General features: G+C 47.6%; 2 protein-coding genes and 1 pseudogene across 2 annotated transcripts; 1 reads left to right on the top strand and 2 right to left on the bottom strand.

The window, feature by feature from the left end:
- Positions 1-13,919: 13,919 nt before the first annotated feature.
- On the bottom strand, positions 13,920-14,520 carry LOC103284402 (eukaryotic translation initiation factor 1-like; annotated as a pseudogene).
- Positions 14,521-55,705: 41,185 nt separating this feature from the next.
- On the top strand, positions 55,706-193,079 carry PLCG2 (phospholipase C gamma 2). The gene is made up of 33 exons (XM_008139703.3): positions 55,706-55,806; positions 61,190-61,425; positions 107,404-107,547; positions 110,246-110,339; positions 111,051-111,098; positions 119,689-119,773; positions 121,315-121,398; positions 125,948-125,991; positions 127,640-127,712; positions 132,308-132,409; positions 133,352-133,470; positions 134,917-135,002; positions 136,047-136,167; positions 136,536-136,704; positions 139,793-139,897; positions 141,106-141,195; positions 141,803-141,978; positions 143,980-144,180; positions 145,107-145,226; positions 149,728-149,908; positions 151,469-151,540; positions 155,425-155,534; positions 156,623-156,719; positions 158,085-158,151; positions 159,986-160,143; positions 163,975-164,077; positions 165,325-165,534; positions 167,114-167,259; positions 168,250-168,364; positions 169,205-169,372; positions 181,581-181,669; positions 191,555-191,739; positions 192,743-193,079. Exons 2-33 carry the CDS (start codon positions 61,233-61,235, stop codon positions 192,783-192,785), a joined length of 3,798 nt encoding a protein of 1,265 aa, XP_008137925.2. The 5' UTR covers positions 55,706-55,806; positions 61,190-61,232; the 3' UTR covers positions 192,786-193,079.
- Positions 193,080-223,481: 30,402 nt separating this feature from the next.
- SDR42E1 (short chain dehydrogenase/reductase family 42E, member 1) lies at positions 223,482-246,882 on the bottom strand. The gene is made up of 3 exons (XM_008139704.3): positions 246,799-246,882; positions 231,688-231,781; positions 223,482-226,538 (listed from the first exon to the last, which is right to left on the bottom strand). Exons 2-3 carry the CDS (start codon positions 231,753-231,755, stop codon positions 225,428-225,430), a joined length of 1,179 nt encoding a protein of 392 aa, XP_008137926.1. The 5' UTR covers positions 231,756-231,781; positions 246,799-246,882; the 3' UTR covers positions 223,482-225,427.
- Positions 246,883-278,642: the final 31,760 nt, after the last annotated feature.

Raw genomic sequence — 278,642 nt, 5'->3', positions numbered from 1 at the left:
CCCCCAGGAGTAACAACTAAAAATGTCCCCAGATGTTGCCCACTGTCAGATGGACGCACCTTCTCTCCGCCTGGGGACTCGAACATGCCGGTTCTGGTTCTCGAGGTCTCTGTGGGCCCGAGACTCCGCATCTCCTAGGAGCTCCAGACTGGTTCCTGGAGGGCTCGCCAAGTTTCATCCGTCTAGCTCCCTCCCCCAGATGTTCCCAAGAGGCAAACTCGATGTCAAAAAGAGAATGGGGAGGGAGGCAGGAGAGGCTGGGTCTCTTGGTCAAGGTCAACAAGGGGACCAGGACAAGCTGACAGCCAGGCCTATGGGAAGGTCTCCCCAACGCTGGGTGAATGGCTGGGGCGGGGCTGGGACCAGGGCAGGGACCAGTTGCACAGACAAAGGTTCAGGAGAAGCCTCGGAGTCAGAACTGCAGAACGTGGTGCTTGGGACGACAGGAGGCAGGGTGACATGCAGGGTCGCAGCTTCCTCGCTGAGGCGGGCTGCCGTCACCTAGAATGAGCCTCTCCACCCGGCAGCAGCCGCAGTGGCAGGCAGGGCTGGTGTGGGAATGCTGCCTCCCTGGTTCCTCGTGAGGGCAGAGAGCTCTGGCTCCTGGAGTCCCTCCCTGGGACTAACCTCCAGCTGCCCCCAGGGCCCACTTGCTTGTTAGACTTCCTGCCCCCCACCCCCCGCCCCTCCACACACACACACACACACACACACACACACTCCCCTGTGTTTCCTGGGACCACTTTCCACCCAAGCTGCCTGCCTCGGGGGAAGACAGTGGCTGATGCTGCCAGGCTTTCCTGACAGGCTGGGATAACCCTCCCAAGGCGGGTATTCCTGCCCGGCCTCAGCCACCGAGACGGCACCCCGCTGAGCTGAAAGGACTCTGCACCTGGGCCCCGAGAATCAGCTTGCACACACTTTCAGAGGTGGGGGTGGCGGCTGACTCCCGGTGGGAGTAGAAATTGGCTCAACTGCTTTGGAAAGCGTATCCCCTAAAGCGAAGCCTCCGCCCACCCTGTGACCCTGCAAATCCACTCCCGAGCGTGTGCCCGAGGGAACGGAGCTCACACGGCCACCAAAAGACACAGAGGAATGTTTACTCACAGCAGCCAAAGAGTGGAAACAGCCCAGAAGTCCACTGAGAAGAGAATGAATAAACAGACCGCGGGCTAGTCACACAGCGGAGCAACGCAAGTGTCTCCGTCAACAGGAGCATGAAGACACGCACGGCGACACACCCACCGGAAGGGATCCTGCAGAGAGCAGGAACCGGCCGGTGTGCAGTGACGTGGGCTCACTGGGTAGACATTACGTTGTGTGAAAGGAGCCAGACAAAATGAGGGTTTGCTGTCGGATTCCGTTTATGTAAAGTTCACGAGCAGGCACAAGCCATCTGTGATCACAGAGGCCACAGTAGTGGTTACCTGCGTGGGGGCGTGTGAATGACGGGAAGGTGGGAGGGAACCTCTGGGTGGTGAAGTGCTCTGTACACATCCTAGAGCCCCACACGGAACACGGGTGCCATGTACGGCTTATGTTGACACATAACAACCCACATGTCCATCAACAAACGGCCTGACCGTTAAAAGTGGTATAAACAGACAATGGACTGTTATCCATCCATAAAAAGGAATGAAGTATGGATACGCTCCTATGTGGATGAACCTTGAAAACCCTATAGTAAGTGATGTCATTTATACAAAATGTCCAGAATAGGCAAAACAAGAGCTGGGGGGGGTAGGGGGAGGGGCGGGGGAAGCAGATTGGTGTTTACCAGGGGCCAGGGAGTAACTGCTTAATGAGAATGGGGTTTTATGGGGATTAGTGGCCCGGTGCATGAAATTCATGCACATTAAAAGGGGATTAATTGGAGGAAATAATTTAATATTGCTATTTGCCCTTTCTCTATAATAGAAGTGTCAGAGATGAAAGAAAATTAGTAAAATGTATATGAAAAACTTCCTCCTGTCAGAGACTGGGGCTCACCAGGGGGCCCAGAGTGAAGTCCTCGCCCACCCACATGCACCTCAAAATCACATGAGACCCAGGCCCAGCCGCCCGCTCCCCCCCCCCAAAATTGGGCTAGATCCAGACCCAGCCAGTCCCACCCTTGTCAAGCCCCACCAGGAAGGGGGCATAGCCTCAGGTCCCCTGGCCCGGTGCCAGGATGGGAGGAGGGTGGCCTGAGGTCCCCCGGCCCAGACTGGGGCAGGGGGTGTGCCTTGAGGTCCCCCGTCAAGCCCCACCAGGCGGGGGGCATGGCCTCAGGTCCCCTGGCCTGGCACTGGGGTGGGGGGTGCGGCCTGACATCCCCCAGCCTGACACCAGGGCAGGGGGCGCAGCCTGAGATCCCCTGTCAAGCCCCACGGGGTGGGGAGAGGGCATAGCCTCAGGTCCCTGCTGATTGCTCATTAAGGCTCTTTATGGGAACTTGGCCTCAGCTGTGGGTGCAGCCATCTTTGTGATGGCGTGATGGTCAATTAGCATATTCCCTCTTTATTAGGAGGATGAAAATATTTTGGAACTAGATAGAGGTGGTGATTGCACAACACCGTGAGTGTTCTAAAAGCCACTTTAAATTGGTTTCTTCTAAGGTGCAATGTTGCCTTTTTTTTTTTTTTTTTTTTAAGTGGCATCAAAAAACAATGTTTTAAATGAGAAGTTGGTTGCTGCTCCTGTCTGTCTGTCTGGGCTTGGGAGGGTGTGGTGCCATGTCGCCGGGACTTCGATCACAGCCATCCTTGTCCAGCCTCACGAAGACCTGCTGAACGTTTTTTTGAAGTGTCCCCTCCTCTGAACACTATATTGCCACCTGCTGGAACATCGACACAAACACACACGGTTGTATAATAAATAGACAAACTCCCTTAAATGCGGTCCCCTCGCTCAACCTGCATGGCTGTCTGTGGTGGGAGGTGGGACTTTGCTTTATTTTCGGTGGGATGGGCCTTGAAAGACTTAATGCTGACCTTCCCTCTTGGTCTCATTCTTTAAAAAAAAAAAAAACTTCCTCAAATCATTTTTTTTAATATATATTTTTTTATTGATTTCAGAGAGGGAGGGAGGAGAGAGAGAGAAACATCAATGGTGAGAGAGAATCATTGATCAGCTGCCTCCTGCACACCCCACCCGCAACCCGGGCATGTGCCCATGACCAAATCAAACCCAGGACCCTTCAGTCCCCAGGCTGATGCTCTGTCCACTGAGCCAAACCAGCTAGGGCCTGTTCTCATACTGACGTATGGCTAGCCTGGGCTGGCCTGGCTCAGATTTGTCAGGGAGATGAACTCCACCTGGTCCCTGCTCTACTCACCAGTATATTTCAACCTGCCCTTCGGAACCACTTCCAACAACGAAACCTTCGCCGAAGCACTGCTGGTCATCTCACAGCAGCAGGGGGTGAGGATGGCCTGGAAGGTCCCCCACCATGTTCCTGGCCACAGACCTCTTGGCTGTTGGTTTTTCCTCTGAATGTAATGGTAGGGGCAGCCAGGTATTCCCAAAACACCAGGCTTGTCTCCTCTCTGATTTGCCAGGGAGAAGGCTGTCAGATCCAGTGGGAAGGAGGCTCAGAAAATGGGGTGCTGGAGTCTCAGCAGCTTCCAGGGCACAGGATACTCCTACAGCAGCTCCGTTCTGGGCCCCCTCCCACTGGCTGCAGTAATGCATTTTAAATTCTCAGCCCCTGAGTTCCAGTAGTATCCATCGTGGGCATGGGCTCCGGGGGCTGTAAAGCTACTTTTGCCACACCCCGTATTCATTTACTAGAGAAAGACTTGTAGCGGAATGTGAATGAATGAATGAATGAATGAATGAATGAAAAACAGACGTGGAGAAAGGAAAGCAGCATTGCTGATGAAATGAGGGCTGTGAGTTGGGCATCTGACCTACATCTAACATCAGGGCTTGGGCAGCGAGACTGGATTCTTGACTTTGAACTGAAGACAATCAAGTGTTTTCCTGAGGCCGCCAGGCTACAGGCACTCAGAGCTTTGTCCCTTGTTGGATTTGGGTCCCGCAGTGGGCCCAGGGTCCATGGTCCTGCTGCCTGCCATCTTACCAGGAAAGCGCCTTCTTTTACTTCCCATGGCCTTGCACTCATTAAATCATCCGTTCATTCATTCATAGAGCAAAAATGTGTTGGCTGAACCTTGGAAACACTGTGCTAAGTGAAAGAAGTAGTCACATCAGTCCACATATTATTCCATTCAGATGAAAGGGAACTCTTTGGAGACAGAAAATTGATCAATGTTGCTTAGGGCTGAGGCGGGGAGGGAGAACATGCAGGTGATAGCTAAAGGGCATTGGTTTCCTTTGGGAGTGATGGAAATGTTCTAAGTGACTGGTGCTGTCTGCACCGCTCTGTCAGCTTACTAAAAACCACGCAATTGTGCACTCGGGTGGATGGTAGGGTATGTGAACTACATCCTAATAGGCTGCTTTTAAAACATGTGCTGAGCCCTGGCCACTGTGGCTCGGTGGTCAGAGTGCCGTCCTCGCACTGAAGGATGGCGGGTTTGATTCCCAGTCAAGGGCACTGCCTGGTTTGTGGTTTCAAGCCTAGGTCGCATGCAGGAGGCAACCAATGGATGTGAGACAGACACATGGATGTTTCCTTCTCTTCTCTCTCCCTTTCTCTCTCTCCCCCTCTCTCTTCATCTCCCTCCCAACCCTACACTCTCTCTAAAACAATCGATGGAAGAAAATATCCTCAGGTGAGGATTAACAACAACAAAACTGTATTGAGTACCTACAAGAGACTCGGGAGTGAATGAAAGAAATGCCACCCTCCGTCACAGACCATCCGAGGGAGGAGGCTGTCTTGAACATAATCCCACACCATCTTTCCTGAGGGCGGAGGAGAGAGCTAAGGGTGTGTAGGCTGGAGTGCAGCCTCCAAGAGGGTAGGGGAGCCCTGAGCTCCGGGCCCAGACCTGGAGCAGGAGCCCTTCAGGAACAGCCTGAGGCGGGGAGGGAGGAGGGAACAGCCTCCAGGCAGGGGGAAAAGCAGGTGCGGGGGCCCGGAGGCAGAGCCTGGCACTTGGGTGCAAGACTACCAGGAGGAGGAGGAAGTGTGGGGCTACAACATCCGCAGAGAGAGGCAAGGCCCTTAACCTTTGCACTCGGATGTCGAGTGTGACTCGACACGGTTAGCATTAGAATAAAGAAATCGAGAAAAAAGCAAGCAAGTGCAAAGGGTTAAGTCTGTTGGAGGGGCGGAGGGCGGAGGGCAGGGTGGTGGTAGTGGTGGTGGTGGTGGTGGTGGTGGGAGCTGTGATCATTTGGGAGATGTTTAAATAATCCCCTGTCTTTATTGTGGAATGAAACAGAGGGTAGGAGAGAGTGGTCATCGGGTGACCTCCCACGTTCCTATTAAAATGTGCATTCTCCTTGGGAGGGGGCTTCCTGTGAACAAAACAGGAAGAAAGCTTTAGCAAGCAGCCAGCTGAGAGCAATTTGAGGACTAGGGGCTGGAGGAAGCAGGAATCGGGAGGTGGCAAGCAGGTGAGGCCTGGCTGGCCTGGGCCACACCTGTCTGCTCCTGGTGGCCGGGTCAGATCGAAGGGCAGGGCGGCAGCTCCAAGGCCCCTTCTGTCCCAGCCGCTGCCGCAGATCCCAGCTGGGACTGCGCCAGGCCGGCGGGTGGGGGCGGGAGGCAGCGGGTCCTTGACGTCAACGTTGCCATGGAGACCTGGCTTCCCGCAGCACGCGTTGCAGCTGCTGGAGACCCCCGGGCTGGGAAGGCTCTGCAGGGTGGAGGGAAGCACAAAGCACTGACCTGGGCCCTGCGGGTGTGCGGCTCTGCTCCAGGGCTCCCCGCCGCCCGCCAGCCGGCCCCCGCCCGGTCCCCAGCTCCTTTCTTGCAGCCTGGGAGATCCTTGTCATGCACAGGCCTGGTGCCCTCCCCTGGCCCTCCCCACAGCAGCACCGGGGCGGGCAGGCTCCCTCTAATGGACTCCTCCCACCCCTCACCCCTTGCTCCATTGTTTTGTGTCAATGCCCTTACATTCTAGGAACAGTTACTGAGACCTCCTGGTGCCAGGCAGTGTCTCCAAGGCTTGGCCAAGCTCAGTTAATCCTCAGCGACCCAGGGAGGGGAAGGGGCGACCCAGCACCCTAGCTGGCCTCCCCGGGGGGCAGGACTCGGTGGAGCCCTCGTAGGAAATGCCACTTTCCTCGTTTCTAAACCTTGTTCTCTGAAATCTTTCTCTCCATTATTAAGAAAGACACCTGCAGTAGCGAAATGTCCAGGTTAGTCTACAGCTTCAGCCCCACACCCAATTTCAGGTTCGTTTCAGCCCCCTCCCTTTTCCCAGTCCCTTCCCCACACACACACACACCCCGCCCCGGAAGGTGGAGAGTGACAGGGGGCTGTCCCAAGCTCACTGGCGTTGTCTTTGTCCTGGTTTGGCCTTTGTTGCTTCCCTGGCTGCCATGGGTGTGTTCACATGTTAACCCAGGTGTGTGATCTGGGGGGACCGTGTGGGGTGGGGGGCAGAGGTGAAGTTTTCCGTGGCATGGTCCCCCGGTGGCTCACCTCCCAGCTCCCACTGCAACCTGCTGCCATCTCCTCACCCTGGAGCCCAGGCCTTCTGAGCGGGGTACTGGGACGCTGGCGGCGGCCCTGCCCCCTTCCCGGGGCCCGTGTGGCTCCCAGAAAGTCCCAGCGCCCCGACCAGCCGCGGCCACCTCTCCCCAGTTCTCTTTCCTCGTTCTGGCAGGTGCAGCGTGAAGATGGGCACCCAATGCCTTAACCTGGGGGTGGGTGCAGGGCAGGGGTGACCTTGGGGCCTCAGGAGGGGAGTTTCCCCTCCTCTCTCCACCCGTATGCCACCCCAGCCTTTGGTTGGCGCTGGGACGATTTATCTGGAGCACTGGGCCTTCCCAGGCACTTTTCAGTCAGTAAGCCCCGGGGTCTGGCCCCACTTTTCTGGCTTCCTCTAGAACAGGGTGGGGAGCATCTGGCCCTCGGGCCGTAGAAGGCCCACAAAATCACTGGGTCTGGCCCTGCCAAGGCCTTAGGGGTGAGTTAATGAAATGTCTGACCAAACACAGCAGGCTGATTTTAAGTTGGTCATTTTGTATGGCCCTCGCATGATGTTATAAATACCCAAAGGGCCCTTGGCAGAAAGAAGGTTCCCCGCCCCTGGCCTAGAATGTGGGGGACTCACCTAGAGGCTGATTTCAAGACTGCTGGAGAAGTACCACTGAATAGCCTCTTACTTTGACCATGTATTCGTCCATCCATCTGCCCCTCATCACCCATCCATCCACCCCATCCATCTGTCACCCGGCATCATCCGTTTCTCCATCATCTACCCAACCATCTGTAACCCTACTGTGTGCTGGTCGCCCTGGTAGGTGTGGGGATCTAGAAGTGAACAAACAAGACCAACCCCCTGAATCCAGAAGAGACGGAGACCGAGGAGGAAGGGGGGCGGGGGAAGGCCTCGCGGAGAAGGCTGAGGTAGGAGCGTGCACGGATGTGAGGGAAACCGAAGGAGACGCTGCAGTGGAACAGAGTGAGCAAAGCTGGGAGGGCGGAGGGCTGGTCACCTCTGGTCCTGCCAGCTGCTGGGAGGACTTGGGTTTTACTGTCACTCTCTGCTCTTTTCATGGCGGCTCAGCGGGCACACCGAGTATTCACTGCCACCTGCCCTTTGCTGAGGGTCCTCCTGGGCACCCTGTCATCTCACCTCCAAAATGCAGGGGGCAGGGGAGGGCCAAAGTAGGTTTACTTGTTCATATGGAACATAATACAATAATTACTAAATAATGATACAAGCATAAACTCTGTGCTCCTTGTACTCACAACTGTAAACCTACTTTTGCCCCCATCCTGTACCCTCATTATTCCCATTGGATAGATGAGAAAACGGTGGCCCTACCACTTAGGTAAAGGGATGAGGTGGGACTAGGCTGGATATGAGTGTGTGTTGGGGGCGGGGGGTCCCAGGCCTCTAATGTTCTCAGGGAAGAGACAGTGAGGCTTCTGCTGTCCCCCAGTCACCTTTCTCCAGACTCACAGCCGGGCCCTCCAGAATCACAGCCGGCGGCCTTAGCATTTGAGACCCCCGGCCTCAGCGGCCTTAGCAGACCCTGGGTTGGGAGGATGGAGGGAAGATGAAGTGACAGAACCAGGTGTTTTTCTTTTTTAAAATATATTTGTATTGATTTCAGAGAGGAAGGGAGAGGGAGAGAGAGAGAGAGAGAAACATCGATGATGAAAGAGAATCATTGATGGGCTGCCTCCTGCACGCTCCCGCAACCTGGGCATGTGCCCTGACCCGGAATCAATGATCACGGGCCACGCCGGCTGGGCAAACCAGGTGTCTTCTATCAGGCAGGCCCCAGGGACTTGTGGGGAGGAAGGGCGTGGTTCTCAGCAGGAAACGAAGCTGGATGGGCTCAGGTGGGGAAGCTGCTGCCCGGGGGCCAACAGTCTGCGGCCCAGAGTCTGTTCCTGAGCTGACCAGGCTTGTCCAGCAGGACCAGGCCCCAGGCCCAGCCCACACTGATCTGGGGCCATGTTCCTCGGTAAGTCCCCTGGCCTGTCTCGGCTACTAACAGAGGAGACATTTAGAAAATGTCTGTTTATTCGTTCGACAAATATTTACATGGGTCTACTCTGTGCTAGGCCTGTGTTCTGGGGCGGGTGGCTGGCTGGCTAGGTGGGTGGGTCAGTGGGTAGGTGGGTGGATAAGTGAACGGGTAGGTGGATGAGTGGATGAATGGTGGGTGGGTGGGTGGGTAGGTGTGTACAGGGATGATTGTATGGTTCAATGACTCAGAAATGGATGCATTAACTGTCTATTGCTGTGTAAACCCCAAATTTAGTGGCTTAAAGCAGCAAACACTGGTTATGTGGAACAGGCGTTGGGAGTGAGTTCGCTGGGTAGTTCCGGCTCAAGGTCTCGCTCTGTTGCAATCAGAGGTCCGTTGGGGCTGGGGCCCTGTTGGTGGGGGGCCTCGGTGGACACTTCGGGGATTTTTCCTGTTGGTTGGAAGCACACTGAGAGGTTCCACGGGCATCTAGTGTGTCGCAGGCACGAACACCCTGCAGCGCACAGGCCTGCCCCCAGTCCAGCTCGCACTCAGCGGGAGGGGAGTTAGGCGCACCCTCTTGGAGGAAGAGCATCAGAGAACCTGGGAGCAGAATGAAAACCATCCCAGTAGAGAAGGGGATGCACACGCACTCCTCTCCCCGGATGCCCGAGTCAGGATAATCGCAGAGCAGGGCCCGGTCATGACGGCATGTTAAATGCGCCGCGGACACTTTTACAGGATGCCAGTGCCCAGGGCTCCACCCCAGGCAGCCTTATCTGATGGTCTGGGAGACCTTTGGACATTTGTGTTTTGTTTTGTGGAAGAGCTTAAATTTTCATCGTAAATTGTAGCATTTGTTTTTACTACCTTTTTAAAAAAATTGTGGTAAAATATACATAACATAAAATTTACCATTAACCATTTTTTAATTTTAATTTTAATTATTTATTTTCTTTATTGATTAAGGTATTACATATGTGTCCTTATCCCCCCACTTCCCCCCACCCCCCACCCTGCTCATGCCCTCACCCCCCTGGTGTCTGTGTCCATTGGTTAGGCTTATATGCATGCATACAAGTCCTTTGGTTGATCTCTCCCCTTCCCCCCGCCCTCCCCTGCCTTCCCTCTGAGATTTGAGCATCTGATCGATGCTTCTCTGTCTCTGGATCTGTTTTTTGTTCATCAGTTTATGTTGTTCATTTATTCCACAAATGAGTGAGATCATGTGATATTTATCTTTCTCTGACTGACTTAGCATAATGCTCTCCAGTTCCATCCATGCTGTTGCAAATGGGAGGAGTTCCTTCCTTTTTACCGCAGCGTAGTATTCCATTGTGTAGATGTACCACAGTTTTTTAATCCACTCATCTGCTGATGGGCACTTAGGCTGTTTCCAAATCTTAGCTATGGTGAATTGTGCCGCTATGAACATAGGGGTGCATATATCCTTTCTGATTGGTGTTTCCGGTTTCTTGGGATATAGTCCTAGAAGTGGGGTCACTGTGTCAAATGGGAGTTCCATTTATAGTTTTTTGAGGAAACTCCATACTGTTCTCCACAGTGGCTGCACCAGTCTGCATTCCCACCAGCAGTGCACGAGGGTTCCTTTTTCTCCGCATCCTCGCCAGCACTTGTCGTTTGTTGATTTGTTGATGATACCATTAACCATTTTTGAGTGTACAACTCAGTGGCATTAAGCACATTCACACTGTGATGCAGCCTTCACCTCTAAATCTCTGACATCATTGAAAACGGAAACTCGAGACCCACGAAATACTAACTTCTCCCCATCCCTCTCTCCCCCAGCCCCTGATATTCTCTATTCAGCTTTCTGGGTACCTCATAGAAGTGGAATCATAAGGTTCATCCATGTTGTAGCATGTGCCCAAAGTTCATTCCTCCATGGCTAGTAATGCTGTCTGCATATACCACATTTTGTTTATCCACTTGTTCGTCGATGGGCATTTGGGTGTTTCACATTAGTATTTTCAAAGCTCCGATGTGCAGTCAGGGATGAAAACAGCAGCCTTAGACCAGTGGCTCTCAGTCCTGGCTGCACATTAGAATCACGTGGGAGCTGTTTAAAACAAAAAATAAAAAACACGCTCAGCCGGCCTGGCTCAGTGATTGAGTGTCGACCTATGAACCAGGAGGTAAGGGTTTGATTCCCAGTCAGGACACATGCCTGGGTTGCTGGCTCGATCCCCAGTAGGAGGCGGCAGGAGGTAGCCGATTAATAATTCTCTCTCATCATTGATATTTCTGTCTCTCCCTCTCCCTTCCTCTCTGCTATCAATAAAAATACATAAACAAAAACAATGCCTGGTGCCTACTGCAGACCCACTGAATTAGAATTCCTGGGGAGGAGGAGTGGGGGGGGCGGGATCTGGAGGCCTGAGCGTGCTGACTTATTTCAAAAACTCTGCTGCCCCCTGGTGGCAAAACTGACAACAGCACAGCTAGCAACTCCTGGGATCTCTCCAGAATTGGCTTGTCTGCCCGAGGACCGCAGAACAACTGTTCCTGGGGATCTGTGGACCCTGCAATGCTCCACCTGTCTCCCCTTCCCCACTGTACCTCCCGGATGACCTTGTATGGCTTACGTGTCTAGAAGAACATGAGTTTATTAGTGAGGAGAAAGCACAGACCGGTGGTAGACCGCTTTGCTTCGTACCAGCTGTGTGACCTTGAACAAGCCACTTATCCCACGCCTGTTCCCTGGCTTTCACATAAGGATAACCACTGCTCCCTCCGACAAGTCCCTGAGTCTGCAAATGAGTATGTGTGTCGTCTAAGTCAGGGTCTTTTCCCCCTCAGGCGCCGTTGACATTTGGGGCCGGGTCGTACTTCGTGCTAGAGTCGGCCTGTGCATTGTAGGGTGTTTTGTCCCTGTGACCTACGAGATGCCCATAGAACCCCTCAGTTGTGACAATCAAAAATGTCTCAAAAAAAAAAAAAAAAGTCTCCAGACAGATGTCCCCTGGTGTAAGGTTGCCAGATAAAATACAGATTTCAGTTAAAATGTGCATTCCAGGTTAGCAACACTTCACTCTTTAGTTAATTAGTCCCAGAGACTGCATTTTTATTTGCTCGATTGGAAATGCTCCCTGGGGACAACATTACCCCCGCCGAGAGCTGGTGCGTGTGATGCCCGTTGAGGAGGCTACGATGCCAGGTGGGGGACATTGCAGCAGAGTGGGCACCGCCCCAGGGTGCTGGCTGGGGCACTGGAGGGGGGCAGCTGTCGGGAGGAAGCGGGGTTCACAGTTGGGCCTTCTCAGTGATGTGCTGGGGGCCGGGCTGGGGGAGGGGGCCACCTTGTTTTCCTAGCACCTGGGGCTGTTGGAGAACAGAGCAGTTTGTGGGTGACCACAAGCTGGAGCAGTTCACCCCCATCTTTTCCCCAGAGAGAACCCAGGCCCTGAGTGACGGGGATTTGGCCCAACTTGCTCATTTGCAAGAGGAAGAAACAGGCCCAGAGAGGGGTAGTGACTGGCCCTGAGTCACACAGCTGGTTTGTCTTGAGTCTTCGGGCAGGACGTTTGCCCCTGAGGTAGCGCCTGGGAGTGTCCCCAATTTCTGGAAAGTTCTCTGGGAGACCCTCGCCTTTTCTAGACAGAGGCACTTAAGGCAGGCTTCATGCTGAGGCTGGGCCTCCTGGGTCCCAGCTGCTCCATCCAGCTCCAGGGGAGAGCTGGGACCCCTGCTTCTGGGGCTGCCCCTGTGACCACCTTCTCTTGTTTCTCTTTGATGAGGGGAGGCAAGTGGGGAAGCTCTTAGACTTGGAGCGAGGCTGTCTGGGGCTGAAGACTGGCCCTGCCCCTCACTAACTGACCTCAGGCACGCCGCGCCTCCGCTCCTTCACCTGTAAAAGGAAGTGATGAGCATTATACCTGCCTTGCCGGGTTGTTACAATGATTCAGTGACATAACAAGTGTGAGTGCTTAGGGACAGCATGTGGCAGGTAGTGAGGTTACTGTTTGGCTTACTTTCCTCTGGTGCCATCAAGCCTTCTCCCTCTGGGAGCCAGGGAGCCAGTGCCGTGGGGCTGTCAATCACAGCCACCAACCCCGCCCTCCCCTACGTGGCATGCGTGTCAGGCAAGGCCAGGCACTGGGGTTGGTGAGACCAACCTGGTGAAGGTCTAGTTGAGTCCCTGGGCCCAGCCTCGCCTGCAGCCAGTTTTCTGCCTGGGATTCTCAGTATGGGAGACAATTTTGCCTACGCAGGTTTGAGCAGAGCTCCGAGCATATACTCACTTTGCCCCATGGAGCACGAGGGATGCCCCTAAGGCAGGCCCATTCTCCCCTGGCCCTCCGCTTTGGTTTTTGGCTTGTTTTTTTTTGTTTTGTTTTGTTTTGTTTGTTTTTTTCTCCTGGAAACAAGTTTTATTTAAATAAGGGTTTAGCCCTGGCTGGTGTGGCTCAGTGGATGGAGCATCGGCCTGCGGACTGAAGGGTCCCAGGTTTGATTCCAGTCAAGGGCACATGCCTAAGTTGTGGGCTCAATCCCCGGTGGGGGCGTGCCGGAGGCAGCCAATCAATGACTCTTTCTCATCATTAATGTTTCTATCTCTCCCTCTCCCTTCCTCTCTGAAATCAATAAAAATATATCTTTAAAAAAATAAAAATAAATAAATAAATAAGGGTTTAAACACATAACATAACATTGAAATTGGAAGGGGGTGGGGAACCACCCCAAAGACCATTTTGTTACTTCACATGGCATTGGGCAACTGTTGCTAGTAAGTTGCAAGCTCTATAGCTAGTCACTGATTGACACATCACTTTGAAATTTGTTCCCTTGTCAACAGTTTAACTCCAATAAAAGGTTGGTCTCAAATTATGGTGTTTGGACAACAATTAGCTAGGGTATGTTTGGTCAAAAAGACCTTGGTGGCAAGCCAGAAGTCCTTACACCTCCCTGGAGGGAACGCGGCTCCATCCACCGGGTCCGGTTGTAGATCTTGGACTGCGGACGGCGCCCTCTAGTGGTACCCACGCCGCTGCCGCCTTCCCCCTCTCCTCGCAGCTTCGGGGGAGGCTGGTCAGGCGGTGACTTTCTCTGGGGGCCGGGAACCCCTGGCCAGACGTGGGCTTGGCTGGAACATCACGTGGTGGCTCTGTTTCAGGCGGGACACTGCCAGGCGCCTGCTGCTTGACCTCTGTTTCAGTGAGGGACTTCAAGGCTAGACGGCATGGCCCTCCAGTTCATTGCGTGAAGGAGTTACACGAGTCCCAGTGAAAAGCAGACCCCAAATGGTTACATTATACCAGCTGTGAGGTTTCTAGGCGTGGGACACGGGACAGAAGGGAGACTCTACTCATTGCAAAGAAATCCTCACTTACGCGTCAGTGAGCCCAACGCACTTAAAACCCATGCCCCTTCGGCAGGTCGTCCTCAGTCCGGTCTCCACGAGGAACTGGCGTACGTTCTCGTGCTGGTCTCCCAGCAGCTGAATTACTCCTCCATGTTCTGGATGCTCAGTGACAGTCCCATGGCAGGCAAATTCCTTCTCAGAGGCCGTCACTGTCGTACGAGCTCTTGGACCCTCTCGTAAGGGTCTTCCTGCCGTTTCTCCGTTGAATTCTTTTTCTTTTCTTTTTTTTTGCAAATAAAGTCACTTTATTATGAGTTCACAACACCAAGAGAAGTTTTGGTTGTCACATCTAATAAAGAGATGACCACAACATCTGTAGAACAAGCAAATCCCTAAAGATACACATTTGAACATTTTTTTGAAATTTCCATGTTTATGGTCCAATATAAGACTCATTTCACCCTGGCCATTGCCTCAGTGTTTGCAGCTTTGGCTCAGACACGAAGGGTCAGGGGTTTGATCCCACTCAAGGGTGCTTATCGTTGAATTCTTATATGGATACAGTCCTCAGTGCCAGCGGGAAGCCGGTCATCCCCCTTTCTGGCATCAGCAAAAGGGTCGAAAGAGGGAAGGTTCTGGATAGCGGACATACCAGACGATCCCTTTTCTCCCTTTTCCTCGGTGGGAGAAGTCGGACGGGGGGTGGGGGTGGAGCGTCGGCAAGCGAGGGGGGCTCGAGGGGGAGGTGGCTGGCTCAGTCCCTGGGGGCTCAGCTTTGGTTTTGATGCAGCCCCACACTGGGTCCACGGCCCACTCGCTCACAGGGCAGGCCCTCTGTGTTCGAGCCGTGCTTGGGTCTCACAACAAGAGGAAACAAACGTGTATAAAGTACCTACTGTGTGCCAGGTACGGTGCTGGGGCTTGGCTGGTCTTTTAGTTGCAGGTTATAGGTGAGGAAACTCCAATTCGCAGAGGTCAAGTGACCTGCCCACGGCCACACAGCCAGAAGTGGAACCACTTCCGTTTGAACTCAGGCAGCCTGACTCCAAAGCCGGGCCTCTTCTCAACGGTACCGAGTGGCTTATTGCCGGGCAGGATCTTTTTTCAATTAAAAAAGTTCTTTAAGCCAAAACCGGTTTGGCTCAGTGGATAGAGCGTCTGGCCTGTGGACTGAAAGGTCCCCAGGTTCGATTCCGGTCAAGGGCATGTACCTGTGGTTGCGGGCACATCCCCAGTGGAGGGGCGTGCAGGAGGCAGCTGATCGATGTTTTCTCTCTCACCATCGATGTTTCTAGCTCTTTATCTCTCTCCCTCTCACTCTCTGTCAAAAAATCAATAAAAGGTATTAAAAAAAAAAAAAAGTTCTTTTAGCCAAAACCGGTTTGGCTCAGTGGATAGAGCGTCAGCCTGCAGGACTGAAAGGTCCCAGGTTTGATTCCGGTCAAGGGCATGGTACCTTGGTTGCGGGCACATCCTCACTGGTGGGGGCGTGCAGGAGGCAGCTGATCAGGGATGTTTCTCTCTCATCGATGTTTCTAGCTCTTTATCTCTCTCCCTTCCTCTCTGTCAAAAAATCAATGAAATATATTTTTAAAAAAAAAACACGTTTTTTTAATTGAAAAAGAAAAACACCCATAAACTTTACCACGAAGGGGTGGGGCTAGATTTTTAAAGGCAGAATAGCCTTTAGAGAATTCATTAAATTGTGCCACTGGAAGATAGAGACGCGAGGGCTCACTGGTTCCTAAGCACAGATTACTGGTGTTCAAGGCAGGGCCGAGTGTCAAGGTGGGACAGCGAGGGGCCCAGGGCGCAGCACTTAAGGTGGCGCTCACTCTCAGGTTGACCCCACACCTGCATGGCCGAGAGGGAGTGCCACCTTAAGTCCTGCACCCCAGGAGCCTTGGCCCAGCCCAGGTTCAAGGTCAAGGAGAAGTGAGATAGCTTGGCAGAGTCCCAGCCTGGGCAGGAAGAGATGATTCCGTCAGCAGTGGCACTTAGCTCAGGGACGTACAACGGGGCATAATTACTTCTCTTGGTGGTTGGGGCGGGGGTGGGAGGAGGGCAGGGAGGAGACTGAGGTCAGACAGACGCCCGGCACACACAAACGCTGCTACAGACAAGGTTCTGAGGGAGGGGACAGGTGCCCCGGTGGGTGGGGGCGTTCCCAGGATGGGCTGCCTTTCCGGGGAAGTGATGTTAACAAGCTGGCCAGCCCCTCCTCAGAGGCCTGCCCCCCCCCCCCCCCCCCCCCCCCCCCCCCCCCCGCAAGCTTCTAAATTGTCACAATCCACCGGCTTCCCTTGTTCCTTAAGCTCTGAGGGTGGGGAGTTGGGGGGGGGGTGGCTGCTCTGTGTCATTATTGGCCCATGATCCTCAGTGTCTCCATGCCATCTTTTTGGTTCTCAGTACCTGGTCAACAGTTTTTTACATCGCGTTCTCTCTGAGAACCGGCCTGCGTCCTGTCTCCTGGCGGGGCTCATGACACAGATGACCAGTGGTCAGCCGGGCAAAGAGCAGCAGGCAGCGCAGCCCGGGCAGAGGCTGGAGGGAGCCAGGCGCATTCCAGGAGCCGGGCCAGTGGAGCTGGAGGGACGGAGTGGGTGGCAGGTGGAATAAGGCGAGGCCGGGCAGGTCAGCGCTGTCGGCCACGGCCACGGCGGAGTCGGAAAGGGCTCCCGAGGGCCACGGGAGCCGCGGGATGTAGAGGGACTGAGGGAAGCGATCTGGTTTTATGTTCCTAAAGGTTGCCTTGGCTCCCGGGAGCCTAGCTTGTTGGAGGGGGCAGGAGCAGGTGTTGGGAAGATGTGGGGGGCAATGAGAAGGTGATTAGTGTTGGGGAGCGGATGACCTCACAGAGCAGTTCACGCAGGGGGGGCCCCTCAGGCAGTGAGGCCCAGCCTGCATGTGGGAACCCCGGACCAGCATTCCTGCAGTTCCCCTCGTGAGTCTTACCTGCTTTGAGCAGAACCTTGGGGTCCTTTCGGGATTTTATTTTTCGTTGAGAACAGCGACAAGAAAGAGAACTGTTTGCCCCCAGGCTTCCCCTGGGGTGCCTGTGCCATTCTTCTCCAAATAATGTGTATTCGTAACAAACATATTTGTAATGATTTCAGAGGTGAAGGGAGAGGGAAAGAGAGAGATAGAAACATCAACAATAAGATAGAATCATTGATCGGCTGCCTCCTACTAGGGATCAAGTCCGTAACCCAGGCATGTGCCCCAACTGGAAATTGAACCGTGACCTCCTGGTTCATAGGTAGACTGCTCAACCACTGAGCCACACCAGCCAGGCATCCAAATAATATTTTTAAGTACATTTTAAAAAATCAGAAAAGTCTTGAGTAAGCCAGTTATATTGAATACCGTTATCAAAATATAAAAATCCAAATCTGTGATACAATACCTGTGCTTGTTATTAGCACATTTGATCCTCAGAGCTGACAGGAAGTCTGATAACATTAGACTTTCCGAGTAGTGATGAGAGTCAGTGATGTGTTGAGATACCTGCTACGACCACAATGTGACGTGGACACATCTGAGACTCCTGTGGTGGGGAAGCCATAGGTCCCGCTGACACGCCTGCATTTAGCTGCCTACAGATACAATGGAAGGAAATGATAAATTTCAGTTAAAAGTGCAAATAAAGGTGTAATGTTGCTCAGCCAATTGAGTTCTGAATAACAAGAGAGGTTCAGCATGAAAACTCGCCATTCACTGTAGCACACGCCTTTCAGTATGTGTACTGTGTTATATTTAAAATTTTTATAACTACAATCCTATATAATAAAGAGGTGATATGCAAATTAACCCTCACACCCTCACAAGATGGCTGCCTATGACCAGGCCAACAGGGAGGGTTAGTGAGGGATGACCAAACGACTGAGCAGCAGGCTGCGTGGGGCGACCAGGCTGGCGGGGGCGGTGTTTAGGGGTGATCAGGCCAGCACGTGAAGGCAGTGAGGGGCAATCAGGCCAGCAGCGGGGATAGTTAGGGATGACCAGGCAGGCATGCAGGTAAGCGATTAGGAGCCAGCAGGATTGTGAGAGGGGTCCTGGATTGAAGAGGGTGCAGGCTGGGCTGAGGGGACTCCCCCCCATGCATGAATTTCATGCACCGGGCCTCTAGTTTTAAATAAAAAATAAAACAACACAGTTGCAAAGATAATGTACAACTGTTATGCAGAGCATAGTGCCTGTTTTACAGGGACATGTGTCAGAGTTAACCATCTGTGTTAAATCCTAATATATAAAAACCCTGGGTCGTAACAACCAGTAAAGACCGAGACTCGACCAACCGGAAGTCAGCAGTGCCCCAGCACTGACTGCTGAGGGGACTGCAAATAAGAGCCAGAGAGAGGCCTGAAGAGAGAAGCAGGGACTGATCTGTTGCCTCTGTGGCAGCTTTTGATCAGCACTTGCTTCTTTCTTTTTCTCCCAGTCTGGCCAGCAGCCAGGCCTCCATTCCTCTCCAGGCCTCCACCAGTGCTGCTGATCAGCCCTGCCTTTCTGATCAGGCCCCGTTGATAGGCCCAGAGACGCTGACTGGCATAGGAACCAACCAATCAGAACCAAATGTGAGTGCTGTGAAGAACCAATGGCTGCCTAGGAGGCGGAGCTTTTGATGTTGATTGGCATAGGAACCGATCAATCAGAACCAAATGTGGGTGCTGTGAAGAACCAATGGCTGCCTAGGAGGTGGAGCTTCTGACGCTGACTGGCATAGAAACCGACCAATCAGAACCAAATGTGGTTGCTGTGGGGAGCCAATGGCTGCCTAGAAGGCGGAGCTTTTGACGCTGACTGGCATAGAATCCGACCAATCAGAACCAAATCGGGGTGCTGTGGGGAGCCAATTGCTGCCTAGGAGGCGGAGCTTTTGACACTGACTGGCATAGAAACCGACCAATCAGAACCAAATTGGCCAGCAGAGGAGGGCAGTTGGGGGCGAGATCAGGCCTGCAGGGGAGGGCAGTTGGGGGCAAGATCAGGCCAGCAGGAGAGGGCAGTTGGGGGCAACCAGGCTGGCAGGGGAGGGTAGTTAGGGGTGATCAGGCTGGCAGGCAGAGGCAGTTAGGGGTTATCAGGTAGGCAGGCAGGTGAGCAGTTAGGAGCCAGCAGTCCCAGATTGCGAAAGGGATGTCCAACTACTGCTTTATATGGGATTGTGCCTAAACCGGCAGTCGGACATCCCCCAAGGGGTCCCCAATTGGAGAGGGTGCAGGCTGGGCTGAGGGAACCCCCTCTCCATGCATGAATTTCATGCACTGGGCCTCTAGTAGTAGTAGTATTAGTAGTAATATTAATAATAGTAATAATAATAATAATAATAATAATAATTAGCTCTGGCCGGTGTGGCTCAATGGAGTGGGTGCTGTCCCATGCACCTAACGGTTGCCAGTTTGATTCCTGGTCAGAGCACATGCCTGGGTTGTGGGCTCGGGATGGGGTGTGCAGGAGGCAGTGGATGTTTCTCTCTCTCTCCCTCTCCCTCTCCCTTCCTCTCTCTCTCAAAATCAATAAAGAAAACATCTTTAAAAAAATTAAAAGAATTTTAATACATGGTCATACTTGTAAAAAATAAGGGTTCCCTTTTGGGAACCCCACAGCTGCGTGCTTGTCTCCTGGACTAGCGCCCAGAGCCGGCCGCTGAGGAGGGCGTGCGGATGGGGCCTCCCTTCCCGGGTTGGTCAGAGCACTTAGGAAATGTGAGGCTCGTGTTGACCTGGAGCTGTACAGGGAGACTCAGTTCATATCTGTGGGGATAGAAAATCTATTCTGTTGAGTATTTAAGAGGCTGTACATGTTTTCTTTTGTGTTTGGAGTCTTTGTACCTTTTTCATGTTCAGTACATCAATAAGCAAAGTTGAAGGGGGAAAAGGCATAATCCCCCCCCCCCCCGCCCCCCACCCCAGCTGTATTAATCAGCTCAGGCTGCCATAGCAAACCCCACAGGCTGTGTGTCTAGAACAACAGGCATTTCTTTCTCAGTTCTGGAAGCCCAAGGCCAAGGTGCCTGGTGAGGACCCACTCCCTGGTGAGCAGACAGCTGTCTTCTTGCTGTGGCCTCACATGGCCGCTAACCACCATAGGGGTCCACCCTCATGACCTCATCTAACCCTCATCACTGCCCAAAGGTCCCATCTTCAAATACCATCACGGGGCGGGGCGGGGTGGGGGAGCGGGTAGGGCTTCAACATATGTATTTAGAGTGGGACACAGACATTCAGTCCATTATACCTTCCAAGTTCATGGACCCCTTCAACCACAACCCCCAGGCTGAGAGCCCCTGCTCTAGTGCAGAGGGCCATGTTTGTTTATAAGAAAAATACTTTGATGAATTGCTTAGGGTGGAAGGTAAGACCCCACCCCACAGGCATGCTCAGGGTGCAGAGATGCACATTCATCCCTGCCAAGGTGAGGGGCTGTTGATAGGGAGACCCTTGGCTTCACTGAACACCTGAATGCACTTGGCTCTGGAGTCGCACTGCCTGGGCTCAGATCGCACGCCTCCACTTACTGGCCTCAGTTTACTCATCCACTCAATGGGGATAATAGTCCCTCCTGTGCAGAGCTGATGGGAAGATTAGTGGGCTAATCTCTATGGAGTGAGGAACATGGCCTGCATCCTGTGGACCTTCACTATCTAACCCCAGGGCCACCCTCCCTCCTTTGCTGGCGGTTTCCCACTTTCTGGGAGGGAGCCAGTGCTCACCCACTCTAGGTCCTTGTGTGATGGGTGCTGACTGTCCCTGACCCCCACAGCTCTAGGGGTGGTCCCTCACTCCCACCTAAGCCAGTGTCTAGATTCCATCGCCACTCACACCAGGGCTTGGGAATAGGCACCACCGATATAGGGTGTTGCAACAAAATGTGTACACACACTTGGAATCATCAGAAAGGCAGTGTTGATTAAAATACATTTCGTTTTCAAAATTGAGCTATCGGTGTTGGCGTGTGCATGCATTTGGGGGACACCCTGTACATTGAGCTGACGTGAAGTTGGGCTCGGGGCTTTCATGGAACTGGGAGCTCTTAACTCCTTTTGGATGGGAAGCTGGGAGAAAGGAAACTTGAAGCTTTTGTGAGAGAAAGCCTGCCTGAAGGCAAGCCCCCTCCCCCCCAAACAAAACAAAACAAAACAAAAAACAGAGGGGTGAGAAGGAGAAGAGAAGCCCTGACGACATTGAGAACCTGGATGCAGCCGTGACTGCAGCCCCGGACTTTGAGTTACACAAGCTGACCATTTCCAGTTTGAGTTGACTGTCCTCTCACTTGCAACCAAAAGAGTCCAATTTCACGGCAGCAGACTCCACCCACAGCAGTAAGGAGGGTGATGAGGGGTGACGACCAGGAGGCAAGTCTGGAACAGGAGCTGGGAAAGAACTGGTCGCTCTGAATAACGGCAGGAGACGGCATTTGAATTTTGAGAGGAGGAAAGAGGAGCCGAGACTGGGCACTGTGTGAAGGAAGGGAAGATGGAAGGGCTGCTGCTTCCACAACTAAAGTGTCTGATCTGAACCCCAACACTTATTGTGCATTTCAGGAAGAAAGCTGTGCAACGGAACCTTCCCCCCATTGTTCCATGACTGTTCGGTAAAGGATACAGGAATCATTCAATGCTTGTTGTGAATCAACATGTCAAACTCAAAGGCTAACATGGGCCGAATACACAAGGTTTAAGTTTATGTGGGCCGCATAAAAAGAAAAGCTTTAATTTTTCATAGAAACGTAGGTTTATTTCGACAGAGACATGCTGAATACAAAGGGCTGAAATAAATGAGTAATCGTTAACATAGAATAACAGAACATTTTAATAAAAATTAATATTTTTTTCTTGAACACTAACTTACCAGACACTGAATAACTGCACAAATTAATAAGCGTAACACAAATAAACCTATTTTTCTTGTTCTCCGAAAGCGAAATAGTTCCTGTTGCTTACATCAAACGAGTCAGTACAAGACTAATGACATGGCAATCGGCTGCTAAAATATTCGCTGCTAGTATTAGTGGAGAGAAATGGTGCGTCTGTGCATAAGGCGCATAAGGGAAATGAATGCAACACGATTATAGTAATCAGTCATGAGCGAACGTTGTAATTCATTAATAATTATGTGTAACAGGATATTGTAAAAATTAAGTTATGCAATTTTTATTAAAACATTTCTTACATACCGTTATATAGGCTGGGCCACAAAAATATTCATTGTGGGCCGTGTGTTTGACATGCTTGCTGTAAACGCACCCCAGCGGAGGGGCTGGGTTTTGTATCTGGGCCGCTGCAGGGCTGAACTGGAAGAGGTGTGTCCAGCTACAGGTGGTGGTGTGGGTTCCTTTTCGTCCTCCCTGACCCAACGCCAACGTGCCCAGCTGCGGTCTGGCATTCCTAGTCCTCTTCCCACTGATTGGACAGGATGGGCATGCGACTTGGTGCTGACCTAGAAGAAAGGGATAGCCACACAGATCTTCCTCTAAGTTCCAGTGACCCTCCGCGTTGCCACCAGATCTTTGCCTTTGACCTTCTGTCTCTCCCAGCTTAAATTTTGCTGAATTCCACCCAAAAACAAAACACGAAAAGCCAATAATGTATTCAAAATATTTAACAACCAGGATGACATGGGCACTGACCAATGAATGGCTAACTGGCCACAGACAACTGGCCATATGGTAAATACCAGATGGCTATCAACCCCATGTACACGCCCTGTTGTATGGACTGCTTCATGGGATACAGAGAAAATGATGCACACGTATTGCTTGCAAGGTAGGCAGCCGGGTAGGTCCTGTAGGAAAAAGCAGGTACATCTAGAATGCAAGGGTTTCACGGTGTCCCTGAGGCTCCGACCTTGGCGTCAGGATAGAATCAGGTGGGGGGTGAGGGGGAGGCGCTTTGTGTGGACTCTGATTCAGGGAATCCCGGTTAGCACGGGGGTGTGGGCCTTAACAGGGAGCCATAGGTTGAGAAGCTCTGCTTTCAGCCATCAGTTTGGAAGCTGACTTCAGCAGCCAGACCTTACTCTTGAGCTTCCTGCATGTGATACGATTTGACTGTCTGTCGGAATAAGAGAGCCTATTAAAAGGTGCTTCCTTCCTTTTTCTTCTTTACCGCTTAGAAGGGGGCAGGTGTCTCGAGGAGGAACAGGAGTGTGCTTCTGAGGCAACACGATGTCCCAGAATAAAGGACCTCATGACCCCTCGAAACTGAAACCGTAACAGTAAAGTGAATGACAGGATCCTAAAGAAACTTCTGCTAACTGCTCAAGTCGGTCAGAGAAAGTTGCAATTAATGGCTCCTTGGGGAAGTGTGGTCACAGACAAAGCCAGCCTTCTGGCTAAAGGGAGGTGGAAAGTGCTTTCAGGCCCCTTAGAGATGCGGCATCTGCTCCTAGGAGACGCCCTTGTACCACGTGAGGGCTGCGGCCTGGAAAGCCCCAGGCCCCTTCTGGCCTGGCCTCCTCCTCCCCAGCACCGGAACCATAACTCCCAGAAGACACCGAGGCCGGAAGCAGAAGCTCACTGGCGGATGTGGACATGCTGCATTCTGGGAGGTGTAGTCCACAGAAGCCTGGAGAGCATGTGAGTGGTGCATGCTGAGGAAGGCACTTTTCAAGTAGTCTTGAGACCCAGGCGATGGTGAGCTGGGTGCCTAAAGCCAAGGCAGGGGATTCACAGTTTTTGGGTTCTAGTGAATGTGTAGGGTTTGCTTTTGTCTCTCTGGACGCCCAGCACCCAAAGAGAGGGAAATAAAAGCTATACACATTCTGTGGTGGCAAGAAGATCTGAATTGGTATCCCTCACTCAAGGTCGACTTAAACTGGCCACTTTATCTCCCTGAGCCTCCGTTTCCTTATCTGTAAAATGGGCATATTAGTAATTCACACTTCACAGTCTTGATAACATCTGTCAAGCAACTAGCGAGTGCTTGATGCACCTAACTGCGCAACCAATCTCTTTTTGAATCATGGCGCCTTACAGAGCAAACAGATGTGCTTTGTGACAAAGAACAAGAATTCTGCTCCAGGAGAGCAGGTTGTCTTTGGAAGATAGGATTTCTCTCCAATTCCAGCCAAAACTCACAGGGGAAAATGTAAGGAAGTCTTGCATTACAGGCTCAGCAACAATGTATGACCTTGCCAACTAGGACACAGGGAATCGAAGTTAAAGTAAGACAAGCTTTTGGGGCCACAGTCCTCATACAGTAAGAATGGATATCCTGTAGAAAGGGCAATTTTTGGAGTTGCGGTGCCTCCACTTATCGGCATTTATCCTTCAGACACACTAGAATCTTCAAGATGACAGAAGATGAATATTTATTGTAGCACTGTTTGTAAAATAAATGATTGGAAATCATCTAGACATCTATGGATAGAAGACAAGTAAAATAACTTGTGGTATATCCATACGCTGGGATACTGTGTTGCCATGAAAAATAATGAGGTGTAACATTACCTATGTAACATTACCTAAATAATGAGGTGTGATGTTACCTATGCAACATTCCTGTAAAACATGTTTAACCTAAATCTACTGTGAAGAACATTTCAGAGAAATCCAAATTGAGGGTTATTTTGCAAAACTGGTATAGACACTCAAAAAATGTCAAGGTCATAAAAGAGAAAATAGGCTTGGAACTGTTCTTAATTAAAGGAGACTAAAGAGACATGGTCAGGAAATGCAAGGGGGTGAGCCTTAATTGGAGCGTGGGTTTTTATGAAGGACTTTTTAAGTAGATAGCAGGGGAAATTTGACAATGGGCTATATATATTAGATAATAGTATTGTACCACTATTGAGTTTCCTGAATGTGATCACTGTATTGTGGCCATGTAGGAGGATACCCTGCTTCCTAGGACTTACCTGCTGAAGTATTTAGGATCGAAATATTAACTCTTATTCGATTGTTTAGAAAAAAAAGAGAGAGAAGCAGATAAAGCAAATGTGGCATATAGTAATAATTGGTGAATCAAAGTTTTAAAATGTGGTTGTTCATTTTCCTATTCTCGCAATTCTTTACTAATACTGATAATTTTCAAAGTAAAAAGAATGGGCTCCATATCTCTATATATAAAAGCCTAAGTGACCGACCGTCTGACCGGTAGCTATGATGCTCAATGACCACCAGGGGGCAGATGCTCAATGCAGGAGCTGGTGAGCTGCGGTGACTTGGCAGCTGGGTTCTCCGGTGATGCACCCGGAACCAGAGAGGAGGGAGCCCACTTTCAGGGTATGTCACCCGAGAACCGCCCTCTCGCAATCCGGGACCCCTTGGGGGATGTCGGAGAGCTGGTTTCGGCCCGATCCCCACAGGCCAGGCCAAGGGACCCTCTAGTGTACCTCTAAAGGAAAAGCTTCAAAAACAGTGGTAATTTAAAAAACAAACAAACAAACAAACAAACAAAAAAAACAGTGCAGAGCCAAATGTTTAGAATGCTGCATTTTTGTGGAAATGCACAAAAGACTGACCCAGGAAGAAAACACAAGAAATAGGTGACGAAGGCTGCCTCTGGGGAGGGGAACTGGGTGGCCAAGTGTGTGTGTGTGTGTGTGTGTGTGTGTGTGTGTGTGTGTTGGGAAGGAGGCTCACTTCTCACACTCTTTCAGACCTTTTGAGTTTTGTATCATGTGCGTGTATAACCTACTCAGTAGATAAGAAAATAATAACTTTAAAGAAGACCATTTTTGGGAAAGCACTTGTGGTCAGAAAACCCCAGACTGGGCTCCCCGATTCCCCAGCTGTAGGCCGGACAACAAACCCAAAACAGAAGGAAGGAAAACCAGTTACTTTCACATCCTTTCCCACATCGGATCCTCATCACAGCCCAGCGAGCCAGGCAGGTTTGATGGGGCCCATTTCACAGATCAGGAACACAGGCCCGGGGAGTCTTGGCAGCCGGTCTAAAGTCACAGTGAGACACGGTCAGAGCTGGGATTAAAACTGAGTCCTTCTAGTGACCAGCCTGGCCTCTTCCACCCCGCAGGTGACTTCCCCTAGTGCCGAGGGCTGGAGGTGGCAGGAGAGGGCCCAGGGTGGAGGGCCAGGGTGGGGCTGACCTCCAGGTTCTGGTGCTCACGGACCTTCAGCCCTGCCGCCTCCCTGCTGCTGCTTTTACGGGGCTCTCCAGGCAGGAAACAGAAGTCGGTGCTGGGCGCCCGGAGCACGGGTTTGATTTACATGTTCATGCACAACTGGTTTGGGGTTTACTGGGGGGGCCAGGAGCTAACTCAGCCAAAGAACCTCTTCCCTCAGCTCATCTGGGCTGCTTTTTAGCATCTCTCTAATCTTACATCTTAACGTGCTCTTTTTAATTTAAAAAAAAAAATTAAACTCTTAGATGGATGTTGTTTCCAATTCAAACAGGAAAGTATTTAGAGGGCAATTTGATATTTCTGTCAAAAGTTAAATTACACAGATATGTTTTGGTATGTGATTCAGCATTTACAATGACACATACTTTTTTCCCCCTGTGAATACACTCACCCAAGTTTTCAAAGATGCATGCGCAAAGACGCGTGGCTTATAAGAGAAAGACACAGACCCGTGGAGCAATGGCATGGTTCACGCTCTGGGCTCCATCCACACAAGGCAATGCAAAGTGCTATGGCTGATACGTATATGTTTGTTGGATTTGCTGACCTAGAAGGATGTCCACAGTATGTTAAGTAAAAAAACAAAAACAAAACAAAAAAAAACAAGAAGACCAGAGCGCGGCAGTTGGAAGCTGGTGGGGCAGAGCCACGATGTTCGGTATCGAGGGCCTTCGATGGACCGCGAGGAGATGACACGGCAGATGCGCGAGGACGTGCTCTCCTCCGTACGGAACCTCCTCATCCATGTGGCCCTACCTCAAGTCACTCCTTTCATCTTAAAGAAACTGGACAGCATAGACAGGTTGGACCTCACATGTGAATGCAGGGTATGAAGAATCCAGGTACAGTGTCTGCTCCGCAAAGGAATAGGCCCAGAAGGATGGAAGAGACTCTTTGATTGAATGGACATAAAACTTCCACTTGTTAAGAACGAGTTTGGTCGTGGTAACTGACCTTCATAGCTGAAACAGAAAACTGCTTGGGAAACATGAGAGACGTTTCTTTTTTCTTTCTTTCTTTCTTTTTTTTTTTTTTTATAGCAAAGATGGAGATTTGTTGAAGAACAAGTACAGACTCCACATAGGGAGGGAGAAGAGTCCCCGAGAGATGTTTATTGTGCCTTTGATGCTCAGCCTCCGTGAACACTGGTGTAATTGTAAATAATCTCAAACTCCGTTTTCCACAAGTGTGCATGACATAAGGGAATGCACCTGCAGTGGCCCTGTCGTGTCGGTCATTTCTGTTGACCTTTGGACTTCTGTCCGGAGTATATTCGTTGAAGTGCGCCTATGATTAGTTGTGTTTTTCGGGAGCCAGCACACAACCACAACAACATTTAAGCACAGGGCCTTTAGTCTATATTTTTAATAAATGTGCCGATTAAGAAAAAGGATCCGATTAAAAATGAGCTATCAGGCCGAAACCGGTTTGGCTCAGTGGATGGAGCGTCGGCCTGCGGACTCAGGGGTCCCAGGTTCAATTCCGGTCAAGGGCATGTACCTTGGTTGCGGGCGCGTCCCCAGTGGGGGGTGTGCAGGAGGCAGCTGATCGATGTTTCTAACTCTCTATCCCTCTCTCTTCCTCTCTGTAAAAAATCAATAAAATATATTTAAAAAAAAAAGAGCTATCAGCATATATTTACATAGAGACATATGTTTGAGCAAACTTAGAAAACTATTCCTGAAGTTAGATAGAATATCATTTGACTAGAATGTCAAAATAGTACTTTATTTTCATTTCTCTGAAGATTACTGAGGCTGACCATTTTTCTCTTAAGTTGGCCGATGTGTGAATTGCTGAAGTACTTGCTGAACCTTGGTCTTTTGTCACACATAAGTGGTGTAAAATCCTGGCACCGTGTCTCACAATAAGAGTTTCTATTTAGATTTCCGATGCTTCCTTTCCGAGGGTATTTAGGAAAAGAGGTTTCTGAGCGTAAAGCAGAGAACACCTCAGACTTAATGTAATGAATTATCCTGTGAGATGAAGGGCTCTGAAAAGTAAGGAAGTTTCCTGCTAAAAGCATCACTCCCATTCCTTCCCTTCTTTTAAATCTAGGATGTTCTTACTATACTAATAAAAGGGTAATATGCTAATTAGACCGGGAAACCAGACATCTTCCTAATTCCTTCTGGACAAAGCCATGGTGGTGGGGGCCGAGGCAGAGGTGGTTAGGGGCGATCAGGCCAGCAGGGGAGGGCAGTTGGGGGCCATGAGGCCAGCAGGGGAGCAGTTAGGCAGCGATCAAGCTGGTAGGCAGGCAAGTGGTTAGGAGCCAGCGGTCCCAGATTGCGAGAGGGATGTCCGCCTGCCGGTCTCCAATCCAGGTCTCCTGAGGGGTCCTGGATTGGAGAGGGTGCAGGCCTAGCTGAGGGATTCGCCCCCGCCCCCCGCCCACCCCATGCACGAATTTTGTGCACAGGGCCTCTAGTCCTATATCATAAAACCCTAATATGCAAATCGACCAAATGACGGAACGACTGGTCGCTATGATGCACACTGACCACCAGGAGGCAGACGCTCAATGCAGGAGCTGCCCCCTGGTGGTCAGTGTGCTCCACAGGGGGAGCACCACTCAGCCAGAAGCCGGGCTCACGGACGTCCCTCGAGGGGTCCCAGACTGCAAGAGGGAGCATGCCAGGCTGAGGGACATCCCCGCACCCCCCCCCCCCCCCCAGTGCACCAATGTCATGCACCGGGCCTCTAGTAAAGTATATTGTTTGGTTCTCGGCGAACAGTTTGAAAGTGGAGATGGATGTGTGAAAGAGGGGGCAGTGATGGGAACTGGGGATTGACCGCCAATTCAAGGACACAGGATTCCAGGGGGCACCCCCTCGCAGGGCCCCACCCCAGGCATTTACCTCACTGCACTGGGGTCCCAGCCCTGTTGCCTTGCTTCTTACTGACAGAACAGAAGATCTGTAAACAGCTCCTGCACCGTATGCTGGAGTGCGATGGATATTTCTGCAGAACTAGACTCAGGACGGTGGCGGCAGCAGACACAGCAATTCTGCATCCAGGGCAAGGCAGCGGAGTTGGGGCTCAGCCCCTGAGCCAGTGTCTGGACTCCTGTGCTGTGTGGTGTGGCGTGTTGGCGGTGCCTCCTCGGGACGTGTTTGGTACTGGGCTGTGCTAGCGGAGAGGGTTCAGAGCGGACCCCGGGAGAGATGGGGATCCTCCATGTTTGTCTTGAAGATTTTTCTGATTCTCTCTCCATTTGTGGCAACAGCATGGCCGGTTATCTCTGGACATAGCCTGGGCCTGGCTCCCTCCTGCTGCTAAGCCCTTCCCAGTGGAGCCTGCCAGCCCCGGGTCCAGCCTCCCAGAGAAGGGAGGCAGCCAGTGGGCCCCGGGGTCCTCAGAGAGGCCCCTAAAATAACAATAGCTGTTGCTTTAAACAAATATATTTTTATTGATTCCAGAGAGGAAGGGAGAGGGGGAGAGAGATAGAAACATCAGTGATGAGTGAGAGGATCATGGATCAGCTGCCTCCTGCACGACCCCACACTGGGGATCAAGCCTGCAACCCGGCCATGTGCTCTGACCTCCTGGGAATCGAACCGTGACCTCCTGGTACAGAGGTCGATGCTCAACCACTGAGCCACACCAGCCGGGCAACTGCTATTTTTGAAACTCCTATTGCACACCAGGCATTGCACTTAGCACTGTGCATCCAACACCTCACTGAATTCTCACCGCAACCTTTAGAGGTAGGGACTCTTGTTTTTTTTTTTTTTTTTTTGTTTGTTTGTTTATTTATTTATTTATTTATTTATTTATTTATTTATTTATTTTTAAATGAATCTTTATTGTTCAGATTACAATTGTTTCTCCTTTTTCCCCACATATCTCCCCACCATCCAGTTCCCACCCCCCCTCTGCCCTTACCTCCCCCCCCCCCGCTGTCCTTATCCATAGGTGTATGATTTTTGTCCAGTCTCTTCCCATACTCCCCACACAGACACCCCTTTCCCCCTGAGAATTATCAATCCACTCCCATTCTATGCCTCTGATTCTAATAAGTTTACCAGTTTATTCTGTTCCTCAGATTTTTAATTCACTTGACTTTTAGATTCACTTGTTGTTAGATATGTATTTGTTGTTCATAATTTTTATCTTTCTTCTTCTTTTTCCTCTTTTTAAGGAATACCTTTCAGCATTTCATATAATGCTGGTTTGGTGGTGATGAACTCCTTTAGCTTTTTCTTATCTGTGAAGGTCTTTATCTGCCCTTCAATTCTGAATGATAACTTTGCTGGGTAGAGTAGTCTTGGTTGTAGGTTCCTGTTATTCATCACTTTGAATATTTCTTGCCACTCCCGTCTGGCCTGCATGGTTTCTGTTGAGAAATTAGCTGATAATCGTATGGGAGCTCCCTTGTAGGTAACTAACTGTTTTTCTCTTGCTGCTTGTAAGATTCTCTCTTTGTCTTTTGCTCTTGGCATTTTAATTATGATGTGTCTTGGTGTGGTCCTCTTTGGATTCCTTTTGTTTGGGGTTCTGTGCGCTTCCTGGACTTGTAAGTCTATTTCTTTCATCAGGTGGGGGAAGTTTTCGTTCATTATTTCTTCAAATAGGTTTTCAGCATCTTGCTCTCTCTCTTCTTCTGGTACCCCCATAATTCTGATGTTGGTTCGCTTGAAGTTGTCCCAGAGGCTTCTTACACTATCTTCAACTTTCTGAATTCTCTTCTCTTCATGCTTCTCTGGAGGAGTCTCCTTGGCCTCTTTGTATTTCAAATCTTTGAGTTGATTCTTGCAATCCTCTAGACTGCTTTTGGGTCTCTGTATAATATTTTTTATCTCAGTCAGTGTATGTTTAATTTCTAGTTGGTCCTCATGGAATTTATCGGCCTTTTCCATGAAATTCTTGAAAAACCTTATAACCGTGGTTTTGAACTCTATGTCCAATCGCTTGTTTTCCTCCATTTCTTTGGTTTGTGATCTGTTTCCTTGCCTTCTCATATTCTCTGCTTCCCTGAGTTGGTAGGGTAGTTTTGTGTACTAGGTGTCCTATTGGTTCAACGGGTCAGCCTCCCAGTTACTTGAGGTGGACACTCTTGGTGTACCCTTGTGTACTGTGTCCCCCCCAGCAGGAGCTACAGCAAGGGCTAGTTTTCTCCTCCTTTGCTTGGGCGGTTTTGGAGCAGTCTGACTGGAGCTGCAGTTGGTTAAGCTGCCACAGAACAGGCCTTTTATATGTAAAAGCCGCTGTGTGGAGCCTGGGCGGGTTTGTAGAATGTGTGGGGCGGGGCCTCAGGGCTGGGCGGGGTCTCAGGGCGTCACTAGGCTGGGGCGTGGCCAACAGCGATGGCTGCCGTCAGCCGTCTCTGCCTTTCCCGTTTACAAGTCCCTGCGCCCCACGGACCAGCGCAGTAAACAATGATTGCTGGGCGCACCACCGCAAAAAAGTCACTCTCACTTTCCGACCCGATGGCCGAGAGTCCAGCTTCTCCCCGTAGGTGTCTGGGTCCCCCGAGTGTCCCCAGAAACTGGATTTCAGTGATCGGGAGCTTGTCTCCCTGCGGGTTGAAGAAAAGCCGCGCACCCAGCCGCCCGCCGCCGGCCCGATTCACGTGCCTCCGTACCTCAGCTTTTCAGCGATTGTGCTCCTTTCTGTTCTTAGTTGTCAGTCTTCCACTCAGCCAGCTTTCCCGTGGTTCTGGGTGGTAGACGTTTTTGTCTTTTAGTTGTGTTTTTGAAATTGTTGTGTGAGGCAGCAGATTAGTTGTTTAACTATGCCGCCATCTTGGTTCCTCCCTATTTTCTTAATCTAGAGGTAGGGACTCTTGTTATCTCCATGTTGCAGATGAGGAAACGGGGCCCGGAGGAGGGACGCAGCCTGTCCCTGACTACCGAGCTAACATGCAGCAGGGCCAGGATTTGAACCCAAGACTCCAGAGGGCCTTCTTACCATGAGACTCCACTCCTGGTACCTCATGGCCTCTGGGCCTGCTGAGTGCCGGCCCCTGGACCTTGGGGTTCCCCAGGACGGAGGCCTCAGAATTGTAGAGTGTTTTCAGGACGGCCCTGTGAGGTTCAAGTAGGTTCCGTCTTCCCCGGTGGGAGGTTCCAAGAAGCACAGGGCCAGTCGTCCCCCTTTCCCCCAAGGGGGAGGGGGGCAGTGTGGGTTGGGACACGTCCTCTTTTAAGGTTCTCTCTCGCTGCTTCTGACCACTTCCTCTTTTCCCTGGGGCGGAGGCAGCTGTGGCCGCACTCATGGCAGCCGTCCAGGCCGAGGCTGGGGCGGCCTCGGACGCTCCTGAGAGGGCTCCCCAGCTGGGCCCAAGGCACTTCTCCACCTCAGCTCCCATCCCCTCCTCCCAAGGGCCTCCCCAGAGCCAGAGCGGGGTGGGGTGGGGTGCGGCTAGCAGGCCCCTCCAACTCTCTCTCAGCCAAACAGCAAACACCGACCCTGGGGCTCCACATGGGCTGAATCTGCTTCCAGCAACTTCCACGGAGGATGGGGCCCAAGTCCAGGACCTCTGCCCAAACAGCCAGACCCCTCAGGACGCCCAGGGAGGCAAGAACCCCAGCCCTGGGCGGGAGCCCAAGCCCAGCCCTGGGCACCTCAGCAATGAATGCCTGTGGGGCCTGGGAAGAGGATGCGCATTGAAAGATGCAGGTTCCAGGCCTGGCTCTGCCACTTGTCAGCTGGGGGCCTTTGGCAGGTGGCTTTTCTTCCCGGGGCCTCAGTTTTCTCATCTGTGCAATGGACATAAGTAATAACATCTCTAAGGGTTTTGGTAAAAAAAAAAAAAATGAGGTGCTACATGTACTGTCCTAAGCACAGAGCTGGGACAGAGCACCTGCTTAATAATAGCGTTAGCTGTGCCGAAACCGGTTTGGCTCAGTGGATAGAGCGTCGGCCTGCGGACTGAAGGGTCGCAGGTTCGATTCCGGTCAAGGGCATGTACCTTGGTTGCAGGCACATCCCCAGTAGGGGGTGTGCAGGAGGCAGCTGATCGATGTTTCTCTCTCATCGATGTTTCTAACTCTCTATCCCTCTCCCTTCCTCTCTGTAATAAAATCAATAAAATATATTTTTTAAAAAATAGCGTTAGCTATTAACAGGCAGAGCCTGCAGTGACCTGAGCCCCTCAGGATCGCCCCTCCCCCCTCCCACAACCCCTCTGAGGAAAGCCAGTCACAGTCACCAGGTCTGCTCCCAGCCGCTGTCCTGTCTCCGCCCGCACCTGTCCCAGCAGCCCCGGCTTCCTGCCTGCCGCAGGGATGGCCCTCGAGCTCGGGCTGACAAGTAACACCACTTTCCTTCGTGTGTAGCCTCTCAGCCCTGGCTGGCCCGTTGGGTACAATGTCAGTGTCAGTCACTGCTGGGGTGTGCCCAGCCCAGTGCTGTGCCCAAGCCCCGGCCTTGGCTTTTGTTGTGAGATACACATAACGTAAAAGGAACCATCTCGACCGTGTCGACGTGTACACCTAAGTGTACATTCACATTGTTGTGCAACCACCACCACCATCTCCAGACTTTTCTCATCTTCCCAAACTGAAACTCTGGCCCCATTAAACACTAGCTTCCCCTCTCCCCTACCCCCAGCTCCTGCCACCCACCACCCTGTCTGTCTCTAGGAATCTGGCGACCCGACCTGCCTCATATAAGCGGAATCATACAGGACTGGTCTTTATAGGATGGGCTCATTTAGCATAAGGCCCTCAAGGTTTATCCATGCCGTAGCAGATGTCAGAATTTCCTTCCTTTGTATGGTTGGGTAGCAGTCCGTTGTATGTATGGACCACATTGTGCTTATCCATCCCTCCGTCAGGGGACATGTCGGTGCTCCCACAGCTTAGCTTTTGTGAATAACGCTGCTGTGTGCGCGGGGGTGCAGAAACCTGTTCGCACCCCTGCTCTCGGTGTTTTGGGTGTGTACCCAGAAGTGGGGTTGCTGGATCACTTGTTTGATGTTGAGGAATTGCCCCATGTCCTGAGGTTTGCAGGGAGACCCAAGCACGGGGGAAGCCCCTCTGGCCATAGACAGGGAGGTATGGATCAGGAGCTAGACACTGTGGGTTCAGATCCCGGCAGAGCCCAGCGGTGTGACCGTGGGCAAGTCGCTGACCTTCTCTGTGCTTCAGTTTCCTTAGCGGTGCCTGGGCGTGAGAGCAGCACCGCCTGCCTCGGGGCTGTGGCGATAAGTAGAGAATTGACGTAGCCGGCGCCTGGCACCAGGAAGCGCTGGTAACTGGTTGCACCTGTGTTCTTGCTGCGCTCTGACCCCGAAATCACCACCCCTCCATGGAGCATCCCTTTGGAGCCCCCCCAGTCCCTCCCCAGGACTCAGGTCTCTTTCCCCCCCTCTTTCGGTTCTCTGGGAATCTCTCTCCATCTGGAGGGAGTTCCTCTTGCCCCGTCCATGGCTTAAGCTTTTGACCACAAAATCCAGGAAGTGATGCCTTCTACCAACTCTAGGAGGGCTGGAGCCGGGGCCGGAGGAGAAACGGAGGACGCTGACTAGCAGGCTGGCCGGCTCTGGCAGGAGGAGCCCAATTCTTTCCTTTGACCTTGAGCACCCTGTCCTTGATGACTGGGCCAGTCCGGCCGAGTGATGGAGGGATGAGGGGGGTGGGTGACTGAGGACAGGCCACAGCCTTGATGGCAGGGAGGGGAGAGGCGCTCTGGGCCAGGGTGAAAGGGGCTGGCGCTGGTGCTGGCGCTCACCTTGAGGAGAGTTAGCTGGAGGGCTCGGGTAGGAGGGGTGGCTGCCGAGAGGAGATGACCCCGGTCCCTGAAGCAGAAGCCAGCGCTCCAGGCTGGGCCACCTCTGGAGGCAGCTGGGCAGGTGTGAGGGTGCTGCCCGGCCCGCTTGCCTGGCCTGGGTCCCCATCCCAGACCTGCTTCTGCTGGCCTGCGGCGATCCCAGGGGACGGTGGAGGCTGAGCCGGCAGGTGAGGACAATGGTCCTTGGGGACCATGCCTGGGGGCGGACCTGGGGGGTCCCGGTCCTTGGGACCCACTTCTATGGTTGCCATCTCCCCACCTGTGACAGGAGGGGACAGGGAAGCCTCTGGAACTGCCCCCCCTTCCTTTTCTATTCCTTTCCCATTGGGGTTTCCTCTGCTTTCACCTCAGACCAGGTGGTAGGTGAATGGAAATTCACAAAGTAATGCACATCCCTTCACAGCTCGTCACCGAGGACCTGGTAAGGGTCGGCACTCGGACTTAGCCTGGCCCTCGGCGGAGCTCACTGACCGGGTCCCTCCTTCTCCCCAGCACTGTCCAGGCCGGGCCGTCTGACCTATTTGGGGGGATGCCCCGGGGGCACTAACACCTGCTCTGGGTGTGGCCTGGGGTATGTCCTGGAGGTCAAGTAGGATCACATGTTGTCAAAAATGCCTGGCCCCTGTACTTATGAAAACAATTCTTTCCATTGTTACTTTTTATTTTTAAAATAATTATAATGGAAAAAGGGAGGACACCATTTAAAATACACTCACTGAACACCTGCTGCGCCCCAGGCACTGCAGGGTGGGAATTCCGCCCCGGGAGTCTAGCTGACTTCCTCAGCCCCGATCAGAAGGGTGACCCTCACAAAGGTCACCACCCCAGGGACAGCACAAAGTGGGGGAACTGTAGAAGAAGAAGAAATCAGCTGTGTGTCCTTAGGAAAATTGCCTGGCCTCTCTGAGCCCCTGTTCCCTGGTCTGTAAAGTGAGGTTAGAAATCCCCCTCCCTCTTCTGTTGGGTGAGGGGGTCAGATAGGATAAAACGTGTGGTCAGTCTTAGCCAACCGGACAACTTGCCACGGCCCCTCTGCCTTTCAGGCAGAGCCTGACGGGATAGCAGTGATGTGTGTTGCTTGGTGTCGTTATAGCCAGCATTTGTGGAATGCTTACTACATGCCAGTCACTCGCTTAAGTGACTTGTAAAGTTATCTCCTTGAATCCTCACAACAAATTTAGGAGGCAGCTACTATTGTTAGCATTCCCATTTTATAGATGAGGAAACTGAGGCACAGAGAGGTTAAGTATTTTGCCCAAGGTCACCCAGCGAAGGAGCCAAGCCTAGACTTCAGCCCAGGTGCTCCTGAAGCCAGAGCCTGTGCTGGTGACCACGCCATATACGGTCCCCGAGCAGGGGAGGACGGAGAGCCAGCGGGGGAAAGGAAGCCGAGTCCCAGGTTCCCATGGAACGTTCATTAATGTTGGTGTTGAAGAGTCGGACTTCATGAGGAGGGTGCCACTGGCCCTCTTTATAGACGAGGACCCGGGAGCACAGAGATGAGGGGAGTGGCCCAGGCGAGGGAGGGAGCTGCACGTCGGACCAGCTGCGTCCACTGCAGCGTCGTTCTTTCAGCAGCCGGCACCTTGTCTTGCTTCCTTGGCAGTTCATTCCAAGTCTGATCCGTCTCGGGAACCCTGGGACCTGGGACAGACACACAGGCGTCTACACACGTTTTCTGAAATCCTGTGAGACATCCCAGTCGTTCCCACTTGCTGCTACTTTGGGCGCGGGAGAGGAAGTGTGGTAGGAAGTGTAGTGACCTCGCATCTTTCCGTGCATGGCTGGCTGCGGAGCCTGAACCGTGCTCAAATGGAGAGTTCAGAAAAGAGTCACGTCGGCGTAGTTGCATCTCCTTTATCTGGGTGACTGAAAAAAGAAAGTTCTAAGAGGGACCCGAATTGAAAAATTCTATTATCCATCCATTTTCCTTCCCTCCCTCCCTCTCTTCCATTCTTCCTTTCATCCACCAATCATCCTACCCACCTATCATCCATCCATCCATCCATCCATCCATCCATCCATCCATCCATCCATCCACCCATCCATCCATTCCTCCCTTTAGAAATCTCTGTTAGGGATCTGTTGCTTCCTGACCCCCAGACTTATGGTTTGAACAACAACACCATTTATCATCTCATGGTTCCCGTGGGTCAGGAACTCAGGAGCAGCCTCAGCCCTCTCCACTCGAGCCTCTCCAGGGGCCGCTCGGGCCCTCACACATGGTGGCTGACTTCCCCCAGAGCCACCCAAGGAACCAGAGCAGAAGCTGCAAAGCCTTTCCTAACCTGGCCGTACACAGCACACACTGCCCTCCTCCGGGATTCCGTCCGTCACAGAGTCAGCCCCTGTTTGGTTGGAGGAGGCAACACAAGGGCCTAAATACCCAGAGACGAGGATCACTGGGGGCCGCCTGGGAGGTGGGCTACCTCCACCCATCCCTCCAGCCAGCCAGTGCTTGCCATAGGTGCATCCGGTCACTCAACATACATTTGTTGGGGCTCGTTTTGTGCCTGGCCCTGAAAACAAATCTCACACACACATACACTCACACACAGATAGACCTCAAACAGAAAAGAGGAAGTCTCAGAGAAAGGCATTGTTTGACATTTTCCTCTAGTTCTTTTTTTTTTAAATTTTAGTGTCTTTATTGAGATAGAATTTACACACTATTCACCCATTTAAATGATTCAGTGGCTTTTAGGTGTATTCACAGAATTGTGAAACCAGCACCACAATTTAAAACGTTTTGTCACTCCAGACAGAAACCCCGTACCCAACAAGCAGTCACTCCCCATTTCCCTAACTACCTTTAATCCCAAATTTATTTCCGGTCTATACAGATTTGCTTATTCTGAACATTTTATGTAAGTAGAATGAGACACTATGTGGCTTTCTGTGACCGGCTTCATATTTTCAAGGCTCATCCATGTTGTAGCGTGTGTCATGCCTCGTTCCTTTTCATTGCTGACTATATCCCATTGGATGGAGGGAGCACATTTTGCTTATCTGCCCATCAGTTGATGTGCATCTGGGTTGTTTCCACCTTTTGGCTGTTATGAATAATGCCCCTATTAATATTCTTGTGCAAGTTTTTGTGTGGACACATGTTTTTAACTCTCTTGGGTGTACACCTGGTGGTGGAATGGCTGAGTCAGATAACAACTCTGTGTTTAACTTTTTGAGGAACCGCCTGATGATGTTCCAAAGCAGCTGCCCCATCTTCCATTCCCACCAGCAGCGCACGAGGGCCCGATTTCCCGTTCATCCTGTGAACACTCGTCCTTGTCTGTCCTGTCTTCGCCATCCCAGTGGGTGTGAAGGGGGATCTCATGTGCTTTCAGTTTGCATTTCCCAGACGGCTGATGACGGGCAGTCAGCTCAGGAGCCTCTTCCCATGTGCTTATTGCCCATTGGGATACCTTCTTTGGAAAAATGGCTGTTTGGATTTTTGCTCACTTTTAAATTGGGTTATTCATCTTATTATTGAGTTATGGGACTTCTTTATATATTCTAGATACAAGTCTCCTATCAGATATGGGATTTTCAAATATCTCCTCCCATTCTGTGGGCTCCAATTCTTTTTCCTTGTATCATTTTTTTTTCCTGATTATTTGAGTATATACAGCCTCATGCTGAGATATTTGGGGGGGAAAAAAGCAGAAATCTTTTGAAAAATAGCCACCCAGAGACCACCATGATTAGTATTTAATCCTGTTTCCTACTTCTTTGTCCTTTTAATTATTTATTTTAAAAATTTTATTGATGTTTAGTGAGAGAGGAAGGAAGAGGGAGAGAGAAAGAGAAACATCAATGTTAGTGCAGAACATCGATTGGCTGTCTCCTGCACGCCCCCTGCTGGGAATCGAACCAGCAACCTTTTGGTGCAAGGGACCATGCCCAACCAATAGCCAGTGCTCTTTTTCCTTTTTAATTAATTCATTTATGAATTTATTTTATTGACAGGTAATATTTATAAAGGTACAGCATTCTAAAGGTTTACAATAAATCTGCCCCGAGCCCCAGCTGCCCAAACTCCTCCTGAAGGACAGCCACTGTTACCATTCTCTTAGTGATTTTTCAGAGATAGTTGACATGTATAGACATGTATCCGTTTCCCCTTACCTTGTAGGATATTACCCATTCTACTCAGCGGCTGTCAACAGCTCCTTTCCAGCCTTTTAGCTCGAGGTAGTTTCTTTATCCAGCTGGGACTCACCCTGACGAGGCAGGGTACCTTCATCAGTTGTAGGAGGTGGAGCAGGAACCCATTCTAGTGTTAGCAAAAACTAATTTATCGAAGGATGTTAACTGGCCTGCAGACCCCAGGACAGCAGAGACCCGGGTCTAGAGTCTATGTGGCTCAAAGCAAAACCAGGCCTGGAGTGGCTCCAGTGGAGCTGTGCCCCGGGTTCTGCTGGGCTCAGAGGCTCCAGCCTTTGTCCTGCTGCTGCTGCTGCACACCCAGTGTCTTTGCCACTTCCTTCGCTAGTCATGTGCCCTCTGCCACCTGCTTCTCCAGCTTCTGAACACAAGCCGGGTGCTGGAGCACCTGACTGACAGGAAATGTCCTAGCTGCAAGGGAGCCTGGGAAAGCAAGGTTCTGAATTCCACCTTGGCAAGGTGGGCCTCGCAGGGGGAATGCTCCAGACATAGGAGGACAAATTTCACTGGGCAGTGGCAAAGAATGGCAGAAGCCCACGACATCACACTTTAAGTGTATTTCATTAATTCTTCTGATTAGAAAAGCGGTACTTGTGTGAGAGGTGACATGTTGTCATGGTTAAGTGGGCACAGTGTTGGGGCTGACAGCCTGGGTTCAAGTCCCACCTGTATCCCTTACCAGCCTTGTGACCTTAGGCTTGGTTTGAACTTCTTTATGCCCAGCTTTCTCATGAATTAAATGGGGATAATAATAGAGCCTCCTGCACGGGGTTGGGCTGAAGATTGAATGAGTTCCCAGATGTTAAGGTTTACAAGCGTACCTGGCCCATTGTATTTGCTGTGTTTTGTTAGCTCTCATTATTTTCCCAACATTTTATTATGAACATTTTGGAACACACATTAAAGATAAACAAACTGTACAGGACCCCTCCTTATAACTACCACCTGGACCATATGAATCCACCAGGACCATTTTCCTGTGTTTGTTTGATCGCATCTCTATCCATCTGTGTCTCTTTCCAATCATTAGCACATCTTAATTTTAATGTATTTCAGATAAAATGGCAAATGTATACGTATGTTTCCATTATTTCTTTAAAGCAACTCTCAACTGTTAGTTTAAATAGCATGTGTAGAATTTGTCCTGTTCTCCCCCTTAACATCATGATTTGAATCCTATGGGATGAAACAGAATTCATCAGGCAGAGGGAAGAGTGAGAAAGCAGAGACTTCCTGACGGTGGGCAGAGCCTATGCATAGGAGTGCCATGCTGGAATATGGGCCCCTCCAAGGCATTTTTATCATACAGTGTCCCTTCGAATGAACATTTAAAAATTCTTGTTCAGATCTTATTTAGAGGAGAAGCAGAAGAAGAGTTCTCAGGAAAGCCTCTCTTCTGCTGCCCTGGACAATTCTGCTCTGCCCCAAACTTGCAAGACCCACTCAGCAAAGCAAACCCCCTTGTATTGGTTAGCCATTGCTATAAAAGTAATCATTCCCAAACTTATTGGCTTAACACCACAGTACACATTGATTATCTCTAATGGTTTCTCTGGGTCAGGAATTCGGGAATGGTGGGGCAGTCTGGCTCTGGGTCTCTTAAGCAGTTGCAAGTGGGTGCTGACTTAGGGTAGGGTCATCTCAAAGGCTTCTTCTTTTTCTTTAAATATATTTCTATTAATTTCTGAGAGGAAGGGAGAGGGATAGACAGATAGAAACATCAATGATGAGAGAGAATCATTGATTGGCTGCCTGCTGCCTGCCTTACACTGAGGATTGAGCCTGCAACCCTGGCAGGCTCAATCCCCAGGAACCTTCAGTTTGCAGGCCGACGCTCTATCCACTGAGTCAGACTAGCTAGGGGTCAAAGGCTTCCTCACTACCATTGGTGGTGCTTGGGTTGTGGCACTCCTATGCACAGGCTGTTCCCACCGTCAGAACGTACCTTGTCAGTGACATGTTGGCCCCTTACAAAATCGACCCGAGGGGGCTGGAGCAGTTGAGGCTCTCTAGGCATCTCTCTGTGCAGTCTCTCTATGCAGTCTTTCCAACATGGTGAGTTCAGGGTAGCTGGTCTTCTTAAGTCAACTTGGGGCTCCCGAGGTATGTGTCCTGAGCCAGGTGGAAGCTGTCACGCATTGTCCCCTTTGCCTCATTCTATTGAGTCAGTTATGAAAAGTTACTAGGACCAGACAGATTCCAGGGAGGGGAACTGGACCCCACTTCTCAAAGGAGGAATGTCATGTCACACTGTGAGAGAGCAGATGGGATGGGCAGGTGTCTTGGAAAATGCAGTCACCCACAGCTGGCTTTTGAATAGTCTCGCCCTCCTCAGAAGGCAGTGTAGCCACCACCCACTCTTACCCAAGCACATCCTGGGAAAGTCTCACCCTCACCATTAGCAGTAAACTTTTTAGCTGTCAGCTGGGCCAGCTGGCCATTCCTATTCGCTCAGAGGCCCATGGTAGCCCAGCTTTCTCCATCTTGTTTGTTACCTTGTATACCAGATTGAGTAGTGTCAACATATATTCATGTCCACTCAGAACCTCAGAATGTCACCATACTTGGACATAGGGGCCTTGGCGATGTAGTTTACATGAGATCATACTGGGTTAGGGTGGGCCCTAAATCCAATGACTGGCGTTCTTACAAAAAGAAGAGAGGACACAGACAGACCTGGAGGGAAGATGGTGTGAAGACACAGAGACACATGGGGAGATGCCAGGTGACCCACAGGCACAGACTGGAGTCATGCAGCTACACACCAAGGGCCTCCAAGGGCTGCTGGCAGCTTCCAGAGTGAGCAAGAGGCATGGGACAGAGCCTCCAGGAGGAACCAACCCTGCAGACACCTTGATCTTGGACTTCTGGCCTCCTGAACTATTAGTAAGTTTCCGTTGTTTTAAGCTTCCCAGCTAGTGGTACTTGGTAGGTGCAGCCACAGGAAACCAATGTCCCTTGTCAGTGACATGTTGGCCCTTTACAAATTGGTGGTCCAGCTGGCTGGTTGGCAGCTGAATTCAAACTTGATGCAAAGATTCAACCTGTGAAAGAACGGCCCCTGAGGACACTGCTGTGTGGCTGGGAAGGTGACTTGCCAGGAGGCTGGGCAGGGCCAGCTCTCTCGGCAGGGAGGACTCGGGCAGCAGATGAGTTATCAGACACTGATGTGTGTTTGCTTGCTCCGGTCTTCTTAGAATTTTTATTGTGTTTTTTTTTTTTTTTTTAATTTGAAAATCCAAATGGGCTTTCCCAGGTGTGTCCTAAGTGTCCCTGTCTGGAGCTGCTGTGATTTTGTCAACATGGGCACTGTGTACAGTGACAACAGCTGTGACCTTTGGAACCAAGGGGAAAGCTGCTTTTATGCAGTCAGGCCTTCTCTCCACGCCAGGCCATAAATGATGATTCACGCAAACATGGAGGGTGCCGGGCAGGAGGTGGACACAGCCCTCCTAGGGGAAGGCTCCGCCCCTCTGTTGGGGGAGACGTCGGGAGGGTGTAGCTGCCCCACCCCAGGGATTGCAGGGACTCTGGTTCTGCGCCCACCGGGTGACCCTCAGAAGCAATCAGGTTTCTCTCTGGGGTTTTTGCAGCTGCCGAGTAGTTCCTGCTCCAGCCCTCACTTAGCCTCCTCTTCCTGCTCAGGTCCTGCTCAGATGTCACCGCCTCCAGGAGGCCTTCTTTCATTTGTTGTTGTTAAGCCTCACCCCAGTGTATTTTTCCCACTGACTTTATTTATTTATTTTTTATTATTTTTTAAAAATATATTTTATTGATTTTTTTTACAGAGAGGAAGAGAGAGGAATAGAGAGCTAGAACATCGATGAGAGAGAAACATCGATCAGCTGCCTCCTGCACACCCCCCACTGGGGATGTGCCCGCAACCAAGGTACATGCCCTTGACCGGAATCGAACCTGGGACCCTTGAGTCCGCAGGCCAACGCCCTATCCACTGAGCCAAACCGGTTTCGGCTATTTATTTATTTTTAAAGTAATGTCTTCTTTAAAAAAACCAAAACACATTTTTATTAATTTTAGAGAGGAAGAGAGTGGGAGAGAGAGAGATAGAAACATCAATGATGAGAAAAAATCATGGATGGGCTGCCTCCTGCATGCCCCCTACTGGGGATTGAGCCTGCAACCTGGGCATGTGCCCTGACCGGGAATCAAACTGTGACCTCCTGGTTCATAGGTCGATGCTCAACCACTGACCATACCAGCCAAGCACCATTGACTTTTTCTTTAGAGAGTGGAGGGGAAGGAGAGAAAGGGAGAGGAAGAGAGAGGGAGAGGGCGAAACATTGATGTGAGAGAGACACATCAATTAGTTGCCTCCCGAATCTGCCCCAACTGGGGCTGGGGATCAAACCAGTAACCCAGGTATGTGCCCTTCACCAGGAATGGAACCTCTGACTCTTTGGTGGGCAGGCCAATGCTCTAACCACTGAGCACACCAGCCAGGACTCCAAGAGGCCTTCTTTTTTTTTTTTTTTAAATTTCTTTATTGATTAAGGTGTCACATATTTGTCTTCATCCCCCCATTCCCATCCCACACCCCTCCCCACGGATGCCCCAACCCCCTGTTGAGCTTAACCATTGGATAGGCTCATATGCATGCACACAGGTCCTTTGGTTGATCTCTTAAGAGGCCTTCTTGATGCCATATCTAAATACTTCCCTCCCCTCCCCCATTAGAGTCATCTGCTTTTTCAGAGCACTCACCCCCACCTAAAATGACCTTGCGCATGTATTTCCTTATTTGTGGTCTGTCTTCCCATTAGAACATAAGAGCCACAGAGATTCTTGGCCCATTTTTGTAGCCGCAGTTTCTATAACAGTACCTGGCACATGGCACGTGTTTGGTTAATGTCTGTTGAGGGACAAAATGTCTCAGCCAAGAATGCACAACCATTGGGAAAGAACAGTTTGACCATTCTTCCTGCTTCCATCGTGGCTCCCTCACCCTGTGCGCCCACTGCCCACGAAATAATTTTTCCAAAACAGAAATCTGTCCAGATCCTGCTTCTGCTCTAAGACCTTCGGTAGCTCCCCATTGCCCCCAGGTAAAGTTCCGATGCCTCTACAAGACTCAACGGGCCCTGCGTGAGCCGAGCCCTGCCTTCCTTCTGGGCACATACACCCTTTGCTCTTGCAGAAGCCAGTCCCTCCCAGAGCGTGTGTCATGCATGCTGTTCCCGCTGCATGAAATCCTGCCCTCCCTCCCTCCTCCCCCATCCCATGACAACTCTCATCCTTTCACTGGTCTCAGTGTAAGGGTCACCGCCCTCTTTTCCCACACCTGCATTAATTATTCCTTTTCTCTCAACCCCCTTTGCCTTATCACCTATATAATAATCACCTATTTTTTTTAAGTAAAACATGATTTACTCTCAGTAAAATTCGTCCTTTTGGTATACAGTGCTATGAGTTTTGGCAAATGCACGGAGTTGTATGATTTCCACCACAATCACAGATATTAACAATTCCACCCCACCAATTCCTTTATGCTCGTGTGCAGTCACCCCCTTCCCACCTGCAGCCCCTGGCAACCAGTGGGCTCTTTTCTGTCCCCATGGCTTTGCCGTTTCCAGCATGTCATAGGAGAGTCACACTTGCGCAGCCTTCGGAGTCAGGCATCTTTCACTTAGCACGATGTGCTTGAGGTTCACGCTTGCTGTGTGCCTGTCAGGGGATCATCCCCTTTTACTGCTGAGTGCTCTTTCTGTGTATGTTGATCCCTCACCTGGTGAAAGACAGTTTGGGTTGCTTCCAGTTTCCAGTGATGATGAGTCAAGCTGCTGTCAACATTTGTGCCCAGATTTTTGCATGGACACGTGTTTTCCTGGATAAATACCTAGATGTTGCTGGGTCATGCAGTGTCTGTTTATTTATTTACGTAATTGATTTTAGAGGGAGGAGAGAGAGAGAGAGAGAGAGAGATAGAGAGAGAGAGAGAGAGATAAACATTGATGTGAGAGAAATGTTGATGGTTGCCTCCCTATATGCCCCGACTAGGGACTGAACCCGCAACCCGGGTATGTGCCCTGACTAGGACTCAAACCCATGAACTTTTGGTATACGGGACAATGCTCCAACCAACTGAGCCATCCCAGCTAGGGCTGCATGTTTAACTTGCTAAGAAACTGCCCAGTTGTTTCCTGAAGAGACTGCACACATTCCCATCAGTTGCTCCCCATCTTCCCCAGCACTGGGCATTGTCAGTTTTTGATTTAGCCATTTTAACAGGTGTGTAATCCATTTTTTTTTTTTTACCTGTTACCCTCTCCCATCAGCTGTGATCTCCTGATAGAAAATGAATCTTTCCTTATCCTCAGAGCCTAGAGTATCAACTTACACGTAGTAGGTACTTGGTAAGCACTTGTGGGCTGAGTGACTGTGTGATCTATTGAATTGGTGTTGAGGGAGCATTTGTCTCAGGTTCCATGGGGGGAGAGTTAATCAATGCCCACTCCCCCAAAGGAATTCATTATGAAGTGGTCTTTCTGGGAGCAACCAGGCAAAACCTCCTTACCTTTATGGCTAATACCTTCCTGCATCTGCCCAAAGTGCCCAGAATGCTTGTCACTTCTGAGAAGGCTCACCATGTGTGTTTCAGCGGAAGGCACTTGTGCCCATACTAGAAGTTGCAAAAGAATCCCGGGGTAAAGGTGGGAGTGGTTAACACGCAGGTCCCCAAGCCCCACCCCGAGGTTCTGATTCAGCTGGCGACTACGCAGCATCTCTGTGTGCCCCTCAGCCCTCCCCGAGAGCCCCCAGGAGAGGCGGAGTCCTCGGTGGGAGTGGAAATAACTCTGGGTCTAGAAGAAAGCTCCAGGCTTCCGATTCCAGCTGTGCCGCCAACTGCAGGGTCACCTCTGAGAGTCACTTAATGCCCCTGAGCTTCAGTTTCCTCACCTGTAAAACAGACATGAAAACAACCGAGCTTCCCAACTTGATTAAATGTGTTTGCTACAGGAAGGGTCCTGGCGCAAGGTAGGTATTCAATACATGTTAGCGATTCTGGTAAATGATAAGATTTTAAATGCTTCCTCCCCCCTTAGCTAACTGCCTTACATCTTAATGTCGTTATTGATGCATAACAAAATACAGAAAAGTGCACTTAATGTAAGTGGGCAGTGCCGTGATTTTTTTTTTTAGAGAGAGGGAGAGAGGAAGAGAAAGAGAAACATTGATGGGCTGCCTCCTGCACGACCCCTATCAAGGATTAAGCCCCCACCCTAGGCATGTGCCCTGACTGGGAATCGAATAGCAATTTTTCAGTGTCCGGGATGATGCCACAAGACAGGTCAGTGATGGAGTCACAGCAGCCAGGGCAGGTTCGGTGAACATTCACACTCATGTAGCTGAGGCCCCATCAGGATATAGAATATGCTCACATCCCCAGGGCTCCCCTCGACTCACTTCTCATCATCACCTTCTAGTGACCCATCTCCCGACCTCTTCCAGCCTTGATTTTAAAACAGTTTTGGTGTTCTAGTATCACTAAGACATGCTCAGTAAAGAATCCTATCTAATAAAAGAGTAATATGCAAATTGACCATCACTCCAAGACACAAGATGGCTGCCCCCATGTGCTCAAGGATGGCTGCCCCCATGTGGACACAAGATGGCCGCCACAAGATGGCTGGCAGGGGAGGGCAGTTGTGGGCAGTTGGGGAAGGCCAGGCCAGCAAGGGAGGGCAGTTGGGAGGGACCAGGCCTGCAGGGAAGGGCAGTTGTGGGTGATCAGGCCAGCAGAGGAGGGCAGTTGGGGGGGGCAGGCCAGCAGGGGAGGGCAGTTGGGGGGGCAGGCCTGCAGGGGAGGGCAGTAGAGGTGACCAGGCCAGCAGGGGAGGGCAGTTAGGGGCGACCAGGCCTGTAGGGGAGGGCAGTTGGAGGCAATCAGGCCTCCAGGGGAGGGCAGTTGGGGGGGCCAGGCCTGCAGGGGAGGGCAGTTAGAGGTGACCAGGCCTGCAGGGGCAGGCAGTTAGGGGAGAACAGACTGGCAGGGGAGGGCAGTTAGGGGTGACCAGGCTGGCAGGGGAGGGCAGTTAGGGGCAATCGGGCTGGCCAGGGAGCAGTTAGCCATCGATCAGGTTGGCAGTGGAGTGGTTAGGGAGTGATCAGGCTGGCAGGAAGAAGCGGTTAGGGGCAATCAGGCAGAGGCAGGCAAGCGGTTGCGAGCCAGCAGTCCTGGATTGTGAGAGGGATGTCCGACGCCGGTGGGATCGGGCCTAAATGGGCGGTCGGACATTCCTCAAGGGGTCCCAGATTGGAGAGGGTGCAGGCTGGGCTGAGGGGACCCCCCCACCCCATGCACGAATTTCGTGCACCGGGCCTCTAGTCTATAATAATAAAAGCGTAATATGCTAATTAGACCAGACGTCATTCCGGACGAAGCTGGAGTCGTTGTAAATAAAGAAAGAACTGGACAAAGTCTATGAAACATCTGTTTGCAAACATTGGACAACTGGCAATGCAGAATTTTAATCACTGAGAGAAGGGAAACAAAGGGAGAGAGCCCTAATGTGTATGTCCCTGCTTTTCTGCCTGGAGAAACTTTCTGGATCATACATAGTACGTGGAAGGGGATTCTAAACAGAGCATGGTGGTATCACTGAGTTGGGGAAACAGACTGGGGATCAGGGAGGCTGCAGTGGCTGGACTTTGTGGGCCAGTGTACCAGAGAGAAGGGCATTGCCCAGATAAAGAGCCCCAAACATCTGCATGGGGTCTCATTGAGTCTCTAGCTGAATACTGTGCACTGCATACTTAGAATGAGACTTCAAGTGGTTGGTCAAAGAACAATTCCTGAGAACAGAACAAACTACTAGGAAGCTGTAGGCTAAACAAGTCCCAGCACTAACAAAGAATTGAGAGATGGTAGAGTTCTGATCCCACACAGTAATGAGACCTTTTTGAACATCTGGTACAGTTAATAGAGACCCCAGAAGGGCCATGCCTTGATATTAAGGCTAAATAGCCCTAGATTACAGGCCACCATAAGTCCTTACCAACAGAGCTTACATTCAAGTCTTAAAAGCTGATCTGCAGGCAATTTAACTGTCTTCCAAGTAAAGCTGCTCTTTAAAAGAAGAACAAAAAATATAGACACTTAGCAATTACTGGGAAGAAGCAGGAAAGTGGGAATCAAAATCAGGAAATATAAATAGACTAAAAAAACCCAATAATGATCGAAAGCAGACAAGAATTTTATACAGCCTTATAAATATGTTGAGGAACTTAAAGGAAAGCATGAACATAATAAGGAGATAAATAGAAGACATAGAAAAGAGCAAAGTGTGCCCTACCTGGTTTGGCTCAGTGGATAGAGCGTCAGCCCATGGACTGAAGGGTCTCAGGTTTGATTCCAGTCAAAGGCATATGCCTGGGTTGCTGGCTTGATCCCCAGTGGGGGGCATTCAGGAGGCAGCCAATCAATGATTCTCTCTCCTCATTGATGCTTCTCTCTTTCCCTTGCCCTTTCTCTCTGAAATAAATAAAAAAATATATATAAAATAAAAAGAAAAGAGCAAAGTGGAACTTCTAGAAAGAGAAGATCCTATATAATAAAAGGCTAATATGCAAATCGACCGAATGGGGGAACAACCGGTCGCTATGATGCGCACTGACCACCAGGGGGCAGACGCTCAATGCAGGAGCTGCCCCCTGATGGTCAGTGTGCTCCCACGGGGGGGGGGGGGGCGGCGCGGGGGGCGGGGAGCACCATTCAGCCAGAAGCCCTGAGCTGGGCTCATGGCTGGTGAGCACAGCTGCAGTGGCGGGAGCCCCTCCTGCAGCGGCAGTGCAAAGGATGTCCGGGGAGCAGGCCTAAGCCATCAGTCGGACATCCCCTGAGGGCTCCCAGACTGCAAGAGGGTGCAGGCTGGGCTGAGGGACCACCTCTCCCCCAAGTACACGAATTTCGTGCACCGGGCCTCTAGTATTTAGAAAACATTGAAAGCAGAAAAACAAATCAGAGCCAACCCATTAGCATGGAACAACCTTTTAAAAAGACTAAATTTTATGGAGCTATAGCATATAGCGCTGTACACGTTGTAAGTGTAAGGCTCAATACATTTTTTTTTTTTTAAAAGGAGGGTGGAAGGGAGGGAGGGAGTGAAGGGGGTGGGGGTGGGGGGGGGAGAGAGAGAGAAACATCTTTCTATTTTTTTTAATATATATATTTATTTATTGATTTCAGAGAGGAAGGGAGAAGGAGAGATAGAAACATCAATGATGAGAGAGAATCATCAATTGGCCGCCTCCTGCACACCCCCCACTGGGGATCGAGCCCGCAACCCAGGCATGTGCCCTTGGCCGGAATCGAACCCAGGACCCTTCAGTTCGAAAGCTGACGCTCTATCCACTGAGCCAAGCCGGCCAGGCAGGCTCAATACATTTTCATTAAGAGAACATGCCACATGACCACCAGATCAGAACTGAGAATGTCTCAGCCCCCCCCAAGACCCTCCCTTCTGCTTCCTCCCAGTCAAAGGGAACCACTGTTCCGGCTTCTCAGGGCATTGATCAGCTTTGTCCAAACAGCCCTCTCTCTCGGGACCTTGGAGAGCACTTGCACATCCTTCAAGACGTCTTCTCTGAGAAGACTTCCCAGGCCTTGCTTTATCCTTCTAACCCCGCTGTTGCCATTCTGTGGTTGTAATGCCTCTTACTGCTGTCGCCCCCCTTGAGCTGTAAATAGGCTGCCCTATTTACCCAACACAGGGTAGAGTGGGTTGACGTGTGACACCCATAAAGATCTAAGTCCCAAGGCCCTGTTCCTGTGAACGTGACCTTGGTTGGAAGTAGGGTCTTTGCAGATGTAATTAAGGACCCCAAGGTGAGACCGCCCTGGATTTAGGGCAGCTCTAAATCCACAGCAGATGAAGGAGAGGGTGGTTTGAGACACAGACGCGGGGCAGAAGGCCATGGAAGATGGGGCAGACATTAAAGCGATGCAGCTCCAAGCCAAGGGACACCAGGGCTGGCCAGCAGCCACCGGCGGCTGAGAGAGAGGCCCTGCCTGGGGCCTGCAGAGGAAAAGCAACCCTGCTGACATTTTGAGTTCAGACCTTGGCCTTCAGAACTGTGCGAGGATAAACTTCTGTTGGCTTAAGCCATCCAGTCTGCGGTGCTTTGTCAGCCATCCCCTGGACACTAACACGCAGTGGGTGGTGTGGAATAGGGCTCCGTGTTTGTTGCATGAATAAAAGAACTGAGTAGGGGGGCTTGCTGGCCTGTGGTGGGAACAGAAGTGGTACCGGGACGACTTCTTTGTCTGAGCTGCCGCCTCACGTAGCTCTGTGACAACCACAGACCCCCATGGGCTGCCATGTCACATCACTTACCCTCCCTCCTGTGTTGCCACACCCCCACGGGGACCCTCCCATGACTTGGAGGAAGCTGACTCTGTCCCCAGCGCCCAGCCAGATACGGATCCCATTTCTCTGAGAGGAACTGAGGCAGGATGGGCTTGTGACCTGATGCTGGCCAGTGACACCAGAGGGGGCGTGTGCCCGGGGCTGCAGGAAAGGTTTCCTCCCTCAGGCCTTTCCCCTGGCAGGCCTGGTTGCCGGGAGCGGCGGACATGGAAAGAATCGTGGTCCTGTTGACGTACTCAAAATTCTGATTGCTTCGTGCCTGCCCCTCAACCCTCCTGGGCTTCCAGCAACATGAGGTTCCAGGTGGCCTTTCTCGGGAAGCTGAACACATCCTAACTGATAGTCCAGCCGCCGCAGGCAGGAGCTTTGCCTTCAAGCCATGCAGAGTGCGAAACGGAGGCTCTGAGAAACCAAATCACTTCACTGTGGACACAAGAAGGGTAAGCGATGGAACCAGAACTCACACGCAGGCCCGCGTCCCCGTCCTGCATCCTCAGCCGCTCTTGCACACTGCTACCCTTGGTTTCACACGGGCTCTCTTGATTTTACATGGGACTTGGGGCCTGGGAAAGGGTTCTCAGCCCAGCAGGTACAGCGGATTGTGCCTCCATCACAACGCGGAGACGGCCACGTCAGCTCTGGGGTGCCGTTTAACTAGGAACAGTGCCCACGGCCTGGGCATGCATGAGCTGGCTCGCTCCTCCACAGCTACCCTACTTGCCGGTGAGGAAACCGAGCCTCACAGAGGGTGAACGTTCTGTGCAGAGCCACGCAGGGAGGGGCACAACTGGGGTTCAAACCAGGTCAGTCTGACGCTAGCGCCCCTTTGTGTGTCTCCCCTGCCCCCGCCCCTGCCCCCACCAACTACTCATATGCTCATCGGGTGGGACTTTGATCCTTACTGCTACGTCCCGGGAGCCCAGCGGTACTTGGCCTCTTGCAGGCACGCAAGTGTTTGCTGAATGAATGAGTGAGCCCCAGCAGGAATCCAAGGCTTGAGAAGTCCAAAGGAAAACCACGGGGCCGAGGCTCTTCCAAGCAGGCCCCAGTTCAAATAGCAGATTCCTACAACTCAATAGCAAAAACACAGACAAACAAAACCCCCACGGATAACCTGATGTAAAGATGGGCAATGGACTTAAATAGACAGGTCTCCAGAGAAGACATTCTAATGGCCAACAGGTATCCGAAAAGGTGGTAGATATTACTGATTATCATGGAAATGCCAATCAAAACCACAATGAGATATCATCACCTCATTCCTGCCGGAATGGCTGTTATAAAAAAAAAAAAAAAAAAGGTAAGTCCTGGTAAGGATGTGGAGAAAGAGACCCTATGCCCTCTCGGTGGGAATGTAAATTGGTGCAGCTCCTGTGGGAAACAGCAAGGAGGTTCCTCAAAAAATTAAAAAGTGGAACTACCATATGGTCCAGCCATCCCCCTTGTGGGTCTGCATCCCAAACAATTGAAGGCAGGATCGCAGAGTTACCCGCACTCCCCAGTTCATGCAGCATGACTCCCAATAGCCAAGAGGTGAAAACCACCTCAATGTACATCGATGGATGAGTGAATAAAGAAAATGCTGTCTCTACGCACAGTGGAGTATTACTCAGCCTTTAAAAAGAAGGAAATCCTGCCATTTGACAATATGAATGAACCAGGAGGACTTGATGCTAAGTGAAACAAGCCAGTCACGGGAGGACAAAGAGTGCGTGATCCCTCACATAGGAAGTATCGAAAATAGACTGGTAGTAGCAGAGAACAGTGATGGCTGCCAGGGGCTGGGAGGAGGGGCGTTGGGGAGGTGTTGAGTGGGTGTAAAGTTTCTGTTATGCAGGAGTACATTCTAGCAACCTGCTGTCCCATGGCGTGCCTATAGTGGTACTATACACCTAACATTTTGTTAAGAAGGTAAGTACCATGTTAAGTACCATCCACACACAGAGTACAGCACACAAAGCAACAACAGGAAATGTTTGGAGATGATGGATCTGCTTATCACCTTGATTGTGGTGCAGGTAACATAGGTATATGCGTATGTCCGAGCTCATCAAATGGTGTGCATAAAACATGTGCAGGCTTCGTATACCGATTGTACCTCAGTAGAAATTTTACAAGATTGAGGGGTCTACCCCCCACGCAGAAGCAGCGAGGCTGGGCCTAACCCTGACAAGTTCTGGGAGCCAGTTCTGGGTGGTACTTCCTGTCACAGCGGCCTGCCAACCAGCAGCTGGGACCCAGCTTGTCCCCAGGGGACATGCACTTCTCTGAACAATGTCGGGAAAGGAAACCAAACTCAAAGGCTCTCGGGGGTTTTCTGGTCATTTTTGGCTGTGGGGGCGGAGGGGAGGTTGGTAAGGCTTCCTGGGGCAGGGTGGTGGGCCTCAGCCTGGCTGCAGGGAGGGAGGCTGGGTGAGGAGGGCCCACTGTAACATAATGGTTATAATAATGAGACCCTGTCACTTATCAATGGCTGCCTTATGCTAAGCTCTTTGTCACCCATTATCTTGAATTCTTTAGGTAGGTTTTTTTTTGTTTTTGACAGCTTTATTGAGATATAATTCACATACCATACAATTCAGCCATCTAAAGGGTACAGTCCAATGGCTTTTCGTATATCCCCAGAGATGCTTAACTATCATTACAATCAGTCTGAGAACACTTTCCTCACTCCAAAGAGAAAGCCTTGGTCATCTCCTTCCAACGCCCCCTCCCCTCAGTCCTAGGCACCTGCTATTTTACTTTCTGTCTCTATAGCGATTTTTAAAATCCTCGACCGAGGATATGTTTATTGATTTTAGAGAGAGACGAGGGGAGAGAGAGAAAAACACGGATGTGAGAGAGAAACTTTGATTGGTTGCCTCCTGTATGTGCCCAGACCAAGGATTGAACCTGCAAACTTTCAGTGGACAGGATGACACTCCAACCAACCGCACCACCTGGCAAGGGCTCTGTCTCTATAGTTTTCCCTGTTGTGGAGTCCCACAGGTGGATTGGATGAGGAAGTTGGGAGGTTCAGAGAGGGTAACTGACCAGCTCAAGGTCACACAGCTAAGGAAGTAAAAGACCTTGGACTTGAATTCAGGTGTTCCTGTTCTCCAAGTCCACATCATCCCATTGCACCCAGAGCTTTTACTTCCCAGTGACAATATTAAAAATAGCCCTTATGGTTGAATTGAGATTCCTGTTTTGCCTCCACTGTCTCATTTAATCCTTATAATCACCCTGGGAGGTAGGTATAGTTTTTATCTATACCCATTTTGCAGAGAGGCAAACTGAGGTGCCGAGGGACTGATGGTCCAGTGCATCATGGCTGCTAGCAAATGGAAGAAAGTTATGGGAAAAAACTTGTATATATATGAGGACTTGTGAGGGACACAGGATCTAAAGTTGAAACAATGATGATTAAAAGATTATTTTCTCTTAGGTTATCCTCCCTTCCCCTTCTTTCTTTTTATATGAAAAGGAAAAGAAAGTCCCCTCCACCCTCTGAGGTCACTTCCTGACCCACTTGTGAATGTCTGTGGATTGGTTACAAATTCCTTTCTCCCTGCCTGAATGCCTCCTATTAATGCTGGGGATGGGCAGCGGGCCTGCATGTGCATGGGCTCTGGCAGCAGACAGACCTGGGTGCAAATCCTGCTTCCACCACCCACCTACTTACTGTCATACCATAGCCAACCCACGACAGGCTTGCTGCAGTATATGCCTGAATATACAGGGTGACTTCTCCCCCTACCCATCATGCTCTGGAAAGGAAGTGTCATTTTGTCTTCAAGTCCTTCCAGAACCGGGGCTGCCGCCTTCATTATTTTATTTTGAACAGCCAAGTTGAAGTTTGAGAAAAAAGGAGACGAGGAGCCCCAAACACTTGTTCCTTGCACTGGATTCCATTCGTTGTTCACCTGAGGGTAAAAAATGAGGCAAAGAAAAAAGCAATTAAAAATATGAAAAAAGCTGCTGTCTGCTATGACCATTATCTTATATACAACAGACATTTTAACTCGAAAAGTACTGTAGGCTTGCAACCATAGACGAAAAGAGCGTTTTTCAATGGAAGCATGTTGTACATGTTCTTTTCTTGCTTGCTCCCAGGGGACCAGAGAAAACTCTGGCCAGAATGAGCATCTGTTTGGACAGAGGTGAGGAGCCAAGGCTTCCTATAGCCTCTCCAAAAGTTCTGTTTGCACTCAGCCTCCTTTTCTCAGCAGATCAACCATGTTCTCTGTAGAACAAATTATGCACATATATGGTTGTACTAATACATCATGTACATTCTATAACATTACAAAATAGAATTGTTAAAAGGATGGGTGGAAACATAAGTTGAAGTCCTAAAAAAAAAACCCCCACAAAAACCCCAAACAAAAAACAAGGTAAAGAAATACAATCCAGATTTGGCCATTATTCCTGGCAAATTGGCCCTGTGGTTCCAAGTGGCTGATGTTATAACAAGCCTTTCAAAGATCTTTTTAAAAAACAGAGCAGTAAGTGATCTGTGGTGATGGGTCCTGGTACACCCTGAGACAGGAGCAGTGAAAGAAATGAATCCATGGATTTGTGAAAGCCAGCAAATGAGTCCTGTGGCTTCAGATATAACATTCTCAGTCACAACAACATTCTTAGATTCAAAAGATGTAACTCAAGCAACTTAGGAGTAAAACACGAGTCTGTCTCACAGCTCTATAGGTGACCCTAAAGCTGGCTCTAGCCACCACGAAGGCATTTGTAGCCGAGATACATATGAAAGCTTGAATAACATTGCTTCACGAAACCAGAGAATGAAAAAGGCAATATATTTCTCCAAAAGATATGTTACATCATACTCATACAGTGTGTGACTCGAAATAGGCTAGCTACATGAATCAACTACCATAACTAGGCATGTACCTAAGTCATCTATATGCTTAGAAGTTTATAAAGTGAGCCATAAAAAAAAAAAATCTCATTGGGAAAATGGAAGCTCAATCACCTGGTAACCTACATTCCTTACAACAAACTTTTGGGGTCAGCACTATTTTTGATCCTGTCTGACAGATGGGGAAAGTGAGTCTGAGGGTATTGAAGTGGCTTGTCCCAGGTAGCTAAGAGGCGGTCAGACGCCAGCGCAGCCTATTTCAAATTAGGGCCATGAACAGCCAATTCTCGGTCATTATGAGGAGTATATCAAAGGTATGTAAAACACGTGTATGCAGTAGGCGCTCCATAAATGCTACTCCATGTGGAAATTTTCGCTCTACCTTGCAAGAGACTTCGCTTCCACTCCTGCTGGCTCGGTTTCTTTCTCGGCTGGAGTGTCCTGCCAGGTCCGCCTCGGGAGTGCTCAGAGCCACAGACTGGGCAGGGCCCGCCTCGGGGTGCGGGGGGCGGGCCGGGCGCGGGGGGGGCGGGCGGGGGGGGGGCGGGTTGGCCCCGGAGGAGTCACGTGGCGCGCGGCTGCGGCCAAAGCAGAAGTAGCAGCGTCCGCGTCGGAGGGCGTGAGCGGCAGGGAGTGCCCGGAGCGCGGCGGGCGGCTGCGCGCGGGACCCCGGAGCCGGGACCCGCGGCGGGGCGCGGCCAGGTGGGTGGCCAGCCCTGGTGGGAGCGCGCGGGGGCGCCCGGTGGTCTGCGCCCGCGGGGTCCGCTCCTGCAGGGCTGCGTCCAGGGGGAACCTGCGCAGGGGCGCAGCCGGCGCGGGCAGGGGTGGGAGCGGTGTCTCGGTCCCCACCCGCGGTGCCGGAGCTCCGGGCGGTGACGGCAGGGGTCCGGGCCCGGTCACCGGACACTTCCTCTCGCGGGGCTGGTGCCACTTCGCCCTGGGACAGTCCCGGCTTTGAATGGGAACCCGGAGGAAGCGGCGCGGCTTGCGGTCCCGGGCGGCCGAGCGAGCGCTGGCGCTGACATTCAGGGCTCCGGTGGCCGCAGGGTCCTGCGTGGGGTCGGGCCGTGTTTTGGCCGCCCCGGTGCCTAGGGCTCGGCGACTCCGCGCGGCCAGGCGGGCCCGGCACTTCCCCGTATTGCACAGGTGGTGGAGGGAGGGAGGGCGGGAGGGAGAGAAGGGGGGTGGCGGCGGCGCGATACCGCGAAGGCGCAGCCCTTCCCCGAGGAGAGAGAGGCCAGGATCGCGTTGGGGGGCGGGGGTGGGGCATTCGCGGTTCCCTCTTCCACCCCACCGTCGGGTGCATCATTTTGTGTGTCGCCTGTGCGTTTTCCTGGCTCTGTTTTGGAATCCCAAAGAGGTCATTACCCCCCCGAGCGGAAGAATTTGAGGGAAAGATGGGTCCCGTTGGGACTGGAGGTTGGCGCCTGGATTTCGGTGGAGGCTGGGGAGGGGCTCTGAGCACCCGGTTCTTGAATGAGGCTGAGATGAGAGAGTACGGTGGGGTGAGGGGGCTGACGTGGCTCAAGGGGAACAGGTGGCCTTTTTAGTCAACTTCATTTGAATTTCAGTTCCAGCTGTGTGGTCCGGGGCAGGTTGAGTTTCTTCCCCTGGACCCCGGGCTCCACGCCAGGGCTGTGTTGAGAACTGGGGCTTTACTATTGAAAAGCGTCCCTGGCTAGTTCCTCAGCCTCTGGGTAAGGTGTCTGCGTGGGGCTCAGGCCATCAACCTTAGCTACAGTTCTTCAGGGCGGGCTCACTCATTTCGGGGTCTGGGCCGGTCCCAGGCACTTACCCGCTTACGAAGGTGCGCGCGCCACCTGCGGATCGGCTCAGGGAGAGAACCGCTGCAGGCTTCACTGATGCTGAAATTGCCCGGTGGTGCTGCTGTCTTGCCCCCCCCCCCCCACCCCCTCCCACCCTCCCCACCGCCACACCCTGAGCATCTGAGGCTTCTCTGGAAGAGGCAGAGCGGGCACCCCCATGCAGAGCCCTTTTGCTGGGTGGAGTCAGTGGAAAGTGGCCCGTGAGACCACCTGAAAGCAGTTCTTAGTTTAGAAAGCAGGAACACACAAAGAAGAAAAACTCATCCACTCTGTCACCGCTTAAATTAATAAAATGTTGTCATCCTTTCTCCCCTCTTTCCTGCCCCCATAGTAACCGCTCTCCCTGGACTTGTAAGTAAACAGCCTTTTAGAAATGTAGTTATCTTATACTGACTGGTTTGCCACTCTTTTTTCATCTCTCTCATGACCTTCCCAGCAGATCAAATCGCTTATAAATCACTCTCATTCTCTCCAAAAGCTATGGTGTGTTCTTTAAGGTGTGTGTTTTCATTATTTATTGACAGGACTCTTACCTAAACTCCCGCCCCCCCCCCCCAAATTGATTGGCAGTTAGATTGTTTCCCGCGCTGTTTTTCTTTCTCTTTTTTCTGTTACAAGTGATGCCTCCGTGAACATCTTTGTTCGTGTTTCTTTCTGCACATACGTGATTATTGGATCAAAGCATATGCATGTTTTACTAGATGCTCACATGTTGTCCTAAAATAACTAGATGCTCACATGTTGAGCTAATCCGAACCCATACGTGCAGTGGCTGATACTGCCTGTGTCTGCAGTGACAACGTAAGTCCTGGTGCTGCAGGGTGGGTGTGAGGGCAGCAATACATCCCTCAAGCGGTACAAGGGGTGGTAACCTCTCAGGGGTGTGACGGCTGATTTTTAACAGAGAATTGTTTCCTGGGATTTTGTACAATATCCTGTACTGGCCTAACATGTGCAGAAGAGAAGAACACTCCCCTGCTTCCTGGTGCTGGCTCCTTGAATCCCAGAAGTTTATTTTGAAGAGAAGAACATGAAAAGTAGAAATGGTGAAACCTCTTGTTGAATCTCAGCCACGTTTGTATTTATACCCTAAGTCATTTTACAGAGTTACCGAGGGAAGGTGAGAAACAGGAACAAAAAAGGGATTTCAAGGCTATTTCTTTCCTTTTTTTTTTTTTTTTTTGAAAGCAGAAGCAAAATGGAAATTGCCTGTGATGGCCAGGTGCGCCTCCCCCGGGGTCAAGGCCTCGGAGACCTCCTTGCTTTAGATGCTGACCATCCAGCTCTAGAAACCTGGGTCGGGAGCTGGCTGCATTTTGGTGTTTGATTCCAAGGATCTTGTGGCTGTGAGGATGTCCTTCCAGTTCTTGGCCGGAGGCAGCACGAAAGGCTTGTTTATGGTGGAGCCAATCCGCTGGGCTTTTGAGCTGGAAGTAACCAGAATCCCAGGATGGTTAAATCCGAGGGCCTCCCAGAGCCAGAGTCAGACAGAATGGAGAGCCCCAGTGCCTCCGGCTGGCAGGTTTCATCACAAGTGGAGGTGTGACAGGGTGTGTGTTTCCCCTGTATGCCCTCCTGCACGTTGGACTTGAGACCCGGGAGTGGGAAACTCCAGAGTCAGCATGGTAAAGAGCTGCGGAGCTGGGACCAGGTGCAAACCCTGGTCCTGCCACTTTCCAGCTCTGTGACCTTGGACAAGCTTCTGTCTGGCCAAATTCTGCCGTGGGATTCTGATCGCAGAAGGCAGGTGCTGAAGGAGCAGAGGTGTGAGATCCAGACCAGGGTTCTAATCCTGGTGCATGACCTTGTCTGCATGACCTTGATCACATCATTTCACCCCTTTGGGCTTGTTTTCACTTCTTGTATTTCTCATTGAGATGAATGAGAGGAACCAGGTGTAGCAGGTGCTGGCACCTGGGAGGGCCAATTAGCAGTTACTGGGTGAGAGTGGCCATGGGCACCTTGCTTCTCCCCTGGACCTGGATTAGAGGGTGAAGAGGCGGGAGGTTCACTTCAGGCAGAGTTCTTGGCACACCCTCTTAGTCCTGCTGCAGGGCCTTCGCTTAAGCCTGTTCCTCTGCCTAGAACACTGTTCCCTCCTGCTTCATTTAAAAAAAAAAAATTAGATTCAAAAGCTTTCTCTGAGCCCTCTAAGCTCCTGGCCTAACCCCAGACTAAACTCAGGGCCCCTCCCCAGTAGCCTCTCTCCACTTCCCCCTCATTTGCTTACTAGTTCCCAGCTTAGTGCTTGGCAGTAGAGTTGACACTCAATTAAGGTATTTACTAACTGGCTGATTAACATTATCTGAGGCCCTGCTAAATGCTGGGGGCTGCGTATATATTGTAGCTTTCATTCTCCCAGCACCCCTTCAGGGTAGCACTATTATCCCCATTTTACAGATGGGGAAACTGAGGCCCTGAGTTTGAGCATCTTGGCAGGAGACTCTGGGCAAGTCAGAGCCAGAGTAGAGGCCAAGAAAGCCCTGGCTGACAACCTGCCTCTCCACGGAGTAACAACTGTGGGCTCCTAAAGGGATTTGGAGGGAGGGAAGGAGGTAAGGAAGAAACACAGAACAACTGATGGCAATAGATTCAGCAATAGCTAAATGCCAGGAGCACTGACTTTGCATCCTTGTTTTAAGGGCCAAGACCAAACATGTCAAACTCCCGGCTGGTGGGCCACATGTCTGACATGCTTGGCCAAGACAACTTTCTGGCTTAATCCTCACAAGAACCTTTCATGTATTTTCCTCTTTACAAATGTGGAATGAGGCCCAGGGGCTTCCGTGACTTGGTGTAGGGCCAGCCTTAGTTCAAGTCCCCTCTGAGTGGCAGGCAGTGTGTCTTTGGACGTTTGGGGGGCAGAATTGGGGGTTGAGGGTGTAGAGCAAGGGCTCAGGGAGGGACTGCAGGGTTGAGCAGAGGAGTGACATGATTTCACTCCTCTTCTGAAAGCATTCTTCTGGCTACTGGTCTGTGAGTTGTCTGTAGGAGGCAGGCAGAAGCAGGGAGACCAGTTAGTAGGTGCTTAGAATAATCCTATATAATAAAAGCCTAATATGCAAATTGATTAAACAATGGAACCACTGGTGGAATGACCGGTCGCTATGACATGCACTGACCACTAGGGGGCAGATGCTCAATGCAGGAGCTTCCCCCAGCCTGCAGGCTCCAGGCCAGCCAAAGTGGGTGTGAGTGGGCCCCCCCCCCCCCCAATTGCCCCACGGGTTGCTGCAGCAGCAGGGGCTGGGGCCAATGAGTGGGCGGTGCCAGGCCAGCCAAGGTGGGTGCCAGCAGGGGCCCCCTGATCACCCCACCGGTTACCCCACAGATCAACCCTGATCACCAGCTAGGCCTAGGGACCCTACCCATGCACGAATTTCATGCACCGGGCCTCTAGTCCAAGTATAAGATCTTGGAAGAACCGGTGAGGGGTGAGATGGGTTTCTGGATTTGCTGTTGGATTGAGTGTGGTTGTGAGAGAGGCCAGACAAGGAAGGCCTTGAGATTTGGGGCCCTAGCGCCTCTTTGGCCACACAATTCATTGCCACTAGAATCTTCTCCTAAACATCGGCTGTTTGTGGGAATAGGTGGTGATCAAGTTCACCTGCTGTATGCTGAGCTTTGCTGGTGACATCGCATTCCAAGCTTTCTAAGAAAGGAAGCCTCTGAGGCTTGCAGAGGTCACACAGCCTGCCCAGGGCCATGCAGTCAGCAGGAACCTACACCAGCACTTGAACTTGAGGCTGCCGGGCCCCGAGGTTTTCTGCCCTGTTGGCCCCATTTCCATGCAGAGGTCTCCACGGACACATTCTGAAGCTTTGTTTTCCTTCTTCTGCTTCCAACTTCGTTTAGGAAATAAAGGGATGGTTAGAAATTTCTAGGCAGGATAGAAAAGGATGCCGGTGTTGGGGATGAGGGCTGGGAGCCAACCTGGGCTGCTTTGACTATTCAAATATTCTACAGCATGCAAGTGTGTGGGGAGGGAGGGGCTCTCGGCCAGGCTGGGGCGATTTGGTTATTCAAAGCCTGGGTGACGGTTGGGCCCTTGAGGTCAGGGGTGTCCTCCCATACCTCCACTTCCATTTAAACCTCGGTGTGGGTCTGAGCGGCCAGCAATTCGCTGCCACTAGGATCTTCTCCTAAAACTCGTCCTCGTGGGCGTGAGACGGGATTTGGCTCTGGAAGTCCAAGCCCTGTTACCTAAATCCTCCTCAGTTAACTAAAGCCAGTTCACATTCCTCTATCCTGCCCTCCAGCCTCCCTGTTCCTCGCTCCTCCTCCTCCCTGGAGTGGCCAACAATGACCACCATGGTCCACGTGGACGCCCTTCCGGAATATGAGAAGAGTCAGATCAAGAGAGCCCTGGAGCTGGGCACCGTGATGACCGTGTTCAGCTTCCGCAAGTCCACCCCGGAGCGCAGGACCGTCCAGGTGATCATGGAGACGCGGCAGGTGGCGTGGAGTAAGACGGCCGACAAGATCGAGGGCTTCCGTGAGTACCTGCCGGGCAGGGCAGTGCGGCCTGCCTCCCTGTGGCCTGGCCTGTGCGGCTTCTCACCTTCCTGCCTTCACTTGTCACTGCCGTTGTTGTTTTGATACCTTCTTCTGTTCTAAAAATGGAAGTGTGGCCACTTCGTCTGGGTCTCTGATGGGGTTTAGAGCAGGTGGGAGAAGTTCAGCCAGTGTCTTCTAAGGCCAACTTGGAAATGACACCCAGATAGCTCACCTGGGCCAGCAGGGGCTGTGCTCAGTCTGACAGCATCTGGGTCCTTTGGTTCCTGTCGATGGTCAAGCTCTCTGCCCTCTTAGGGTCTAACAGGCCAAGAGTTTGTGGAAACTCAGAGCTTGGTAGCCTGATACACGTCTGTTTCATTTCACTGCAAACCACAGAGTGAGAGGCCTTGACTGTAGCTCATGTGGACAGAGCATGCTCTGCAGCTTTCAGATGAGGTTCTGGTTCTGGTGGAGGTGTCTTCCCTTCCCCACCCCCCTTAGATGAGGCAATAGGCTCAGTTCCTAAAGTTTCTAAGACTGTTTTTTAACAGAGTGAGGAGACTTAATTAAGCAAGTTTCAGTTGCAGAGACTTGTTTTAATTTGCATTTAAAGTAGTATTGACTACTTTAAAAAAATGTTAATCCTCACCTGAGGATATTTTTTCCCCATGGATTTCTAGAGACAGTGGAAAGGAGGAGCGGGGCAAGAGAGAGAGAGCGATTAGGAACAGTGTTGCCATGAACGTTGATGTACACGTTTCTGTGTGGCTGCATGCTTTCGTTTCTCTTGGGTATATGCCTAGGAGTGTTGTCTGTGTCTAATCATTTTAGGAACTGCCAGACAGTTTTCCAACTGGCTGCACCGTTTTACATTCCCACCCGCCGTGCATGAGGGTTATCCGTGCATTCTATTTTCTATACCTGTATGGGGCTATCCGAAGGACAACTTCCTATAAGAGTGACTCCCGAGTTAAAGAGCATTAATTAACTTGGGAGTTTGACAACACCCCACAGCAGCCCGTGCGGTGTGTGGGAGGACCGGCTCCCCACGCCTTCCTCCACACCGTGATGCGGTTCTGAACTGGGCCATTCACAGGTAGAGTCAGGTAGCTTGGTGTCATTCTTCATTTGGTTTCTCTTGTCATGTGTGGGATTAAACAGCTTCCCCAAGGTTGCTCCTCGCTTCGGAGCCAAGGGGGCCTCGGAGGGCCCAGAGCCCGAAGCCCCGCTTTGAAACTATGTGGAAGCAGCCAGCTTTCTTCCCATCTTTGTTTGCTTTGGCCACTCTCGACCTCTCAGGTGGCTCAGAAACCTGTTGCAGCTGCAGTGGGGGGAGGGGGGAAGGGAGGAGGAGGAGGCTGCAGGGCACTGACCGTAAATACAGGTGTGCCACGCTGAGTGGATGGGTCCTGCTGACCATGAGAAACACCTGGGGGCTTTCGAAAGCATAGGCTGCTGGAACCTTCTCCTGAAGCCCGTTCTGAGGGGCACCAGACAGGATTTGGCTCCTGAAATCCATGCCAGGTAGTTCTCCCTCTCAGTTAACTGAAAGCAATTCCCCCTTCTCCCTGGGGTGGCTAAGGATGGTGTCACTGCCGAGGTTGGTTGGGACTGAGCATTGCAGTTAATAGACTCCCAGTTGATCATGGTAATTAGCTAGGTTTGACATATACTGTTCTACAACCTTCCTTCCCATCCATTTTCCCTCCCTCCCTCCTTCCCTCCCTCCCATTTTTGAATGCCTGCTCTGCCAGGCCTGTTCTAGGCACCGGAGACACAGCAGTAATCAGATGAGACTCACCTCCTCCTGGAGCCTACGTTGTGCCACTGAGTGGAGCAGCGTTCGGTGAGCTTTGCTGTGTGACCGTGGGCAAGTTACATCTGTTTTCTGAGATTGAATTCCCTTATCTATAGATTGGGCATAACATAGGTGCCCACTCCACACAGTGATAGTTGGGAATGAATGAAGGGGGGAATATGCCAGAAGGGTTCAACGCAGTCGCACGGGATGGGCATTTAGCCCTCGGGCGCCGCTGCTGTTACATTTGCCGTGTAGTGGTAACCGAGCGGCAGCCAGCTCTGCGGGTGGCGGTCTGGCTCAGGTGTTCGGACATTGTCTGGTGGGATCCATTAACCGGTTTCGAGAAGACGATGATGTGGCCCCATTGGTGTTTTTGATCATGCTCTGGCAGCCCTGTGGGAGGCGGCTGTGTTGGTGTGTTTGTAAAGCGACTGGAAAAGCCAATTCTGGGGTAAAGAGCTTAGGAATGAGCGAGCGGGCCTTTGGGCCCTGGGCGGGGGACTCTTAGGGCCAAGTTTTCAGCCTCCTGTTGTCAGTGAGATGCCCTGAGGGGATAACTCCCCCTCCCCCACTGCAGTGTTCTTCAAGGGTCCTAATCAGCAGGGACTGCAGGTAACCGTGAGGTCTGTGAGGGGCAGGCTGGCATGAGGGAGCAGGCGTGTGGTTGTGGGGCCTGTGGTATGTGACTTCTGGCAGGTGTCGCGCCCTTCCTGGGGGCCTGGATGAGGCCAGACTCACACAGATCCCACTGTCCAGAGCAGTGAGGGGTTCTCTCCACCAGGGCGATGCCCCCGGGCACATGGCAAATGTCTGTAGACATTTTTAGTTGTGATAGTGGAGGGGGAGGGTGCTCATGGCATCTAGGGAGTGAACCAAAGCCAGGGATGCTGCTGAACACCTCACAATGCGCGGACAGCCCCACTACAAACAGATTTCAGCACCAAGTGTCAGTGGTGCCGAGGTGGAGAAACTGGTCCGGGCCGTGTGTTGACTTGTTTAGAGCCATAAAGCATCCCTGGGTATATAGGGCTTCTCTCTGGACCCTTTCATGGCGGAGCTGTTTGATGCGTTCGGCCCGTATTTGCTATCCTATTGGGACCTAGACTCTGCTGAGGGGGGATGAGGTCCCGGCCCTGGAGGGGAAGCAGACTCAGCCACCAGCCAAGGTGGGGTTGCGTGTCACCCCCACAGTGAGGGTCTGCACTGGGTGCCTGTGAGGAGGACAGGCTCTGTCCATTGGGCGGGGCAGGTGATGGGAAGTGGGGGAGGCCTCGCAGCGGAGCAGATGCCTGTGTGGGGAGTCCAGGGAGAGGCTTGCTGGGAGGCCAGCAGATGGGCCATCCCGAGTGGGCTCAGTGGCTGCCATCGCATCTGAGCGAGGAGATGTGTGGGTCTGAGGTTTTGGCTGGGTAATTCCTCCATTCTTTGTGGCCTGGGCTGTGGCGATTTGGTGGAACTGAATTTGGTATTTCCCCTGGGCTGGAAGGTTCCAGAATCTTCGCTCCCACTGCTGCCTTGGTGGTAATGCTGGAGGACTGGGCTTAGCCAGATGGTTGACTGCCCGGCGTCCGGTGGAGCTGCACTTGGGACATGGCTCCGGGTGGTCCCCAGGGTGTGTTTCCAGGGGTCCGGGCAGGGGCTGCAGTCCTGAGCCTCAGAGGTCCAGCCACCTGCACCAGCTCAGGTCACCGCGGCGGCTCAGGTTCATGAACGGGGAATTTCTGTTCTATCCCTGGTCAGGGCGTGTATGCGAGGCAATGGATCGATGTTTCTCTCCCTCCCTCTCCCTTCCTCTCTCCCTAAAATCCATAAAAACATATCCTCGGGTGAGGATTAAAAAAAAAAGAAGAAGAATGTGGAATTTCCTCGTGGAGAGAAAGTGGCACACATGCCCGTCCAGGGAGGGAAGACACTGATGGTGAGCACCTGGGAGCCAGCAACCACGAGCACACCTGGACTCTGGGTTCAAATCCCCGCTCTGCCCTCTACGAGGTGTGTGACAAGCGAGATAATGATAGTTCCTGACTTACTGGGTGAAAGGAAATGGGTTTATTTCATGTACTTTTGTATATGCGGGAAACAGGGCACAATGGGAACAGAACACAGGAAGAGGTTCCCTCCCTGAGAGTCGGCTCCCCGAGAGTCTCTGGTTTTCCTTTCCTCCCGGGGACCAGCTGAGCCGACTTTGTACAGAGCCGCCTGCTCGGGGCCCTTTCTGAGTTGAACTTCGGGGTCCTCCTGCATCTCGTCCGTTCGTGAGGCCTGGAATGTGTCCCAGGAGCCACCTCGGTGCCACCTGTTGGTGGAGTCTGGTTGGTGTGGTGCTAAGCCACGTCTGAGGGCTTGGATGGCATCCGTCTCGACTGAAGAGGCTTTTCTCCTGCAGTTTTCACGGACACTTCTCTGTCTGCTCCTTTTGAGCAAGATGTGGCTGCCCCGAATGAGGAATGCTCAAAGACAGAGCAGTTCTGTGTCCTTGGTATTAGGCTCTCGGCTTGCCTGTCCGATGGTGATGATGATGATAGTAGTAGTAGTAGTAGCAGCAGCAGCGGCCACCTGTAATGGATCCTCACAGTGGCCCTGGGAGACAGCGACCATCCCGCTTTACTTTTGAGGAAGCCGAGTCTCAGGGAGACTGGGTGACATGACACGCCCAGGGCCACACATGCAGGAAGGGGCAGAGCTACAGTTTCTCTCGTCCTGTCTGCCTTCGGAGCCTGAAATCGTCTTCCTGCTCCTACATCATCTCGGAGACCTTTCAGTTCTGTGTGACGGGGAAGCATCCTGATGGGGGCCCGAGAGCCGCAGTGCTCACACTTTGTCACCCGGGAGGGGAGCGCAGCCGTCCCTGCGGCGTGCAGAGGACACGCTCTGCCAGGCGCTGGCGACGCCACGAGGAAGGAGATTCCAGAGGTGCCCTGGTCAGCGGGAGGCAGAGGTGCCAGGAGACCACGGACATGGCAGCATGGACAAGCGGGAGCAGAGCCGGGGAGGAGAACTGGGGTCGTGGGGCCTCTCAGCCAATTCTGAAACCCATGCTTGGGATTCTGATGCATGAAAAAAAATGAGTATTTTTGAAATTGGTTATTTTATCAAAATGTCTTCAAAATAGTATAAAGCAGATTTTTTAAAAATATATTTTATTGAATTTTTAAAGAGAGGAAGGGAGAGGGATAGAGAGTTAGAAACATCGATGAGAGAGAAACATCGATCAGCTGCCTCCTGCACACTCCCTACCTCTCAGTCCGAAGGCTGACGCTCTATCCACTGAGCCAAACCGGTTTCGGCTAAAGCAGATTTTTTTTTTCTCACTGGCATCTCCTGTCTAAAAAGAAATCTAAGCCCTAGCTGGTTTGGCTCAGTGGATAGAGTGTCGGCCTGTGGACTGAAGGGTCCCAGGTTCGATTCTGATCAAGGACACATGCCTGGATTGTGAGCTCGATCCCCAGTAGGGAGCGTGCAGGAGGCAGCCAATCAATGATTCTCTCTCATCATTGATGTTTCTATTTCTCTCTCTTCCTCTCTGAAATCAATAAAAAAAAATTAAAAAAAAATCTACACACACACACACACACACACACACACACACAAAGAAAAGAATAAGAAATCTACTCTGTGAAAGTACAAAGTGGTCCCAGGATCCTCTAGTCACACATCCATCAGAAGTAAGATCAGCCAGAGTCCCAGTGGCTGTAAACTCACTTACCTGTCAGTTCTGGCTGTGCAGCTATAGTCTTCAACAGCACGGACTCCGAGCCCGAGTGCTGGGCTCCTGTGCTAGACCTCCCACTGAGTTGGGGTGTGACCTTGGACCACTCATGTCACCTCCTTGTGCCTCCATTTCCACATCTATAGAATGAGGATAATGAGAGAACCTGCCTCCCTAGGCTCTGGTGAGGATTAAATGAAGTGATACATGTAACTGCTTTCAGCAGGGCCGGGCACACTGGAGGCAGGTGCTCAGGTATTTGCTGCTCTTGTCCTCCTTGCCATCATCGATGTTGTCACCGTTACCAAACATAAAGGGGAATGGCATTATAGAAAGGGTGAGATGAATAGTAGAACTTCCATTTATATAGTGATTTTCCTTGCTGCACCCAATGGATTGTCCAGCTCCCCTTCTGGGATATACACTCTCCACGTTGGAGCCTGCTGGTGTGAAAACAACTTTTTATTCCTGACATTGAGACAGACCTGCTTGCATGCTGGATGGTTGAGGAATCGGTATCTGTGATCATTCCAGGCTTGTCTTCTGTCCCGGTCCACGGGTACTTGATCTTAGAATTTGTTCCTTTGCTGATTTAGCAAAGACTCAAAGAGGTATGTGTCAGGTATTATGCTTGTCATTGGGGATGAAGGGAACAGAACAGTGAGCTCTCTAGAGGAGCTTACAGCCTCATAGGAAAGATAAGAAAAGTTAATCATTCAGTCATTTTGGATTGTGATGGATGCCAGGAAGGAAAGGAACGGCTCCGTGACAAGGAGGACAAGTCAGGAACACTATTGTAATTGGGCAGGCATCAGAAAAGCCTCTCTGAAGGTGACATGTGAGTTGAGATTTGAAGGGTGGGGAGGAGGAGGCCATGGGAAGCTCTGGGGAGAGAGCGTTCCAGGAAGAGGGCACAGGTATCAAGCTTCTGCATTAGCCAGGGAAGGCTAACTGCAGTGACACATGACGCAGTGATGCGATACAACTTGATCACTCAAGTCATGATCCACTGGGATGGGGGGGAGGGGGACTCTGTTGGCTGGTGGCATCACTGACCCCTAAGGCATCTGAGGCCACCGCGGGATCCCCTGTCCAGCGAGCAAGTGGGGGTAGAGGAAGAGTAGAAGATGGCTTAGCAGGGTTTTATGAGCCAGTCCTGAAGGTAGAGGTTTCCACCTCCCATTGAGCAGAACTTGGCCTGTGACTAGCTGCAAAGGATGCTGGGAAAGAGAAGAAATGGGTTTGGGGGGCATCTCCCAGGTGCTTCCACAGCCCTAATTTTGGAGGGTGCAGAGGTGGCTATAGGAGCCCCACTGATGCTAAACTTAAGAATAGATAATTGTAGGGATTTGGGAGGTCTTGTATGAATCTAGGAAAATGAATAGCCTTACCACTGGGCCTCAGGGGAAGGGAAGGTGGTGGCACTGAGGTCTCTTCCATCCTGTCTGAGACAAGAGCAACTGGAGGCGACATCTGTTCATAGACCGGCCTTGTCCCTGCCCTCTTAGGTTTCCTCGCAGCCATGGCTTGACCCTTGCCAGCAAAGCCTCTCTCCACCTCAACTCTCTGTGTGGCCCCATTAGCAAAAGCTTTGGCTTCCCGGCCTCCCAAGGATGGACTCCTGAGAGAGGCCTCTGATTGGCCAGATCCTTTGAGCCAGTGCACGGGGATTGGCTGTTTCGAGGCCAGAGACCTCTCTGGTCAGCTTTGGTGAGGGGGAGCAGGTTAGAGGGCATCTCCTGTTGCTGAATGTAGTCTGGCTTCTTCAGGGCTTTTGGGCCCCTGAAATGGGTTGAATTACCCCCCCTGCCCCCCATTCATATATTGAAGCCCTAACCCCCAGCACCTCAGAATGGCCTTATTTGGAAATTGGGTTATTCCAGATGTAATTAGTTAAGTGTAGGGTTGACCCCCCTATTCCAGTATGACTGGTGCCCTTATAAGAACACACACACGCGCGCACACACACACACACACACACACATACGCACAAACATACACACGGAGTGAAGGCCATGTGATGGTAGATGCAAAGATTGGAGTGAAGCATCTGCGAGCTAAGGAACACCAAAGATTGCCAGCCATCACCAGCCGCTGGAGGGAGGCCCAGAACACATCCTCCCAGCCCTCAGAAGGAACCGACCCTGCCAACGCCTAGAGTTCGGACTTCCAGCCTCCAGAACATGAGACAATGGATTTCTCTTGTTAAGCCACCCATTTGTGGTGCATTGTTACAGCAGCCCTAGCAGATGGGGGCGGTGGCGTGAGCTGGGCCATTGATGTATCCATTTGGCCACAGATGTTGTGATAAGTTGGAGTTTGTTGTAAAGGAATTGAAGTGTATTCCAAGTGTCATCTTGTTTCCTGGCTGCACTGGATTTGGCTTGGGTCAGAGGGCAACAGAGGCAGGGTAGTGTACTGGTTCAGTGTGGGAAACAGAGCCAGCCCGCTTGGATTTGACTCTGTGGCTTATTAGCTGTGTGATCTTGGACAAGAGACTTACTTCTACGTGCCTCCGTCTCCTTACCTATAAAATGGGAAGAACGACAGTACCCACCTTGTAGGGTTGTTAGGAGGATCAGATGAGTTCCTGTAGGCAAATCATTCAGAAAGGTACCTGGGAAATACTAGGTAAGGTTTGTTCTTGCTATTATGCCTCTTGCTTCTCTCCCATATCCCCTTGAAACCTCTACTCCAAGCAACCAGGCCTCCCCCTCGGAGGACCAGGTCCAGGTCCAGTGAGCTATGGCTGACCCAGTTCTACACACCTATGGCTGCAGGGCATGGACATGGGTCTCTTTATGTCTGGATTTGGGGAACTAGGTGTCCCAGCCCAGAACTCCATCTGGCCGTCGTGAGGAGAGGAGAGGCAGTGGAAGTGTGGGCCCATCCAGCTCTGAGAAGCCAGAGGGCAGGGCACAGGAAGCCGCTGTCCCTTGCAACAGTGCCAGGCTCTGGAATGCAGGTGTGTCCCACTTTGTGTAATTAGAGGTTCCTGGATAGTTGGTGTAAGTCAGATCTCTCCTGGATGTCTGTCTAGAGGAGGGGGCTGTCAGGAGGTATTCTTGGTGCATCCTTTTGGAGAGGAGATCGCTCCCACCGCCTGCCCCGCCACTCCATCTACCTTAGCGTGCATTTCGGCATATCAGACCAGCAAAGTGATGGGTCTTGTTTTGCCCTGGGAGAGACTTAAGTGCTGTGCAGTGTGAAGTGGAAGCCAGAAATCCTGGTGGCGACTTTGCTGTCCCCTGGCAGTGCCTGACCCAGAGCCAGGTCCTCAGGGTCCTCGCCCCAGACTAGGAGCTCTGGGAGGCAGGGACCCATCTGTTCTCTCACCGAGGAGGGTCCCCAGCAGCTAGGCTATGCCCGCCCCACAGTGGATGCTTCACACATGGTAGCAGACGGATCAGGGAAAGGACTGGATGCCCTCTTAGCCTCTGCCCCTCTTTCTCTCCAGACACAGAAGTGTCTGGGGTTAAGACAGGACGTCTCTGTGACAACTTCCTCTTTACCCACACTACAGTTCTGGTCTTGGCCCTGTGCTTACTGGCTATGGGACCCTGGACAACCCACTCAGCCTCTTAGCCTCTTTGTGCCTTTGTTTACTCTTCTGTGAGATGGGGTAATGACGGAGCCACCCTGTGGGATATGGTGAGCATTCAGTTTGTAAGTGTATGTAACGTGTACTTGGCAGGGTGCCTGGCCCTCATGCACTCGCGGGCACTGGAGGTGTGGCGGAGCCCACACGTGTGGACGCTTCCTCCTCCTGCTGTACTGGGCCTGGGTGTAAGGGTCCGATTGGAGTTAAGGCCCCTTGGGTTGGAGCAAGAGGTGTAGGCAGGAAGCTCAGCTCCTTGCCTTTTCCCTTCTGCGAGTCGAGTCCGGGGAGGCCTGGACTTGGAGGAGGAGTGTCAACAGGGCAGGGGTGAAGTTGTGTGAACAGAATCAGTGATGACGTCAGTTTGGGGCACAAGAGGCCCTTTGCGCCCTCCTGGCACAGTTGGGAAGAAGCTGTGAGATGCTGCTTTCATCTTGTATGAGTTGTCCTGGTAGTCACGGTGGGCCTGGGTTTGGGGGGCTGTGCCTGTGAAGAAGGATTCTGTTCGGACAAAGAAAACCATGGGAACTTGCTAATTTGTAAAATGGAGACTAGTAAAGGACAGTGATCACAGCCCGGCCACTCCAGGCCACTCCTGGCCTGCTGCCAGCCCCTGCTGATGGGAGCAGCACCGCCCCCCCGCCCCCCCCCCCCAAACACTGGCCCGGGGACTGGCTGGAGGAGGACCTGTGTCCCTGGGAAGGCAAGGAGGACCCAAGCCGGGGTGGCCAAGTATGAACCTTGTGCTGATTTCCTGTTTAAGGCAGTCCTGAGCTGGCCTGATCTGACCTTGTTTTATTTCCCCTAATTAGAACAACTTTCAGTTTTTTTCTCATTGCAGAAGTAACATGTATTCATTAGTAGGAACATTTTTAGCTGCAGTTGGGTAGGGTAACAACCCCTTCACCCCCACCCAGTTGGTGTACACCTTCCCAGATATTTTTTTTTTTTGCAAGACATAGATCCATTTTTATAAAATGAGTCCTTTCATAATACTTTTAAATAATATGCCCCTTTCATTTTGTGTTACATTGGGACCATGTTTTATTGTTATTACTGTGAGCTGTTTTAGACACTGAGATGAATGTAGAGACTAAGACGACAAACAAACACCTATGGACTCAAGAGCAAGCTCTCTAAGCTCTGACTCTGACGCTTACAATGTGTGTGACCATGGCCGGGTTACTTAGCTCTCACTGGACCCATCTGTCAAGTGGGATCATAGTGGTGCCTCCCCACTGGATTCTCACGAGGATTAGGTAAGCTCGTTATATGGCACACTTTGGGATAGTGCCTCAGCGTCCCGCAGCACTCAGTAAGAGTCAGCTGCAGTTGCTATTGTTGTTACTATTATTATTTCTCTATACTATAGTAGTCAAAATAGAGATGTCCACTTCCAAATCTCCAGAACCTATGACACCATTTATGCTATACCAGTGGTCTGCAAACTCATTAGTCAACAGAGCCAAATATCAACAGTACAACGATTGAAATTTCTTTTGAGAGCCACATTTTTTAAACTTCTTCTAACGCCACTTCTTCAAAATAGACTCACCCAGACCGTGGTATTTTGTGGAAGAGCCACACTCAAGGGGCCAAAGAGCCGCATGTGCCGCAGTTTGCCGACCACGGTGCTATACTAGAGTAAAAGTCTCGTTGCAGATGCCATTCAGTTAATGACCTTGAGGTCGAGAGTTATTCTGGGTTACCTGAGTTGGCCTGATGTCATTTCAAGGGTCCTTCCTGAAAGAGGGAGGGTGGAGGGTCAGAGGACGAGAAGGAGCTGTGATGACAGAAGCAGAGGTCAGAGGGATGGAATCAGGGGCTTTGAGGGAGGAGGGGTCCATGAGCCAAGGGATGCTGGTGCCTCCAGCAGCTGGAAAAGGCAAGGAAATGGATTCTCCCCAGAGCCCTGCTGACAACTTGATTTTAGCCCAGTGAGACCCATTTTGGATGTCTGAGCTCCAGAACTGTAAGAGGATAAATTTGTGTTGTCTTAAGCCACTTAAGTTTGTAGTAATTTATTTAGCAGCCACAGCAAATGAATACACCCTTCTAACCAATTTAGACAAATCCTAGTATTTGCTTTGGGTCTTTGTGTTGTTGTTGTTAATCCTCACCTAAGGACATTTTCCCATTGATTTTTAGAGAGAGTGGAAGGGAGGGGGAGAGACACAGAGAGAGAAACATTGATGTGAGAGAGACATATCGATTGGTTGCCTCCGGCATGTGCCCTGACTGGCCCGGGGATTGAGCCTATAACCGAGGTATGTGCCCTTGACTGGAATTGAACCCGAGACCCTTCAGTCTGCGGGCTGATGATCTATCCACTGAGCCAAACCGGCTAGAGCTGTTTGTTTTTAAGAAAGAAAATATTATAAATATTGCTAAGTCCTCATATATACCCCTCATTACCTAGAGAAATCAGTGTCATGTGATAATTACTGTTCCCATGCATATGTTTTACATTTATTTTAAACATTTTATTCTATAACTAGTATATACTTGTGAGGTATCCACATCATTATAGGTAGTGTTATATTTGACTGCTGTTAATGGCCTCAGTACACCTTGAGAATTCATCTGTCCTTTTCATTATGGATACTTAGGTTGTTTCCAATTGTGAAAAATTTTCCAAGTGTATGCTTCTGTTTTGTTTGAAATGGCTACAGTTTTCCACTTTAGTCTTATTTGTTAACCAATCTCCTATTTTTGGAGATTACATAGTTTATTGTTTTGTTGTGTCACACATTGATCCCAGGAACTTTTTTTTTTTTTTTAATCTTCACCGGAGGATATGTTTATTAATTTTTAGAGAGAGGGAAAGGGAAAGGGAGAAAGAGAGAAAGACATCAATGTGAGAGAGAAACATTGATTGGCTGCCCCCATACGCACCCCAACAGGGGCTGAGGATCAAACCTGCGACCCAGGCATGTCCCCTGACCAGGAATCGAACCCTTGATCTTTCAGTGTATGGGACGACACTCCAACCAGCTGAGCCATGCCAGCCAGGGCTGGGAATGAACATGTTCATAGCTAACTCTTAGGCACGTCCCTGTAATTTCCATAGGATAAATTTCTAAAAGAACTTCTGGGAGGAAGGACAGGCTGTTCAGGGCAGAGTGTTCAGTTGTCCTCAGGAAAGCTGCACCAACTCATGTCACCCCTTCCCCCCCCCGCTCCCCGCCCGGGCAGCACCTGGGCGTCTGTCGACTTTTCCAGCTGTTACAGATACAGAATTCTCCTGCAAACGAAGGGTCTTATGAGTGTGGTTTGTGCTTCCTCCTCCACCTGGTTTGATATTTATTCTGGTCCAGGCTCGAAAGTATCAGCTCGATTCCCCTAAAGCAGTGATGGGCAACCTTTTGAGCTTGGTGTGTCAAACTTTGCCAAAAAACTGAGCATAACTCGGGTAGTGTGTCACTTTGAGGAAAAAACTAACTCCAAGACTCTAGTCGCAAATGTTTCATCCTCAGGAGCAGCAAATGTTTCATCCTCGGCATGCGGCCGCGTGTCATCAGAAATGGCTACGCGTGTCAGTGCTGACACGCGTGTCATAGGTTCGCCATCACTGCCCTAAAGACTTGTGGCTCTCAACGTGACAATAGCATGACCACCTGGGATGGCAGGAAGATGTAGGCGCTTGTCCTGTGGACCGAGGCTGCTGGCATGTCCTCATTCAATACACACATGAAGTTGGCATTTTCCTGATCTGGGTGAGGAACTTGATGTGGAGGGAGGCCTAGGAACTTTCCAAGGTGACGGCTGGGATTTTGTTCCAGTGATTCTGACTGCTCAGCCCAGGTGTTAGTGGAACAGCCATCTTCTGGGATATAGGTGAGGAGTCGTTTTCCTTTCTCAAGAATAAGGCTTTTTCCCGGTTGGTGTGGCTCAGTGGTTGAGCATCAACCTATGAACCAGGAGGTCACAGTTCCATTCCTGGTCAGGGCACATTCCTGGGTTGTGGGCCCGATCCCCGGTGAGGACAGTGCAGGCAGCCAATTGATGTTTCCCTTCTCATTGATGTTTCTACGTTTCTCTCCCTTCCTCTGTAAAATCATAAAAAAAAAAAAAAAAAAATCTTAAAAAAAAAAGAAAAAAAAAAGAATAAGGCCCTAACTGGTTTGGCTCAGTGGATAGAGTGTCGGCCTGCGGACTGAGGGGTCCCAGGTTCGATTCCAGTCGGGGGCATGTGCCTTGGTTGCGGGCACATCCCTAATAGGGGGTGTGCAGGAGGCAGCTGATCGATGTTTCTCTCTCATCGATGTTTCTGGCTCTCTGTCCCTCTCCCTTCCGCTCTGTAAAAAATCAATAATAAAAAAATATATATATATATATAAAAGAATAAGGCTTTTAATGACCTTCCATTTTGAAGCTGGTTCTAAAAATTGTATGGCTCGCCGAGTTGCCAGCCAGAGTCGGGTGTGGAATGAAAAGACTGGACTATAGTTCCTTGAGGCGAGTGGTGTCTTGTCTCTGTGTGTCTAGCGTCTGGCACCAGGCGCCCCCAGTAGGTTAGCTGCTCAGTAAACGTGTGCTGTTGAGCTATAACTTTTACTTTTAGGGGGGGAATCTACCTTCTGTCTGTAGATTTGCTCATTCTGGACATTTCATATAAATGGAATCATGCAATTTTTTGTATCTGACTTGTTTTATTTAATACTAGAGGCCCGATGCATGAAATTCATTCAAGGGCCTTGGCCCTGGCCCCCGCCCACTGTGGCTTTGTCCAGAGGGACGTCCGGTCTAATTAGCATATTACACTTTTATCATTATAGACTAGAGGCCCGATGCATGAAGATTCGTGCAAAAATAGGCCTTTCTTCCCCTGGCTGCCGGCACCGGTTTCCCTCTGGCACCCAGGACCCGGGCCTTTGCTCTGGCTGCCGCCTCCCGCCTGCGCTCCAGGGCCAGGAGCAGCCTCCTGTCTTCGCTCCAGGCCAGCCGCTGCCATCTTTGTCATGTTAATTTGCATATTCCCTCCTTATTGGTTGTGGGCGCTGCCATCTTTGTCGTGAAGTGATGGTCAATTTGCATATTCTGTCTTTATTAGATAGGATAATATTGCCAAGGTTCATCCATGTTGTAGCATGTCTGAGTTTATTCCTTTTTATGGCTGAATAATATTTCGCTGAATGGATAGACCAGTTTGTTTATCCATTCATCAGTTGGTATACATTTGAGTTGTTTCTACTTTTGGGTTCTTATGAATAATGCTGCTGTGAACATGTGTGTGCAAGTCTTGTGTGACTATGTTTTCATTCTCTTGGATGTATACCTAAGGGTGGAATTGCTGAGTCACATGTCACTCTATGTTTAATTGTTTGAGAAGCTGCCAAGACTGTTTTCCAAAGTGGCTGCACCATTTTACATTCCCACCAGCATTGCATGAGGTTCCAGTTTTTGCTTGTCCTCGTCAACACTTGTTATTATCTTTCTTTTTGATGATAGCTGTATTAGTGGGGGTAAAGTCGCATCTCACTGTGGTTCTGATTTGCATTTCCCGGGTGGCTCGTTGTTCTGTGTTACACAGAGCGCATTATTTATGCGTCTTAGCTGATGCAATGTTTTCTCATCAACCCTTTGCTTTCTGCGGGCAGCATTCCAATCTTAGTTTCACTTTCCTTAGTGTAGCGTTGCCATGGGCTGCTCACTATGTGCAGATGAGTATAGCACTCTGGAAAGCTTAGCGGGGGAGCACCTGTGCGTGGCCACTGATCAATAGGGATATGAATCCAGGCTGGAGTCTAGAACCACAAGTTTTAACCATTACAGCTTTTTGGGGAGAGAGGAATCGTTTATTGAAGGTGGTGGCCTGTCTTAGTTCTCTTAGTAAACGTTTAAGTTCACCCTATGCTGAGGGTGAAGCATGGCACAGACTTTCCATGCTTTCAAGGTTTGATATTATGGTCCAGGGTGTCCATTCTTAGTGATCTGTTCATGGAGCCCTGGAAATGCCTGCTTACTTCCTCACTGCTCACTCGAGCCCCTCTGCCTGCTGTTTGGCTGCCAGCCACCCCCTGAGAGGAGTTGGGGGAAATGGAATTGGGGAGGCGCACTGCTGGTACCAGGACAGGGGCATGTTCCTAAAAGTTTGGGAGCACCTGGAAGGCATGTAATTTTGCATTTTTTGAGCACCTGCCACGCGTCAACACTGTGCTGAGCACTATAAGCACATATGTACCATTCATCATGCATAGGGATACTCATGTACAGTTTCCAGTCATCACAATATACTTGTGACTTAAACCCTTTTTCTGTGAGTCAAGTGAGCTTGGGTGACTTGCCCAAGGGTACCAGACTTCCTAGGGGAACTACAGCAGGCCCGTTTTCCCCAACCACCATCTGCCGTAAAAATGTAGATTAAGAGATTGGAAAGAGAAGCCACAGACTGGGAGAAAATGTTTGCAAAACACATGGCTGATAAAAGACTTGTATCCAAAATATAAAAGAACTCTTAAAACTCAACAATAATAAAACAAGCAATCCAATTAAAAAGTGGGCAAAAGATCTGAGCTGACTCCTCCCTCCCTCTTCTCCCGTCCCAGTCACATTGCTGCCCACCTCTCCATTCTGCTGTAGACCACCTGGGCTACTTTAGACAGCGCTGTCCAGAAGAGATATGTGATCCATCACTACCAGCCATGTGTATCGTTTAAAAATTTTTTGGACACCGCATTAAAAAAGGTAAAAAGAAAAAGAGGTGACATTAATTTTAATAATAAAGGTCATGTAACTTAGTATATCCAAAGTATTATTTCAACATGGACACAATGGAATTATTAATGAGATTTAAAATTCTTGTTTTTGGTCTGAGTCTTCAAAATCTGGTGTGTGTTTGATACCCACCGAACGTCTCAGGTTGGACCAATTTAGTTTTGAGTGTTCGATAGCCAAATCGGGCCAGTAACCAGCAGGGATGGGGAATGTCTGGCCCGTGGGCCGTATGAGGCCCACAGAATCTTTTGGTCTGGCCCTGCCAAGGCATTAGGGGTGAGTTAATTAAATGTTTGACCAAATATAGCAGGCTCATTTTGTATGGCCTTCGAATGATGTTATAAATGTCCAAATGGCCCTCAGCAGAAAAAAGGTTCCCTGCCTGGCCGGTGTGGCTCAGTGGTTGAGCATCGACCTAGGAACCAAGAGGTCACAGTTCGATTCCCCGTCAGGGCCCATGCCTGGATCGTGGGCTCCATCCCCAGTGTGGAGTGTGTAGGAGGCAGCTGATCGATGATGTTCCTGTCTCTATAGATGTTTCTATCTCTCTATCCCTCTCCCTTCCTCTCTCTAAAAATATCAATTAAAAAAAAAAAAGGTTCCCCACCCCTGAGCTACTGTATCATACAGCGGGTCCTAGAATATACCTCTTTCCTCTTTTTGCATTCACCCACCGCCTTGGTTATCTCCACATTCTTCCTTCTTCCCCAGGCAGCACAGGTGTTCTCTGTGTGGCAGCTGCTTTGATGACCATGATGGTGAATTATGACCCGCTTCCTGAAGTCGGGTGGCTTTATTTTCCCACAGAGACTGGAAACGTGGAATGGTGCATGTCTGCTGGCTTTGCCATCAGCTTGGGTCTCTGTCCTAGATTGAGGTGTGGCACCTGATCCCAGGGCCTGAGCATCCACTTCCAGCTTCTGCAAATGACTGAGTAGTCCCAGTAGAACCTTCTGGAAGCGTGGCCTGTCCCAGGTAGCACTGATCAGCTTGGGTGCATGTCGAGACTTGGGTCTGCACTATGACCTGGTAATCGGTTGTCTGCTGATGTGTGTGGCACAGGTTGGCAACTGGCCTTGCAAATTGTAATTGAGTAAATTACACGTCTATGGAAGAAAATAGAGAGCTGGCAGGGGACAGGGCGGGTCAGGGAGGGGCAGGGTGTGGGAGGCCTCTCTGAGAAGGTGACTTCTGAGCAGACCTGGACGAGGTGAGGACGTGAGCTTGTGGACTCTCGGGGGAAGAGGGTAGTAGGCAGGGGCTGGGCCTGGGTCTCCCCCAGCACGCTGGTGATTGGACTGCTTGGTTCTGTGGCAGGGGACAGAAACTCAAGAAGACACTCTTGGTGCTTGCCCTGAACTCCGTGGCAAACCTCTGCCAATACCTGCGACTGTGCCCGAGGGCTCTTGGCCTCTGGGGCAGGGCAGTCCTGGAGAGTGAATGCCTTTGGGAGGGGACGCGGGACAGATGGGGAGCTGGTGGGTCGATACCCCAGTGCCCTCACTGGCTCCCAGAGTTCCTAGTGGTGTAAGCCCCGTTTGCCCACGGGGGGCAGTGGGCTTGGTGACACCTTGTGCTGACTGCATTGCCTCCCACTCACTGCCCCGCCCCTTCTAGTGATTCCTGGATAAATGTGCATCCTGGTCTCAGAGTCCGTTTCTGTGAGGCAGAGACACTGAAGCCCTGTGTCAGGAAGCACCTGAGCCAGAATTGGGCTGCTTCTCTGTTCTCCGTGTTTGCACACGCTTGTTATTGGTGCCAAGACATATGCGTGTGATTGTGTCCTCTTGCTGCTGCTGCTGGCTCCGGCTTCTCTGACACCTGTCCTGATTCCAGAGAGAGTGTGTCTGATGGTCCAGTTGCCACCAGCCAGTGCACCAGCCTGGATCTGTTGACCAGTGTGGGGTCAGAAACTAGCCTCAGCCAAGAAGAGAATTTACTGGAACACGTGGCTGAGAAGAAGGCTCTGTCGCTCACTGAGTCCAAGGAACCAGGGCCTGGGGGAGCAGAAACAGGAGCTGCCCCTCACTGTCTGCTCCTCCTGCCGCCTGAGCCCTGTCCGTGTCCTGTCCTCCTCTGGTCTGTAGAGCAGGTGGTGTGGCAGGAGCAGCCCGGCCCCGCCGGCGGGAGCGCTGCTGTCTCGCGGTCTCCATGGCAGGTCTCCTTCTTCGTGGAAACCACGTTGACAGATTCGCCCACTTGCTGAAATTTACTCGTAACTCCTAGAGCAGGGATGGGCAACCTTTTGAGCTTGGTGTGTCAAACTTCGCCAAAAAACTGAGCATAACTCGGGTAGTGTGTCACTTGGAGGAAAAAACATTATTTCGCAAATGTTTCATCCTCGGGAGCAGCAAATGTTTCATCCTCGGCATGAGGCCGCCTCAGCGGCCGCGTGTCATCAGAAATGGCTACGCGTGTCAGTGCTGACACGCGTGTCATAGGTTCGCCATCACTGTCCTAGAGCAAATCTTGTGGCACTTTTGCGGGCGTCTGCGGACAGGCACAGAACAGTGAAAAGTTTGAGCCGTCCCACAAGCACATTCCCAGCCGCTGCCTTCTGTGTCTGCTCTCGTGCTGTCAACAAGTGTCCTTTTCACAAACCATTAACTGCTGCATTTTTCTCATTTTTGTTGGTGATTTTGTTGTTTAAAATGCCCCCCCCCCCCCCCCACGTTATCCCATGTTCCTAAGCACAAGAAGGCTGTGAGGAGAAGAGAACATGTATTAGATCAGCTTTGTTCTGGCGCTAACTCATATTGCTGTTGGCTGTGAGTGCAATGTTCCTGAATTAGCAGTACTTAGGAAATGAGGTGTCTTTACGCAGAAACACACACAGTTGAGGTTCGGTGTTGATCGGTGGCTGAAAGTGTTGTGACCAGAGGCTCGCAGGAACCTACCTGTGTGTTTCCCTCAGGAGCGTTGGTTCGGGGTTTGCCAATCCAGTGTTCCTGCTGACTTTGGAAGGTGAGGATTGGCTCTCTATGTCAATCCAGGGGTCAGCCTCCAGCTCTGCTTTTGTCTGCCCACTTGGGCCAATGACGTGAATTCCAGAAGAATGGGGTCTGCAGAGGCCAGAGGATAGGTGGAGGGCATGCGTCTGGCTTCTTCCCTCAGCTTCAGAGAGCGTCTCGTGGGCTGGAGCCGGCCATCCTGAGTTCAGATGCTGACGGGTGGGTGACCTTAGATAAGTTACTTTACCTCTCCATATCTTAGTTTCTCCTCCTGTATAAAACTAGAGGCCCGATGCATGAAATCATGCAAGGGGCTTGGCCCTTGCAGCCATGGTGGCTGCCTCGGCCCTCACAGCCCCAGCTTCGTCCGGAAGGTCGTCTGGCTGTCCGGTCTAATTAACATATTACGCTTTTATTATTATAGATAGGGGAAAATATTATCCCCTTTATCAGATGGTTGTGAGGATTAAATGAGTTAGTATAGGGGTGATTGGAAGAATGCCTGGCACATAGTCACTGCTAAATGAATGGTGGTGGTTGTTGATTGTAATCATAATGGTTTCTGTTATCTATTGCTGTGTAACAAACTGCCCTAAAACATAGGAGCTTAAAACTACAACGTTTGTTATTTTGCATGATTCTGAGAGAGTCCCTCTGCTGATGGTCAGCTGTCCGCTGTGGCTTCTGTTCTCCAGGCGCCTCCCATCCTCCAGTTGGTGAGCCCGGCTTCCTTACGTGGAGGTCTCAAAGGAGCTTTCCGAGAGGCAGAAGGCAGAAGCTGCAAGGTTTCTTAAAGCCTGGGCTCTGGAGCTTGCACAAGATCACTTCTGTCTCACCCTGTTGGTCAAAGCGGTCAGAAAGCCAGCCCAGATTCAAGAAGGGGGAAATAGACCCCTCTTTAGGTGGGGTGGAGCTCTGAGATGCAATGGCAGTACTTTTCAATGTACCACCATGTCCTCGTCATCCATCATCATCATCATCAACTTGAGGGTCGCTCTCTACTCCCTTATAGAGGCTCGAGAGCGGTTTTGAACACCCTTTATCAATTGTATTTTGTGTGATTACAATGTTCGTAAACACAGTTGGTCAAAGAGGATTTCTCAAATTGCACCTGCCCTTTAAGAAGACTCCAAATGTGTATGTAAAATATCAGAATATGTGGCTACCCTTTTACTTAACACCTTTATTGGTGTTAGCACTTACTCCATGTTAAGCTTGGCCCAGGGTGTGCAAAATCCAGACAAGCTCCCTGTCCTCATGGAGAATATAGTCTGTTGTCCCTGTGCCTTGGTGGAGAAATAAAGGGATTAAGTGAACCTTTGGTTTGAGAGCAAAAACTCAAAGGAGAAGTCAGATTCTGGGAGGGAGGGGACAAGATAGAGAGACCTGGGTGTCATCTGCTCTGTGTTCCTTCCTCCCACGTGACCTGGGCCTAGTCACTTCCTCTCGGTGGGCCCACGTCCCCAATCTGTGAAGTGAGGATTACAATACTTCATCGGGTTGTTGAGAGGGTTCAGTGAGCTGGTGTGCTAAGCTTTCACAATTGTTCTGAGAGCTTCCATCCCCTGTGGCTTGGTTTCCTCCTTGGTGAGGGCCTTTCTGGCTCAGAGAATCTATGGTTTCAATCAGCTCCTCCCCTCCTGCCTCTGTTCAGTGTTCGTCCCCATTAGCCTCTCTCATCCCACCACGCTCTTCCCTCTGAGAGTTTGTCATACTTGTAATTACTGTTTCTGTGGGCATCTGGTGCCTCCTGCCTTTCTGGTGGCCCTTGGAAGGAGGCTGTGTTTGTTCCCCTCACTGTTGCAGGGCCCTGCACAATGACCGGCACGCACCAGGTACACCATAAACATTGTCCGAGGGCTGAATACTGTTCTTCCCCTGCCTGGGCCTTGGGGATACCCTTTGGCTGCAGTGAAAGGGAACTCTGGGGATCTGAGCTTCCGGAACCATCTGTCTGGCGAGAGCTGTGTTTCTGGAGGCCTCAGTGGCCTGGACAGCTGCCAGGCCAGAGCCAACCATCGGGCACAACCATCGTCAGATGTGGCAAGCCTGGGAAATCCTTGGAATAGCTTTTATGAGGGTGTCCTTGTCATGAGTCTCCATGGAAACTTAGGGCTGCCTAGCCCATCACCCTCGTGTTTAGATGGAGCATGAATAGGGGAGATTTGCTTCCTCTTCCATAAATTGGTGGGGACTCATAGAATTATTATTATTATCTTTGGTACAGGACTCTCTGAATCAAAATTAAAAACAAATATAGCCTTTGAGTGAGAACTTAGGGTATAGTCAATACTCTCATTTCATTTCATCGTTCTAGCACCCTCTTATAGGCAGGTGCAACTTCCCCGATTTACAGATGAGGAAGCTGAGGCTCAGAAAGGTTCAGCAACTTGCCCAAGGCCACACAGCCAGGGAGTGGCAGAGTTGGGATCCAACTCCTGGTCTGCCTGACTTTGAGGTTTGGCTTCTTATGCTCAGCGTAATGATCGTGAGGTTCATCCATGCTCTTGTGGGTCTTAGCAGTCTATTCTTTTCTATTGTGGAGTGGTATTCCATTGTCTGAGTACGCCTCCATCTGTTTACCTGTTCTCCTTATGGGTGACCTTGGGTACCTCGGTTTTCCCTTCTATGAAATGGGGGGAAGTCTTATCTATTTCATTGGATTGTTGTGAGGTCAGAGTTCCTGTGAGTGATGGGAAGAATGCCTGGCACATGGCAAGTGCTAAAGGAACAGTGGTTGTTATTGATTCTAAACTAAAACCATTATATCTATTGCCATGTAACAGACTACCCGCAGAATGTAGTGGAAAACTTTGAAGGTGGTTTCAGTTTGGGGCTCTTTTGAATAAGATGAATGAACGAATGAAACCATAAGAAGGGGAGCCTCACTGGTTACTGCCTTGGTTGCAGCTCGGGGGCTGTGTATCTTGGGGACAGGCCAGTAGCCAGCTGCTGCCTCTTCTAAGATGGGCAGGTTTTGTTTTGAGGTTTGGGTGCTTTGTTTTGGGGCCTTTGATCTGCTCAGTGCTGGCCCTACTTCTCACCCTGTGTCCTGCCTTGAGCCTGGCTTTAGTCTTGCTGGGCAGACCTTGCCTCATTCGAGCCTCAGGAAGTGGCCTCTGTAGAAAAAAACCCCAACACACCCGACGGGTGGTGAGCTTTAGGCCAAGTGAGCAGATCACTGGAGCACAAAGCCCCAAAATAGATTTTCTCTGCTATGTCGCCAAGCAAGTGGGGGCAGTGGCAAATGCTTTGCATAATTTCCTACCCCAAAGCAAAGGTTTTTATAGGGAATAACTTTTGGGGACCAAAATAAAAAAGATCCAAGTTTTTTTTTCTTTCCTGAGAAGCACAGAGTGAGAGCCAGACAGGCCTGGGTTTGAAGTTCAGATCTACCATTTTGCATGCTGTGTGATCTTGGGCAAGTTCCTTCACCTCTCTGAGCCTCAGTTTTCCAATGTTAACTGGCAAAGATGAGACCAGACTCTGTGTGTGTGTATGCAAAGCACCTGGCCCTGCATGTGACACATGGTGGGGTGCTGTAAATATGGAGTGTCTTTTTTCTCTCTTTATTTTGTCCTAGAACTTATGCCTCAGTTCCTATTAGCTTACTAAGCATGGCAGGCCAGAGGGGAATGGTAAGTTTTGGCCTTTCTTTTAAGTAATGCACCCCACCGCTGCAGATCACTGGACAGGAAGTGGAAAGGGAGGTATCTGTGGTTGGCGTGAATAATGCCCCCCAAGATGTCCAGGTCCTAATCCCCGGAACCTGTCGATCTGCTCTCTTATGGGACACAGGGACTTTGCAGATGCTGTTAAGTTAAGGACCTAGAGCTGGGGAGAGCATCCTGGATGGTCCAGGTGGGTCCAATGACATCACCAGGTCCTTATAAGAAAGAAGCAGGAGGGTCAGAGTGAGCAGAGGTGATGACATGATGGGAGCAGTGGTGATATCCTTTGAAGGTGGAGGAAAGGGCCAAGAGCCAAGGAATGCAGAGGGCCAGGCCACCAGGAGCTAAAAATGGTGTAGAAACTGATTCTCCCAGAACCTCCAATAGGCCCCAACCCTGCCCACACTTTGATCAATCTAGGGCAGTGGTCAGCGAACTCATTAGTCAACAGAGCCAAATATCAACAGTACAATGATTGAAATTTCTTTTGAGAGCCAACTTTTTAAAACTTAAACTTCTTCTAACGCCACTTCTTCAAAATAGACTCGCCCAGTCCATGGTATTTTGTGAAAGAGCCACACTCAAGGGGCCAAAGAGCCGTATGTGGCTCGTGAGCCGCAGTTTGCTGACCACGGGCCTAGGGAGACTGATTTTGACCTGGAACTGAAAGATATTATATTTTTGTTGCTTTAAGCCACTTCGTTTGTGGTAATTTGTTACAGCAGCAATAGGAAACTTATACAACATGCTACGTTTCATAGGAAGGTAACTTCTCAGATGATGGCATTTTGTTCATGTGTTGGCCCTTCTGACTTGGATGGGCTGTCTAGTTGGCCTTCGGGACTTGGGGTGCTCCGGCTTCCCTGGGACCTGGGCTTGGTGCCTCATTGTCTGGGACAGGCGGCCATGAGCCCCTGTGGCCGGGATTACTCTGCAGAGAGGCTTCCTCTCTCGCTCGCTCTCGCAGGAAGAGAAGTACGCTGTGTGCTCACAGAGGTCAGGCTTCCTGTGTGCTGCCACCACATTGGGGTGCAGGTGGGGGGGGTGGGCTTGCGGCTCACTGCCCGTGGGATTCCTGAAGCAAGCTCCTCCCTGTCTGGTTTAAATTTTTATTTTATACACACACACACACACACACACACACACACACACACACACACACATATATACATATATATAATTGATTTAGAGCAGAAGGGAGAGAGAGACATCAGTGATGAGAGAGAATCACTGATTGGCTGCCTCCTGCACGCCCCCTACTAGGGATTGAGCCTGCAACCCGGACATGTGCCCTTGACTCGAATCAAACCCAGGACCCTCAGTCCGCAGGCCAATGCTCTATCCCCTGAGTCAAACCATCTAGGGCTGGTTTAATTTTTAAAACAATTATTTAATTGTGATTTGGCTCCAAATGGCCTTGGAGATGTGAATGTTAGAGACCGCTGCTAGTCTCTGTGGAGAAGCAGGACCTGGGACTCCTGTTGGGACCCTGTTTGGACCCGTCTGGGGCCCTCTTTCCATGTTCCGCCTGAGCCACGTTTGTGAGGTGATGGGGTGAAGGGGGTTGGGCATGCAAATTCAGTAATAATTGTTATAATTATGGAATAACCCTGGGGCTGCGAAATGAAAAAATCACATGGCTAGGATCATGTTCCTCTCACTGGTTGCCGTCTGTGACCTTTGCCCCTTCCTGGCCCATGACATCCCCTTTTCTTGAGGATGACTCCTAAGTAGGCAGGACAGTAGACTCTGAAGATGCCCACGAACCTGGGAATTTGTGGCCTCACCTGGCAGAAGGGACTTTTCGGCTGTGATTAAGGGGCCTGAGATGGGGAGATGATTGTGGATGATCTGGGTGGGCACCATGTCATCACAGGGGTCTTTAAAAGACGGAAGAGGGAGGGTAGAGGGTCAGAGTCAGAGATATTGAAACATTCTGGCTTTGAAGATGGAGGAAGAGTCCACAAGCCAGGGGATGTGCTCAGCCTGCGGCTGAAAAGACAAGGAAACAGATCCTCCCTGGAACCTCCGGAATGAACGCAGCCCCTCCTCCCACCCACCCCCGCTTTCACCCCCGACACCCTGGCTTTAGCCCAGTGAGACCCATTTTGGAATTCTGACCTGCAGAACTGTAAGATAATAAGCTGGTGTTGTTTTAAGCCACTAAATTTGTGGTAATTTGTTCGAGCAGTAATAGGAAACTCATACACTTCCAAATATACATACATCCCGTCCAGGATCCCTGTCACTAGTCCATTCGGCAAATGTTTATTGAACACCGCCATCGCTAGACACTGCTGGGCGTCACGGTTCCCAAGTTGAATACAGCAAGGTCCTGTCCCTCGGGAGTTCACGGCACAAGGGGGAGGGAGACACGAAGGTGACGATGCTGAGACAGAGTACGTGCAGGTAGAGAAAGACACGGGATCGGGATGTTCCTCGGGAAAGTCATTGAGGGGAACTTTGAACTTGGAGTAGGAACGCTGGAAATGTCCAGGTGCCCCTTGGTTATCTGTACCGGGGCATCTAGTAAGGCCTTCAAATTCAGCCTGACCAAAATGGAACTTGTCACCAAAAAACTTGGGGTTTCCCCCTTGACAACCAACTTCTCCTTGCTTCCCATTTCAGTGAGAGGTACATGAACACCCACCCAGCTGCCCACACCAGAAAACTGGGGTCCTCCTGACCCCTCCTTCACCTGCTGTATCAAATCTACCCCCTGGGTCCGTAGCTTTTATCCCCATTTGGAGATTTGTTTCCCTCCTGCCAGGGACAGAGAAGGAAGAGACTGAGAAAAACATTTAATATGACGCGTTTCCTCGTTCAGGAAGCAGGAGGCAGTAAGTGTTGTGGCCAAAAGGTTGGACCGGGAAGGTGAACTTCCCGGGTTCAAATCCCAGCTCTGCACTTAGGGGTGTGACGTTGAGGTCAAGTTTCTTGATCTTGAGGGCATCCATCTCTTCACTGATGAAATAGGAATAACTATAGGACCTATAGTTTTAGAATGAAATGTGTTAATATATAAAAAGCACTTAGAATAACACAATACATGGCAGTGGCAGTTGATAGAGAAGCCACTAAATATCATAAAAGCAGCAGCCACTTACTGTGTCCTCTGAGTGGTTTTATTAACCTCTGTCCTTGGCACTTTATAAAATCTGCCCATTTTACAGATGAGGAAACTGAGTCTCAAAAAGTAGCATGACTTTCCTGGAGCCACTTAGCTGGAATAGCTCTGCCGTGTTTTTTTTTTTTTTTTCCTTAATATGTCTTTCATGGCAGCTTGAGACACTTTTGAGCAACTCTGGATTTGTCTGTTTTTATAGCAAGTTATTCAGTGTGTCCATTTGGAAGTCTTAGATTTTATTGCTGGACATCTACGGAACAGCCTCCTGCTTCCCCTGGACAACTGAGCAGATACTGAAACCAGGGCGCTTGGCCTAGAATGGGTCTCTCTTCAGCCTCCTCAGTTCCCGTAAGGAATTGCCTGTGCTCCGCATTTTCCATCACCATGCTCGTGGTGCATTTCCCTGTTGACCTTGTGCGTCCCTGGTGGGACCCTCTAGGCAGGATGCATGGGAAGGTGCCTGGTAAATTCATGTCGACTACAGTCGGGAAGGCTCCACGGGGTTGTAGAGCTCTGGCTGCTTCTGTGCAGCTGCAATTGAGTTTTCAGACCCAAGGCTAGGACTTTGCATTTACTCCTTTAAAATCCTACCCTATCTGTTCCAGATGAGTGATCAGAAACGCAGCTGCCCGTACGAGGCCAGGCAGGTGACCTAAATAAGAGAAATGGGCTGGATCCTGGGGACAAATGACAAGAAACACGGGCTGCAGAGAGGGTGAGATGCCAGGTTTGGTGAGCACCGTGGTCAGTGGGAAGCCCATGAGTGCCTGCTACGAGGTGGGCAGGCTGTACCCCATGCTGTGGGTTCAGGGTCCACAGAATTGTGGCTGAAAGTGCAGGTTGTTACTGTGACACCCTCTCACTTTTAAAAAGTGTGGATTCCAACACATAAACACGATGATCTTGACCTAACAAAACTCTTCCGCGGTCAGATGTAGTTCCCAGGCCAACGATTTATGATCTGTTTTAGATTGTTGAGGACTTCCGTGATTCTTATTGTCGCCTGGTGTCTCCTCCTTTGCTTGTATCAGCCACAGTTTTGATTGGCGGGTCCTTGGGGCAGGCAGGGATTCTGGGAAGACCCTGCTGTGTGACCTTAGGCAAGTTATAAAACTCTTCCGAGACTCAGTTTCCTTATACCGAAGCCGGCCCTTACGGTACCCACCTTCCAAAGCTGCTGCAAAGCTCCGATGGGAAGCCCTTTCCAGAGCGCCTGGGGAAGGGCATGTTAAGGTTCCAGTAAATGTGAATTTCCTTCCCCTCAATTTGCATTCCTTCTCTTTTCCAAATTTTGGATTAGAAAGAAAGGAACCGAGAAAGGCCTGGGGCTCATTACTAGAGGCTTCTTTGTGGGGAGGGGGGGGGCGCCCATGTCCCATGTCACCCAGGCGTCCTGACACCTCGCCCACTGTTTTGGTTTCTTGTTTGTTTGTTTGTGTTGGACTTGTTTGGACTTGGCTTGGGCCTGGAGATGCACTGGGCAGCGTGGCATAGAGGGGAGAAGGAGCACTGCAAGAGAACCGGTTCAGAGTCCTGGCCAGTGCCAAGGCCCTGTGGTCAGAGAGCGTTTGCTGTGTTTAAGGGGGGGGGGGGAGGGAAGGCAAAAAGAACAGGGTGTTGGGAGCAGAGTGGCTGGGAATGATGTCAGTGAGCTTGTGGGCATGCGGTCATTATAGAGACTCTGCATCAGCTTTCTCTTGTGTTTTTAAGCTTTTTTTCTTTTTTAAGGCAACATGTTAAATATTCAGTACGATGAATAATTATAAGCAAACTATCATGTAACCATCACTCAAATCCAGACCTAAACATCGCCAGCTCCCAGAAAGCCCCACATGCGTCCTCCGGGTCCTCCCGCCGCCCTCCCAGCTGCCTTTCACTTTCTTTATGACTTGACCGTCAGTGTACGCAGCGTTTTGCCTCTGTCACTGAAAAACAGCTCAGGAAGCTTCTCCAGTTCAGCTGACCATGTCGAACATGTCCTTTTCACTGGTTGCCGAATAGCTCACACTGTGGCTGAACCACAGTTAATTCAGCCATTCCTCTACCTTCAGTGTGTCTCTAGGGTTCTCATTTTTTATTTAGCCACTGCAAACATTGAGATAAAGGGGCCCCATTCTTGCTCTATTATTGCACAACTAATACCTGCTTACTATAACAAACTCAACAGCATAAGTGAAAAAAAGTTCCTTATCCTTCCTTCCCCAAATCCTGAAGGTAACCAGTATTAACCATTTAGGGTTTTGTTGTTGTTTTTTTTTTAACATCTCTCCTATGTGTACAAATATCCATATGTACACATACACTTATGCACACAAATTTGTGTACAGTATTTTTGAAATTAAATTTGTTGGGGTGACATCGGTCAATAAAATTATATAGGTTTCAAGTATACATTTCTGTGATACATGATCTGCCTACTGCATTGTGTGTTTACCACCCAGAGTCAGATCTCCTTCCATCACCATATATGTGACCCCCTCAACTCTTTATGACCCTCACCCCCCTTCCCTCTGGAAACCACCGTACAAAACAAAAATAGGGGCACACATGCCTGCTGTTCTGCAGCTGGCGCTTCCTCTACTGCCCTCTGGGATGGATTGCTTTCTTGTCTGTACGCATGGGTCTGCTATCACTTTTTTGATGGCTGTCTTGTGTTCCAGATGGTGGCGTTACTGTCGTTTATTGAACCGAAGTTCCCTCCAGGTAGACAGTTGTCATTTCCAACGTACCCCTGCACCACTGTGCACCTGTGCAACGCTGCTGCAGGATGGCTTCCTAGCAGAGGAACCCCTGCGTGTGCACATCGAACCTTTCGTAGATTGTGTCAGATGAACCCCTGAAGAGGATATTTTTCCATTGGTTTTAGGGAGAGTGGAAGGGAGTGGGGAGATACAGAGAGAGAAACATCGATATGAGAGAGACACATCGATTGGTTGCCTCCAGCATGCACCCTAACCAGGGTATCCAGCTTGCAACTGAGGTACGTGCCCTTGCCTGGAATCGAACCCGGGACTCTTTAGTCCGAGGGCCGATGCTATATCCACTGAGCCAAACTGGCAATCTTTGTTTTAATGATGATGAGGGATGTACCTCAGCTCTGCCCTGTCTTTTTCTGATCTTGTGATTTTCATCTATTCATGAGCTTTTGTTTATTTTAATTAATACATGCTTGCATTTTTAAGTTATGAAATATCTCAAAATACATGCAGGGCATAGAATTTTATATAAATGATTAGAGGCCCATTGCACGAAGAGATTCGTGCAATAGGCCTTCATTCCCTTGGCTTCCAGCACTGGTTTTCCTCTGGCACCTGGGACCCAGGCCTTTGCTCCGGCCGGGGTCTGCCTTCTTCGTCTTCGCTGCTTCACTGCAGACTCCCGGCTGGAGTCTGCCACCTTCGCTGCAGACTGCCGTCTTCGTCTTTGCTGCAGACTCCGGAGTCTGCAGGCTTCATCTTCGCTGCGGCTGTCATCTTTGTCCTTCTAATTTGCATATTCCCTCCCGATTGGCTATTGGGTGTAGCAGAGTGATGGTCAATTTTCATGTTTCTCTTTTATTAGTGTAGATACTTATACACCCTGACCCAGTTTATCAACTGTTAGCATGACCATATTGGCTTGAGACCTTTTTTTAATTAAATGTTATCGATAATGGCTATGAACCTCTCTGTCATTTCTCCCGAAATAACCATTTCGTGAAATTGGTGTGTACCCTCTCTTTTATGTTTTATACTTTAAATATACGGGAATAGCCCTAACTGGTTTGGCTCAGTGGATAGAGCGTTGGCCTGCGGACTGAAGGGTCCCAGGTTCGATTCCGGTCAAGGGCATGTACCTTGGTTGCGGGCATATCCCCAGTGGGGAGTGTGCAGGAGGCAGCTGATCGATGTTTCTCTCTCATCAATGTTTCTAGCTCTCTATCCCTCTCCCTTCCTCTCTGTAAAAAAATCAATAAAATATGTTAAAAAATAAAAATAAAAAGTAAATGTACGGGAATAGCTGGACTCACCCTTACCCATGATAATGGGTTTGTGTCTTTTGTTCAAGTCGTTACAGCTTGTCTACATTTTAAAACGTTTTGCAACTTTTCTCTTACTCAGCTGTTTTTGAAAATAAACTTCTAACTTTGAAATATTTTTTGATTTAGAGAGGAATTGCAGAGATCCCACAGAGTTCCCTCCTGCTCTTCCCCCAGGTCACCCCATCTTACATCACAGGGTGAATGTGCCCAAACCAGAATGCTGATGTTGGTGCGGAGTGACTGTTAACTAAGCTCCAGATTTTATTTGGGTTTTACCAGCGTTTCCACTCTTGTTCCAGGATCCATCCAGAACACCATATTGCATTGAGTTGTTCTGATTTATCCACACCAATTTATAGATCTTTCACACGTTGCCGCAGAGGGCCCCATTGATGGCGGGCCCATTTGCTCCCTCTTCTAATGCTGGGCATTCACACTGATCTCCTTGCTCCTTTGCAGTTGTAGGCAGCGCCGCAGTCAGCGGGGTGGGAGTTTCGGGCAGGTGTGTGCTGAGCGGTGGAATCTCCAGTGGGCTGGAGTGTACATTTCTAGGGTACTTGGCGATTGCCAAATCGCTCGCCATCGATTTGCCTCTTGTCCGAGTCCCTGTTTTTGTGGAGCAGGGAGACAACTTAATACCTAAAGGCAACACCACCCACTAAGGGCTGCAGCCGACTCCAGAGGACCCTTTAGGGAGCTGGTAACACAGTGGGTGACCATGGGGAGGGATGAGAAAGGTGAGGGGATGGACTTCAGGCAGGTGCAGAGACAGGTGGAATGACGGGATGTATGGATGCAGAGCCGGTGTGATCAGAGTGTGTAGGCAGGAGAGGCAAGGCGGGCGGGCGGGCATCAGGGGCCATGTAAGCTCCAAGGAGCACATACGTTGTGTCCAGCTCAGCTTCGTGGGCACCTCCTCCGGGAGGCTTCCCAGATCACACCTGCTACCAGAGCTCCTCCCCCTGCCCTGTCGCCCCCATGCCTCACTCTGCTTTGGTTTAATTCTTACAGCACTTCCACTACCAGATGGAACATCTATTGATTTGTTTATCAGTCTAACCCCCCTTAATTCCCGTGGGGCAGGATTTGGTCTATTTGGTTCACTGCATGTCCCCAGCTTCCCCAAATGTACCAGGCACAGGGCCCTCAGCAATTCTGTTGACCGAATGAGTGGATGGGCATTGCCATTACTGTGATGATCTATGGAAGGTGGTAGCAGCGCTTAGCACAAGCTCTGGGTCATGCATTTTGCTAAGCTCCTTGGTTGTGTCTCCATCTGACTGGGGAAATGGGAGCCAGGGGGGTCAGGGGTGGCCACACCAGTGGGGCTGGGCTGTGGACCCCTATTGAGCCTGAGGTCCAGTCTGGGTCCCTGGCAAATGCTGGGAAAGGAGCAGGCAGCTTGTGGGTTTGGGCCCCAGACTATGGAGCCAGACAAGTGTTCTGGCCAGACTCAGATCTTGTGCAAGGGGTGCTTGGGAGGGACCTGCCTGCGACAGACCCCTTGAGGGACCCTCTTGCCCCAATTCTGCCTTCTCTGAGAGGGAAGGAAGATTCTCACCTTCTAGCGGGCTGTAACAGGAACTGCCACCCCCCACCCCTAGTTTGCAAAACTCTGAGGCTGGTGGGGAAATGAAGGGCTGGCTTGCTAACCACAGTGAAGACTCATTTGCAAAGGCAAAGCAGGGGCAGTGGGCCCTTCTCTGCCCCCAGCAGAGGGACTGGCTTCTGTAGGCCCTGCCTCGCTGGAACCCGTCACCCCTGGGCTTGGGAGCCTGGAGACAGTCACCAGCTGTGGGCTTTCTAGTCGTTCACCTTCAGACGTCTCCTCTGTTAAATGGGAGTAAGAAGAAGAATATCGTGGAGCTGTCATAAAACCCAAATGAGGAAATGCATGTCAAGCCTTCTGCAGCGCCTGTCCTTGTGACTACGTGGGGGACATTAGCCATCACAGTCGTGGTGGTTGTAGACCTTGTCAGCATCCCTCTCCTGGCCTCTCCTCCACACAGTAGCCGATTTATAGGAGTTATCCTCAGGTTAAGCAACAGGCGGAAAAGGAATGAATATCTCCTAATGCTTGCTCTTCTTTTCCTTTTTTTTTTTTTTTTTTTAGAAGAATTTGCCATTTTAGTTAAACTTCGGTGAACAGTCTGAGATGGAGCTGACTGAGAGCATAGTGAGGGCCAGACCCCGTTCCTACAAAGCTGGGGCGTGAGACAGAGGCCGGCCGGCCTGCCTTGTCTGGTGGTGGGGACTGTGGGTGCCCCAGTAGCTGTAAGGGAGCAGGGCGAGTGCCAGAATGGGAGGGTGGTCGTGTGCCAGAGGGCCGGGCGTGCCCAGCAGGAACTGTTTGGAGGCTCCTGGTGCGCCCAGCTCGCCGGTGCTGGGCGGCAGCGCTAACGCAGGGGCATGAGTAATCGCCGTCAGTGCGATGGGAGCCAGGAAAGGGGAAGTCGAGAAGGGGAAGGGAAGCCCTCCCTGACCGGGGCGTTTGAGCCGGGCCTGGAGCTGAGGTGAATGCTCTTTCCTGCCCTTGGACTCCCTCCCTGCAGGGGAAACTTGCAGTGTGAGGGCACCGCCTTTGGGGCTGAAGGACCCCGTGAAAGCCCAGGATGAAATCGCCCCTTTGAGAATGAGGGCATTACCTCTTGATGCAGGGCTTTCTTGACCAGGCGGGGTGGGTGTGTGTGTGGGGGGGTGCGGGATAGGACCAGGCGTGTGGTGGGTTCACCAGGCTCTGACAGGGCTTCTGGAACCAGACCCTTCTCGTGTAGGCTGTTCTCTCTGAGCCCTGTCCCTTGGTCCTGGCTCCGTCGGTCAGCTGCAGTGTCCGGCCAGTGTGGCCCAGTCCCTGCTGGTGCACCGGCAGGGCCTGCTGCCCCGGGAGGTGTCTGGAAGCCCGGGCCTGTTCTGACCACCGACAAATGAAGGCATTTCTGCCTGCTTTATCGAATCACCGGCATCGGCAGTGGGAGCCCTGAATACTTTTGGCATCTGTCCCCGCCCATGGACACTTGGCTTCATAGAAAGTACGCACCGTTAGCCAGAATCTATCCTGTCCGCCCCAGGGTTTTCTGAGGGGCCGCTGTGGGAGCAGCCGGCTGGAAATTGGCAATGGGGAGGGAAGGGCTGGGCTCGCCTGCCCGCAGGGCTCCGTGAGACACCCCCCCGTCACTGCCATGTTGTGTTTGGCATCGCGGCTCAGCCAGGTGGCCCCGAGGGGATGACTTCACTTTCCTGAGCCGTCTCTGGAAAATGGGGGTTTGTTCCTACGGTTGGAGGGAGGATCCAGGAGGCGGTGAAGTCAGCTCTGACACCTCATAAATATTCCGCAAGGAGGGCCTGGTCTGTTCTCTGTCCAAATCAGGTGTCTTTGCCCTTGGGCTTGACCTTGGCAGCGTTCCGTGTTCTGCTGGCAGCATTGGCAGGTCAGTCTCCGTAGAAGCTGGTGTGGGTGGCATTGCAGAGCCCTGTCTCTGGAGCTGGCCCGGTAGGGCTCTGACCCCAGCTCACCTAACCTGCTGGAGCCTCAGTTTCCTCTCTTACAAAACGGGGGTGTTGATAACAGGGTGGCAGGGAGGCACCAATGAGATGATGGACACTAGGCACTTGGCTAGTGGTCAGTAGACCACACACTCTCAGAGCTGCCGCTGCCCACAGGGGCTTCTGGGCCAGGATCCTTCCGAGGACGCTCCCGAGTAGAAGGATCCAGCAGGACCGACCAGGCCAGGGCGAGGTCTGAGGGGAGGCAGTATTCCTTGGAGAGGACGCATCTTTCCCTGCGCAGTGGTTAAGAGTGCAGACTTCGGAGCTAGACCACTGGGGTTCGAATCCTGGCTGGACCAGTGTGGCCTGGGACAAGTGCTTGAATCTCTGCCTCATTCTCCCTCTCTGGGAAATGCAGATGGCCATCTCGGCCGCAGATGAGCACACCTGTATCAGAATCTCTGGTTTGCTGCCTGGCTGTGCTGGGTGTTTCTGTAAACATGGTTCCCCTTCTCTTTCTCCTCGTTGGTTTCCTCTGAAGCCAAAAGGTCCCAGGCAGGAGGATGAGGACCAGCATTTTCCATGGGAGGATTCAATTATCAGTCAACTTCTAGAATTTTCTTTACCCCAGGTGGTCAAAGTTGAGATAATTGTCGATGTTCTCAGAACCTTTCTTTCCCTATAAAAACACAAAGGGCAAACCCTCAGACTCAAAGAATGAGCGTATGTTTCTGGGCAGTGCTGCTGGCTGGACTGCGGTCGGGAAGGTCGGGAAGGGTGTGATGAAATGAGAGGCTGTTGTTGAAAGGGGGGGTTTGTGTTTGCTCTTCTGTGGGGGCTGAGAACACTCGGACTCCTTGCAGACTTCCATAGAAACTGTGTTCTCCGTTGTCTTTGTCCTTTGCGAATGGGTGGGCCCCCACGCCAGGCCCAGCAATGCCACTTCCTCTGGGTTTCAATGACTGCCTTATCAGAAGGCAGCACGAGCATCTATTTCTGGTCTGGCTAGAAATAGTATGGATCGTGGCGGAAAGCAGAGCACGGAGCTGGCTTCTAGGATGGCGCGGTGGCCTACGGGGTGGGAGTGAGGAATGCTCTCTCCAGTGTCCCCCAGGGGGGACTGTACCCCGGGTGCCATGGCAAAGCATGATTTCCATGCAGCGCCCAGTGGTAGGGACACAATTGCCTCGAGAGTCCTTTATGGCCTTTCTGATCATGTCAAGGAGAACATGTGTTTGGGATAAGCATGTGTGTGTGTGTGTGTTTTGTTGTTGTTGTTGTTGTTTTTTACTTTTTTGATACTCTTTATTTTTTAATTGAAAATTTGAGATAATTGTAAATTCACATAAAGAGAGATCCACGTAGACTTGACCCAATTTCCCTTTCAGAACTATAGTGTGATATCACAGCCAGGATATTGACATTGACTCAATCTATTGCCAGCTTTGCTCAGTTTCCCTAGTTTTGCCTGTGTGTGTGTGTGTGTGTGTGTGTGTGTGTGTGTGTGTGATTAGTTCTATATCATTTTGTCACGTGTCGGTTCTTGCACCCACCACCACAGTCAATATTCAGAACAGTTCCATCCCCACAAGGACCCCTCAGGTTCCCTCCTAATAGCCACACCCATCTCCATTTCTAACATTTGAATGTCTCTTTCTGAAAGACATACGTTTTCTTTAATAAGATATAACGTACATATGGTAAGACGCACAAATGGTGAGTGTAGACTCAAATTTACATGTGACCCCACCCTTCCCAGGTTGGATCTAGACTGTCCCCAAGCTCCGAATCTGACTGCGCCCCGAGGTAGCCAGTGCTCTGACTTCTGTCTCTTTCTGTGAGTCCTTCTGTGGCTCACTGGGCCTCAGTCCCTCTAACAACTGCTTCTCTCCCTTTATAGCTCAGAACTATGCTGAGGGCTGTACCTTAGGCATCCACAGCTTCTAGGCAGAATTTAGTCAATTGTTCAGTTTCCACTGACTTTAGTTTACAATCCCTATTATATAGGACTAGAGGCCTGATGCACAAAATTCGTGCAAGAGGAGGCCTTCCTTCCCCCAGTTGCCAGCACCAACTTCCCTCTGGCACCCGGGACCCAGGCTTCCCTCATAGCCCTATAGCCCCAGCTTGGTCCGGAAGGTTGTCCAGTCTAATTAGCATATTATGCTTTTATTATTATAGATGGGTGAGATTTTTTTTTTTAACCAAAAGCATGAACTTATTCTTAAAATATAGCTCTTCAAGTGAAAAGGGTGAGTTGACTTAAAGACAAATATTAGACAAACAGTGCCAGCACTATGCAGATACGACAAGCTTTATAAAGTTGATAAACAAATGACTGAAATGTGAGAAATAGTGTCAGAAGCAAAAGTATATGGCTCCAAAAAAAAAAAAAAAAAAAAGTAAAGACTGGTCAGTCTGGGGGGGAAGGGAAATCTGTATTTTGTTTTTATATAGTGAGGCTCTCCTGTGTAGTTTTGCTATACAGAACTGGCTTACAGCAAAACGAATTAACATTTTAAGAGGCTTTGTATAAAGTGTAAGGCCTTCCGTGCATTAACGATTTTGTCTTTTCTGCATTCCATCTGTTTTATACCGAATACATGTCTTAAAATTGACTTACTCTTTTTAACTTAAATTTATAAAGAAGAAATTTTGACCTCACCATTTAGAGGTGCTAGATGAGTATTTTTCCAAGTCACATTAAAATACATCACAAGACATAACACATTTAAAGTCATCTCCCATGTCAGTGCCTGAAATTATTCTCATTTTGATTTCAGCAGGAGGGAGTAGACATCAGAATTGAGTGACACTATGACAATGAACATGTAAAGGGTTATCTGATGGTCCGTGTTTGGGTTTTAACTGGCCAGGTCCTAAAGCTCCCGTTTCTCTCTTCCCGAGTGCGGAAACAATAGAGAACCGAGACCCAGGTAACTGGTGAACGGCTCTGAGGAGGTCTGCTCTGTGTTTGAGCTGCCTGGAGAGTCCGTGGCCCCTGACCCCTGGCTTGCTCACTCCGTCACTGGGACCGTGGGATGCCCAGGGGCATCTTAGAAGCAGCTGCCGCAGGGAGTAGGGCAGAGCCTGTGGTTCCAGGGGCATAGATTGAACCAGATCTGTACAAGAAGGCTGAGCTGGGCATGCCCAGTTCCTTCTTGCAGACCTTCCTGTTGGAGTGAATTCCCTGCTCCCCTGGGGAGAGGGAGTCCCCAGAGGAAAGAGAAGGTTGGTCAGTTTCTCCAGGATTACTTTAAACCCACAGCAGACGGTCCAGCAAACATTTCTGGGTGAAGACACAGCATCACAGCAACAGCTAGCTAATTATTTGAGTGTTGTTACTGAGTCTCTCCAGGGGGAAGCGTGAGGCTGGCGTGTTCTCCACTGGCTGTCAACACAGTCTCAGCAATTGTTCATTATTTTTTTAACAAAGATGAGGGCAGTCCCCTCCTCCCCCCATTTCTAGGTTTTAAAATGATATTAATATTTAAAACTCACAGGACAGTTTACATCTTACCAAGTTCTTTTAGGTATATCTACCTGTGGGATAGATACTATTTCCCCATTTTACAGATGAGAAAGAGGCAGAGCCAGAGTAAAGAAATCCACCTCAAGGCTCATATAGTTCGGGTAGGTAGAGTTCGACTTGAAGCGCATGTCTGCTAGATTCTTGTGAAGTTGGGCTATTTCTACTGTCCCACGATAGACCTTCTCTAACGACGTGTGCTGCAGCGAATCACACTTTTTTAAAAATCTGGCTTCAAGGTCAGATGTCGCCACGTATTTGAAATAACCCACTCCCCTTGGTTTTTCGAGCAGGGTCCTTCACTGAGACACAGTGCTGAGACAAAGCGAAACCACCCGCCGTGGTGAAGGTGTCATAGAAAGGGGACGAAAGAACATTCATCCCAATAGCTAAACTCAGCTTGCCTGAGACCTCCTGGGACCACAGCGCTTTTAGTGCGTGTAACTGCATCTTGGTTGCAGAACAGCTCAGGGAAGGAGGTCCTGTTATCACTGTGTGTGCAGGTGAGGAAGGAGCAGAGGTGACTTGCCCAAGCCCCCACCTGCCATTGTGGAGCCGAGCAGGGATCTGAAGGTCTCTGCTCCCCAGGGCTCCCTCCTGTCCCGTCACCAGCTTCACTCCAGCCTTCAGAACGCAGCCAAGACGCTTGCCCTCAGAGAAGCCTTCCTTGCCGCGGCTGGGGAGAAGTCCCAGTCGTCGATGGTGTCTCGCTCCTCTGAGATGTAGGTTGACGTGTTCAGGTGCCGGTTTGGACAGGGTCTGTCCTCCCTTCCAGGCTTTGAGCTTCCGGGGGTGGGGACTGGGTCTGTCTGCTTCATCCCCGCTCGCTCTCAGCGTGATCTCAGTCACCACCTGGCTGATCGAATGACAGAAAGTAGGAGAGGAGGGTGGGCTACGTGTGGGAGGAGCGCAAGCCAAGCCTTGGCTGTCTCTTCTCCCCTTGAATCCGCCTGGAGCTTCCTTGAAGATGCTTTAAGCTTGTTGGCAGATGGTGCCCCTTGAGGTTGAGTATGGGAACTGGGGACAAGGCCACGTGCCTGGTGTGAAGGTAGGAGGAAGTCTAGGCGTGGTGGCGGGCAGCCTGAGAGGGGCCCAGAATCAACAGCGGGAGGAGAGAGAAAACAGGAGTTTGAAGAACAGGGTCAGGTGGACAGTCAGCAAAGGGGGTGGTAGAGTTAGGCAGCGAGGGGGCCGAAAACCCAACTATGCGCCTGCAGGTGACTGGTGGGGAGGGCAGCGGGAGATCATGGGACCTGGGGAAGCCCAGGTGATGCCGGGAAGGGGGGAGGGTTGTGCAAAGATGAGGTCTTGCTGCTGTGGCTGTTATCTTACTTCTTCAAGCAGGAAGCACGGCTGCTGAGCCCCACCGCACCGGCGTGCAGGGTCTGAGCTCTGGCCGCCACAGCCCACTATGAGAATAAAGTCAGTCATCTGAATGACTGTGTGTGCCCTTGTGGCAAAAATTCCAAGCAGTGCAGGCCAAGACCCGCATGCCGGCCATTTTTTTTTTTTTTAATATATTTTATTGATTTTTTACAGAGAGGAAGAGAGAGGGATAGAGAGCTAGAAACATCGATGAGAGAGGAACATCGATCAGCTGCCTCTTGCACACCCCCTACTGGGGATGTGCCCGCAACCAAGGTACATGCCCTTGACCGGAATCGAACCCGGGACCCTTGAGTCCGCAGGCCGACGCTCTATCCACTGAGCCAAACCGGCTTCGGCCATGCCGGCCATTTTGCTCATCACCCTTCCCACTGGAACTCCGGTCAGCAAATCGGTGGTAATTTTTTTTTTTAACCTTTTCTCACACTTTTAGACACACATGCACATGTACAAACACAGGCATCCCTTCTTAGCTGAGCCCACTGCATTCCTGAACGCATGATGGAGAGCATCATTTTTGGACAGCACAGCAGTGTATTACGTCCTATTACCTGGATACAAATGTAGTGTATTAACCCCCTGATCAGATTTCCCCTGTGTTGCTTAACACCCTTAAACACCTAGAAACCAGCACATCAAATACTTCTGCATTGACAGCAACAAATACCTATTCGTTTGTCACTTTAATGCACTGTCACTGGGCATGTTTGTGAAAATTACATAGGGTACTATATGGGATTGGTTCTGAAATTTGTTTTTTCTTATTCTGCCCTCTACTTTGTAACTTAATAGACATGACAATGAAATAGTCTGTTAAAAACGCTAAAGATGTCGTCTAACTGGGACTCTGGTCATTTGCTTGTTGGAAGCCAATGCTAGGGCTCAAGAAGGACGCATTAAGCGGGTGGGATCCTGGGTTAGACGCATGATGACTTTCAACATGAAAGCACTGGACCTGCAGCGCCGGTTGCAGCTGATACACACCAGCATTTTCATGGGTGCCTGTAGGTGTGGTCTCAGCACAGGTGCATTTTGGGTCGACGATGTTTGGAGGTTATAGTGGATATTCAGATAGAATTTGAGAAACAATGGACACCTGTGTATAATATTTGCATGCACACATGTGTGCATACATGTGGTTAAACAAACACCTACAGACACAGGCACATACATCCAGATCCTATTTTACGTATGCCGTTGTGGAGGTTTTTTTCCCCACAGCAGTACATATGGATTTGCCTCTTCAATTCCCACAACAGATAAATTGAGGGACGGTTTTTCTCATGCCTTACGTGAGCAGCTTTGTTCAATTGCATGAATCTTAAAAATAATAGCTAACAAGAGTTTAGAAGTTAGTACACCTTTATTAGTTAAAATCAGGCACTATTTTAACACACACACACGTGCACACACAGACAGACACATACTCATTTAATCCTCAGAGCGCTTAGTGCTTCTGTTGGTCACCTGGAGGCATGGAGAGGTGAAGCTCCTGCCTGAAGCCGCCTTGGACTTGAACCCAGGTGGGCTGGTTCCTGAGTCCATCCACTAACCACCAGCCACAAGCTCCTTATGACTTAGAGAGCCTCTGGGAACTTGTGAGTTTGCAACCCCAGCGCTGGTCAGAGAGGTGGTTTGGGATTAACTTACGTGAGTGCAAAAGGCCTTCCCTGCCTCCCTGCTTCACACCCATGGGTGCCCTTGAATGGTGCAAGATCAAGTGCAGGGCCCGTCAACAAAAGTGCTTAGCAGGCCCCTCAGACTGCTGATGACCATAGAAAACCATCCCCACTGGTGAGGGATTTGCTTCCTGCCTTCTTGAGGCTCCTGTCAATCAAGGGGGTGGCCGAACGGTGGGCAGTCTCTGGTGCCCATAGCTGGCCCCTGCCCGCCCAGAAGGCCTGGGAAGTGGTAGTGACAGCTGTGAAGGGCTTGGTGGGGGCTCCATCTCTGTCTTCTCATGGAGCCCCAGCCACAGGCTCATGCTCAGCAGGTGACTTTACACCTATCCATGCGTGCCCTCCCCGGCTCAGGTTGATGGCTGGGAACCTCACCATTTCCCCTGCAGCCCTGAGGGTGGGGTGTAGTCAGTGGAGGGTTGCTTTTCACTGAGGAGATACTGAAAGCAGGTGAATTGAAAGCAGGTGTTCAAACAGAAGCTTGTACGTGAATGTTCATAGCCACACGGTGGCAACAACCCCAGTGTCCATCAGTGGGTGATTGGACAATGGAATATTATTCCTCCACAGAAAGCAGTGAAGCCCTGACACCGGTTAGAGCGTGGATGAGCCTTGAGGACGTTATGCCGAGTGAGAGAAGCCAAGCACAAAAGAGCACATGTTACAGGATTCCACTTATATGAAATGTCCAGACTAGGCAAAGCTGTAGAGACAGCTTTATACAGGGGCTGGTGTGGGGCTGAGGGGAAGGTGGGGAGTGACAGCGAAAGGGTTGGATTTCTCTGTGCTGATGAAAATGTTCTTAAATTGACTTTGGTGGTGTCTGTGAATGTACTGAAAGCTACTGAACTGTACATTTTAAGTGGATGAGTTGTATAGTATGTGAACTATCTATAATAATAAAAGGGTAATATGCTAATTAGACCAGACATCCTTCCAGATGACCTTCCGGATGAAGCTGAGGCTGGGAGGGAAGCCTGGGTCCCAGGTGCATGAGGGAAGCCGGTGCCGGCAGCAGGGGAAGGAAGGCCTACTCTTGAACGAATTTCGTGCATCAGGCCTCTAGTATCTTAATGAAGACATTATACTGAGAGAGAGAGAGAGAGAATGAACACACACTGATATCTAATTCCAGACCCACCTTTGGGACTATGGAATATACGGGGGCAGTCACATCTTGTCCGTCTCCCTGTAGTGGCTCTGCTGGGGGAACCCAGGAAAGCTAATCTCTTCAGTAACTGGTGTTTGTCCGCATTCATCACTGTTTTGCCTAAAGTAGAGAGACAGTGGGCCATTGCCCCCTCAGACATAATGATCCCTGCGTCCAGTGGGGTGGCACAGAAATGGATCGTCTGACCTAGCAGAGGCTGCCGAGGGCTGACCTCGATTGCTGTAGCATTCTCTTCCGCAAGCTGAGGGCAGCGTGGTGTGAACACTGCAGCCCTCTGCCTGAGGCCCGGGGAGTTAAGGCCCCAGACGCAGCCCTCAGCCTACTGCAGATAGGGGTTGCGGGGTAAGGACCCCAGCTCCCTCGCTTCTCAGTGAGGTGAGCTCTCAGGACTGTCAGAGTGCCCCGTGGGTGCCAGCTTGCTCCTCCACTGCTGTTTTCTGGGATCACCTCCCAAATTAACGGCTTGTGCTCAAGTCCTTGTCTCAGGGTCTGTTTCTGGGGAAAGCCAAACCAAGACACCCGAGAAACCTAATTCATTCATTGCACAGAGGTCTGAGATCAGCTCTGAGCCAGGCTCTGATGTAGGCGGCTGTGAGACTTGGTTGTAAAGGGACAGACACAATCGCTGTTCTCCTGGGGGTGAACAAATAAACCTATAAATACAAACGGTGCTAGTAAGGAACCTTAATAGCACAGATATAAAATAGCAGGCCGGTCAATTCAGAGCAGTGGAGAGGAATACAGAGAAGCAGTATTGGGGAGAAGTCAAGTAAATGAGATCTGATGTGGGCAGGAGGCAGCCTGTGTGTGCATGCGTGCATGCGGTGGGACTTCCTGTTGGAGCACAGTGGGACGAGGGCTGCATATCCTAATGTTGCTTCTCATAGTCACTTGCTTGACCACAAGAAGCAATATAAGGGTTCAAATCCTGGTTCTTCCACTTGGCAGCTGGTGACCCTGGCCAGGGGACCCCATGCCACAGTTTCCTCATTTATAAGCTAGGGACAGCCAGTGTACCTGCGCCACAGTGTTGTGAGGATTGAGACGTCAGTGCAGAGGTGCTGGCTTGGCCCTCCCGGATCACATTAGCAGGCCTGCCCACCCCGCCCGGCTGCTGAAGGCAGGGAGGACAAGGCCAGCTTCCTGCCCACAGGAGAACTCACTTCCCTGGGGCGATCCATGGTCCAGAGCCCCGTGCCAGCAGGCTGAGGACCGCAGCCTAATTTAGCTTTCTTCCTCCCCATCCTGCTCCCTACACTCCTTCTCCTGTGAGCATTCCTCCCTCCCCAGTAAACACCTGAACAAGAATCCCTGCCTCACTCAGAAAGCATTAGCACTGTAAGAGTTTTACATGCTTGTTATTGCCTTTATTTTTTATCCAGGATGAGACTGATGTGTCTGTAAGACTCTTCAGGACTGGACCAGGTACAGTCAGCAGAATGTCTGGCTGATGGTTAAACGCATGATGAATAGCTAGTTCATGTTCATGAACAGGAGTATTCAATATGTCAGTTCTTCCCAACCTGATCTACAGATTCAACACAATCTCAATAAAAATTCCAGCAAGCTATTGTGTGGGTATTGATAAACTGACCCTAAAGTTTATGTGGAGAGGCAAAAGGCCCACAAATAGCCAGCACAACAGTGAAGAACAAAGCCAGAGGACGGATGCCACCCTACTGCGAGGCTTACTGTAAAGCCTTAGTTACCAAGACAGGGTGGTATCAGCGAAAGAATAAGCAAATAGAAATGGGACAGAATAGAGAGCATAGAAATAGACCCGCCCAAATATAGTCAACTGACGGCTTACAAAGGAGCAAAAGCAATTCAATGGAGGAAGCATAGTCTTTTCAGAAGCATGATGAATAAGCCAGTACGAATCGGGGGAGGGGAGAGTGGGAAAGGGTCAGGATGACATGATGGAGGAGACCAGTCCTGGCGGAGGAAGGAGGATGCCTGCAGCCCTCAGCTGGGACAGGGCTGGCCTCCACAGGATGCTTGCATTTGCTGAAGTGAAGGACAGCGTGTGGCTGATGAGGGCCTTTTGCATCATTCGGTGGCTGCTTGTCTTTCATTGTCTTTCTGTCCCACACGTTGCTTTTTCTCTGTCTGACTGTGTGTGTGTATGTGTTTGCATCTCTCTCCTTGTCTGAGTGGCTTGTCCTCTGTTCGTGTCTGGTGTCTGTCCCTCTTTTGCCCTGTGTGGGTGTCTCCGATTGTGTTTGTTCATATCTGTGTGTGTGTGTGTCTGTCTGTCTCCCTCTCCCTCTGCCCCATTTCTAGTGCTGTCCCTGTCGATGTCCCCATCTCCCTCTGTCCCTTTCCTCTTTCAACAACTACTTATTAGGCTGCACTGGATCCCACCATCTCTGCTTGAGGTAGGGATACACGGTGAGGGAAGGAGCACCATCTAGGGCAGTGGTTGGCAAACCGCGGCTCGCGAGCCACATGCAGCTCGTGAGCCGCGGTTTGCCGCTCAGTTGACGAATGAGTTTGCCGACCACTGATCTAGGGAAAGGGCACTGAATCCATAGTTCACACTAGTAAGCACTTGCCTCTGGTCCAGGAGTGGGGGACAGGGGCTTGGCCTGTATAATAGGAGGGGATGGAGGGCTTTCTGTGAGTTTGGTGGTGCGTGGGCTGAGACTGGAGGGGAGAATTCGGAGCTAACCAGGCTAAGAGCTTTCCTAGCAGAACCAGCAGCATGTGCTGATGTCTGTGGTGCGACCCACTGGAGGTTCTGAGATTGAGCCACTGTGGCAGGAGCATAGAAGGGGAGGGCATGCAGGGGCCCACCCTGGGCCTTGGTTCTTAGTCCTAACAGCATTGAGGCACCATTGAAGGTTTGAAGCCCAGGAGTGGCATGAGCATTTCATAAAAATGGTTCTGGGAGTAACTTCTGGCTACTTCAGTAGACCAAGCAAGATATAACAGTGTGCTAGCCTTGCAAATGGATAGAAGTTGACAAATTCAAGAGCAATTTAGAAAGTAGAATTGATAAGACGTGGTGATTGCCTGAGGACAATAATGTTACATTATCTGAAAAATTTTTTTAGTCACATCTGTCCAATTTTTTTTTAAAGAGTAGTCAGGGAAGGTCTTAATAAATTCTCCTGCTTTTTAAAAAAAATACTTTTATAGAGAGAGGAAAGGAAAAGGACATACAGAGAGAAGCATCAATGTGAGAGGGGAACATCGATCAGCCTCCTCCTGTACACCCCCAACCAGGGATCAAGCACACAACCTGGGCATGCGTCCAGACCGGGAATCGAACCGGCAACCTTCTGCACAGAATGATGCCCAACCAACTGAGCCACACTGGTCATGGCTCAAATTTTTATTATAATATTGCTGCAAAGAAAAAAACAAACTCACAGTAGGCTAATTCAAAGATTCCCTCTTAGAGAAATTTTATGGGGAAAGACACTGGTTAGGTAATCATTGTTAGATTAGATAGGAAAAAAAAATATTTGCTTGAAGCCACTAGACTCTTGATTAGCAGTCAGCGGGGTGGGTGAGTAATTTCTGCGAATAAATGTGAATACCTTTCATATTTTTAGGTTATTGACAAAGCAGTTACATCAGCAGTGCACATTTCCTTCTAGAAGGTTATGGATTTCAGAACACACAAAGGATCTGTGTCTTGTTGTTTGTTTTGTGGACTAAAGAAAAAGAGAAGAGATAAGACTCCCAGGTTTCAGGGCTGGGTGAAGAAGAGGGATCGGACCCTCCACCCCTCTACCTGCCCCAGGTTTATAGACACCATCGCCCCTTCCAGGGATAGGGCCACCTGTAGTTGATCAGTGGTTTTCAAAATTTTTTATTTTGAAACAATTTTAGATTCCTGCGGGCATTGAAACACTAGTACAGAGTTTCTGCGTACCGTTCATCCAGCTTCCCCTGTTGGTAACGTCTTTCATAACTATAGTTAAAAACCCAGGAAATTGACAATATTATGAAATATACTACAGACCTTAGTTGGTTTTCACCATTTTTACATGCAATCGTGTTTTATTTGGTTTCTGTGTTGGTGTATAGTGCTACGGAATTTTATCACATGTATTGATCTGTGTGGCTGCCACCACTCATAGGATGCAGAACAAATGTTGTTTATTTCAATTCTTCCCACGTTACTTCATGACTCTGGTCCCCTCTTACAGGATCTAGCTGGTGTTTTCAATCTAGCTAGAAGCTGTAAGAAAGCAGAAAACTTAGTTCATTCCATCCTCTCGTCTATGATTTCATCCTCTGCACCCACACTCCTGTTGCTGCCTGCGAATGGCCATGCACCTTCCCTGCTATTCCAACCCTGACGCTACGTTCACCTTCTAGACTTCATCTGCCTTCTTCCTTGATCCTGCATCAAAGCTGAGATCTCCTCCCCTCCCCACTTGTCTCCAGGAATACCTCTCTTTCCTGTGTCTTTGTTCAGCGCAAGCACTGAGATGTATGTACCAGGACTCTTACGGTTGCAAGGGACCCAGGGCTTCAAATAGCGTATCAGGGCTCAATCTTTTCTTTCCACACCATCTCTGTTCCCCCAGCCTCATGTTCTATCAGCTGGCAGCAGCGGGACAAATTTTATGAATAGCTCTGGTCAAATAAGTCCCAGGAGGATTCTGATGGGCCTCGCTTGGGCCATGTGCTCGTCCCTGAGCCAATCACTGTGCCGGGGATGGGCACTTTGGTTATTTCCAGGACCCTTGGACCTGTCTTTGGCTTGTTGTGGTGGGAGGTCAAGAGGGCTGGGTCAGCTTCATCTGAAGCATGTGGAAAGGGTCCTTCCCAGGAAAAGGTGCTTTTTGACAGAAAAAAAGGGGAGGAAGGGACCAGTCAAGGTTGTCTCCTTGTAACAGTGCACAGTTATCCCATGGCAGGGAAGGGGGTCTCCTTGGGTCAAGGTGGAATTCCTCTTTATCTCTGTTACCTGTTGCTGTAGAACGATTCCAATACTTAGTGGCTTAAAACAATAAGCATTTTATTTATTTGCACATAATCCTGCAGTTGGGGCAGGGCTGAGGGGCTGGGGAATGAAGGAGCTGGGCCATGTTTCTGGGATGCAGGCATGTGGCTGCATCCTCGGGGGGGTGAACTCCGGCTTCTAATTGGTTCATGTTCACTTTCTTTTAGTGGATATCATGGAGATCAAGGAAATCCGCCCAGGGAAGAGCTCCAAGGACTTTGAGCGTGCAAAGGCAGTCCGCCAGAAGGAAGACTGCTGCTTCACCATCCTGTATGGCACCCAGTTCGTCCTCAGCACACTCAGCTTAGCAAGTGGGTGCATGTCCGGGTGCTTTTCTGCCTCCCTGTGCCTCAGTTTCCTTCTTAGGGCACTCCCTAGAAGCAGGATGCTCACACCTGCCTTCCTACTAACGTGTTTGGGGGCACCATGGTTTTGAATCCTAACCCTGCCCCTTTCTAGCTGTGTGCCTTCGGGCAGCTACTCAACCCCCCTGCGCTGCCGTTTGCTCAGCTGTGAAATGGGGAGAATCGTAATGCTGGCCTCATTGGGATGTGGTAAGGATTAGGTTAAGGGCCTGCCTGGCTCATGCTGAGAGCTAACGGCACGTTACATTTTCGTTCAGCAGAGCCTGGCCTCCACCATTTATTCAGTTTATCTAATCTGAAGGAACTATCCTGAAATCTCATGTCTCACACAAGTAAACATGCACATACACACATGTATGCACACTACACACATGCATGCACACACACATGCATGCATATGTGCACCCGTATAGGCATATGTATCTGGAGGTCAGATTTCTGGTCAGCCCTGTGGATCCCCCAGAAAGCCAGAGAGGCCTCTGGGAGGCCAGCAGAAGAGCTGTGAGGAAGCTGAGGCGCGTTACTCGGGGCAGAAGCTTGGAGCTGCCTTCAGGGCCAGTCCTAGAACTTACTGACTTAGAACTGTGTGCACAATCCTGGAGGACGAGAGGGAAAGTTAACACCATTAAAAGCCGACCAAGGCGGGGGGAAGCTTTGAAAGGTAAGCAGCGGTAGGCACATTTCATATAGGGTCAGATAGCTGTCGTTGATTTAGTTTGTCATTCACTTTTCCCCATCAGGCATCTTTTGAGCTATGCTCTGAACTGGGTTGTGCTAGAAGTCAGTGGGGCTCTGGAGATAAGTAAGACAGTTGCTGCCTTTAAGGAGTTCATAGTATTTGGGAGACAGACGTGTGGACAGGAGCTTACAGTCCCCTGTGATAAGAGCAATAGTCCCAGCATAATACAGTGTGCTGCGGGGCATAGTGTCTATTTCCAGGAAAGGCTCTGCAGAGGTGGGAGGTGACTTTTAACCTGGGTTTTGAGGCATCAGGAGCAATTGGAAGGAAAGAAAAAGGAGAGGGTATTGCATATGTAGGCTGGGGCAAAAGTAGTTTTACAGTTGTGAGTATGGGAAACAGTTTAATCTTGTATTATTGTTTATTAACTAGAGGCCTGGTGCATGAAATTCATGCATGGGGCGAGTCCCCTCAACCCAGCCTGCACCCTCTCCAATCTGGGACATCCCTCTCACAATCCTGGACCGCAGGCTCCTGATCGCTCACCTGCCTGCCTGCCTGGTTGCCCCTAACTGCCACCACCCCCCTGCCAGCCTGATCGCCCCTAACTGACTCCCCTGCCAGCCTGGTCGCCCTTCACGGCCCCCCTGCCAGCCTGGTTGCCCCACACAGTCTGCTGTTCAGATGTCCCTCACTAACCCCCCTGCCAGCCTGGTCACCCCACACAGCCTGCTGTTCAGTCATCCCTCACTAACCCCCTTGCTGGCCTGGTCGCCCCACACAGCCTGCTGTTCAGTCGTTTGGTCGTCCCTCACTAACCCCCCTGCTGGCCTGGTCGTAGGCAGCCATCTTGTGAGGGCGTGAGGGTTGATTTGCATTATTAGCCTTTTATTATGTAGGATTATTATATTATTTTCCATATGAACAACTGTAAACCTACTTTTGCCCCACCCTGTATAAGGGTTTAGGGAAATAGCAAGCTGGGTCTGGGGAATAATGATTGTATGTCTGATTGATGATGTGTGGTGGGTGGCAGAGATGGGGCAGGAGAGAGAGGGGATTGTGACCCTGAATCTTCAGAGTTGTGTCCACTTAACCCTACTTCAGGCTGAGCCTGGCTGCTGTTCTTGGTAGGAGAACAGGAAAAACCAAGCAAGACTTGGAGCCCAGGATACCAGTCTGTCCCACTCCGGGGTCCCTCTTCCAGGGCTCTGGAATTCAAGGTTGGGTAGAGAGCTGGGCAAGACTTAGATTCACACCCCAGCTCCTCCTTTATTGGCCCTGGGACAGGTCTCTCAACCTGCTGAGCCTTGGTTTTCCCCTCATCAGCACGGGAAGAATGAGAGCAGCAATGCTGGCATGATGTTGTCTGGACTGACAAGATACCTGGTGGTTAGGAGATGTTTAATAACTAGACCAGGTGTTTTCATTGCGAGCTCCATTTCACTGATGAGGAAATGAGGCACAGAGGGGTTAAGTAACCAGCTGAATGTCACACAGCCCTGAAGTGGTGCAGTAGGACCCGGCGACGATGCCAAGCTCTTAACCACCACTTGTTTTTGCTTCCCTCCTGGACATCAGCATCTCCTACTTCCCACCCTCCTCTCTGGCCGTGGTTGGAAACAGGATTGTGGTATAAATTATTCCAGGCCCTGTGTCCTATTCATTAGCATAGGGTTAAAAGCTATAAACCTTCTTTTAAAAATGCCTACTTGTCACCTCTGCTATGGAAGGCTCGTAATAGACTCACGGCCTCATCTCAGACCAAAAGCAGGTCTCAGAGCCTTGAAGGTGTGAAGGAGATGCCTTCTGGGTGCCCTGCTGCAAAACTGCATACGGGCACAGGCTTCTCCCACCCCCACCATCTGTATGGGGCTGGGAGGCGGGGAGCCAGGGTCAGTAGGTCTCCAAGCAGCGGTCTTCCCAGAGCGTAACCCAGCATTGTGTTCCCGTTCACCTCACTAGCTGACTCGAAGGAAGATGCAACCAAGTGGCTCTCTGGCTTGAAAATCTTACACCAAGAAGCGATGAGCGCGTCCACACCCACCATCATTGAGAGGTATCGGCTTCCGCCTGTTATCTCTGTCTTCGCTCACTCAGCCATTCTGCTCCCTTCAGCCAACATGGGCGAAGGGAAGAACAATGAGACGTTTGATCTTGGAGGTTCATTGAGCGTCCTGTGTGCAGTAGATGCCCCGTAGTGGCTGTGGACCCTCCAGTGTCTCCCAGAAAAGGCTCTCTCAGTACGGGGCCTTGGCCTTCGCCTGTTGGCGTGCCGAGTGCTTTGAAATGACACAGAAACCCGCACTGGTGTTGTCTTTGAGGGGAGGGCCAGAGGGCTCCCTTCTTAAAGGATTCAAGAAGGCACTAGCTGACTCAAAGGGCAGTCAGACGCAAGGTCCAGAATTTTCCACCTGCCACCAGGAGTGTCTGGTCAGCATCGTGGATGTCTGGCTGGGATTGTCTCCCCCCCCCCCCCCCCACGCCCTCCCCCAGGAAACCAAAGCCCTCCGATTTCCACCACTTTTCTGACCAGCTTTTTGGGGATTAATGGATATCATCGGAGGGACTCGCCGGTTAAAGAACGCCAGCCTGTACGAGCTCCAGGGGTCTCTTGGCTCAGTAAGGGTTCTTTGACCACAAGGAGGAAGCTGCTTTCCAAGTTAGAAAGTTGGAAAACCCTTCCCAGGGTCCTTAGTCCCTGCTCCATAGAACTCAGACTTGTACTCCTTTCTAACTTTCTCTCTCTCTGTCTCAACTCTCTTTCCAGTTGGCTGAGAAAGCAGATTTATTCGGTGGATCAAACCAGAAGGAACAGGTAACATTTGTTCACATCTTGGTGGTTTTCTCCAGATCATGGTGCACTCTGATTTTCATTCTTTCTTGAAATGTCCAAGGGGGTGGGGATGGGTCATGTTTTGTGCTGGGGCAAGGTCCTCACGAGGTCACATTTAACCTACAATGCGCCGGACGCGGTGCTAGCTGCTGGGGGCGGAGCCTCATTGCAGTGGAAAATTCAAGTCCATCTGCGGAGACGAATTCTCTGCGTGGAGCCTTTGGGCCTCATCATTTCGGCCTTCACATCTGAGCACCTCTGTGTCCTGGGGAGACACAGGATTGCCTGGCTCCTGCCCTTACTTTGTGGTGGGAGAGATGGGCCATACAGAAGTAAACCAAGCGAACAGCGATGGTTATAAGGGCTGTGCAGACGAGACGGCGATGTGATAACATACATTTCAGTGGATTTGACCTGTTCACTGAGCAGTACGTCTTGGAGTGGCTCCCTGCCAGCACACAATGCTCTAGGCCGGACACGTCTGGAACAAACGTGGTTTGTCCTCGGGGGAAGGCAGTGTCATTTCCTCTCTGGTGAGAAATGACTTCCTTCTTGATGGACACAAGTTGTCCCTGGTCCTTTGGGAATAATGCTGCTCTGAAAACCTGTGGGGCTAGGCATCTTTTGTTAACTTGGGCGAGGAAGACATGAGCAGGGTGACATCCCAGAGGCGGACGATCTGCAGCAGGTGTTCGGCCTGACACTTTGAGGGAGGCGGTGCAGGGGAGCTCCCACATCCTCCGCCCCGTACCCTGGACTCTGACTGTTGTTAGTCTGATGGGTGAAGTGCTTATATTTCCATTTCTTTCTTTATGGGTGAGGTTGAACACCCTCGTGCCCAGTTTTTCTTAGGCATGAGCCAGTTTTATTGATAACGTAATGATAAAAACTACCATTTATTGAGCACGCTAGGCCCTATGAGCACATTATAATCATTGTCTCATGTTTAGCCTCACATCAGGCCCCCCCCTTTTTTTTTCTTTAAAATTTTAAATGTTTTTCCTTTCCTCCATTAAGATATGTCACAATTGCCCTATCTGCTTTGGCTCAGTGGATAGAGCGTCGGCCCTCGGACTGGAGGGTCCAGGGTTTGATTCTGGTCAAGGGCACCTGTCTCGGTTGTAGGCTTGATCCCCGTGCGGTCACGTCAATGTGTCTCTCTCTCTCTGGCTCTTCCCCCTCCTTCCACTCTCTAAAAATCAATGGAAAAAAATGTCCTCAGGTGAGGATTAACAACAACAAACAAAAGGTATGTCCCTGTCATACCTGAAGCAGTGACGCCCTCCCTCTTGTTCTTGAATGCCCTCCCCTCTCCAGGGCACCTCTGTGTCAGGCCAGTGGCCCCTGGCACCCAGAGTCCTTCCACGCTCTTTCTACACACACCGGCGGCCTGACGTGGAAGCAGTAACCGTAAAGTGCTGAAAAGCTTAGTACTGTCAGGTCAGCCAGCAGCCCGCTCCACGTCCCCCGTCCGCCTTTCCCTCCTCCTCCGCTCACTCTGCATTCTCCCTGGCCCCACGCCCTGGGTCCTGCTCCAGGGTCACGGTGGTGGAACAGAGGGTCCCTCGTTGGAGGGTTCAGTACACACTGGCCTCTCTCAGCCCGAGGTGGGGCCTCCTCGGAGTGCTTCCTTTCTCTGTGGCTCAGGGGTGACTCATAGTTGAGATTGGCACAGGGGCGACAGGTGGAGACTCCCGGGCCCTCCCCTCGTGTGGTGGTGGTTTGGGGTTGTTGGTTTTGTTCCCAAGTCCGAGGCTCCTTTATCTGTTGTCAGGAAGTGGTTCTCTCGCTCAGAATGGATCCTTCTTGCAAGCCCTTAGAGATCCATCTTTCCATCAGCTGGTCCAGAGCCTTCCGCAGAGAGGAAGTCTGTTTCTGGACTCGATTCCTCTCTGTTCCCTCTCCCCAAGCTCCCTCCCGGTGGCAGAGCCCTGCCGTCTGTCCGCCAGCGTGTGGAAAATCCCACCTTTCCTGTGGTTCTGTGAGGCCCCGAGGGAGTTTCTCAAAAGGAACTTTGACCAAGGGGCCAATGAAAGGGCACGGACTTCTGTTCTGCCAATTTCCCCTCCTTTCCTGTCGCCCACGACTAATTGCGTTTCCTGAAAGAAAACAAAGGAGCCACAGAAGCAAAGGGAAGACTCAGTGGGCAGGAGGCAGGCTCTGAGCGGGCCCTGCGTGGGTGCCCAGCCTCCGGGTGCTTTCCTTGGCGTGGGCACCTGCTTTCATTGTCAGCATCTCTAGCGACCAACTGGCAGCAGCTGGCACTTGTTGAGAACTTGCTTTGCAGCGGCCACGGTGCTGAGCACTTTCCATCCCGAGGGAATGCTGACGGACAGGGGAGCCAGGTACCACCTTCTGTCCATTTTATGAGGACACTGAGGCTAGGGCACGTTAAGGAACTTGTCTACAGCACCTCACCTGGTCAGGTGAGGCACCAGGGTTTGAGGCTCACCCACCAGTACTTGGCGTTGCCTTTCCTTCTTCAGGCAAAAATCTTTCTTTCCCCACGTTGACCTAAAACATATTACTTAGTTTGTTTTATTGTGGTAAAATATACATAACCTAAAATTTATCACAGACTTCCTCTCTGCTAAGGTTCTGGATCAGCTGCCAGAAAGACAGATCGCTATGAAGGACTCGCAAGAATCCATCTGAGCAGGTGTACACTTCTGTAAGATTAAGGGCATTCACTTTGTGCACTATCACCACCATCCATCTCCAGAACTCTTCATCTTGTAACACTGAAACTCTGTCCCCATTAGACCATAAATCCCCGTTCCTCCTCCTCCCAGCCTATGCTAACTTCTATTCTGCCTTCTGGCTAACTTCTATTCTGCCTTCTGTCTCGATGAATCCCATTACTCTAGTATTCTCAATATAAGTGGAATCTAATACTTTTTGTCTTGTTATGACTGGTTTGTTTCACTCAGCCACTCAAGATTTCTTCGCGTTGTAGCATGTCAAAATTTCTTTCCTTTTTTTTTTTTTTAAATCCTCACCCGAGCAGATGTCTATTGATTTGAGAGAGAGAGGAAAAAGGGGAGGGAGAGGGAGAGAGAGAGGAACATTGATATGAGAGAGGAACACTGATTAGTTGCCTCTCTTATGCACCCCAACTGGGGATCGAGCTCGAAACCTTTTGGTGTATGGGACGATGCTCAAACCAACCAAGCCACCCAGCCAGGACAGAATTTCTTCCCTTTTAAGGCTGAATAATACCCCACTGTGTACATAGACCACACTTCGTTTATTTGTTCCTCTGTTGGTGGGCACTTGGATTACTTCCCTCTGTTGGCTGTTGTGAGTATTGTTGCTGTGAAGATGGGTGTTTGAGTTCCTGCTTCTGATTCTTTTGTGCATTACCCAGAAGTGGAATTACTGGATCTGATAACAAACTGCCATACTGTTTCCATAGCAACCACAACCATTTTACATGCCCACCCGCACAAGGGCTCCATTTTCCCCCCGGCTTCCTTGCCTTCTCTTCTTAGTTTCCTTTTTTCTGATAGCCATCCCAATGGTTGTGAAGTAGTCTCTCGTTTGGGTTTTGATGTTCATATTCCTAATGACGAGTGATGTCGAGCATCTTTTCACATGCTTTTGACCATTTGTACATCTTCTTTGGAGAAATGTCTACTTGAGTCCTTTGCCCATTTAAAAATTTCACATTCTAATTTTAATCCTTATTCAGCTTCCAAGCACTAACCCTGGGCTAGGTACTACATAATCTTTTAGTTTTCATTTTTACACTTTCATTTTTTAAAAATATTTTATTGATTTTTTACAGAGAGGAAGAGAGAGGGATAGAGAGTTAGAAACATCGATGAGAGAGAAACATCGATCAGCTGCCTCTTGCACACCCCCTACTGGGGATGTGCCCACAACCAATGTACATGCCCTTGACCGGAATCGAACCTGGGACCCTTGAGTCCGCAGGCCGACGCTCTATCCACTGAGCCAAACCGGTTTCGGCTATTGCTTTCTTTTTTAAAAATGCACATGGACTTTTAAAAATCAGTAGCAAAACAAAGTTTACTAGATAGCACAACCCAGTGCCAAATGAATTTAGGACAACACGTTTCTCTAAGAGTCAGGAGAAGGAAGTGATGACATGTGGGTTCGAGTGCTTTGGGAAATCTTTAAGAATTGAGGAGGAATTTGATCTGGGAATTTTAGTTTGGGTAGGAATTAGATATGTAGAGAAGACAATGAGGTCCTCCTGATGTCTTTCTGGGTGTTTATCCAGCCTGGTGGTCCTTGTTGCTCTTTGCACTCTTTCTATTACTCATTGGTTGGTAGTTTAAGGTGTTCTCTAAATTTTCTCAAGCTCCATTGTGTGTCTATGCTTTTTGTACTTTATCTTTTCAAAAATTTAAATCATTTTTACTTTTCAATTACATAAAATAAAATTACAATATTATATTAGTTTCAGGTGTACACCCCAGTGATTAGACATTTGTATAACTTACTAAGTGATCATCCCAATAAATCTCATACCCATCTGACACCGTACATAGTTATTAGAATATTATTGACTATATTTCCTGTGCTGTACTTTATATCCCATGACTATTCTGTAACAACCAATTTGTACTTCTTAATCCCTTCAGCTTTTTCACCTGTCCCCCCAAACCCCTCTCTTATCTGGCAACCATCAAAATGTTTTCTGTATCTGTGAGTGTTTCTGTTCTGCTTGTTCGGTTATTTTGCTTTTTAGATTAAATGTTGATATGTATTTATTGCCATTTTATTGTTCATATTTTTAATCTTTTTAACATTTCATGTAATATTGGTTTGGTGGTGGTGAACTCCTTTAGCTTTTTTCTTGCCTGGGAAGCTCTTTATGTGCTTCTGTTGTAAATGATAGCTTTGCTGGGTAGAGTAATTTTGGTTGTAGGGCCTTGCTTGGGTTTCTGTTGAGATATCAGCTGATAGTCTTGTGGGAGCTCCCTTGTAGGTAACTAACTGCTTTTCTCTTGCTGCTTTTAAGATTCTCTCTTTTGCATTTTAATTATGGTGTGAACTCTGTGGGTTCCTTTTGTTTGGGACTCTCTGTGCTTCTTGGGCTTGCATGTCTATTTCCTTCCCCAGGTTAAGAAACTTTTCTGTCATTATTTTTAAAAATAGGTTTTCAATTTCTTGCTTTCTCTCTTCTCCTTCCAGCACCCCTATGATGTGAATGTTGGTACACTTGAAGTTGTCCCAGAGGCTCCTTATGCTATCTTCATTTTTTTTTTTTTTTTCTCTCTCTCTCTCTCTACCCCCCCCCCCCCCCCCCCGCTTTCTGTTCTGATTGGGTGTTTTTTGCTTCCTTATATTCCAAATCTCTGATTTGATTGTCAGCTTCATCTACTCTACTGTTGATTCCCTATAAATTATTCTTCATTTCATTTTAGTTAATGTATCCTTCATTTCTGACTTTTTAAAAAATGGTTTACATGTCCTTTCTTATTCTGTTGGAATTCTCACTAAGCTCATTGAACATCCTTATAACCAGTGTTTTGAACTCCACATTTAGTAGATTGCTTGTCTTCATTTTGTTTAGTTCTTTTTCTGGAGTGTTGTTATGTTCTTTCTTTTAGGACATGTTTCTTCATCTCTACATTTTGGCAGCCTCTCTGTGTTTGTTTCTATGTATTAGGTAGAGCTGCTACATCTCCCAGGCTTGGTAGAATAGCCTAATGCAGTCAGTGTTCTGTAGGGTCCAGTGGCACAGCCTCTCCAATCACCCAAGCTAGGCACTCTAGGTACACCCCACCCTTGTGTGGGCTGTGCACCCCTTCCTATTGTAGTTGACCCTTGATTGTTGTTGGCACATCAATGGGAGGGATTTACCCCCAGGCTGATTGGCTGCAAGGACTGGCTGTGACCACTGACCACCATGGAGGGTCACCTGTGCAGGGGCCCACCCCACAGAGCAGGACTTACTTCATTCAGCAGGGCTCTGGTGCTGCAGAGTCCGCCCATTGAGTGTGTCTCTTGTGGAGGTGGTTGGTGGTGTTTTAATGTGGTCTCAAGCTGCATATGGATTTTTTTTTTTAATGATGAAAGTCACTCCTCATTATAGAAAGAAATTTTGGAAATTCTGGAAACTAGAAAAAAACTTGTATAAATTTGATATTAAATGGTAAACACTGTTAACTTCAACTACATTTTTTTGGTATATGTCTTCCACCCTCAACTTCCTTTATTTGCTTCCTTTTTCACTTTTCCATATTAAAAGATAACTACACCTATGCTTATATCCTGTTCTTTAATTAATTTTTGAATTTTGGAATAATTTTATATTAAGAGAGTTTCCATATTCCTCTTTGCCCAGTTTCCCCTGATGTTCACATCATATATTATGATGGTATGCTGTCAAAACTGAGAAACTATCTTTGATATGTGACTATTAACTCTAGACTTCTTTGGATTTCATTTTCCCCAACCACCATCCTTTTCCTGGTCAGGGATCCAACCCAGGACCACACATTGTACTTAGTTGTTCTCTCCCCTGGGCCTCCTCTGGTCTGTGGCACTTGCTCAATCGTTCCTTGTCTTTCATGACCTTGACAGTTTTGAGGAGTATGTCTCAGGTATTTTATAGAATGTCCATCAATTAGTCATATATGTTTTTCATAATTAGACTGGAGTTATATAGCCTGGGGTGATGGGTATTTGGGAAGACTATCACAGAAGTAAAGGTCTTTCAACACATCATATCAAGAGGAATATACTCTCAACATGGCTTACCAATGGTGATGTCAACTTTGGTCACCTGGCCAAGGTGGTATCTTCCAGATTTCTCCTTTGTAAAGTTGTCCCCCTTCCATTCTTTGGGAATAACTCATCAAGTCTGGCCCTCACTAAAGGAGAAAAGAATTAAACTGTTTTCACCTCATGTCAAACTATAAGAACTTTTACATTTCATTGCAACTCTTCAGAAACACTATGTCAGTGCCTATGTTATAATTCAACCAATAGGAATTTGATATTTGGCTTGAACAGTTGCCTTTTGTTTGTCATTTATTTATGTCCAGCCTTTCATGTTCCTACTGTCACAGAATTGTCTTCCAAGTGAACTTAGTATGTGACCCTCGTGAGAAGCACTTTTGGGGTCACTGTAGGATTCTCAGCCTTCATGCCATGACCCTTCTGTCCCCTGTTGGTGGAAGTGTTCTGCTTTATTTAAGTCTTCCCCTTGTTGTTGCTGCTCATGTTGGCTGGGGCTCCTTGAGGTCAGGGATCTGGCTGGTTCCACTCTAATAGTGTTTGCTGGATGAACGAAACTCCTCGTTTTTTTACTCCTAGACATAACATCCGGCACATGGAACGTTCTAGTATTGGATATTTTCATTATGACATTTCCAGGCCTGGGGAAAGTGGGTTAAAGGTTTTAACAGTATAATCTTGGCCAGATTTCCAGAGACCTCCCCTTTATGAGCCTTTAGAGTTTAGTTGTCTCTTATCTGGGAATTAGGTTCTAAGGTCTGCATAAGGTGAAAATCTCTCTGGTCAAAACACCGCTTGAGAAAATCTCTGCACCCTCTATGAGGGTCTCTGGAATTGCATTCCTCGGTGTGAGGCTCACAGGGGCCAGAGTCCCACTGATGGGGCAGCAGCCTGAAGGGCTGGTAGCAGATTGCCTCCTGGGTACATTTTTAAAAAAATATTTTATTGTTTTTTTTTACAGAGAGGAAGGGAGAGGGATAGAGAGCTAGAAACATCGATGAGAGAGAAACATCGACCAGCTGCCTCCTGCACACCCCCCACCGGGGATGTGCCCGCAACCAATGTACATGCCCTTGACCGGAATCGAACCTGGGACCTTTCAGTCTGCAGGCCAGCACTATCCACTGAGCCAAACCGGTTTCGGCCCTGGGTACATTTTTTACCCCCTTTGCCCTTGGCCCCTTGCACATAGACTGGATCTATGTATTCCCTGTGCACTCTCCGTCCTTCAGCCTGGCAGTGACAGAGGGGAGGCTGAGAGCTTTCATGGGGTTAACATTTGTGGCTTTGGCACCTTGGGACCGCCTGGGGGTCTTCAGCCACAGGTGTGCACAGCTGCCCCTGCAGACATTTTGCTTCACTGGACATTCTGGCTGGAACCCAAGAACTTGCCTTTCTGACAAATTCCCAGCTGTTGTTGATGCTACTGGTCCAGGGACTCGACTCAGAGCAGCAAGTTCCTAGAGCTGCACTGACCAACCTGGGGCCACTCGCCACATGCAGCTATTTAAATCTAAATGAACTAAAATGAAAGAATTCAGTTCCTTAGTCACATTAGCCACATTTCACGTGCTCCATAGCCAAATGTGGCTAGTGGCTACTGTGTTGGACAGCCCAATCTAGAACATTTGCATCATCGTACTTGGCCATGTCCCTGGCCACCCCTGAGGGTAGGGATAAGCCTTGTGCACTGAGGTGTCACCCTAACCTTGAACCCACGTCTCTCGTGCTCAGTTAACAGCTCTTGGCAGGGTCTTCTCATGGAGGACTACCTGAGGTGGTAGCTGATGGGAATAGCCAAACCCTCCACTGTTGAAACCCCTCAAGGTTGATGGAGCTGGGTTTCTCTCTTTTGCAGCATCAGCCTCCGAGAGTTGAAGGCCATCTTGCCCCTGGTCAACTTCAAAGTGAGCAGTGCCAAGTTCCTCAAGGATAAGTTTGCGGTAAGTTTCATGGCTCAGCCTGATAATTTTGTGACTCACGGCCACCTGTGCCTCTCACGTGAAGCCACTACGGGCCCGTGAGCTCTGTGGAATGGTGCCCAAGAAAGTCCTTCACCACAGATTCTGTCTTAGTACAGACAAAGGAATCATGGGAAGATCTTGGGACCATGTTCTCAGTTCTAGCAGAGGACGTCGTCTCTGAAGCCTGTGCTTACACAGATGCTTGACTTGAACACATTCACCAGCCCAACTTTCCCTTTCCCTCCCCATCCTGCAGCCCATTTCCCTTCGAGTGATATGAACAAATGTGTTTGTTTTGGAAAATATTTTGAAAGATTCCTCAGGTAGGTTGCCAGGGATGTAGAATTTTGTATGCAAGTCTCGATAGTGTAGTTGTCAGAGTTGGTTCTTCTCTGTCCTTCCCTTCACTTCCCACCTATCAGTCTTCCCCCCCACCTTTCCCCTATGAACCTTTCCTCCCACCCACCCCGCCATCCACCCATTCCTCCTTCCACTCGTCATTTAATTTCTTTATGTTCTTGTGTGACTAAGCTGTTGGTAGATTTGGGGCAGGTAAAGCCACCCCAGGAGTGATGGGGTAGAGGAGGTGAGGTGGGGTTTTTCCGAATGATGTAACGATGGAGATGATGTAGCGGCACCCTTTCTGGCCCCAGAGAGATACCAACTCTTGTCAAGGAGCCCAGCCACCCTCCACCCCAGGATCCTCTGTTGGAGGACTCACATGGCCATGGCCACGGCGGCCCCAGTCACAGGATTCCTCAGCCAAAGAAGCTCATTCGTTTTTGTACCAGTGACCTCCTGGAATAGTTAACCCACTTTATGGTTTATCAAGCCACCTTTTGATTTCCCCCCAAACAATCTAACTAATTCAAAAAGATGAAAATAGAGAAGGGTGAGGATTGAAAGAAGAGAAAAGAGATGGGAGAAGCATTTACCATTGATTACTACTTAATTGGAATTTTGTTCTCTATCAAGCCTTCACTTGGTGTTATCTAGTTCGGTTTCAGGGAAGTCTGAGGAGGGTGATGTTGGTTCTCCCATTTTACAGATGAAGAAACTGAGGGTCTGAAAGGGTCACGTAAATTTCCCAAAGCCATTAAACAAATCAGGGGATAAACCTTGACTGGAGTTGAGATCCATATAATCTAAAAGCTTGGTTAGTTTTCTTACGCTTTGAAAAAATGACCTGTACGAATCTACCCTATAAATATGTCTAGATTTAAACATGTCTTTGATGCCCCCAAAAGGAGAAGTTCTCACTGTGGCTCGTGGAATTCTGGTCGAGACTCTTCCCTTTTTGGGATCACCGAAAGGATTTTACCTGGTGGGGTCCCTGGTGGTATGCTCTTCCGACGGGTAAACAGGAAGGTGGTGGACCGTTCGGGTTCAGAGGAATGTGGGTTGATCTTAGCCAGCATTGTAGAAAGGTGTCCTATTGCTGTAATCAGGGAGGAGGCATTCTCGTGGTCGAGACCAACACTTGTGCGGTCATTTTTTTTAAATTTTTTATATGTTTACAGGAAATAGGCGCACACAAAGATGAATTCAGCTTTGAACAGTTCCATCTCCTCTATAAAAAACTTATGTTTGAGCAGCAAAAATCGGTAAGATGATTCTTGAGCAGATGATCGAATGATGTTTTTGTTTCCCCGTGTTTCAAAGTCCAGCACGTTCCTAGGAAAACCAGAGACGTCTCCTTCCTAGTCACAGACATGGGAAGTGGGGATGACGGTGGTATACCATGTTCACCTGCTAGGCTGGCAAATGTTTTTAAAGGTGATAGTTCTTAGGGGAGAGTGTGGGGAATTGGTTCGCATACCTTCTTGGTGGGAATATGAGTGGCTGTACCTCTGATTGGAATTTACTCTGAATCTATTAAAGTAAAAAAGTTCACCAACTCTAACTGTATTATCTCATTTGGGAGGAAATTTATCAAATTATTAATAGTAACCGTCTCTGGGTTGAGGGACTATGTATGGGTGCCTTCCTTTTATACTTTTATTCATTTTTATGAGTATATTTTTAAGATAATACGCTGTTTTAAAATTAAAATGAAAGGTTAAGATAGTATGCTATTTTAAATTTTAAATATATTTTGGTCTGACAGTGGCATTTTGGTCTGACAGTGGCATTTTGGTCTGACAGTGGCATTTTGGGGACACTGTCTTAGAGAAATGAAAGCACCGGGACCTAAGAATGTGTCACCAGATTGTTTACCGTAGCATTACTCACTCGGGCAAAATACCTGGCACCACCTGGGTGCCTCTCAGAGGACCAGCTGGTAAATCATGACCCGGCCGTACTGCGCACCATCATGCAGGTGGTGAAGACTTCCGAGTCCGCCGTGTTTCTGGATGTTCATGAAATTTTGTGAGGAAAGCCAGCAGCAGATTCATGTGAGGAGTTGGGTCCGATTTTTGGTAAAAACAAAACAGAATACAGTAACCCTCCTATATATCATCTCTGTGTGTTTTTATGAACGAGGAGAAAGTATGGAAGAACACACACCTCACATTTAATGTTGATTAAGTGTGTGTTCTGGAGGAGCTTGGAAGGATGTGTAGGAGAGAGAATTGCATTTTTTCTTTGTACACCTCAGTTTTCTTTGACTTGTTACAAGTTGGTGTGTTACTTTTGCAATAAAAAAGTCCCCAAAAGTATAAAGCTTAAAAAGTGGGCATTCGGTACAATGCACAGAACACAGTGCTTGGTGGGTGGCATGCATGCCACAAACAGGAGCCGCTGCTGTTACTGTTGGCAAAGGGCTTTGCAGGTGGCAATGGTGGGTTCAAAGCAGAGCTGAGAGGGAGCAGAGAGTAGGGGGGAGTTGGAGCCAGTGGATTATCTGGTTTCTCCAATCAGCTGTGTGATCGTGGGCCAGCCACTGACCACTCCCAGTCTTCTCATCCGTGTAACGATCCCTGCACCACAGGGCTCTGAGGAGGACTAAATGAGGGGTTGGGTGTTGAGTGTGCAATCATTTTTAAGTGATGAGTGTGAAAGTCGTTAGAAGACAGTGTTTTTAAAAATATATTTTTATTAATTTCAGAAAGGAAGGGAGAGAGGGAGAGAGAGATAGAAACATCTATGATGAGAGAGAATCATTGACTGGCTGCCTCCCACATGCCCTCCACTGGGGATGGAGCCCGCAACCCAGGCATGTGCCCTTGACTGGAATTGAACCCGGGTCCCTTCAGTCCGCAGGCCGATTCTCTATCCACTGAGCAAAACCAGCTAGGGCTAGAAGGCAGTTTTAATTGCCTTTTACATGCAGGCTGGCAGGCCGGCCACAGGGTGAGGCCCCTTGAGAGGTGACCAATGACCATGAGATTTTGGATGTCTCCAAGGTAGAGAGATGGGAGAAGCATTTCCTGTGTGTCTAGATTGGGCGGAAATACATTATTTTATAGAGAAAAACTTCCAGTGCACTGTGTTTCCCCCCCCACACACACATATAAAAGGATTGGTTCTTGTTTTGCCAAAAAGAGTAGAAAGATTGTAGGTATTGGGAGTTGAAAGACCCAGATTCCAGCCCCAACTTGACCTCTAACTGACCAAGTGATTTGGGGGAAAGCCATCTTTTTCCTCCTCACTCAAGCATCCTCTATAAAATGAAGGTATTAAGTCAGGTTACTGGTTATAAAACTTTTAAAACTATATACTTCCCCTCCCCTTTTTAATACGGAACCTTAATAAAAAGAAACCTATTGCATAAAAGCTGATCCAAACACTTTTTAGGTTCACATCCATCACCTTTATTTGTAGTCAGTGCTTGAGAGCCATGAAGGTGTTTTGATGGCCGTGTACCTACGAAACCCAGAATAATGACAGCTGCTTGTCTCAGGCAGTTGACCGGGACTGAGAAAAAAAAAAAGCTTGATTCATTCAAGATAAGTGATTGCAAAGAACAGTTTTTATAATCAGTTGCCTGGAAATTTCAGGATGCTGTCTCATGGGACAGATGGCAGGCAAAGCTTGAGAAGTAGGTTTTCAAAACAGTGGCTTCGGCTGCCAGCACAGGTTAACCCCTGGATAGCCTCCATTGGGATAAAATTCCACACGAGAGGTATTTCAACCTGCACCTTCCGGTATGGTTCTTTCTCAGGCTCATTAGTGTGTGTGTGTTTGAGAGGGAGAACGGAGAGTAAGAAATTGGAGTCCCCAGATCCTCTAAGGGTTCCCTAGATTGCCCAGCTTTGCCTGTACCAGAGGTTGCCTTTGGCGGCCACAGCGCCACATTCAGCATGCACGTGTTCAGTTGTACTTGGCCTAATGGTTTTGAAATGAAGTGCCTACATTTAAAACTTGGGAGATTTCATATTAAGCTCCAGATTTTTAGCTCCTCTTGAAAAACAGTGAGATCTGGCTGCCTAAGGGTCCTGCGTACCAGTGCTGACCTCTGAGGAGAAAGGAGGCATGCATTCCCTGGCTGCCCCTGTCCTCACCCGCAGCCAGCTTTCTGCTAATCTCTGTTGCCTACCTGGCCCTGAAGACTTTTTGGGTTGGTCACCTCTGGTCTCCACCATTGGATGGTATTCCTGTCCAGTTTGGCCGCTGCATATATTAATTCAGTGACTTGGAGTTTGAATAACGAAGCCCCAAGCTCCCTAGGTAGTTGCTGGCTGACTTGGGAAACTGCAGTGCATTTGTGGTAGGTGACTGCCCCTCCCCTGTTAGCATATAATTTACTTCCTGAGCTCTCCCTGGGAGCCGGGCAGAGGAAAGTATTAGTTGTGCTCTTAGGGACTCAGCTGGATGTCTTGGGCTCCTTGGGGAGACAGTTCCAACGTGAGGTTGTCAGTTCTTCTTTGTATCTACCCACCTGCTCCAGAGCTTGCATAAGTTTGACAGCAGCAGGAAGATAAGACTTGTAATTCTACATGTGTCCTCCTGGTGAGGGGCTATACCTCTAACCTGGCTATCATAACAGGATTATGAACACAGATCATAGCTAACATTTTCTAAGTGTGAACTCGATGCTGGGTGCTGTGCTAAGTGTTTTACATACATTTAATTCTTCTCACAACCCTGTGAGAGAGAGACTGATCCCATTTTACAGATGAACAAACTGAGGGTCAGGGAGGTTACTTGCTGGAGGTCATACAGCTAGTAAGCTGAACTAGGGTTTGAGTTCTTCAGTGCCCAGCCACTGATTTTAAGTTTTTAAACTTTGAATTAAGGGAAATGTCAAACACATACAAGCAGGGATAATAATATCACAAACCCCCATATAGCCATCAGCCAGCTTCAGCAGTGATCAATCAATTCATGGCCATCTTATTTCATCCATGCCCTTACCCACTTCCCTCTTCTCATAGGATTTTTGTATAAATCTTCCCTTAAATATTTTAATAGAATACTCTGAAATTTTAAGAACTTGAAATGTAGCAATGAGAGGGTATAGGAAAGTTTGTGTGTTCACTGGTTGGGGTGTCGGTTGGGACAACTGTTTGGAGTGCCAGTTGATGGAATCTACTGAGGTTCATGTGCACACACCCACGTCCAAGTGTTTTCCTGGCTAGGAGTCTACCCAACAGAAATACTGGTGCACGTGGCAAAGATATGTACGAGGACCTTCTTTATAAGACTGGATATAATAGCAGAAAATTGATGATACATATGTTATGGAATACAATGTGGGTTTTCAAAGTAATGAGGCTGGACTATTTGAGGTTGTGGAATCATATTTAACCCTTTGCACTCGCTTGCTTTTTTTCTCGAGCTGCTACCGATGCTAACCGTGTCGAGTCACACTCGACATCCGAGTGCAAAAGGTTAAAGCTTGAAACAGCAGCAGAAAGTTGGGAAACATGACGTCATATATTATGATTAGATATAATTAGACTAATACTCCATAACATAAATTCTAGGAGGAAGCCTACAAAATCATTAAGAGTGATTGATTCTCAGGAATAAGATTATGCCAAAAGGACTTCTGCCTCTTGCTTCATACGTCCTGGTTGTATTTGACTATTTACAAGTCACTCAGATTACCATGATAATTTCACAGGAAAAAAAAAAGAAGTCTATTCATTTGCATTAACAAGTCACACAAATGATAGTGTTCATTTTTTAACCCCCCAGATCTGTCCGTTTGCATTAAGTGGCTTGACTTGTCGACTGTCCTTGTTTTGTGTGTGTTTTCCATTTCAGATTCTTGACGAATTCAAAAAGGATTCCTCCGTGTTCATCCTGGGGTGAGGCACCTCTTCTGGGCTATGGGTGTTCAGGGTGGCTGAGCCGGTTATTGCTGCCCTTGGGGCTCCTTCCAGTCCAGCTAGCGGCTCTGGGAGGGTCGCCCCTGTGGGTGGGCACGGGGGGCGGGGGTCCGCCTATCCGGGGATTGGCCATGCCGACCCTGTGGCATGGATACACAGGAACAGTAGCAACAGAGTTTGTGGAGTGGTGGCGGGGGTGGCGGGGGGTGGCCCGAAGGTTCTGTAGAGAAGCCTGCATGCTTTAGGACCTCGTTGGTTGGGGTGTGCTTCATAGAACATGACTGGTGAAGAGGTGTTTTTTTGTTGGTTTTTTTTAAATACAAATTAAAACATTGTTAGTGCCAAGCGAGTTTGGGAAATCCCTGGGTAAGCAGGTTGAACTGAATTAAGGAGTGGAAGGCATGTAAAGTGCTTCACATGGGGGGTGGCAAGGACCTGTAAAGGGTAGCAATGATATTCTGAAAAAGTAAGTGCTGCAGGACTTGTCAGGACCTTTACTGTGCTGCCAGTTTCCTAAGTAGGGGATTTATAAAATGTTCTGTGCTCCCCAAGCCCGTGTGCTCGGGGAGAAAGGTTTTCCACGGGGAGAACAGCACCTAGAACGTGATTTGGACCTGCTTTTTGGGGCCACCCTCACTGATGCGGACACTCTGGCACTGTGGATTCCCTCTGTCACTTTCTAAACCAGAAGCCCCAAGACTTCAGATGCATAAAAAAAACCAAACCTGATGTTTACGTAGAGTGAATTAATGAAAAGTTATGAAGCAAACTCGGAGGCTTGTTCGCAAAGAAGAGTAGAAATGCACTTGTAATGAAAGACAATAGACTTTTGGACCCCGAGTGCTTAGTAAAGGGATAAACCGAAAGCATGCTTTTTCTCCTGTATTTTGAAAAGTCCCCACCCCCACCCCGCTGGCAGGTGCTCAGGGACGAGGACGAATCTCGCCGGGCAGCTGTTGTGCAGGATGCACTTCTGTAGGAACCAGGCTGCCTGTGCCAGTCGGGAGGGCCCAGCGTTTTGATAGCCATGAGCATCCTCTCCCCAAGGCCATTGGTCATCAAGCTGCTGGCCGAGGTGGAGTCCCCTTTATTCGGGGTGAAGGGTTCCCTCATCCCAAATGGAAAATTCTCCCAACAGCGGGCCTCTGCGTGCTCCATGGCCGGGTCCTGCATGTTCCCGCTGGTTCTCCCCACCCCTCCAGCGTCTAGGGGGCTTCATCCGGTCCCCAGTCCTGCCTCCGAGCCCCTGGCTCAGCACACTCTGCTTTGTGGCTTCTAAGGAGACGCTTCGATGTAGCCCCAGCTCCCCTTAAAATCTGTTCACACCCCGTCTGCCCACGCATGTGTGGGCACACGCATATCCGTGCTCTCCTTCCCTCCTCCCTCCTCCATCTAGGAGCAGCTAACTGCAGGTTCCAGGGCCCACCCTCCAAGGTGTCCGCGTTCTCTCTGAACGGTTAGAGAATGTCATCTGGGTCCCCTTTGCCTTCCCGTTGACAAGCCTGCCCCTGGCACAGAGGAGGGTCTTGCCAGGGTGTCTGGGTGGCAGGCAGCCTGCTGGCAGGAGTGGCCTCTTGACTGTTGACGCGTGTCCCTCTCTAAACACCCTCTCTTTCCCCGAGGGCAGCAGTACCGACCGGCCGGATGCCTCCGCGGTTCACCTGCACGACTTCCAGCGGTTTCTCTTACATGAACAGCAGGTGAGAGGACAGAAGGGCGGGAGGGGGGCTGGGAGGAGCTTCCTGGATGGTTTCTCACCGTCTCACCACCTGCCGTCCTCTGGCCACCGGTAGTCATGAACAGCTGTCGTCTCCCTGCCCCGGTGCCACTTGGCTGTCCTAGCCTCTGGAATGAGGACAGCCCCATAATTAGCTCCTTTTCAAGGTGCAAATTGAGGACGAACAAGAGTGAGGACTTTTCTCCGTAGGCAGGCAGGCTGACGGCCTACAGGCAGCTGTGCCTCGCCTGGCTGGCTCCTGCTCCTGCTCGTGGCTCAGCTTAGTGTCCCTTCCTCAGGCAGCCTCCTCTGACGGATGGAGGCTGTGACTAAGGCGGTGAGTGAGCCTGCGAGGTCCCCTGGGCATATGTGAGCACAGTTGTCCTCCTGGAGTGTTAACGTCCAGGCTCCACGCTGGTGGCAGAGGCCAGGGGTTTTGTGGGGGGCAGTGCTTTTCCACTGGGCGGTTCTGCCCCCCAGGGGGATACCTGGAGACAGCTTTGGGTGCCACAACTGGGGGTGCGAATGGCATGTGATAGGTAGAGACCAGAGATGCTGCTCAACAGCCTCACATGCACAGGCCAGCCCTCCCACAGCAAGGACTTAGCCGACCCCAAGGGCTAATGGGGCGCAGCTGAGAAACTGAATTAGGCCAAGACAAAGCTGAGCTCCACCCACTAGCTGTGTGACCTTGGGCAGCAATTTGACCTTTCTGTAACCCAGTTTCTTAATAGGATGAGAGCCCCGCCTCTCTGAATTGTGGGGGTCAGAGAAGATTGTATTGATCTCTGTGTATATGCATCTACATGCATAATCACATATCAGTGTTTTATTTATATCACTGGAGTCTCATTTACATATTCTCTCTTGATTTAATTTTTTGTTTTTTTGATAGACTACTTTTTTAGAGTAGTTTTAGGTTCATAATATTCAGTTCATTTATATTTTAAAAAATCTTTGTATTGCAAAATGTTTTAAACATGCACAAAAATAGCCAAGCTGGCCATAGAGCCACCATGTGCCCAGCACTCCGGTTCATCGTTTATGAACACGTGCCATTTTATTACATCTGTCCTCCATCTCACACCCCTGTCTCCCTTCCCTTCCCTTTCCCTGTCTTTGTTTCTTGGCCCGGAAAATTCTAAAGTAAACCACAATGTATCATTAAGACAGTGTATCATTTCACTTGTAAATCGTCAGCTTGCCTCTCTCATGAAATGGACTTCTTTTTTTAAAAAAGCATAATCATAACACTGCTATTATACCTTGCACGCTCAACACTAATTTCTCTGTCATCCAATAACAGCCCATGTACAGATTTCTTCGATTGTAGAGAAAACAATGAACAGACACACACTTTGGCGCAGGGCAGTCACATGGAGGGCCAGGCAATGGCTGTAGCTACTGTAACGTGATGAATGGTGACTGAGGACATTGAGGTGTCATGCTTTGCCCATGTGGGGGTTGAGTGTGAGTGATCAAGAGAGGGCTAATTTCTCAGCCTGAGCTACCACCAAGGGAAAGTAAAATGAAGGGGGATAAATGAGTTCTCTTTGGCACAATTACACCCTCAGTACTGAGCTGCTAGTGCAGTGAAGCAGAGAGAGGGGTGTATGGTTTTTTTCTTTTCCACCATGCTCTTCCTTGCACTGAATTACTCACTTAAACACACACACACACACACACACACACACACACACACACATACACATATACACATATATACATATCAGAGGCCCGATGCATGAAATACGTGTAAGCGTAGGCCTTCCTTCCCCCGGCTGCCGGCACCGGCTTTCCTCTGGCACCTGGGACCCAGGCTTCCCTCACAGCCTCGGCTTCGTCCGGAATGTTGTCTGGAAGGACATCGGGTCTAATTAGCATATCATGCATATATATATATATATATATATATATATATATATATGTATATAGGTGTGTGTGTGTGTCTGTGTGTGTGTGTGTGTGTGTGTGTGTATATATATATATATATATATATATATATGTATTTGTTGTTGTTGTTAGTTCTCACCATGCTTGCCATTACTTTTTAGAGAGTGGAAGGAGGGGTAGAGTCAGAGAGAAACATTGATGTGAGATAGATCCATCAATTAGTTGCCTCCTGCACATGTTCTGAATGAGGCCCGGGATCTTGCCCGAAACCTAGGTATATGCCCTTGACCGGAATCAAACCTGTGACCCTTCAGTCCGAAGGCTTTAACCAGTGAGTCAAACCAGCTAGGGCTTAACTATATTTTTATTGATTTCAGAAAGGAAGGGAGAAGGAGAGAGAGAGAAAGGGAGAAGGAGAGAGAGAGAAAAGAAACATCGATGACGAGAGAATCACTGATGGGCTGCCTCTTGCATGCCCCCTGCTGGGAATTGAGCCCGCAACCTGGGCATGTGCCCTGACAGGGAACTGAACCATGACCTCCTGGTTCATAGGTCGACTCCCAGCCACTGAGTCACACTTGCCAGGTGAATTACTCACTTTTGTGGGGAGCTAGTGACGTGTTAAACACATATATTCGTGACCAAAGGCTTTTCTGAAAGAAAGGGGTTATAGAGCCAAACGCCGGCCAGAAAAGGGCCCAGGGCCCGGGGCACGCAGCCGGTGCAGCCCGCAGTGGGGCTGGTGGGGAAGATGTGCTGGCTGTCCTGGCGCTGAGGGGCTCGTCTAGGAAAGCAGTGCAGGGAAGAAAGGGGTACGTTGCTTAGAAAGAAGGCACACTGGCTGTAGGTAAAGGGGGTGGGAGAAGGGGAAGCAGGCTGGTTCAGGCGAGGGCAGAGTCTGAAAGGAAGTGTGTGTCCATTGGATTGGTGGAGGGAAGCAGTCAGAAAGTTCATTTGTAAACGAGAGGCGGAGCCGCTGGCGGTCGGTGGCACCTGGCTGTCCTCTTTAGATAATTGTGGGAATGGCCACCTGGAAGTTAATTCAGGGTTTCAACATGCACGCAGGATGGCACGGTCTTTTGTTGGTTTTGCCCTGCATTTAACGGATTAACCTGTCTTGTCCCTTCCTTCCACCCTCCAGTCGGCTGTCATTTAATTTAGGACAGCTCAGAATTTTCTCCTTGTCAGCAGTTACATGGCTAACCTCCTGGGGACAAGTGGCCTTACATCCCAGAATTCACCACCCAGTGCTGCTTAATTTCATTACAGGGGAGAATGACAAGCTCTCCCCATCCTCATCCCCTCCCGCCCCCACCCCCCGCCACCCCCAGTCCCTTCGCTGCTCTGTCCTTGGAGATCAGGGATATAGACTGGAGCTCTTCACAATGCAAGACAGCCCCTGAGCATCTGTGTGATAGGAACGCCAGGCATGATGACAGAGATGGGGACCCGGAGCCATCAGCCTGGTTGACCCTCCATGTCCCATGTGCCGGTGCTCTGTGGAGTGACGGCATGAAGCAGAGCCAGTCATTGAGGACATTGGTTTGGTGTGATGGGTGCCCATATGTGGAATAGTCACTGTAGCACTTGGTGTGTAAATTAGTACAAGTTTTCTAGAAAGTACTTTGGCAATAAGCAATTAAATTGAAAACTTTGAAAAAAGGTTAATATACTTGGATTAAAAGAATTGCCCTCCTAGGAACTTATCCTAAAGCAACAACAGCAACATTTTCAATAGAAATGAAAACTTGGAACTAATCTAAATTTCCATGAAGGGACTGGTTAACTATGCCCCTAGCTGTGGGAGGGATGGGTCACGTTATAGAAAGGGGGTGAAGAGGAAGACCCCAAAACTGATGTGCCTGAGTTGGTCTCAAGCTCAACGTTGGGTCAAGTTCTTTAATGACTCGACATGTCAGTTTTCCCATTTATAGAATGAGGAGAATAGTAAGTATCTCCTGGGGTTGATGAGATGAGGAAGCTTTGCAGAAGGAAGGAGGAAGCTTCTGGCCTTGGGGGTGGGGGAGGGGTGGGGAGGTTGGGAGACATCGAGGCCTGGCATGGCCTTTGCATAAAGTATCCTACAATTTGAGTCTCATGTTTTAGTATTCAAAGATTTTAACACTTCTGTATTCAAATGAACTGGCTGCTCCCCAGGATCCCAGCTGTTTGGTGTCCCTTATCCAAGTAGATTTGCAAGAATCAACAGCAAGGCTCATTGGTGACGTGCACCCACATGCCAGGGGGCCATTTCTCCGCCACCTCATTTGTGTCTGTCCTTAAGCTCCTCTGTCTTTCAGACATCCTGGTCCGACCCTTCTCACCCAGCCACATACACAGCACATTTGCTTTCATTATTCTTATTGATAGAGGCTTTAGGATACTCGTCACCCGGAAAGCATTAGTCAAAACTGAGTGTGTGGGTCCTGTTTCCTCCCTGCGCCTGATGAATACTTGGCGGGGTGGGGGTGGGGGGGAGGAGGTTAGGGTTTGGAGAGGAAAACAATAAAGTTACTTTATAGTATGCACCCTCACGGAAACTCTGTGCAAGGGTATTATCACTCCAGGTAATGGATGCAGAGGAGCAGACAGAGTACGCGACTTGCTGGGGTCAGCCAGGCGAGTCACCCCCATGGTCTGACATTACTCCTTTTGGTGATTTCTCGTTTTCTTTGTCATTCTAAGGAACTTTGGGCTCAGGATGTGAACAAAGTCCGTGAGAGGATGACAAAGTTTATCGACGACACGATGAGGGAAACTGCGGAGCCCTTCTTGTTTGTTGACGAGGTGAGGGGGCTCCTCCTGAGCTGTTCCTCAGGGGCTGGTTTTCTTCCGTCTTTCCTTATTAGTCATCTATTGACCACCTTTCCTGGGTGCGTTTCTTGTTTTTGCCACTAGAGGGCGTCTAATGCCCGGGAGCGCATTGTAAACATACCAAAATCCAAAGGTTTTGGGGGTTCCTGTGAGCTGTTGAAATGGTTGCACTTGGCCCTGAGTGAGGCAGGCAGCAGGGGAGGTATGACTGAGGGAAAACTGGGAGCTCCTGCTATCTGTAAGGTTATTCCCAGGAAGCAGAGTGTTGCCCAGTGTCACTCAGTCTTCCGATTTTTTTTTTAAAAAGGGTCAAGCATTGGCAAATGACATTTCCTGCCTTTTAAAATATATATTTTATTGATTTTTTACAGAGAGGAAGGGAAAGAGATAGAGAGTTAGAAACATCGATCAGCTGCCTCCTGCACACCCCCTACTGGGGATGTGCCCGTAACCAAGGTACATGCCCTTGACCGGAATCGAACCTGGAACCTTTTAGTCCGCAGGCTGACGCTCTATCCACTGAGCCAAACCGGTTTCGGCCATTTCCTGCCTTTTAAATGTTATGATACAATGTTAATGTTTTGCTTATCAAGTTGGTGGGTTCACAAATGTTTATGGTATTATTATTCCTTAAAACTTACTATATATAGGAAGCATATACTCTTGTAGCAACAAATATTTTAGGATACACATTAATAAGGAACACACTGTGTAGGTCAGTGGCACATGCGTCAGTACAGCCTGTGGCTCTCTGAGTCTCTGCGTGGAAACGTGGGTCAGACGGCCTGGAGACTCTCTGTGCAGTTCATGCGTCAGAGCTACCGTTTCCCCGTGCGGGTCAGACCAGAAAGAACCAGATACCACCCTCCTTATCTTCCATCGTGATGATCCGGTCTTTGTGTTTGTGGTACCTAGTTCCTCACGTACCTGTTTTCACGGGAGAACAGCATTTGGGATGAGAAGTATGACGTGGTGGACATGCAGGACATGAACAACCCCTTGTCTCATTACTGGATCTCCTCATCACATAACACGTGAGTTTTGCCACCCGCCTGGCATGGGTTGCCCATGAAGGGCGAGACGGCGGACGTTCCAGTGCGCTGCTTTGGCAAAGCGTGCAGGTGGAGTGCAGGGACACGCTGCTCAGACTGGAATAAACAAACGCTTCTGGAAGGGGTGGGGGAGTGCTCCTCTCTTTCCCAGTTGGCATTGCAAGGATCATCCTTTTTCAGTGGCCCTAAGAAGCCAGTCAGCAAAGCTGGATTTTACAGTTTGGGCATCTCATAGTAGCCACAGCAAAGCAACTGAAGTAGTCATTGAACTGCTATTTACTGTCTACCCTGTGCTTGCTGGGTACTGGGGATATAGCAGTGAGCAGGGTAGGACAGAGCAACACTGCTGTCATGTGCTTGGAGGGGAAAAGACCTCCTTTGAATCTTAACAAAGGAAAGAAGTTGGTGAGAGGAGAACAGGTGACGAGGAGAGGAAGATGGTTTTAGACTGAGGAGTAGCGTGTGCAAAGGTCCAGGGGCAGGAGGGACCGAGAGGGGTCTGTTACAGATTGAGTGGAATCTTTAAGTGACAGCAGCGGGTGGGGGGCAGTGGGAACCACTGGTGGCTTTTAAGCCAGAGAGCAACATGCTCAAATGTACATCTTTGGAAGATTGCCTTGATTGCAAAAAAGAAAATAGACTGGAAGAGAGAAATGATGTTGCACTCAAGTTTCAATATTTAGCCTGCCTTATAAGGTGAGAGGGTGAAGGCCTTGGCTCCTGGGCACCCAAAGAGCTGTAGATTTGGGGTTTCCCAAGTGTCCTTCCAGGCAGGAGTTTGTAAGAAAGCCCTTACGCTTATCTCCAGGCACTCTGGGAGGTAAAGTCTGGCTCGGGGGCAGATTGATTTAATGGTTCTTGCTTCCCCACCATGTCCATTGATTTAAGAGCTGTGTCTCAGAATGGTGAATTCTACCAAACCCAGAAGACATTTAAGGGACACAAACCCTTCAAAGGGGGAACATGGTGAGGAGGAAAGTGCATAAAAATATGTATTTTTATGTCTGGTGGACATAGTTCATAGCATAGTGAATTCCACCTATAGTTGTTGGTCACCTACCTCTTCATGCCTGGCTCCCTGATAGCACAATGCTGGCCCATCTCTGCCCCCTGTAGATTGAGGGCCAGTGGGTAGCCGCGGGAGGGTTGTTAATTTATCAGCCACCGTTAATCTCACTCCTGACACCCTTTGACCCAGTTCTCAAAGGAACACACGGTCTTGACCCCACACGTGGATCACCAAGGTGGTTATCGTTCACATCTTGTGATCGTTGCCTGCGTCTAAGGCGTGGCCACACAATGGCAAGGGTCTGGCCCGGATCCTAACCGTGGGTCTTTCTAGACAGGAAGAACTCAGGCCTTTGGGAGCTTGGGCTGAGAAGTTCCCCAAGGACACCCTGAGGTGCAGGCCCGCCTCCTCTCCTTCAGGTACCTCACAGGTGACCAGCTGCGGAGTGAGTCGTCCCCGGAGGCGTATATCCGCTGTCTGCGCATGGGCTGTCGCTGCATTGAGCGTGAGTAGCCTTTTCCTGGTGGAGCTAACACCTACTGAGAAGTGAAGCCAGTAGTCACTGCCAACAAGTCCTCAGCTCATGGTTGGCGCCCCCTGCAGGCCAAGAGCCCAGTCGCTCTCTGGGTGCAGAGCCTGAAGGAGGCTGGTGCGGGGGAACCATGTGGCTGTTCAGTGACTTCTGCTCTCTCTTGCTGAGCCCACCTGCCCCTCAGCTGGCTCAGCCATGGATGGCATCCTGACCGTTCTTGTCATGGTTGCTCACAGACACCCCAATACAAGTGACTCCAAGCACCTGCACACACCCAGGACCCAGCTGCTTCCTCCTTCTCCTCACCTCTTACTCCTGGCCTGACTTGACCACCAGAGGCTCATAGGTGTATTAGGCTGAGAAAAGACACAAACCACTGATTTAGGCTCCAATTTTATTTTAAATAAATTCATCCTAGTAGGAAACTCTATCGGCAGTTATTTCTACAGCATGTTGCCTAGTTTATACCCCATCCCCGCCCTCCCCCGGAAAGAGCAAATGTGAAAAAATTAAGTTTGAAACTGTCAGTTCCGGTTACCTCTGGGGGATGAAGAGATAGGGATCCTTCTACATAATCTAGTTCTGTTTGAATATTTTATTGTGAACCTTTAAGGATAAATTTTCACATTGCTGCATATTATTTCCGCTAGCAGAAAGAGCAAGCCACGGTTTAGACAAGTAAAATCAGAAAGTAAAACACAATGTAAATATCTTTTTCGAAGAGAAACATGTAAAATAGTTTCTTTGGACAAATGTATTGCATTACAAAAGGACCTTTCCTTAAACCACCAAAATCTTCCTCTAACCGCAGAGGTAACACATGTGCACAGGTAACCCCGTCCTGATGCTGGTGGCCCCTGAGTGTGATTATTAGGTTTGACCCCCAGGTTCTAGTAACTGAGCTGGCGTGGAGGTCAGGGCCGAGTTCGTGGCTGGCTGGGCGCATGTCCGCCATCAGTGCGCTCATGAGGTCGAGAGTGATGGGCAGGTGGTGAGGCTGCCCGTTTCTCCCCTCAGTGGACTGCTGGGACGGGCCCGACGGGAAGCCCATCATCTACCACGGCTGGACCCGGACCACCAAGATCAAGTTCGATGACGTTGTGCAGGCCATCAAAGACCACGCCTTTGTCACCTCAAGGTCAGTTTGTTCACTTTTAAGGGAAAGGAAGCCAAGGTTGAGCAGACAGAGACCCCTCCCTCTGCCCACACACAGACACGCACAGAGTTACAAACACACCAGCCTAAGCTCCATCCTGAGCAAAGTCACTACCAACTCCTCAGCTGAGTGATGGCGCCCCCTACAGGCCAAGAGCACAAGTCACTCCCTGGTTCCAGAACCTGGTGCTGGGAACCCATGTGGCTGTTCAGTGACCTCTGCTCCCCCTGCCTGAGCCCACCTGCCCTCTGCTGGGCAGGCACGGTTGGGGTCCCCAGCAGCTCTGCCAGGCAGGCACAGGCGGGGTGCCTGCCCCCCGTGCTGAGCTCACCGGCCCCTGCCGCCCGCAGCTTCCCCGTGATCCTGTCCATCGAGGAGCACTGTTGCGTGGAGCAGCAGCGCTACATGGCCAGAGTGTTCAAGGAGGTGTTTGGCGACCTGCTGCTGACGAGGCCCACGGAGGCCAGCGCTGACCAGCTGCCCTCGCCCAGCCAGCTGCGGGAGAAGATCATCATCAAGGTAGGCGGCCTCGGGCTGCTGTCACTCATTCAGGAGAGCCAGAGGCTCAGGGCCCAGCTCCAGCTCCAGGTCCCACTGCCCTGGCTCACATGGCTCTCCTTACTAACCAGTGACCCTCACAAGGTCATGTAGCCTCTTGGCCTCTATGTTCTCGCTGGTCTGGGAGTGGGTGGGGATACTAATAGAACCCACATGGCTGGTGTGCTGTGAGCATAATGTGAAAGAACGCCTGCAAGTGCTTAGGGCTGCACCTGTGCCTTTGCGGGTGCTACCTGCACGTAAATATTAACGCGGTCATTCATTCTTCCGGCAAGCCTTCCCCGTGCCCCTCTGAGTCACGTGCAAGGTGCCAGGGGTGTTCCAGGGTCCCAGGCACTGTTCTTGCCCACAGGAGCTCCCAGTCCAGTGTGGGAGGTGGACTGGAGGTGCACAGTTGCCCCAAAAAGGCTGCGTGCACTAATGGGGGGCCTGCCCAGTACTGCGGGGAGAAATGAGTGATTGCTGTGCCCAAGAGTGCCAGGGATGCCATGGGCAGGGGTGGCATCTGGGTATTTAATTACTAGGATAAAGAGACCAGATACACGGTGGCGTAAAGCGTGTGAGTTTATTTCTTCCTCATCTGAGGGAGAGTGTTCTGGAAGCTTTGAGCTCTGGCCCACAAGGTAATCCAGGGGTGCAGAGTCCTGTTCTACAGTCCCCCGGGGAAGGGGTTTTCAGCTGGGGTTCCACAGACCTCCAGAGAATCCACAGATAGAATTCAGGACGGTTGACATGTGAACTTTGGGGTGGGGGGAAATGTTGCCTCTTTGTTTTAATTAACCTGCAAATAAAACTTAGCATCTCCTTCCATTATGAACATTGGCAACAAGCCAGATGGGGCTTTGTCGCCCGTAGAAATCACGGTTCTTTTCATATCGCATGTACAGTTACTGCAGGTCTCTCAGAATAACGCTGTGCTCGCCACCACTTCGGATGATGGTAGTTATTAGGTCTGCCTCTAGATTGTATGCAAGCCATTAGTAAAGAGAGCACATCTTTAGACCATTGCAAATATTTTTTATTTAACATCCTAAGAACTACATTTCAGTATAATTAGTTTCTCCTATAATCTCATGCATTATAAACATTATTCTGGGATTGGGGTCCTCGTGGTGTTTGTCAGACTTCAGTGGGCGTCCGGGGCACACGTGGCGAAGGCTCCGTCCGAGGGCGCCATCCGGGTGTGGGTGGTCCAGCTCCAGCCCGTAGGAAGCGGAACGTGAAGGGGCCCGGGGCCAGCGATTTCCCGTAAACGTGTGGATGTCAGCTGTACACGTCCCAGTCTGTCCTGTTTGGTGCGTGAGAACGTAGTCACATGATCTCGCACGCCACCTGTGAGGGAGCCTGGGATGTGCAGTCTCGAGGTGGGCAGCCGTCAGTGGAAGGAGCGAGATGGAGTTCATTGGCAACTAGCGGGCTGATACGGAAGGATGGACAGGTGCTCAGTAGGTAGGTTTTGTCACTGAGTCACCCAGATACACTGGGAACAATCCCTGTGTGCCAGGAGGTCACGGTCTAGTGGGGAGACTTACCCATCCACAAGTAGCACCCAGCAGTATAAGGGGGCGCGGCGCCCTCAGGTCTGAAGCACCAGGCTATTTGGAGGATTTGGCTGAGATCCTGGGTGGGTTTTCATTGAGACACAGAGGGGAGGCGGGACTCGAGGGGGAGGGAGCGAAGCCAGGGAGGGCCCACAGCGTCTCGGGCCTGCGGTCAGCGAGTCTTCAGGGACCTCATTGCATTTCTCTGTTCCCAGCTCATTTGCCGCTCCCCTCTGTTTCCTGCAGGACAGCTCTCTGTCCCCAGTGATGTTCAGCTCTTGTTCTAAAGCACCCATTTCCTTTTAGAGCACCCATTGCCTCATCTGTGGTGCTTCATGGCTCACCCTTCCCAGTTCAGGGAAAGGGGGTGGAAGTAGCATTCGTGACACAGTGTGTGCCACGCACTGGTACTGGGCCAGACATGGGCGTATTTTCTTATTCTATCTCATCGTAACCCTGCGAGACTTACCCAGGCCCTCAGGCCCCACTCACAGATGTGGACACTGAGGTCTAGAGGTGAAATGACTTACTCAGCTGAGGTCACACAGTTCCTGCCAAAGAAATAATTCAAGGCTGTTCAAAACGGAACGCTTCTGTCACGCTTTGCTGTTGGCAGGTATCGCGCATGTCCCTTGGTTAGAGGATCCCGTAGGGTGTCATTATACCCAGTTCACAGGGGAGGTTATTGAGACTAGACGGTCACACAGCTAGGAAGGTGACAGGCCTTGATTTCAAGCCCAATCCTGAACTCTCTTCACCAGGTCACCACAACCTGAGATTTTCAAGTGCTTGTCTAGGCGGGTGGTCCGTGTTCACGCAGGCGAGCGTATTGTTGTCCTCATGTTCGTCTCACACATGAGAATGTGAGGCTCAGAGAAGTGTGGCCACCCGCCCCGGGTCACACAGCTGATAAGGCAGCAGCAGTGCTGTTGGCACCAGGTCCTCTTCCTCTAACTCCTCAGCGTGCCTTCCGCCGCCCTGCACAGCCTGCGCCCCCGACTGGCTGTGACCCTGCCTCCCCACTGTGCGCTGGAGAACGTCAGCATCGTCGACCCGCCCAGTATTTCTCGCGCACTCCCCCTCCGCCGAGCCAGCACAGGAGATTCAACAGGGAACGCGACAAAGTCCCAGGGAACTTCTAACCATTTTTAATATGGCCCATTTTAATGGTCCTCCTGGGACGTAGATTCCAGCAGAGGAGATAGAAGACAAGCAGTTAGGTACACAGAAACACAGAGGACTCAGGGTATGAAAAATAACTACCAGGGGCTAGAGCGTGAAGGGGTGGGAAGGGGAGCGTGGGCTGTTTTCAGATCAAGAAGTCGAGGAAAGCTCCTCTGAGGAGGGGGCACCGAGCACAGAGCTGAATGTGGGGAGAGAGGAGCCAGGCAAAGAGGACAGACAGTGCAAAGGCCCTGAGGTGTGGCGTTGCAGATGGATGCTTGCTGGCTCAAACATCCTACACCTGGGTCTCCAGGGAGACGGGCTCTCTGTATTTTCCCCCTCAGCATAAGAAGCTGGGCCCCCGAGGCGACGTAGATGTCAACATGGAGGACAAGAAAGATGAGCACAAGCAGCAGGGGGAGCTGTACATGTGGGATCCCATCGACCTGGTGAGCCTTTCGCACCCCTTCTCAAGCCTTGAGTGTGTCCGAGGCCTGCTGGAGGGCTCTGAGGGTTTCCTGTCTGACTCCCATTTTGACCACAATGAATTTATCATTACAATGAAACTTTATTTTTTTTATTTTGAAATAACTTTGTATTCAATATAATTTACTGTATATTACACCCCCCCCCCACACACACACACACAACGAATATAACCTTCACCCAGATTCCCCAGATACTAACACCCTACATGATTAGAGTATAATTTTATAACCGGGAAGTTAACATTGGGCACAACACTACGAGTTCATGAGCCTGACTTCAGCATCACCAATTTGTCCGCTAGTGCCCTTTTTCTGGCCCAAAGACCAGTTCAGGCAGTTAGTGGTCCTAACTCCTTAGTATCTTCCAATCTGAGACACTCCCACTGGCAACCTTTTTAAAAAATATATATTTTTATTGATTTCAGAGAGGAAGGGGGAGGGAGAAAGAGATGGAAACATCAATGAGGAGAGAGAATCATTGATTGGCTGCCTCCTGCATGCCCTGCACTGGGGATTGAGCCCACAACATGGGTATATGCCCCTGACCGGGAATTGAACCTTCTGGTTCATAGGTCGACCCTCAATCATCGAGCCATGCCGGTCAGGCTGGTAACCTTATTTTTTTTTACGAGAATAAGGCATTTTGAGTGCTAACACCTCTTCTCATGTCCTTTAACATGCAAATCCATTTTTACATGACTATTCTTATATCCTAGAAATAAACATTAAAAATGGTTAAAATTTAAATAAAGAATTAAGTCATAATTAAATGTTGGAGAAAGGTTCTCTAAACAAGCTGGCAGAGAAGTCCTTAAAAAGTGAATGAAATAGGAAAAGACAGTCAGGAGGACATAAAAAAACAATGCCACCATTCTCAAAGGCTTCAGATGAAATATGAAGTAGAAATTTGATATTAAGTCGTATCTACCCTTGCATACACTGAACAGAAAAGGTTCTGAAAATGCCAAAAGAAACCCAAAATAAATAATGCTTTAAAAGAAATGTCTCAAAGGAGATCAAACATTGTGAAACCACCACGAATGTGTACGAATGTGGGAAAGGCTAGCCCCCAGGGAATGCTGGGATGATGATGCCAGGCAGGGTTCTGGGCCCAGAATTGATAGGGTAGAGACGTTGGGGAGGAGCTAATGCGGGTTTTAACTTTCCAGAAATGGACTCGGCACTATTGCGCCATTGCCGATGCCAAGCTGTCCTTCAGCGACGACATTGAGCAGAGTGTGGAAGAGGAACTGCCCCAGGTAGGTGGAGACCTCCTAGACGGCTCCTCTAATCCTGTGGCCGTCAGGCCTGGACGTCCTCAGCCTAAGGAGCTGCCTCTTTGGGTACCAAGGCCTCCCTGGCTCTTCTCTGATTGGCTGGCTGGCCCAGGGACTTCACCAATGAGGTCCAAGGGTCTTTCCTGCTCTTTGAAGGGCCTGAATGGCATGTGCTCCCTCCAGAGGATGGGGTCATTTGGATATTTTGTCCAGCCCCACCCCCTGGCCTTGTCCCCAACATTCCTGCCCTATTCCCTCAGGCTGCTGGCTGTCTTTGGTACTGTTTCTTGGGCTCCCAGGGTATTTTTGCTCTCAGACTTCCTTTGCAATAGACTGAGGGCTGTATTGGGGAATGCTCACCCCTTGTCTCGGGACTCCAGGAGGCTACCGCAGATGGGGGCTGGCTGGAGTAGGTTAGCAGGCAGGGGAGGGCAGTGAAACTGTCTTCCCAGACTTCTCGGGGTTAGGGCTAGCTGAGGCCTCTGTCTGTTTCCAGCCCCCCGAGTCAGCATGTGAAGGGGGGGCCAGTCTGGAGATGCTGGGGGCCTGGTCCAGGTTTTCAGAAACCCCTCCTCTCTTTGTGGCCCAGGACACGCCCCCCACAGAGCTGCATTTTGGAGAGAAGTGGTTCCACAAGAAGGTGGAGAAGAGGACAAGTGCTGAGAAGCTGTTGCAGGAATACTGCTCTGAGACGGGGGGCAAGGATGGGACCTTCCTGGTGCGGGAGAGCGAGACATTCCCCAACGACTACACCCTGTCCTTCTGGTAATGGCCCTCTTCCCAGGGCGTGCAGCCTTCTCCGCGCAGCTGGCCAGCGGGGAGGCTCGGTGGCAGGTAGTGGGAGTGCAGGCCAGACTCGGGCAGGCCTGGACCAGAACCCCAGACCTCATTTAGTGAGCTGTGTGGGGCAGGACGGGGTGAGGTGGGTGAGGCCTAAAAACTTAGTAATCGGGATTAGTGGTATTTCAGTGCACTATTTAAAAAAATAAAAAGTAATGCAAAAAAACCCCATAATGGCCCAGTTGGCATGGCTCAGTGGTTGAGCGTCGACCTATGAATCAGGAGGTTGCGGTTCGATTCCAGGTTCGGGTACCTGCCCGGGTTGTGGGCTTGGTCCCCAGTGTGGGAAGTGTAGGAGGCAGCCAATCAATGATTCTCTTTCATCTTTGATGTTTCTGTCTCTCTCTCCTCTCTTCCTCTCTGAAATCAATAAAAATGTATTTTAAAAAAATCATGATGAGCAAAATATCAACATAAGACAATGTGACCTCATTCACCTTCCCCTAATCTCAGCCCTGGATCAGGTGATATGGCCCTGGGCACTTCTCTCAATCTCCTGGATTCTCCCTCTTTTCTCTAAAATAGAGATTCTAAAAGCAGCCTTATGGAGCTGTCATGAGATTTCTCATTCATTCTTTAATTCATTCATTCACTCTTTCATTCATTCATCTGTGCCTCACTCATGAAAAAATATTTATCAAGTGCTTGCTCTGTGGTGGGCACTGCGATTTAGCAGTGATCAGACAGACAGGGTCTCTTTTTCATTACAATGAAAAAGTAATCATGATGCCCTGACCGGTTTGGCTCAGTGGATGGAGCATCGGCCTGTGGACTCAAGGGTCCCAGGTTCGATTCTGGTCAAGGGCATGTACCTTGGTTGCGAGCATATCCCTAGTAGGGGGTGTGCAGGAGGCAGCTGATTGATGTTTCTCTCTCATCGATGTTTCTAACTCTCTCTCTCTCTCCTCCTTCCTCTCTGTAAAAAATCAATAAAATGTTTTTTAAAAAAGAAAAAGTAATCATGCAAATGATACATAATTGTAGTTGTGGTAAGTGCAATGAGAAAAATGCAAGATGTTATGAAAGTCTGTTAGAGAGGGATCTAATGTAATATTGGGGGGAGGGGGGGCGGGAAGGGGTGGTCACGGAAGACTACCTGAAAGAAGTGGTGTTTAAATGGAGACCTGAAGAATCTTATATAATAAAAGCCTAATATGCAAATAGATCGAACAGCAGAGTGACTGGCAGAACGACCAGTTGCTATGATGAGCACTGACCACCAGGGGCAGGTGCTTAACGCAGGAGCTGCCCCCAGCCCGCAGGCCCCAGGCCAGCTGGTCGCCCCGCAGAGGGAAGCGACAGGCGGAAGGGGGGCAGGCTGGTGAGCGGGCGGCGCCAGGCTGGCCAAGGTGGGTGCCAGCGGGGGGCTCCCCGATCGCCCCGCCAGTTGCCTCACAGATCGGCCCTGATCGCCAGCCAGGCCTAGGGACCCTACCCATGCACAATTTCGTGCACCGGGCCTCTAGTAAAAACTATAACAACAAACACAAAATTCTGATAGCTAACACAGTCTTACCATGTGCCAGGCAGCATTCCAGGCACATTTTGTGTGGGATCTCGTTTAATCCTCAGGACAACTCTGTGAGGCTTAATAATGTCCTGTTATTATCCCTGTGTGACCACTAAGATGGTAATACAGAGGCTCAGGGAGGACAGGTCATGTGGCAGAGTCAGGATTTGAACCTAGGTCCTCTTGCTCCAGAGTAGGAGTTATGTAGGTAAAAGGAGGCGGGGGGGGAGGAGGGAGGAGGAAGAATGTTCTGGAAGCCTGGGCTCTATTCTAAGAGCAGAGGGAAGCCTGTGCGGCCACATCCAGGGTCCACCCCTCGCTTCAGTCTGGCCCCCGCCTGTGTTGTCTGATGCCCAGGGTGCAGGAAGGCCGGCTGGCTGGCCTGGACACTGATGTTGTTGTCCCTCTGCCCACAGGCGGTCCGGCCGGGTCCAGCACTGCCGGATCCGCTCCACCATGGAGGGCGGGACCATGAAGTACTACCTGACTGACAACCTCATGTTCACCAGCATCTACGCCCTCATCCAGCACTACCGCGAGACGCACCTGCGCTGCGCCGAGTTTGAGCTCCGACTCACCGACCCCGTGCCCAACCCCAACCCCCATGAATCAAAGCCGTACGTGAGCCCGAGATCTCGGGCAGCACCTCCACGGGTTTAGCGGGGGGCAGACACCCCGGCAGATTGTGTCCACCAATCAGAAAAGCCAGTCTTGTGGGTGTGCTGGGGCCCAAATTCCTCGGGGTCTCTTAAAGTTCCCACGGTGGCCACCATTTCCAAATGCCCGCTCCCCTTTACTTTTGCCCCATTTCTTTCTTCTCCCTTCCTTCTACTTTATCTTCGTAGTCCTGAATTCCTGGGCCTCGGTTTTAAGAGCTTAATTTTGGCCCAGTGATGTCTTTCTATTTGTCAAAGATCATTCCTGTTTGTTCTGAAAGCAAACAAGGAAAAAATAATGGTAAAGATTTCCCCTTCATTTTTTTTTACTGATAAAGTGAATATCAGTTATGCCTCGCAAAGTTTTAACCAATTTTGGAAACAAACAAAAACCACATTTTTTAAGCAGGAGGTTGTTAAAGTGTTCATTTCTGAGAACACCATGTAACGCACAGCAGCTTTATTTTTGACGTCTCATCTATATTTGTACGGATTGCCTTTTACAATTTGCTATTTCACATCTTTAAAAGTAACCAACGACCAACTAAACAAAAGAACCTGTTTGAAACGCTATTCCCTGTATTCTCTGCCTCTGATTTTCTGTGCCATCCTCGGCTACTGGCCCTTCAGAGTTGGGCAGAGGAGGGGTCAAGATTGGTTGACTTATTGTCTTGTGCTTCAAACAGACCCGCTACATGGACGTTTCACCCAAGCTGTGTCTCGGTGGTCTTCTAACAATGCTATTTGCAGAGGGTTTTGGGTGGGAGGCCCACTCATTTCCCCAGTGGTTTCCGGGGCCATATTTCAGGCGTCCTCAAGCCCGCTGCCCACCCCTGCTCCCCTGTGGGGGACCCTCTCACTTGGCGGTTTCCCGGCCTCTGCTGCAGGTGGTACTACGACGGGCTGAGCCGTGGAGAAGCGGAGGACATGCTGATGAGGGTTCCCCGGGACGGCGCCTTCCTCATCCGGAAGCGGGAAGGTAGCGACTCCTACGCCATCACCTTCAGGTAAGCACACGGCTGGAGCCTGCAGCGTGCTCTCGGGAGGAGGCGGCTTAGGAAGGCCAGGTGTGGAGAACAAAGGGGGAGCTGCAGGTTTAGCTCAGGGTTCTCTCCCTAGAGGGTTAACAATAACGATGGCAAACATAATGACACACGCCACCTACATGGATATGTGCTTTCACTGTGCTGGACACTGGTCTATATTCGTAGTGATCTGTGACCATGACGGTTATTTTTTCAGAGGAGGAGACTGAGGCACAGGAAGGTTAAGTAACTTGCTGAAACATGCAGCCAGTAAGTAGTGGGGCTGGGATTCGAACCCAGGCACCCCTGGCAGCCCAGGTCGGTGAAGTCATAGATCTGATCTCCTCCCAGCTTCACTTGCCACCCAACACTGCCAGTGGGAAGGCCAACCATCTCTAGGATCATGGTTCTCTGCTTTAATTCCACCTCCGACTCCTGATTCCTCTAGCTTCCACCAATGACAAGGAGGTGTGAGGTTCAGACCCAGTCCGTCATCTGTCCTCCCAGCCCCGGTGGATGCTTGAGGGTGCTGATAGAAGGCTGGCTGCTGTATGAGTTCCTAGCTGATGTCCAGACACTGGGCTGTCTTTGAATCTTCATCTGGTTGAGTCCTCCACTGTAGCGATGAAGGGTAGATCCAGTTACTGCAAGTCAGGACACAGAGGCTCAGAGAGGTAGAGTGGGCTGTCTAGAGCCACACAGCCTAGTCCTGGGCCGAGCCAGAATTTCAGACTCGGGTCAGATTAGGCCTGCCGCTATTTTGCTCAGTCTGCACGGTGACGTTAAAAACTGAGAAATCTCACTTGAAAATTCAGATTGCTTCTTAGGAAAAACGGGAGGAGGTGGCCGCTCTGGGCCCACGTGCCCGTGTGGCGATGGTGGTTACCTGCTGACAGGAGGGGCCCTGGTGTGCCCAGGCTGCCCCTGTTCTTTCCCCTCCTGTTGCCCTTGCCCATCCTCCTTGGTCACCCTGCCAGGCTGCCCCCCCCCTCTGTCCCAGTTATTCCTGGGGAAGTGGGGGTGTGATTGTCATTATCCCTGCCGATACTGAGGACCTACCATGTGCTGGCTCTGGCCCGCACGCCTCTTTTGTGTTGGTGCTGCCAACAGGGAGGCCCTGGGCTACTTGGCATTGGCTGTGCCCGTTGCTCTTAGTGGTGCCCCTCTGCCTGGATGGGAAGTGGGCTGGTTTCACTGAACATCTGCACCAGCCACCATGCTGGGCGTTGGGGGGTCACGCTGTAGTCCCGTCAGTCTGTCCGGATGCTGTTGACCGAAACAACCAGGATAGGTGGGAGTTGTTGGCTTCCAGCTGAGATGCTCCGACAGGCCTGGGTGCAGGCCGCACCTGACAGTCCTCAGGTCTCCGTGCGTCACGCTGCTCCTCGCCGCGGCTCCGTCCCAGGTGGCTGTGCCTCGGGGTGCCGGGACAGTGTGCAGCAGAAAGGACGAGCCCTGTGATGTACGCCCCCCGCTGGCCCCTGCTTGAGCTGGGTGCCGTGATTCTGATCGGGCACCTGTGAGCTGGCAGTGGGGTTGGGGTCGCTTTACTGGAACCGTGTAGATGAAGACGGGGGGGGGAGGGGTCCCCCAGATGATGCTTGATTTATGTACGTCCACCATTCTGTTGGCATGTCTGTCCTCCCATGAGATTGGAGGCACCCTAAAAGTCAGAGTTTTTTTATTTTTATTTTTAGGAATCCGTAAATGTTCCGTGAGCACCTACTAGGTGCTAGTCCCTGTGCCGGGCTCCAGAAATACAGGAGTGATAAACATAGGCCAGTGGTCTGGTGGGGATGAAGACGTCACATGACTCTCAAGGGTTTCTTGCTTTTAACCGTTTTTTTCTCCTACCTCCCCTGGGCTGGGAGGCCGCGGGCGGCCAGTACGTGCTGTGTCCCAGCCCCTGAGTCAGCGATGAGGTCGGTTTCTCTGCCAGGAAGGCTTCGTCCAGCAGGTTGTGTCGCCAAGAGCAGGGAGGGAAAGGCCGTTTCCTTCGCTTGGGGCGGTGAACGTCTGGCCTCCACCCACTGAGTGCCAGTTGGGGGCCCTCAGCCATTGTCACAGACGGAAAGGACATCTTTTTCCCTGGACACACGCACCTTTTCATACTCGCTCTGGTCAGGGTGCGGGGTGGGCATCAGTGTCCCTCGTTAAGAACTGCTGCCCCTGGGAGGATAGTCACGTAAACAGACGTGTGTGATACGTGCCACGGAGGGAGGTCCGGCTGGGTGATGGGGAATAGGCGCCCCGGGGGACGGGGGCTGGGGTGGGGGACGTCCTCCAGGCAGAGGAGCACACAGGCCTGGAGGCTCTTCCTCCCCCACCCCCGCATGTTGGGGGGCACCTCTCCCCTGTCCTGGCCCCTTGAGCGTGTGCACTGAACTTCTGGATAGATTTCCATCCACAGCAGAGAAGCACCAGCTTTCAAACCCTTGTGAAGAGAGGGAGTTGTTGTCTGGGCTGCAGGGTGGGAGGCAACCCTTGGTGGGGCGAGGAGTTTCTTGGCGAAGCTGAGACCTCAGGTTGTGGTGACCACGGACTTGTGGCAACAGCCTCCAGGGCGCCTGAAATCAAAGCTCACCTCCAGCCTGTTCCCGTCTCCTGCTCCTGCTCCTGCTTCTAGTCCTGTGGGCTTGACCGTGGTTCTGTTTTCCTAACCATTCATTTACTGGGCACCCTCCTGGTGCGGGGCACACTGCAACGGGCTTACCCCGGGCGACCTGACAGACCGCAGCCCTGACACTGCGGGGGACGGGAGCTGCAAACCCCAGCACGGGGTGAGGAACCGAACCTGACCCACGCCCTTGATATCCGAGCGCCTCCCTGTCCCCCGGGGCTTTGTGAAAAGCTTTAAAATCAACCTTTAATTGTATAAATATGTGTCCTCCTTATAATAAATAAGTAAGACATTTGCAGTGAAGGCGAAAGCCCCTTGTGGTCCTACCCACCTCCGTCCTTGTCCTGGTAGAAGGCGCAGGTTTCTAACTGGTGTCTCCATCTAGACCAGTGGTTCTCAACCTTCCTGATGCCGCGACCCTTTAATACAGTTCCTCATGTTGTGGTGACCTCCAACCATAAAATTATTTTCGTTGCTACTTCATAACTGTAATTTTGCTATTGTTATGAATCATAATGTAAATATCTGTGTTTTCCGATGGTCTTAGGCGACCCAGCTAGCGTTCTCAACCTGTGGGTCACAATGCTGTAGAGCCTAAGACCATCGGAAAACACAGATATTTACATTACGATTCATAACAGTAGCAAAATTACAGTTATGAAGTAGCAACGAAAATAATTTTATGCTTGGGGGTCACCACAACATGAGGAACTGTATTCAAGGGTCGCGGCATTAGGAAGGCTGAGAACCACTGATCTAGACAGAAAAAGGTACACACATATGTGGTACACCTGTGGGAAATCTATAGTGCCGTTATGTGTGTGGGCAGTCTGTGCTGCTTTTTAAAAGTACAAATGGGATCATACCATGGTTTTATTCTGCAACTTGTATTTCTACTCAGCAGTATATCTTTTTAAAAAATTTATTAAAATATCACTGCAAATAAGCTACGGAAACAGAAGTCTTCTGGCATTTTTTACAGGCTTTCTGAAGAAGTGGCTTAAACAGGATGTGTGTTTTAAATCCATAAAAAATGTCTCTAAGGTGCAACATTTTTAAAAAGATGAGTAGTTCGCCCGTAGTAACTGTGCTGTTAGACAGTTTTAATATAAAGATGCTCTTGGCTGTAAAGTTAAGCTCAATACCTATTTTCCCAAATGTGTCTGTTCTTGCTGATAAAAGCTGAGGAGTAAGGCTGAGGAGTCTGTTCTGGTTTGGGTTTTTGGTGTGTTTTTTTTTCTGCCTCTTGTTTCCAATGGATGAGTGAGGAAATAAAAGACTTTCCTTTTTTTTTTTTTTTTGGGGGGGCGCGGGGTGGGGGGCAAGCCACTGTTGCACCAGATGGGGAATTTTTGGATAAGATTTAAGGATTGGGGCAGGAAGTCCCAGAGTTCTAGAGTGGAGACTGGCAAACGTTTTCTGTAAAGGACCAGAAAATAAATATTTTAGGCCTTTCAGGCCATATGGTCTCTATTGCAGCTCTTCCTCTTTGCCATGGTATTGCCACAGGCAATACCTAAGCAAATGAACGTGGCTGTGTTTCAATAAAACTTTATTTACAAAAACAGGAGGTGGGCCAGATTTGGCCTGTGGGTCATAGTTTGCCAACCCTGATCTGGACGTTCCCAACGTCAAGTCCTGTAGTTGGGGAGGAGGGGACGGGTGAGAGGAGCTAGCTGTGCAGACTCTTCTCTGTTTTGAAAAGACCCACATCATTGTATTCATAGGCACGTTATACCCCGTTGATGTGGTCCCCTCAGAAGGGATAACGAGGTTGCTTCTGAGAGGTGGGGACTGTATATTGTACAGCCGTTGTCTGGCTGCCACAGTCTCGGCGTGTCAGCCCCGTGTGGTTCCCCCCAGGGCCCGGGGCAAGGTGAAGCACTGTCGCATCAACCGGGACGGCCGGCACTTCGTGCTGGGGACCTCCGCCTACTTCGAGAGCCTGGTGGAGCTCGTCAGTTACTACGAGAAGCACGCGCTCTACCGGAAGATGAAACTGCGCTACCCCGTGACCCCCGAGCTCCTGGAGCGCTACAATATGGTAGGTGGCTGACTCTGTCATTTGGTGGAATATCTTGCCTGAGGTTATAACTCATCTGTTCATTCACTCAGCAAACCTTTTATGGAGCACTTACCATGTGTCTGATACTGCTCTAGTCCTGGGGATACAAAATTGGACACAGCACACAAAGACCCTGCCCTCATGCTGCCTATATATAGTCTAGTGTGGGGGAGACAGATAATAGATGAGATAAAATTAAATACATATATATATATATATATATATATATATATATACACACACACACACACACACACACACACACACACATGCACGCACACACACGCACACACCAGAGCATTGCGGGACGGTGGTAAGTGCTGTGGAGAAAAACAAACCCGGCAGGTGGGTAAGTGGACTCAGGGTGACGTGGAGGGGGTTGCCGTTCTCAAAGATGGTGTGGGAAGATCTCACTGAGAAGGAAACATTGGAGCAGACGTTAGCAGGGTTGAGGGAGTGGATCATGCAGTTCTGTGGAGGGAGAGCAGCAAGTGCAAAGGTCCTGAGGTGAGGACGTCCCTGGAGGTGCAGAGAGAGCCAGTGTGGGGGTAGAACTTAATAATATGGGGACCAATAGGCCCTGCGTGGTGTAGGGCCATGGTAAGACCCTGGCTTCTATTCTGAGCCATTGGAGGGTTCTGAGCAGAGACGAGACCTGATCTGATTTCCTGTCCCAGTTCCTATCAGGTGCATTCATTAACTTCCGAGATCTATTGTGCACCTCCCACGTGCCAGGAACTGTTCTCCATCTGAGAGTACCGTGGCTGCCCTGGGGAAGTTTGGGTTCGAGGCAGGGGAGCTGGATAAGGCGCAGTCACAGGAATAAGGTGCCTGCAGGCAGTGTGAATCACAAGGAGGAAAATCCAACCGGATGGTGCATAGGGGTGGGCGTTACGTTAGGTTGGGGCGGGGAGGTCAGAGACGGCCTCTTGCGAGGATTAAATGTGAGCTGAAAGCTGGAAGAGGCAGTGAATTGGCCAGGGTTGCTGTGAAGGAAGCTGGTTCAATGTGGAGGAGCAGCCACCACAAGCCCGGGAGTGACTGAGGTGGCCGATGTGGCTGGAACCCAATGAGAGAAGCAGAGGGGGGGGACGGGTATGGGGGGGGTTACAGTGTGGGCGGTAAACGTTTAACCAGTTCTCTGCAGAAAGAAGCCCTGGTTTGTGGGATTTGCCAATTTCCATGGTGTAAACACTTCCAAGGTGGGCAGTTTCAAGCGACCCACCACAGAACGCGAGTCAGGCAGAGACACACGATAGGCTCCCGCACACTCGGGGCTTGTGTTTTACGAAGGCGCACGGTGCCTGGCACACAGTCGGCCAGAATAGGGCTTTTCTCATTTGGGGGTAAAATGTCCAAGTTTTGGGGAACTTCTTTATGATGTCTCACTGTCTCTACCCACAGGGCATGAGGAAACGGTGCGGTGTCACCTCTTCTGCCAGAGGGCAGGAAACCACAGGGCTCTGCAGTCCTTGTTCTGTCCTTGGGCTGTCCCAGGAGCAGGGATGGTTCCATTTCTTTCTCTCTGTTCTTTTTCAGGAAAGAGATATAAACTCCCTGTATGACGTCAGCAGAATGTATGTGGATCCCAGTGAAATCAATCCTTCTATGGTACAGTGCCAACCTTTAATGTACACTATTTCCTGGTCACTAGATTGACATCGAGTCCAAATCCCCTCCCTCCCCAACCCCCCTTCCCGGTCATAATAGAGCAAGAGAACATTTTGGGAAACTTAGCAAAAAAAAAAAAAAAAAAATAATTTTTTTTTAGAGGAAATGATTGACAATATGACATCTCGTTTCAGGGAAGAGGTTAATAGAATTCCTTCCAAATGTGACTGTGCCTCGCTAAAATTCTGAGGTTTGATGAATCACCTTTGGGCCACACAGCTTCTAATTAAAAGTCTTTCAAATGTTTCTTGCTCACCCGCTGAGTGGGTGGTGTTTATAAATTCTGTCCCGTTCACTGACCTTGCAGCGAGAACACCATTTCGTATTCCCACCCGGCTGCAGTGTGACTTCCTGCAGGTAGGGCTGGGTTTTACTCTCAGCCCCCAGCTCCTCCTCCCCCTGGTTTCATCTCAAATGTAGTGTGAGCCTGTGGAGGAGGAAGAATGATGTGCATTTCCTGTTTTGGGGTGGGGGGGGGGGGCTGTCTGGGGCCGCCATCAGTATAAAATTCCTGATCAGAGAGGGGCTGCACTGTGGGGTCTGTGGCAATCTAGAGACAAATTTGTTATTTTTTTAACTTACAATTCTTGGCCAATGCAAATTCCTTTCAGCAAGAAATGAAGTCTCGAAAAGTCGTCGGCAAATGAAGCTGTGTGCGAAATGCATTAGCTTGATAGCAGAAACGTTTATTAAAGGCGGATGCTTTGGTAATGAGAATGACCGGGCCTCATGTCAGCGGGATGTCGGGGTGGCGGGGACTCCTCCCCAGGGGCAGCCATCCTTGCCTCTCCAGAGAGCAGGTCAGGTCTTCTGATTTATCGAGATAAACCAATACTTTATTTATTTATTGTTGAAGGTATTACATATGTCTCCCTTTTCCCCGGACCTCTCCCCGCCTGCTCCCACCCCCCAGCACAGGCCCTCACCCCACTACTGTCTGTGTCCACTGGTTATGCTCATATGCATGCCTACAAGTCCTTTGGTTGATCTCTTACCGCCCCCCCACCCCCACCCTCCCCCCTTTCCCCGCCTTCCCTCTGAGGTTCATCGGTCTGTTCAATGCTTCTATGTCTCTGGATCTATTTTTTGTTCATCAGTTAATGTTCATTATTCTCCACAAATGAGTGAGATCATGTGACATTTATCTTTCTCCGACTGGCTTAAGAGAAGCCAATACTTCAGAAGTTTTATGTGAAATCTCCCCCATTTTTAAACCCTGGCAACTAAGTTGAGTTGTAGAGAAAAATCTTCCTATTTTACGTGAGCCAAGCAAAACGTGACTGCATGCTGAATTTGATCGCAAGTTGCCCAACTGAGATGAATGCCTGGAAATAAAGCTGTAACTGTTAATGACTGGAAAATGGTGCAACAATTAAAAAAACACACTTGAAAAACAGACAAATAGTCCGTCCTCGTCTCACGGTCCTGACGCAGTGGCTGTCTGCGCGGCTGCTGGGCGTTCTGTCTCTCCTGGTCTCGGCCTAATTTTGCAGCCACCACCACCTGCATCTGTCATCTCCATTCTGCTCGGCTCACTTGCCACTTGGTCACGGGTGGGCTTCCCCATCACTGACCTTCTTATTGACCGTTTCTGTCTAACCTGGTAGGCCAAGCCACTGAGATGAAATACATGGCTTGGCATTTTAACTTATGAAAAAAGCATGTCTGTGCTGTAGAACATTCTGGGTGGCTGTGCCAGGTTAGCAGTGTCCCCATCCAGTGGCCATTTGGGTCATTTCTGGTCTCTTGCTCTTCTAGCTAACCCTCACATGAACTTCTTCACCTGTGAAGCTTTGGGCATCTCTAGCATAATTTCCTTTGGATGCGTTCTTAGAACTGGAATGACTAGATGCATAATAATAGGTAACACATCCACGTCCACCCATCCAGCATTGTTCTAAGTACTTGACAGCTTATTAGTCCTCGTAACAGCCCCAAGCAGTGGGTACTATCTTTGTGCCCATTGTACAGCTGAGAAAACCGAGGCACACAGAAGTTGAGTAATTGCTGAGGCCACGTAGCCAGGAAGGTGTGGAGCTAGAATGTGGACCCAGGCAGTCTGGCTGCGAGGGGTGTGCTCTTAGCCGCTTGGCATTGCTGCTGCCTACTTGGTCAGATGATTCTGTGGGACCATCTGTCAGGCTGGGGACTTGCTCCTTGTGGAAGCCATTATGTGGCACTCCCACCTCTGCCACTAGCTGTTCCTTCCTTGTTGTGTCCTGGGAGCCTGGCAGTGACTTGTGGGGATTCATGGGGAGAGATGTGGCTCAGATTCTGATATCCACCCTTGAAACAAGAGGGGCAGTTAGGCTCCCTCTGCAGGTGGGGGAGACAAGGGCAGGAGACCTGGGCAGCCTCTGGTTGGGGGTTCCTATGGTAGAACTTGCAGTACCCAGATTAGATTGCCCCCCCCCTTTTTTTTTTTTGTTAATCGTCACCCAAGGATATTTTTCCATTGATTTTTATTTTTAGAGAGAGTGGAAGGGAGGGGGAGAGACAGAGAGAGAGAGAAAAAAAAAACATCGATGTGAGAGAGACGCATTGATTGGTTGCCTCCCACATGAGCCCCGACCAGGGCCGGGAATCGAGACTGCAACTGAGGTCTGTGCCCTTAACCGGAAACGAACTGGAGACTCTTCAGTCCACGCGGGCCAACGCTCTATCCACTGAGCCAAACTGGCTAGGACTAGGTTGCTTCTTAAGAATATCATAAACTATGGAAATAACTCGGGTTGATTGATTCATCTCTGCACTCAGCCACCTACCAGCTAGTTGACCTTGGGCAAGGATACTTCATCTCTCTGAACCTCAGTTTCTTCATCTGTAAAATGGGCATAACAACACTGCTACCTACCTCTTATGGTTGTTGGAAACATTAAAGGAGGTACTATAGATAAGAGGCCTAGAGCAGTGTTTTGACTATAGTAAGCCCTTAATAAATGCTAGATATTATAATTTTTTGTCATGCACTATCTCATTAAATAGTCTTAACCCTGTGAAGCATGTAAAGTTTTAATTCGCCTTTCCCAGATGGGGAAACTGAGTCTGGGAATGCCTCAAGGTTATATAGTAGTAAGGAGCAGAGCAATAATTTGAACCCACATGTTTGACTCCATAGCCTCTGCTTGAAGGAGCAGTTTTACTGGATTCCTTGTAAAACCTGTCTACTTTTCCTTGGGGGGTGGGGAGGGGGGAGTTGCTGATCTAAACAGGTTTGACAGCTTCAGATTTTACGATTAATATTTGCTTGCTGCATGGGTATTCATTTTGCCATGGATTTATGCTTGCCACGCAGGCATTAAAGCAAATTCATTGAAGAAAAATTTTATCCTAAGTTTTGGGTTGTTTCCGCCGAGATCACCTTTTGATGGCTTTCATGGAGGAGTGCCCCGGTTACTCTTGCAAAATGTCAGTGTCCTGCAGGAGTCCAGTTAGGGGACCCCTGGCCTGGTAAATATTGGTGAGGCCGAGGATGGCCAGGAATGGTGTTGAGTTTGAACTTCTGGGAGGGTTGTTGAGCATGGGCTCTGAGGACTTCAAAGGTGGTGGTCATGGCTTAATCTGAAAGGCGTGTTGAAGAAATTGAGCAGTTTTGAGTGATTGAGGTGCCCTTGGCTCTGACCAGTCCCCATCTCTACTGGTGACTTTTTGAGACTACGGAGTCTTCGCAATGCTAGAAACTTGCCAGCAGATGGCGCTGTAACCCTGGACTGAAGCCTCTGGCTCCCTAAGGAGAACTAAATGTGCGACAGTACTAGTAAATGCAGAAGCCTCCCTCTGCTCATCAGCCTGCCTGACCTTTTTCTTTTTGTTTTCTCCGAAAGCCTCAGAGAACCGTGAAAGCTCTGTATGACTACAAAGCCAAGCAGAGTGATGAGCTGAGCTTCTGCCGTGGCGCCCTCATTCACAACGTCTCCAAGGAGCCCGGGGGCTGGTAAGGGTGAGCTGCGTGGTGGATGCACTCCACAGGTCACTTTTTGGTGGAGACACACAAGTGCCGGCTGAGCTCGGACCCCTTTTTTCTGTGTTCTCAGCTGGCTTTGACCTGTTCTATTTTCTCTGGGAAATGGCTTGATACCTGCATGCTGTATGCGGAGAAGCGGATAAACACCAATTTTTATCATATTAAATCACATAGCATAATATCATATTTATATATTATTTTTACTGTAATAGCAGCTACCATTTCTGAGGTCTTCCTGTATGCCACGCACTGTGCTAATAGCTTTCAGACGTCATCTGACCAAATCCTCGTTACGACCCTGTGGAGTTTTTACTATGATTATCCCCACGTTACAGATGAGGCAAATGAGACTTTCCAAACTTCCACAGCTACTAAGTAGCACAGGCTCTTTCCATTCCATGAGCCTGGCATTATTTTAAATTCAAATTCTTACGCTATAGCTTAGTCCTGTGCCCTATGCAGTGGCCCCATCCTGGGTTGAAGAAGACACATTTTAGGTCAAAGGTACCTGGTGTGCTGAGGTCCAGCTAGCTCTTCCCTCTGTTCACGTGGGAAGAAAAACTTGCTGCCCAGCCATAGGCCCCATCGTAGGTGGTTTTGTGGGGTGATTTCTACCTGAGAGCCGTAAGAATTTGTTCATAACCATCAACACTGGCAGAGATTCAAGCACCTCACAAGATCAGTATCTCATCTTCCCACAAGAGAGCTGAACCTGCATTTTGCAGACAAACTGGCACAGAGAAGTACAGTAACTTGTCCAGGGCCACACAGCAGGCTGAGATTTGAAGTCAGACCTTCTGACTCCAGAGCGCACACTCTTAACCTAACGCATATATGGGGTCCATGAGTTTTGACCAAATGGCAAGAGGATTTCCCCCCAATCCCACTCATTGCTGATAAAAAATCAGAGGATCCCTTTGAAATGCTCCATTATCTCAACACCTCTTCTGGTCATTCGGTCACTGGCCGCCTTTCTCTCACCAGCAACTGGGGTCTAAGGGACAGTAATGGATTAATACGGCCCAGCGAGGCCCTTGATGCCCTCTGTGTTTATCTAGGTGGAAAGGAGACTATGGAACCAAAATCCAGCACTACTTCCCGTCCAATTACGTCGAGGACATTTCAACGGTTGATGTGGAGGAGCTCGAGAAGCAGGTGAGTCGCGATCGTTGCAGGGAGGGACCTGCTAATCCTCGGGGAATCCACCGAGTCACCTCAGTGGTTATATTTTATACATGATAGCTAGCGTGTGGTCCCCGAGGAGCCCTGAAGCAGAGTGACATGGAAATCAGGAGTGCGCCCTGAGCTGTCGTGGGTGAAAGTCACTGTGACGAGCCTTCATATTTTAATCAGGTTGTTCTGGGCTGGAAAGGTTTGAATATGCAGGAGAAATCTCTCTAGAGTGAAAATGGCCAAATGGGGAATATGTCCTTTGCCTAAAGCAGCTTGCAAATGAAACACATTTCGTTTGGCCAGCCAGACATTCAGAACGAACGTGCTTGGTGTGGATAAGCAAGCAGGCCCAAGTGGAAGGCGCGTTGAGGCCTTCCTGGTGACACTGCAAACCTGGTTTCTGTTTCCTGCTTCCTCTTGCCCAGCAGACTCAAAGAGAAGCCACTTTCATTGTGACAGCACTATACCAGGGCCGAACTCTCTATAATGAGGGTTTTAAGGTCCTGTTTGAGCTCAAGGAATTTTCTAAGTGAGTTGGGGCAATCTGAGAAGGCTGCATGGAGGAAGGGGCATTTGAACCTTAAAAGTCAAGTTAGAGATCAGCAGCGAGAGACTGACAGAAGGGAATTCCAGGTGGAAGGTACGGCCTAAGCAAAGGTGTGGCGGTGGGAACGTGATTGTGTTCAGTGTGTTCATCCTGAGGCAGAGATGTAACCCCCTTATTGCGTCTGTCCATGATGCCCCCACCCACAGAGCATTAGCCTGGTGGAGGAATGGGGGTGTACAGACAATGGGCAGATGCACAGTTCTGCCAGCTCTCCTAAGGCCAGGTGTTCCCTATCTCACCTGGACCCTGGGATGGTTCAGATGTACAGTGGGAGGTAGAGCTGGAAGGCCGATCGGGGCTCCTAGAAAGCCTTAAAGTCAGACGGCAGAGCGTGGATGTTGCTCCCATAGGACATGGAGAGTCACGGAAGGTTCGTGAGTTGTGCTGTAGGAGACCAGATAGCCCCATTTCATCATAATGCCGGAATAAAGGGTCTGGGATGTTTTTGAAATCAGATCTATGGAAACGCTTCAAAACCTGTTCTAGAATTCACAAGGCACATTTTTCTACAGATTGGAAAATGAATCGCCGAACCTGTTGGCACCTGCTCACGGCTGAGTCCCTATCAGTAAAATGCTTCATTAGTTAGCTCTCTCCCCTTGGACATATCCTGTAATGAAAATGCATTTTAAACAGTTCCACCGGCAGTGTCTCTGCTAAACGGTGTGCTTTGGAAACGGGTTGTCTTTTGTGATTATACCTGTTAAGGCTAACGTGAGTTATGTCTTATTTCTTCACAGATTATTGAAGACAATCCCTTAGGGTCTCTTTGCAAAGGAATATTGGATCTCAACACCTATAATGTTGGTACGTTCACACATGGTCTTAGCCCGGATTCCCACCCAAATCCTCCCATCTGGCCTCAGAACCACCCCCTGCCGGGAGGCGGCTCTCGCTGGGTCCTTCTGGCCTTGACTTGGACGCTCCAGTTGAGTATTGGGCCAGGCTGGTTGCTGATTGCAGTGTCATGCCTGCTATTAATAACTGTAAAGTGCTAACACGGGGTCTGGGGCAGAGGCAGGGCTAGATGAATGTTTAATGTTGTTATTCCAAACAGCATCATCTCAGAGATCTGCCGGGGTTTCCCACGCTATTTTAAGAGGAGCTGGGCTGTTGGCCCGGCTGTGGCGGAGCATGGAGTTAGGAGTGTCCGGTTGTAAGCCCAGCTCAGCCTCTCGGTTGCTATGAGACCCTGGATCTGTCACTTCTCTCTGACCCTCCACTTGCTGGCTGCGCAGCTGGGCAGGGGGACACCTTGGCCTGCCCACCTTGGAGTCTGGTGCAAGGGGAGATGTGCATGCACAGCCCGCGCACACAGGCGCGTACAACGGTGCCGGTGATAATCTCATCCTCGGAGCCTTCAGTACATCTGAGCCTGACCAGGCCCGCCTGTAGGTGGGGATGCAGCAGCTTCCACACGGAGGGACCGACGGCAGTGAGGACACTCTGGGCAAGAAGCCCACACAGCGCTCCTCTCCGAGCAGCCGTATTTCCACAGCTCCGTGCAGCCCATCCGTGCATCAGCCTGGGCCTGTTCCCGCCCATGTTTTTGCCGGGGAGGCCTGAGCAGGGTCCTAAGCCTCAGATGACAAGAATGCCAGGAACTTTCTGCTTCTAGGGTCAGCTCTTTGCTTTGCCCCTTTATTACCCGTTTGTCCGTGTTTTTTTTCTTGACAACAACCTGATAGGGTAGGTAAGAGAGGGATTCTTGGTTCCAGTTAACTGGCGAGAAAACCAAGCTCCTAAGTGACCACAAGCCCTGCCCGAGGTCCCCACCAAGTCCATGGCTGAGCTGAGACTCACTTGTGTTGCTCTGTGTGTCATCTGCCCCGTGTTTGCAGAGCACAGGCACGTGGCTGAGTGGTTAGGAATAGGAGCCTTGGAGCCAGGCCTGACTCGAGCCTCAGCTTTGCCGTGACTAGCTGTGTGACCCTCCACGTGTCACTTCCCCTCAGCGTGTCTCTGTTTCCTCTCCTGTAAAAGGGGCGTGACAAGAGTGGCACCCCAGAAGGTCGAGATAAAGATTGAATGAGATACAGTGTGTGTAATCTGCTTAGACATGGCCTGGCATAGACAAGCCCAGAGATCTTAGTGACTAATGTTACTTGGCAGATCCTTATCCTCTCGTGGCCTTCATTTTCTTACCCAGAAAACTTCTCTGCAGAGAGGATCTGTTCCATGCCTCCCTCCCACCTCCTGGTGGCTGCTGGCCACCCCCGGGGTCCCTTGGCTTGTGGCTGCATCAGTCCAGTCTCTGCCTCTGTCTTCAGTGGCCGCCATCCCTGTGTCTGTGTCTCACGTTTCCCTCTTCTTTCTCTGATAAGAACACCGGCTCTTAGATGACTCCAGGATGGCCTCATCCTGAGATCCTTAAGAACATCCGCAACTGTGTTCACATTCCTAGGCACCAGGGGTTAGGACGTGGGTCTGTCTTTTTGGAGAACACAGCTCAGGCTGCTGCACAGCTTGAGCAGTGACGTGTGGAGTGCAGACGCTGCCTGGGCACAAAGCCGACGTCCCCGTCAGCACGGCCCACGCAGTGGCATTTGGGTTCGTGACCGAAGTGGCTCGGGCAGCGTGCAGGCTAGTCTTCGTGGCTCTCTAACAGGCTGACCAGGGCTCGTGGTATTCTCTCCCAAAGTGAAAGCCCCGCACGGGAAGAACCAGAAGCCTTTCGTCTTCATCCTGGAGCCCAAGAAGCAGGGTGACCCCCCGGTGGAGTTTGCCACGGACCGCGTGGAGGAGCTCTTCGAGTGGTTTCAGAGCATCCGGCAAATCACCTGGAAGATCGACACCAAGGTAGGCCCTCGGCTGAGCTGGGCCCAGGTGGGCCTGGTATGCTCTGCTGAGCCGTGGGTGGGTCTCGGCAGCAGGAGGTGCGGGCCCAAGGGCCACACAGAATTCAGGGAGGCGATGGGGTGGGTTCGGATAATAGGAGCGCCCATCGTTTTGAAGGGGAAGGGATGTTGGAGGTCCCCTGGAAGCTGGGGCTAGTGCAGACCTTCAGAAGTCAGAGCGTGCGCAGTGACTCTTGATGTTTGGGGCCATCGCTTGACAGAGTTTTGCCTTCCTTATTTTGAGTGTTTTCTTGCCTCTAAACTTTGTTCAAAGCAGGCGGGATCCATCCTACAGCAAGCATGCCCTGAGCTCACCTCCCTGGGCCTGCAGTGGCCCTGGGAAAATGTAATCGACAGGACCCATTCTTTTCCCTCCAGAAGTTTGTGTTGTGGAAGAACTTCCACTCTCGATGGGCGTGGACTTTCCAGGGTCATCCTGACCGGAGCTTAGTGTTGGGCTGGAAGTGGTTTGAGAAGGGTTCTGGGTAAGAGCAGGAGGAGTAGTTCTAGGCAAACTGGAGTTTGCATCCGGGCAGGGCTGGTCCCTGGGAAAGTCACTAAACTTCTCTGGGCCTCAGTTTCCTTGTTTGCAAAATGAGGAGCCAAAGGTGAAATGAGATGAAGCGTGAGAAGTGGTAGGCTGGTGCCTGATATACATCAAGTGCTCAGCTCATGATGGTATTTAGTCACCACATTGTCGTCACACCAGGAGGGCATGGGGAGGTGTAAGGTGCCGTTGGCTCTTTCCTGTAGCCATAGAACTTGGAAGAAATTTTAGGGTTTCCCATATGCACACGTGCCTCTAAGACGGGTCTTGACGCAAAGGACTGGTTTTAAAGTTTTCCCAGGATCTCTTGGGCCCTTGTGACCTCTGGTTATAGTTGATGGGTCTTTCTCCTTCAGTGTACTGGGAGGACGGCAGCAGCCCGGTCTTTCCTTGTCCCTGGGGGACCTCACACTTGGCCAGTCTCTGGTCACCTTAACTCACCCTTTCAACAGCCTAAAGTGATGTCCTCTTACTAAGAAGACTTTCTACAGAGACCTGGTAGGATGAGCATCCTCCCTGGTAGGACCTGTCATCTTTCCTGTCCCAGGGTCTAGTCAGAGGCCTCACATATGAGTCCTCATTCTTTCCAAGTCTTGTCACACCATCACCGGTTACTTAGGATGAGCTGTGGTCAGCAAGTTCCCATCTTTCCTGGTCAGGGCATCTCATTTGCTTCCGGGCCTTCCATGTAGAACAGCTCTGAGGCACCGGGGGGCGCCACTGTACCAAGGTTCATTTGAAAGATCATTTACCCCTAACTTCTTCCAGGTCTGTTCTCATTGCCGGTTGAATGGTTGTCATCATGAACTGAATGGTACCATTTGGCAGCATGTGACCCTCCTAAACATGTTCTAGTATTTGTGATTCTGGGCCCCTAAAGCTGAGGATGGAGAAAAACACCAGTGATGAAGCCCTTAGCAGTTTTTCTCTGTAGAATTTATTCTGGGGCACCCAAACCTCCCCTGAAAGTGGTCTGAGTGTGGGGCTCAGCGGTATAGGCATGGCGATGGCACCCTCCTCCGCCCGGTGCATCCTGGCTCTCCACCGCTATTCATGGAGGAAAATGTGACTTCACTCAAAGGTTCTCTGCCCCTTTCTCTCCTCTCCTGCATAAGGCTTCGGAAATTAAGCCTAGCTGTTCAAGGCTGCTGTTCTCTGTCTTTGATCTACATTCCTCTTTAATTGGTTTTTATAGCTGCTAAGTTTTCATGAGAAAAGCTTTTTAAAGTCTTATAGTAATATATGAAGGTTAAAAAAAACAGGAGTCTCTGGAATTGACGGATTCTTGCTCTGGGCACAACCAGCTGTAAGAAGAGCTGGTGCGGGAACAGGAAGGAGGCCCCCTCCTGCCTTTGGGAGACCAAGGTGAGGTGAGCTCTCCGCTCGTTGCTGGGCGCTCCTCACCGAGGCTTCACCGTTGTGCCCGCCCCTAAGAACATGCTCAGGGACCTGTAATTTTACACAGTCCCTGGGCTCCTTCAGTCCATGGCACAAGACCAGTCACTAAGATCCATCTGGTTAGTGAGTTTCCAAAGCCTGGCCCATGCAATGGGTTGTGACTTCATATTCTGAGATGGCCTGGCGGGCAAATTCTGCCATTTTTTAGAATAATTGTGGTAAGATTTTGAGGAAGCAAGTGGTATTTCATCTTAAACTAATATGTCTCCTGCTAAGGTTGGAAAAAGTGAAGCCCATAGCTTGTGATTGCTCTGTGCTTTGTGAGACCAAAGTTCTATAATTCACCATAGAAATGTCCCTCCCACACACACATTTAAAGCAGTTCTGTTGTCATTAGAGGTGAACTGTGTTGTTGCTGGGGTTTTCTGTCTCCAAACCACCCCATGGTGAAACCACCCGGAATACAAAGCCAAGTTGATACAAGGTTCAGGAGAAAACACCTGATGTCCAAAAACAAGGAAGGCTCCTGTTTTCCTCATGGCATTTTGCCATTAACTATGTGGCTGACATCTTTGCCACTTATTCTGGCCCATCCCACCTACAACAGCCCCTTCCAGCCCTACCACTATGGCTTGCATTCGGAAAGTGTGGAAAGGGCTGGAGAAAGTTAGGCATGCATAGATGAGCTAGAACAAATTTCGGAGGCTTACAGTAACGTTCTAATCTGTCCTGGTGATGCGGTCACTGCTGGGGCTCATATAAAAGGCTTTGCCGGCCATTGCCAAGGTCCACTTTGGTCCCAGGATTTATGTGAGCACTTATGGGTTGAAGGCATTCTTACAGAAGCAATCAGGTCCCACACCCGCTTATGTAAAGAGGGGACTTTTCCTATCCTTTGCCTGGGGGACATTTCTGAGTGCCCCTATAAGCCTGGAGGAGTGCTAAGGCCTCCTTGTCTAATTCTCTAAGAGTAGAGTACTCGTCTTAGCCTTATTTTACAGTTGAGGAAACTGAGGTGCTGAGAGAGAGTCTATGACTTGCCCTGTTGACCCAGCTAATAAATAGCAGGGTCCACTTTCAAACCCATGTCTCAGTGGGGAAACAGGGTCTGGGCAATAGTGATGAGTAGCATCAATGCAGGACAGTCAGACAAGGGACAGTGTAAGACTGAGCAAGGCCAAGTGTGGGTGAAATGGTGAGCACTCTGGGAGATTTGAGGAAGGCAATATCCTTTTCCAGTCCTGGCTAGGCTAGAGTAATCCAGGAAGGCTTCCTGGAGAAGGAATGATCTGGGCAGGGTCCAGGAGGAGGGAACTGATGGAATGCAGAGGAGAGAGGACAGGAGCTGCAGGGTGAGGAGCCAGGAGGTCACTGCTGTGATTCAGGGGACCTGGGATGTGAACTCTGGGGCAGGAAGAGGCTGTGCACACTTCCTCAGCCTCAGAGGAGAGGGGTGCAGGGGGCAGGAAGTTATAAGGAGGATGCTGTGGTCTACAGAGCCCAGGAGGACATGAGGTCATGGGCTTGGAGAACTAGAATTGGACAAACTCTAACAGTGGTTTTAGGGAAGGGACAGGCCAGGGAGCAGAGGGTTAAGGAGAGTGGTGTGGTGACAGACACCAATCCTGGGTGGAAATAATTTGGTCAAGAATTTCGGCAGCAAGAGGAAGGGAAGAGAGGAGGGGCAGGGACAAGGAAAATATTCAACCATGTCAAAGATCTGAGCATGCAGGAGGGCCCAGAGGAGCGAGAGGGGAAGGAGAGGAAGGCATGCCAGGTGAGCTGGGGCGATGGGATTTCGGGGTGCTGGCTTGAGGTCTGAAACTAAAGACAGTTGGCCCCCAACAGGAGAACAACATGAAATACTGGGAGAAGAACCAGTCGATCGCCATCGAGCTCTCGGACCTGGTCGTCTACTGCAAACCAACCAGCAAGACCAAAGACAATTTAGGTACGTCTCCCATGACTGCCTCCGGACACGGTGAAAACCCGCTTCCTCTTAGAGCGTGGCTCCTGCTCGTTCTGAACTGCTCTAGGTGGAGCTTCCTCCTGAATTAGTCCTTAGGGCCACGGTGCTAGTAACAGGCCCTTCTGATAGCTTTAGGAGGAAAATCCTCTCAGAGGGAAGGTTTAGTTTCCTCCTGTTTCTATAACAAGTTAACTACAAACTTGGTGGCTGAAAACAACATATATTTATACTCTGGTCTCCTGGAGGCCAGAAGTCAATATCTCTAGGCTGTGGGAAGATTTCAGCCACTCCCTTCAGGGAACAGTATGTTCCTTGTCTCTTCCCGTTTCTGGTGGCTGCATCACTCCAATCTGCCTCATAGTCACATGGCCTTCTCTTCTATGTAGTCAAAATAACTCCCGTTTATAAGGACCCTGTAGTTACATTGAGGGCGCAGACAATCTCCCCACGACAAGCTCCTTAATTTAATTATATCTGCAAAGTCCCCTTTGCCATAAAAGGCTGCATATTCACAGGGTCCAGGGATCAGGATCCTTGGGGGCTAGTATCCAGCACAGGATTAAAAAATGGCTCTTCTACCAAATTCTCTAAAGTAGCCAATTCTTTGATCTTAGAATGATCCCATTCACATTCTCTTCCCCCTGTCTTTGAGCAGATCCTATCTTTGATCTCAAGAACTTGTGATTCCAGGACCAGAGAAACAGTACTAAACCCCCGAGTTAATGGTCACTGGGAGGCAGCCCCACTCCGCAGGCTTATGACCTGTCCCACCACAGCTGGATATGAAGTAGCAAAGCTTCATCCAACGAAGAATTGTTTGCATATTTCCATTCATTGCTCGCTCCTCCCTCCACTAAGAGGCTTGGTTTACTCACCTGTATCTATAGCACCTTTGATGAGGAAGCCGCTCCTAAGATCTCCTGCTACGTGCTGATCCCTGAGGCCATCCCCCCTTTCTATAACTGTACCATTTTTGTGTTTTCTTGTGCAAGGCTGCTGGTAATTTTAAACAAAAAGAAAACCACAGCAATCCTAGATGAAAAGGTTGCGGGAACACTCGGCACTTTTAATAGCTAGGCCCCCCCGAAGCGCAGGAGCCCAATTATGGCAGTATCATCAGAACCACGTGCGCGTCTTGTCACGGAGATTCCCGGTTTCCTTTCATAAGCCTCTGCCCTAAGAAAATGCAGGAGACACGAAATAAACGGTGCCTCTGTCGCTGTGTGCAGAAAATCCCGACTTCCGAGAAATCCGCTCCTTTGTGGAGACGAAGGCCGACAGCGTCGTCAGACAGAAACCCATCGAGCTCCTGAAGTACAATCAGAAGGGCCTGACCCGTGTTTACCCGAAGGGACAGAGGGTGGACTCCTCCAACTACGACCCCTTCCGCCTCTGGCTGTGCGGCTCCCAAATGGTGGCACTCAATTTCCAGACTGGAGGTAAAGTGGGGCTTCCTGTGGCCACTAAATCTAAGATGATGGTGGTGTCAGTCCAGGCCGTCTGCTGGGGCCCCCGAGGGGATGTGGTGTCCAGAAGATGGGATTTGTTTGAGGAACAGGTTCAACCAGCATGCGAGGGTGAGGGCCATCGGTTGAATAGAGTGCTTGAGGGAACTGATGGTAGCACGCCTGACACTAGGCACTTGTATTTGGCAGGTTCCATGATGCAAGTGACTACACTGAGTGAGTCTGGATTGAGAGAGAAAGGCAGTGCATTAGCTCATGTAATTAAAAAGCTCAGGGGTTGCATCAGCTCCAGGCACAGTGGATGAAGGTGTTCAGTGACTTTTTTCAGCGCTCTCCTCCTTTCCTGGTGCATCTCCGAGGACTACATGCTGGGAGAAACCAGCATGCAGAACTCCTTTACACAAATGGTAGCATAAATTACAGTGTTTTGCCCTTTAGGTGTTGGGTAAGCCTCTTCTGGGGATCTGTTCGTCAGTAGTGTCCTCTCTCTGGCTTTTATGCCTGTGTAGGATTCCACTGACTAGAACCATCATTTATTCAGCCGCCCCCTGCTGAGGCACATTTAGGTTACTCCCCATCTTTTGCTATTCCAGATGGCACTGCCTTCTGTAACCTTCTGTGAGCATCGCCTCACAGATGCGGCGCTGCATCTGTCAGACAATTCTCAGGCAGGCAGGGTGCGTCAAACATCACTAGCATTGTGATCAACTTAGCCCTGAGGACAACCACTGCACACCTGCATCCAGTGGTGCCTGCGACTGCAAGCTGGTAATGCATCCTTCTGGCGTAACTCCACCAACTTAGTTTTATCACACTTTCTAATCTTTGCCCACCTGATTGATAGATGAAAACTGCTGTCACCGAAGCTTCCCTTATTGGTTTTGCTCTTATGAGTCACAGGAGCCAGTTTCTCAGGTATTTAGGAAGCACTTGCTTTTTCTTTTCTACAAACTGTTCACGCTTCTGACCCAGCTGTTCTAATGGGGTGTAGGTATTTATAGCACACATGTATCAGATCTCTTAGTAGGTTAACTTTATATGTACAGGGTGTCCCCAAAAATGTGCACACACTTTTTTTCTGATAGCTCAATTGATGTTTGTTTCTTTTCAGATTTAACCCACTGGAATGAATGAATATTCAAAAGTGTGTGTACATTTTTGGGGGACACCGTATATTTACTTGTCATTTGAGTTAGAAGGATTTTTCTTTCCACAGCATGTCTTAAATTTTGTGGAAATTATTTCCTACGTAGACATATTTAGCTTTGAGTAGTTTTTAATTATTTTTTGTTTTTTAATGTTTCATACTTGGAAAGGTGTTTCCTGGTCTGATAATTTTTTTTTTTAAAGCTCATATTTTTCTCCCAGTAATATGAGTTTTCAATGGATTCTTAAAAAAAAAAAAATCTATATTTTGAGTTAAGATATCTTAACAACTGGCTTACATTATTTTTGGAAAAATGAGCAAATCATTCCCCACCTGACACGGCCTGGCCCAGGAGGCCAGCCTTTTCCTGCCTGACTTCCATCAGCAGTGCCCTTTCCTTCCCAGACAAATACATGCAGATGAACCAGGCCTTGTTTTCACTCAACGGGAGGACCGGCTACGTCCTGCAACCCGAGAGCATGAGGACGGAGAAGTACGACCCCATGCCGCCCGAGTCCCAGAGGAAGATTCTGATGACCTTGACGGTCAAGGTAAGGCCACACTCTCCTTCCTCACCCAGGGAGCCAGGGCCTAGTGACGCCCGTCATTTTGTATAAACCATCACATGGTTTGAGGATCTAAATTACGGTGCACCCCAGAGGAGAAAGGGAGACCTTCTCAAATCCATCTTGGACACCTAACCCATGTCGTCTGCGGGGCTGAGGTATGAATCCAGCTCTTGCAGGGTTCAGGAGGATGTCTCCTGGGTGCCAGCGAGGACAGATTCTGGCCAGGAAAACGAACCTTTGGTTGTTATGGAGGGGAGTGTTTGTCCCCACAATGGCCGTATTTAAGGGTGAAAGCCTTTTAAAATTCATTCAACTTTCAGAGAATGTATTGTCTCTTTATGAGGATTTTTTGTTTTTTCCTCCTTTGGAAACTATGCAAGGTAGAAAAAAAAAGTTGCATTTCTCATAAGATTAAGGAGGGGAAAAAATGAAGCTTTTGCAACCAAAGACCTTTAAAAGAAAATCACACACACTCCCCCATCCTTTTCTGGGAGCTGGGAATCAAGTGATTCAACGCTCTCTCTGTGGGTGCGCACCTGGGCAGGGGTGGATGTGTTTTTGTGCCCAGGTGAGGTCCTCCTGTTGATTCTGATGGCCTGGGCACTCTGCTCCTAGCTCACCTTAACACAGGGGTGGGGGACATCTGGCCCTGCCAAGGCATTAGGGGGTAGTTAATTAAATGTTTGATCAAATATAGCAGGCTAATTTTTAAGGTGATAATTTTGTTAAGGCTCTGGAATGGTGTTATAAATATCCAAACGGCCCTTGGCAGAGAAAAGGTTCCCCACCCCTGTCCTAACAGCTGTAGGAATCCACCCCCATTTTCTCATTCACGAGAAGGAAACAGTGGTGGGATCCATGGTTTGATCCTAGAATCCACCTGAGCTCCCTGCCAGCCCACCCACGCAGAGCTTGTTAGCTCTTCCCAGGATGGGTCTGGGAGAACTCCAGTACTTACCTTTGGTATCCTAGGTTCTCGGGGCTCGCCATCTCCCCAAGCTCGGACGAAGTATTGCATGTCCCTTTGTGGAGGTGGAAATATGCGGAGCCGAATATGACAACAACAAGTTTAAGACGACGGTTGTGAGTAAGTCGCCTGGGTACATCCTTCTCTTGAACTTCAAGCGAGTTGAGTCACATGGTGGGGGGTCTGAAAGGCACTGTGCTTGGCCATGTCTTTTCCTTCGTCCCTTTTGCTCACTGTGGTTCAGCTTGGGGAGGGGAAACGGGACCACGTGATTTGTCGGATTGTACCCCTTGCTGTGATGCTCTGCCCGTACCGCAGGCAGCAGGGCCCTTGCTCTGTGCCACAGCCCCACCCGCTTCACCTCCTTAGCCCGAGACAGGAGCAGACACACAGAGCATGTGACACCTGACCCACAGGCTGCAGCCTAACCCGGGGGATCTTTGCCCACAGAGGGCAGGGAGACCCAGGAAATGCTTGGTCTTCCACTTTAAGCCAGGAAGACGCCGTGAACTGGGAGGCTGGGGTCACTGCTCCTGGTGAAAGGTGGCTCAGTGGCAGCTCACACGCTAACCAGTGAAACTGGCGTTTGTGGAGGGTGGCAGGTTCTCCCCTGACAACCACAGACCCACGCTGGCTCTACCTCTTCAGACAGCCTGGCCCACCCCCCCTCCCTCTCAGCTCTTCCGTGCCCACCTGTTCCTTCTCTGCGGCGGCCTCCTTTCCCTTCCGCATCCTGGGGAGATGGGAGCTATATAAAGGGGTCTCCCCTCCGCCTTACTCAGGCCTGCGACAACCGCTTTACCACGATTGCTACTGGAAAAAAGATTATTCCTATTTTCTTAGATGTATATTTACACAGTTGCTAAGGAGATTCAAAGCCCAGCCGATGCATGTAAAGATGGTTTTCCCAGGAGGGGGCAGGACGAATGGCGTCTTTAATAAGCTTTGATCACCTTCCAGATGACAATGGCCTGAGCCCTGTTTGGGCTTCAACGCAGGAGAAGGTGACATTTGAAATTTATGATCCAAACTTGGCATTTCTGCGCTTTGTGGTGTATGAGGAAGATATGTTCAGTGACCCCAACTTTCTCGCTCATGCTACTTACCCCATTAAAGGAATCAAATCAGGTACGTGGCTTCTCATTAAGAGGTTCGGCTTGGGCTAGCATCGTTCTGTGGTCTGTGCTGCTGGATGAAAAAGAAAGAAAATGCATTTTTCCTGGTTTTTCTGAAGTCACTGCAAAACCGATTAGGGGGCTTAGGCAGCTGATCTCGTGGTAGTTCCCGTGGGCTGGCACACGCACAGGCACGGGGAAGGTGACGAAATTGGACTGTGAGTTGATTTTCCACCTGGCACTGTGGTTTGATTTCATTTGGGAAGGTGAGAAGCTGATGCCTGTCCTCAGCCAGGGGCTTGCATCTAGTTGGGCCTCCCACCCTCGCTCTGGCTGGGAAGGAGAAGGCCTTCAGCAGTGAAGTGCATTACCATCATAGGTCATAGGTATGCCTCTTCCGAGGCAGCTGGGCAAATTGCTGAAGCTTCAGGGCTTCACTTGCCTCTTCCATGGGATGGTTGATTTTTATTTTTTTTCCAATTGTAACTTTCTTCCATGCTGAACAAAACACAGAACCCCTTATACTTTGAGAAGGGGCATTTCATATTTGCCTGGGACCAAGCTGGGTCAGGTGACCAGCTGTTGGGAATCAGGAGACTGAGTCCCACAGCTCCAGGCCAGACAGACTCCCCCAGGCAGGAGGAGATTTGGGGCAGATGAGCTTGGTGGTGCCGCTTCCCGTATAGTTTCTCTAATTCATTTTCCTGCCGGATTTTATGTGGAATGTTGCCAAACAGACCCTCACTTGATGTTGAATTCCCTCCTTCCCCTTTCTTAGTATTTGAGACATGAGATCATATAGATCCTTCTGGACTCCTCATGAGGTCACTGTTTCCCTGTTTTCTAAGCATTCTTTTCTCAATGTTGTTTGGAAACTTCTGGTCCTGTTTCCTGGGGGGGTCTACCCCCCCTCCCCCTGTAAACATAGAACATATTGGATATTCCCTACATTTCTTAGATGATAAGTCTGATCATTTCCATCACTGGGGACTCTGGTTTAGAACATGCAGGTCCCTGAGCCCATTCCTAGGTGTGGATTCAGCTGGTCCAGGTTGGGCCCTAGGAATCTGTGTGTTTAGCCAGCTCCTCAGATGGATCCCAGGATGGCACTTGAGAAAACTGAGCTAGACTGCCCATCTTATTATCATCAAGGAAACAAATTCCTAAGCAAATGAGTAGATTAAATAAGAACCTGAGAAATGTTTAAACTGCCTGCTTTTTAGTACTTTAGAGATATACTCTAATAGGATAGCAAATGCTCATTTGTAAGTTCCAGAGGCCTGATATTGCACAACCCCTCCAGGTTGACTTGCCCACTACGTTAAACCCAGCAATTTAGGTACGGTTCTTAACTTTGTAATTTGCCTCTTTTAAAATAAATAAGGCTTAGGACCCATTCCTTTCTATGGTAACTGCCCATGTCCACCCTGCATGTGGACTCACCCAGCTGTTACCTGTGTCCCCTGGAAGGCTAAGGGACATGGGCACTGCAGCCCCTCCCAGGGCCTTGGGGAGGTCAGAGCCTTCTTACCTGCCACGACACTGTGTCGAGTTATCTAGAAAATGCTATGGCCTAGCTTGGAGATTTAAAAAACAAAGACTAAAACTTCAAGGAGGATGGAAACGGTGACTCTCCCTGTTCCAGCTTCTGACACTGCCTGGCACATCCATATTCATGGAGGAAATGAAATAAAGTGAACAACCCCTTTGTGCAGAAGGCATTGGGGGCCTTCTGAACTCAAAAATAAACTTTGCCCATTGTCATTAGGGATGCGCTTAAGCTTTTAAGCCAGCTGGAGCTCGGGAAGGAAGGAAAAACATTTATTGTGTGAGGTGCCTTGAACTCTTTCCCCTTTAATCCTCACAGCAATCCAGTGAAAGAGGTTTTATCACCTCTGCTTTTTAAATAGGAACACGTTGGGGCCTAGAGATGGTAATGAACTTGCTCAAGGTCACACACCTGTAAGACCATGGCTGGATCCAAACCTGGGAATGTCTGACCTCAAACCCTGTGTTCTTCCAGGCCTCCTCTACTCTTCCTAAGCCCAAATACTGCTCTTACTTCAAAAGAAGTCTCTAGTCCCCTTTTCTCTGTGACACAACTAGAAACAAACGCTGTTTTTGGTGAACCTGGCAAACACCTTTCAGTCCCAATTCCCAGTATACATGAAGGGCTGCTTGTATCCATGAGACCTGGGCAGTGAGGGGAGGTACACGGAGCTGGAGGCAGAGCCCACTCTTCTCCAAATCCGGAGGCACATGCTGAGTGCAGCAGTCCCACTTCACGTGGAACCATGTTGGTGGAGGGCACGGGCTGCCTGGCAGCCGCCCCAGACACCATGGAGCACTCAGATTCCAGTACATTCTAACCGTCTGTCAACAGAGACTGCCTTCTTCCCCACTGTCCACAGACCAGCTCCTTAGAGATTGAGGATCTCGGGCCCTCCTCCAGCCCTCCTGACTCAGAATCTGCATTTTAAGAAGACCCACAAGTGGTTCACACCTTCGTGAACCCTTTGCACTCGCTTGCTTTTTTCTCGATTCCTTTATTCTAATGCTAACCGTGTCGAGTCACACTCGACATCCGAGTGCAAAAGGTTGAAGTTGAGGAAGCACTAAGCTAGCCTGCAAGAATTCTGTGGGGATCCAGGCAAAAAGTCACCAAGCGTACAAACCAACAACCAAATTCCCATCACCTGTGTAAAGGGCAAATAGGTCAGAACACTTCTCTACAGCAGTATTCCAGGAGAACAGTGTCCCCAAAATCCTCCAGGGAAAAGACTAAGACTTGGGAGTTTTAAACCCACTCACTGGCACTCAGGCATAAAATTAAAGGGCGGATGCATTCAAACATGCACAGTTCAGGGATTATATGTCCCAGGAGTTCATATTGAAGAGAACAAAGAAGACACATTTACCAGCCAAGATAACAGAAAAATTCAGTAAAAGGGTGGTGAGAATTGAACGTGTTTTTTTTTTTTTAATTGTGCATGTCATTGTATCAATTTTATATCAGAAAAAGAACACAGTAAATAAATGTTGAGCACTAGTTAATGAAACGCATGCTGACATATTCAGGGGGAAGTGTACAGATGTCTTCATCTTACTTTGAAATACACACATGATAGCTTGATGGGTGGAGAAATGTGATTAAAGTATAGTAAAAGGTTAATGATGAGATCTAGGTAATGGTTATTCAAGTGTTCCTTATAATATTCTCTTTTAGCTTTGCTGTATAAATGTCAGAAAAATATAACCAAGTCTCCCGTTGTGAGAGAATTATGATTATAAAATGGAACATACATTATACACCATGCCAGTGTAGAAATAATTCAGTTTTACCAAATTAGGGGGAGAAAAGGTGTACAGGGTTTTGTAAGCATGCCAATCTCCTCATCTTGAGCAGTGGATAGCAAGTGATTCAATAGATACTATTCACAGGTTATAAACCAACTAATCGTAAAAGGTTCTCTAAGAGAAATAAACATTATGCTAAGTGAAATAAGCCAGTCAATGAAAGAAAAATACCACATGATCTCACTCATTTATGGATAGTAAAGAACATTATAACGTGATGCACAAAAAGATACAGAGACAGTAAAGCATCAAACAGACTTTCAAATTACAGGGGGAAAGTTAGGGAGAGGTGGGGGAAATATGAAATCAAACGAAGGACTTGTATGCATGCATATAAGCATAAACAATGGACGCAAAACTCTGGGGGGGTGAGGGCATGTATGGATGTGGGCTGGGGGAGGTAATGGTAAGATATGTACACATATAATACCTCAATAAATAAAAAAATGTAATAAAAAAAAGGTTCTCTAAGAGAAATAAGAATAATCATCAAACAAACCAAAACCTGAATGATGAAATAGTGGGAGTGCCCTAATTTGAGTATTGCTTGTCCTGAGAATCAGTAGATAAAATGCAAATAAAAAGCTTTCAAGTCAGAGAGGCAGGCCCAGGATGGCAGTGTAGGTGAATGCTGAGCTTGCCTCTTTCCAAGAACACTTCAAAATGTACATCTGTGTTTAGAATAGTTCCTCTTGAGAGACAGCAGTGAACCAACTGAACAGCTTCTACACAAGCAAGAGAAATGGACCACATAGAGAAGATTGGGGTACCATGACAGCTCTCTGGGAGCTGAGGAAACAACACAGGACTGGAGGAACACGTGAGCGCCATTGTTTATGTTTCCCCTAAACCGGGACAGTGGGCAGGAGCTCCACCCAGGTTCCCTGGCTGACCTGCAGGCCCCAGCAGAAAGAGGAAGGCACCATGGTATACCTACAAAGTTGGCTCCTCCACCAGGAGATTGATCCCGTGGGTACAGCGGGGTGCTGCTTTTTACACCCACTGGGCTGCATACACAAGGGACTCCCCCTGTCCACAGAGACCTAGCAAAACTTTGCAGTGCCCATACCCAGAGCTGCCCCAGGCAGAGTGAGTAGGGTCCTGCTGTATGCTTTTTCTCCAGGTGGGGCAGCCTTTAATGCAGAGTCATTAGGGCATTGAGAAACAGGCATGCAGAGTAGTCCCGCCCAGACCCTGCTCTAAGGGTGGACAATTGAAGCAAGAGGACAGGCACAGAGGAGCTGCACTGCCTTGAGAGAGAGTAGAACAAGCAAAGTGCAGCTGTGCATACACGCACACCTGCCCCACCCCGAGACGGGGCAGAGCTGGTGGGGCATTAAGATATAAGCATGGAAAGCAGCCCCACCCAGGCCCTGACCCTGTTCTGATCACAGATAGAGCAACAGGGCACACCAAGAATGTACCTAGCAGTCCTATCTACATCAGATAGCCCCACCCAGATTAGAAGGGTCAGGAAGCACACACAGCAGACTGGCTCCACTTGGAACCTATTACTCAGGCCCGGAGACACACAGGCACCTCACATGCCTGCTCTGAATACAGCTGGACTGCCGAAACTATTCAACCCCTGGTCTACACAGAGACCGCTCTTTCAAGACTGGGAGGGATAGTTATTCTATCCTATCCGACTCCTAGGAACAAACACAGTAAGTCAAACAAAATAGGGAGACAGGAGAATTTGCCCCAAATGAAATAATAAGAAAAATCTCCAGAAAAAAACCCCCAATGAAACAGATATAAGTAATTTGCCTGATAAGTAATTCAAAGAAATGGTCATAAGAAAGCTCAACGAACCTGGTCGTGCAGTAGAGGAACTCAGCACCCCAACGAAGAGAGAGAAAATGTAAAAAAGAAGCAATCAGATGAAGAATACAGAAGGAATTGACAGCAGATTAATTAATACAGAGTAATGGATTAGCTATCTGGGAGACAGAATGGAAGAAATCATCCCATCAGAAAAGCAAAATGAAAAATAAAATTTAATGAGGATAATATAAGAGATCTCTGAGATAATATCAAACATCTTAACATTGGCATTATAGGGAGTCCAGATGGAGAAGAAAGAGAGAAAGGGGCAGAGAGAATATTTGAAGAAATAATGTCTGAAAACTATCTTAATTTAGCAAAAGAAACAAACATCCAGGAAGCAAAGAGAGTTCCAAAGAGACCCACACCAAGACATATTGTAATTTAAAAAAGTTAAAGAATGAGAATTTAAAAAAGTTAAAGAATGAGAGACACTCTTAAAGGCACCAGGAATGAAACATCAAATCACATATAAGGGAAACCCCATAAGGTTATCAGCTGATTTCTCACAAGCAACTTTACATGTCAGAAGGTAGTGGAGGAGATATTTAAAGTGCTGAAAGAAAGGAATGTATCCAACTACTATGCTGTACATCTGAAATTAATACAGAATACTATTCAATATAAACTGTAATTGAAAAATAAAAGAAACTAAAAAATAAAGGAATCTACAACCTAGAATACTATATCTAACAAGGTTATCATTCAGAGTTGGAGGAGAGATAATAGTTTCCCAAACAAGGAAAACTAAAGGAGTTCACAACCAGTAAAATGGCCTTATAAGAGATGGTAAAGGGTTTTTTCTTTATGCAAAAAAGAAAGGGCCACAACCAGAAATAAATACAGGAAAGAAAAATTTTTCACTGGTAAAGGCAAATATACAATAATCACAGTGAATCAAAAAACTAATATGAAGGTTAAAAGATAGTAGTAGCAAAATTAACTATAAATAATCGGGATAAACGAAACAAAAAGAAAACATGATATTAAAAACAGAATTGGGGGAGTAAAAATATAGTGCTTTCAGAATATGATTGAACTTAAATGCTTATCAGCTTAAAATAGACTGACCTATCTATCTACACACGCACACGCACATAGATATAGACAGATAGATATGAACCTCATGGTAGCCATAAACCAAAAACATACAAAAAGAAAACCAACAAATTAAAAGAGATCAAGAAGAAAGGAGCAGCAAAGAACAACAAAACAACCCCCAAAAATTAACATGTCAATAGGCACATACTGATCAATAATTACTCTGTGTAAATGGACTAAATGCTCCAATTGAAGAAATAGGGTGGCAGAATGGGTAAGAAATCATAACCTGTCTATATGCTGCTTGCAAGATACTCACGTTAGATTGAAAAACACATACAGACTGACAGTCAAGGGATAGAAAAATATATTCCATGCAAATAGAAACAAAAAGAAAGCTGGGGTCTCAATACTCACATCAGGCAAAATAAACTTCAAAACAAAGAATGTAAAAGGAAATCGAGAAGGACATTACATAATTTTAAAGGGTTCAACCCCAGAAGAGGATATAACAATTGTAAATACCTATGCACCCAACATAGAAGCACCCAAGTATATAAAGCAAATGTTAACGGACATAAATTAACAGTAATACTTTAGAGGTTGGCGACTTTAATATTACACTAACCTCAGTGGATAGATCATTCAGACAGAAACTTAATATAGAAATAATGGCCATAAATTCCACATTAAACCAGTTTGATTTGATAGACATTTAAGAGCATTTCATCCCAAAATTGTAGATTACTCATGGAGCATTTTCCAGGATAGATCACATACATACAAGGCCACAAAACAAGCCTCAGTGAAAGAAGATTGAAATTACACAATCATATTTTCTAACTACAATGGCATGAAACTAGAAATCCACTACTGGAAGAAAACTGGAAAAATCATAAATACATGGAGATTAAACCACATGCTTCTAAACAACCAGTGGGTCAAAGAGGAAGTCAGGAAGGAAATCAAACACTACCTTGAGACAAATGAAAATGAAAATACAACCTTACAAAATGTATGGGATGTAGCAAAAGCACTTATTACAGGAAAGTTTCTAGCTATACAGGCCTACCTCAAGGAGGAGGAAAAAATCCCACATAAACAATCTTAATTTGCACCTGAAGAAACTAGAAAATGAGGAGCAAACAAAATCAAAGTAAGCAGAAGGAAGGAAATAATAAAGATCAAAGTGAAAATAAATTAAATAGAAAAACAGTAGATTCATGAAAAGAAGGGCTGGTTCTTTGAAAGGATAAAGTTGGCAAGCCTCTAGCAATATTCATTAAGCAAAAAAAAAAAAAAAAAAGAATACAAATAAATCAGAAATGAGAGATTACAATCAACACCACAGAAATACAAAGGATCATTAAAGAATACTATGAACAATTATATGACAACAAATTAGAAGAAATGGATAAATTTCTAGAAATACAACCTTCCAAGACTAAACCAGGAAGTAACAGAGAATCTGAACAGACCAATTACTAGCAAAAAAACACACAACTAAAACATTTAATAAAGAAAACTCCCAAAAAACAAAAGCCCAGGATAAGATGACTCCACAAGTGAATTCTATCAATCACTTAAAGAAGAATTAGTACCTATCCTTCTCAAACTATTCCAAAAAAAGTGAAGAGGAAGGAATACTTCTAAACTAATTCTACAAGCCAGCATAACCCTTATACCAAAATCAGACAAATACACTCAAAAAGAGAATTACAGGCCAATATTTCTGATGAGCATAGATGCCAAATTATCAACAACAAAAATTTAACAGTATTTTAAAGGAATGTACACAATGATCAAGTGGGTTTTATAACAGGGATGCAAGAGTGGTTCAACATCCACAAAACTAGTACTGTGATTCATCACATCAGCAAAACCAAGGATAAAATTCATGATGATATCAATAAATGCTGAAAAAACATTTCATAGAATTCAACATCCACTTATTTAAAAAAACCTCTTAAAGTGGGTATAGATGGGAGCTTAACTTGATCAAGACTCTATATCTGACAAGCACACAACTAACATCATACTCAATGGTAAAAACATGCAAGTTTTTCCTCTAAGATCAGGAACGAGATCAGGATGCCCACTCTCACCACTACTATACAATATAGTATTGGAAGTGCTAGCCACAGTAGACAAGAAAAAGAAATAAAGGCACCCATATTGGAAAGAAATAAAACTCACTATTTACAGATGACATAATACTATATATAGAAAACCCTAAAGAATCCACCCAAAATTAATAGAAATAATAAAGGAATTCAGTACAGTAGCAGGATACAGAATTAATATACAGAAATCTGTCACATTTCTACACACTAATAAAGAATGATCAGAAGGAAAAATTAAATAAGCAATACCATTTATAATTGTATCAAAAAGAATAAAATACCTAGGAATAAATTTAACCAAGGAAATAAAAGACATGTACTCTGAAAACTGTAAAACACTGTAGAAAGTGAAAAGGACCTAAATAAATGGGAGGATATACCATGCTCATGGATTAGAAGGATTAATATAGGTAATTAAAATGACCATACTACCCAAAGCAATCTACAGATCCAATGCAATTCCTATCAAAATAACAGCGGCTGCCCTGGCCGGTTTGGCTTAGAGGTTAGACTTGCAGGGGATGATATTTATAACACCATTCGTGGGCCCTAGGGATTATCCACTTAAAAATTAGCCTGCATGCAATATACAGACCTTGTAATGTAGAAACCCACACCTGAAATCTATATGTTCATGTTGACCAATGTCACCCCAATCAATTTAATAATAAAATAATTTGCCTGCTATATTTGGTCAAACATTTAATTAACTCACCCCTAATGCCCTGGCAGGGCCAGACCAAATGACTTTGCGAGCCTTATGTGGCCCACAGGCCAAATGTTCCCACCCCTGGGTTAAGAGTGTCAGCCTGTGCACTAAAGGGTTCAATTCCAGGTCAAGGGCATGTACCTGGGTTGCAGGTTCAATCCCTGGCCTCAGTCAGGGCACGTGCAGGAGGCAGCCAACTGATGTGTCTCTCTCACATCAATGTTTCTCCCTTTCTCTCTCTCCTTTTTTTTTTTCTCCCACTTTCCAATAATCAGTGGAAAATATATCCTCAGGAAAGGATTAATAACAACAACAAAATAGCAATAGGCCTTCTCAGAACTAGAATAATTAGTTCTAAAGCTTATATGGTACCACAAAAGACCACAGATAGCCAAAGCAATCTTGAGAAAGAACAAAGTTGGAAGTATAATGCTTCCTGATTTTAAGCTATATTACAAACCTATAATAATTAAAACAGCATGGTACTGACACAGAAAACAAACACATAGATCAATGGGACAGAATAGAGAGCCCAGAAATAAACCCTTGTTTATATGGTTAACTAATCTACAACAAAGTTTAGAGTATACAGTGGAGTAATGACAGTCTCTTCAACAAGTGGTGCTGGGGAAATGGACAGATATATGCCTTCCCCCACCCCCACCCCCAAAAAGAAAGAAACGGGACCACTCTTACACCATATACAAAAATAAATTCAAAATGGATGAAAGACTTACCTGTAAGGCCTGAAACCATAAACCTCTAGAAGAAAAGATAGGTAGTAAGCTATTTGACACCAATCTGAGGAATATCTTAGCATACATCCCCTCAAGCAAGGGAAACAAAGGCAAAATAAACAAATGGGACTTCCTCAAACAAAAAAGTTTCTGCACAGTGAAGGAAATAATTAACAAAACAAAACAAAAAAACAACCTACTGAATGGGAGACTATATTTAAAAATGATATCTGATAAGGGGTTGATATCCAAAAGATTTAAGAAACTCATACTACTCAATAACAACAACAAAAACCCCACAACAATCTAAAAAATGTGCAGAGGACATGAAAAGACATTTCTCCAAAGAAGTCATACAGATGGCCAACAGACATGAAAAGATTCTCAACATCACTAATCATCAGGGAAATGCAAATCAAAACCACAATGAATATCACCTCACACCAGTCAGAATGGCTGTTATCAAAAAGTCACAAATAACATGTGTTGGAGAAAAGGGAACCCTTTTGCACTGTGAGTGGAACTGCAAATTGGTGTAGTCAATATGAAAAACAGGATGAAGATTCCACTTCTGGGTATTTATCTGAAGAAAACAAAAATACTAATTTGAAAAGATATATGCACCCCTATATTTACTGCACAATTATTTACAATATTTACAAAAGCCAGGATGTGGAATCAACCTAAGTGTCCATCAATAGATGAACAGATAAAGCAGATGTGACACACACACACACACACACACACACACACTGGAATATTACACAGCAACAAAAAATGAAATTTTGTCATCTATGACAATATGGGTTGATTTTGAGGGTATTATGCTAAGTGAAATAAGTCAGAGTAAGACAGGTACCATATGGTTTCATTTATCTGTGGAAACCAAAAAAAGAAAGAAACATAACACCCACAAACAAAACAAAAACTACTCATAGAAAGAGAGACCAAAGGAATAGTTACTAGAGGGGAGGATGATGCTGGGAATGGTTGAAAAAAAGCGAAGGAGAATAGTCAATAATCCTATGTAATAAAAGGCTAATATGCAAATCGACTGAATGGTAGAACGACTGGTTGCTGTGGCATGCACTGACCACCAGGGGGCAGACACTTAATGCAGGAGCTTCCCCCTGGTGGTCAGTGTGCTCCCACAGGGGGAGCGCCACTCAGCCAGAAGCCCTGAGCAGGGCTCGCAGCTTACAAGCGCAGTGACAATGACAGGAGCCTCTCCCGCCTCTGTGGCAGCACTAAGGATATCTGACTGACAGCTTAGGCCCACTCCCCCTGCTGGACATCCCCTGCGGGCTCCAAGACTGCAAGAGGACGCAGGCCAGGCTGAGGCACGCCCCCCCCCCAAGTGCACAAATTTCGTGCACCAGGCCTCTAGTATGTAACAAGATTACTAGAATGAGTGGAGTGATCACATTGTAAGGTATAAAAATGTGGAATCACTATATTGTACACCTGACACTTATGTAACTAGTATAATATTGTATACTAACTTAAATTTAAAATTTTAATTTAACAAAAAATGCTTTCAAGTCAACCTAGAGCCATACAGTGAATCCCCAAGACACAGGATTAAATGGAAAATGGAAGGTTCAGTATTGCTTAGGTCAGGGTACTATCCTTTGTAATTTTAAAGGAAATTCAAACAAATGCAGAGACTGTTTTGGGATGATACTGTTAATAATGGTTCCTTGTGGAATAAGGGTTTATGAGTGGGTGGGGGCAAGCCTTGCATTTTTACCGTGTATTCTTTTATACTACTTAACTAAAACAAGCAAACCAACCAACCTTTGACATGTGTTGCCTCAAACATTACTTAATGGATGGTGGTGGTGGCAGGGGAATTCAGCTCTACCTCCACCTCCTCTAAGTAAACATTTGATTGTCAGACTCAGGTCCTAAGTGTAAACAGGGAAAGACTTTCAGCGGAGGATAATCAATACTGCTCTGAACTGCCAAGGGACAGGAATATTTCCTCCCATTGGAAATCTTTAAAGACACTCCCCCTCCTGTGCTTTGTAAAGGGCTAAGTGGAGGAAATGGATGCGAGGATTCATTATTCTTTTGAGTCTTTGGCCTCTGGAGTACTTAAGGAATTGAACCACAGCTGCAGTCACCTAAATTCAATGTGTAATGTTCTGTGGGTTTTAATTTCTTCTGAGGGAATCATTTTCATTTCTAGTTGGCAGATTTTTTTTAACTTCACTTCTCCGAATGGACCTGTCAGTCAAGGCTGCATCCTGGAGCCCCTCTCCGTAACCATCAGGACGGGACCTCTGGCTTCCAGAAAGTCAGCCCCAGCATGGGGCACTGACCTCTCTGTGCCTTGAACCAGGCATGTGACCCCTGGGTACCCCAAGAAAGCCAAGGTCAGACATTAATTGCCTGCCTTTGCCTTGTTTTTCCATCCTGCTGCAGGATTTAGATCTGTTCCTCTGAAGAACGGGTACAGTGAAGACATTGAGCTGGCTTCCCTCCTGGTTTTCTGTGAGATGCGGCCAGTGCTGGTGAGTGGAGAGACACCTTGGGGTTCCCTGAGCCACGTCTGCTGGTGGGGAGGACATGGTCAAGGAGTATGCTTGGCTGATGGACTTCAACCCACCGAGAATGATCTAGCCAAACATGCCACATCATTACAAAAGAATTCCTTTCAGCTACAGATTTCCCCATAGGTCCTAGGTTTTTTTCCCTCCCAGCATCCATCCTTCTTGGAAAATACTGCATGATTCTAGGAGTAACTATGTCATTGAAAAGGGAGAAGCTCTTTGGCAGCTCCTCATAGTTTCATTTTAGCAAGAGCCAGGCAAGATGATGCTCTTCTAGATAAGTTCATCCTTCCTGGGTGCCATTCCCTGCCTGTTGGTCTTGGGTAATCCCTTAAAAGCACCCAACAAGGCCGTGCCCTGGGGAAGGATATTCATAGAGCACAGCTTCCATGGTTCTCTCTGCTACTGGAGGAGCCTGCATTTTTGGTCCTTTTGTTTTGCCAAGGCCTTGAAGATATTTAATCCCTCCTTTCATTAGCCAGTTAGGGTAGACTTAGCAGAAAGGGTGTGGCCTCTTTGAACTATGAAAAAAGTTGAGATGGGATGCTGAGAACACAGCTCCAAGCTGTAGGTAGTGCAGCCTTGGTTTGATGGTGGGTGAAGATGTGGATCCTTACTGTGATTCTGGACTTTCAGATTCTGAATCTTCTTGGTGGTCTCTCCCACAGACTGAAACCCACTCAGCGTGTGTTTTTGCAAGTGCTCATACGTGGCCAATACAATCTCCAAAGACCTTTCCAGTCCCTTGCCACAAAACCCAGTGTAGTCAGGGGGCGGGATTTCTGTGGTCCAGTTTTCTTGGGATAAACGAGGATCATAGTTCCAGACCCCCGTACGCTGATGTGGGTTTAGTCAGTGCTTCTGGACACACCTCTTGTTTTCTCAGTCTGTTTGTTCTCTGGGTAGAAAAGTCACAGCCTGTATGGTTTGCCATTCTTTTGGCTGCAAGAACTACACAGTGATGTCCTGGGAGGTTTGACTCAGTGGATAGAGCGTCGACCTGTGGACTGAAGGGTCCCAGGTTCAATTCTGTTGCAGGCTTGATCCAGGCCCAAGCGTGTGGGAGGCAACCAACCAATGTTTCTCTCTGTTTAAAAATCAATGGAAAAATATCCTCGGGTGAGGATTAACAACAACAACAAAAAAAACCGGAAGTTGCTAATTTGGGAATTTCCAGAATCTAGCTGAGAACTACCAAATGGGAAAGGAGGATGGCAGGGGTGGGGACACCTTTTAACAGCCATGGTCCATGCAGTAAAATTCATGAACTTGACTCACAGGAGAGAACTGAGCCTTTTCTGCATAGCTGTTTCAGTTTGGCAACTGTGATAGTTTTACATTGCAAAGCATTTTAGAAGCATCAAGATGAAAGGGGATGCAAAAATAAGGAGAGAAAGCAATAAAAACAGGAAGCAGAGACTTAAAAGGAGCACTAGTTGGGGGCCCTAGAACCTCAGTGGCCGTCAAAGGCCTCACTTTCTGTGGGTAAAATGTAAGCTCACAATGATGAAATTCTGTCTCCAGAAGATAAGGGGGTAGATGATAGAAAGTTTTCCATTTTGAAACAGTTTTTAAATGGTAGTGCTTTGGACTCTGTCAAAATAAGTGCAGTGTTTATGTGAAAAATTATAGTTTTCACTTGAACCTTGATTTATGGATAAAAAAAAATCACTTTTCATGATTCTCCCAGTGATAGAAATGCTTGGTCATGAAAGTTTATATCAATTCCTCCCTTTACCAGGCGCCTGAGTCAGCCAGTGGGTCCTTGTTGGAAATGAGCAAGTCTTAAATTTCTCCTCTTTTACAATGAATTATGCATTTGTCAATTAATCATTAATAAGACTATCTGAGGTCTTTAAGAAGCCCATTAACAGACTGAAGCCACAGTATCTTATTTTGTCTAAATGATTTTTAAAAACTGCATACATGCCCTGGCTGATTTTCTCAGTGGTTAGAACCTCGGCCCACAAACTGAAGGGTCGCAGGTTTGATTCCTGCTCAAGGGTACGTACCTCAGTTGCAGGTTCAATCCCCATCCCCAGTCCATCTCTCTCTCTCATATCAATATTTCTCTCTCCGCCTGCCCCCCCGCCCCTCTTCTTTCTCCCTTCCACTTTCTCTAAAGATCAGTGGAAAAAATATCCTCTGGTGAGGATTCAAAACAAAAACAACCGTGCATAGCCCAGACTGTGTAGGAAATGTGGTCTTACAATTTGGGGGAAGAGACGAGTAGATAAAGCTAGCATTTGGTCTTGTTTGCTTCCTTCATTTCCAGGCCAATGCATTTTTAAGTGTAATATGATAATAACAAGTTCCTGTGTACATGTATAATTTTTTTTCTTTAAAGCAGTTTTTTAAGATATTTTTATTGGTAGTGTTTTAATATATTTTTATTGATTTTAGAGAGGGAGAAGGAGAGAGATAGAAACATCGATGACAAGAGAATCACTCATCGGCTGCTTCCTACACCTCTCCCCCTCCTCCCCCACTGGGGATTGAGCCCGCAACCTGGGCACATGCTCCGACCTGGAATTGAACCTTGACCTCCTGGTTCATAGGTTGACACTCAACCACTGGGCCACACAGGCCGGACAGGGTTTTTTATTTGTTTGTTTGCACTACTGACACTTGAGCCAGATCATTCTCTGTGGTGGGAGCTCTTCAATGCAATATAAGATGCTTAGCCGCATCCCTGCCCTTGACCTACTAAATGCCAGTAGCACGCCCTTCCCCTAGTATAAACAGTCAAAACTACCTCCAGACATTGTCACATGTCCCCAGGGTGGCAGAAATCATCCTCCATCAAGAACCACTGCTTTAAAGCAAGATTATAAGCACTTTTCATACTATTAGTCTTCATTAGCATTTAATGGCTGACAGATTTTTCCATCAAGCTGATGGACCATAGATTAAGCATTCCCCTAAATTGGGCATTTAGACAGGAGCCACTTACAAATAAGGCTCTCAGGAACATCTTCATGTGGTTACTCTTTCCCTCCTATAATTCAGAAGTAATTCCTTAGGATCGATTGCCAGATATGGAATTTGTGGGATCAGTTCATTGAGCAGGATGGTAAAATTGTAAAGCCTGGAACAAATAAGTAAGCTGGAAGAATCTTGCCTGAGTCAAGCCGACCTCTCCCAGCCCACTGAAAGGTCTGGGATTCTGTCGCCTGGGGAAAGGAAGCCAACGCATCCTCTGCATGTAAAGCCCTTTTGCAGACGTTTCACTGAAAAGTGAAGTGATAAAAGCAGTTTCAGATGGCGGTTGGACAGTATTCGTCTAGATACTGCTGTGCAAAGCTGTCGTGAACAACTTGGAAACATTAAACATAATTTAAATAATTAGGTACCCGCTGGCAGCAGAGAAAGTTACTATATTTAAAAGCAAATGTGTTTATCCAGAGCTGACGTCCTGGGTGTGGGAAGCTTCATGCTTTGGGTGCTGTTGGGGATGCCAGTGGAGTGTGGCAGGGATACAGGCCCGTTGTGTGGGTTCCAGGTGGAACAGTGACTCTCACAGAGCTTCTCGGAGAAGGAATTTTGGAGGAAATGACTGAGTATGTGCAAATTTCATTTCAGCTGCTGGTTTTCGGGCTTTTCCTTAAGTCTGCAGCTGTCATTGGTGTGTCTGCCCCACACTGCGATAGGACTTTCTGGGAAGCCGAGCTGGGTTGTGTTCCATAGACCTGGGCTTTCTCGCTGCCCAAGGTCACACCCTGTTTGATTTATCACCGTATCCTCTGTGATGCCAGGGAGAGACCCTGGTAAACAGCTTCACAAGAGATTTGTCTGAGCAAATGATTGATCCAGTGAGGACTGAGATGGAGTTTACTCATAAAACATTTGCTGAGAGAGAGGTTAAAGCCCCAGAAAACTGTCAATAAACACTTTAAGCCCCTTCTGAAGAAGCCATTTATTTACAAGGCACAATTACTTTATCAATTCCCAGTCCTTTACTCAGCTGTATGAATGGTTTACAAAGAGAATTTTTAGTACCATTTTTATCACATACTATATTTAATTTGGAGCAGGAAAAGAAAAGGAGGGGGATTTGAAAAAATTCCCATAAACAACCTGTATATAACCTCTATTAGCACTTTGGTGTATTTTCTTTGCCTGATAATTTTTTGCGTAGGATATATTCATAGAGTCATCTAATGCATATGAATGTGTGCCCTTTATCCACTTCACAGATGATTTGTAGCATTTTTTTCTCTATGTTATTATATGATTTTCCAAGCCATTAATGCCTATTTCATTAGGTGTGAGTCCCTAAGTCACTTAACCATTCTCTCACTGATGGACAGGTTGTTGGTAGCTTTTTACTTTATAAATAATGAAAGTCTTCCTGTAACACTTTTTGATTAAAAATTATTTCCTGAGGCTAGATCTATAGTAATGGAATAATAGATCAAAGAGAAAAAAGAAAGACCATATACTTTTGGATACATGTCGAATTGTTCTCTGAAAGTAAATAGTTTCTTTTAAGTTGATGTATTATATCCAGTCTTGCCGTTAATAGAAAAGGGCCTTTACTCAACTGATCTAAACTTGTGAGATTCAGAAAAACAGGCCAGGAGAAAGTGTAGGAACTTGAATATTTCATCCTAGTCATCACCTATGGGCGAGTTGGCAGCACCTGGATGGTGTGACTGAGAAACTGGCCACCCTGGGACCTTGGAGTGCTGACCCGGGGGTGGAAGGTTTTCGCTTTGCACTGGGTGGGAGCTGACATGCGGGGATGGAGTAGCCTAGTGGAAAGACCAGGATGCCGTGGGTCCTGGTGAGTGCTCAGCCACAAGACGTGTGCATCCTTTTGCAGGAAGGGTACAGCACACACTCCGGAGTCCTACAGGACCAGGAGGGGTCGAGGTGCACTCTGGAGCTGAGTTGGTCCTGGTTTTGAGGTTGGGGAAGATTTCCTTACATTTGGGGAGATCCAGAGGCACAGAGAAAGACCCTCCTTGAACATGAACAACTAAAGTTTGCCCATTGTCAGTCCCAAAGAGCAGAAACTCTGGGCCTGCCACGAAGACCCAAAACTTGACCTGACAAAACCATGAGCACAGCCTGGCCAGCATGGCTCAGTGGTTGTGCATCAACCTATGTACCAGAAGGTCAGGGTTTGATTCCTGGTCCTGGGCATATGCCTGGGTTGCAGGCTCGGTCCCCAGTATGGGGCATGCAGGAGGCAGCTGATCAATGATTCTCTCTGATCATTGATGTTTCTCTCTCTCTCTTTCTCTCTCCCTCCCTCCCTCTCTGAAATAAATAAAAAATATATATTTAAAAAAACACACAAAAAACTATGAGCACACAATGAAAAGAAGAACTCGCGTAGAATAATAAAAGGAAGACAAACCCAGGTAGACAATTGCTACAGGTTGCTAGCAATTGAAGTAGAACCGTTGGAAGCATCCAATGAGAACCCTAACTCATATGTCAATAAGAGCTTTCAAGGATATCCAAGTAGAGCACTGAAAACTGAAATTTGAAACAAAAAACAATTTCTTGAATTTAAAAATTCAGCGTATGAGCAGAAACATTCTCATCAGTGACCTAAAAGATAACATGAAAGAAATGTTTCACAATTGAGAATGATGAGATGGAAATCATAAAGGAAAAGATAAGCTCAGAGGACAGATGCCAATGACCCAATATGCAAGCATGTTGCATAGGACAAAGTGGGACAGATGGGTGAGGAGCTATTAATGAAACAAATAGCAGAGGGACTTTTCTCTGATTTGCTGCTTGAGAGTTCACTTGATTCCCTGGAGGGATGAATGGAAAACACACCCACCCACCCCCTATTGTATTTTAGTAAAAGTTGTTGGTTTGTTGGTTGCTTTTTGTTGTTGTTAATCCTCACCCGAGGATATTTTTCCATTGATTTTTAGAGAGAGTGGAAGGGATGGGGAGAGACAGAGATAAACATCGATGTGGGAGAGACATTGATTAGTGGCCTCTCACACACACCCTTCCCAGGAATAGAGATAAAGCCTACAAACTAGGTACATGCCCTTGACCAGAATCAAACCCAGGACCCTTCAGTCTGCAAGCCCTCGCTCTAGCCACTGATCCAAACTGGCCAGGGCTTAGTAAAAGTTTTGAATGCCTTGGATAAATTAAAAAGAAACTGAACTTCCCAACACACTAAGTTATCTTCAAGTAAATCTAACATCAGATTTGTCCATTTTAGTATTAGAAACTAGACTTAAAACACATGCAGTGAGCATTCATCTTTAAAATTTTATAAATACTCATAAACTAATAGGACTAAAATAATAGAGATAAAAGCCAACTAAATGAAACATAAAACAAGGAGGATAGAAGAAACAAATGCTGACTCACTTAAAAGACCAATTAAATAAACTCTTTGCCTGCTTAATCAAGGAATATAGTAAGAGCAAAAACACAGGAGTAAATATTGAAAAGAAGACTGAACTCCAAATAAGATAAATAAATATGAAAAATGAGGACAAATGGGTGACTGCCTTGAAGCATGTAAATGGGCTAAAATTATTTCAAGAAGCAGTACAAAATCTACAAAATCCTATAGGAAACATTTGAAGGGTAATAACTGAAATTAAAATGGAATGTAAGTGGGAGTAGATGACAGATACATTGCTGGGGAGCATTGGAGTTTTTCAAGGACATTTGCTGTGAAGGTGACAAGAGAGATGGGTCGATAGCTGGAGGGAAATGTGGGGTGAAGGGAGAGCTTCTTAAGATGAATCTGCACGCTGCTGAGGGGGATGAGTTAGCAGTAAAGGGCAACACTGATATAGGAGAGAGAAAGAGTATGCACAGGAACGAAGAACTGAGTAAGAAAGAGAACATGGGACCCTGGGGCCAGCAGGAGAGAAGGCATGGGATATGTATGGTATATGGGCCCAGGATGGGCAGGTTTCCCATGTAATTTCTTCTATGTTTTACGTAAAACAGGAAGCAAGGCCATCAGCTGAGCTTGGGGAGGGCTGATGAGAGCCGGAGGTGTGAAACTGTCATCTCAAAGGGGCAGAAAAAAGAATTCCTTAGTCAAATATAGGATTGCATTGTTTAATGTGCTTCTATAATGTATTCGTTAATATTTTTCTTAGGATTTTTGCACTGGCTTTCACTGAGTATTCAGTCTTTGGTTTTTGGTTAGGTTTTGTTATACTGGCTTCATTAAAATTACTTGGAGATCTTCCTTCCTTCTCAGGGCTATGGCACATTTTGAATAAAACTAGAGTTAACTGTAACATGTAACAGATATTGTTTGTGAAACTTTCTGGGCATGGTTATAAAACTTTGTCCTTTTTTTCTGGAATAAAAAATGTCTCTTCAATTTTTTTCTCTTATGGGATAATTTTCTATAATAGGAAATGTATATATATTGCTTGCTTCTAATATATATATATATTTAAAAGAAATATGGGGAAATAAACCAGATAAAATAAGGTTCTATCTCCAATATATATAATACACAGTTATTATATATATTGGAGATAGAACCTTACAATGAATAAGAATGAATACATATATTCATTCTTTCCATTATCATCTTGTTTTTTATTTATTTTACAGGTTCCTTCCATTGCTTTTTATCTATAGTTGTATACCTGTGCCTATGTCTTACTTGGGCTTTCACACATTTCTAGATTAGATAATGGATTAGCTACTTGGTTGATTCTGTTTGTGTTTTTCCTACAAAACAACCCAGCTCTTGCATTTATTTTATATTTTGGTTTTCTTATTCAACCATTTCCATGTGTATCTTTACTGACTCAGTCTGCTTTCCTCAAACTTCTTTCATTTTATAACTCCTGTGTTTGGATACTCAATTCATTTACTTTATTTTTGTGGCTAATGCAATGGGCACTGAAGGCTGTGCACAAATACAAGATTCAGGGCAAAGTGGGCTTCGCTTTTCTGAAAACCCCTCCAGAGAAAGAGATTTGGCAAGTGCCCAGGACTCAGGCCATGGCCAGCTCTTGTTTGAGGGATTGGGATAAAAGTGGACACAGTCCTGCAGGAACCCAGAGCCCTAAGCCATCACCCTAAAACTTAGCTGATCCTGCCCCTGGGAGCACCCCCAGCCCCCATTTACAACATTCAGAAAACCAGATACCAACATATAGATTCAAGGGAGGAATCAACCTTCCCATCCAAGATGAGCTCAAAGAAAACGATGCCAATTTAGCTCACAAATGTAAAAGCAAGAGAATTCACTCCAGTGAATCTAAAAATAACCTTGAAATAAATGTGTGGGTTTTTTTTTCCCAGAGAGAACCCAATGAAGACCAACCCTTCTTACTGTTAATCAAGATCATGTAGGAATGAAAGGACCAATTAGAAATTCTGGAAATACAATATGAAAAATAATGAAAGAAACTGCTTTCAAGATTAGTAAGTGGGAAATTCCAGGGAGGACACAGTTAAGGAAAGAATTAGTAAACATGAAGATTGTGTTAGAGAATTTGCTTTGAACAAAGCAAGACAAGATGTAAATGTGAAAAACAAGAGTTAAAAATAGGACGGCAGGATGAAAAACTTCAACATAAAATATTTGAGATGTTGATGACTGAGAATTTCCCAACATTGAAGACTCCAACTATAAACACAGCAGTATAACTAAATAAGATCCACGCATAGACACACCATATTGAGTTTAATTGGCAGAACCAGGATAAAGAAAGTTATAAGAGAGAAAAGACAGACTACCGACAGAGGACTGACCTATGACAGGAATACTCCCACCTACAGCAATAGTAGCCTAAAGACTAAGGGATATCTTTAAAAAAAATTTTAGGACACAAGCAGTAAGTCTAGACATTCTGTATCTTAATAACTACCCTTCAAGAGTGAGGGCAAAAGGAAGGTATTTTCAGACATTCAAAGGCAGATAACTTAGACCTAACAAATCTTTGTTTCAGAAAAACCCAAAATACTTATTCTTTTTTATTTATTTTTATTTCAGAGAGGGAAGGAGAGGGAGAGAGAGAGATAGAAACATCAATGAGGAGAGAGAAGCATTGATCGGCTGCCTCCCGCACACCCCCTACTGGGGATCGAGCCTGCAACCCAGGCATGCGCCCTTGCCCAGGAATCGAACTGTGACCTCCTTTTTCATGGGTCAGTGCTCAACCACTGAACCACACCGGCCAGGCACCATGATCAATTTTAAAACATTTCCATCACCCCCAAAAGAAATGTCCTGCTCATTAGTTGTCTCCACTCATTTCATCCCCACCCCAGGCATCGATAGTCTACTTTGTCTCTATGAATTTGCCTGTTCGGGACATTTCATAGGAATGGAATAATGGTATGTGGTCTTTTGGAACTGCCTTCTTTCCCTTAGCATAATGTTTTCAAGGTTCATCCATGTTGTCGTGTGTTACCTTGCCTTTTAATAAGGCTCTTTATGAGATCTTAGATGCCTTGTTGCATCCTACTTACCTTTCTGTCCTCATATTAGTCTGTTCTCCCCCTCACCTGCTGGGTTCCACTTTGCACACAGAGCTGCTTAGGCCCTTTGCACTGGGATAAGGTCCCAAAGGTGGTGTAGACCAGTGAAAAGCCAGATTTGATTAAGAAATAGGGTCAATGGGCAATGCATTTGTTATTCCAGTGTTTCCCAATAAAGCCTTCCTTTATTGTGAACAAAGGTTTTTTAAACTGCTTGCTTCTAATGCAATCAATACTTCCCAGTTTTGTCTTTGGTTAAAATGGGCTCTGGATTTTCTGGGATAATCCCAGTTTGCACAGCTTCTGCCCCGTGCTTCCTTCACACTCGTAAGATGCGATGGCCCACCTTCTGGTTTGGAAGACATTGTCACCACATGGTTCTCTTCTCTCCAGGAGAGTGAGGAGGAACTGTACTCTTCCTGTCGCCAGCTGCGGAGGCGGCAAGAAGAGCTGAACAACCAACTCTTCCTATATGACACACACCAGAACTTGCGCAATGCCAACCGGGATGCCCTCGTTAAAGAGTTCAATGTCAACGAGAACCAGCTCCATCTGTACCAGGAGAAGTGCAACCGGAGGTAGGTCACCTCTTCCCCACCTGCAGACCCTCAGATCTCGCTCCTCCCAGCACAGTGACGTCGGGCACGTGGGGCCAGGCTTCAGGAAGGCGCCATCATCTTTAGAAATCCTTTGCCTGGTACCCTTGACTCTAGCTCTCTTTGCTCAATAACTGAACTTGCAGTAGTGTCTTAGGTATCTGCACCTTCCCTAAGTGGAACTATCATCACTAGGAGGACATTTCAAGATAATAGTGAAAATAACAATGACCACTACCTTTTAAAGAGACCCTATCAAGCTCTCAAGAATGGGCTAGCCCAGTGGTTCTAAATTAGGGCAGAATCCCCTCCAAGTGATCCTTTTGGTTGTGCTACAGACATGTAATGGGGGTGAGACAGCCAGGTGTGCCTAGTGTCCTGCAGTGTGCCAGATAGTCCTGCTTAACAAAGCATCATCTGCCCTGGCCAGGTAGTTCAGTCGGTTAGAGTGTCTTCCTGATACGCCAACATTGTGGGTTTGATCCCTGGTCAAGGCACATACCAGAATCAATGACAGTAAGGGGCCAAGGGCATGTGCTGGGGGGTGGGAGCAGCTGGGAGAGGTCAATAGGGGGGCGGGGGGGGAAGGAGACAAATGGAATACTTTCAGCAATAAAGAATTTAAATTAAAAAAAAGATTCAATGAATGCAAGTGGAAGAAGTAAAATTTCTCATCAAGAAATAAAATTTTAAAAAGCACTAGCCTCCCAAAATTCCTATAGCAGCCTCCAATGGGAATCAGAGTACAGACTCCTTACCCATATTATTCTCATTTCATCTTTACTTCAACCTAACCAGTAGCAGTGACCTCAATGCAACGACCAGTGAGGAAATTGAGACTCAGATTAAAAATCTTGCCAGGAAACCACCTCCCCGATTCTCAGCCCTGTACCACGCCACCAGGAGTGACCTGTAGTTGTGCGTTACAAAGCACATGGCCTGTGCCTCAGCCTAGTGGATGATGGTGAAATCTGTTTTATTTCAGGTTGAGAGAGAAGAGAGTCAGCAACAGCAAGTTTTACTCATAGAAGCCTGGGTGCGTGTGTAAGGGTGTTGTGTGTGTGTGTATGTGTTTGCATGTAGAAGAATGTGCCGTATTCAGACCATGGGATCATGCTAACCTGTGATGTCATCCTCTACAATCAAGATGACATTCCTGAAGAAGACCCAGTCAGCATGAGCTGGGCGATTTCCTCCTAATTTTTCTGTCTTGGACAATTTCTTAACTTATAATTCTCTATAGAGGATCCCCAAATCACATTCCTCATCTTTGGCCTCTTGTGTTCCAAACCCCATTGAATAAAAGCAGTGAAAATCTCGAACGGTTAGACCTTCTGTGCATGCCCTGCACAGTGAGCAGGATTCCTTTTCTGGCCTCTAAAGACCCAGGTAATTGACTTCCATGGGAGGTGAGCCCGCAATGTAAGGAACTTATAAATTAGCTTTGGAAAAGGATTTAACTACAAGGCAAACGATTCTACAATTAAGGCCATCGGATTTCACCGGGACCCAGAGCGGAGCCCTGCCCCTGACTGCCACATCTGCCCAGCTTCCCTGCCCCAGGTCAGTGGACTCAGCTCAATGCACTTTAACTACCACTGGCTGGCTGGCTGGCTGGCTAGCTGGCTAGACAGACGTGCTGTGGTGCCTGAGTCCCTGGACTCCCTGTTCATTAAGACAATCTCTAGTTGAAGGTAGAGATTGACTTGGTGACTGGAGTTATTGGGGGTGGGAGGTGGAAATCTTGGAGCTGCTGATTTAAAAAGCCTGTTAGAAACCAGAGACCCAGCGAAGGCTCAGCCAGCTTCTTACTCCTGCTCTGCCCACTCCTGAGCTGGCTGGGTGACCACGGGGGAGGCTCTGGGTCTGCAGCTCCCACGGACGAGAGGTCAATGTACTGACCGAAGGAGGTGATGCAAGTTGGGTTCCATGGGGCAGTTTCTCAGTTTTCTGAAGCAGCAGGCTGCGTCTTGTGGCTTAAGCAGTAGAAAGGTATAATCTCAAATGCAGCCACCCCAAAGCCTCAGACCCCCCTGGGACAAGATGACACTCCTCTGCACCTTGCGATACAATCTAATGATGTGTAGTGTGATGACTTCAGGAGGCTTTTTAAAGATGAGGTTAGTGGTTGGGGGAGCAGTCAGTAGAGTCAAAGTCACTCAAAGTGAACTGAGAAACGACTTAGAGGGGAAGAGGTGTAACCGTGAAAACGATGGTGGTGGCAGGAACAAACTAGCAAGCGGTAAGACTGGTGGCTTTAACTGGATGAAACTGGGTCCTAGAAAAGCATTGAGCCCTCCCCTGGTTATCCTGGGCTTAGCGTGCATGTATTGCCGATGAGTACGTTGAAACCAGCCAGGCTCTCTCTGATCAGAAGACCTCATTCCTTCATTCCACAAAAATTTCTTGAGCACCACCATACGCCAAGCACTATGCCAAGGTCTGGGGGTACAATGTCTAACAAAAGTTTTTTTTAAAAAAAGGAAAAAGAAAGCCGTGGTCTTATGGTTACATATGCTTCTAAAAGAAATGCATTTTACCTTCTAGGAAACTAGAAGAATAGGTAATAGCAGTCTGACCAAGGTGGGCTCTTATTTTGTGACATTATTTTAGTTATTCCTTGAATTGGGAACTGCTATTTATTTGGCAGCCAGTAACTGAGAGAAGATGATTCCTGATGATAGCAGATGTTCTAAGCAACTTTCAGGGAAGGCTGGATGAAAAGGCACTGAGCCGAAGGCTGCAGGGAAGGACTTTACAGATTCTGTAGCCAGTGCCCCACTAGCCACCCCCGCCGCTACCCCCATACCTCTTCGGCTCCATTATTACCTTACACAGTAGAGCTCAGATTTTGCTGTCTTTTACCTCTGTTTTCAGCTCAGGAGTGAGTAAAAGACATTAACCTTTGCACTTCACTCCCCTTTAAAGCCAGAAAGCTGCCCTGACCGGTTTGGCTCAGATGATAGAGCGTCGGCCTGCAGACTGAAAGGTCCCAGGTTCGATTCCGGTCAAGGGCATGTGCCTCGGTTGTGGGCACATCCCCAGTGGGAGGTGTGCAGGAGGCAGCTGGTTGATGTTTCTCTCTCATTGATGTTTCTAACTTATCCCTCTCTCTTCCTCTCTGTAGAAAATCAATAGAGTATACTTAAAAAAAAAAAAAAAATCCAGAAAGCTAAGTAAGGCCTGGATCCCCTTTCTGCTTAAAATGGATGTTCTGCTACCATATCAAAGAAATTGAGAAGTGGTGGCATAGAAAGCAGGAGTTAAGCATCTTTCAGCTGCCACTGTGTAAAATCCACACCTAGCAACAAGTGCAGAGAAAGAACAGGCAGGAAATGGGAGGGGAGCGGGGAGGGTTGTACTGTAAATGGTGCTGGGGAAGACTCTCTCCCTAAAACTGTCTCCTCTCCTAGGTGCTATCATAACTTGAATCCACCAGTAGAGAGTATTTGCTTTGGTTGCAACATTCTCTTAACAGGTTAACACGTGAATCTGGATTCTTGGTGGTGGTAGGATTCTCTCAGGAAAGACACGGAAAGGGAAGGGTGCAAATGACATCATTGCTCTTTCTAGAGTTTGCCTGGATGCCACAAAAACCCAAGTCCTATAACGTATCTAGCTGAGATTATGATTTAACAGTCATGTGTTAAACACAGTTAATTCAGATCAAGCAGAAGACGATGACAAGAATATCCTAAAATATGGCAGCAGCATTGACGGACCAAAACCATGATTGTGGATGTTGTTAAATTGTTTTTGTTCATCATTTCTCTAAGGATTAGTATTATTGAGGCATCCGTTGTTACATCGAAAAAATAAAGGGGGAGGCTGGTTAAATCATCTGAGTTTGGAAAATTTAGGTTATACAAAGTTAACTTTTTTTTTTTTCCTGTAAAACTTGGGTATTCTAATGTGCATAGTTAAGAGGGGTGTAGAATAATATCACATTTCCCAAATTTGATCTCAGAAACTTTTTGCCAAGGAATAGCTCATGGGACTAATGTATGGTGGAATGCATTAGAAGACTTGCTGCTCTATTAAGAAGGCAGCCAGGAAACATAATCTAATAGTTTACAGTTGAACCTTGGGAGTTAGGGCACTGACCTCCCCCCACATACACACACTGTGCAGTCAACTTTTTACTCCTCCAAAATTAAACTACTAATAGCCTATATTGACCAGAAGTCTTACCAATAACATAGTTGATTAACACACATTTTGTATGATTATATATATATATATATATATATATATATATATATATATAGTACCCTTACCATAAAGTAAACTAGAGAACAAAATGTTAAGAACATCAAAAGAGAAAATATATTTACAGAATTTATTTTAAAAATGCACATATAAATGGACCTATGTGGTTGAAGCCTGTGTTGTTTAAGGGTCAACTGTATAGGTCCTGTGACCTGGTTAAATAAAATCTAAACTTAAGCCACCACGGCCAATGGTCTTTTAAAAAAAAAAATGTTTTTATTGATTTTAGAGCGAGAGGAAGGGAAAGGGATAGAAACCCTAACCCTGCACACCCCCTACTGGGGATTGACCCTGCAACCCAGGCATGTGCCCTGACTGGGAATCAAATTGGTAACCTCCTGGTTCCTGGGTTGACGCTCAACCACTGAGCTATATTGGGTAGGCAATGGTCTTTAAACTGGGCCAACCTTACCCCCTAAGGTCTTTAAACTGGGCCAACCTTACCCCCTACTAGAGCTTTCCAAGGAATACACAGGCCTGAATCATTTTAGGGGATCAATTCTCAGATCCTCACTTTTCTATTGTACAGTTTTATAAGAATCATCTGCCTGAGAAAAATGCCCTTTTCTCCTTCACAAAAGAAAACATATCTTTCCCTGTCTTCAATCTTACTGTAAAACATGACTCAAGGTATGACATTCAAAAATACGGGTGTTTAGACAATGAAAGCTTCGTAACAGCAGGGTACAAATCCCTTTGCAAGTCTGATGGTTCCCTATTCTTTGTTTTCAACAAAATTGAAGGAACACCCAAGATTTCTGAATATTTAAAAAATGTAATTCTGAAGGAGTTGGAAGAATTCAGTTATCCTGCCAATCACAAAACTCCTGTGCCCATCTACTTACTGGTGTTAACCAGGATTATCTACACTTTCATATAGAAAATGTAAGAGGAGAATAGAATTGATGCTGTACCAAGGCCATTCTAACAAAGATCATCTTAATCTACAGATGGATGAAATAATTGGGGGAATGGCAGCAGGGAGAGGCCTTCCTCATCTCATTGAGTGACAGATACATTGCCAATGGAATTTTACTATGTTTAACAATTTACTAAAAATTGTACTATATTTGTTTATTAAGTTCAATCCAGTGGAAAAATTTGAATACATAGAGCCTTATGATTATAGGATATTATATAACTTTATATTATAATAAAAAGGCCAAAAATAATGAAGCTAAAAATTTGAGGAGGAAATAGATTAAAAATACAAATTCAAGGAGTAAAAGGAAAAATGTGGCATTTCCTACTATTACAAATTGCTTTCTTCACGTAATTTTTGAAAGGATGACTGTGCCTATCAAACAAGTATTGGGTTTAGAGCCTCTTGGCCAAATTTAAAAAGGAATGTAACAGTTTTATATAAAGATGCGATATCTACAATATGTCAGCAATTACATCTTTTGCAACTATTTAAGATGAAATTTTTAGACAAAAAAAATAAAAAATTCACCGAAAAGGTATCAGAGCATAAAATTTTAAGTTCCTCATGGAGGGCCACTAAATGATGAGCTGTATTTGGAAGCAAGAAGGATGGCTGGAAAGGGCCTTAATACTTTTAACTCTTAAAAGGAATGTAAATTAACTTTCAATTTATATGACATTTAACTTTTTGGAGGCAACCCTAAAAGCCATATTCTAGCCAATAAAAAGTTAATAACTAGATTAAGAAATATGCAGAATTACAAAGTTGGCATTTAAAAAATACTCAGTGATTTGTCTCAGGTTTTTAATTTTCAAAATATTTTCATCTTAAAAAAAAATATTTTCATCTTGAAGAGCCAGATTCCACAGTGATCCTGTCTCTCAGAAATTTCCATCTTTATTTTTCATTAGGCTTTAAAAAGCTGCATTTGTAAACTTATATTTCATTACTAAAGCTTAATTTATTTCTATATAAATAGTGTGTGCTTGTGTGTACATAGAGAATTATGTGTATAAGTCACACAAACGTTGGCTATTATTCATGTGAAAATTAAATGGCTGTATCAGATGTTTAAAAAATAAAAATTTGGTCTGAATGAATGCAACAATTTGTCCAGAACTGTTTTTCTTTTTCTTTTTTAAAGCTGGTCACTTTTTGTTCCTACATAAAATAAAGAAATACTTCAACCATGAGGTAGGCACAGTTACAATTCTTTAAAAAAAAAAAAGTGTTTTTCTATCCTGTCAGTTCCAACTACTGATGTAAGATCATCTTCTGACCATAATGAACTGGTGAGGCCATTGTTCCCTCCAGTGGAGTCAGGTGTGCACCTCCCTATCACTGAGTCAAGCTTGCTCAGTCTGAGGCACAGGTTAACAGGGCCCACAGAACATTGTCCTGAAGACGCTGTCTCCATGGTTCTTCGAGCCTGGGGATATTTGTGATTGTCAGGCTGTCCTCATGCCTTTTATCTCCCCATCCATCCTTGTCTTTGAACTCTCAACTCCTTAGTAGGCACGTACAAGACCTTGGGTGTGGTGGTCAGTTCCTCTTCACTCAACTGATAGGTTAAGTGGCTTCCTTGTTGCCTGAAGGAAGGTCCATGAGAAGAACTTTATTCTAACCTGATATTCACCGGTGCTTGAAGAGAAGGGAGATTTGGATCTTTTGTGTTTTTCCTATTAAATACCAAAAGGAAAAGGAGCAAAGGTGTTTTGTAAGGAGGAGCTCTGAGGTAAGGGGACATGTTTAAGGAATGGGAAGAGACTTGGGAACCACTGCTAACTGTCACCAAGACCAAGACATTTTTTATTTTTTTCATTATTTTTTAAAGTGTTTTTCTATCCTATTACACTTTTCTGTAGGTTACAGGTCTATCTTACTTTCAGCAAAAACTCAATCTATATAGAAACCTATATAGATTACAAACTTATATTAGAAACTTATATTAACTTTACAAAATTAATACGTGACCACTGTTTAATTCACCATTGGATTAAACATTGGAAGGATGTTTGGTGCCAGAGGAGCAATGAGGGTATTGTAAGGGCCTGCATTTCTCAGATAACTGAGAGGCATGCTAGAACTGCCAATCACTGTGTTTTCTTGACAAAAATCCCTGGTGCACAGGAAGCCATGTTGTGTCATGACTGTCCCACCCCCAACCTCAGCCACTGATGATTGGATTAGTCGCCCTGGTCCAGAAATTTTACAACAGCCTATGATAAACCCCTGCATTAGAAGATAAACAGCAAACGGTAAAGAACAAGGAAGGAATTAGAGCTGCTAAAAGATCCTTCTTAAATAGATAAAATCACAATTCATAAAGATATAAAAGGAACACATGTCAAAAGATGTATTTAACAAATTAACAAGGGAACAAAAAATGTTAAAACTGATTCTAAGGCGAATTCAAAGAACATATTTCAGCACCACCGATGGGCAGGAAATCTGATGCCTACCTTACACCACACAAAAAAAATCAAGTCCAGTGGGTTTTAGAGAAAAATGTAAAAGGTAAAATAACAACATTCATAGAAGGTATTCACAACCTTGGAGTAGGGAAAACTTGCTTAAACAAAAGAGCAAAGGAGGACTGTTAAATGAGCCGCCACTGAAGTTCACAACTCGTGTTCATCAAAAGATACTAGTAGAAGCCCTGGCTTGTGTGGATCAATGGTTAGAGTGTCAGCCCAAGCACCAAAAGGTCATGCGTTCGATTCCCAGTCATGGGCATGTACCTAGGTTGCAGATTTTATCCCTGACCATGTCCGGGCATGTGAGGAAGGCAACATCTCCCATCAATGTTTCTCTCCCTCCTCCTCCCTCCCTTTCTTCCACTCTCTCTCTCTCAAAAAAACCAACCAACCAACCAAACAAAAAACCAAGATGCTATTAGAAGAGTGGAAAGGCAAGCGAGCCAAAGGGTGGAAGAAGATATTGGCAATAACATATATGACAAAGAACCTCAATAAATATGATTCCACCTCCCAAGTCAATAAGGACAATCCATTAGAAATAAATGGGCATATTTAATCAAGAGTATATCCAAATGGCTGAAAGCATACAAAAAGATGCTCATTCATTTGAAAGAGAAAATGCAAATTAAAACTACAATGAGATATCACTACACACCTATTAGAGTGATAAAAACTAAAAAGCCTAACAATACTACCAAAATTGCTGGTAAGACTAAATAGAGCCAACTGGTACACTGGTTGTGTGAATTGGTACAAAACCACATTGTAAAGATGTTTGACACTCTCTACTTAAGTTAACCATACGCATGCCTATGACCCAGCAATTCCACTTCTAAGTATATACTTATTAGAAATGCATACATGTACACAACATGTACAAGAGTGTCCACAGTAGGCCAAAATGAAGAGTCCTACTATCCATCTACTGCCGAACTGGTAAACTGTGTGTTTTTACAATGGAGCATGTACAGTAATAACAAATGATTGAGCTACACCAACTTGTAACAACATGGATGGATCTTGCAAGTACAAGTTTGAGTGAAAGAAGCTAGACACACACAAATGTACCAAAGGAAAGAATGGAACGATATAAATTAGCAGAAGGGCATATGAAAACATAGGACATAGGATACTTGTAAGATGAAATAGTATAAGGAAGTGAAATGGTATGGAGCCCAGAACATATATAGCAGATGGATACACTTAAACAACCTGAGAAAAGCAAAACGCAGAACAATGCATGCCCAATGATGCCACTCACACAGATTTAAAAAACTTGCAAAACAATATTGCTTGTAACAGACATACCATTAGATAAATAAAAGTATAAAAGTGGACTGAAAGGAACATTGTGGTGAAAGCTGAGTCAGTGGGTAAGGTAAAGGCGATGTGACTGAGACAGGGAAAGGTAGTTTTAGATCTGTTCTGTTTTATTTCTTTTTTAAATACTGGAAGAGTCACTTTGCTTGGCACCAATGTAAAAGTAGGCTTGCTCTACCAAAAAGATATTTAGCCACAGGCAAGCTTTCTGTTTCCTAGGTGAAACTTAAACAGAAGAATAAAAAGATAATGAAAAATAAACAAGGGAGAGGTAGGAATGGGAGTTGGGGGAAAAGAGGGCGGGAGACTGAGAGGCTGAGACTAAGAGAAACAGTACACGACGTGAGCCGCTAGCAGTTCTGGGCAGTGAGAAAATGCTGGTGTGTTACTATTTTCATTTTCCTGTATTTTTCAATTTTATTTTCCAAAAAAGGATGGAAGGAATAATAAAGTTATTTTTAAAAAGATGTGCCAGCTAAATTCTAATAAACATAAAGCTGGTGTAATATTGTTAAAATCAGACAAAATTCTATGCAAGGTAGGTACCACTAAGGAAGGTCAGGTTTATATCCATAACAAGATCAATGCCGTAACAAATTGTAACAAACACAAACTTTTATGCTTCCCACGGCATAGTTTTGAGAAGACTGAGGAAGACAATCAACAGGTTCACAATTATAGTGAGAGACCAAGAGTCCTCTCTCAGAAAACGATAGTTGAAGGAGACAGAAGTGTAAAAAAAATAAGGGAAATGGAGCCGGCGCTGCTATCCCAGAGGAATTGCCTTGTATGCCTTGTGCCTCAAACCTTTGGAACGTTAAAACAGGGCAAAATAACCTTTGGACTGGGCCTAAAGCAACAGTATGTCTCAAACAACTGTTGACAAAGGTAACAAGGAAGCAGATACTGTGATGACTGGACTGATGGTTACTGGACTGAAAATTACAAACATTGTTCAGAGTTAACAACATTGTGTTAGTTTATAGAAATGCCTTCCTTCTATTGATGTCATTATTCCCCTTGCCTTTGTCTCCTACTAGGAACACTGAGTTTCTGCCTGAATCCATGCTTCCTGAATAACTACTCTTTTTTTCTCTTTTTTTTTAATAATCTCAAATGCATGCTTGTTACCTCTCACTTTGGCCTTTTATTCTTAGGTTAACATATCATAAGGACATAGAGAATCTGAATAATATAAATCAAAAGTTAGACCGAATGCACACACAAGCTCCTGCTAACACACACTGAACTTTGTACCCGGAGGATACACCCCTGGGTCAGGCACAGCACACAGACAAACATTGAGTGCACGCCAAGCCTCGGGGCGGGGGTTGGGGAAGGACTACTTTAATTGCTCTAATTATTACAAATCCAAATTACACTGCCTCATGGAAGTCACAAACAAAAAGATACCCCCCTCCCAAAGTGCTTACACTTGAAAACTTCAAAACCTAATTCCAAAATATATTTTCAGGTTAAAGGGAAGAGAACATTTCTGCTCAGAAAAAAATTAGAGTTTTAAGTGCATTTATTATAAAAATAATAAAAAGTTGAAATAAATGATCTGAACTTTTAACTTAGAAGCTAAAAAAACCCTCAAAAGTAAAAGTAGAAATTAATACAAAAGAAATTCATGAAGCCGAAAACCGGTTTGGCTCAGTGGATAGAGCGTCGGCCTGCGGACTCAAGGGTCCCAGGTTCGATTCCGGTCGAGGGCATGTACCTTGGTTGTGGGCACATACCCTGTCGGGGGTGTGCAAGAGGCAGTTGATCGATGTTTCTCTCTCATTGATGTTTCTAACTCTCTATCCCTCTCTCTTTCTCTCTGTAAAAAAATCAATAAAAAAATATATATATAAAAAGAAAAGAAATTCATGAAGCAGAGAACTAAAACCTAATAAAATTGATAAAATGGTTCTTTTTGAAAAAGGCTAATAAAATAGACAAATTAAGGAGGGGGGGGGAAGAAAGCACAAATGAACAGTACCAGGTGTTTTGAAAAGCAAGTTTTTGTAACTATAGAGGAGATTTAAAAAAGAAAGGAAATAGCTATCTTAGACAAACAGGCCTTATATTAAAATGAAAATTTACTAAATGTCCAAGAATCACTGGAAATCTGACTAATCCAATTACAATATAAAAAAAAAAGCAGAAATAGCAGCCAAAGATCTGCCTCCCAGGTGGCAGCAACTCAAGATGACTTTATGGGCAACTTCTACCAAACATCAAAGAAAAAGAGAACATGTGTGTGTGGTATGAGAGAGAGAGAGAGAGAGAGAGAGAGAGAGAGAGAGAGAGAGAGAGAGATACCACTCTCTTAATTTTTTAAAAATATATTTTTATTGATTTCAGAGAGGAAGGAAGAGGAAGAGGGAGAGAGAGAGAGAGAGAGAGAGAGAAACATCAATGATGAGAGAGAATCATTGATTGGCTGCCTCCCGCAACCCCTACTGGAGATCGAGCCCACAATCCGGGCATATGCCCTGACCAGGAATCGAACAGTGACCTCCTGGTTCATAGGTCGATGCTCAACCACTGAGCCACGCTGGTCAGGCACCCTCTTAATTTAAAAAAATGCTTTATTCATATTAACTAGTATCCTTAGTTGATGAATATAATTGAGCTAACAGTTTGGTCTGGTCACTGGGCAAACGAGACAATTCCGAGACCTCACAAAAGAGTACAGTGTGGAGACTAGAACTAGCTGTGGCCTCTCTTTACCGACTTGTCACTGCAAGCAGCAGAGGCACCGTAAGAGGGGAGATGAAATTCCACAGTCACACAGTTCCCGGGAGGCTGCAGGTAGGGTGGCAGCACGTGAATTCTCCACCTGGGACAGCAGTGTGTAGCACGGGGCTACAGTGCCGCACAACCCAGACGCTTGCAGTCTACAGTTCACAGTTCTTTACTTAGGAGGAAAATACACACACTTAAGAAACTGTTACCCACCCTCTTAACCCTCTTACAGTTTTAGGTGTACAGTACAGTATTATTAACAACGTTGTACAGATTACTAGGAATTTTTCATCTTGCAAGACTGAAACATTATACCCATTGAACAACTCCCCATGTTCCCCTCCAGTCGGCCCCTAGCAACCACCAAGCTCCTTTCTGCTTCAAAGAGTTGGACTACTTTCGATCCCTAAGATAAGCGGGATCTTTCAGCATTTGTCCTCTGAGACTGGCTTATTTCTCTTAGCATAATGTCCTGAAGGTTCATGCACATCTGTAGCATGTCAGGATTTCCTTTTTTATGGTTGAATAATATTCCATTGTATATGTATCCATTCATCTGTGTACGGACATTTAGATTGTTCCCACTGCTTGGCTATTGTGAAGAATGCTTCAGTAAGTACGGGGATGCAGATATCTGAGATTCTGAGTTTGATTCTTTTGGATAAATACCCAGAAGTGGGATTGCCGAGTCACATGGTAGTTTTATTTTGAATCTTTTGAAGATGTTCTCCGAGTGGCTGCGTCATTTTACATTCCACTAACGGGGCTTAAGTGTTCTAATTTCTCCGTATCCTTTCCAACACTTAAAAATATATATATAATGGTCATGCTAACAGGTGTGAGGTGATATCTCATTGTGGTTCCCCTGGTGAATAATGATGTTGAGCATCCTATATAATAAAAGCCTAAATAATAAAAGCCTAAATAATAAAAGCCTAATATCCCAGTTGGCTGTTCAACCAGTCAAAGCATAATATGCTAATGATATGCTAAGACTGCTCAACTGCTCACTATGATGTGCACTGACCACCAGGGGGCAGACGCTCTGATTGGTAGGTGAGCTTGCTGCTGGGGTCTGGCCAATCGGGACTGAGCGAGAAGGGCTGGACATGCCCTGGGGCCCTCCCGTGGTCCCTCCCTGGCTGGCCAACCTCCCGTGTCCCTCCACAGCCCCAACTGTGCACCAGTGGGGTCCCTCGGCCTGTGCCCTCTCGCAATCCAGGACCCTTTGGGGGATGTCAGAGAGCCGGTTTTGGCCTGATCCTGCAGGCCAGGCCGAGGGACTCCACTGGTGCACAAATTCGTGCACTGAGCCTCTAGTCTTCTCATATATCTGTTGGCCATTTGTATGACTTCTTTGGAGAATGAATTTCAAGTTCTTTGCCCATTTTTAAAGCTGGTTATTTGTTTTTCTACTATCAAGTGTACGAGTTCCTTATTTTATATATCAACCCCTCATCAGATATGTAGTTTGCAAATATTTTCTTCCATTCTGTAGGTTGCCTTTCACTCTGTTTGTTTTCTTTGCTGTGCAGAAGCTTTTCGGATTGATATAGTCCCACTTGTCTATTTTTTTTTTTTTACCTGTTGCCTGTGCTTTCAATATCATATCCAATAAATCATTACCAAGATCAATGTCATGAAGCATTTGCCCTCTATTTTCTTCTGTGATGTTTACAGCTCCGGGTCTTATGTTTAAATCTTTAATTAATTTTGAGTTAATTTTTTGTGTGTATGGTGTAAGATAAGAGTCCAATTTCATTCTTTTGCATGTGAATATCCAGTTTTTTAAGAGACTATCCTTTCCCATAAAAAAGAATTAAATTTTACCATTTGCAACAACATGGATACACCTAGAGGATATTATACTAAGAGAAATAAATCAAACAGAGAAAGACAAATAGCATATTATTTCACTTATTTGTGAAATCTGGAAAACAAAATAAATGAACAAACAGAAACAAGCTCATAATACAGAGAACATTCTGATGGTTGCCAGATGGGAGGGGAATTGGGAGACTGGGTGAAAAAAAATGAAGGAGTTAAGAAGTACAAATTGCAGTCCTAGCCAGTGTGGCTCAGTTGGTTGGAACATTGTTCTGTGCATCAAAGAGTCACGGGCTGGACTCCCTGTCAGAGCAGATACCCAGGTTGCGAGTTCAATCCCCAATCAGAGTGAGTATGGGATGCAACCAATAAATGTATCTCTTTCACATAGATGTTTCTTTCTCTCTTTCTCCCTCTCCCCTCGCCTTCTCTCCTCCCTCCCTGCTCCTTCTCCCTTCTCCCTTCTCCCTCTTCCTTCTCCCCTGCCTGTCCCCTCTCCCTTTCTCTCTCTCTAGAATAAATGAAAAACATATCCTTGGGTGAGGATGAAAAAAAGAAGTACAAATTTCAGTTACAAAGTAGTCACGGGGATGTAAAGTACAGCATAGGGAGTATAGTCAATAATATTGAAATAATTGTATGGTTCCAGGTGGGTACTAGATTTATCAGAGAAACCACTTCCTAAGTTACATAAATGTCCAACCATTACATTCTACACCTAAAACTGATACAATATTGAATTTAAACTGTAATTTTTAAAAATGGAAAAAAAAATTGTAAGAGACTATTCCTTCTCCATTGGGTATTTTTGGCACCCTTGTCAAAGATCAGTTGAGTGTATATATACATGGGTTTATTTCTGGGCTCTGTATTTTATTCACTTGCTCTATATGTCTGTCTTTATGCTAATACTAAATAATGCTTTGATTGCTATAGTTTTTTAATATGTTAAAAATCAGGAAGTATGAGGCCTCCAGCTTTGTTATTTTTCAAGATTGTTTGGCTCTTTGTGTTCCTTTGAGGTTCCATATAAATTTTAGAATTCTTTTTCTATTTCACAACTGCAGAAATAGGAACTTTTAAGTTGCTTAGAATAAACATAAAAAAATGTTCAAGACTTTAATATAGAAAACCATAAAACTTTGCAAAAGGACACACAAAAATAAATGGAAAGATATACTATGTTTGTGAAGGAAATATCTCAAAACTGTTGTGTCAGTGATATCTAAACTATACTATTAAAGCAACCCTAATTTTAAAAACTTAAGATTTTCATTGAACTTTATAAGCTGATTTTAAAAGTCACATGGATAATGGATATAAATAGCCTGACAATTTTGGGGGGGGGGGAAATAGAGGGAGGACATAGATCCTAGCAAATATAAAAGACCTTTCAAATCCTTAATAATTGAAAATAAATGCTATTTTCATGGTGAAAGATATAAATAGATCAATTTGAAAGAGGGGCGAAAGAAAAAGAGAGAGGGAGCGTATTTGCATTAGGTAGGAGGATGAATAATCCAATTGTTGAGACAATTGCCTGTTCACTTAGAAAATACCAAGTTAGAACCTTACATCCTTCACAAAACTAAATACCAGATAAAGGTAAAAGGGTGAAAAATAGAACTTTAAGTTATTAGAAGAAATCATTCAATATTTTTTCTTCAGAATGGAAAAGACTTTCATAAACAATTATCTAAAGAAAAAATAACTGAAAAGATGAATTAATTTGACATCAAAATAAAAGTACTATCTAATTAAAAAGGTCAAGGGTGAGAAGTACAAATTGCTAGTTACAAAATAGTCACAGGGATGTAAAATAGAGCATAGGGAACATAGTCGATAATATTGTAATAACTATGTACGGTGTCAGGTGGGTACTGGAAATATCAGGGGGGAGGGACACTTTGTAAAATATATAATTGTCTAATAACTATGCTGTACACCTGAAACTAATATAAGATAGTATTGAATGTAATTGAAAAAAACAAACAAAAATTTAAAAAAGAAAGATATAGTAGATAAAAAGGCACTATGTAGTTAAAAAGACAACTGACACAAAGTTAAAAGGCAAGTGTTTGAGAAACTATCCATGTCTTACATCCCACAAATCTACACAAAGGAGATGAGCAACTGAGAGAAGTGGGGAAAAGCATTCCCATGCAATTCACCGGAGAGGAAACCCAGTCACCAGAGAAGTGCACATTTTAAAAAGTGGTATACAAGATGTTACCTGTAGCAGTAATCAGAGAAGTGCACATTTTATTTTTCATTTTTTAATCCTCACCTGAGGATATTTTTCCATTGATTTTCAGAGAAAGTGGAAGAGAGAGGGAAAGACGGAGAGAAATATCAATGTGAGAGAAACACATCGACTGATTGCCTCCTCCACACGCCCCAACCAGAGCCCAGTTACATGCCCTTGACTGGAATCAATCCCGGGACCCTTTGGTCAGCAGGCTGGCCAACGCTCTATCCACTGAGCCAAACCAGCTAGGCCGAGATGTGCACATTTAAAAAAAGATATGCCAGTTTTACTCATCAGATTGGCAAACACTGCAATGTGAGAAAGTTCTGGTAGCAGTATGAGGGAAACAGGAACTCTAGCGGAAGAATTTTTTTTTTTTATCCTCACCCAAAGATATTTTTTCCATTGATTTTTAGAGAGAGTGGAAGAGAAAGGGAAAGACAGAGAAATAGGGATGTGAGAGAAACACATCGATTGGTTGCCTCCTGCACACACCCCGCCAGGGGCCGGGCTGGGGAGGAGCCTGCAACCCAGGTACATGCCCTTGACTGGAATCAAACCCGGGACCCTTTGGTTCGCAGGCCAATGCTCTATCCATTGAGCCAAACCAGCAAGGGCTGGTGGAAGAGTATTTGTACAGCCACTGCAGAAAGCAAATGAACAAGGTGGCCCACCCATAACTCCATCTCCCTTACTACCTTTGGGAGTTGGTCTAGGAGTAAGCTATGGGTCTCAGTTCTGGCCGATGGGTATACAAAGAAATGGGTGGGCAGGCTTTCAGGAAAGCTTTGTGAAAGGAACGGAAACAGCTGGCATTCAGTTGATCTTGCTTATCTCCTCTTTCCCTCTTGCCTGCATTGATGTCTAGAAGTGCAGCCACCTCCTCAGGACCATGAGGTGAGAATCATTAGAACGGAAGAATGGTCACGGATGCCACTGTCCCAGATTTGCTGACTTTTGGACCTCTTGTTACATGAGAACAAAAACCCCTGTTTCTTTAAGCTACTCTGAGGAAAAATTTTGAAATGAGTAGATAAGTGCATGTTTGATACAGTAGAACCTATTAAAGTTCCAATTCCACTTCTGGGTGTCTACCATTCAGACTCATTCGGAGATGGGCATTAGAACATTCATGGCTGTACTGTTTGATAAAGTAGCAAGCTAGAAAAAAGTGAGTCAAGTTAAAGAAATGGCTAATCAGTGGTAGTGCATTTATATTATGGAAGGTCACGCAGCTGTTGAAAAAGAATTAGGTATAGTGCCCTGGCCGGGTAGCTCAGTTGGTTAGAGTGTCCTTCTGATACACCAAGGTTACAGGTTCGATCCCTGGCCAGAACACATACAAGAATCAACCGATGGATGCATAAGCAAGTGGAACAACAAATCAATGTTTCTCTTTCTTTCTCTTACTCTCTCTTTAAAATCAATAATTTTTTTAAAAAGAATTAGCTATATCTACCTTATTTGATGATCATAAAGAAAACACTTTCCATGCCATCATGGTATCAAAAAGTATCCCCCTTCCTGCCCTGGCCAGTGTGACTCAGCTGCTTGGGCGTTGTCCCATGCACTGCAAGGTTGTGGTTCGATTCCTGGTCAGGGCACATACCAAAACTGTGGGCTTGATCCCTGGTAGGGGGCGTGCAGGAGGCAGCCAATGGATGTTGCACTCTCACAGTGATGTTTCTTTCTCTCTCTCCTCCTCCCTTCCTCTCTCTCTAAAAGTTTTAAATAAATAAAAAAAAAGGATCACCCTCCCAGGCTGGGGGCCACCACATTCACATGCCAAGGCTTCTCCCTTGGAGCCAAGTTGCAGCGCAGCATGTGTGCCAGGCTCAGGAGCAGAAAGGCAGTCCAGGAGGGTCTGTCCCGGTTTGCAGACTTCACCCTTAGAGGAAGATGACTCAGCTTTGGGAGTTTGGCAGGAGGAGGGAGAGAGAGATGTGCCGCCACCGCCAGATGTAGATGGACAACTAGAGTTAGGAAAGTTCGGATGTGCACATAAAGCAAGAATGTTCCCATACCTGGGGAGTTACAGGCTTCCAGAGCAGCCTGGGGTGGGAGCGGGGCCACCTGCTCCAAATACCTCTGCTCCTAAGGGCTGGCCCCACCAGGATGTGTTTCATTGTTTCACAAGTTTCAGGCAGAATTACTAGGACAATTACCACAATATCAAAACAATGCATTGTTTGAAGCTATTATTGACTCTACTGCTAATGCAGTGTTGGCCAATTATAAGGAGAATTACCTATACTCAGGCTTTTTAGGTTTTGCGAGAGAGAATGAAGAGTATGATGCATTTTACAAATACTTTTGGACTTAACGTTGCTCTATTTACTGAACTATCAAGTTCCATTTGAATTCATTGAAATATTTTCCTTGTTGTTTGAATACTACAGTATTCTCTGAAAGACTTTGTTTTTGCTGCATTCACAAGGTTGATAATAGGAATTCTTTTAAGTGTACCATTGTGCTGCATAATTTCTACCAATATTTACTGAAATATTTATTCATTCCCATGCACAATGGTTACTGGCAGAGGAGTTTATTCAAATGTATCATCATTATTTACTACATGGCTTTACCAATTTTGACTATTTGTTTTATTTTGCATGCACTATAAAGGAGTTCCTTTGACTATATTTTACATCATGGCTTTCTTTTCTTAGTTACCAGCATTCAATGAAATTGAGTGCCAGCGTGTGCTTTTATACTACCCATATGTCAGAGTACCTTCTCTTCCACCAGGCATGTGTTTTGCTGCTAGCTACATGAAAGAATCACTGATAAACATATATACATAAAATGTTCTTTAGCTAGGTAATTTTATACTGATATTTCAGTGTTGGGAGAATATTGCCACATGCTCAGAATTTAGGATTTCCTTACTATATATAGGTAAAAATGACATTTTCCCCTCACAACCACTTTCTGATAACTTCTAACACATAGATTATGAAAAACTTAATTGTTTATGTAATTGTAATAGTACATATGTATTTATTATGTGACCATTTAGCTCATGCAAAGGGGACACATTTGAGAGTGATAGGGACACTATTAAAAATTAGGATGGGCCCAGCTGGTGTGGCTCATTGGTTGAGTGTCGACCTATGAACCAGGTCACGGTTTGATTCCCAGTCAGGGCACATGCCCCAGTTGCAGGCTCGATCCCCAGTGTGGGGCATGCAGGAAGCAGCCAACCAATGATTCTCTCTCATTATTGATGTTCCTCTCTTTCTCTCCTTCTCCCTTCCTCTCTGAAATCAATAGAAATATATTTTTAAAAATTAGGATGGGACTACAGGCATAACATTGAAATGGTCCTGGGCAAACTGGGACATACAGTCACCATATTTATATACCTGCATACCTACGTCAGCAAATAAGGAATACTAATATATTAATATTTACCTACATACTAATATTGGTAGGCCATCATGATGTACTATTTAGTGAGGAACACAAGTAGCAGAAGGAAATGTGGGGTAGGGGACAATAGTATGAGACAAATGAACACTCCAGACCTGTTCTCTATACAAATATATACATAAGCAGAATTTGGGGCACGTTGGTAAAAGGTTTTCTTTGGCCTTATTTGCAATGTTTTAATTTTTTACAATAAAAATGTATTCATGCATTACTTGTATAGTTACTTTTAAAACTGAGGAAAAGTATTCTGAGTGGATAGAATTAAGAGCTTGACCAATATGTCATTTTGAGCTAGCTTTTCAGGCCCGTGTGATTGAAAACCAACACACACCATGATGAGTGCTTAAATACATAAAAATTTAAAGTACAGTGGCATTTTTTTCCTCTAGCATGGTGTAATCTACTCTGCAACTTAAAAAAAAAAAAGCCCTCCCATTTTCAGTTTAGAGCTCAAATGGAGGTATTTAAAACCACAGTAAACAAACAAGCACCTGCTATACAACAGTGAATCAATGAAACGTTTTCATTACTACCACCGCTATTTAAACAACCAGCTTGAATTCAGACTCCAGCCCTCCATTACTCTTGAATGCTTTCCACTTGAATGCTTCAAGCTCAACCAGCACATGTCACATTTCTTCCTGTACACACCAGCTTCCCCTCCAAATCCTTTGGCCTTTCCCAGCAGAAGCACCATCAAGTAAAGATCTACATGCATTCATTCTTTGCAGGTTACAAAAGGGCCTCCGTGCCATTTCATCCACACAAGCTCCCTATGAGATAGTGCATTATCTCCACTTTTCAGAGGCGGGGCAGATTTGCCCAAAGTTGAATTGCAAATAAGGCACAGGTCCTGCCTAAGGAAGTGAAGCATTCGCATGAGTCCCTTGAGCACTGAGGAGCCATGATCACTCATCACCAAAGACTTGGTTTCCACTTGGGCCAAAGGTCTACGTGCTCCCAGTGCTTAGAGAAACTTCTGAAGTGCTTTGAAAAAGTCTACCTTCCTGTGGGAAAATTCAAACATCTAAGGGTATCTCTACAAGTTGGACTTTGCATTTTTATTACTTTGGCAGATTTTTTTATTAGGCCTATGCTCTGTGCCTAATAAAGCACGATGCAAGAGACCGCAGGGGAGGCAAGTACTAACCAGCTAAATAATATGCGAGCTCTATTCTCAAGATACTGCTTTAGAAAGCTGACTCAGTGAGAGGAGATTAGGACATGTGTAATATGACCAATGTTAGTACATGATTAGATACAAAAGCAAATCAGCTCTTCTTGGAGGATGTCCTATAGGTTATTAGTGCTAACACTTCATACTCCTTACTTTAAATAAGTTGAATTTTAATACATTAACACAGACACATGTACACACACACACACACACACACACACACACACACACACACTCCAGTCCCACCTCACACACATTCTAATGGTAAAATAATGCTTTGATTTTTTTTTTTTATGTAACTTAAGAGTTTGTGCAGCAAAAGTCACTATGTACAGTTACATGCTTTTAGGAACAAATAAATAAGATAGTTTATTTTTCATTGCAAATGCAGTTTGGGTGATGTTTGGCCTTGAATACTGTCATGCTAAAACCATGAAGCCACCTCAGACATGGTAGTCAAGAGTTTGGTGTCTGGATTCAGTGGACCTGGCTCAAATCCAAGCTTTGCCAATTCCTAGCAGAGTGACTTTGGGTGATCTTGAGGCAAGATTCTCCACTTCCCTAAACCTCCATTTCTTCACACGTAAACTGGAAATACATATACATACTTCTTAAAGTCATTAAGAGAACTATATGAGCTTAAGAAATAGCCTTGCACATAGTACCCAAACACAACAAAGAGTTATAATTAACTCTTAAGAATGATCATCGTTGAGTAATTTAGTCACTGAGGGTTAATATCAATCATTATCCCAATGTTGAGCAGATCTAGAAGCAAAATCTCAGTAGCAGTTACGTGACCACACTCAGTGGGGATGTTGCAGTTGCCCCAGCAACATAGCAAATCATTCCTCTTTAAAGCTGGGGAGCATTTCAGACCCATATTCACTATTCAGGACACTAGGGATGGTTAGGAGCGCAAGATGACTCATCCTCGTAACAATTTAAAACTATAAGGGTGGCAGCCTCGCTTTCTTCTTCAGCACCGTTTGTGGTGGCAAGTCCCCAAAATAAAGAGGAATGTAGGGCTGAAGTGGAAGAAGCGGGGCCAGCGGCAGGTGGGGTGGCCTGGGCAGTCAGTGTGGCCTCCACCTATGTAACTGGGGGACCCCCACGCGCCCGCGTCCTCTGGAGAGGATTCAAGATGACCAATGAGCAATCTCTTCCCAAAAAGGACAAGATGAGTTGATTTTAAGATGGAAATGGTATGAAGCATATTACAAGCTTTGGAGGGCAAATTGCACAGATCTGAACTCCAGTGACATAGCTGGCTTAAGGGAGCTGGGAGAAAAACAAAAGCAACAGCAGCCAGAGTCTGCACACAGGTCAAACATGCTTGCAATTTGACTAGCAACCAAGGAGCAAACGATGCCAGAGTGTACTCCTCAAATCCAGTTCCTCCAGCAAGTCCTGCCGCCCAGTGCTGCCCAGCTGAGATCCACAATGATAGCGATCAACTCATTTTCCTAAAAATGAAAGGTGAACTGGAACAGACCAAAGACAAACTGAAACAAGCCCAAAATGAACTGCGTGCCTGGAAGTTTACACCTGATAGGCAGACAAATCACACTCCTCAGCCAAGACTTCCCTGACAGTCCCATTACGAGAAAGCTGTTATAGACAGCCAAGTACTTGTCTCCACACCAAGACTCAAATTTTTTGAGCCAAAAAAAAAGCCACATTCTTATACTATCCGCTTGTAATAGTTAATGTAACACTTACCTGGTGAACCTTGTGCTTCTTCAGCTTTTTGCTCTCCCCCTTCCCCTTGCTTCAGAGGCCTGATGGCGTCGGACTATTCCAAAGAAGTGGCCACCTCTGAAAAGGTCCCTTCTAGAACACCTGGACCCTTGAGAAATGTTTCAGTGTCTTCAGAGAGTTTGGAGGAATGAAAACCTGGAGAATTAAAATCATGAACTGAACATGTAAAATGCCAATAAAATGTAAAAATGGGATATGCATTACTCTTAACCTTGAGCACAGTGACTTAGAGACACTCTATCTCAGTTGTGCCAGTAAGAATGGATTTCATGTTTAAATTTCTGGGTCAGAACTCAAATGGAGTGATTTCTGTCTTTAAAGGGTTTGTTTGCTAAGAAAATGCGACAGTTATGAGAGAATCAAATAATAGATGTCAGTATAAGTAGTTTATATACTTAACCATTTAGTTTACTTGAATGAGCCTTAAATCAATGTGGTTTTAATCAATTGTTCTTTGAATGGTTGTTAATACCGTAGATAATCTTATTGAGGTCTGTACAAACTTGAAGGAGTGATATCAAATTTCAGGTGTAAACTGTTTGAAGCTTTATAAACATTCAATTCAAAGTAGATTGCATAAGGATACTGGCTATGATAAGACTCACTGTGTTATTTTGTTAGTAGTGAAATGTATTAAATCCCCATTCCATTCAACAAGCTCATGTTGAAAGAGCACGGTTGTTGGTATTAATGGGGGAATGTGTTCCTTCATTCTTTTTGGACCTCTTACATCACACTCTTGATATTAAATTAAATGTACCTCACCCTGGCCAGTGTGGCTCAGTTGGTTGGAGTGGCATCCCTTACACCAAAAGGTGGTGGATTCCATCGCTGGTTAGGACAACTGCATTGCAGCAACCAATAGATGTTTCTCTATCTTTTTCTCTCCTTTCCTCTCTCTCTTTAAAAAAAAATCAATTAAAAACATTAAAAAATAAATTACATGTGCCTTGAAGACAAATTTAAATATATATTGGTAAAGAAGTATTTTATTTTTAGATCTGGGTGACTGGGGGAAAAGACACTTAAAATATTTGCCAGGATTAAAATCCTCCATATTAGTAATGCAGAATTTAAAAATTACTATACCTCAAACAGCTGTTAAAATAAATATTACAAAATACTGCAGATGAACCCCTTGTTGGCTGAAAGACATTTTCCCAGGTCACTTTGCTATGATTATTTCTTTGTAGTAAGCTAGATTTTTGCCTCAGTCACAATTATTTGCGTTCAATGACAAAGGTATCTTTCCTGGTGCATGAGACCTAACATACAGAAGGGTAACATTATATGAATGTGTCCAGCTTAGAGATGCTGGGGTCTCACTGATTCCATTTCAGGTAAGATTTTCAACAGCAAATGGCTTTTTGGTGTTAAAAGATCAGGTGACCAGGCCCTGCTGGATGGGTCCCAACAGGAGCCCTTTGGCCAAAGGAAGCAGGTTGCAGGCAGGTGAAGAAGTCAGTGCTGAGATGTGGCACTGTTTGTCAGTCAACAAACAAACAATTGGGCCTGCAGAAAGGAGGAGGAGGGAGGTCCTTTTGGGGGTCCCATCTCCTCATTCTTTCACTCAGCAAAGGTATGTGGAGTACCTGCTGTGGCAAAGCACTGGGAAGGGGAGAGCAATGGAGAACCCAGGAGCCTCTCACTTAGCATGTTGCAAAGGGAGCAGGTGTTTGGGATCTGGCAGCATTTCACCTCCTCGTTGGGAGATAAGGAACACCTGGAGTGAGGTTTCCCAGCCCACACAGGCCTTGTGAATCAGAACAACCAGGGGAAGAGTTTGGAGTATGTGTTTACATATAGGGTGTCCCCCAAAAATGTATATACACTTTGGATAATTATTAATTCCAATGGGTTAAAACTGAAAAGAAAGAAACATCAATTGAGCTATCAGCTTTTAGTAGTGTATACATTTTTTGGGACACTCTGTATTTTGTATTGTGGTAAAGTAAACAACATCAAGAGTTCTGAAATTGTTGGTTCTAATCATCTCCCCCCCACACACACACACACACCTGTCACCAGTTTACTGGCTGTTGTGTCTATAAGGACTGACCCCTAGGGTTTCCCACTCTGCTATTCTGCATGACATCACTCCTCTGGAGTCTATTTTTTAAATAAAAATTGTATATATTTGAGGTGGACACCATGATAATTTGATATACATGTAGAAAGTGAAATGATTACTACAGTCAAGCCAATTAACGTTTCTCCTCACATAGTTACTTTTTTTTTTGATGAGAGCACCTGAAATAAATCTAGAGCTCTAATAAACCACATGATGATTGTAATTAATAATACTGTATTGAATACTGCCCCCCCCCTTTTTTTTTTATCTTGGGCCTCCATTGTCCTTATTTTCAGGTAGGGTTGGAAGTCACAGCCTTACAGTAAGGGGTAACTGGGAGATCCGTCGGAATCTCAGATAAAACCATCTGGCTGATCAATGCACTGGGCCAACCAACAAGCGCTTATTGGGCAAATAAGTTCTGTGTTCTCTGGATACAGAAGTCGACAAAGCACATGGTCTCTGCCCTCACCGGACGCCAAAATTCTGGGGGAACAAATCGCTTTGTCAAAGTTTCTTACCATAGAACAGGAGAGTTTGAACTAGACTGCTTAAAGGTGGGTCCAGCCCAACTATACATGATTCTAGAAAAGGAAATCAGTCGGATTCTGGAGGAAGAACGCCAGCAAACGTTCGGTTCCCCAGGGGCTAAAAGTGAGCTCCTCTGTAAGGAAGGGGGCAGACAGGACAGTGAGTACCTTAGGAAACCACAGAGTATGGTCACCCGTGTCCAGGAGTGGACTGTGGAGACTGTAAGTGAGGAACTTTTCCAATTGGGGGTGGGGGGAGCCAATTCTAAAGACTTTAAGCAGAAAAGAAAATGTTCTGAGACTCACGTGATGGGGTGATCCAGGATGAAGTCAGCCTCGGGCTCGCCTGGGTGGCAGAGCCCCAATGGTGTTTTCAAGGCCCTGTTTCCTCTGAGTTCCCTGGTGTCCTTGACTCGCAGCTGCAGCCAGGAACCCAAACAAAATTACCAGAGCTCCGTTTCTCCATCGGGGCAGGAGAGTCCAGGGCAGCCCCAAAGCCTCACCTCCTGATGAAGCAGCCACCGCAGAGAGTTTCTCCAAACCACACCGGAGAAAAGTTGAGAAGAGCTCGCGGATTGGCCCACCTTGTCCCAATGCTTGCCGTCAAAACTTACGGCAGGCTTCTGATTGGCCAGGCCTTGCAATTGGCGGTCAGCCCTATGGAAGGGCTAGGAATGGGTTTCTCGCATAAAAAAAAGGGAATGGGGTATCATTCTCTAAAGCAAAGGGATGCTAGCAAACAGTGACAATTTTAATAAGACACTAACTGCTAGTGTTGGCTGCCAGGGGGCCAGGCCATTAGCCCTAGGGTTCACAGCTGGGTCGTGCTGAGAGTAGAATTCTACAGGCTACGTCTACCCTGCTATAAGGCTCGCTGAACTGGTAGGGATTTGGAACAGAAAGCAGGAGACACCCCTACAATTGTTAATAAACTTATTGAAACTATGACAAAGCAATATTGGCTTTCTCATAATTATCATGTTAGGTGATTGAAGGAAATAAAACCTTTTCTTGAAAAGAATCCCTGGCCTATGATGCAGGCTTGAGAAATACTATAGCCTCAGTAATATGATGCCAGAATTAGTCATTTGGCCTCCAGACATGAGTAGTTTTTGCAATACTGTTGGGTTCCACTACAGGGCTCTTTGTCCAATGTGATCTTCCAGCAGGCTAATAGATAATTGCCCACCTATTCCTTGGAAGTGTCACCTTGGGGTGGCAGTGCTGGGTGGCTTATGCCCAGGTATCTAGCAGTGCCCCACATGCACACGTGTGAGCACTGTTCCCTAGCTTTATGCACTATTGGAGATTCAATCAAAGATTGAGGGAAGGTGAGTGCAGCTGGGAACCCTAGAACTAATGGAATCATTATCTCCTGACCTTAGGAAGGGAGTTACCTTTCAGATAATAAATTGAGTTCTTTCAAGTGGTCAGTTTTCAGCTGAGATTTGGAGTGAGCACAAATAACTCTCCACTCTGCCCACATTCCTCACCCTTCTCTAAATAACTTTCAGCATTTAAAAGCTCCACCAGAGGCCATGGGGGCATAGGCTACCAAAGAGACAGAACTGAACCTCACATCACCCTGCTTGGCCCTGGAGGATGGCTGGTTAGCCAGAGACGGGTAAGATTCCTCAGGGAAGGAATAACCTAAGACAGGCACAGTCACAGAGGGGCCAGCAGGAGAGGACCTGGGGGTCAACAGAGGTGGGGCACAGACCCTCACCCCCCAACTTTGCAGGGGCCTGAACACTCACCCCTTCTGAAGGAAGTCTCCTGCCCCCAGCGCTGCTTAACGTCCCATGCCCAGCTCAAATCGGGACCCAGGTAACAGAGACTTGGCCGATAGCAGCTGCCCTCTCACTCCAACAAGAATTGTTTGAGTTGTCTTGTACCCATGGTGTGGGGACGTGGGTTTATGATATCTAAATCCAGCCTACCACCAGGAATGCTCAGGACCTACTCAAGAAGGCAAATAATCCTTTCCACTAATATTTACAGGGTAAAATAAGATTGTTGTTGGAGTAATAAATGTGACAGTAAAATAGTAGTCAAGTTTTCAGGCAAATTTAAATTGGCTAGTTGAAACAAACAAATATTCTAGAAAAATTAATTGTACTGGACAAAAAGGTGTTCCTAAAGTGTTAACTAAAATTTTTATTGGTAGTTCATCTCATGATAAAATTGCGCACCATATAATGAACCTAAAACAGTAATATTATAGTGCAAAAAATTAAAATTTAAAAGCCATCAAGACTACATTATAAAATTTTCAAAAGCCTCCTAATATTTAAATCAAAAAAGGAGGGGATAGTAGAAGAATATCATGTAAGGAAAAATATCCTGCAAGTAAATTACATCTATAAAATTAATACTTTAGAAAATTAATTTTAAGGCTAAAAGCAAGACACCCATGAAAAACACACAAGGTATCAAAACAAGCCAGAGGAAAATCATTTGGGCAAAAATGAAATAGGATCCCAAGTCAAATTTATAGAAAATATTCCTTTATTAACTTTTGGTCAAGAATATGTTTGTATATTTTCAGAAAACAACTCTGAGACCATGTGAATTCCAGCAACAGAGAGGAATCGACAGGACTACTCCAGCCATGAAGACAGAAGAGAAGCAGTCCAGAAATGGAAGATGCTGACGTCGCCTTGCCATACTAGCAGTTAGCAGCTGTGCGTCACTGCAGGTTGCCCAGGACCAAACCAGACAGAGTCGGACCTGCATTACCACCATTTGTCCACCATCCAGAAATGAAATGTCATTGCTGACATGTACACATAAGGAACTGTTTGTCATTGAAATTGGGTCTCAAAAGAACTGTTGGCCCAGAAAGAAACTCACTACAGACTGATTCATTTGCCTATCAGCATAACCATTATTGCTTGTCTCATTTTCGGTTCTTATAAGTGTATTTCTGGAATTTGATGATCTCACTCATCTAGGGGAAATAATGAACAACACAGACTGATGAACAAGAACATACCCAGAAACAAGGAGGCATGGATCAGACTGTCGGGCCTCAGAGGGAGGGTAGGGGAAGGTGGGGGTAAAGGGGAGAGATCAACCAAAGGACTTGTGTACATGCATATGAGCCTAACCAGTGGTTAAGGACAAAAGGGGCGTGGGGGCATGCATGGGGAGGGGTGTGGGATGGGAATGGGGGGATGAAGACAAATATATGATAGCTTAATCAATAAAGAAATTAATTTAAAAAAAAATAAAAGCTCCACCATATCACATGCTGAATGACCTCACTTATTTACTGGACCTTATCTAGTCTTGATTTAGTTTACAAACAATCATAGTAGATTGGCTATTTTTCCCAGTCTTCAACAGATTAGAAACAGTAAATTATGTGTATGTGCCAAAAGGGGGAAATAGCATTCATTCAAGGAATACTTATTGAACTCCTGTTTTGTGCTAGACACTAGGGATATAGTAGTAAGCAAGACAATGGTCCTACGCTCATTAGACAAATAATTTAAAACTATTATAGTTGTGATAAAGACTACAGAAGATAAGCAGGGTGCTATAAGAGCTTGTGGCAGGACCAGACCCAACTTGTTGGAATCACAGAAGGCCTCTGGAAGAAGAGACTTAAGCTGAGGCATGAAATAAACACTACACAGTCAAAAAAAGAGAGAGCGGGGGCATGAGGAACTTGGAACTCACAAACCTACAGAAATGTATGCAGTGAGGGCAGAGAAGTATGGTGTGAGATGAGTATGGAGCAGTAGGTAGGAGCCAGATCAGACAAGGCCTTTTGGGTCACAATAAAGATTTTCAACCTGCACCATGGAGTTTTGAGCAGGGAAGTAACAGATTAACATATTTTTTTTTTTAAGATTTACATCTTTATAGCATCATTCTGCCTGGCATATGGAGAATGGATTGAAGGGAGAGAGGAATGGATGTAGGTGGGAGAGAAAGGAGGTTATTGTTTTATTGTTGGAGTATAGGAGAGAGAGGTAACACCTGTATACTGGGCAGTTTTGAGCATGAGCAGAAGGTAGAATCAATGGGCTTAAAGGTGGGTTAGGTGTGCTAAGTTAAGGGGAGGCAGGGATCAAAGACTATCCCTGATTTCTGGCATGAGAAATTCAATAGATAATGATGACATCTACCAGGGAAAGAAAGCCTATAAGAATTTGAAGGGATTGTGAATTCCATTTTGGATGCTGACTGAAAGGTACATATGAAATGCCCCGTTGAAGATGCAGAGGTAGGTGGATAGATGGGTCTGGTGCTCAGAAGAATAGTCTGGGCTGGAACTATGTATTTAGAATAAAGATGGAAATTAAAGTCAGGGATTTGGACAAGATCACTTAGGGCAGTGGTCGGCAAACTCATTAGTCAACAGAGCCAAATATCAACAGTACAATGATTGAAATTTCTTTTGAAAGCCAAATTTTTTAAACTTAAACTTCTTCTAACGCCACTTCTTCAAAATAGACTCGCCCAGGCTGTGGTATTTTGTGGAAGAGCCACACTCAAGGGGCCAAAGAGCCGCATGTGGCTCGCGAGCCGCAGTTTGCCGACCACGGACTCAGGGAAAAATTATTGTATTAGAAGAGGGCCTAGCTCTGAGCACTGAAGAAATCTACCATTTTAAATGGGAGTGGAGGAGATATGAAAACTAGTGAGATGCAGGTGTGTGGCAGCAAACTCCAATGATCCCCATCTTCTGGTATTCATGTCCTTGTGTGGTCTCCTCCCACATGGAGTTGAGCAAATGTAACCTATGTAGCTAATATATTATAGAAATGACGGTGCATGGCCAAGGTTATGGGCATAAAACCTTTTGAGACCTCAGAGAGACATGTAGTGGTGCCTCTGAGAGCTGTACTGACAATGAGAATCTTAAGGAGCAGAAACCCAAAATAGAGAAGGACTTATCGCAAAGAAATTTGTGGGTGTAGCTTTTTTCTATTGGAGACAACTGCAAATAAGACTCAGGGGGAGACATAGTGTTCAAAATAATTTTATTCACAGTAACACTACCACCTTGAAGTGAAAGAGATACACTACAAAATCTAAAGATGCTTTTGGACCCCCTCCACCCCTAATTTCTCCTGGGTGGAAGCAGAATGAGAAAACGATGTAGCTGTAAATATGGGCTACCTTTCATAGAAAAGGATGACTCAGAGGGTGGAGCCAGATCCCAGACTCTAAGGTGGCCCTCAACGTTCCCCATCTTCTGCTATTTACACCACTGGGTACTTCCATCCCACATTGAATAGTATTAATCTATGTAACCAGTACATTGGGGAGTGACCGTATGTGATTTTTCAGGATAAGTCATGAAAAACATTGCAGCTCCTATCTGGCTCTCTTGGATTACCTGCTCTGAGGGAAACCAGTTGCCATGTCATGAGGACATTCAAGCAGTCTTATAGAGATGCCCACATGGTGTGCAACTGAGGTTTCCTGTTAACAGTCACGTGGATGGACCATCCTGGAAGTGGATTCTCTAGCTTTAGTCAATCTTGCAGATGACTGCAGTGCTAGCCAACACCATGAGATTACCCTCATGGGAGATTCTAAGCAAGAGTTGGCATACCCAAATACCTGACCCACAGAAACTAGGAGGCACTGTTTGTTGCTTAAAGATGATATGTCTTAGGATAATTTATTATGTAGCAATTAGAGGCCCGGTGCACGAAATTCGTGCACGGGGGCGGGTGTGTGTGTGTTGTGTGTGTGTGTCCCTCAGCCCAGCCTACACCCTCTCCAATCTGGGACCCCTCAAGGGATGTCTGACTGCCCTTCACAATCCAGGACTGTTGGCTCCCAACTGCTTGCCTGCCTGCCTTCCTGATTTCCCCTAACCGCTTCTGCCTGCCAGCCTGATCACCCCTTAACCACTCCTGCCAGCCTGATTGATGTCTAACTGCTCCCCTGACAGCCTGTTTGCCTCCAACTTCCCTCCTCTGCCGGCCTGGTCACCCCTAACTGCCCTCCCCTGCAGGCTTGATTGCCTCCACCTGCCCTCCCTAGCATGCCTGGTGCCTCCCAACTGCCCTCCCCTGCTGGCCATCTTGTGGTGGCCATCTTGTGTCCACATGGGGGCAGGATCTTTGACCACATGGGGGCAGCCATCTTGTGTGTTGGAGTGATGGTCAATCTGTATATTACTCTTTTATTAGATAGGATAGAGGCCTGGTGCATGGGTGGGGGCCAGCTGGTTTGCCCTGAAGGGTGTCCCGGATCAGGGTGGGGGTTCCCTTGGGGCGTGGGGCGGCCTGAGCGAGGGGCCTGTGGTGGTTTGCAGTCCAGCCATGCCCCCTGGCGATCCAAGCAGAGGCCCTGGTATCTGGGGTTTATTTATCTTCTACAATTGAAACTTTGTAGCCTGGAGTGGAGCCAAGCCTCCTGCTCACTCTGTGGCTGGCAGCCGTTTCTGTTGGGGTTTGTGTATATCTTCTATAATTGAAACTTTGTAGCCTTACGCGGAGGCGTGGGCCGGCCAGGGTGTGTGGAAAGCAGGGGGCAACCCTAGCCTCCTGCTCTTTCCAGCTCCGTGGCTGCCGCCATTTCTGTTTGGATTTTTTTCCCTTCTATAATTGAAACTTTGTAGCCTTGAGTGGAGACTTAGGCCTGCAACAGAATGCAGAAAGCTTGGCTTCCTTTATTACCAGGGAAACCCAAGCCTCCCTCCTGCACTCTGTGGCTGTAGCCATCTTGGTTGGGTTTATTTGCATACTCGCTCTGATTGGCTGGTAGGCGTGGCTTTGCATGCAGCAGAGTGATGGTTAATTTGCATATTACTCTTTTATTAGGTAGGATAGATCTTTAATACAAGGAGAAAGACCAGAAGAGTGTGAGTTCATGGAAAGTATAAACCATGTTTAAAGGATAGAGTAGACAACTATGTCAAATATGTGAAATGGCCAAATGTTTTGTACCTGGATGACAATAAAGTCCACATATCAATCCTGAATTTCATTTAGATTTATTGAGTGTGGGAACAAAAACAAAGACATTTTAAAAACAAGCAAAACCCCAATATGCTCCATATACTTGGCTTGAGAAAACTGAGAAGCATCTATCAATCTTTTGAAAGATTTCATTAAAAACATGCTTTGAAAGTCTGTGATACGTCTCAATGGCAATGAACAAATGGTTTACTGTACTTATCTGGTCTATCAGTGACCTTCTCATATGAACATACCATATCATTACTAGACTGTAAGACTGTGAAGGGCAGAGAAACCTGCTTCATAGCACCTAGAGTGGTAGATATGCTGTAGGTGCTCATGCAAGCTACCCTGGGACTAAAAAGCAAAAGCATCTTATAAGAATCCAAAAATATTTCACCAAAAACAACCATTACTACCACACTTGTGTTGCAATTGCTATACTAAAAGTATTTTCACATCTTATTTTATGCTCAAACCCTATGAGGTAGGCAGGTGGGTTTATAGAAAGAGGGTTATAAACTTGATTATAAATGATCATACGTCATTCCCATTTCCCAAATGAGGGAACTAAGGCATAAGAGGCTTCAGTTACTTGGTTAAGACCACACAAAATATTTATAATTGCAGGTCTTCTGGTATGAGGTTGAACACTTTATCCAAAACATCCAGGCAGCACTCACCAGGAACTGTTTATCTAGCATCCTCCTTCTACAAATACTCTCAGGACAACTCTAATATTATTTTCCACAGCAATCTATAATGTTTACTAATATTTTAATACTGTCCTTTCTGTAGCGGGAACTATGGAATAAGTAAGATTCTCTGTCTTCTTTCTACTTTGGTTCTTATGCAATGGTACAACTTGAATATCTTCCAAGGCTGTCCCCATGGGTGGCTAGACAATGCCGCCATTGTTCAAAACATTCCTCATTGGAAATTGCCTTCAGAGAACTAAAATTCTACCCAGTAAGAAAACTAATCTATTAGTTTACAGTTATGCTTTCTTTTTAATTATAAATGGCATCGTTGGCTTGCTCATCTTCCGTAATCATCGGATTTTTAGCTGTTTCCTAAACTTCAAGCTGTTCTCAGAGACTAAAAGATCACAAACAGTGAGTATATTCAAACACATTTGTTACAGACTCTGAGGGCATTCCAGAAAGGTTAGTAGCAACAACACCTTTTCAACAGAATACCCTGAGTAAGAAATCCCTCATAAGGAATGTATAGTAACAATATTAAAAATAATGGCTTAACTTTGTTGAGTGGAACTTTATATCCTGTGACTAATTGAATCCTCAAAAGAATCTTAGGAGGTGATATAAAAGTCTATTACATCAAACATTAGCACATGGTCACACAGCTGTAATGTGCTTATATCACAACAGGCAAAGACTAATTCCCAAAACATATGCTATTAATATCTAATGCCTCCCCTACAACACCCACCATCTCCCCAGAGCATTGGTCTGTAGGGATCTGGCCCAATTTGGTGTTTTTCATACATTTTAAGCCTGTTAGCAGTTTGTCATTCCTGTATCAGCGTGTGTTTTAGTTCCTTGTAAGTAGAATTAGAGTGTATGGAATGAAAATAAGTACATTTTTGGCTTCTGACAAATTCAGGTAAGGTATTTCTAATCTAACTAAGTTTAGCTCCATGGCTCCAAAATGACTATTACTGCATCTATCTAAAGAGGGAGGACACACACACACACACACACACACACACACACACACAAAAAAAACAATTTTCAAATTTATCTGCTTCTTTTTTCTCCCATCAGGATTAGTACAAGGAGGTAAGAAATTAAGACTTAATCCAATAATCTATTCTTAAGTAGCAATTTGAAAAGCCAAAATTTGGTACCAGATATCTATACCGATCTATCTATATTTAAGAAGTCCTCCTTCTTTGAAAGCATTTCAGCAAGTGTGGTCAGCTCCTTATTTTTAACTCATCCTTCACAGTGACAAACCCACAAAGGAGAGCCACGTAGAAATTGCTACAACCAAGAGTAAGACCAATAGCCCAACCCAAATAAGACACTCAGAGTCACGACTCCCAGGACTTCTGCCATGACCACGGGCTTTAAACCATTCTACTATTTCCTGGAGGTCAAATGGCTGAGGCTCATAACCTAGCTCCTTCTTGGCCTTCTCTAGGCTAAAGTAATGTGTGATGCCAGTTTTATTAACTTCTGTGCGGGTGAGGAAGGGCTGGAAGTTGTAGAGTTGACCCAAAACAAAGTAGGCCATCTCTGTTAGGAAAGCAAAACAGTAGATGAGGTTCAAGGGTAGGCGAATGGATGGGAATGAGTATCCCAGGCCCTCAACCAAAGGTCGGAAGAACTCAAAGTTGTTTACGGGTATGCCATCTGAGATGAAGTAGGGCTTCCCAGAGGCAATGTAACCCTTGTTAGCTTTCAGGGCCTCTGAGGCCAGAATGTGAGCCTGCACCAAGTTATCCACGTGGACAAATTCAACCAGGCTCTTGGGATCCCCGTACACAAACTTGAACAGACCCCTCTCAATATAGCTCACTATTCTAGGAAGGTGCCTTTGTTCTCCAGGCCCATAGATGCCAGCTGGCCTCAGAGCACAAGTTCTTAAGACACCATTGCTTTTTTCCAGGGATGTACCATTGGCTTCTAGCACCTTCTTCTCTGCAATAGATTTGGTCCGAGAGTAGTGATCAGGATGGAGGTGAAGAGGAACATAAGGGAGAGATTCATCTCCATTTTTGATAACTTGACCTCCAAACACAACATTGAAAGTGCTAGTGTAAACTAATCTTGGCACCCCTCTCCTCCAGCAAGCCTGGAGGATGTTTTCTGTGCCCCCGACATTGACTTCTTCAATCAGCTTTCGATTTAGCTGCTCCCGCCCTGACATACCATAAGAGGCAATATGGAACACACAAGTTATGTCCACATTCTGGAAGGCTTTCTCTATATCAGAGAGGTGGCGGATGTCTCCATGTATAAACTTGATTCCTTCTGGAATGGTCTGAGCAGGTCTGCTGATATCTAACAGAATCACATGGACTCCCTTCTGGTTCAGAGCACAGCCCAGGCTGAAATAATAAAGAGTAAAAATTAGATCAAATCACTTATTAAGCTATGCCTAGAAAAGTGTGTAAAATAATTTACCAAGACTTCTTGACTCAACCTGAATCCCACACCTTACATGTTCACTGGGGCAAGTCTTATGCAAATATTTAAAAAATGATAATACTCACATCTACTTAAATTATAATGATATGGTGGCATCTACATGCTACATCCCCCACTTCCCCCCCTCCCCCTGCCCTGTGTTCTAGGACCTACCATCCATTCTTGGGGATATTTATGAATAATAACTGAAAGAATTGCTATTATTAAAAATTTTAAATTTATTTTTAGAGAGAGAGGGAGAATGGAAAGAGAGATAGAAACATTGATGAGAGAGAAACATTGATCAGCTGCCTCCTGCATGCCTTCTACTGGGGATCGAGCCTGAAATCCAGGTATGTGCCCTGACCTTCAATGGAACCAGCCACCTCTTGATGCATGAGTCAACACTCAACCACTGAGAAGTACCAACCAGGCAAGAATTGCTGTTATTTAAAATTGTTTAATGATGTGAATATCTCCCTTCCACAATTTAATGGCTTTATAAAGATATTTTCTTGACAAAATGGACAATATGTAATGACAGTGCTTAGAGGATTCCAAACTGGCAGCAGAGTAAGTGGAAGCCACATTGACACTCTCCCAGGACCAAACTGGAAATACAATTAAAATATAGAAAAAACACTCTGAAAAAACCAACTGAAGACTAGCTGAACAGAACCTTATAACCAAGGACGGAAAGTGGAGACTTCATAGAGACTGGTAGGAAGTGCAGAGGCATGAAAGAGCTAGGCGAGTTCCCACAGACAGCAGCTTAAGTTCCGGGGGGGGGGGGGGGGAGGGGGGGGGCGGGAGGGGGCAGATATCTCAGCTGTGGGGGGGGGGTTCCCACTGAGAACTCTGGGGTCTAAACCCCAAGCTGGGTTCCCCAGCCCAGAGCACCAGAACTGAGAAAGATGCCCACATAGCATCTGGATGTGAAAAGTAGCTGGGTTGCTGTCTGCTACAGAGAGATGGCTGGAAATGCAGGCACCCTCTTAAAGGGCCAATGCACAAAATTTCATGTGTAGCACTCATCTTGGGCTCTGGCAGAGTGGATTGGAGCTGTATGAGCAGAAGCCAGGACTGGGGGCTCTGGGGTTGGAGCTTGGAGGGCAGCCACCTTGGTTTCCTGTGCTAAGTAATCCCCTCACACTGTAGAGGACATCTTTCTTTGGGAGACCTTTGCTATCCAGGAGGTTTTCACCTGGGGGGAAGGCAGTTACCCCACCCTATTGGAAGACCTCTCATCCCACTTTATGATCGATAGCCTAAGGCTAGTCAAGACTGAGGGTCAATGGGATTGCAGGCAGAGGTGGGTTTCTGGAGGTTTTGAGTATTTGCTTGACCTAATCCTAGGCCCAGGGATAAGAAAAGCAGACTCTGATGTACACCTTGGTCCTTTCTAAAGGGACCCAGCCCCAGCAGAGAGAGCCAAAAGCTGTGGATTGATGATACCTCCAAACAGGGTATTCAGGGCCAGTCACAAACAGCATCTGACATTGTCCTGCATTAGAGATTGAGAGTCATAGCAAAGACACGAACCCAAACAGGAAGCCCACATGGGGAGACAAAAGAACAAACCCCAAATGAAAGAATGAGATAATTCTCCAGAGGAAGAGCTAAATGAAATGGAGATAACAAATTTCTCAGACATAAAGTTCAGAATAATGATGGCAAAGATGCTCAAGAGCATGAGAAAAGATACAGTAACTATGAAGAATGACATAGCACTAATAAAGAACACAGTGGAAGGAATACACAGCAGAGTAGGGGAAGCCGAGGCTCAGGTCAGTGAATTAGAAGACTGGGTAGAAAAAAAAATCACTCAACCAGAGAACCAAAAAGAAGAAGAAAAAAACACTAAAAAAAACAAAAAACAAAACAAAACACCAGAAGGACAGCTTAAGGGAGCTGTGGGACAACATGAAATATAACAATATTCACATAATAGATATGCCAGAAAGGGAAGAAAGGGAGCAAGGGATAGAGAACATGTTTGAAGAAATAATGGTAGAAAACTTCCCTAACCTGGTGAAACAAAAAGTCACACAAGTTCAGGAAGCACAGAGAGTTCCAAACAATAAGAACCCAAAAAGGCCCATGCCCAAACAAATCATAATTAAAATGCCAAAAATTAAAGACAAAGAGAGAATCGTAAAGACAGCAAGAGAAAAGCAATTTGTTACCTAAACGGAGCTTCCATAAGGCTGTCAAATGATTTCTTATCAGAATTCTACAGGCCAGAAGGGAATGGCATGAAGTATTCAGGTAATGAAAAGCAAGGATCTTAAACCAAGATTACTATATCCAGCAAGGTTATTATTCAAAAATAGATGGTAAAATAAAAAGCTTCCCAGATCACCGCCCCCCCCCCCAAAAAAAAAAGGCTAAAGGACTTTATTACCGCTAAACCAGCACTGCAAGAAATGCTAAAGGGACTGCTGTAATGAGAAGAAGAAATAGAGAGACAGAGAAACATAGGCATAAATAATTAAAATGGCAATAAATATTTATCAATAATAACCTTAAATGTAAATGGATTAAAGGTTCCAATAAAAAACATAGGATAGTTGAATGAATACAACAACATGACCCAATTATATGCTGTCTACAAGAGACACCTCAGAACAAAAGACTCATACAGGATGAGAGTCAAGAGATGAAAAAAAAAATTTCCATGCAAATGGAAACGAAAAAAAGAGAAAAGCTGGGGTAGCAATACTCATATCTGACACAATAGATTTCAAAATGAAGGCCGTCACAAGAGACAGTAAAGGTCACTACATAATACTAAAGGGATCGATCCAAAAAGGGATATAACCCTGGTAAACATATATGCACCCAATATAGGAGCACTTAAATATATAAAAGAACTTCCAGAGGACTTTAAAGGAGAGATTGACAGGAATACAGTCATAGTAGGGGACTTTAACACCCCACTGACTTAACTGGATAGATACTCCAGACAAAAAATTAACAAGGAAACATATATTCTAAATGGCACACTGAATCAATGGGTTTAATTGACATTTAGAGAACATTCGCCCCAAAGATGCAGAATATACATTCTTCTTAAGTACACATGGGACAGTCTCAAAGACAGACCACAAAACAAGAATCTACAAGTTCAAGAAGATTGAAATCATATCAAGCATCTTCTCAGATCACAATGCAATGAAATTAGAAATCAACTACAGTAAAAACACTCAAAAACATTCAAACACATGGAAGCTAAATAGCATGTTATTAAACAATGGGTTACCAATGAGATCAAGAAAGAAATAAAAAACTTACTGAAAACAAATCAAAATGAACACAGAGCAAACCAAAATCTATGGGACACAACGAAAGCAGTCCTGAGAGGAAAGTTCACAGCACTACCGGCCTACCTCAAAAACAAGAAAAGTTAATAATAGACTATTTAACCCTACAACTTAAAGAATTAGGATCGGGCCTAAACGGGCAGTCAGACATCTCTCAAGGGGTCCCAGATTGGAGAGGGTGCAGGCTGGGCTGAGGGACAGCTCCCCCCTCCCCCCCGGCACGAATTTTGTGCACCGGGCCTCTAGTCTCTTTAATAAATGGTATTGGGAAAATTGGACAGATATACACCAAAAAAATGACCAACAACTTATACCGTACACAAGAATAAATTCAAAATGGATAAAAGACTTAAATGTAAGTCATGAAACCATAAAAATCCTAGAAGAAATCATAGGCAGCAAAATCTCAGACATCTCTCATTTCAATATGTTTATAGATACATCTCCTAGGACAAAGGAAACTAAGGAAAAAATAAACAAATGGAACTACATGAAAATAAAAAGCTTCTGAACAGCAAAAGAAACCATCAACAAAACATAAAGGGAGCCCATTGCATGGGAGAACATATCTGGCAATGATACATCTAATAAAGGGTTAAGATCCAAAAGATATAAGGAACTCATACAACTTAACAAAAGGAAGACAAACAATTCAATTTAAAAAATGGCCAAAGGACCTAAATAGACACTTCTCCAAAGCAGGCATACAGATGGCCAAGAGAGATATGAAAAAAATGCTCAAAGTCACTAATCATCCGAGAGATATAAATCAAAACGACAATGAGGTACCATCTCACACCTGTCAGAATGGCTACCATCAACAAAACAACAAATGACAAGTGCTGGCGAGAATGTGGAGAAAAGGGAACCCTAGTACACTGTTGGTGGGGATGCAGACTGGTACAGCCATTATGGAAAACAGTATGGAGTTTCCTCAGAAAATTAAATATGGAACTGCCATTTGACCCAGTGATCCCACTTCTAGGAATATGTCCTAGGAGACCTGAAACACCAATCAGAAAGAATATATGCACCCCTATGTTCATAGCAGCACAATTACAATAGCTAAGATCTGGAAATAACCCAAACGCTCATCAGTACATGAGTGGATAAAAAAGTTGTGGTACATTTACACCATGGAATAATACTATGCAGCAGTGACAAAGAAGGATCTCTTAACCTTTGAGACAGCATGAAGGAACCTAGAGAATATTATGCTAAATGAAATAAGTCAGTCAGAGAAAGACAAGAATCACATGATCTCACTCATATGTAGAATCTAATGAACAAAATAAACTGATGAACAAAATAGATCCAGAGACATAGAAGCATGGAACAGAGTGTGGCATTTCAGAGGGAAGGCAGAGGTGGGTGGGTGGGTGGGAAGAGATCAACCAAAGAACTTGTATGCATATATGCATAACCCATGGACATAGACAATAGGGTGGTGAAGGCCTGGAGCAGGAGGCGAGGGTGGGCTACAGTGGGTCAATGGGGGGAAAAAGGGACATATGTAATACTTTCAGCAATAAAGATTTCATTTAAAAAAAAAGAATTTTTCTTAACATGGAATATATCTGTATCTCTCAATTTTAGTATCTGAGCAGAGGGCAAAATAGTTCATTCCTGGCTTAACACTATACAAACAAGTAAAAGTATATACCGTATTGTCAGAGTTGAGAACTATACTTTTTATCAGCAACCACCAGTAAAATAATTCATAGACATATTTTACAGATGCACTGACCGGAAACCAAAATAGCCACCTCCTCCTGTAATGAGGACAGTTTCCTTCGGAGATTTTTGGGAGTCCATATGTGGCAATAAAAAGAAAACTGGACCTATAAGAAAGAAGTACGCAACACTGTTACTGATCCAAATGCAAATATGATTGTCCCTAATTTGGGGCTAACAAAAACAAAAAGGCAGTATGCTCTAGAAAAGCTAAGACCTAGGTTCTAGTCATGGCTGTGTGAAGTTAGCCAACTCCTCCTCCCTTCACTTCTTAGGCTTCAAATTTCTTCCTATGTAATATAAGGACAGAAATATCTGCCCTGTCTGCCTGACAAGGTCAATGTGAAGGTTCAATAACATAATTACCTGGGAGTGCTTTGGAAACCGCAAAACACTTTTCCAAATGTAAGGCATTATTCTTAATCACTGGAAAAAAATTAGAGCCTTTTTGGACAGAACTCATTGAAATTTGGCAGGGAGAACCATTTTCTCCCACATACCAGAAAAAGCAAGAAAAGAACTCTAGCCCTAGCCACTATGCTTAGTGGTTAGAGCATCCACCTGCAGACTGAAGTGTCTTGGATTCAATTCTGGTCTAGGGCACATAATTCGGTTGCAGGTTCAGTTCCCGGTCCCAGTTGGGGCACATGCATGAGGCAACCAATTGATATGTCTCTCTCACATCAATGTTTCTCTCTCTCTGTCTCTCTCCCTCCCTTCCATTCTCTCTAAAAAATCAATGGAAAAAATATCCTTGGGTGAGGACTAAAAACAAAAACAACCCCCCCCTCCCCCACAAAAGAAGTCTAAAGCCAATTTCTAACATCTTTTATTTAAAATGTGAGGCCCAGGGCATGAGTTTGTGCACAGGTGGGGTTCCTCGGCCTGGCTGGTGATCAGGGCCAATCAGGGCCTGTCTTGCCCACTCCTGATCAGGCTGATCATGGGCCAGGAGGTTGGCCGGCCGGGGGGAGGGACCACAGGAGTTTGGCTGGCCGCAGGAGTTTGGCTATGGGAGTGCACTGACCACCAGGGGGCAGCTCCTGAGTTGAGCATCTGCCCCCCTGGTGGTCAGTGCACATCATAGTGACTGGTCAACCGGTGATTCTGTTGACTGGTCATAAAGGTCGCTTAGGCTTTTATATATAGAGATAGCACACTTGGCCCTAGCTGGTTGGCTCAGTGGATAGAGTATAGGCCTGCGGACTGAAGTGTCCTGAGTTTGATTCTGGTTGAGGGCATGTAATCTGGTTGCAGGCTCCTCCCCAGCCTGGGCCCTTGTTGGGGCACATGCAGGAGGCAACCAATCAATGTATTTCTCTCACATTGATATTTCTCTCTGTCTCTCTCTAAAAATATCAATAGAAAAATATCCTCTGGTGAGGCTTAAAAAATAAAATAAAATAATAAAATAAAATAAAATGAAATAGCATACTTGGAAAGAACCGAGATGGTGGTGTAGGTAAATGCTGGTACATGCAGCCTCCCACAACCACATCAAAATTACAACTAAAATACAGAAGAACCTCCTTTAGAACCACCCTAAAGCTGGCTGAATGGAAGTCCTACCACTAGAGAAGTAAAGAAGAAAGGACATTGAGACTGGTAGGAGGGGTACAGTTGCAAAACAAGCTGGCCAGACACCCACATAGCTGTTTTTTTTTTTTCATCAGGAGAAAGATCATCTCTGCGGAGGCCGCCTGTGAAGAGCAAGGGGTCCCAGCCTCACACCAGCCCCCCAGCCCAGGGTTCCACAGCTGGGAAGAGAAGTTCCCATAACTATGAGCTGTAAACACCAGTTTGGATTGTAGCTGAGTAACACAGAGGCTGCTGGAGACCCAGGTGTTTCTTCTAAAGGGCCAGAGCATGAACTTACTTGGACTCCATTCCTCTGAGCTCCTATGCTGGGCAGCTTTGAGGGACCCAGACATATATGGGGAGGACCTAGATTGTCTGGCAAGGGGCAGGAACTCAGGGACAGCTTTCTCACAGATGCAAGGGTAATTGTTCCTGTGCTGGGACCTCCCCTGCCACAGAGCTAACTAACAGAGGCCATATCTGAGTCTCCATCAGAGTGGCTCACACTGTTTGCTCCACCCTGGTGATTCCCTGAGACCCTGCCCCACCCAAGCTGTTTGCAGCAGCTTTTCCATATGAATGGCCTATCTTGGCTCAGGCTTTAGACTTCCTAAAATCTCTCAAACCTATAATAAAAGGCCCAAAACACGGCACTAGCACCAGCATGCCCTGCTTCATAGCTGGGCCTCACCTGGGCACTTCCTAGCCCAGTACAAATAGCAGCCTTCTGCAGATTTCTCTGTAGCTTTTGCAAGGTGACCCCAGGCAGTGGCTGATTTTGTACCTCCCTGGAGACCAAAAAGAGCCAGTGCACCTGGTGGATAGCTTCAGAACATAGCAGGTTACAACTGTACACATCCACAAGCTACACACTCAAAGGGCAGACTCAATGAGCACCAAAGCCCCACTGAAACAAGGCCTACTCCATACGGTTTTTTCCTGCACAGCAGCTCTCCCACTATAGTCACAGCTGGTCCTCATAGACACTTTGCCTGGAGGTCAATTCCTCCAAGTGACAGCAACAACAATCAAGGCTCAACTACAAGACTGTGCTCATGGCCCACACAGGGGTGCACCTAGAGTGCCCAGCTCAGATGACTGGGGAGGTTGAGACACATTAATTGGTTGCCACTGACTCCTACAGGCCACCTACTACACAAGGCCACTCTACCAATTTCAGGAGTCATGACAGCTCTACTTAATCCTTTGCACTCGCTTGCTTTTTTCTCGAGCTGCTACCGATGCTAACTGTGTCGAGTCACACTCGACATCCGAGTGCAAAAGGTTAATACATAGAAACAAAGGAAGCAGCCAAAATACGGAGACAAAGAAATATGTTACAAGTGAAAAAAATGGAAGCAAGCAAACTACTAGATACAGAGTTCAAACCCATGGTTATAAGATTACTCAAGGATCTATATGAGAGCGTCAAGGGACTTCGTGAGACTTTCAAGTATCTTAGTGAGAATGCCAAAGACATGGAAAAGGACCAGTCAGAAATTAAACACACTAACTGAAATAAAGAATAATTTACAGGGTTTCAACAATAGAGGATTCTGAGAATCAAATCAATGATTTGGAACATGAGGAAGCAAAAAACACCCAATCAGAAGAGCAGAAAGAAAAAAAGAATAAAAAAATATGAAGAGCCCTAGCCAGTTTGGCTCAGTGGATAGAGCGTCAGCCTGAAGACTCATGAGTCCCAGGTTTGATTCCGGTCAAGGGCACATACCTTGGTTGCAGGCTCCTCCAGTGCCCTGGTCAGGGTGAATGCAGGAGGCAACTAATTGATGTTTCTCTCTGTCTTTCTCTTTCTTCAACTCTCTCTAAACGATCAATGGAAAAAATATTCTCGGGTGAAAATTAACAACAAAAGAAACACACAAACAAAAAGATTTTTTAAAATGAAGATAGTGTAAGGAGCCTCTGGGACAACTTCAAGCATACTAACATTAGCATTATGGGGGTGCCAGAAACTAGAAGAGAGAGAGAGCAAGATATTGAAAACCTATCTGAAGAAATGACAGAAAAGTTCCCCTACCTGGTGAAAGAAATAGACTTACAAGTCCAGAAAGCACAGAGAGTCCCAAACAAGAGGAACCCAAAGAGTCCCACACCAAGACATAGCAGAATTAAAATGCCAAGGTTAAAGACAAAGAGAGGATCTTAAAAGCAGCAAGAGAAAAGCAGTTTGTTACCTACAAGGGGGTGCCCATATGACTGTAGGCTGATTTCTCAACAGAAACTTTGCAGGCCAGAAGGGAGTGGCAAGAAATATTCAAAATGATGAATAGCAATATTCAAAGTGATGAATACAACCAAGATTACTCTACCCAGCAAAACTATCATTTAGAATTGAAGGTCAGAAAAAGAGCTTCACAGGCAAGAAAAAGCTCAAGGAGTTCATCACCACCAGACCAGCATTACATGAAATAAAGAATCAGAGGCATGTAAACATGGAACAGACTGAGGAATCTGAAAGGGAAGGGGGGAAGAGGGGTAGGAAGAGATTAACCAAATATGTTACCTATGGACACAGACAATAGGGTGTTGGAGGTCTGGAGTGGGGCAGGATGGGAATTGGCTTGAGGGAGGGGCAATGGGGAGGAAAGGGGGACATCTGTAATACTCTCAACAATAAAAATTAAACAAATACGCCGAAACCGGTTTGGCTCAGTGGATAGAGCGTCAGCCTGCGGACTCAAGGGTCCCAGGTTCGATTCCGGTCAAGGGCATGTACCTTGGTTGCGGGCACATCCCCAGTAGGGGGTGTGCAAGAGGCAGCTGATCGATGTTTCTCTCTCATCGATGTTTCTAACTCTCTATCCCTCTCTCTTCCTCTCTGTAAAAAAATCAATAAAATATATTAAAAAAAAAAAAATTAAACAAATAAATAAAATAGCACACTTGCAGCATGGTTTAACACTAGTGTTTTACTAACACTATATATATATATATATGTTTAAAAACAATTTTTTTAAATAAGGGGCAAAAATTTCCTTCATATAGCAAAACACATTCCCCACCCCAGGAGATCTATAAGTAGTGCATTTGCTCAAGGCCTATTGGGTTCTTACTTCTCCCTTCTCATCTATGCCAAAATAATAATTATTACTATATAAGTTATAGCTTATTAAAAATATCTGTAATATTTTCTCATGGCTCCAAGGCCCCATTCTGACAAGAACAAGACAATAAGCAAAAAGTGGGTGACTCAACTCTTCCCACTTAAGAAGAGATGGAACAGGCATGAGGCATGAAGGACCTCAGATGCAATGGGAATACACATATACTCACTCAAGTACTTAGAGACACTCATGTAACTGGAACCCAAGTTTGGCTGCCTGCTGCTAAAAAACCAAACTTGTTAGACAGATGCTGGTGAAAAAAGGAAAGAGGTTTTATTCAAGTGCCGGTCACCTGAGGAGATGGAGGACTATTGTCACAAAGCCCATCTCAACATCTCAGTGCAGGCAGAGGTTTTTATAAGGAGAGGGAAAGCTGAAAAAATAGATCAAAGGGAGGGGTTTGAAAAGTTCTCTACGTGCAGGCCAGCAAAATCTATTCAGATAGGATCTTGAAACTGGTTAAGTGACTGATATGCATCATGGTTTGTGTCATCCTGGTTCTATGTTGGAAGGTCAGCAAATGTCCTGCAACTGGGATGACTCAAGGTATCTTCTGAAATTAGTTCCTAGAATTCATTTTTTGTTGTTGTTAATTCTCATGGGGGGATATTTTTTCTATTGATTTTTAGAGAGAGTGGAAGGCAGGAAGAGAGATACACAGAAAGAAACACGGATGTGAGAGAGACACATCAACTGGTTGCCTCCCACACATGTCCCAACCAGGGCCAGGGATGGAGCCTGCAACCGAGGTACATGCCTTTGACCGGAATTGAACCTCAACCCTTCAGTTCGAGGGCTGATGTTCTAACCACCAAGCAAAACTGGCTAGGGAAGTTCCTAGGATTCTTATACAAACATGCTGTTTATCTACAAACTATGTATTAGAGTCGGCATTTACAGAAATCATGTAAAAATAATGGTGGGGTGGGTTATAATATCCCACTGTTTCACTCAGAGATGTGATTAGGCAGGAGACTGCAAACAACTAAGAACCCTACCACTTGGACAAGTTTATCCCTCTGAGCCTGTTGCTACATTTAAAAAGTGGAGCTGATAATAAGCTCACAGACTTATGAAGACTGAATGGGATAGTGCATTAAAAAATGTCCAGCAAATTGCCTGGCATAATATGGGAGCTCCATGATGTAATTTCTCAAATTTCCTTTTCTTTAAGCTCTGGAGTTTGGGGATTTGATTATTCTATTACACTCCCACATACCATAATTAGGTCTCTCAAAAGCATAGGTTCTTCTGAATAAGTGTACTGAGTGGATTAGATTGCCAGAAAAGCTAATCAGATCATTCATGCAGAACTCAGTTGTTATGACAGCAGAAGACAAGTTTCAGCAAGTGACTGTCTCAATGACTTGAGGGTATGCAGAAGAGAAGAATGAGAAATATTAGAAAAACTGAGCAAAATGGTGTGGAGGATGGCTGATAGATTCCAAAGGTTTGATTAAGCAATTGTCACAGCTGTGCTTACAAGAAACGTCATGAAAAAAAAAATGGAGGTGCTGGCATTCCTTCAATCCACTTAACAGTGACCTTAGGATTCTATTATTTTTTTCAATGCAGAACACTCTCTTTTGGATTTGGAGTAGCCATAAAACTAAACATAGTCAATTTTAGTATATAACATAACCACACAACTTGGTTACAGATGCTATTTCAAAACACAGTGCACAGACCTTTCAATCCAGACTTCTTACCTTCACTGCAAGACCTGGTGGCAATCTCCCTCTCCAACTTCACCTCACATTCTTCTGCCATTAATACTTTACCCTCCAACAACCTGGACTTTCTTTTATTTCCATAAAGATGCCAAGCCCAGTTGTGCCTTGAGGCCCACTTCCTGTTTCACCTCAGTGTCACTGCCATGGCCTGGCTGCATTTTTCTCAATATTGAGGTCTGTTCAAATGTTACGCACTCAACTCAGAGAAGCTTCTCTGGTCACCCCATCTGAAATAGCCTCCCTTACCATAAATGCTGTTTGTTTCCTTCATGGCACATTTCACTATCTAAAATAATTTACTTGTTTTTTGTTAATCCTCACCTGAGGATATTTTTTCCATTGATTTTTAGAGAGAGTGAAAGTGAGGGAGTACGAGAGAGAGAGAGAGAGAGAGAGAGAAAGAGAGAGAGACCAATGATAAAGAGAGGGAAAGGGAGGGATGAAGGCAGAGAGGGAGAGGGAGAGGGAGAGAGGAGAGGAGGAGGGAGAGGGAGAGAGGAGGAGGGAGAGGGAGAGGGAGAGGGAGAGAGGAGAAGGGAGGGAAGGGGAGAGAAGGGGAGAGGGAGAGGGAGACATCAATTGGTTGCCTCCTACATGGGCTGGACCAGGTCGGGGATCCAATGTGCAACCCAGGTATATGCCCTTGACCCGAACCAATGACCCTTCAATGGCCAGGCCAATGCTCCAACCACTGAGATAAACCACCCAGGGCTTGTTTGTATTTTTAATTATTGATCTCCTTCCAATATAATGTAAGTTCCATGAGAACACAGACCATTGGCCTTTTTCTCTAGTGTGTCCCCACCAGAATGTAGAACATGGTAAATGTTCAACAAATGTTTGTTGAGTTTGTGGATGATTGTGAACTGTGAAAAACATCCAATTTAGAAAAACAGACCTTGAAGGAACCAAGATGGCAGTGTAGGTAAACGTAGTACTCGGGACCTCCCACAACCACATCAAAATTACAACTAAAATACAGAACACCATCATTCAGAACAACCTGAAAGCTGGTTGAATGGAAGTCCTACCACTATAGAAGTAAAGAAGAAAGCACATTGAGAATGGTAGGAAGGGTGGAGGCACAGAATGGGCTGGGCTGGCACTCATGTGGGCCATTTTTTTAATCAGGAGGAAGATTGTCTCTGTGGAAGCCTACGTGAAAAGCAAGGGGTCCCAGCCCCACACCAGACATCCCCCCGCCAATCCAGGGTCCCAGAGCTGGGAAGAGAAGTCCCCATAACTTGAGGCTGTAAAACCAGTGGGGATTGTAGCTAAGGGACACAGAGGCTGTCAGAAACCCAGGTGTCCCTCTTAAAGGGCTGGGCATGAACTTACTCGGACTCACTTCCACTGAGTACCAGTGCCAGGAAGCATTGGGGGACCAAGACACAAATGGGGAGGAACTGGTTTGCCTGGTATCGGGGCAGGAATTCGGGGGCAGCTTTCTACCAGATAGAGGTGCTCACAGGGGTCATTGTTCCTATGCTGAGACCTCCCCTATCCCAGGGATGACTGGCAACTATATCTGAGTCTCCATCAAACTGGAGCACACTGTTTGCTCCACCCTGGTGATTCCCAGAGATCCCACCCCATCCAATTTGCAGCCCCACCCAATCTGTCCTGGCTCAGATTTCAGACTTTGCTAAAATATCTCAAACAAGCTCCAGCATGCATGCCCCAAACCTATCAATAAAAGGCCCAAGACCAGGCACCAGCACCAGCCTGCCTTGCTTCACAGCTGGGCCTCACCTGGGCACTTCCAAACCCAAGACAAAAAGGAGTAATCTGCAGATCTCTCTGTTGCCCCTGCTGGCTGGCCCCAGGCAGTGTCTGACTTTGCACCTCCCTGGAGACCCAAAAGCCAGTGCACCTGGTGGACAGCTTCAAACCGTATCAGATTACAACTCTACACATCAACAAGTGAAACATTCAAGGGGCAGACTCAGTGAGCACCAAAGCCCTACTGAAGCAAGTCCTGCTTCATAGGGGTTTTTCCTGTACAGCAGATCTCCCACTAATGTCACAGCTGGTCCTCACAGCCAGTTTTCCTGGAGGTCAATTCTTCCTAGTGACACCAACAGCAATCAAGTCTCAATTACAATAAGACTTGCACACAGCCCACAAAGGGACACACCTAGAGTGTCCAGCTCAGATGACTGGTGAGGTTGAGCCACTGGGCCCTACAGGACACCTACCACAAGGCCACACTACCAATTTCAGAAGACATAGCAGCTCTACCCAATACATAGACCCAAACACAGGGAATCAGCCAAAATGCAGAGACAAATGAAAGAAATGGAAGAAAGCAAACCAATGGATACAGAGTTCAAAATCATGGTTATAAGGTTAGTCAAGGATCTTCATGAGAGCTTCAAGGGACTTAGTGAGACTTTCAAGTATCTTAGTGAGAATGCCAAAGACATGGAAAAGGACCAGTCAGAAATTAAGCATACACTAACTGAAATAAAGAATAATTTACAGGGATTCAACAGTAGAGGATTCCCAGAATCAAATCAACAATTTGAAATATGAGGAAGCAAAAAACATCCAATCAGAAGAGCAGAAAAAAAAAGAATCCAAAAATATGAAGATAGTGTAAGGAGCCTCTGGGACAACTTTAAGCATACCAACATTTGCATTGTGGGGTGCCAGAAGGAGAGAGAGAGCAAGATATTGAAAACCTATTTGAAGAAATGACAGCCCTGCAGAGGGAGGCTACTGGCAGCAGCTGCAGCGGCAGCAGCAGGGCGCGGGGCCAGCCGGTGAGCAGGCCACCCCCCAATCACCCCTCAAACACCCCACTGGGGCAATTGGGGGGTGGGGCCAGCCATGGGGCCAGCAAGTGGGCAGTGCTAGGCTGGTCAAGGCAGGTGCCAGCAGGGCCCCTGATCGCTCCACCAGTTGCCCCACAGATCAGCCCTGATCACTGGCCAGGCCTAGGGACCCTACCCATGCACAAATTTCATACATTGGGCCTCTAGTCTATCCTATCTAATAAAAGATTAATATGAAAATTGACCATCACACCAACATGCAAGATCGCCGCCCCCATGTAGTCAAAGATGGCTGCCAAAAGATGGCCTGCAGGGCAAGGCAGTTGGGGGGTACCAGGCCTGCAGGGGAGAGCAGTTGAGGGGGACCAGGCTGGCAGGGGAGGGAAGTTATGGGCAATCAGGCCGGCAAGGGAGGGCAGTTAGGGGTGACCAGGCCAGCAGGGGAGGGCATTTGGGGGTGACCGGGCCTGCAGGGGAGGACAGTTAGGGTGACCAGGCCTTGCAGGGGAGGGCAGTTGGGATGGACAAGGCCTGCAGGGGAGGGTAGTTGGGAGGGACCAGGCTGGCAACCAAGGGCAGTTAGGGGTGACTAGGCCAGCAGGGGAGGGCAGTTGGGGGTGATCAGGCCTGCAGGGGAGGGCAGTTAGGGGCGACTAGGCTGGCAAGGGAGAGAAGTTAGGGGCAACCAGGCCAGCAGAGGAGGGCAGTTGGGGGCAACCAGGCCTGTAGGGGAGGGCAGTTGGGGGCAATCGGGCCAGCAGGGGAGCAGTTAGGCATTGATCAGACTGGCAGGGGAGTGGTTAGGGGGTGATCAGGCTGGCAGGCAGAAGTGGTTAGGGGCAATCAGGCAGGCAGGCAGGCAGGCAAGTGGTTGGGAGCCAGCAGTCCTGGATTTCCTGGATTGTGAGAGAGATGTCGGACTGCCCATTTAGGCCCGATCCCACCAGGCAGTCAGACATCCCTGAAGGGGTCCCAGATTGGAGAGGGTGCAGGCTGGGCTGAAGGATACCACCCCCCCCCCCCCCCCGGGCACAAATTTTGTGCACTGGGCCTCTAGTATATATATCAGTGATGGCGAACCTATGACACGCGTGTCAGCACTGACACACGTAGCCATTTCTGATGACACGTGGCTGGTGAGGCGGCCGCATGCCGAGGATGAAACATTTGCGAAATAATGTTTTTTCCTCAAAGTGACACACTACCCAAGTTATGCTCAGTTTTTTGGCGAAGTTTGACACACCAAGCTCAAAAGGTTGTCCATCACTGATATATATAAAAGCCTAAGCAACCGAACAACTGGTTGCTATGATGCTCAATGCAGGAGCTACCCCCTGATGGTCAGTGTGCTCCCATAGCAGAAGCGCCACTCAGCTGACCCATGGGCGCCAGATGCCAGGCTCACAGCTGAGGAGCACAGCTGCGGCGGCGTGAGCCCTTCCTGCTTCTGCAGCAGCACTACCAAGTGGTGGCAGCAGGCACAGTAGGGCCGGGATGAGAAGGAGTGGTGCAGCGTCCAGCCCGGGCTTGGGCTCCTCTCCAGCCACCTGCCACTTTGTGCACTACTACATCCCTCAGGGGATGTTGGAACTGCCGGTTTCAGCCTGATCCTGGCAGTCCAACATCCCCCGAGGGATCCCGGATTGCAAGAGGGCGCAGGCCAGGCTGAGGGACCCCACTGGTGCACGAATCCATGCACTGGGCCTCTAGTTATTAATAACGAACTACAACGTTCACTAATGAGTGATTACTATAATGGTGTTGCATTTATTTCCCTTACAGGCGCATCATTTCTTCCACTAATACTAGCAGCGAATATTTTAGCATTCGATTGCCATGTCATTAGTCTTGGACTGACTTTTTTTGGTGTGTGCAACAGGAAATACTTCGCTTTCAGAGAACAAGAAAAATAGGTTTATTTGTGTTACGCTTATTAATTTGTGCAGTTATGCAGTGTCTGGTAAGTTAATGTTCAAGAAAAATATTAATTTTTATTAAAATGTTCTATTATTCTATGTTAACGATTACTCATTTATTTCAGCCCTTTGTATTCAGCATGTCTCTATTGAAATAAACCTACATTTCTATGAAAATTGAAGTTTTTTTGTGTCCCACATAAACCTAAACCTTGTTTACTTGGCCTGTGTTAGCCTTTGAGTTTGGCATGCTTGGGCTAGAGCAGTGGTTCTCAACCTTCCTAATGCCGCGACCCTTTAATACAGTTCCTCATGTTGTGGTGATCCCCAACCATAAAATTATTTTCGTTGCTGCTTCATAACTGTAATTTTGCTACTGTTAATGAAACGTAATGTAAATATCAGTGTTTTCCGATGGTCTTAGGCAACCCTGCTAGCGGTTCTCAACCTGTGGGTCGTGACTCTATAGCAGCGGTTCTCAACCTGTGGGTCATGACCCACAGGTTGAGAACCGCTAGCAGGGTTGCCTAAGACCATCGGAAAACACAGATATTTACATTATGATTCATTAACAGTAGCAAAATTACAGTTATGAAGTAGCAACAAAAATAATTTTATGGTTGGGGGTCACCACAACACGAGGAACTGTAGTAAAGGGTCGCAGCATTAGAAAGGTCGAGAACCACTGGGCTAGAGGGTTATTGTGAGGACAAATGCGTGTGTTCAGCTGAACTCAGGATGAGGGCTGGCAAGCAACTGAATGAGGCAGGAGCAGGCAGTGCCCAGGTGAAGTCTGAGGAGAGTGTGACAACCTTAGCATTTAATTAGGTCTTTGTAAATCTAAGAAAAAGCACAGACAGGTTTTTAGAAATGCTGTCTGGTTAATTGAGTTTTGATTAAAAGGATGCAAGATAACAAAGTTTAAGATATTCTTAATCTCTCCACAGGAATTCCACTGTAAGGAATTCCAAAAATGGACAAGGCCCCAAAGAGTCTAATTAAAAAAATTCCAACAGGAATTCTTCTTAATCTCTAATTATTCTTTGTTTTTAAAACTGCACATTCCAGGCCAGTCACAAGACCACAGTGGGTCAATCATGGCTCATGTGCACATTAATCATGCTGGGGATGTACAAGTTCAAGTTATTAATGCTTCAGAGTACCTGCCAGATCTATTCATGCTATTCCTCATTACCTCCCAACTAATCCCAGCATGATCTGAGGCAAGAATTTGTATAACTAACCTGATCAGGAGGGTCAGAAGAGAAAGGTGACAATGAGTAGGGAAGGATAAATGCGTTAGCAGGACAAATGACAATGAAAAGAAGCCTATCCACCAGGTCAGTAAAATCTTCCTAGATTTTAGATTACCAGCTTTAATGGTGCACCCAGGAGCCACTTTCTCCCTGGCTGGCTCCCTACATCAATCAGTAAGCAAAGAAAAATGGCAGCAAGCACATTTTGCAGAAAGCCACAAGTAATTCCCATAAACTCTAAACCAAAAGGGGTAAAAAGAGTATACACAGTTTTTCTTCCATCAGTTGCCTAATTTTTATATACTTTATGGCTTCTGTTTCATTAATTCATTTCCATCTAATTCCTCCTAGGGGCCGGGCACTCATTGGCGTTGATAATCACAATTGCTTTAAGGCTCTTCCAAACGAGGCTGTGTTCAGTAATTGCTTTCCTCTGGGTGGTGGGGGAGGGTCACATCTGACCTGAGCAGTCATTTCAGCAGATACAAGTTCAAGTTAAATACATGATCAAGAAAAAGGAATCTTAATTACAAAGAGGAAAAAAAGAAATTTAAAGCCTGCCTGACCTCCTGATAATATGAAGATAAAATGAGAGTAATAAAGTTGACATCTCACAGGAAAGTTAGGAGAAGAAACTCATAAAAATGACTACGAGTGCTTTAGATTTACAAAGACCTAATTAAATGCTAAGGATCAGTAATAAGAACCTTAGATTATACACACAGTCCCTTCATTCCTTGAGTTCAAGATGATGTTACTAACTCTCTGGTATTATGATGCAATATACAAATCTAGGTGCCACTAGAGTATGGCACAGAGAGAATTGAAGACTGCTTTCTTAAAAATAAAAATGTACTGCATTTATTTTAAGGAAGATAAAAATATCGTCAGGTAGTTTAACCCTATGATGATGTTTTATTTTTAAAATATTTTATTTCTTTATTTTAGAGAGGAAAGGAGAGGGAGAGAGCCATTTGTTGTTCTACTTATTTATGCACTCATTGGTTGTTTCTTATATGTGCGCTGATCAAACCCACAATCTTGGCGTGTCGGGATGATGTGCTTGCAACTGGACTATCTGGCCAGGGCTGATGATGTGTTTTAAATGATTGCCTATGTACTGATTAGAGGCAAAAGGTACCTGTTCTTACTGTATTGAGAGCAGGAAAATACACTGAGGCTAGAGGGCTTAGAAATGGTGCTGTTCAAATTCCATGCCTGAACTGAAAATTATTTATGTTTAATATAAAGCAGTCAAAGCACTAAAGAAGAAGTCATTAGAGATAAATAAGGAGAGTAACCCTGATGCAGGTAAAAGGGATTTAAGGTGTAAAACAAAAAAGGCCAAACACATTTGAGAGGAAATTAACTAAGGACACAACATCAAGTGGAAAGTTGATATACTCATAAAAAATAGGGGTATTTGTACACACTGTTTTGAATATAACTGAAGGTGGCAAGGCAGCTAATCTTATCAGTTTAGGTGTATCAAACTTCCTTGTCAAGCCATCCGCTCAAACTCCTTTTACTCAATTATTTGTTGCACAAGATTCTTGCAATTCTTCATAATGCTTATGACAAAAGTAATTACATAATTTTATAATTGGTATTTCCCATCTGATTCCCAAACTCCATGTGGGCACAGGCCATTTCTACAGAAGTATCTGCAGGGACAAGGAGTTTCTGGCTGATCACAGACCCAATAAATGGAACGAGTGCTCTGCGGCACTTTCAAATGCCCCTTTCTGTCCTATCTGCAAAGAGTACTACGCTTGTACTTCCCTCTCTAGCTCAGCATGTCGGGATTACTTGGATTACACATCCAAGTAATACCCGCTGACATTTATTAAGCACTTACTGTGTGCCAGGCATTGTATTAAGCCCTTTCTAGGAATTATTTCTCCTGATGATGAGTACTAATTTGTTAATTCCGAATTTACTAACTTGAGTCCTGTGGGGGCTTTCACAGCTGACATACTCTGCAACCTCATAGGAGCCCCTCCATTTCCTGGAGGGGGAGGGAAGAGGTGCCCCATCCCCTCCCATGAGACAGAGATAATGGGATGCAGGTTGAAAATTGGAAAACCTAGGTTGTAGACTTGGCTCTCCCACCAATTCCCTGTGTGACTCTAGGCCAGGGGTCCTCAAACTTTTAAACAGGGGGCCAGTTCACTGTCCCTCAGACCGATGGAGGGCCGGACTATAGTTTAAAAAAACAACAACTATGAACAAATTCCTATGCACACTGCACATATCTTATTTTGAAGTAAAAAAACAAAACGGCAAAAACTCCCGGCGGGCCGGATAAATGTCCTCCGAGGGCCGCAGTTTGAGGACGCCTGCTCTAGGCGGTCACTAATCTCTCTGATCCTATTTCCTCTTTGCTGAAACGAAACTAACAACAATAGCTACAGTTCTTGTTTTTTATGGGATAGAGGATTTAAAGGCTTTAAAGATTTACCACTGAGGCCCTAGCCAGTTTGGCTCAGTGGATAGAGCGTCAGCCTGCAGACGGAAGTCCTGGGTTTGATTCCGGCCTAGGGCACGTACCTTGGTAGCAGGCTTGATCCCCAGCCCTGGTCTGAGTGCATGTGGGAGGCAACCAATCAATGTGTCTCTCTCACATTGATGTTTCTGTCTCTACCCCTCCCTTCCACTCTCTCTAAAAATCAATAGAAAAATATCCTAGGGTGAGGATTAACACACACACACACACACACACACACACAGATTTACCATTGAAGCCTCAGGAACAGTCTTCTGTGGTAGTTATTAGTATGATCTTCAGCTTTTCAGATGAGGATAAAGGCTTGAAGGGTAAGAAACTTGCCCATACATGTATCTGAAGTAAATGAAATAACTATCTTAAAAAGATATCTATATTCCCACATTCACTGCATTATTCACCATAGTCTGGACATGGGGACAACCTAAGTGTCCCTAAGTGTCTATCAAGAGATGAATGGATAAACAAAAACACACAATGGGATATTACTCAGCCACAAAAAGGAAATCCTCCCATTTGTGAGAACACAAACAGAACTTTATGGTATTATGTTAGTTGAAATAAGACAGAGAAAGACAAATACTATGTGTCATAGAAACAGTAGAATAATGGTTACCAGGACTGGGGGGTGGAGGGTCAGGATGAGAGATGAGATGTTGGTCAAAGGGTACAAACTTTCAATTATATAGACAGAATAAGTTCTGGGGATCTAATGTTCAGCATGGTGACTACAGTTAACAATACTGTATAATATGATTTAAAATTGCCAAAAGACATCTTTAATGTTCTCACCACACCCAAAAATTCTAATTATGTGAGGTTATGCAGGTATGGTATTAACCTTGTTGTTATAATTTCACAATATATGCATGTATATATATCATCACAATGTACAGCTTAAAATTACAGGTTACATGCCAATTATCTATCTATCTATCTATCTATCTATCTATCTATCTATCTACCACCAGGGGGCGGCATGGAATGAAGGAAGGCCCTGGCCGGACGCCCCTAGGGACCCTACCTGTGAACGAATATCGTGCACTGGGCCTCTAGTATCTCTATAAAGCTGGTAGAAAAAATAAAAAATAAAGAAAAAGAAAGGAAACTGGCTCACAAATGACACGTCAAAGGTGGCTGAGCTTCCCAGGGCTGGGGGCCAGGTCTGTGGGACTCCCACCTGGGTTGGGCTAATGCAATGCAGTGGTGTTCACGTGGCACTTACACAACTTCAGTCACTGCTGGTACCTCTGGCACTATGACTTACCTATTATGTTTTATTAAAATCCACTACCTTTTTACAAGAAATGCATCCACGTTAAATGGAAACTTTATGCTGCCACTTATATGGGAAACCGCTATCATTTGTCATAAAGAGTGAGTAATCTTTCCCCCCAAAAGTGAGAAGAAAAGGAAAAGATGTGAATGAAGTCTGGCTAGATACAGAGCCTGTTGAAAGCTCTGAGCTTGGGGGCTGCTGTTAAAAAAGAAGAATCTGAAAAAAAAAAAAAGAAAAAGAAAAGAACGGCGGCTATCCAGCGTTTCAGGTCTTCGAGACTTTCTAGAAAGCCACGCTGACCGGGATCTTTGGAATCCTAAAGAACTGAAAAGGGGAGGATTTCCCGCCCCCCCTCCCTCCTCCCCGTCAGCGCGGTTCACAGCCGCGCTGTGGACCCCCCGCCAAGGGCTCGGTCCGCCTGGGCTGCCACCCACCCAGGTACAGCCAGGGTCGCCCTCGGCGGGCCCCCTCGCGCGTTGGAGCCGCGGCGCTCCCGCCAGCGCGGCCGGCCGGCCGGGTCCCCGCGCAGGGGCGGCCCTCTCGACCCAGACCCACTCACAGCGACGGCAGAAGGCGCCGCGACAGCGAGAACGGGAAGGGCAGACCTCTAGTGTGCCGGGTACCAGCCCGTCTCGACGGCTCTCAAGCCTTCCAACGGGCCTCCTAGAGCCACCTCCTGGCCTCTCTAGGAAACCCGGAGGTCCTGGCATCTCTATGATGCGCAGGTTTCTCGTCCACCCTCACCTGTGTTGGAGCTGCAAAGTTCACTCCATGAATCTCCCCCGCGTGCCCAACTCCTCTACTTCAGCGTCGTGGGAGCCCTTACAGAGTCACATCTACGGCTATTCCCACCTCCAATTCCTGTCCCCGGGCTCCTGGCTCAGCTCAGTCAGTATTGGATGGATGGATGGATGGATGGGATGGAGGGATGGATGGGTGATGGATGAGGCTCCAGGACACTCCTAAATATTTTAGTCTCCATGTATCTTTTAAAGTTTATATTTATCTCTGAGTTTCCACATTGATGTGTGCTCATGTTTTCCCGTGTTTCTGATTTTCACTATTTTTTTCCAGTTCCACTTCTGGTCACTGAGCAGGCAATAAGGCCAAGACTAACCTTTGTTGCTGAAGGAGACAAAAAGCCATGTAAAAAGGAAGGTTGGTATCCTCATTCAGAAGTTTTCCTGAGAGGCCCATCTTTTGTCTCCTCATCAGGAGTCTGGTTCTATGGAAAATTTTAGGCTCTGTGTGGTAATTTGCTTAAAAGTTGTGGGCGCGCGACCCACAGGTTGAGAACCGCTAGCAAAGTCGCCTAAGACCATTGGAAAACACAGATATTTACATTATGATTCATTAACAGTAGCAAAATTACAGTTATGAAGTAGCAACGAAAATAATTTTATGGTTGGGGGTCACCACAACATGAGAAACTGTATTAAAGGGTCACGAGAACCACTGGTGTAGATACAGATCTCAGGTCTCACTCCAAACCTAATAAGAATCTGTAACATTCTAGCGAAATGTGAAATTACCCAGGGAATTCCTACGTACCAGTATAGTAAAGCTGAGTGATATTGCCCTAAAAGGTGTTTACTACTACAACTGATGAGGTGGGTAAGAGATTCCTTATAATTATCATATGCTACACTGAAAAGCCAAATGATTTTAAGTGACTTGCTCAAGGTCACAGAACCAGTAATTGACAGGCCACGGCTTCTAACTCCAAATCCCTCTATCCTCCACAATCCTTCCACTATGTTGCTCTATCTTCTGGATAAATATGTTTTCTTCCATTAGTGAAAAAATAAGTACAAGGGAAAAATAAATAGAAAAAAATTAAAGTTACACTTAATTGGCGGTTAATGGTTTCAAGAATTGATTTGTTTTAGAAAGAGAAACTAGTATTTATCACTTATAGTGCATTTAATAAAATGTTTTCCCCATTACATATTAAAGAACTCTTCAAGTAACAAAATGAATGTTTATATTTCATTTATTCAGCAATTAAGCATCTTAATATTCTTTTATAATCATTTACAGCACTGATTCAGAATTATCAAGCATCATATTTGGGTCAATGGTTTTTCTTTTTCCTTTAATAAAAAAAATTTGAGATATCTCATTATTATGACCCATGCCTTTTTCAGTAACTGATTAAACTAAGTGTTTAAGTACTGTTGGTTAAAACTAAATGTTTTGTTCTTTACTGTTTTCAGAGATTGAAGAGTGTGGATACCAAGTGTGTTAGTCAGGTCTCCTTGGATTACAAATCATAGAAATACATCCAATATAGATAAATTACAGGTAGGAATCATTGGCTCCTATAACTGGAAGCCCAGAAGGTAGCTCTAGTTTCAGGGCCTCAAACATCATCGGAGCTCTGCTTCTTCATCTCTCATCTCCTCATGCTACTGTTTGGCTAGATAGGATCCTGTGGCAAGATAGGATCATTGGCAGTCAAAGTCAACAACTTCCTAATATGTGGGATCCTTGAGAAAGACTGAGTTTTTTTTTTCTGTTACTTCCAGCAGAAGTCCCAGGGAAGACTGGCCAGTTAGGAGTCATGTGAGCACTCTTAACCAAACACAGTAGCTGGAAGATGATATATTCTGATGGACTGAGACTGGATTTTTATTTACCTGACATGGCATATTAGTTTCCTATGGCTGCTGTAACAAATTGCCACAAATATGGTAGCTTAAAAATCACACACTTATTCTCTTACAGATCTAAAACCAATTTTATTGGAGTAAAATTAAGATATAAGTGGGTCTGGTTCCTTATGGAGGCTCTAGAAGAGAATTTGTTTCCTTGTGTTTTGCAGTTAATGATTTATATTCTTTGAATTTTTTGTCTAATAGCCTGTTCCTCCATTTTCAAAATGAGTAACATAGCAGCTTCAAGTCTCTCTTTGTTTATATTGTTGTCACATGGCCTGCTCTGTGTTCTACAGTTTAATCTTGCTTTGCCTCCCTCTTATAAGGAAACTTGTAGTTACATTTAGGGCCCACCCAAATAATACAAGATGATTTTCTTATCTCAAGATAATTAACTTAACCACACCTATAAAGCCCTTTTAGATGTGGAAGGTAACATTCATAGGTTCCAGGGATTAAAACAAGGATATATTTGGGGGTCAATATTCAGCCTACCAAAGATGGGATCCAGGCCCACCAAACCACTGGATAAAGAAAAATTATTATAGAACATATCAGGTGTCTTGTGCATTTGCTCAAAAGAAAGGATTCTTGGTACATAACCAAAGAGCATACCAACCAACCAACAACCAAGCAACCAACAAAACCAATTATGCTTTGTGGAACACTGCTAATTGTTATTGAAAATACATCTTTCCCTTCTTCCTTAATAACAGTGTTTTATTAGCACATGACCAACCAGAAAAAAAACTACACTTAACCCCTGAAGCTAGATGTGCCCATGTGGCTAAGTTTTTGCCAATACAGTATGAATGGAAATGGTGTGTCCAGTTTCTGCATCACATGCTTAAAAGAAATTGTTTGCCCTCTTTTCTCCCTTCCCATAGACCAGGCGTCCTCAAACTACGGCCCGTGGGCCACATGCGGGTGTTTTTGCCGTTTTGTTTTTTTACTTCAAAATAAGATATGTGCAGTGTGCATAGGAATTTGTTCATAGCTTTTTTAAAACTATAGTCCGGCCCTCCAACGGTCTGAGGGACAGTGAACTGGCCCCCTGTTTAAAAAGTTTGAGGACCCCTGCCATAGACTATAACTCAGTTTGGTCAGTAACTCAGCTTCAACCAGTGAGTGAGGATGGTGCATTAGGGGATGTTGGAGCTATAAGATAGAAGGAACCTGGGTCCCTAATGTCCTTGTGGAATAGAGCTGTCTCACCAATCTAGATTAGCTGCACTATAACTTACCTATGTCACTACACATTTTAATTAAAATTTTCTTACGAGAATTATAGATTTACATGTAACATTTTGCAAAACTATAGTATAATATCACAATCAAGATATTGACAGTATAGAATCCACAAATCATATTCAGATTTCCTCAATTTTACATGTACTCATTTGTGTTTTATGCATTTAGTTCTTTACAATTTTATCATGTATAAGTTTATGTATCAAGCCACTGTGATTTGAGGGCTTGCTTTATTTTTTCACCAGCTTTGCCTTTATACTAATACAAGACAGTTGAAAAACATGTGCCAAGAAAGAATGATGTATTCAAAGGCAGGGGCTACTGAAATGTATCTGAAATAAATTTCACTGGGTGAAAGTCAAGGTGTTGGCAGGTCTGTTATCTTTGAGATTCTAGAGGATAATTTGTTTTCTTGTCTTGTGCATATCCGCATATTCTGTTGATTGAGCCATATTCTTTGCATTTCTTTTCTGGTCTGCAAATAATATCTTATTAAGTGATAGTCAGCATGTATTAGGCACTGGCTGTGTACCAAGCATCATGTCAAGTTTGGAGCAATGCAAATGACAGCCCTGGTGGGTATGTTTATCATGTAGCAGGAGTTTGTTCTATTGCCTACTCCCTATTGCTGTGCAGCAACCTGGATATAAAAGACACTCATCTTCACAATGACTGGATCCTCCAGCAGACATCTGCTCCAGAGCTACTTCTTTTGAACCCCCTTCAGAAAATGAAGAGCAAACCCCATTAACTTCTTCCTTGTGTGGGGGCCTCCTCTTAGGTGGGGTGATATAACTGAGAATAGGCTTTGCAAGGAATTCTGCTGATCGAATTGTAAGAGAAAACCACTACATTCTATTTTCAGTTTCCCCAGAAGCAGACCTGGAGGCAAGGAGTCAAGTGGAAGTAGTTTATTTGGGAAGTGGCCTCAGGAAATACCAGTAAGGGAGTGAGGAAACCAGACAGGGAAGGAAAAGGAATCCAGCTCTTACTAGGATAACTGTCACTTACTCCTTCTGGGAAAACTCTGAAACCCAGTGTAAACAACATTCTCAGAGTCATATCATTTGGGATGGGGGGTAAGGGCAAGGCAGCTCACTACTTACTCACTAACACCCTTCAATTATTTGTTAAGGATATGTTATGGGCCTGGTATGTGGGTGTATTTATTCCCTATCACTGCCAGTCTTCCCATAACAGAGCAATGCAAAAACAATACAGATGCTGGCATTTGGAAGCTGGGCAGGAAGGCACCAGTGTGGCAGGAGGAAGGGGATGCCAGTGGGGCACCAGTAGCATCTGATACATACAAAATCCTATAAAGCTTTGCCTTTTAAGGATCCTTCATATTGAACTTACTATCAAGTGTCTCTCTTATCCCAGTCATTTCCTTGGGAACAACTCCTGAAATTTCTATTGAGGAAGTGGCTTGGGCTTGTGGCATGAGTCCTATGGAATGCATAGAAGTTTTCCAGAGAGAAGAGAAGAAACACACCTATTGGTGGAAGAAATCATGGGCAAAAGTATAGAGTCAGGATTGCGTGCCATGCGTCTGAGGGGTGAAGAGGTGCTGGCTATGTCTGTGCTGGGAGGAAAAAGGAGATACCATTCTGTGTACTGCTCAGATTAATTAATCTGAAGGAGAAGACCTTGTCTATGTGTTGGGACTGCGCAGTACACTGCAGCAAGATGGAAGAAGTCTACAGGAAGGAGAAGGCATGATCTGGATGGATCCCCATTTCCCACCCTTTTCCTGACATACCCTTTTTCTTAGAACAACTCACTTGATGGCTTCTGGAAACTTCTATAGAGCTCTGCTGTGGTAATGGGGAACTGCAGTATCTGAAAGTACTGTCCTCATACACTTTGAGGAACTTCCTTCACCCCTGAAGATAATTTCTCCAGGGAGCCACACTTTTAGGGGTGGTGTTTTTTTTTAAATAGGATGTGCTATGATTACCTAAGAGCTGTCTTAATTAATGTCTTACCTATGGTATAGTAATTATCTTGAACTAATGAATGACTTACCTTTTTAATCTTTAGACTTAGAGGAAGTATGGCAAGAAGACTTGAAGCATGGATTTTTGGAATAGGAGCAATAAAGATTTGAACCCTGGTTCTGCACAAAAGATTTCTAAATGATGAAATAAGACGATGCCTTTGTCTCTCACTGACACTCCCTGGGCAGTGTTAGCTGCATTTGTTAGAGATCAAGATTAAGATTACATGTGCACACCTGCCGGCGTGGCTCGGCGGTTGAGTGTTGACCTATGAACCAGGAGGCCATGATTTGATTCCAAGTTGGAAGGCAAATGCCCAGTGTTGCAAGCTTGATCTCCAGTGAGGGGCGTGCAGGAGGCAACTGGTTGATGTTTCTATCTCTATCCTTCTCCCTTCTTTTCTGAAATCAATAAAAGAAATATTTTTTTAAATATTACATATGCAAAACTTGTACAAGAATGTTCATAGCAGCTCTAAATAGCTCTAAAGAAGAAACAACCCAAATGTCCATCAATGAATGAATAGATAAATAAAATGTGATATATCCATACATGTTGGTATTAATCATCCAAAAAAGTCAATGAGGTGCTAATACATGTTACAACAATGGATGGGCCTAGAAAACAATTAGCTCATATTTTTATCAGCCAGTTTCACAAGCCAGTTATTGGCAGCAACATATTACATGATTTCATTACTATAAAATGTCCTGAATTGGCAAATCCATAGACACGAAAAGCAGATTGGTGGTTGTCAGTGGCCTGAGGGTTTGGGGTGAAATGGGGTGACAGCTAATGGGGTGATAAAATGTAGTGATGGTTACACAACTCTGTGAATACTAAAGACTATTGATTTGTATACTTTAAGTGGGTAAATTGCATGATATGTTAATTATTTCTCAATAAATTTGTTATTAAAAATGTCATTTTGCCCTGGCTGGTGTGCTCAGTGGTTAGAGCGGTAGCCTACACATCCAAGGATCATGGGTTTGATTCCTGGTTAAGGGCATGCACCTGGGTTACAGGTTCTATCCCTGGCACTGGTCAGGGAGCATGTGAAGGCGACCAATCGATGTGTCGCTCTCAAATGGATGTCTCTCTCTCTCTCCCTTCCCATTACCCCACTTTTTCCCTCCCTCCTTTCCACTCTCCCTCTCTCAAAAAAAAAAAAAAAAAGAAAAGAAAAGAAAAATATATTCTCAGGTGAGGATTAACAAGAACAACAAGTCATTGTAATTTCAATGTATTGTGAGTGGGAAGGAGATAGGATGGCCTTAGGAAGTGTGTCATATTTGGCAAAATCAATATGGGCAAAAGTTTAGGAGCCACTGTCTTAAAAAATAAGCATAATTCTCTTGCTCCACCATCTCAATCTGACAGCTTTGCCCCTGGGACTCTCCTTCCTCTTTCTCAGGGAAAGAAGAAAAAGGTACAAACCAGGAGAGAAAGTGAGCTTTGAATAATAAATGGTTTTCAATTCGCTGCATTGAAAATTGAGAGTCGACTTGTATTTATTTGGTTTCTCCTCTAACTGCAAGGGTAATTATATGCCAGGATTATTCTAGTCATTCTAATTATGCATGCATCAATATTTATTGGTGTTTACCTAACCCACAGCGTACCCAAATGTTTCCCCCCCCCCCCCCAGAGACCATTGACAGTGCAGTATAAAATGAATAGGTGGCGCACCGTACAGAGATGAAGCTGCTTTAATTTCTCCATCCTTATTTGTAAGGAACATTTTGGTGGTGTTTCTTGAAAAGCAACACATATGCCGTTCAGATGAATCGAAGAAACGAAAGGTAGTGCTGTGAATGCTATGAGTTCATGATATGTATTGAATGCAGTTCTTGCACAGATGTTTCATTAGGGATTCAGTTATGTAAGACAAATTAAAACATAGCATTAGGAAACCAAGATGGCGGCATAGGTTAAACACCTAACCTGCAGCCAGGCACAACAATTTCAAAAATACAACTAGAGGTCAGAACGGACATCGTCCAGAATCACAGGAAAGTTGGTGGACTGAAATGCCCACAGCTGGGGGGAAGGAGAAGGCCACGGGGACAGTCGGGGAAGCCTTAAAAGCCTGAGGTATGGAGAAACGGGCGGAGACACAAGCACACGCGCCTGCGGGGAGGATGGAACCGGAGAGGAGGGGGCGGCTGATGACCTGGCCGGAGTTCACTGGCAGGAAGGAGATAAAGGCTCCGGAGTGCGCTGAGCGCCGGCTCCGATTGCACTGAACCCCATTCCGGGCGAAACCCTGGGAAACTCACACACTTTCGCAACTCCGCCGCCCCTGCAGGCCGCCCGGCCCGGGACGCTGGGGCCGCCGCAGCGGCGGCGCCCGGAGCCCGGCGGCCTCCCAGCACCCGTCCCCGCCGCGCAGCCCCCGCGCGCCTGGTGCCGCGGGCCGCGCGCCCCGCACACCGGACGGAGGCCCGGGCGCCCTCTCCGTGCACCTCCCGGCGGCGCTAGACTTCAGTAGAGTTGACTGAGTTCAGGGGATTAAGAGGTGCGGATTGGGGGGACGCCGCGGCGGCGACGTCCGGAACGCGGCGATGGCGGTGCCTGGAGCTCGGCGGCCGCCCAGCGCCCGTCCCAGCCGCGCGGCCCTCGCGCGCCTGGTTCCGCGGGACGCGCGCACCGCGCACCGGACGGAGGCCCGGGCGCCCTTTCCGTGCACCTCCCGGCGGCGCTAGACTTCAGTAGAGTTGACTGAAATGAAGGGATTAAGAAGCACAAATTGAGAAGTTTGAAAAAGATGGCGGCGGAGGTTAAAGGCTGTTCTGTTGCCTCGCACCCAGCGAAATCGGAGGGGATGAGGTGTGGAGGTGCGTGGGTCTGGCTGGTGGCGGGGGAAAGGGGCTTTTGTTCCAAACCTAAGGGAGATTAGCTCTCCATCACCCTGAAACCCATCTTCTGGCGAACCCCGGGAGACCCAGATGCCTGCGGGGAGAGGCGGGACTTTTGCGGAGGTGCGCCCAGCAATCAGTGTTTGCTGCGCTGGAGTGCGGAACGAGGGGACTTAGACACGTGGAAGGCAGAAGGTCCAGACTCACAGCCATGGAGGCTCGCCGCACCATGGCCTGTTGGCGCCCTGAGACCCCGCCCCGCCCTGGGACCCGCCCCGCACGTTTTGAAGACCCGCCCCGCAAGTCTTGCAGGCACACCTGCGCCCCAAGCGACGGCTTATGCATGTGGGTGGCCTGCCCTCTGGCAGCGGACCAGATGATCTGCTGTTCTAGTCGGACTGCTCCAGGGCCACTCAGACAGGAGGAAGAAACTACAGTTTTTGCTGTAATCCTTGCTGAGTGCCTAAGGCAGTAGCTGATCTACACCCCATTGGAGACCCAGAAACGAGGGCATCTAGTGGTCTGTGGGAGATGACACCAGATTTCAACCATGTGCATAAGGGACACATTCAACGGGAATATTCAGTGAGCGCCAAAGCTTTGCTGCACCAAGACCCGGCCCATAAACGTGTCTCCTGCACAGCAACTCTTCCTTTATAGACAAAGAGAGCCCCCCCAGTGACACCAACAACAATCAAGACTTAACTATACAAAGGAGGACCAAGATGGAGGCATAGGGCGGAAGCCTGATTGTTGCCTACCACAACAACTTTGAGACTACGACAAGAGAGCAGAGCAGACACCATCCAAGACCACCATAGGGCTGGCTGAGTAGATGCTCTACAACTAGAATAAAAGAGGGGTATGTGGGATGATGCTGATGCCGGTGACCCAAAGACCACACTGTAAGAACTACGGCTCAGGCGACACAAAAGAACTATGGCTCAGGCGATACAACAGCGGCCTGGAACGTGCTCGGCGCAGTTCCCCCGGTGGTCTCCGGCTGAGGGGACGGCTCCACTGGCAGCCAAGCACGGACAGACGAGCCCCTATGAGACATGGGGTGGGAGACTCCGCGCTTGCTGACCTCTGAGTCCGTCAAGAATCTCAACGCCCCGGAAGCGGCCAGGTGCGCATGCTCGGCGACCGGCCACCGATGCAGACCCAAGGGCCGACGCAGCGACTCCAGACTGGCCCACCGCCATGCACCGGGTGCACCGGAGCTTCGCCGAGCCGCCGCCCGACGAGTTCTGCAGCAGCCATACTGGAGCTCTGGAAGGATGGCCAGGGGAATTGCTGAGGGGGGATTGACCGGCAGGAATTGGGATCGGGAAGACGGGGCCCCGCTGAGACCCGGGTGCGGGCGGGGTTGCGCGCCTCTGGGCTCGGGTGTGGTCACACGCCTCTGGGTATAAGTGAGGTCTCAAGTCCCTGGGTCTAGATGAGGCCACATGCCCCAGGGTCCAGGTGAGGCCGGACTCCGGGTCCAGGTGAGGCCAAGTGCCCCTGGACCCAGATGATGCTGGATCCCGTGCCTGGGCGAGGCCAAGCGCCCCTGGGTCTGGGAGAGCCCACACACCCCTGGGTCCAGGCGAGACCATGCGTCCCTGGATCCGGATGAGGCCTCGTGCACCTAGGCCCGGGTGAGCCCAAGTGGCCCTGGGTCTGGGAGAGGCCAAGCGTCCCTGGGTCCGGGTGAGACCATGTGTCCCTGGATCCGGGTGAGGCCTTGTGCACCTAGGCCTGGGTGAGCCCAAGTGGCCCTGGGTCTGGGAGAGGCCAAGCGTCCCTGGGTCCGGGTGAGACCATGTGTCCCTGGATCCGGGTGAGGCCTCGTGCACCTAGGCCCGGGTGAGCCCAAGTGGCCCTGGGTCTGGGAGAGGCCAAGCGTCCCTGGGTCCGGGTGAGACCATGTGTCCCTGGATCTGGGTGAGGCCTCGTGCACCTAGGCCCGGGTGAGCCCAAGTGGCCCTGGGTCTGGGAGAGGCCAAGCGTCCCTGGGTCCGGGTGAGACCATGTGTCCCTGGATCCGGGTGAGGCCTCGTGCACCTAGGCCCGGGTGAGCCCAAGTGGCCCTGGGTCTGGGAGAGGCCAAGCATCCCTGGGTCCGGGTGAGACCATGTGTCCCAGGATCCGGGTGAGGCCTCGTGCACCTAGGTCCGGGTGAGCCCAAGTGGCCCTGGGTCTGGGAGAGGCCAAGCATCCCTGGGTCCGGGTGAGACCATGTGTCCCTGGATCTGGGTGAGGCCTCGTGCACGTAGGCCCGGGTGAGCCCAAGTGGCCCTGGGTATGGGAGAGGCCAAGCGTCCCTGGGTCCGGGTGAGACCATATGTCCCTGGATCCGGGTGAGGCCTCGTGCACCTAGGCCCGGGTGAGCCCAAGTGGCCCTGGGTCTGGGAGAGGCCAAGCATCCCTGGGTCCGGGTGAGACCATGTGTCCCAGGATCCGGGTGAGGCCTCGTGCACCTAGGCCCGGGTGAGCCCAAGTGGCCCTGGGTCTGGGAGAGGCCAAGCGTCCCTGGGTCCGGGTGAGACCATGCGTCCCTGGATCCGGATGAGGCCTCGTGCACCTAGGCCCGGGTGAGCCCAAGTGGCCCTGGGTATGGGAGAGGCCAAGCGTCCCTGGGTCCGGGTGAGACCATGTGTCCCTGGATCCGGGTGAGGCCTCGTGCACCTAGGCCTGGGTGAGCCCAAGTGGCCCTGGGTCTGGGAGAGGCCAAGCATCCCTGGGTCCGGGTGAGACCATGTGTCCCAGGATCCGGGTGAGGCCTCGTGCACCTAGGTCCGGGTGAGCCCAAGTGGCCCTGGGTCTGGGAGAGGCCAAGCATCCCTGGGTCCGGGTGAGACCATGTGTCCCTGGATCCGGGTGAGGCCTCGTGCACCTAGGCCCGGGTGAGCCCAAGTGGCCCTGGGTCGGGGAGAGGCCAAGCGTCCCTGGGTCCGGGTGAGACCATATGTCCCTGGATCCGGGTGAGGCCTCGTGCACCTAGGCCCGGGTGAGCCCAAGTGGCCCTGGGTCTGGGAGAGGCCAAGCATCCCTGGGTCCGGGTGAGACCATGTGTCCCTGGATCCGGGTGAGGCCTCGTGCACCTAGGCCCGGGTGAGCCCAAGTGGCCCTGGGTATGGGAGAGGCCAAGCGTCCCTGGGTCCGGGTGAGACCATATGTCCCTGGATCCGGGTGAGGCCTCGTGCACCTAGGCCCGGGTGAGCCCAAGTGGCCCTGGGTCTGGGAGAGGCCAAGCATCCCTGGGTCCGGGTGAGACCATGTGTCCCAGGATCCGGGTGAGGCCTCGTGCACCTAGGCCCGGGTGAGCCCAAGTGGCCCTGGGTCTGGGAGAGGCCAAGCGTCCCTGGGTCCGGGTGAGACCATGCGTCCCTGGATCCGGATGAGGCCTCGTGCACCTAGGCCCGGGTGAGCCCAAGTGGCCCTGGGTATGGGAGAGGCCAAGCGTCCCTGGGTCCGGGTGAGACCATGTGTCCCTGGATCCGGGTGAGGCCTCGTGCACCTAGGCCCGGGTGAGGCCACGTGCCCCTGGGTCTGGGAGAGGCTAAGCGTCCCTGGGTCCGGGTGAGACCATGTGTCCCTGGATCCGGTGAGGCCTCGTGCACCTAGGCCCGGGTGAGCCCAAGTGGCCCTGGGTATGGGAGAGGCCAAGCGTCCCTGGGTCCGGGTGAGACCATATGTCCCTGGATCCGGGTGAGGCCTCGTGCACCTAGGCCCGGGTGAGCCCAAGTGGCCCTGGGTCTGGGAGAGGCCAAGCATCCCTGGGTCCGGGTGAGACCATGTGTCCCAGGATCCGGGTGAGGCCTCGTGCACCTAGGCCCGGGTGAGCCCAAGTGGCCCTGGGTCTGGGAGAGGCCAAGCGTCCCTGGGTCCGGGTGAGACCATGCGTCCCTGGATCCGGATGAGGCCTCGTGCACCTAGGCCCGGGTGAGCCCAAGTGGCCCTGGGTATGGGAGAGGCCAAGCGTCCCTGGGTCCGGGTGAGACCATGTGTCCCTGGATCCGGGTGAGGCCTCGTGCACCTAGGCCCGGGTGAGGCCACGTGCCCCTGGGTCTGGGAGAGGCTAAGCGTCCCTGGGTCCGGGTGAGACCATGTGTCCCTGGATCCGGTGAGGCCTCGTGCACCTAGGCCCGGGTGAGCCCAAGTGGCCCTGGGTCGGGGAGAGGCCAAGCGTCCCTGGGTCCGGGTGAGACCATGTGTCCCTGGATCCGGGTGAGGCCTCGTGCACCTAGGCCCGGGTGAGCCCAAGTGGCCCTGGGTTTGGGAGAGGCCAAGTATCCCTGGGTCCGGGTGAGACCATGTGTCCCAGGATCCGGGTGAGGCCTCGTGCACCTAGGCCCGGGTGAGCCCAAGTGGCCCTGGGTCTGGGAGAGGCCAAGCGTCCCTGGGTCCGGGTGAGACCATGTGTCCCTGGATCTGGGTGAGGCCTCGTGCACCTAGGCCCGGGTGAGCCCAAGTGGCCCTGGGTCTGGGAGTGGCCAAACGTTCCTAGGTCTGGGTGAGACCATGTGTCCCTGGATCCGGGTGAGGCCTCGTGAACCTAGGCCCGGGTGAGGCCACGTGCCCCTGGGTCTGGGAGAGGCTAAGCGTCCCTGGGTCCGGGTGAGACCATGTGTTCCTGGATCTGGGTGAGGCCTCGTGCACCTAGGCCCGGGTGAGCCCAAGTGGCCCTGGGTCTGGGAGTGGCCAAACGTTCCTGGGTCTGGGTGAGACCATGTGTCCCTGGATCCGGGTGAGGCCTCGTGCACCTAGGCCCGGGTGAGCCCAAGTGGCCCTGGGTCTGGGAGAGGCCAAGCATCCCTGGGTCCGGGTGAGACCATGTGTCCCTGGATCCGGGTGAGGCCTCGTGCACCTAGGCCCGGGTGAGCCCAAGTGGCCCTGGGTATGGGAGAGGCCAAGCGTCCCTGGGTCCGGGTGAGACCATATGTCCCTGGATCCGGGTGAGGCCTCGTGCACCTAGGCCCGGGTGAGCCCAAGTGGCCCTGGGTCTGGGAGAGGCCAAGCATCCCTGGGTCCGGGTGAGACCATGTGTCCCAGGATCCGGGTGAGGCCTCGTGCACCTAGGCCCGGGTGAGCCCAAGTGGCCCTGGGTCTGGGAGAGGCCAAGCGTCCCTGGGTCCGGGTGAGACCATGCGTCCCTGGATCCGGATGAGGCCTCGTGCACCTAGGCCCGGGTGAGCCCAAGTGGCCCTGGGTATGGGAGAGGCCAAGCGTCCCTGGGTCCGGGTGAGACCATGTGTCCCTGGATCCGGGTGAGGCCTCGTGCACCTAGGCCCGGGTGAGGCCACGTGCCCCTGGGTCTGGGAGAGGCTAAGCGTCCCTGGGTCCGGGTGAGACCATGTGTCCCTGGATCCGGTGAGGCCTCGTGCACCTAGGCCCGGGTGAGCCCAAGTGGCCCTGGGTCGGGGAGAGGCCAAGCGTCCCTGGGTCCGGGTGAGACCATGTGTCCCTGGATCCGGGTGAGGCCTCGTGCACCTAGGCCCGGGTGAGCCCAAGTGGCCCTGGGTTTGGGAGAGGCCAAGTATCCCTGGGTCCGGGTGAGACCATGTGTCCCAGGATCCGGGTGAGGCCTCGTGCACCTAGGCCCGGGTGAGCCCAAGTGGCCCTGGGTCTGGGAGAGGCCAAGCGTCCCTGGGTCCGGGTGAGACCATGTGTCCCTGGATCTGGGTGAGGCCTCGTGCACCTAGGCCCGGGTGAGCCCAAGTGGCCCTGGGTCTGGGAGTGGCCAAACGTTCCTAGGTCTGGGTGAGACCATGTGTCCCTGGATCCGGGTGAGGCCTCGTGAACCTAGGCCCGGGTGAGGCCACGTGCCCCTGGGTCTGGGAGAGGCTAAGCGTCCCTGGGTCCGGGTGAGACCATGTGTCCCTGGATCTGGGTGAGGCCTCGTGCACCTAGGCCCGGGTGAGCCCAAGTGGCCCTGGGTCTGGGAGTGGCCAAACGTTCCTGGGTCTGGGTGAGACCATGTGTCCCTGGATCCGGGTGAGGCCTCGTGAACCTAGGCCCGGGTGAGGCCACGTGCCCCTGGGTCTGGGAGAGGCCAAGCGTCCCTGGGTCCGGGTGAGACCATGTGTCCCTGGATCAGGATGAGGCCTTGTGCAACTAAGCCCGGGTGAGGCCACGTGCCCCTGGGTCTGGGAGAGGCCAAGCGTCCCTGGGTACGGGTGAAGCCAGATCCTGGGTCCGGGTGAGGCCGTGCGCCCCTGGATCCATCCGGGTGAGGCTGGGTCCCAGGCCCGGGTGAGACCACGCGCCCCTTGGGTATGGGTGAGGCCACGTGCCCCTTAGTCTAGGTGACGCCGTGCCCCTGGGTTCGGCCGAGACCAAAACAGAGGGAGTCGGACCTCCGTTACCACCATTTGTCCACCATCCAGAGTTGAGGGGTCAGTGCTGACATGTTCACATAAGGAACTACTGGACATCGAAATTGGGTCTCAAAAGAACTGTTGGTCCAGGGGGAAGCTCGCTACAGATTGATTCATTTGCCTGTCAGCATAAATATTATTGCTCGTCTCACATTCAGTTCTTATTAGTATATATCTAGTGACATATGATCTCGTTCATCTAGAGGAAATGATGAACAACATAGACTGAGGAACAAGAACAGAACCAGAAGCAAGGAGGCATCGATCGGACTATCGGGCCTCAGAGGGAGGATAGGGGAGGGTAGGGGGAGGGTGGGGGGAGGAGGAGAGTTCAACCAAAGGACCTGTATGCATGCATATAAGCCTATCCAACGGTTAAGTTCAACAGGGGATTGGGGCATGCGTGGGGAGAGGGGTGGGATGGGAATGGGGGGATGAGGACAAATATGTGACACCTTAATCAATAAAGAAATTTAAAAAAAAAAAAAAAAGGAGACATTTGTAATACTTTCAACAATAAAGATAAATATTTAAAAAAAACAAAAAACATAGCATTTGTTTAGATTTTCCTTTTTGCAAAGAACCTCTTCTCTTTAGCTGTGTGTTTGAATTTCTCTGTCACTGATAGGACCCTGTAGAATCCCTCCTCTTTTACTGAACACTTACATATTATGCTCTTCTCTACCTTCTCTCCCTCTTCCTCTTTTCCCTTTTACGTCATCCCTCCTCTCCATTTCCTTTCTTTGGCTCCTTCCCTCTCCTCCTTAATTTTCTTCCGAGCTCCTAATTGGATAAAACCCAGAATTCTACCTTCAGCCTTCTTTTCTTCCACTGTCTACGTCCTTCACCTAAAAGAACTCTTCAGTTCTCTTGGTTTCAACCCTAAACCCTGAGTTGATGATTCCTAAATATATATGAATCTGCCACTGGGATTTATTTATGGGGATGGTCCATTTATCTTAACCTAATGCCCAGAAGTGGATTTCTTATCTCCAGTAATACCTGGGTTTGGCCTCCCTTATTTCCCCCTTCATTCTCATATTAGTTTAATTTTGCCTGGCAAAGCCTCTTGGACTCATTCACTCTTTTTCTATTCCTCTGCTTTCACTCTGTTTTTCTGATAGCCTTCTGACTAGACTAACACCCCAGAGGGTCAGCAAGTTAATCTTGGCAATTGGGTAAGGTTTGATCATCTCTTAGACAATCCAATCTGAGGACACTGCTTTCTTCAACTCCCAGGCTCCAAAGAAGCTTCATTCCTGCACCACTCCCTTAAGTCCTGTGTAATGAGATGAAGCTGAGAGAGAGCCTTAGATAAGAGGACATGAACTGGGGCAATGCAGGGGAGGGTGTGAGGGTCCAAACACAATGTGGACCGCAGAGCCTTAGGAATGTGGAAGAAGAGAGAGAGGAAATACCAGCAGAAAGATTTCCTTTAGATCGGTGGGATGGCCCTGTAGAATGGCTGTTATTCTTTCCCTTAGAGGCATCTTGTTTAACTACATGCACTCAAAATTTGGTCAATCAAATTGTTAATTTCAATACAAATACAGTATTGTGAATGCAGTAATTTTTGCTAAAATTCTTTAATATTATCGTGTGTCTTGAAAAAAAAAATCCTCACCTGAAGATATTTTTTTCCCATTGATTTTTAGAGAGAGTAGAAGGGAGGAGGGGGAGAGAGAGAGAAACATTGACATGAGAAAGACACATAAATTTGTTGCCTCCCACACACTCCCTGACTGGGGCCAGGGATAGAACCTGCAACTGAGGTATTTGCCCTTGACTGGGAATCGAACACGGGACCCTTCAGTCCACGGGCCAACACTCCAGTCACTGAGCCAAATCAGCGAGGGCTATCATGCATCTTAAATATATTTTCAAACAACTTCATAACTAAAGGTTTACCTCATGCAACTTATGGAAAATATTTATCATATACTTGACCCAGCTAGTCCACATTGTCAAATCAATCAGCCAGATCAAAGGATTTGAATTCTTTTTTAGTTCTATGCTTCAAATTGTATTTAATGATTAGCTGTTAGAAAAATATATGACTTCATATTTCAGTTCACATAAATATAATAACACCTTTATGACAACTAGTTCATTTTTGGTAGGTAGATTGATTGATTGTGGAATTTCTTTTTGTTGCCATGAGTTTTTTACTTAGATTATTTTTATTGGAAAATTTAGAGCATGTTAAAGAGGAAGGAAAGGGGGTGGGGTGCATTGAGCAGAAGACATTTGAGTAGTGACTTAAAGGAGGCCAGGGAATTGGTCAAGTAGACAAGAGGATTCCAGACAGAGGGAAAAGCTAGAGCAGGTGTGTGCCCATGTGTTTGAAGAGCAGGTAGAAGTGAATGAGGTCATAAAAGTCTGAGATGTGGACTAAGAGCTACAGGGGCCAGATCATCTAGACTTGGAGCCATTTAAAGATTTTGGCTTTTATTCTGGGTAATACGGGGAGCCTTTGCCAGGTTTTTAGCAAATGGGTGATGTGATAAGACTATGTTTATAAAAGGATTTCTCTGGTGCCAGGTTGAGAATGGACAGTAGGGAGACAAGGATGGAATCAGAAGGACCTATTAAGAGGCTTTTGCTGCCATCCAGGTAGGAGGTGATGGTAGCTTGGACCAGGTTAGTAGTAGTGGAGTTGTCAAATATGAATGTAGAGCCTACAAGATTTCTTGATGGATTGGATGTGGATTGAGTCAAATAGCAGAGACAAGGGGAGTTCAATGCTTGTAGGCTGTGCTCTCAGAAGGATGAAGTTGCCCTCACTGAGATGGGAAAGCTGTGGGTAAAGTAAGTTTGGAACATGTAAGTTGGGGAAGAGGAGTTAGAGTGAGCTGTGAGCTGATAGCTCGGTAGAATAGGTGGAAGAAAAGTTAGAGCTCATGGGACAATAGGAAGAAGAGGAGGGGTATAAGAGAGAGTGAGAGCCCTGGTCAGTATAGCTCAGTTGCTTGGAGCATCGTCTCGTGCACTGAAGGGTCACAGGTTTGATTCCTGGTCAGGGCACATGCCCAGGTTGCAGGTCCCTAGTCAAGGTGTGTGTGGGAAGCAACAAATCAATGTTTCTCTCAGTCATCAATGTTTCTCTTCTCCTCTCTCTCTTTCTCCTTTCCCTTCCTTTTTCTCTAAAGTCAATAAAAGCATGTCCTCAGGTGAGGATTTAAAAAAAAAAAGCTCAAGGAAGTATCAGTAAGGTTGGCAAACTCCACAGTGGCAGCAGTGGGAGGAAATAAAGGGCCATATTAGTAAGTCAAGGGTTTTTTTTGTTTGTTTGTTTTGTTTTGTTTTTATTATATGCTCTTCAGTGATTGCGTTAGTTTCCTGGGGCTGCCATAACAAAATTACCACAAATGTGGTGGTTTAAGCAATAGAAATTTATTTTCTCACAGTTGTGGAGGCCAGAAGTCTGATGTTAGGTTATGTCAAGGCCATGTGCCTTCTGAAGTTTATAGGAGAGGACCTTTGCTTACCTCTTCCAGCTTCTGGTAGCTCCAGGTGTTCCTTGGCTGTGTCATAACTCCAATTTCTTCTACTGTTTTCACATGACCTTTCCCTTATGTTTCCCTCTATCTTTTTTTTATCTCTTACTAGAGACCCAGTGCACAAGATCTGTGCACTGGGGGTGGGGGTGTCCCTCAGCCCAGCCTGCACCCTCTCCAATCTGGGACCCCTTGGGGGATGTCGGACATCCCTCTCACAATCCGGGACTGCTGACTTCTAACCACTCGCCTGCGTAGGCGAGTGGTTAGGAGTCAGCAGTCCCGGATTGTGAGATTGCCCCTAACCTGCTTCTGCTTGCCAGCCTGATCACCCCCTAACCACTCCCCTGCCAGCCTGATTGACACCTAACTGCTCCCCTGCCAGCCCAATCACCCCCAACTGCCCTCACCTGCCAGCCTGATCTCCCCCAACTGCCTTCCCCTGTAGGCCTGGTTGCAGCCAACTGCCCTCCCCTGCAAGGCTGGTCACCCCCAATGGCCCTCCCCTGCCAGCCCTCTTGTGACAATGTGGGGGCAGCCATCTTGTGATGACGTGGGGGCGACCATGTTGTGGTGGCCATCTTGTGACAACGTGGGGGCAGGCAGCCATCTTGTGGCAGTCATCTTGTGATGACATAGGGGTGGCCACCCTGTGATGATGTTGGGTGGCAATCTTGTCATGATATGGGGGTGGCCATCTTATGACAGCATGGGGGTGGCCATCTTGTGATGACATGGGTGCGGCCATCTTGTGATGATGTGGGGGTGGCCATCTTGTGAGGGTGTGAGGATCAATTTGCATATTACCTCTTTATTATATAGAACTAGAAGCCCAGTGCACGAAATTCGTGCACTCACGGGGAGGAGGATCCTCAGCCCGGCCTGTGCCCTCTCCCAGTCCAGAAGCCCTCGGTGGATGTTCAACTGATGGCTTAGGCCCGCTCCCCATGGGAGCGGCTCCTGCCACCACTGCTGCACTTGCCAGCAGTGAGCCCGGCTCAGGGCTTCTGGTTGAGCAGCATTCCCCCTGTGGGAGCGTACTGACCACCAGGGGCAGCTCTGGTCGTAGCGACCGGTCATTCCGCTACTTGGCTGATTTGCATATTAGCCTTTTATTATATAGGATAATCCGATTATTTTATCATTGGATTTAGGGTCCATGCTAATCCAGGATGATTCCATTTAGAGATTATCAACTTAATTACATCTGCAAAGACACCATTTTATTCCCAAATAATGTCATTTTCATAGGTTTATGGAGTTAGGACACGGACATATCTTTTTGGGGTCACTATTTACCTCACTATGCTTCTTCCATTCACTCCATCTCTTTACTCCAACCCCAAAATCATGAAAGATAGGAGGAACTTCGATAACGTTGACTTTGATGCTATAAAGTTTGCTTTGCAAACAGAAAAGAGAGGTTGAGTTTCACACTGAGTTCAAAATGGGAGACAGAAGTGGTGACTGACAAGAGGCAAAAGAAGCTGCGTCCCTAGGATCTTAAAGAAATCTTTGCAAAGCTTTGATGTCCCCAGGCCATGAGGTTGGAAATTTGAGTTAATCTTATCTGAATCCCAAGTTTTAGAAAGTTCCAGCTGATATCTGAGTTATAATGACATAAAATATGATCATACTACAAAATCTATTTTTTAACCTGCTCTCCTTGCTTAGAAAATATTGCAAACACGTTTTCAAGTCATTAAATATTCTTCAACAACATGATTTTTAATGTTTGTATGGCAGTCCATCAAATGAAAGTACTGTAATTTATATAACAAATCCTTTATGCTAAGCCATTTAGAATGTTTCTATGTTTTACATATGATAAATAACACTGAAATGAACAACTTTCTCTATAAATCATTGTACACATCTTTGATTATTTTCAAATGGGCTCATTTTAAATAATGATGAACAATTTTGTGATAGCAATTTCTGCTCATTGTTGTCTTTATGAACTAGAATTTTCCTTCAGGAAAAAATAATAGAAAGAAAGTTCTTGGAACATCTGGCTTATAGTGCAATTTACTTTTCATATTCAGCTGTGCACCCAAATTTTGAAATGTCTTCTTTCTAATAGACTAATCCTAGATTTAATCTCCCTTCTAGAAATACAGAACTAGAAGCCCAGTGCACAAAATTCGTGCACTCACGGGGAGGAGGATCCTCAGCCCGGCCGTGCCCTCTCCCAGTCCAGAAGCCCTCGGTGGATGTTCAACTGATGGCTTAGGCTCGCTCCCCACAGGAGAGGCTCCTGCCACCACTGCTGCACTTGCCAGTTTCCTTCTGTGAGCCTTCAGGCTGGGAGTCATGACTATAGGAGAGAAGCCATGCCAGATTGTGCATGGGTTGCCTTCAGTTCCTATTTCTCAATTTGTAGTCCCCAGAAGAAGGGACAGAAACTGAAAGAATTACATTGCAGGAGTTTTCATTGAGACCAAAATAATTCTTGTGGTAATGACAGTCATTGAAAACTCTGATATGCCACCATTTAAATAGGTTATCTTTGTAATCAATACAAGGTATACATTATTACCCCACTATTGGTGAGAATGTCACTGGCAAGAGACTGGACCTGAAGTAGGTCTGCCTCAGGCCATCTGGTCCTATGTGGGTTCTTGATTTTGTGCAAGAAATAATTCACAACACAGGTCCAGGTGATGTTGAGAGCATGTTTGTTAAAGTTGGGGATAGTAAAGGATAGTTTTGTTAAAGGAAGGGCTTCAGACAGAAGAAGCAACGGGAGAGAGCCTAGGCTGTGCTCTGCTTTGGCTCTCTTGAAACATTAGAAGGAAGAAGTAAGCCATGGCGGAGCTGCCTTGGCTCACTGAAAAGTCAGAGAAAAGGAGGCCTTGGAGAGGGAATTGGCCTGATAAGCTGCCACTGTCCATTGCTCCCCTGGTTGCAAGTCTCTTAGGGACCCTTAGACTTTAGGAGAGAAAAGTGGAGATGCAAGCCTAAGAGGGAAGAAAGGCCTGTGTGCTCCAGAGAGAGCCCGTGCTGGGTCTTTGTCTTGAGGGTTCTTATCTGTTTCCTAAAGGCGGGAATTTTAGGATAGGACTTAGGGGAGGGTCTCAATAGAATTTCATCAGCTTTATGCTGATGCACCAAAATGAGATTTATTCCGCTGATTATTAGTCCTTGGGTGTGGTTGGCACAAATGGCACTAATGGGATTTTTGTGATTTATCTCCCTGAGTATAGTGATTTAAGCTATGTATCCACCGATGGGGGAGGAGGGGATAGGTGTAAATCGCTTACTTATAAGTATCCTTGGTTAGGGAAGATGGGATTTTGCAATTTACTAAAGGGGTATAAACTGTTTGGCCATTGTTTTAACTATCCTACCTGCATGAACAGCGACATGCTAAGTGAAGTAAAGTTCATCCTGGGGATCAGGTCTTACCCTACAATTGTCCTTTGCTGGGTACCTGGGGCTTTCCACCAGGTGACCCTTTATAGCTGGCCAATTGTCCTTGCTCTGCTCATGTCTGTCTAACTGCCTACCACAGTAAGATTTCAGATCACTATTTGGGGATATGTATAGGCTTGCCAATTTTTAAATTTGCAAAGTAAGGGCATCAAAATAGAAACAACAACTAACTGATATCCGACGACCATCATGCAGACAGGAAAAAATATTTTAATTCTCCACTTTCCCTCCCCAACTAGAGAGTAACTAGTTTTAATAACCCTGCTCAGAAGATAGCAGAAATCCAATTACAGTCAAAACTTGGTTCTCAAACCTCACCTGTCTCTAATAATTTGGTTCTTTACCAAGTTATTCACTGAAAAAATGTCACAGTTAAACAAACTTTGGTTCTGGACTTGACAACCCTTTCCTGCTGATACATTAGCATGACAAAAAGCATCTCTCAGGCCACAAACAAAGGAGAGAATGTACCAGTATGAGTCATATTACCCCTAAACCTCATGTCGTTAACATCTCAAGAAATTGTGCTGTGAATACTTTTGTGTTTTTTTATTTGTTTGTTTGTTCCTGGCGAGATTAGCACAATTTTAAAACATAAAGAGGCTTTTGAGAGTGTTAATGTTGCTAATTGTGCAAAAGAAACAATGATCACAGGCCATTGAAGAGGTAGAAAAACTGTTGTTGATTTAGATAAATGAAAAGCAGTTAGCTGGTGACAGCATTTCAGAGGCAGTGACATGTGAAAAAGCGAAGATGCTGCATACTGACCTCCTGAAAGACACTCATGGAACGCATGCTGAAAATGATTCCTTTAAGGCTAGTAGGAGGTAGTTCAATAAATTTAAGAAAAGAAGTGCTTGTTTATAGATTAAACAGTACATTAGACATGTACTGTATATAAGGAAGGTTAAAACAGGGAATCATTTTGGGGTCTGGAATGAATTAATTCAACTTAAATTATTTCTAAGGGGAAAAAACGACTCTGTTTTTAAACAAATCACTTCTCAAACAGCCTTCCAGAACGAATTAAGCTTGAGAACCGAGGTTCCACTGTAGTACCATTTGTGCCAACCACACCCAAGGACTATGACATCGGGCGAATAAATCTCATTTTGACGCATCAGCATAAAGCTGATGAATATGCTATTGAGATCCGCCCCTAAGACCTCCCCTAAACTCCTATCCTTTAAAAGCCTCAAGACAAGGATCCAGTGCTCACTCTCCCTTCCAGGAGCACATCCACGCCTTTTCCTTCTTCTTCTTCTGCCCCCATAAGCAAGCATCTCCTAAACTCTAAGGAACCTCACAAGACTTGCAAGCAAGGGAACAATGGGCAGCAGCAGCTCGTCCCAGGCTGACCCCCTGAACCTGTCCCTAAGGCACCCTTTTCTCTGACTCTCCAGTGAGCTGACAGCAGCCCCACCTTGGCTCACTTCTTTCCTATAACGTTTCTAGAGAGCCAAAGCAGCACCCCCCTAACCCCATCTCTCTCTCTTGTTGCTTCTTCTATCCTAAGCCCTTCCTTGTCTCACTTTTTCCAACTTTAATAAACATGCTCTCACAATCACCTGGACTTGTGTTGTGAAATCTTTCCTGCACGAAGTCAAGCACCCACACTCTACTGGCTGGCCCTAGGCAGACCTGCACCTGGCTGGTTCCCCTTTCTGGTAACATATGAGACAGAAGAAAAGCCCCAGAAAGCCAAAGACTTGTGAGTATTCGGGTCATTTATCTATGTCTACATAAAGCCATCAGGGTTGTAGATGAATATTTAAATGTTTTTTAAAAATATATTTTTATTGATTTCAGAGAGAGGAAGGGAGAGGGAGAGAGAGTTATAAACATCAATGATGAGAGAGAATCATTGGTTGGCTGCCTTCTGCACACCCGCCACTGGGGATCTAGCCTGCAACCCAGGCATGTGCCCTTGACTGGAATCGAACCTGGGACCCTTCAGTCTGCAGGCCAACACTCTATCCACTGAGCCAAACAAGCTAGGGCAATATTTAAATATTTTTTTACTGAGATTATAAACCTCCTTAGAGAACTACCTTATAATCTGTGCTTAAACATACTTTTTAAATTTAAAGAAAGGTGTGTGTGTGTGCATTTGACCTTTTCATTCTTGCTGTGGTTATTGCCTCTTGCTGTGTCAGTGCTGAGAAGAGAAAGGGATAAAAGCAAATATATAATACTAGAGGCCCAGTGCACAAAATTCACGCACTCAGAGGGGCGTCCCTCAGCCTGGCCTATGCCCTTTCACAGTCCGGGAGCCCTCAGGGGATGTCTGCTGATGGCTTAGGCCTGCAGGGAGCTCCTGCCACCACCGCTCTGCTCGCCCACCATGAGCCCAGCTTCTGGCTGAGCATCGCTCCCCCTGTGGGAGTGCACTGAACACCAGGGGGCAGCTCCTGCATTGAGCATCTGCCCCCTGGTGGTCAGTGCACATCATAGTGACTGATCATTTCGCTGTCGTGCTGAAACTGGCTCTCCAACATCCCCTGAATGGGTTCCAGATTGCGAGAGGGTGCATGCCAGGCTGAGGAACCCCACTGGTACACGATCAGGGCCGGGGAGGGACGCAGGAGGTTGGCCAGCTGGGGAGGGATCACGGGAGGGCTCCAGGGCTTGTCCAGCCCATCTCACTCAGTCCCGATCGGCCGAACCCCAACAGCAAGCTAACCTACTAGTCAGAGCGTCTGTCCCCTGGTGGTCAGTGCACATCATAGTGAGCAGTTGAACAGCCTTAGCATATCATTAGCATATTACACTTTGATTGGTTGAACGGCCGACTGGATGACTGGACACCTAGCATATCAGGCTTTTAGTATATAGGATAATATTGTACTGAAAATACTGTGCTCCCTCTGGACCCTACCTCTCCAGGGGAGATATAAGTAATTGGATCTCATTCTAAGAAGGCCAGGCTGCTATGTTGATGTAAAAATGTCCAAATCTGTAGATAATTTTTATGTGTTTATTTGAGCCCAAACTGATGGCAGTTGCTGTTAAGCAAGATCTCAAATGCTCCCAAGAATAAGTTTGCAGTTTCTTTTATCCATTTGGAAACAAGGATGGAATGTAAGGAAGATTATATGAAGTTGGAAGACAGTGGGGTGGAGATTGGGTTACAGGATAGTTAACAAGATTATGTGCCCTCTTATTTTGAGGGTGTGTTAATCTAGATGCACAAAATCAATGGACAGGGCTCCTTTCTCTAAAAAGGTATATGCCTCAGGAGTGACTATCCACCAAGACCTGCCCAGTTAGGGATTTATGATCACATCACCCTGTGAGGTTACCTTATATAGAACCTCTTTATCATCCACATGAAGGATTTTTTAAACCCTATGTACAATAAATGAGATATGATCTATTTGGAATTTGATTCCACCTGATAATTATGGAGTTTAGATATATTTACCCTCCAACATTTCAATGACAGTAAAACAACTCGATCCAACCCTAACTTCTGGTTATTTTCTCCTGGTTCCCTCCCACTCCCCCAGCCCCCACTGTATGAAATAGAGAATGACATATGTAATACTTACTCAATTACAATTTAACATTTAAAATATTAGTTATCACCTCAAATCTTGAAAAACATAATAAAACTGTGTTACCAGAAAGACCACCCTGATATCCCTGAGATTATCTGTTATGACCTGCACCGCCCTGTCCATATCTTAAAGTTTGGGTCACCGTGACATCAACACATGGTCATTCTCTACTTGGTGAATTATGCCATCACCATGCTACACTCATCATAACAACATATTCTTTGGTTACTGCAACAACATGATTTTTAAAATGTTTGAACTCTTAAAAATGTGACTGTTTCAGGCACTTAGCACCAGAGGAACCATATTTTATTGTACATATGGGGCAACTCAGTCTAGGACCATTAGCCAGCAGAAGGTAAGATGTAATAATAATCTTTAGATATCTGAAAGAAATAAGGACTAGATGTGGTCTGAGTGACTCCAAATGGGACAGGAAGGACAAATGCCACAAGCAAGCTTTTTCTAGAGCAGAGCTTTCTAGTTTGCCAAGCTATCATGACCTGGAAAGTCATGTGAACTGGCAGTAGACAAGATGACCACTTGGTGGAGATGTTACAGAGAGAAACTCCATTTCAGATAGAAAGGTACTTCTTCAAATTCCCTTCCAAAAGCCATTGATTCTAAGAAAAACCTATATTCTAGGATTCTCAGCATTTATTTTTTTTTATTTTTGCCCAGGTTGGGAAATTCCCTCTTTTGGGTAAAATATCTTGTCTTCAGAAGCTGCCTTCAAAAAGGAAGGAAGCCTCACATTGGCTCCCTGGCATCATGAGCAAGAATGAGTTTATCGCCCTAGCCTGATTGGCTCAGTAGATAGAGCATCAGCCTGCGGACTGAAGAGTCCTGGTTTTAATTCTGGTTAAGGGCACTTACCTCAGTTGCAGGCTCCTCCCCAGCTTGGGCCCTGGTTGGGGCACATGCAGGAGGCAACCAATCGATGTGTTTTTCTCAAATCGATATTTCTCTGTCTTCCCCTCTCTCTTCCACTTTCCAATTGGCTCTTCCTTGGAACGCTAAGAAAAGGCTTGCCAGAAATGGGACACTGGCCAGCAAGGGTGGCCTCAAGGATAGCTCTAGGACAAAATGATGGGGACAAAGAAGAGACACAATCCAGCTCAGTCATATGGAGGAAGTCTTCATTCAGAGGCAGAGCAGCTCTTAAGTGGACTAGGACCCTGAAGTCCTCTATCAAAGGAATGCAGAGATATGTGACTCAGAAGGGGCTAATTCTTACCTTGAAATTCTGCAACTCCATTTGTGTTCTCAATTGGTAAAAAGCCTTCCTTCCTACCGCCATCCATTCCCACTAGTCACTGCTCCAGTGGCAGCCCCTCCTTCAGCTCCCCAAGGTCAGGAACTGGATATTCACTCAACAAATATTAAGTACATGCAATGTCCCAGGCACTAGGCTAGCCATTTTGTGCAGAGTGAATAAATAACAACAAAACAGATATAGTTCTTGCCCAAATCGTTTGTGGTCTAGTAGTGGAGATAGAAAAATCCTAAAAATGAATGAAGTACAGAGTTACAAATTGAGCTAAGTGCAGTGAAGGGAATGAATAAATAGGGTGTGGTGACAGAAGATATTCAGGTAGGGTGGTGAGGAGGTGACATTTAAGCAGATATCTGAAGGATGACAGGGGGAAGAAGTGTGTGGTGAACTGAATGAAGAAATAAATGAATAAGGAGAGAGCTGGCAAGAACCCTCCACCTGCCCAGGAGCCCTCCTAAAGCAGTGTGTGCTCCTAACAGTGAGCAAAGTGGCCATCATCCTGTCATTGCCAGGCGTCATGCAAGAATTACGTCGTTCACTTTTTAAAACAACACTAGGAAGCTGGGCTTCCTTTATGAAGAGAAGGAAACTGAGTCTCAGGAAAGGCAGGTAACTTGCCCAGTGCCTCACAGCTAGTAAGTGGCAGGGTCAGGATTCATATTCAGTTCTGTGAGGTTTTCAAGCCCATATCATTAATACTGTGCATCTCCTTCCCCATCAGAGGGCAAGGGTCATCCTCACCTGGACTTCCCTGTCACAGGAGTGCTTGCCCTCTCCTTGGGAGTTCCAGAACTGAGCAGCTGGGAAGCCACATGGGCTCCCACCAGGAGAAGATTCACTTCATCTCCAGTGGCATGCACCCAACAAGGAACCCACTTGGGCGTTTGGCCCAGCTCTAGTGTGGGAGCCACTGACAAAGTGCCGAGTCCCCCTGTCAGGAACAGGAACTATCCTATATCTTCCCCTGGAAAACCATCTGACACGAGAGCTAGCTTGTCTGAATCCTCCTGGCTGGTGGAACCAAGAAGCCTGAGAGAGGAGCCTGCACCTGTAGTGGGTGTACCCAGGACTGACAGGAGTAAACAGAGTGTGTGGATGGGGACAATATGACGGTTACCCAAAGGGAATTCCAGATCCTTTCCCCTAAGCTTCCTCACCTGGAACTGGCAACGTCTCCCCATCTCAGGTGTCCAAGTGGTGGGGCGGGCAGACAAGAGATGTCATGGCCCATATGAGACCCCCCAAAATGACTTTGTCATCATACCTCGCAGTCCCAGTATATAGTATGTGTCATACCTGGTCTTCCTCGGGTCTTGGGATAGCCCTGAGCCCAGGTAGGCTCCCTTTACAGCTGAACTGGCCAAGGACAGTGACTCACCAAAGGCTCATCTGAGACCAGAGCCAGCTTCCCCGGCTCCCTGTCCAAAGTGCTCTCTACCTTCTCACATGATAGGCAGCTGGGTACATTTTCTCCATAGCCCTGCCTCCCCCAGATCATCCCTCATTGGAGTCCTCCTCTCCCTTCCTCCTTCCTGCCCCTCAACATTTGCTAACTTCATCCGTATTTGGGGACAAGTCAACATCCCATTGGGTACTTTACTGTACTCTTTTCATTCTTCCTGTGAGGGAAATTAGAGTTTACCACCCCAAAATATGCTTTTAGGGACATTGATTCTTATAATTCTCAAGAAACAGAAGACTCCCTGACCACCCTGACTACCTAAAAGAATTGAGAGGACCTGCTCCAAGAAGGGAGCTATTATCACAGATAACTATAGTTTAATGTGAACTAGAAATGGGGGGGGGGGGGACCTAGCTTGCTATTTAGCCTATTTGATCAAAGTCCTCTCTGTGTCCCATTCTTAAAGATGGTACATTAAACATTTATTTCCCAAACATTTGCTTTTCCATCTCCATGTGAATTGCCTTCCTCCCCTTTGAAGTCCCAAATCAGTACCCTCCCCAAACCCCACTCCCTCCCAACACACACACACACACACACACACACACACACACACACACACACAGCTTTCCCTAGCTAAGATGGCATATAAGCCTCAAATGCCTGATTTGTCCTGGGGTCTCATATTCTTAAAGAACCCCAAAGTGTATATATGTAATACATTTGGTTATTTTCTTCTGTTAATCTGTCTCATGTTAATTTGATTAATAGTCTAGCCAGAAGAACTTAGAAAGATGGGAGCAAATTTTATTTTTCCTCCCCTACACTGTCCTATTTAAAAAACACAAATCACCAGCATTTATGAAACTCCTTCTGGTGTTTCAGGCAGGATCTGCTAAGTGCTTTATCTTGATATTTTTATTACTTTACAGCTGAGGGACAGGGGTATAAGGAGATGATGTTACCCACCCAAGATGACCAAGTGGCAGTGATGCAGGCGTCCTGGGGCGGGGGGGGGGAGGGGTCCAGGGATCTGAGTGTCCGTGACCCACTGTGGGTTCTTGGCTTCGCATTGGAAATAATTCAAATTTGAGCCAGCATAGAGGTTAAAGTGAAAGTGAGTTTATTAGTGAAACAGTGAGACAGAGAATGGGCTACTCCACAGATCCCCTTTAGTGGAATTTGCTTCCTATTTGAGGTTCATTTAATGGGGGGGTTATTCAATGAGGGGGGGGGAAATATATAGGGTCTTCCAGGGAAAGGAGATTTCTCCTCTGATAAATCTCAGATGAGTTTCACCAACCAATTAAAAAAATTTTTTTAATTGATTTTTAGAGAGAGAGGAAGGGAGAGGGAGAAAGAAAAACATCTGACAATCGATTGGTTGCCTCCTGCATGCCCCCTACTGGGGATTGAGCCCACAACCCGGGCATGTGCCCGGACCCAGAATCCAACCAGCAACTTTTTGGTGCACAAGAGGACGCCCAACCAACTTAGCCACACTGGCCATAGCTCAAGGGTCATTTTGTGCTCTTCTATGGGCTTTCCATTTCTGATCATGGCAGCTCTGTTGTTTAGCATGCTAATGCACTATAATAAGCATATAATAAGGCTAGGGGTTACCATTAAGGTGAAATTAGTTGCCATATTGGATTGAGCTGGTCTCTGCTGGTTTTGAGCCATAAACTCGGAGTGTGTGTGTGGAGGGCATGGGGTGGGCTTGTGTCTTACCATCTTCTTGACAGCTCCGGTGGGTTTTATTGATTGCGGCTGTTCTGCCACATACTCTATCTCAGCAGAGCTAAAATTGGATTTCAATACAAGTAATCTGACCTCAGAGTGAGAATTTTTCTTGTCTCTCCTGATACAGCAATGCCTAGCCTTTGTGGGAACTCTGGTGCCTGGAACACACAAGGCACGCCATAAGCTCAGGTGTTCGGCGCCCTCTTGGGGCAGTCAGCGCTGTTGCTGGTGGTCAGTAAGGTGTCTGAGCCCAGATCCACTGTTTATCCTCTCCCAGCCTCGGTTTCCTCTTTGTAAAATGGGGGTAATAATATCCACCTTGAAGTGTTTCCTAAGGTTCGAATGAGGCTAAGGTAAGGAAGCACTGTACATTACATACTGACTATCTTTTATTTTTTACCTAAGACGGGCAGTACAGGAGAGTAGGGAAGAGCATACGCTTCTGAAACAAGGCTGCTTGACTCCAATGTTGTGTGATCTTGGGCAAGTCTCTTAACCTCTCTCACTTTAAAATCACTACAATAATAGAACCTACCATCATAAGGATATTATATTCAAAGACACTGAGCATATTGACTGTTTGAGTGCCAATACCTAGAACAGAGCATGGCAGAGAATAGGATCTCAATGGAATGAATAGATAAGCCCTAGCCAGCTTGGCTCAGTGAATAGAGTGTCAGCCTGTGGACTGAAGGGTCCCAGGTTCAATTCCTGTCAAGGGCACATGCCCGGATTGCAAGCTCGATCCCCA

The sequence above is a fragment of the Eptesicus fuscus genome, chromosome 21 (assembly GCF_027574615.1).
Source record: "Eptesicus fuscus isolate TK198812 chromosome 21, DD_ASM_mEF_20220401, whole genome shotgun sequence".
Classification (NCBI taxonomy): domain Eukaryota; kingdom Metazoa; phylum Chordata; class Mammalia; order Chiroptera; family Vespertilionidae; genus Eptesicus; species Eptesicus fuscus.
This window is presented reverse-complemented; position numbering and strand designations above follow the sequence as displayed.

What these genes read in the sequence shown, in the direction of transcription:
- PLCG2 (XM_008139703.3), top strand. Translation starts at nt 61,233, where the DNA reads ATGACCACCATGGTCCACGTGGACGCCCTTCCGGAATATGAGAAGAGT. An exon ending in ACACCCACCATCATTGAGAG is followed by an intron (nt 110,340 to 111,050) that starts GTATCGGCTTCC and finishes CTCTCTTTCCAG; the next exon opens with TTGGCTGAGAAAGCAGATTT. An exon ending in TCCTCAAGGATAAGTTTGCG is followed by an intron (nt 119,774 to 121,314) that starts GTAAGTTTCATG and finishes ATATGTTTACAG; the next exon opens with GAAATAGGCGCACACAAAGA.
- SDR42E1 (XM_008139704.3), bottom strand. Translation starts at nt 231,755, where the DNA reads ATGGACTCCCAAAAATCTCCGAAGGAAACTGTCCTCATTACAGGAGGA. An exon ending in GGTGGCTATTTTGGTTTCCG is followed by an intron (nt 226,539 to 231,687) that starts GTCAGTGCATCT and finishes TTATTATTTCAG; the next exon opens with CCTGGGCTGTGCTCTGAACC.